Source organism: Clinocottus analis, unplaced genomic scaffold (genome assembly GCF_023055335.1).
Source record: "Clinocottus analis isolate CAN_PGR_092001 unplaced genomic scaffold, fCliAna1.0.p SCAF_2, whole genome shotgun sequence".
Classification (NCBI taxonomy): domain Eukaryota; kingdom Metazoa; phylum Chordata; class Actinopteri; order Perciformes; family Cottidae; genus Clinocottus; species Clinocottus analis.
In genome coordinates this window covers 22,216,213-22,445,918 of record NW_027175931.1, presented here as the reverse complement: position 1 = coordinate 22,445,918, position 229,706 = coordinate 22,216,213, and the positions used below count along the sequence as shown (strand labels likewise).

At 41.7% G+C, this 229,706-nt stretch overlaps 3 protein-coding genes across 10 annotated transcripts; all 3 read right to left on the bottom strand.

Annotated features, from left to right (window-relative positions):
* Positions 1-3,980: 3,980 nt before the first annotated feature.
* gab2 (GRB2-associated binding protein 2) lies at positions 3,981-36,025 on the bottom strand. Of its 2 annotated transcripts, none has more exons than XM_068585161.1 (10): positions 35,649-36,025; positions 19,844-20,144; positions 9,086-9,314; positions 6,893-7,482; positions 6,032-6,129; positions 5,569-5,848; positions 5,331-5,421; positions 5,084-5,186; positions 4,834-4,956; positions 3,981-4,718 (listed from the first exon to the last, which is right to left on the bottom strand). In XM_068585161.1, the coding sequence occupies exons 1-10, from the start codon at positions 35,718-35,720 to the stop codon at positions 4,575-4,577; spliced, it is 2,031 nt and encodes a 676-aa protein (XP_068441262.1). In that variant the 5' UTR covers positions 35,721-36,025; the 3' UTR covers positions 3,981-4,574. The 2 variants fall into 2 exon arrangements, with proteins under 2 accessions (XP_068441262.1, XP_068441263.1); XM_068585162.1 differs by having other exon boundaries at positions 4,834-4,953.
* Positions 36,026-36,708: 683 nt separating this feature from the next.
* On the bottom strand, positions 36,709-41,190 carry nars2 (asparaginyl-tRNA synthetase 2, mitochondrial). Its single transcript, XM_068584946.1, has 14 exons — positions 40,915-41,190; positions 40,321-40,430; positions 40,076-40,196; positions 39,846-39,986; positions 39,689-39,769; positions 39,491-39,585; positions 39,253-39,385; positions 38,659-38,757; positions 38,483-38,520; positions 38,308-38,374; positions 38,047-38,184; positions 37,808-37,905; positions 37,023-37,049; positions 36,709-36,929 (listed from the first exon to the last, which is right to left on the bottom strand). Exons 1-14 carry the CDS (start codon positions 41,065-41,067, stop codon positions 36,785-36,787), a joined length of 1,446 nt encoding a protein of 481 aa, XP_068441047.1. The 5' UTR covers positions 41,068-41,190; the 3' UTR covers positions 36,709-36,784.
* An 11,797-nt stretch (positions 41,191-52,987) lies between these two features.
* On the bottom strand, positions 52,988-200,391 carry tenm4 (teneurin transmembrane protein 4). Of its 7 annotated transcripts, none has more exons than XM_068584297.1 (32): positions 200,166-200,391; positions 168,358-168,644; positions 167,047-167,319; positions 141,839-142,060; positions 131,550-131,799; positions 129,824-129,898; positions 128,299-128,534; positions 120,996-121,160; positions 118,686-118,900; positions 117,330-117,540; positions 113,097-113,198; positions 112,196-112,390; positions 110,465-110,665; positions 106,618-106,803; positions 104,204-104,230; positions 101,447-101,593; positions 100,267-100,483; positions 95,452-95,571; positions 91,510-91,771; positions 89,847-90,114; positions 89,615-89,758; positions 86,630-86,879; positions 86,209-86,229; positions 82,492-82,724; positions 81,569-81,723; positions 76,313-77,190; positions 72,206-72,378; positions 67,735-67,970; positions 64,196-64,492; positions 61,640-63,254; positions 59,413-59,555; positions 52,988-55,998 (listed from the first exon to the last, which is right to left on the bottom strand). In XM_068584297.1, the coding sequence occupies exons 2-32, from the start codon at positions 168,578-168,580 to the stop codon at positions 55,240-55,242; spliced, it is 8,499 nt and encodes a 2,832-aa protein (XP_068440398.1). In that variant the 5' UTR covers positions 168,581-168,644; positions 200,166-200,391; the 3' UTR covers positions 52,988-55,239. The 7 variants fall into 7 exon arrangements, with proteins under 7 accessions (XP_068440398.1, XP_068440405.1, XP_068440401.1 ...); XM_068584304.1 differs by lacking the exon at positions 129,824-129,898 and adding an exon at positions 129,481-129,579; XM_068584300.1 differs by lacking the exon at positions 200,166-200,391 and adding an exon at positions 199,466-199,634.
* Positions 200,392-229,706: the final 29,315 nt, after the last annotated feature.

Below are 229,706 nucleotides of genomic sequence, written 5' to 3'. Positions count from 1 at the left end.
CTAACGTTGAGGTACAGTTTTTATACTCTGATTACACCAGGATAATCCTACTGAAATTTTGAATCCGATTTTGAAAAAGTTAAAAACAAAATACAATGTTCTTTTAAAAAAAAAAAAAAATCGCAAGAGACGGCAGATTAAACAAACCAGAAAAAAAACTGAAAAGTGCATCAAACAGTAAATTGCCATGCAGTGCTAGTAAGACTTCAGTTAGAATAATATCAAGTTGTGGCTCAGTTGAACTTTCACTCGTCAGACTTGTCGCGTTACATCACTGGACACCACATACATTCACTAATACGCCCACATATGAACACATACAATCACATAACATCCTATAAAGACGAATTTTAACCCAAACAGATCGATCAAACTGTAATGAAGAAGCCAATGTACCAATTAAACCCGTTCTGGCTCCCAACATGTGTGTGTTTCAAACAGGATCATTTATTTCCTGGAAACTGGAGGCGGCTGTTCTGCCTGCAGTAAACTGCAAGCCCATTACTCCTTTGTGTTCATCAATAGCTAAAAGCTGGAGAACGTTAAGATTACTTAGCACCTTTTCAAATTGGATGAGGGTCAAAGGGCATTTTGCTGTACTGCTGGTTTAAGTGAAGGGTCATGTGGCTGCAGACTTACCCTGAACACTTAGACGAAGACTTTGTACTGGATGCCAGCACACTAAGGTTAAATAACAACCAATCACACCGACACTCACAGAGACAGGATGCATGTTTTTGTGAAGCAGAAGGAAACTGAAGGCCTCAGAGGAAAACCACACAAACGTGGGGCGAACACAAAAAGCCCACACAGAAAGAGGACAGCAAAGCCGTGACACACCTTAACTGGCCCTCTTGCTACTGAAGAAACCTGGTAGGGACAAAACATCAGGTTTTAATTTGATTTTAGTCGTTGGGGATCACCGCCTTCTTCATTTTAGTAAAGTCAAAATATTAACAATATATTGTTGTTATGAATTCATGGAGATTACAATAGGCATTGACAGCCTGCAGCAACTACTTAAAAACACCTGGGATACACTATACTATAGCTCACCCCAGGTAAAATTTGCAATATACAGGCAGTCAGTAAGCATTATATTCCTGTGACAGGAAGGAGTAGAAATATTACTTTTATTGGAATTTTTCTTTCGCTGCTCCTCTTGGTCAGTTACTCAATCGTGCTGTTTTTGGATGATAAATCATTTTTATTTTGTTAATGGGTGAATGAAATGTCATTGGTCCATACTGGAAAATGAAAGTCACATCATGAAGCACGATAACATTTGTTTAACAAGCACACTAGTTTAACAGGTCCGAGAGAAACACATTCTAATTTCTTGCTGTATTTACTTTGAAGTAATTATACATTAAATGTGTGTGTGTGTGTATATGTATATATATATATATATATATATATATATATATATATATATATATATATATATATATATATATATATATATATATATATATATATATATATATATATATATGCCCTGTGCCCTGTGATGAACTGGCGACCTGTCCAGGGTGAACCCTGCCTTCGCCCCTTGACAGCTGGGATCGGCTCCAGCGCCCCGCGACCCTAATGAGGATAAGCGGTTAAGATAATGGATGGATGGATATATATATATATATATATATATATATATATATATATATATATATATATATATATATATATATATATATATATATATATATATATATATAAAGTCACCTTTCCTGTGTGATACTCATTTAATTATAAGGGTGGCACTGCATATCTGTAAATGTCAATTTCAATGTTATGAAAACACCTCTTAATGTATAAATCCTGACTGAAATCTCCTTTGTGTGTGTGTGTGTGTGTGTGTGTGTGTGTGTGTGTGTGTGTGCGCGCGCATGTGACAGCTTCCAAAACCTGTATCTATCTTTAGCAATGGCAATGGATGCAGCTGCTGTACGACACAACAGGGGGCAGCAGACTTCAACTCATGTGCAGTAGACTCAAGCGCCAATTAAGAACGTGTGGGAGAGAGATGAGTGATGGCATTGTGGCTGCCAAAATACAGTGTTTGGGTTTTTATTTAAAGAGCAACAGTCACGCCAAACTCTCACTTCTTGATTTATTCTATGTCCACAGTTTAAGTCTACCATAATACAGGCATAACAACATCTTGTATTCTTGTGTATCCCACATGAACTGTACCACATTACCATCGCACTGGCATCGTCTGTCATATTGCTTCACAAAATCAAGACAGTTTGCATACATCAATGTTTGTAGAGAGAAGGTTTCCTTGTTTGATAGTTGTTGTTTTTTTCCTTTTTACAACCATCAACTGCAAAATGCACAATAAATTATTAAATTAACATACACGCAATCCGCAAATGCTTTACAGTAGTAGCAATAACAGTGGTTAAAAAAATGATCTCTGCTAGTACAGTACGTCAACCCAGTGACAGTCTGACAGTAGATCTGAGCAGTCTTTTCAATCTCGCCCAGTCAGGCTGTCATTTAACATACTACGACTCACAATCTATCACGACACGTACACAGCTCTTCTGCTTACAACGGGTATCTCTAGATAATAAATTACACATCCATTTCACTTCAGAGACTGACAGGGAGACAGGCTTTTCTTCAGTCTTTTCTATTCTTTCTCACTCTTTGTGAATCACAGTTCACCCGAGAAGGGCTTTGCTAGTGCAACTCAAGCTGCCAGCCTCCCCATTTCATGTATAGATCACAAAAAAAAATCAATTTGGGAATAAAAAAAGAAAAGAAAAAAGAATAAAATACACGCTGTAACAAACCTAGCTTAATTTAGCCTGAACCCGTCCTCATGAATATCACTTGCTTACATGTTTCAGTAAAAAATAATGATAAAAAGAATACAAAAAGCAGTAAAAATGGTAGAAAAACATTAAGAAGTAAATCCTAATGAAATAATCCATAATACCATCTAGCACTGCTTGGCCACACGATTCATAGAAAGGTCAAATAGGCATTCACCCTTTAGTGGTTCCGGCCCACAATGAAATACTGGACTTAAGTTGAACTACAAACTGATCATTCAGTTCTCCTAAATACAATATGGCTCTCACTTGAATAATATTGTGTTATTGTTATTGTGTTTGCCTTGGAGAAATTTAATTCCTCCAAGGCAAAATTTACAGTCAAAACTGAAATAAAAAATATAAGGCAAATTAAACAAATGAAAGAGTTTAGGAAATTAGGAAAAACATTCTTTCCTAAACAGTTTTTAAATGACTAGGATGACTGACAGATCTTCCTTGTGGCACGCTGCCCCTGCGTGAAAAGCACAACGTTATATTACTGCAGTGCACCTTTTGTCTCAGACAAGTGCATCAAACAGTCAACAAGATGTGCTGCAAATATGTCATTCTATTAATAATTCACATACAGGAAACAAATATTCTTTAGAGACAGATAGCTGTAGTGTGTGGCGCTTCAAAGACCAAGACATATGCGTCAGGAAAACATAAATATGCTATTCTCCTCCTACTTAGCTTGTATTTATGGTTTTCTTCTGTTTATCTCAAGGGAGAGAGAAAGAGAGAGAGAAAATGAGGGAGGGGATATCTGACCTCCTGCTTCGTTTCTACCTCCTCCAGCTCCATCATTTTGTCGGTCAGTGCACATTTACGATTAAATGCATTAGAAGACGACTTGAAAAGAATTACCCACTGAAGTCAAATCTACAAAGATATAAGATGCTTCTTCTTTTTGGGTCTTGCTCTCTTCCGTCTGTACATTTAGACTTTGTACCTGCATTGAAATAATTGGCCTGCCATCCAGCCCAACAGCTTTTAAATATGGTTTGGGCTCATACTTAATTCAAACTGAGGCAACAGCCATGTGCAGTCATCATTAGGGCTTCTGACACAGGCCTTCACGTAGTTGTAAGGCTGTATTATTCCCCCCCCCCCCCTTCCTCCTTCCCTCCGCTTACCAGACATGCACTGCTAAACTGAAATGATTGCCCGCAGTGAAAATAATCTCTTCACTGCTTCTGCAAGACTCAGCACAAATGATAGATTGAAGTGAAAAGAGAGAGTCTGCCTGCATGCCAAAATTGGAGTGCATCTTGGCATTCCTGAGACCAGTAAGCGTACTCTTACAGTATATTAATATGGTTATCGACCAGTTAGCCACTGCTGCCCCTTTAAATGGCAGCAATTGGGTAAATTACCTGCTAGATGCAAAATGTTTGACTGTCGCAGAGGGTGTGGGTGTGGGGGAGCATTGAGGAAACATTTAATTCATAAAGGATGGGTTGATAAGTAAGGATGATATTTTCATACACATTATCAATTGTCCACGGACTGTTCGAACAGTCTGCATGAAGAGCTTTGGCAGGATGCTTCACCTGTATATGGCCTGATATCCTGCATGTTAGCAGTGCATTGCAGTAAAAATCATCACAGAGAACAGGCATAGGATAGGTTATGGCTTTTTGTCCAAATAATTCAGTCCTCATCAAGCCCAACCAGTATTCACAGTGATGATCGCCACGTGATACTAGAGATGCCTGACGTAAGGTCATTGTTTTGCGCAGGTCAGTGTCACGACTTGACCCCCTTGGCAGGTTCAGTCGACTGCCGCACGTCGGTCCACTCTTGCATGGTGCTTTGCAGTGCCTGGGTCTTCTCCTTGTCAACTTGCACGTAGTCTACCTTCTCATCCGAGGTCACGGAGGATGTAGAGGGCTGAAGAATGATAAATAAGCAGGAGTGAGATTCTGGCCTGCGGGGCAAACTGCACCGCCTTAGAAATAACAACAGTTGCAGAACAAATTCAGTTGCCGCAAAAACATCTGCCTACTTTTCTGTGCGGACTGGGAGACCCAGGCTGGAAGTCCAGTGCTAGGTAGTCCACGTTGCCACACTTCCGAGGGGCCGGGCTGCTGGTGCCACTCACAGCTGGGGAGGTAGACGCTGGGTTCTGCTAATGGGGACGAGAAAAGGGAGGTTTCACTCACACAGAGTGAAGCGTAGCCGGAAAAACAAGTGGATCATTCAAAACAAAGAGCACAATGTGCTTTCCTGATCTCTCCTCCGGTCATAGGACTCACCATAGCCACATAATTCTCCTCACTGTCTGCAGAGTCGGTGCTGGTGATGCTTTGCGTCGAGATGGGTCGACAATGCTGCGAGGACATCGAGTTCATAGCAGGCCTGAAACAAAGCAGACAGGACTGTGAGTGCTTCTACCTCTGACCTCAGGCAGAAACAAACACATATTATCAACCGTGTGTTTGTGTGTGTCTGTGTGGCCTTGGGGGACTTGACTGATATGAAATGACTGATATGAAAACTCACATGGGCCGTGTCCAGGACATGGTGACTGGGCTCTTAAATGGGAGCTCATCAATGATCCCATTGTTCTTCAAATCAAGAGGTGTTGGCTTTGCTGTGGAAAAGAAGAGCAGACACTGTCAACAAAAAAGTCATTGTCTTTGTGAAAACATTCGATGTTTTTGCCAAACATCGCCATAAAGAAAAACAAGACAATGCAAACTTTGAGATCAGCGTTGAGCTTTTGCTGTCAAAAACTCACATTTCCTGTTGGGTTTGAGGTTGCGGTTGATGGGTGGTGGTGTGACATCACTGAGGCGGCTGGGCCGGTGACACAGGGAGGCGCTGCTCCCCTTACGGGCAGGTAATGTTGCAGAGAATCCTGGGAAATCAAAGTGATGTGGCCCAGGGCTCATCGGGATGTAGATATTTTTAGGGCTGTCAGCCTGGGCAGCACTGAGTGGCGAGGAGCCAGGATTCATGGGCACATAGTTGTCATCGGAGTTGCCGCTGTCTGAGCGAGTCAGAGGCGCTTTGGTTCTCTGTTGTCAGAAGAGACAGAGGGCGCATTACTCTGTTAAACTCTCTGGGTTCAATATTGCAGCAAAAACTGTAGCACTCAATTTGAGTAAACACGGGAGAGATGCTTTTTCTATCTCTGCAGTTTATGATGCCACACTAACAGCATCCGTCTGAGGAGGGAGTGCAGTTGAAGGGAGACTCACCAGGTAGGAGCTGAACCCGTCATTGACAGATTCCACAGACTGGCCCGAGTTGTTGAAATGGATGGGACGGTGATGGCTGTTAGTTTCAAAGGAGGAGCCTGTGGAGAGAAGCGAGGAGAGACATCCATATCAACAACCCACAAAAACTCTAAAAAGAAGAAGAAGAAAAAAAACTGCTAGTGAAATAGTACAATGCAAAAAATAGGCCGATATCGACAAAAACACCTGACGTTTCAAGGAGAAAACTTGCGTTTTTTAATGAAACAAACAGAACACAAGTGACATTTAATTAAAAGCTTCAATGGGTTATAATTAGTCTTTGCAGCACAGGTGTGTGAACAGCCAGTAGCCTCACTAACAAGGGTCACAGGTCACTTCTTGTCTCTGGCTATACAAGGCCTGAGCATGGGCTTGGCGAAGCAGAGAACACAGCATAATAAGAAGCCGCGCATTGTGTCTGCAAGGTTTTTTTTTTTTTTTCTCATTGCTTATCAGCCCGGAACGAGGCATTCTGGAGCTGGCTGTATGGCTTGAATTTCATTAGCGTCTCAACAGAACACTGTCTGCTAGACTGGCCCGTTTGTTCCTACTCAGCTGCTGGCGTTAAATCAGTAAAATGAGAGATAGAGGAAGAGGGAAAGAGTGAGTGAGAGAGGGAGGACGAGGAAGCGCAGAATCAGTTTGGCACCACAAGAGAACGGACTAATGAAGTCGGACGTGCATTTGAAAACAGGAAACGGGTCAAATGTGCGAGTTTCAAAAGGTCTCGCCGAGTCGACTGAAATCACGTTTAAAGGAACGAGCGTCGTTCAGAAGGAGCGTATGAGGAAAGCGCTTAAAGATCCCTTGCATCCAGCGTACCTCTATGCAGCCTGATGTTCTCGACAGCGGGCAGAGTATTCCTGCGTGGGATGACCGACACTGCAGGCGTCGCCTCTCCATTCTGGCTCCCTGCAGACTGAGGACTCCCCCACTGCCCCTCTGAACCCTGGCTAGGTTTAGGGGGCCTGGGAGGAGCACAAGAAGACTCAGAGCTGGAGGGCGTCAAGGCATTGTGATTCTTATCAAACGTCCGGGGGATCTGGTAAAAGGAGCCAGGCGGAGTAGGGAGGTCGTAATTGTCAGTCGGGCGTTCGTTGCTGTGCGCGGTGGCGAGGGCGTTGCAGGGCGTCTTGAAGGTGTAAACCTCCTCGTCTTCCAGATCCGGCTCACCGAGACCGCCGTGAGCCGGCGCCTCGGCGCTGTAACCTCGCGGAAGCACGTAACAGGCCTCTTGCGGGTCATCCAGCCCCGGTAACTGGTGTTTCCCCGGCTTGGGCAGGCTGTAGAAGCCGTGCAACTGGGCGCCCATGCCGTTGAGACAGTGGGAAAAGCCGTGGGAGAGTTTCTGCACCGCAGTGTCGCTCCCAACAAACAGATTGCTTCGCGTGGCCTGGGAGAAACTGGCACTCCTGCAACATGGACAGAGACATAAACACATATCACACAAATATACACATTAAGTCTTTATGGTCCCCATTTCCCACAGTGCCTAAATGCTCCCTCCAAAACAGACATCTGTCTCATACTCAACTGCCAAACTATCACCACAAATGGTTTACAGCTTGTCGTTTTGCAGTAGCATTTAATGCACTTCCAATGGACATATCCACATAGCCACTAGATGGCACTGCAGCATTTCAGGTCTCAGCACAGCTGAAAAACAATACACCTTATCATCACTGTCAGAACACATTTGTGCAGCTCTACTATACACAATTGATTTTAATATTGTGAACATTTCCCTGAAAAGGTAATGTGTTTATTTGTTTTCTGCATGTTGACAGCGAGAGGACATACATCCGTGCTAAGAGTTCGAACGCTTTCCCAGTTCCTCAGCGTCGGTGAGACACCCAAGGGACATGCCTCGTTTATTCTGGCTCCTTTGTAGGGCTTGACCTTGAGTGCCAACTCGAGCAGACCTACAGCTTAGACATTTCTAGCCAGTTAGCTGAGCAATGGTCCGATTTAGGTGGCCAATGGAAAGATATCCTCAATGACTCGTTTCTTTATGTCTGCACTGATCTTCTTTGGGATGGTCTTCATGCATTAGCTACACTGCAGGTTTCTAATGGTTGCCTTCAATCTTAATCATGAATGTAACCATTTTAAATGAATAATGCATCAAAAGTAACACAATTAATATTGACATAACATTCTACTCTTTCTGACTTTATTCCGTTTTCATGTCAGATGAAACATTGTGTTTCATCAATTCTTCCTCTGTCTCCTCCGGATTTCAATCATCAATCAATGATGTTGTTCATTTCTCCACCTTCCACCACTGTGGCTTCATGGGAGCTTTTTACATAGATTAATTCATACCGTTGGCCATCAGACCAGTAGAGTTTCACTCTGACGTGAATCATACCCCGCCACCAGATGCCTGTCTTAATTAGCAGACCCACGGAGCAGAAGCTGGTGAGGGAGTGACAGAAATATCTGCATAAAGCTGATGAGATGGATTGTGAGCTTTGGTTTCACAGAGGTCCAACACAGCAGATTTATGTGCAAATCGTGTGGCTGAGAGGGCAGTTCTACCCCGCGCGGGTCCAAGCCTATAGGAGTGATGAATTGCCGCCTTAACCTCATTGATCATCTACTGTGCCGGCTATCTGCTGAATGGCATCATTATTAAAGCTGCCTTTTGATTCTTGGAAGCAAGCATGGCGGCCGCAGGAGGCGAGGTGAATGTTAATGGAAAAACTCAGGAGAACATTTCACATAAACACTTAGTTCTTTTGCTCCCCCGCTCAGCATATAGCCGCGATAAGCATGCATGTCCTTATAGATTTCATAATTAGCTATATTTCAATATACATTATAACATGTCCACAATGATTTGACACACACACACATGCATACACACAAAGCAGTTGGATAATTTCCCCCTGCAACGGTAGTTGCAACCCTTAGGGGCACCTAAACTGAGGAAGCGTCGCAAACCTGTACGTTGACCTGCATTAAGGGATAACAGGAAACTGACACAGGACGCCTGAGGGTCGAGACCTTTACCGTGCACTCTCTGTCTTCCTGCTCATGCACTGGTGGAGGAGGAGGTAGTCCTGGGGCGCGCTGTTGGACAGGGAGCTGTGGTGTGTGTGGCGAACAGGCACATCGAAGGTGAAGAGGACTGGCTGGCTGGAGTGGATGGGGGCAGAGGGTTTGCGTTCTCCGGTCAGCGGAGCCATCGAGCCGGTGACATCTGCTCCGACAGAACGGGGCATCTGGTGTAACCTGCCATCTGCGGACAGAAGAAATTGGAGTTATTGATTGTTCAACCCATCACATGTGTCTTTTTTTCTTACTGCTTGTCTTGAGAATTTAACAGCAGATGTACCTGCTGCTCATTCTTATGCTACAGAAAGAGTAATAATCTCCCCAATCCACAATTCATCCTTCAAAATATTTCCTTTTGTCGTCACAATTCTGGAAGTCAAGGGGCAGTGTGTAATTCATTTGAGGGTTTAACGCCTTCACACGACCTTGCCTCGCATGGAGTCTGGTGTTCAGCAGATTTCAGCCTGCACTCTGATCAATACAGACGAGGGATCTGTCTCAAGGGAGGAGAGAAAACAGTATCCTTTGGCTTTTTTTTTTGGCCGCAGGGTATGAGTGATTCAACAGCCCATGATCCAAGTTATTCTGTTCAAGGGTCAATGTGCTTTGTTTTGATTTTATTGAGTTGCATTGTTTTGCACAGTGGGACTGTGAGAACAATATGGCCGTACAGTCTTACTGTTTATGTGCGACATCCCTGATATCTGCATCTAAAGGCTACAAAGAAAAGATGAATCTGAGAAGGGGATGCTGCAAATAGACTAGGCAGGAGGCCAAATAGAGGCGGCGCACACTGAGCTGTAGGAGTAGAGAGTGGGCGGCCCACTGATCCATCGACCCATGGTGCTGTGTGCAACACAAGCTGATGGGGGGGAGAACAAAAGCTCACTGTACAGTAAATGCAAGGTATCGTTTGAGTCTGTTGATACAAGAACAATGTGATTAAACTATTTCAAATTAGCAAGCAACAATTATTTTAGGTATTGAATAAATAATCAATATGATTTTGATAAATCAAATATCTTTTTCATCTATGCAAAGAAAGATTTCACAAGAGGTGATGTCTTGAAATTGTATGTTTTGTCCAACAAACCCGTGAACCCGTAGATGTTCTATTTACAACGATATAAACAGAAAAAATACAGTATATCTTCTCATTTTAAAAGCTGGAATCTGTGAATAAATTATTTAAAGAATATCTAAAAAGTAACTTCCCACTCCTTTTTTAACACATACACATGCATTTTGTTTATTCCCCACCATTTTCTTCTTCCTATATCAGACCCTTACAACGCATATCACGGATCCAACTGCCTTATAAGAAGAGGCTGATGTCCTGTGTGAGTCATAACGTGAGCTGACCATACAGAGGGACCACAGCCACTGCGAGAAACAGACAACACACACAACATGGAGTGAGCGTGTGTGCGTGTGGGGTGCAGGGCGGGGGTATTCTGAAGCCCAGTTAGCTGAATGAGGTCACATCCATGCCTGAGGGAGAAAAGGCCTCTGCTGTGGGGTCTCCAGCCCAGTGGACATCAGTGAGATGCCCAGGCCCACCGCCACACAGGGAGGCCTCCCTCCCATTGCTCCTCAATTACACCATTGTTCTGAGAGATTCCACTCTCCATAGGCTGGTTTAGGCACCATCTCCTTTCTCCACAAAAAGCTTTGTAAAAGCTTTCATCCAGTGCGGTGAGCACTAGGGCACCACTAACATGGGTAGATATATTGATTTGTTGTAGAAAAAAAACATCCCCCACCCCCGCCAGAGTGGAGAGCTGCATGGAAAAAACACATGCAGGCCGAACGACTGAATTACTGTTGACACAACTTCAAAACTAAAATGTAATCTGGTTCATTTTCATGTTGTTGTGCGTGCCCTAAATGTTTTTTGATTAACTGCCACACAAGTCTGTCAGACTAAGAAGGAAAAGAAAGACGACTGGTCCAGTCGGCTGATGGAATAGCCTACATGGCTCATCACTGACACTAATGGGTCTGATGATGTATGTTACCACTGGGAAGAAATTCCATCAAGTCAGCCCACAACACAGAAATAGAGAAAAGAGTAGAAAATATAACATTGAAACTTTACCCTGAGGTGCTTCTTGTAATATTCCCTCCACTGACTAATGTACTGTCAATATTAAGTAGTAAAATGTTTATTAAACAAAGGTAGAACTCATTTGTTATACTGGATCTGACAAATGAAAGTAATACAACTGGGAGGGACTGGCACGAGTAAAAAATAAAGGCAAATTATAGTTTTTTTGAGACGTCATTACTAGAGACTGTTTTCTTTACGACGACGCTGAAACCTCAACATCAAACAAGGCCGTTAAAAAAGACAAAGAGTTCGTTCCATGACATTCCTTCACTTTGAAACAAACATCAGACTATCAACAGCAATGCATTAAAGGAGCCTTTAGGTTGGTGAAGGACATATGGCTATTCTGGGTCAAAGAGCTCCTAAGTTCATGAGCAATTTTCCAATTATGCTTTATAATACATCACCTGTGTCTCATTTGCTCTGTGGCAATAATCTAATAGAAGCCGGCCGCTGGACTCAAGGGGCCAAAATTAGAACCCTGCCGGATCACTAAGGACAAGAGCGTCTTTGTAGGGTGCTCATTTCCTCTCAGCCCATGCAAATTTAGACGTGGATAAATGATAATCTAATCTGAAATGAGATATAAAAATAGAGAATACCACTGACCCATTGAATTGAAAGAACGTCTGATGGAAACATGAAGGAAGACGAAGCATTTGAATCTCCCCAATACGGCAGTTATACCATTTCCATAAGGATCAAAATCACCCCTTAAATATTCCATCCAAGATAATCATCTAAAGTAGGCCTTGTGCACCTGCTTTCAAATCGAGTATACAAAGACAAATGCAATTTCCTTAATGCTTCCATATGAGATTGCACTTAAAAATATAGCCGCGGGGCTGGGACAGCTACAAGGAGTTTTGCAAATGAATCTCTCAGATATGGCTCTGCAGGGTGGCCTGGTGGTGATGGTGAGGGGGAGGAGGAAGAGGGGCATTTCATGATATAAAAGGTCAGGCAGTAGGTTTGATCCTCCCAAGGGTCCTGTCAAAGTGCCCTTGAATAAAGGCCTTGATATGTACCCGCTCACCCCGTTTAAGACAACCTGGAAATGAGCAACGGCTAAATGACTCCTGGAGATACATTATTTGTTGCCCTGCATGGATTGCTTTAAAGCAACAGTGTCCCAGGAGGATGCAGAGTGGGTCCATTTGTGTGGTTAGGGGGTTTGGGGTTGGGAGCTTTACATGAGACTGACATTACTGGATGAAGGAGATGCGAGCGGCAGCAGGGCTGGGTTTGGTAGAAGTTGCCGAGGGCTTTAAGCGCTGAGGGATCAGGATGCTCAACGGGATGAGGAACAATGGCGTCCTTGCTCTGCTGGATAGTGAACAAAGTGACGTGGCTGTGTCATTCTCGCTGCGTGTCAAGCCGAGCAGGCACACAGGAGCGCCCCCTCCCCCTCACCCCCATCTCTGATCACATTACTCCCCTGTGCCTGGCCGCTCAGCAGCATCACGTGAGCCCCGCCCATCAACTACACTGCGACATCAGTGTGCTTCAAAACAGCGGGCTGATCAATCACAGGCTCAGGGCTTGTCGGGGCCGGTGCATTACAGAGTTTGGTCTGAACCAGCAGCTCATTTTCAACCCTCTGACCTCATTTCTGCGAGGCAACGGGTGGATAAATACTGTCGCCCTGCAACAGACACAGATGAAGAGTTGAGACAATTTGTGGTTGAGGTTGCGTGTTGGTTTTCATTGTCTCATTGAAAAAAGAAGAAGAAGAAGAAAAAAAAGCAAGACAAAAAAGGATCATTTGCTCTGACGATGCAGTTCATTACAGAATGGAAACACGCTTGGTGTGGAAACTCAGGAGTCATGATGAATGGAGAATGTGATACTTGACTACAATATACACTTTAGTGATTTAGTCAGGATGCTTTAAACAATCACTTCAATAATCTTAAGTGCATTTTTAAGCTTGAACACATTAGATTCTGGGCTGAATCAATTCCCTTTGATTGTGTTTATATGCACACTGGTCACCTGTTAACACTTAAGCTTCAGCTCAGTAAGAAGCCAGGTATTTTTTTGGGAAGAAAAAAATAAATATCTCCATTGTGGTCCTTTTTGTGTAGTCTCATAAAGAAATACTGAAAAATCCCAGTGATATTTTATACTCCATAACATCTTGAAAAAAAATCTTGCAGCACCGAGACAGGAAACAACTTTAAGGGTGACCTTCAGAGTAAAAGAAGCAGAAGTGACCTCTTCCTTGATAAAACAAGTCGGCTTTCCTCCACTTTGCAAACACTGAAGACAAGCAGCCCAGCTGTAAATCTCTTTGCATGAACGTCTTTGCATCTAAACAGTTACATAAAATGTCTGCACGCACTCCTGAACACAGGATGCAGATCTGTAATTACACCTTTATCTGCGCTAACACTACCAGCCTGCCAATTATGGTGACTGTGTGTCAAGAGGCAGGTCTAGCTGATTGGGCTCCAAATAGCTGATTACATGATGAAAACAGGTACAAACATCTAATTACAGCAGCCGAATTGCGTATCAAAAGTCGGCCACAGAAATATCCTCTTCCAGAATAGTCTATCTGCAGTTTCCATGGGACTTTAGGTCGGGTAGCAGCGACCAATTAGAGAGATTGTCTTTGCCCTGTGCCAAAGCCAATCCTTTAAACCTGTCATCTGAACAAATGGGCTGATTCCAAATGGTACAGAAAAAATGGCTACACTTATATACAGAAAAGATGGCAAAGTTTATTACCCAAATGGATGGTGGACTGGACACCAGATATTTTAGGATAACAAACGATTGAGAATCTACCAAACATGTAAAGGAACAGACGTTGATTCATGAGCAGCAATGCCTTTGGCATAAAATGATCTAAACCAGAGCGGGAGCTGCATTTTCATTTATTACAGCATACTCATAAAGACGACATTAACTTCAAAATATTTGCTTGATTTCACAACAATAGGCAACTGCTCGGATGCTTGCATTTTGTCGCATTTAATGAAGGTCCTGCCTCGCCATGGGAGCCAACACCAATCACAGTTTAACTGGCATTTCTCTGGCACAGCACTGTTATGGAGAAAAGCAAACAATGACCACGACTTTACTATTAACTTTCAACCAGGTTCCTCTTCAATCATTGTTGGTACGTTTAGATTTCACACAAAGTACACATCTCTGCCTTTCTTGTACTATAATGAACGGGGCAGCTTTGAGCAGACTAAATCAACAGTAGCATGTATTATTTTGGAAACTCAATGAGATGTAAACGTCACACTGATTTGTACATCTGCGGTGTTCAAAACATCCATCATTAGCACATGGGGATACATCTAACCCCCCTTTGAATAAATCTAATCTCTTTTCAATAGCTACTTGACAAAAACTGCTGAGCCTGCTGTCAGAAATGCTGATTTAGTAGTTATTCTTTTCCCCCCCATTTCTCACCATCTTAAGGGCAACAGTTTAACTGAAAAACAATCCTTTTTTTCTTCTTTTTCCAAGGGACAGCCAGGGGGAACAGACAAAATGAAGAGGAGGAAAACAAAACAGTGTGAGAGCCGTCATGCAAAAAAAAAGGAAACAATAAAGCAAAAAAGAAAGGAAAAGAAAAAAGGACTGCTGACAAGTAAAAACCTCATCCCTTAGTTGAGATTACCCTCGTCTCCGAGTTCAAACAGCTGGAAGAGAGCCGAACAAAGCCCATGATTGAAGAGATGATGTTCCATTCATTAGATTGTGCTCAGGGGTGGGTCTCCCCGGGTGCACAAACGCCACACACCCAGCCATCAGTATCTGATAACAACAGCGCAAACACCCATCGGCAGATTGTGAGAATGAAAAAAAACCCACCCAATTCTGTGCTTGTGTATACATAAGCACTTTAATATCCAATTTCTCCTGAAATCACCAGCTTTTGGTTGTCAGGGTTTGCTCAAGATGAAACACTTCCTTCTATTCAGTTGTTGAGTTAAACCTATTTTTACATCATATTATTTATCATGCACACATTGTGTAACCTCTACATCTTATGATGGGTGTGCACAGTGCATTCTCTGGTCTCTGGCAGATGCTTCCGATGCTGCCAGTGGGATTGTGGGATGCACGGCAGTGGCATCAGAAGCGAACCGACCTCAGACAGCTCTGTGGCAGCAGAAACCTGACCTTCCAGTGCCATGGAGTCTCGTTATTTCAACACAAAAAAAATCAATGCACATGAAGGGCACTTTGGGGAGGGGAGAGAGACGGGCTTGCATGTGTAGAGAGTGAGAAGCCAGAGGAGAGGGAATGTTTATGGCTGTGTGTGCTGTTCATGCACACAAGTATGTTTAGAATACGTTACATTTGTGTCTCTGTTCCTTAAATCATGCCATAAAGATCAGGATAAAATAAGACGTTTAGAATTAAACGGATAGTTCAATCATATGTCAAGATGTTGCTTGGCTCTTGTATTCGGCATGCAAGGTAAGTTTAATTGTATCGCACATAATTATAACAACAAGGCGATTCAAAGTGCTTCACATAAGACCATTAAAAGCAAAAAGTTTAATGTGAGATATCCTTCTCTGAGCATAGTGATGGGGGTTGATAGAATTGCATTTGTGCTGCTCAAAGCTTTTAAAAATGAGATTCCAAAAACTCAACAGGCAATATCTTAATTATATAAATAGCACAAAACTATCTCCATGGCCACCACCAAGATTTATTTAGCTTTTTCTTTTTTCCCTCCATTGTAATTGGGGTAACTTACTCATTAAATTACTCATATTGTTTTATTCAAACCTTTCAGAAAAAAAGTAATTGCAAAACAAATGTTCAAAGTAGAATTCTAGGACCGAGAATGATGAAAATTACCAAAACATCAGCAAAAATATCTCATATATTGTTCCACAAAATGAATGTCAAATGGTCACTGTGTGTTTGTGTGTGTGCGTGGGTGTTTGTGTGGTGTGCGTTTGTGTGGTGTGTGCGTGAAAGAGAGAGAAAGAATGTGTAGATAAATTGTGTGAGAGAGATACAGACCAAAAAAAAAGAGATCAAACCAAAGATAGAAAGAGAGACAAAGTTGTTCAACAATGAGCTGCAGTCATGTGCTGCCCTTGGACGACCTTCCTTGCAGTCCCAAGAGGCAGCTCACTATTGGCAGCAGAGGCCAACTCTGACCGACAAAAGGTAAGTTCAGATCAAAGTGCCGATACAACAGATGCAGCCGGAGTCTCAACAAAATCCTCTGAGAAACCCAAACACTTCTACACGGCTTCAGAGGATTGTGTAGCTAAGCCTGTTAGATCTCTTCCACCATCCTGTGAGACTTCAGATTGGCCCTCGCTGTATTGGCTGTATTGGAGTGAACAATATCACCTGGTGTACACTAAGTAACATTATGGCTGCAGAATGCAATCAATATGAATCCCAGAGCCGTGCTGATGTGTTCTGGTTAACACCTCCTGCCTCTGTATGAAAACAAACATGCCATCTGCGTAACTTTGCATCTGTGCTTCTTCTGTTCGTCTGTCGGCTTGTTTACTTTCCATAAGAGGAACTAACATCTTCGATTCTTTTTTTTTTCTTCCCTCCTACATGGTTTGTTTACCTTTCAGAGAGGGAATTCCCAGCCTGAAGGTGACACACTGGTTCTGATCTGCAGCTGCCTGCCAGGAGGAACACCCACCAAATACCTTTACTAATAAAAGATGTTTAAGTTATCCTCTGTTAGCTCCAATTACCATCTGCACGTCTGAGTCACTTCATCAGCCTGTAATCACAAAAGCCACAAGTACATGTTTCTGCATCGATTGATCAAAGCTCAGCATGTTAAGCAACAGTTAATGTGTTGGCGGTGTAAACCGTGGCTCAGCTCCACGAGCACTATGTGCTCACAGGCTGCAGGAGGAATACTGTAGCAGGTGGGGTGTGCCCTCCTCTCACATACTCCATTTCTCTTTGAGGTAAAATGACTGGTGGCTTTGGCAAGAGCATACAAGAGTTCATACAAGACCCCGGTTTCAGACGAAAATGGCTGTCACACGTCAAAGTAAGTCAGGGAAAAATATTACAAATACAGTGTGTACTTACATTTTTAAGTGGGCCTTTCTTTTAGGCGTCTAAAATATTGTTTTCTGCTGCCCCCCGTCCACAGTACATCGCTTTGTGTAGTATTGCAGTGCACAGACTACTGTCTCCAAACTGGGCGCGTGCAGACCGCTATCTACTTTATGTAATACAGTGACTGTGAATCACAACCTCATACAACCCCACTTCAAAAGGCCCGAGCTGTCCCTTTAAGACAGCAGTAGTGACGTAAGAGGGAACTAGGAGTAAATCGAGCAGCTTTGCCCTTGAGGAGTAAATACATAAAACAATAACATCGACCATACGACTTTTTCAAGCATGTTTAATTCACAATTTGAGGAAATGGAAAATAGAAAACTACTACGAGTACTTTGTGGTACTTAAGGACTGAAAGATATTAAGTGGTATGAGAACAAGGGAAGCTTATGTCTCATAAGAGTTGCATAACATATCCCACAACTGTCCAGAGCATTGAAACATTTAAAGAAAGTGTTAGTTTTGGTTTGTAATGCTTGTCAAAATCAGTCAGAGTTTCTATAACAAACACAACCCTCTGCCGTGATTAATGCTGAGAATTAGGATTTTGCTCGGAGCAAGAAGCTAGCACAAATTCCTAATTTTCCACCAACTAAAATAGAGTATGGAAAATGCATTTGGAGCACAGAGAACGAATAGTTTTTTAATAAAAGTTCCTCAGAAACAGGAACCGCATATTTCGGTGAAAACAAAAGCCTGGACGTGATGTTTACATGACAGAGTGCAGCCATTAGCGTAGCTGCCATGACATACACCCTCTCACTGCCCTAACCCACTCTCCCAGCCACACCCCGCCGGCTGCAGTTGATACAGTTTGAGATTCATAACAGGGCCTTGCTAATTACCTTGGACCAGGGGGAGCCCCTCCTGATGCGAGCATTATTACACAGATGTTTTTTTATTCCACACCTGGAAATATCACATGTTACAGATGATCAACCATGTGCACGAAGAATTAACGTCCACCAGCTGCCAGATGGCTGGAAAACAACATCATGAGTGCAATCTGGAAGGGTAGAGCGATGAATATGACAGGAGTGTGTGTGTGTGTGTGTGTGTGTCTTTTACAAACTCTCCATAGTGACATTATTGACTTAACTTACGATATATTCTCATCACCTCCATCTTTTTTTCCTGGCCTCAATATTGCCGCTTCTGTTTACATGGATGTTTGTTTCCATGAATAATGTCACCAACATTTCAGACAAAACCATGCCAGAATAAACAGCAGGGGTTTCCCTGCCATTAGAAGCCCCTGCACAGACATTGCACACCTTTGCTCACATTTATATTTTGTTTTGGTGGCGTGGTTTTATTTATTTAAGATATTTTAATACAGTTCCGATATTCTAACTCCAATGATTTTTTTTTTTTAATAGTTCAAAGTGAATTTCTCTTTGAAAGGATGCACTTGCATTACTACGCTATTATCATTATATCAGCGACATAAACTGATCTTAAAATGACAATAATATCTGAAAAGTGAGTTGACACTTAAGAGCTCACTCCCTGCTGATTAAAAGAAGAACATATATAAGAGCATCAACCTTCTTTAGTTTGGACTGATCAGCTCGTACATGCAGTGTATTTGTTTTTCAGAGGCATGAAATCCGAGCAGAGTGCATTTAAGGCCAATCTTTGGACGGATTGCCGTTTTACATAAGAACATTGCTGCATAACAATGTTATCATTAGCATGCTTTGTCTGATAAGTGCTTTAATCTAACATGCTTCATGTGACATGATCCAGATGCAGCAACAACACACCGCTAAGCCTCCGAATCTGCTGCTATCTTTGAAAATGGCTGATACTAAGAGTTTCCATCACCCTGAACACAACAGATCGGACCCTTTCTTTAACAAAACAAACGAAGAGAAAAATCAATAACACTCTCAGACACTGTGTCCATTTATTTGGCAGAGATGTTCCTATTCTACTCTCTCAAATAGCAAAGATGGAAAGAACACAATTGCCAATGATATCATGTGACTGGACTTCTGCTGTCGATTTCTTTTGTGAAAACTAAGATGCAATCTGTTCCAAATAACATGAGAAAGCACAGAGGGAGCCTGATAAACGGGATGTTATTGCATTTGGTTTTCTGCTGCTTATATGCCAGAGACAACTAAACACAGTATATTTATTCCGTAAAGATACAGGATATGCATACTATGCTCTTTATATTATCCTGCTTATTTAATCAATAATATGTTCAGTGTGAAAAATTCCCATCACAATTTTCCTAAAACATATCGCAACGCTTGTTTCTTCTTTAACCGTAATTCTTCCAACTAATTATGACAAGTTCTGATAAACAAATTACATGAAAAATGTATCAATAACAAATTATCAATAATTGACCAAACGATGTCTGGGCCAACCTGAAAAGTGTTTTAATTTGTTTTTAAACAATAAAACCGTTAAACTTGCTCGAGGTACCAGCGGAGAGGGTGGAGAGATAAACAACACAGAGGCAGAGGAATGAACAGCAAAGACAGGTCAGGGTTTCCTACCGTGGTTGTCGTCCGACTGGTTGAACCCACACAGCTGGCAGATGGAGCGGACCCACTTGTTCATCTCCTCCTCCGTCTCGGCTACGAGATAAAAAGTGCGATCTGAGGTCTTAATGTCAAACACGAAGCTATCCTGGAACTCCTTCCGCTTGAAGGTCAGGCCGGCGTCCACCTGTTCGCAGCAGTGCAGGTCGATGACCCGGATGGGTTTCTTGGAGTGGTCGTTCTTGTAGTACTCGAGGACATCGGGGTCACCGCTCATGCGGCCGCTGCGGAGTATAAACCAGCGTTTCTTCCACGCCTGGGAAAAAAGGTACACGGTAAAAAGGCATCAGATCATCTCCTCAGCACTCAGTGAGCCAGAAGAGTCAAAATCATACATGTGTTGATTTGGAGAATTTCATCTATAATTAAAAACTCTGCATTTGAACTACTCAACAATTCTCTAGTTTGGACTTTTCTCACTATATGCGATGCAGAATGTTGCCGTGGAAACCCACGCTCAACAGCTGGACTCCAGGTATGATGTTAACTCGTTGATCAAACCGACCTCAGAGAAACCTGCGTCGGCTGCATTAAGCAGGTTACTGTGCTTTAGCACGCATGCGGTTGTGTGTGGTTGACTGTGTGCGTTGGAGGCTGTACAAGAAGAGGGGGGGGGGGGGGCAGCAGGTGTTTAACCCCCCCCCCTCCATCGTATTTCCTGTGCAGATATCCCTCCGTGAGGCTTGAAGAGAGAAGCACAACTCCTCCATGAAAACTTCATCACAAGACTGCGGGCTCCTCCCACGCACAGCGCCGTGTGAATGACACCGCTTCGCTCCAATCAAACTACATCTGCGCGTGAGTGTGTCACTGGGCCCAGAGGACTCTTCTGCGAGTGTAAATAAACAGCCCTGGTCGTGACCACATGAAAGACAGCAGAAGCACATGCTCCAGTTATGATGCAAACGCGAGAAGAAGAAAAACTCGGATGCAACAATGTTGATTTTCACACCAACAACACCGCTGTTCTATTTGTCATCTGGAAGAGCATAAAGGAAGAACAGTGGCCTCCATATGTTTTTCCCAGTGGCTGTCTTAAAAAAGGGCCTCTGTGTTCTCTGTACTCAGAGACAAAAGAGGAAGATAGACCAGGAAGGGAAAGAGGGAGTAAAGGGGGGGGGGGGGTTGGACATCTGCCAGTGATGCATTTCCGCCAGGCAATGTCTCTCACATGCAGGCTGCTGACACACAGGATCCTGCAGGCCCCCTCTCTCTCCATCAACACAGGCGCTGCTGCAAGGCTAACTACCCCCCATCACACAAACACACACACACACACACACTCACAGGACAGAGAAATGTATAGCATTGCATCCCTCTTGTGCCTTGTATATGGTGCTGCTCCTTTCTGTTGAAATATGGGTGCAACCTTGCGTTATATGCCATTACCTCTGAGAGGCAGTTCAGAGAGCATAAAATTAACAACGGTTGAATTAGCTGCTCCGGCATCAGCACTCCTGGTACTGTGTGCATGCATGCTGGCTGTCTGTCACACTGTCATGGGCTCACTGGGACACATGGAACAGATCCATCTTTAATAATGTTACACCCGCCTGTGCTTTTACATAAAGCTGTAATGTGCTTTCTGCTCAGTGGTCATCGCTGCGGTGTCTCTGCATCCATCAAATCAATTAAAGAGGGCGTGGTGCCGTGAGATGACGCATATATAGGACCACATAATTGGGGCTTTGTTGTCATACAATATATATATATATATATATATATATATATATATATATATATATATATATATATATATATATATATATATATATATATATATATATATATATATATATATATATATATATCATAGCTGAGCTAGTCTCGCCTCCGTGGCTATGGCCCTGCTCATGCCCCTCCTCTTTACCTCTTCCGCTGACATGTGTTGTGGTTATCTGGATCGTGGTCCATGCCTACTACTCATTCTATGAATAGTTTCTGTCATATTCATGTAATGTGCTGTAACTCTGTTATGTTGCTCATTCTGGTCACATGACATGTATTGCTTCTGTCCATCAGGAGAAAGAGATCCTCTTATGTTGCTCTCCCTCAGGTTTCTTCTCTTTTGTTCCCTGTTAAAGGGTTTTTACTAATTTTATTTGGGGAGTTTTTCCTGATCCCATGTGAGGTCCTGGTAGAGGGATGTAATGTGTACAGATTGTAAAGCCAGCTGAGGCAAATCTTGTATTTGGGCTATACAAAATAAACTGAATTAAATAAAAAATGTCAAGGTGGCTTCTTCATGTATGACATAGGGCATATTGGCATATTGTTATGTTGAAAGAATAGTTACAAAACAAAAACGGTAATTTACAATGTTTAACTCTTTATATTATAATCTACAAAACAATATTGCTTTAATGATAACAAATAGCTAGAAATGGGGATGCAATGACTCAGATTATATTTTGAGATCCATCCTTCCTCACACAAAACGTTACTGAAGTGTCATTTTGGCATGTTAGCAATTCTGTTCGTGGCTACACATTTGCTTTCTCTTTTTTTTCTCCACAGGATGTGCAGATTGTGATCTTATCTTCCATGTGTAGCTGAAGTACTGCTGAGGTATTGGGCTATAAGACTTTTTCATTTCATTTTCTGTCAGCTTGATACACTGATAAAAGCTGGAGGCAGTATGTCTTTAATGGCGTTGGTGGGAGTTGTGCTGCTGTGTGCATCTTACCACAAGAGGTTTTCATCAGCACTATCTGATGAGTGGTGCAATTGTTCTCGCTAATTTCTCACGATGAGGTTGTTGAGAATGTTTACAATGCAGATTATACTGGTAATGGGTGGGAGGAAACAAGCTTCCAAAGAAGTCAACAGTGCAACTCCTCAAGTGACCTTTTAAGTCAGTGGTTCTCAACTGGTCTGGCTCCGGGACCCACCATCACCCTTCATGACAAGCCGCGACCCAAATCGAGGAACATTCTCAACATCGCCAATGTATTTAATGAAAAGATGGTGCAGTTTGAACCTGAGATAGTATGGAGACAGTAGGGTTACATGCTGGGTGTGTGATTGGGTGTGTGTAGGGGTGTTGACGGTGCGTAACAAAACAATAAGATAAGTAACAGAACCTAAACTAACTCTGCGGCCCAGGTGCAGAATAGTCACATGGGAATAAAAAACACTATCAGTATACTCCTTTAAACTTTAAAGGATTTACGTTCTGGATTAAAATCAAGGCAGAAGGTCTTAAAATGGCTAAAACGCTCTGAAAACCTGCAAGAAACATCCAAACCATGAGTGTGAATACAGATCGCGATCAGTAGTGTTGCATGCTGGGTGTGGAAACCATGAGTGTGAATATAGATTGCGAGCAATAGTATAAAATTGTCAGTCAGTGATTTCTGAACTTTAGGTTTTAGAGTCAATTAAACGTGTTCTGTGAAGCACAGAATGAAGTTGGGGCCGGCGATGTCAGAGAGAGGACCGGCTGGTGATGAAGGTGTGTCCCGGCCCCAACACGGCATATAAAACCACACTGCGCTGCATAAAAGTCCCTTCAAAATAAAATCACATAATTAAAAATAATATATATATATAGAATTTTTTTTTCCCCCAAGCAAAGGCCCGCGACCCATTAAAATCGGGTCTGTGACCCACTAGTAGGGCGCGACCCACCAGTTGAGAACCACTGTTTTAAATGATTTTATTGGAGTGTGAAGTTTCTTATTTCGTAGGAACACTGCACACATGTTTTTTTTACTCCAGGTCCACAAAAGCTCTTTGGTTCACTTCCATTACAGCGTTGATGATGCTATAACTCTTGCAAACCCCATTTAAATATTATTGCCTTTTCTGGAAAGAGAGAGCATCACTTAATTGAGACCTGGAGCGCTGCCCAGTTCCAAGAGGTCAGGGCGACCCAGCTGGGTTATTCCTGGCATCCTTCAGCTGCGGCCAGCGTATTAACCCAGGACAGCCACAGCTCTCGACCACGAGGGAAGACGACTCATTTAGGAGGCCTTGTCATACTAAAAATAGAGGAAGTATTTTCCATAGAAAAAGTAGCTGCTGCCTAAATCAAGAACAAATTCATTTACAGCTCGGTCTGAATGAGAGGCGTGAACAATGTTTCCTTTTGTCAAACTATCTGCCAAGCTCCTCAGAAATGTTACATGCAAAATGAGAGACAATATTTCAAGTGCATTCAGTTTCGAATCAGCTTTTTCACACACAGCTGGTGGTGCAGCTCCCTCCCTCTCTCTCTCTCCCTCTCTCTCCTTCGCTCCCTCCCTCTCTCTCTCACGCACTCTTTTAAATCCAAGCAAACTTCCCATGTGAAGTAAATCATGGGGGAGGAGGACAAAACAAAATGAGCTAACCCACCCACCGCCTGTCCTACAGAGCATGTCTAAGCCCATCGATCACTGTCTACGCGCTGGGAAGTGAGGGCTGAAGCTGTAAAACTAGGCTGAACTCTCCCAGTTCTCCAACCCCCCATAGCTTTGGTTTAAGCTCCATCACTGTTCTGGGGAGAGAAGAAGAAACCCACTGCCCTTGTTAACAACTGGACTGGACAGTGGACCACTGAGAGAGAAGTGAGCAATCCGATCACACCCTAAAAGAACATGACGTCAGATATTATTGCTTGAGCAATAAACCCTAAACAACACGGGACATGCGGATACTCCCATTTGTTCATTATGTTGAGAGATCAAAGTCAAATAAAGGTCAAATTAAAAAAAAAACACATTCACGAGGCACAAAACAAATATTCGACTGTAAATGAGAAAAACAGAAAAGAACGAACTTTCTCAAAACGTCCTAATACGCTTAAGTTTAAAAAGAAAACCTTGCTACGAGCATTGACAGGGTCTCAACTATAGACTGTAAAAACTAAATTAAATAAATTCCCGGCCAGCGCTTGAAGCGCTTCAAGAGGAAGAGCAGCCATTCGTATCTGTGAAGGCGCAGCGTTTAGTCCCCACCGTCTCATTCAATCATCCCACAAATGGCTTGACCTCACCTTGTTCCACCATGGTCTCATTTGTCCCGCGCTGATGGCAGCCAGCTCCAGATACAAAGAGACTACAGTGGAGCACAACGGTGAACCTCGTCTGCATCTATTTCCGAAGACTGGGGAAGGAAAAACCTTTAATAACAAAACTTGCGCAAAACAATCTTTTGAGCAAAGTTTGCTTCTAAAAACAGGATCAAAACTTGTTTGTCTTGCCAATTTCTTTTGTCTCTTTGCATGTTGATAAGTGGACATGTTTTGTTCTATTTTTGGCAGCCTGCTAAACAATGATGCTGTGCGAAAACAAACACAGTCGTACAAAGGGGACACAATCGTCTGGTATGTGTTGATAGTTCTCCGGGGCTTTACACCACAACTTTAGGAGATAAATACACAGCGACGGCTATTAAGTCACGCAGCAATCGCTTACTGTATTTGCTCATATCTAAGTCTCGTGTCTTTGAACACAACTCTCTTTGCTGTCCTGGTAACACTGACTTATGAAGTCGGAGATGCTTGTGGCCTGAAACAATTATCCAAGGTGTGCCTTCTACGGCAACAGAGCAAAACATTGTGTGTGGCTAGTAGCCGGCTGTGTCAACAGGCCAGGCCGATAAGTTTCGGTCTACATGTTTTTAAATGTGCATGAGCAAACATTCAATCCAAACACGCATGTCATCTGACTTGCAGGCTAGAATGGTCTTGTTCACCTTTTAAAGAGGAGAGAGAGGAGGACACAGCAGCTAGTTGTTTTGGACTCCACTGCTTTACCAGCTGCTGCACACACACACACACGCACGCGCACGTGCACGCACACGCGCACGCACACGCACGCACTGTAGAGCTGCACCGGAGCCCCGCAGACCACCTCGCTTCGCAGACCACCTTACCCTGCAGACCGCCTCACCCTGCAGACCGCCTCACCCTGCAGACCGCCTCACCCTGCAGACCCCCTCACCCTGCAGACCGCCTCGCCCGTGTACGTTTCCTCCTCTTTGAGCTGCTTTCGTTAAAGCGCTGTGCTTGTGCATGTGCTGTAGCAGCCGGGCGATTTACATCTTGTGACGCTGAATGCTTTGGCTACAGTCTGACCAGAGGCCTCTGGCAAAGTGTCTAGATGTGCCTTGTTCTCTCTCGCGCACGCACACGCGCACAGACACACACTAACAACACCGTGATGAGACAACATGAAAATGCACCGGTGCTGGGCCATTACTGATTAATTATAGTAAAAAGTGAAATGAGAGGGATCCCATCAGTGTTCTCAGAGGTCCCACTGGTGGGCTTCAAGACAGTTAAGAGGGGGAGCAAAAGTGGTTTGAGGGAGGGGAGGGGGGTTCGTTGGTATCTAATTGCAGCCAATAAGGACTCCCAGCAGCCCAAGTTCAGGATGAGCTTTCACATCATCTGGAAGCTCTATAAATAATCTTCGATCTTTTGTATTTCATTTAGGGAAGCCCATTTCCCGGCTGGTTGTGTTTATTGACAATATTGCACATTTGATTGGCCATAAGTTTGGCTTCTTTTGTAAAACGAAATGGGGTATTCTGGAGAAGAAAAAACAAACACGTTAATATCCCGAAAGCAGTGTTGTAGTCAGGATCACCTCAACAGAGTCATGACCAAGACCAGAGTGTAGACCGAGACAAGACCAAGACTTTAAAGGGGTTGGGCCAAGACCACACCAGTGTGCGTCTCACACTGCATAACACACTTCAGATAAATGTACTATATGCAAAACAGAGGCACTCCTCAAAATGATCACATTGCTTTATTTACTGGGAATGTATCAAGAGACATGATACATTTTGCCATATAATCCAGAGGCTTTGCAGAGGGGAATTTTATGTGGGAATTTTCCATTGTTTTCTGTGAGCAAACACTTTAATGATGTCCATAACTAAATCAGACAATGCACGGGGAATTCAGTGATAGTTTGGATCTTTTATTCTGAGACTGGGACAAATAACTTCCCCTCTTAAAGCACCTTGTTTTAAAAGGTTATATACAAAACTTTGTTATGAATGATCCTGGTTGACATATGTTAGCATGAAGCATCATCTTGATGGTTACTGGCTCTAAGTAAGGACAGTAGACAGAGCCCTCCTACAATAATCCCCTGTAATGCATTCATAGCACATCTATTGTATGTGGGTGCTGTTTCCTAGCTTCTCAAAGATAAAGAAGAACAAAAGAGGAATATTTAGCACATCGCTGACTTCATATCTTGTCCCTTCTGGTGCTTGAATAAGCCTATAATTTCATATTTCCAGAAAAAAACAACTCAAAACAAAAGAACAGCAGCTCGGACCACTTTGCAACGAATGAATTAAAAAGGTGGGACTGCTACAAAGGCCATTATTGTGCGAGCGAATGGCTGAACACTTGTGATGCTGGTTAATGCGGTGAGCGGGGACAAAGCTGGACAGGCTGCAGCAGACAATAACGACAGAGCCCCGATTATGTGGTCCTAATCAATAGCGGGTCACACGTCAGCCCACATTCCAGGAACTGATGGGAGTTTCCGCATATGTGGGAGTGCAGCCCAGTTACATTTGAAGAATATGGCCTGGCCATTCACACATCACAAAAACACCTTTCAGATTTGCATCGCAATGCTTTCTAAGTTTCTCGACAAAAAAAAAATAAATCTTGAAGGGCAGAACATGAAAGATGCTCTGTTATTTCACCCCTCACGTAAGAAGCACTAAAACTATGTTAGGTGAATACAGAAAATAGCCCTATGTGACATCAGTTTATGTAACAGCGGGCTTAAATAAACCGCACATAGACATGAGGGAGCACGGGGACGCTCCTTGGAAGTCTTACAGTTTACACAAGGCTTCTCATCTCGGCTCTGAGAGAAGATGTTAAGCAGACAGCTGTCCTGGACAAAGTTTAGAACGGACGTTTCTGGAGCTCTTCCAATAAATTCACCGTCACAAATAAAACAGGAGTCCAACAGCGTGCCTACAATGTGTGGCCATTTTTTCTTAGCAGCTCCGGCCCATTATCTGTCTGGAGCGGTGAAGACATCCAGATGCTGCCGTGTCGGACGCGACTCTGTCCCGTCCGTGTGCCTCGGAGAAGTAAACACGAAAAAGATGTATCACAAAACCGCTGAGAGAATAAAACTACGGCGTTTAAAGTCCAACGGATGCATAAGAGCGCTGTTAAATCAAACCGCTCAGGTTTCCCGATAGCCAAAACACTGACCTTGGAAGGCCGGCAGCTGCAAGACATAACACATGCAGATAAGACCCAAACAGGCTCATAAATTCTTGTGTGTTAATAAAGAAGGTGAGAGGTTAGCAGGCCAAGACGGACAGGGTAGGAACGTTTAACTACTGCTGTTCTCCTCATGTGCACAATTGCTAAGTTGACATTTTCCTTTTGGGCAAAGCATCAGTTCAAACCCAATCAGTGCCTTTAGAGTCGGGTCTGATGTTGTATACAATCCGCATACAATTTCATCATATGGCTGTGATGGAAAGCTCCATCCCACAGGTGTGATGATGATAAAGAGGGATGCTGCAGTCGGTACCTACAGTGCTTGTTCATTCTCCTTACAGGAGCAATGATCTGCAAAATCTGCGGCGCATCCCGTGAAAAACAACCTCTCAAAAGCTCTCGGTAGATATAATCAGCCTCAATTTGCAGTTGAACACTTCCATCATTAGGGAAAATGAGTAATCTCTCTCCATGTCTCCGTATCAGCTAAAGGCTGGGCTTATTTAGCGGGAGCCCGCCCTGACAGTTTGACTAACGGGGAGCATTATCTTTAATCAGAACTCTTTGTGTTACTTCCGCTGCCTCTGCCATCTGCTGCGGCTCATACGCGGCTGTGTGCGGAGGGTGCGCCGCGAGCATCTCCTGGTCTCCCTGGCTGCTTTGCAGCGAGGTCGCTGTGGATGCAAATCCGGTTTCTTCAGGAGCACCGAATAGAAACAGTTACACGCAAGGGGGGCGTCTGACCTCCGCTTTTCACTTTGCATTTAGTTCTTTAAAACACAGGGGGAAAAAAATGGTATTGAACATATTTGATCATTAATGTCGTCCACTGATGTTATTCAAGATGGTGCATGTATGCAAATACATTGCAAAGTATATTGCATGTACACAATTCCACACGTTACAATAGCTGTCATTAGTAATATCTTCATGCACACAATTCCTTTATATTCATGAGTACAGTTTGTACAGTAGTTGTGAGATGGAATATGATTTGAAGGCCAAATACAAAATATTTATTATTAGTCCACATTTAATGAACATTTTGTTATTTTTTTCCAACACTTAAATTGATCATTTTGTAAAACGTCATTAAAAAGGCAGAATTCATGGATGTTTTAGTTGTGATAAATCCTCAGCTAAGTATCTCCTTTGTCAATGGCTTTTCTGGCCATGTAAACACTTTGTTGTGATATTTAGAAATTATAATCTTTCATTAAGCACACATTGCAAAAAATGTGATAACTCGTTCCCTGATGGTGATTTTAATGCTAAACATGATGAATGTCTGAATAACAATCAAATAACCTAATAGACAGAATGACAGAGTATATATTTAGCTGAGCTGATCATTATCATGAGTGAAACAATCCCATCGATGTGCTAACGATTATTGGTGAAATGCGTTGAGACAATAACGTTACGCGCAATGTGACCTGAAAACCTTCGACACACGTCAGGGATCTAAATGGCTTATCACATTGTCTTATTTTTTGACTGTGTATTTGTGCAGTGGCTACATTACTCATAGTTTATTCTTGTCTGAGCTACAGTTGTAGACCATTTCAGTTACTACAACTGTACTGCAATGACTCATCACCATCTGGAGAATAATCACTAAACTAAACTACGTCAATATTAGAGGTACACAGACCTTAAGGCTTAAAGGAGTTAACTGATCCAAATAATATTCATATGACAGAGATGCAATTAATTTGCACCCGCTTTTTCCACTTCATCATTGTTTCCCAATTCAAATTAATCATCACTGCTAAACAGAAAAACATCTGCGGGCTTGTAGCTGTTTTTTTTGTCAAATATTAACAGTTGAACCACAACCTCACTTACTTCAACATTTTCAGCTCCTACCAACTTTTGCCCGAAGGCAAGTGGTTCACATAAAACAGAAACATAACACATCTTAACACTCTCATTTTAGCCTGCCAGTGTTAAAATCTTCTTCCAGGATGCCTCCACAGGTCTTTGAGTACCCGTGGCTGGTTAAACTCAAGCACAAAGTGACTGTCAACTCCCACTTCACTTTGGAACAACGTGTCCAAGGGTTATGAGCACCTTCACACAGTAGAGTGGGGTCATTTTTAGAGTACCTAAAACACAATTTATAGGGAAGCACACTACAGCATTTTTAGACGATATAATAAATTGCACGATCTTTCGACCAATGCAATTCTACTGTGTGTGTTGTGTTTTCCATGAGAGGAGGATCTGTTAATAATCTGGTCAAATACCTTCCTTCTCACATAATTTGTTTCCTGACACCCTGACAGCTTCCCTGGTTTATTCAGACTGTTTCAGAGAATGTGTGTCAGTATATGTATTTTATAGCTGCCACAGACTGTTAAAATAGATTATTTCCACAGGAAATCCCTCCATAACAACTCCACTTCCTTGTTGTGAGCGGCGTCACAACCCCGATGTGGAAAAGGATTCCAAAAAGTATGGTACACAATATATGGCAAAGCGAGACAATATTCAAGTTTGATCAAAGTCCTATTTCACAAACAACATTAACATGTTGCCAGGAAGAAAATAGTCGCCATCTAAGGTTCTGCCTGCCGGAACTTGTGTATAAATACCATCATATCATTATTACATCTACAAATAAGCTGTGGGGACGGGAAAACACAGACGACTTCCTTTTCCAACATAATTTACATTGATAGTCATTGTGGCATTTGCATAAGAGATAAGTGTTGCAGTAATCCACATTGTTGCATTCACAAATTAAACGTATGCTTATTTGAATAAACACCAGAGTTTCCTGTATCTCCCGAGCTGCTATCATGGTGCATCTACAATACGCTGAAGCAGCTCAAACAGAGTTTCTCAGAAAGACTTTGACTGCAAAGCAGGCCGCCGGTCAAGAAGAGCAAGTGTGCTAAGTCAACCGTGCCTGAGTGATTAGATGCTCAAAAAAGCTCAAAGAAATAGCCGTCAGCTGCCTCGGTTTTTCACTGGCCACACATTGCAGCAACAGGGCAAGCATCTTGCACTGAAAGTCAGCACTGGTATTCCAATTGTCAAACACAAACTGCTTTTGCTTTGAGTACCATTTGTTTTTGTCAGGGATGGGGGTTATGTCCCTTTATGCTGGAGTGCTGAGAGAGGCCCATTTCAACTGACTGACATTACAACTGCAAAGCCTTATTTGCTCCAGGAGGTCAATCTAATGACAGTCATATGACACGTAGGCTACCGGCACGCACACAAGCGGGTAGCATGATTACTGTAGGAGTTTTTGTTTGAATACAATGAACAGTGCAGACCGCTACATTTCTATTTCAGTAGAAACACCTGACAGTTGTACAATCTAATAGTACCGTTGTGTGTTAGTGTTTTAAGCACTATTAAATAGAACCCAAATCAAATAGGTCCAAATCACAAGACAAAAGTTAATGGGATCTAATTCCTTTTTAGAACAGTAGTATTTTAAGCTCAGCTGAGGTGTGATGGGGCCTCTGTCACAACACTTCCTGTAGGTACCATCCAAAGGAAGGCTGACATCTGCTAGTGGTGCAATAATTAGGTTTGGGGCAGAAAACACACAGGCTAAACCACAGTTCATGGCAAAGGACAGGATATTATGACAAAGGTTCAAACAAGGCCTCCCGGGGATTTTCACAATGAATGATGAAAAAAAGAAAAATGGATGCACTCGATGGTTGGGGAGGAAGAAGTTGAGAAACTGTCATTTTGAGGCAAACATTTGAGACTATTAAGCATAAGAGGTTCTCCATACAGGATTCGGAGCATTAATATAGCAGCAATGTAAAGACATAGTGGAGTCACGTCTCCCTCGGTGTGTGTTGTTATCCGGGCTTCACTTTGCTTTGTTAACATAGCCGTGTGTGCAATGCTTTTTCTGCACGTCAGCGTTCCCCACTGGGCCTCTCTGCACTGGGCCTCTCTGCACTTTGGCGCTCTGACGACTGTGCGGCATGTGCGCCGCTCTGGACTGCGCTCATGCAGCGGGTACAGCTGATAACGACGTCACGACCTACGACGGCGTCGCAGAAGCAGCACCCATCTTTTTGGTTTCTACTCAGGTTCACACTATAAAGCTCTGTCAGCACGTTTGCCGTCATTTACTCCGTTGGCACCGTTAGCTGTTATCTACCATCACCATCTTGAGAGCCGTATAGAGGAAATCAAAATGCACCCGATATTAAAATAGGACCGCTAACACCCTGCTGAAGCACTACCAAGCTGATCTACAATTAAATGGATCAACAAAAGTTTTCTCAAAGAGATTAGTTACGAACAACAAACACTCCATCGGTTTTAGGATTTGGACTGTTGTTTTCACAAAATAAGTGATTTGATACCAACTTAGCTTCTGGGAAATTAATAACATGTACTTTTTTCTATTTTTGTATACGTTTTGAACTAAGGAATAATCGATTATTCACTTTAAAGGAGCTTTTTTCTAACATCAGTCAGGCACTAAATTAAATTAAACCGATAATGAAAATGATCAGGGGTTCCTTATCTCAATCACAAGAATCCCATTAGGCAAACATACCCCACAACCGTAAACTCATCTGACTTTAATACTGCAGTCACATAAAGCTACCCCAGTTTTGTAGCTTCTGGGCGAAAGATCCATTTGAGGGCCCACAGATAAAGTGGAACAAGGAAAATGTCTGTGTGAGCGCTTGGTGTCTGTCAAAGCAGGAACTGGGAGGCGTTCTCCGTTGACCTCAGAGGGCAAGGACTTCCCAAAGCCCCTCTGCAAAACAACAGCAGACCGGGCAGCTGACAGTGGGACCCAGGCGGCTGCTGCTCTGCTGGGCCTGCCTTAAAAAACCCACCGGCTCTCCCCTCCCAGCTCTCTCTCCCTCTCAGTTGTACCATCAACATGGGCAAGGCAATGAAGCCCTTTCGAAACTGGCAGCGGGAGACAGCAGCTATCACCTCCCCGATATGATCTGTCTGGAATGTGGCAATGCTCTACTGTATGTGAACGGACACGTTTGTGATGTCAGATACGGCAACGGGCAGATAGGACGTTTCAGCCAACAGCAGCTTGATCCCGAGTCCCGACCTGGGAACAGGAATCAAACTGTTTAGAGTATGACGCGTCACGTGTATGATTCATATTGTGCTGGATAATTTGAAATGATTCAGACGTGCATGAAAATGTCGGTCAACATTGGAAATCCCGAAGGGGTAAGATTTCCTTTGTTTATTACAAGTCGGGGATGAAGAATTATCTTCAACATGTATTTTCATCAGTATACTGATTTGACAGGTGACATCATAGCTACAAATAAAAGGTAGTTTGGGGGTTCATTTTGCAGACATGATGAAGTGTATTTGGGTGAGTCCTGGCTCATTTGTTTTCATGATTTTTCTGCTTATTCTGGACATTATTCAACAAAATCATCCAGGCCCCTCCCACCTGCCTGAAAACACTGCCCACATTCGGAGCCCCTGACCAAGTGATTCATTTAGCAGCGCTGAGACACCAGAGCGTGACTGTTATTCCTTGTGGAGATGAACAGTGAGTGAAAAGTGACTATGCACGCATCCCCGGCGCCGCCGTCACATGGTTTGAGGCGGAAACACAGAAAGTTTATGCTCATCATGTGTTTGTGCAGCAGGGCGCTCTTGTAGAAAGAATGAGGCAGTGCTGCGCTTTAATAGCAGTTTTAAACAATTAGCAAACATTTAACCAGCACTAGTCATGCTAGTCAAGCACAGACGTGTCGTCTCCTGTCTTCTCCTCCCCAGTTGTATCCAGGCTTCAACTGCCACAAGTGTTTGCATACAATCTGCATACCAGAGCTGTGGTGGTAGTACCAGTTTTCCCTCTCGCTCTCTCTCTCTCTCTCTCTCTCTGCCGTGTGCCTCATTTCCGTCAAACTATCTGAGGAGGGTCACAGGAGACTTACAACAACAAAATACAATGACAAATCATTCCAACAACTAACTACTGATTAACAAAGCACAGGCTGCGTCTGGTTATGGGAAGACTGCGCTGTAGGAAGGTGTGGAATATTGACAAATGTTGTTAAGGATTAAAACATTGTTTCCCTTGTTGCAAATAATCTCCTAAAGAAAGAGAGAGAGAGAGAAAAAGAGGCCCAACGGTACAAACTGTAGTGATCAACACGGCACAGTCACAGCCGTGAAACACCTAAGCTCATTCCGATATAATGACCTATCAAACTATCAAGCCACCGTACTCTCTTGGCAAACACACCTTCGGGCAGGAATGTCTGCCAGCATGTGAAAGTAGTATCTGAAAATATCCCTCTCCATTAGCACGTCAACTATGTCAGATGACAGCCATACTCGTGAGTAAATGGCTCCGATTGTCCATAGCCTGACTTTAAGTGGAAGGAATTTGTGATGGGCCGACTATCACAATCACAAGTCTGGCTGCTCCGGACACTCCATCTCATGACACTGTTTTCTGACTGAAACTGTGTGTGTGCAGTTTGTTTTTTGTTGCTCGGGGTGAGAAACACAGGGAGAAGGGCTGAGAGAGGCTGTTCCCTGCTCTCTTGCCTGAGGAAGGCCATTATTATGCCCTGTGAGGTGTTTTCTTCTTCTTTCTCATTGTTTATACAGTATGCTATGAACTTTTTTTTCAAGCTTCTTTTTTTTTCCCTTCTGTGCCATTGCAGCTGCCGTTCCATACGGAACACGGTGGTCTCTGTGTAAACATTAGCCAGCTTTAAGTGGAAGACAATGAGGAAATGACAGGACAATGAGGATGAGGGGGTGGGGGGCTACATTTGAGGACATTTGAGGATGGATTTCCAGATGAAAACAGAGAGATGACATCATGGCAAAGTCGGCTAGTAGGAACACGGAGAAGGCCCGGCAATGCAACACCATACATAAACAGTGGACAGCTGTATTTATAGGAGATTGTCTCATGGTTCTATATGCCTCTATAAATCCTATTATCTGATTTGTTGCCATTCCCCTTTGCCCTGGCACCCAGCAGGAGACGAGAGCAGCTTTTGGCCCATGGAGCCTCATCCAGGCTCTTAACGGGTTCTCTGCAGTTCTCACTATTGTTGTGACATGCGTTGGCTTGGCTGCGATGGAAACTGGCCCCATCAATGCTTCATTAGACATTACCTCATCAGGTCGGATAAAGCCAAGTGGCAGTTTGTGTCTGGGAGCTATCTAGTCAAAATCACAGACAGCTGTCGGGTATTACACAGGCTTACCTCCATGTTGGCCCCCACAGTGGGTGGCTTCGTCAAACCTGGCATCTGCTTACATATCATGTCAAACATATACATTTCTAGTTTATAATAGTGGGGACTGTTTTGTTCCCCCCTTTAGAATCCAGAAGAACACGTGGTGCCTCCTGTAGGTCATGAAAAAAGAGCAGCGGTCCAGATGGTGGTGTTTGGGGTGCACCTGCTGGGACTTTCTCAGTTTGACTCAACTTAGCGCAGATGCAGATGTGCACAACACAAAGCGACTTGAGCCTGGAAATGAAGCTCGGTTACTGCTGATGCGCCAGGTCAAACTCGCCAGAAACAGAGAAACTACGCCAAAGTGGAATCCACTTACATATCTTCTCAGCTTCTTCTCCGGGGGTGACTTCCTCAGCCAGCCCTGGAAGATGATTTCCCCGCCGCTCATGTTTGTCAGTGTCTGTTGTTTCCTCTCGCGCTCCAACCGCCGTCTGTCACTAGTACATGACGGCTCCTGAAGGCTCAGCCCGTTCAAAGTGCTGTCGGCGTCGGGCTTCCACTGGCGCAGTCTGCTCCCCCCATTTGATAAGAAGAAGAAAAATCTAAGTGGTGCTGGTCGGAGATGTTGCCGGTTGCTCCTGGTGACACTTTGCGCAACAACCAGCGCGCAAAACGAGAGAAGGAAAGAAAAAAAAAAATAGGCGCAACTCGACTCTGGGGGAAATTACGCACGGCCAGCTGACGAGGAGCCGCGGGGGAACTCAACTGATGCAGGGTGAGGAAGTATCGTAGAGTGTCTGCAGTTTGTTTTCCCAACTCACACCACGCCCACCGAGCAAAGAGAGGGATGGGCAGCCGGGATGAACAGGATGGAAGAACTGCTCCGCCACCATGTAGACTCAATGTCCCAACACCAGGATACATGATGTGTTTTTGTAAAATACTATTTATCTACGTTCACACAAAACAGTATTACTGTTGTTTTCCAAAAACGCAAACGCTTTCACGTTATTATATAAAACGCGTGTTGTATGCCCACCAGCACAGCTGTGCATGAATCAAAACTTAATGATAGAGTTTTTTTGTTTTTTTTAATTTTCGCACTTTGAAAAAGGAAAGCTCAAGATAGAATAGTTACTGTGAGTAAATTGTTCGTATTTTCTATATTGGATGGAGTAGGAAACAGCACCATCTGGTGGACATTGTAAATACTTGTATGTTGCTTTGAAATCCAATATTTTTAAATATGGAAGTCGGTACAGGAAAATAAAATGATTAATGATTCAATAATAAAACACTGGGAAGTGTTGCATAATAAACAGTGACTGAATGAAATTCACTCTCAGCTTTTTGTCGGATTGTTTTTTGTATTGCATTGATTTGGTAGGCAGGTGCAGATACATGTTAAAGTAAAGCAATGTCAAGTAAAACACTGTTGAATATAATATTTATTTGCTGTTTGACAAACAGCAAATACAGACATACAAATATATACTTGGCCAGAATTGTATTTCATAGAAGACAAGAATGGGAAAATCTGGGGAAAGCAATCACATCTTTTATGTTGTCAACACCTAGAATGCACTGCAGAAATCGTTCAAATCCCAATCCAAAACCACCATGGGGGACGGAGCCAAAGCGCCTCAAATCCAGATACCTGCAAATCAATTACAATGTCATTAAAATTGTTTTGGTGTGGAAGGGTGTCTCTTTTAATATGTTGAAAAAGAAAAGATGTTTTTTTTCTTACCAACTGTAGGTGTCTTCTAATCCAACCCTGGAAAAGTATGATAATTCAGGTAAGAGACATTGGTTAAAAAAAAAAAAAATCTAATCTAAAATAAACACTCTATAACATTATGTTCCTAAATTATCCATCAATGTGAGAATAACAAAACAGAATCCATTCACAGACTTTCTCCTCTTTGCCTAGTTGAGGGTTATAAACTCAGACCAGCGACATATTGGGGTTAAAGTTAGAGCAATGTATTTATTACATTGATGCATTTTTTTGGCGTCAGTGTTGTCCAACACAAATGGGACAAAGGTTTCTTCTTGTCCACAGCTAGTCAGCAAAAACCTGCAAATTCATCTCATTTCATTTGTACAACAGATGTATTGTTCACTATTCTGTTGTGTTCTCTTATATCAATGATTTATAAACATATTAATTTAATGGTATAGGCAGTATGAAAGTCAATTTATAACATAGTTTTCTGATCACTTAATATGTGTGGTGAGTCGGGGGGCTTAAAAACCTGCAAACCCAACTGAAGAAGTTAGTCTGGATTTTAACAGATGAATCAAACTTTCTGCACATTGTTGCTTTGTGTGGTGGTGACAGAAGACAGATTTATATTATAAAAAGCCACCGCAGCGCTTGTGAAATGCGCCAGCTATGGCCTACTGGGATTATGCCTGATCTCAATTAATTAAAATATAAACAATTTCAAAGCAACTAAGCAGATTCTGCCTAGCGTTAGTCTAGATATATTAGCATGAGCCTGGAAGTGCCCCTGGAGTGTGTGCTCTTACTCTTCCAGCCGAGCCCTAAGCAGATCCAGCCTCTCCTCTCTCAGCGAGCCTCCACAGAGCTCCCCAACTCCCGGCACCAGAAGATCCACTGCGGCTGCCTGCACACAAACGACAGTCAGGAGTCAGCGCAGACGTGGAAAATGCATATATATATTAACCCAATCGACATGATGAGGAAGGAACTGAGCCGTTAAATCATTGATTTCGCTCAGCATCAGAACAATCAGACGGCGCCTTACCGTATGTTTGGGGTGGTCCTGGTTGTCTCTTGCATAAAAAGGCTTAAGATCATAAGGATAATCAGTGACAAAGACTGGAATGTTGCCGCAATGTTTCACCAGGTACTTCTCGTGTTCCGTCTGAAGGTCACAGCCCCACTGTCGAAGAGAAGAGCTAAGGTCAACGTGGAGCTCTGTGGGATAACAGTGTTAGCAGCAAACATACAGTAGACATAGATCTCAAGTGCTCTGTTAGTGAACAAATAAAACATCCACACTCACGTCTGTTGGGAAGGCAAATTTCTGGGAGCTGTTGTTTAGGATGTCAATAGCTTCACTGTAGGTAATCCTAAAAGTAGATTGAGATAGTGTCACTCAATGCCTTCAACACTTGGCTTCATTCTTTAGCTGACAATCATTTTATTTTCCATGTTTAGAAAAAAAATCTGAGACTTACACGGGGAATCTCTTCTTCAGCATAGCTTCCACAGTGTTCTTAGAGTGGATGGACACAATAGGAAAAAAACAACAACAATGCAAGTTGAGATAATATTAAAGTCAAATGTATTCGTGGCTGGCTGGTATAAGGAGCCGGGTTATGCACCCAAAGAGGAAGTGTCCTTCAGGACTCACCCTGTGTCCAGGAGTCACATGCTTGTGAAACAAATCCACATCCGTGGCACAGTGAGCCAAGACATGCTCTGTGGCAGACCTGAACATGTCCTCCATGACCTAAGGAGCGGGGCCCGGTTTAATAATTAAAGCTTCTTTCTGGCCAGCTGCGCATGAGGGCAGCTTTAAAAGTCACATAAGACAAATGTAAAATGTGAACTTCAGTACACAGTAATCGATGGGGTGTGACAATCGGTTAACTTCATCTGAGATCCTCATGTTTAAAGAATTAGCTGATCTGCGATGTCTGCATTTTATCAGAGGTTATCAGACAACTTTAATGCTGCTCAGGTTCTGCTACTCCAGCCAAAGTGAGCCCACTACAACTATGGAAAGCTTTTTTTTTTTAAAAAAAAGATGAAAACAATCTTCTGTTTCTATAGTACAGCACATAAAAATACATTGTAACTCTTGAAAGTATATTTTCAGTCAATCTGTTCTATGCACAGAAATCAGTGGAGTGGAAAGCAGTTAGGCTTTAACATATCAACTAATGTGCTCTTTGATCAATATCGCGGAGCAACAAAGTATTTATTGGCCAATGACACAATGTACCTTGGTGAGATCCTCTAAGGACTGCGTGAAGGAGACCTCGGCCTCCACCATGTAAAACTCAGACAGGTGGCGTCTGCTTTGGGAGTTCTCTGCACGAAATGTTGGCCCGAATGTGTAGACTCTCGAAAAAGCCCTGGAAGAGGAGGAGTGATGGGGCGTAGTTAGAAATCGTCCTAAGTGTGTGAGTCTTACTTTCTGAGGCAGAACATACCAGAAGACAAATATTGAGATAGCTCACCCTGACATCACTTCCAGATGAAGCTGGCCAGACACAGTCAGGAAAGCTGGGACAGAGAAAAACTTCTCTCCCTCTTCATTCTGCGGGCCTGACGGCTGCAGTAAAAGCAGAGGTTCTGAGGTTTCAAACAATGTTACTGGTCCTTTGTGTGCATATCAGAGCTTCAGTGAACAATAACACAGCGGACAACACGCTCACCTCCACCTGAAAGAGCTCCCCTGCCCCTTCACAGTCATTTGAGGTGATGACCGGAGTGTGAATCTGCAGAAAGCCATTTTCCTGAAGGAAAAAATATATATTATACAAAAAGTCTTGCTCTGCATTCCATTCAAAACTCCTCCACTTATGTGCTCACCTTGAAATATGAGTGAACTGCTGTAGTGGCCTCACTTCGTATTCTCAACAGGGAGCTAAAGGCATTTGTTCTACATCTGAGATGAGGGAACTGGCGAATATACTCAAGGCTGTGTCTCTCTTTTATTTTGAAGGGGAAATCCTGAAACAATAATACAAAGCAACAATACAAAATGCCGTTTCCTATACAATGACCACTTTACAAAGTTCTAACAAAGTTGTTTTTGTTACCACAGGGTTACAATTTCCAACAATGTGGATCTGGTCTGCTTCCAGTTCAACCGGCTGTTTTTGATGTGGACTTTTCCTAAGAGTACCTGTGACTTCAACAGCACTGCCGAGCGTGAGCGATCTTTATTTGAGAGAGAGAAACGAGAGGAAGTCAGTCAGTACATGTTGTTAGTTTGAGCACTCTTTATACCTAAAAAAAAAAAAAGTGAAGGATTATGAACAGGAAATAAAACTGAAGTGCTTACGGATCATTCAGCTCTGAGCTGGCGACCACCTGCAAAGACTGCAGAGAGCTCCCATCGTTCAGATGGAGGAAGAGATTCGCCTTCTGAGGTCTAACAGAGCGAACCCATCCCTACAGCAGAGGAACACATCAAATGCACTTTGCTGTTTGTTTCCTCTGGTAATAGAAATATCTTCTTGTTTTCTTCACTTGCGTGTAACGTTCATGTACCCTCCCGGATATTGGCAATTCGAGAATTCTGCTGCTCATTCGTTAACAAAAACATGTCAGCTAATTGTATACAGTGGCATCAACATAATAGAAACGCAACATGATAACCTACAAGGTATGCATTGTTATAGTCAATGGTGCCATTACAGCTTTCTTTCTATTGTCACGTACATATAATTTGAACTTTTGCATTAATTTGGATTCTGTAAAGCCCACGAGGAGAGACTATATGATAAAATGTAAAGGAGATAATTACAGAAACATGTAAGAATATTGTTTACTCATATTCATAAATGGAAATACAAATGAAGCCTTAGCTAAGCCGCATGTTACTGGAGCATAGCTGTTAGCACACATGGCCAAAGCTGAGGAAGTGATAAGTTACCTGCACTTTGACATTTCCTCCCAATTTAGCTCCCGAAACCGCTTCGGACACCCGCAGTTTCGCTGGTGTCTTCTTGCAATAATGTCTTATACTAAACGATGCGCCCCGAGATAAAGCTGCAACAGAGAGCGTTTTAGCCGCAGCCTGAAACATCGTGACACGCTGCACGAAGAGCCACGAAACAGCGCTAAAAGCGCAACATGTTGCGACAACTTGAAGATGCAATTAACGACACTTTCAATGGCATATTTTTCGCTTTGCTGTAGCTTGACTTTCACGTTGTGTCGGACAGTAACACTTCCTGTTTGGGTCCTTCACCATTCGCAGAGTTCATGTCACGTGGGTAACGATCATCCAATCAGGTATCGCGTCATCGTTCTGGACGATGGAGTTTTCTAATAGGAGCCCGAACGCCATTTTAGGAGTTCAGGATTTTAATTTCGTTGTATTTATTACAAATATTGTATCAATGTTCATCACATTCAATTTTATGGTGGACATTATATAGGACTCATTTTCAAATAATAATAAAAAAACATTGTATCATGAGATCTGTCAAGAGAAGAGCAGAATGCAGATGATGGCATCACTTCTAAAAACCAGAAGCTTTAAATCCTTTAACTCAGTTTGAGAAAAGTAGAGACACATGTGGAGTTTTACATTTGTGACTGAATGCAACTGAAAGACATGAGAAAATCCACAAAAATATAAATAGGCTATTAAACATTCCTGTTCTATGCTCTGGAAGCGGCATTTATATTGCAATGTCACAGTCACAGTCTATAAGCTGTAAAACAATAAATAAAGTGGAAGATCATTTTAAAGATCATTTGTTCTGCAGCGTTTATCTAATGCCTCTAACCAGTGGCCACAATATTTAACACAAAAGACAATCAACCAAAAGTTATTTCTCCAAACAGAGAGCAATGTGAAATATATTTCCAATACTAAGGCGAAACACGTATGGAGTGATTCAATAGTGTAATGAAGCAAGCAGAACAGCCGTCACAACCATGGACATCCTCTTTAATCTTACATGATATATCTGCCGTCAGTGTGAGGTCCATTTGTGCGTAAACCTCGTTAATCCAATACCCACAACGACAACTGGGTCTATTCCCACCATTTTCTGCTGGAGTAAATCAGATCATGCCAGCAACGTAATAAGATGCCATAGACAATTACTCACCTGAACTCGCCTGTCAGCTCTGGAGCCCCTGGTCTGGGCCTGGCAGCAAACACAGAGCTGGGTGTCTCCACCTCCGGCTGCTTATGACACATCATCATTAAACTCAACATGATGCATTTGAAAAGTCAGCGGGGTCATTGATATTAATTATCTCCAGCATGGATGGAGCAATTATGCACATGGTCTTGTCCTAATGGGGAGCAGAACAAATCCATTTTCCGATTCATTGACGAAGAGTGCAAAATGTGATGGGGGATTTGTTGAGGTCATGATGTCTGCATATCGTATGCTTCTGGTGTCTTTAGAGCAAAGTTGAAACATGGTGACTGCCAAGCCGATTGAAACCAACAATCTTTAATTTACTGCAAGGAAAAACAAAAATAAAACAACAACAACACAAAGAACATTAGTATTATTTATTTTTTTAAATCACCGGAAAATGTGTCAAAAAATGGAATTGCCTGAATTAATGGAGTAATATACTTATGAAATCTGCTTTCTCTCTCCACAATGATAATGTGCAATATCTTGCTTTACCATAAGGTAGTGCTGTAGCTCTATGCCACTTCCACTCCTCCCTCCAAATCCCCACCTACTGCAGATTTATTCATTTACCCCTGAGTTGCCTCCAATATATTATTCATTTGCAGCTTCAAGGTCTACTGAAATGGAAACAAGCTGGCATTGTTATGTTCTCTTTGCAGTCCTATCAAGAATAATGCAAAGGCCCTGCTGGCTTTCATCGGCATCAGATAGTCAAGAGCAACAGTAAATTCAGGTTGCATCCAGCGACTGTTTTCTCTGCATCAGTAGGAACAGCGTGGTTGAGATACCCCCCAGTGTTTATCCATAACTAGATTTGTAACCCCCCCCCACCCCCCCCCCCCACACACCCCTGTCTTTTTTGCAAGCCTAACACATTTTGTGACAACCTGCATATGGGGGTGATACCTGATGGCGTGTCGCATGTATTTATTTTCCCAAAGACACACATCATCCCACACAAACCACCAAGCAATGTATGCATGAAACAAGGTGAGACAGTATGCTCAGCTGTTTGTATGAAACTAAAAAGAAAATACACACCAAAGCAGAGTGTTATCCTGTGAACACTCTCCATGATAAATCAAGAGGATAAGTCAAATGGTGCATCCACTGGGAGATATAGCTCTCTGTTCTTGGAGCCTCTACAGGTAGAGGAGTTATTTGGCAGCAGCCTGACAACCTTATTTGGGCTTAACAACTTGTTCAAATCAATACACGATTAGTCAGCAAAACAAAGGATTTTGCTGTAAAAGCTTGGATCTCAGGAGGATCACTGAACTCAAAGGGCAAGTGCGTCCTCTGCTCTTCGCAGGCCGGCCTGTCCCCCCTATCGACAGCATCTCCTGCCCCTTCCTTCCAACCAATCTTCATCAGGCCCACCAAATATTCTGAATTCTCAAATGAAAGGGCGCATTGATTTTATGTAACATGGCTCGTTAAGTGCTGATTAGACCATTATAGCGATGTGATTTCAGGGAATGTGTCTGGGTGACAGGCGGCCAAGCACAAATCAAAAGGAACTAACAACCCTTTCGTAAAGAGATTTGGGCCGCAGCATTGCTTCACCTGCTACGACTCTTCGGTCCCTACCAGCCGACAGCGTTTGTGTCGACTCATATCTGATGGAACAGCCTCAGAAGTCTGCAGTTTAGAGAGCATATCCTTTAAGAATGCCCAAGACACTCACTCTTGGAAATGATGATGCTAAGCTATCACATTATATTTGTACAAACTGAAATGAGTGTGTTGGTTGTGAAATGCTAAACCGATTAGTTAATCAATCAATCAACAGAAAATGAATGGTCTGCTACTTTGATGGTTGATGCTGATTAGTTAAGTCATTTTTAAAGTACCAAGAAGTTGCTGTCCTAAATAGAAAAAATGTGAAATATTCCTAAATGTGAATATTTGCTGCATATTTTCTGTTCTAAACCTCACTCACTGAATATAAATGAGTTTTGGAGCATTGGTGAAACAAAACAAGCGATTTTCACATAGAGCTCAAGGAGACACTATTACACTATTTCATGTCAGCTGGACTCATCAATGTATTGTACACCTAATTGACTGAAGGTCAATATTGAAAATAGTCAGTATTTGGCACCCTGATTTGTGCAGTGGAACATGCGGAGCACTCTGAAGCAAAAGGCTGCAATCAAAATGGAAAATGTGGAGCGCTTAACATAAGGTTTGACGTGGCATCTTAAACAGACGAGAATCAGTGAAACATAGTAAAGAAAAAGCAAGTGATGCTGTCCCCTTGAGGTTGCCACAGTGGGCTACAGCTGTACCTATCATGTGTATCATATGTTTAAGGTCTATTCTATCATGAGCCACACCAAAGACAACATTGTCATCTCCTTGTAATACATAATCATTTTTCTGATCCTGATTTCTAGTACCCTTTTCTCTACCACTTTTTTTTTGTATTTTTGCCTTACAGCTACAATCCTTCAAAGTGGGAGAATCTGCACTCAAGCCTCCTAATGGATCACTCTCTGGCTGTCGGTATTTATACTTCTGATTACACTAGTGTTCTGCACTGGGCCACTGTGTTTTTCTTTGCATGATTTACAGCAATGATTTGGATTAGACAGTGTTACACTGACTATCAAATCAGTACCCTGTATTCATGCAGTATATTATGGGAAGCAACACTCCTACAGGAGTGAGGGTGCATATCACCTTAACATACTTTTTGAAGTTACTGATCACAGTTGGGGTTACTTTAATTTTGCGCTGGAAGGAAAGTCCCCTCCTGCGCTGAGGAAATAGTCGTGCCATTAGAAGCATTAACAAAATCACAGCTTAAAAATGTCACAAAAGTTTAGCTCTTTAACTTTTCATTTTTTTCATGCAGTAGGTACTCAAAGTCAAACTCTCCTGAGATGGATAATAATAGGTGATGAAAAAAAGAAAAGAAGCAATATCAACCGATCGTACCTAATCACACGGTGTTATTCTCACCCACACTCACACGGGCCACAGTCAAATGAAACAATTCATTCTCATCCACACTTCGCCCTTTACCGCAGCATCACTTGTCAGTGCCAGCTTCCAGGAAGATACAGTGTGGGCTCTTCTTCATTTCCCCAGGTTCTTTAATCTAAATTCCAATGAGGATAGAGCTACCTTATCCTCATTTACAGAATCATTTGCACAAATTATCCTAAATGCTAACTCTCAATTGCGATGCAAAAATTCTAGTTATATCTAGGTCACCCCAGATGAATCTGGAATTCATTGCCTTACTTTGTGCAGGGTACAGTATGCGAATGCCTGTGAAGGGGTACTTAGATAGTACATGCAGTATTTGTTGCAAAATTGTCTTGACTTCCTATTGTCGTAATTGTCAGCATGGGTCTGATCGCACTGTGACGACTTCAAAAACGTTTAGCACACATCACACTTTTCTCATCAAAATGTCTTGATATCATACATCGTCTGTCAGGTTGTGCAAAAGAAACTGCCTGCCACCTGACACTTTTACAATTCTTTCAGGACCTTTTTAGTAGCCTAACGTTCCTGAAAAATACTGTGAACTTCCAAAGTTGACCTCACGTGCTTCATATACATAGTTATTTCCTCCTCCAGAGGTAGTGTGTATTCATATATATGTCCATCCATCCGCTTGTCTGTTTACTTATCTATGTGGGTTTGTAAAACTACCAGCCAAATAATCAAACACTCTGAACATTATGCACCCTTAGAGCCAAGAATGACAGAAAAACAGTTCCAGAAAACTACAAATGAGCAGAGAGAGCTGTTCTTTTCTATTTGTGCACAAAGCCCACATTAACACATCCCTCCCCCACTGATCTATTTAATTTATCTCCTTTATTAAAGCAGGAATGATCTGATGATAAGTGAATAACTGGTTTCATCCCAAATGCCAAAATACTGTTGCAGTAGAGCAAAAGTAAGACATCAGCCTTGACACACAAAGTGAATTGAATTGGGAAACTTCAGCAGTTTGACATCGACTACTCCGTAGGCAAGAATATCCGAGACATGTACATGTAATCACAAAGGTCAGAGGGCTAAAGTAACCGATGTAATACACCTGGGGCAGTTCACTGTCTTTTTTCAAGGGCAGTTTGAGAAGTTAGGTAATGTTCTACTGGGTTAAAACGCCCCTGCATGCACTGCAACACGTGTCTGTCCTTCTCATGTCCCACCGTCCTTATTTGTACTAAATCACAGAAGGAAGCAGTCTCAACTTCTTTTGCTTTCTTCCAAAGGCAATAATCCCTTTCAGTGGATGCAAGCAACTGCTGTCTCAGCAGACGTCCGGCCATAAATCTATGACTAATTACTTTAGTTTATCCAGACACACCAACTACCCTCTAATTAGCCAAACAATGAATGGTAATGTCTCGGGTGTCCATGTGGGCTTTTGAGTTACACTCGCTCACTGCATCAAACTGAAGATGTGGGTATTCAACCAAAGTATTCTCTATTTTTCAGTGTATTTATGAAAACAAAGGCCTGTGCCCATATGCTGTTGTGTTAATTATAGAACAATTAAAACCAGCCTCAACTATCCCTCAAAATTAAGGACCCGGCTTATTCAAATCTACGGTACAAAGGGGGTGCACATTTTGCAGAAAATTATGATAAAAGATCACACAGCACACTACACCCCGTGCAGAGAATAATTCTAAACCAAAAAAGAACAGAAAACTCTCTCTATTGTCACAGCGCAACACTGTCCTCCAGCTGCATCTGATTTATTTATTCAGGCAGTCAGTTCCTATTCAAGCACCTTTGTTGTACAGCAACAGAGAGACTGAAATATCATCTATTTTTATTTGATAAAACTATGCACAGTAACCTAGGAGTTGACACTATGTCTGATGTGCTGTGTTACTCCTGAAGCGTGATGTCACCATGAAAGGAGCCGACATCTTGTGTGCTCTCAGCAAACATTGTTTTCTGGTCAATCGCAAATAATCTTTCTTAAATGTCAACTTCAGGCATCAGGTTGTTTTTGTTCATTGGTCAGTAAGGAAGTAAAAAAAAAAAAACCTCAGTTGTGGAAAGTTGCCTTAACTTATTATAGGATATTTCAAGCAGATTCTTAATTATTTTTGACAGCATCCCTAAGGTGATTTTGCCGCAGCAGGACAGCCCTTACCAAAACTGATTTTCTTTTCCAAAAATCAGAGATACTGTATTGCAGTGTCTTGGAAAGATGAATATTGTGTTTTTCATGTTTACAAGTGCACTGCAGTCGCCACATCAAGAGTAGTGGAGAGAGCCGAGGGGCACGTATGAGAATTATAATCCCGATGCTGCTTCACTGCCTGCACATGTACTGGTCTGAGGCTTATTGCCAATACACAATGAATCTAACATGTAGAACAACAGTGTAGAAAACTCCAGAAAAGCCAGGAGGGATGGTAGGCATCTGAGTCATCACATGAAAAGGGGTTTTGCATGTGTCGGTCTCAGTCTTCCTGTTTTTCAAATCTAAACGGCGTTCAGCATGTCATACAAGGGCACTATTGCAGCTTTTCCTAAAAGATAGTTCAAATAGGATGTGACTTTGAAAACCTGAGGTTAAAAATGAATTTCTCCCCAACAGCAACCGTCATTGTGCTTTCCTGCTTTGCCAGCGGTGTGGTGGCGTGTGTCAGTGAGGAGGGGTGTCGGGGGGGTTCTACATCTAAAGAGAACTTGGTCGTGGAGGAAATGAAAGAAAACAAATCTCTTCAGTGAAAATGTGTGAAAAAAAAAACAGAAGAAGAAGAACATTCTCCGCAACTTAAAAGCAGTTGGACTGGCAGGCTTATTTGTATGGGTAAATGAAACAGGAGGCCAGCCGTGTCGCAATCCAAACGCACAACGTGGAAATCCCTTCCCCGAGGCTGATCTACATAATAGTATTCGTAATGGGCCCAAAGGTTCTGTAACCAAAATAATTCTGTCAGACTGTCTTCAGTTCAAATTGAAAACACACAGCGGCAGGATTCAAATGAGGACAAGGAAAACAAAGCCGGTTACATCTCTGTCTACGTATCTCACCACTGCTGTTAATGTTTATCAAATTCTTTCAATTATTTAATACATTTTTTCAAGTGGTTGCATTCAGGTTGGCCAGGCCGTTGCTAAACAGCTGTCAGCACTTTGGGGATTTTGTCCCCCACCCAGAAGCGGGCAAGGGGTATCCCTTATCTCTTTTTGTCTTTGGGGTAAAATTGCCTTTTACACATAGTTTCACCATAAATTGCTTGTATCACCTGGCAAAATAATTCCACAAATAATATGATCTGAGCCATGAAGACGGTAACATGACATATTTAGGAAGTTCGAGAGCTCACCCCCAGTCAGGGTATGATTTTGTGTTTTGTCTGTGTACTTCACGGACTGTCACTCACACAAATCTACTACCAGTGAAACCTAGCACAAACTGTTCTCAGCTCTTCTTCCTCCAAACGTTTCTGGCTGACTGTCAGATCAGATGTAGCCTTAAAGTCTAAAATCACCTCCGTTAAAGTAAACAACACGCTATAGCTCCCTCTCGCTAACGAAATAACCTTTATCCTCTATCTGAAGCGAGCTAAAAGAGTCCAGATTGGCGGGAGGGGGGGGGGGTCTGAACAGCCTTACATCAATTTAACCTTTTGTCCCAAATAAAGCTGACAAATGCAAAGAAAACAAAACCTTTTTCCACTGCTCTATATTTTTTTAATACGGCCTGCTGTTAAATACTTTGCAGCAGCTCAAACTTATTAAATATACATATGCCTGGTTTCAACCCTGTCAACAGAGAATCTCCGCTGAGGACGCATCTAATCTTTACGGCTCCTCTTCGCCATCGTCTGTGATTAACGTCTTCGCCCTTTCATCCCGCCCTCACCTGACGGACGGAGGCGTTAGATGCTTTTAAAGCATATTGCTGCATATCATGGAGGGTTCAGGGTAACAACTTACAATTTGAAATCGCTCAAATCTTTCCGCATTGACCATCCATATTCGTCGCTGCTGTCGTGCTAAACATTGACGGCGGCCCCTGACTGATCATCACTGGCACTGATGTCGTAGACAGAAATCAACAACACCTATTTTCTTTTTTTTTTATGGACATAAAGTGCTACATAATGAGCTGTCTTAAGACATTTAGCATTAGTGAACCTCTCACTCAACACAAACACTTCCAGACACTTGGTTTTAAATGTGTGCTGATCTTTTGCTATGAACAGATTTGACCTTAGGTATAATTATCCTAATAAAAGCATTAGATATGCTGTCAATATGATTTGCATAATGTGCAAAGCCAGTTTCACTCCTGAATGCAAGCGGTGTGTCCGAGGGACTTAAAAATGCTGCAGTGACATTTCTCTGGGTCCTTTGTTCACACCTGTCAAGGGAAATGTGATGGGAGAAGGCAGCTGCAGCTGCGGCTTCCGCCCCCAGTGAGTCAATCAAGACCGCTAAGACCCTGCTGGAGTGCATCAGCCACACATCAGCCACACACACATGTGCACTCGCAGTATGTATTTCTGAAAAAGCCAAGAAAAGAATTTCACCTTTGTCTCGCAGGATTCATTTCTTACAGCTTCACTTTCAACGTAATCCACGGAGATCAAAGAGAGAATAGAGAATGACTTGTCACACTTCTCAGTCGCACAAGCTGAGGTAACAGGGAGAAAATGACGAAAAACAAACAATTGAATGATTTAATACATATCTCACGTTTCTTGTAAAAAATAATAAGAAAGCTTTTCAAAGACATGCAAATCCATTTTTCACAAGATGTTTTTGGTTGTCGTAACACTTCTCAAAAGAGGTGAAAAACAATGCGGATTGTGAATCTCCAGTTAAGACGGTATTAGTTCTGGTAAGAAACAACACACTGTGAATTTATGAGGCTCTACTTTACTGATTATTGATTACCATGGCAATGTTTGCCTCAGTGAAAATGACAAAAAAAACAGCCTGAGTCCCTCTAATGCTAGCACAGAAGTCAAAAAGGTCATGTTGCTCTCCAATGGAGGAGTACAGGCTCTCTCACAGGGCTCTTACTGTAAGAGTCCCTGTTTTGGAATATAACGCCTCTCATATTACAAGCATGCAGCATTGTGCAGCTTAAGGTGCTAGTACTGCACATTATCCGTTTTCCCTCTGCAGGTCAGTTGTATGAGAGGCAACGCTGGCCTTTGTGTGACCGGCAGAAATATGACACTTTGGAAACCATCACCTCGGTTTCATTTCGGAGGCTAGCACTTCACTGAGTGTTTCTGTTACCGCTGTGTTTTGTCATCAATGTGGGCATCCAAATGAGACCTGAACCTTGAGGAAAATTCAGACTCACTTCTCTCTATGTGGCCAGTTGGTTTACCATTCCTTGCCCCATTAGCTTTTATGATTGGTCCAACATTTGCATAACTGTTGGAGAGGGGAATGTGGCGCTGACTGATTTAAGTCAGAATCTGAGGCTGTCCCATCCTTTCAGGCATATGGTGTTATCAGGCTACGCAGCAGATGTGGCCCATCAAAGCAGCCGGTTATTTTATGGCTGTTGGGAAAACTCAAACAAGTGTAGCCAGCCCGGGATGCAACAATTTGTGGGAACTGGAAAATAGTGTGGCGAGGGGATGCTTTTTGTCAAGTGATTTTCAGGAAAATAAACGCAGCTGACAGTCATGTAATGACAATACCTGAGATTTACAGGCAGAGGAGAACACGAGACAATGAGTGTTTCATTTGAGACGTTATTTTCAGGCTACATACAGGATTCATTGAGGGGAAGAATGGCTGGGCCTCAGCAGGAATAAGCCTTTTGCTGATTTTAGCAGCAAATACCTGTGCCAGTGTTATCCAACACTTTGGGCTCAGAGTGTTCAAATGATCAGTGAGGGGGAAACAGATGGAGTGTGGAAGCAATGTGAAGATATCTCTCCACATAGCACAGGTAATGGGAAATAGTGTGTGCATAGCTTTTTTCGTTTTAGAGAAAGGTTTTACCTTCCAAGCTTGTCAGTTGTGAAATCCTGCCAAAACCAGGATTGCCCTGTCTCCTCTCACGTATACATATCTGGAAAGGGCTGGTCATATTTTAATGTAGTGGTCGGTGTTAAGTGAACATGCACCAGAGAATCTGTAGCTGTCAACCTCTGACTGTACCAGTTCCTACAGAGGCAGCTGTCTTGAAACAAGAAGAAAAGACAAACGAGCGCACAAAGCAACACAAAACCAACTCGGAGTAGAAAAGCTTTTTGTTTGTTATATGAATTTCATTCGGATTAAAGGATCATTCGTTATCTGTGGCCATCGCGATGTGTTGCTTTAATTGATTAAAGGTGCAATTAGAGAGATTCTCGCTGCCTCACAGCACAAACGACAGCTGCAGATTTGTGAGTTTTTTTATAAGGCCGTTGATCGATACCAGTGATCTGGCCATTTTTTTCCTACACCCGTTGGCTTATACGGTTTTCTTTACCCTCATTTCAGTGATGACGCACAGTGCTATGTGCTCGGCTGTCAGCATCGCAGGACAGACAGTTCTCAAGGCGAAAAAGTAAAATATTGCAGTGTTAGAGTATTATGTAGTATTAAATATAATTTTGACCCAGTTAATGTAGTCAGTTATGCGTTGACTTTATGAGTTATGAAAAGCTCCATTCTTCCCAAAATAGATGCAAAAAAGCAATACCAAATGCTTGTACTTAAGTAGACCTGACTCTAAAAATGTCCCTGCGCTGTGGTAACTTCCACACTGCAGCAGGGGTTGAGGTGAAGTTATTGGTATTATGATTCTACCAAAAGACTACATTCCTCCAGGCTAAAGGACATTTTGCCTCTGCAGCAGAATTCATTCTGCGCAGGCTCTCTGCAAGCAGGACTTTCTGTTCCCTGTAAGAAATCCTCTTTACAGGAGGCATGCTGAGCTCGAGGCTAAGGCCGTCTCAAGGAAGACAAGAGCCACCTATTTGAAATTTACTTTGCAAAAAAACAAATATCCGCATTCAAACAAAGTAAAGAAAATATTAGGGTTTGATCGTTCCTCACGACGCATGTCTGTCAAGCGTGGAGATCAGCGCCAGCGGAGGAGAACAAATACAAATACTGTCTGCTTAGGTAAAACAGGCCACCGCGCTCTCTTCTGGGCACGGAGCTCAGCTCTGCCTGCAGTGAGTGTAAATGTTCCAGGCTCCCCAGCCGCCACCACATACTGGCAGCTAACTCCCGAGCCTCCCCGCCTGCTAACAGGATTAGCCCCCGAGCTCCACTTGTTTCAACAAAGTTATCAAGTTGAAAAACACACAGTCTCCTGGTGTCTTTTGTAACATCAAAGGATCGCTCCTCAACTTCGACAGGTTAATTAATAGTCAACTTTTGCACAGCTTCCCTTGAGGCTGCCTCGCCTTGTGACAGCAAAATACATTTACTGTGGAGAAGCAGTTATTAATAGTCTTTATTTTATGTGCCGCTGATCTAGCCATATGTTCACTCCATGTGAGAATTGAATTTAAGATGTGAGGTCTTAACAGGTGGCAGTACATGTCTGACTAAATCATGGCACAAGGCGCAATATTACATTATCATATTGCATGAAATTAGCCTCAAACTAAGTCTTATGAAATGCCTTGTGGGGTGAGAATTAATGTATGTATATTAAATGTGTGGAAATCAAGTGACTATAACACAATCCTTCTGTTGATACCACTCTTCACTCTGTTGGAGATGAAGCAATATATATATATATATATATATATATATATATATATATATATATATATATATATATATATATATATATATATATACACCTGTATTATACAGAATATACAGGATATATAACAAAACACCAAAGTTAAACACAAAATATTCCCTTTATTTTTTTTCTACCTTAAGACTACACAGGGTCACTGATGTAGCTCTAAGAGGTATCTACATTTGCATTATATTTACAGCTTACTTGGATGACTTGATATTTACATGGTCAAAGAGAAGCGCTAAAAACACAGTGTTGAGAACAAACCCAAACTCAAAATGAGTCCAAAACTTTAGAAAAAGATACAGTCTTATGACGCAACAGTTCTCAGTGCAATATTCCACAATGCAAATATCCTTCATTCATATAATGTTGAACATACATATATATTTATTTTTTGGAAACCAAACTTCACTGAATCAACCAGCAGCAGAAAAAATAACCGTGTACAGTTTGCTTTAACATTTATACAGATTGAGACACTCAATCATGCTCCCACCAGCCCAACACACACAAACGGGTTCATCTTTTGATGTACAAATGACAAGGAGTCAAGAGTGTGCAGTGGCATTGGCATAGTTCAAAAAGTAACAGAAGTCAAATCAATGTCATCTTTTCCAAAATAGTCTCGATTCCTCTCGAGTTCTCACATCATGACATTTTCGAATGAACAGAATTGTCCTTTGCGGCCTCCGCTGAGGAGGACACGGACATATGGGAGCTAGAATGTGTCCATGTGGGTTACTTCCAAGGTTGCCGCGTATAGACGACCTTTGGTCTGTAAACGGGAACTAGTACACCTGCAGGACTAATGCATTCCAGCCAGCTGCGGTGCCAAGTGGAGCCCTATTCCGGAGAATGAAAGCACTTTCGATGCTGACCTGCGGGCAGCCCTTAGGGCAAAGGCAATTTGTATCTTTCATCTCACCCACAACACAATGCGAAGCCTATCTATCTATATATCTATCTCAGCAGCCAATATGTTAATGTCGTATGTATCGCGGATGAGATTTGCGCTCTTCAACCATCTTTGTAGTCTCACTTAAAAGAAACTTCTTTTTTTATCACAAACTTTATTTGATTGGACGTTGTGGTGAGGAATACTGACTTAAGCTCTTTGATAAACAAACACTGCCTTTCAAATGCAACTGAGATCAATAAAATGTAGCCGGTCTAATGAAAAACACAGTAATTGATTCAACTAAACCACCTTTCATAGTTTATTCCATGTGTTGAAACACCCTTAAGTATTGTTCAAGTACAACAATTAACAATAAAAGGGACAATTGTTCACATTTTTTTTAATTCACATTTGTTATACTGTTAATTCATATAGCTATTTATAAAACAAAACTAAAATGTAATTCAAAACCATTCCTGTAAAATACCTTTTGTTGTTTAATACAGACATTAATTCCACAGTATTTTCTGACAGGGTTGGCTCTTTGCTATTTTCATAATCAAGTTGTTTGACCACAGTCAGATAAAAGGGAGCAGAGAACAATTGATGGTTTTCTTTTTTAGCTTGAAGAAAAAAATATTCCAGTTAAAAAATAATATACAAACAAAATAAAAAAAGTCACCTCATATCCCTTTGTTGGTTTAACCATAAAACATAAGCTTGATTTAGCAATTTTGCTAATTTTGTAGTTCATAAAGAAGGCCATCAACATGCACAGTCAGGGTGCACTGAAAGCTTCCAAGCTAAGACCACAGATGAGTATCAATCCTCCTCTTAATAAAAAAGAAAAAGAAGAAATCACAAATGAAAGTGCTTTGACAAGTTCAGCTAGAGTTTTGATGAAGGGCTCTACCGCCAACAGAAATCTCTCTCATTATTTATGGATGACTGGGGCTATGAGGGTTTTCAAGTATAAAAAAGAAGTGATTAAAGGAGAAGGAATCTCCTTGGCTGAGGCGTGGACAAGGCAGAATGGAGCGAGCTTGTGAATAACAATCTGCAAGTCTGGCAGCAAAGTGAGCCAGTGAACATAATGCGTTACCAATACTCCTCTTGGATTTCTTTGAACAGAATCACCAACAGGGACGAGGAAATGGAGTCACAAAAATAAGTCACAGACGTCGCACATTTTTCATCCCCTAGCAGCCGCACTTGGAGAGCAAAGACTGTCAAAGAATCTTCAAAAGGAGAAGGGCACTCTTCTATTAATACAGTGCAACTGATTGCAACCATGTTTTTTTTTTGTTGTTTTTTGTTACGTATTTTTTTTATAGCTTTTTTTACAGTATTTTAAAAATCAAGTTGAGCACAGTCAAAGAAAAAAAAAAAGTGGTCAGGTACACAACTGTCTTTGGCAAGAAGTCCCATGTCCTACGTCTGAGTCCGTCACTCCAGAGGCTCGTGTTCATGTCACCTTCGGCCCATTTCGCTCTGTCTCATGAAATGAATGTTGTTGACACTGTCTGCCAGCTCCGGGTACTGGTCCACCGAGACCACGTAGTATCCGTCGTAGCCCTGCACCTTCCCCGAGCCCAGGAGCTGTTGCTTCTCTCCCTCGGTCCAGATTCGCGAGCCCTCCTCTCCATCCCTCAGTCTCTGGCGCTCCCGAGCCCAGGCCTGGGCGACAGATCTCTGCCGGGCCAGCTCCAAGACGCGGGCTTTCTCCTCGTCCACGCTGCTGCCGTAACGCGTATTCAAGCACAGTGCGCCGTACTGTAGCTGGATGTCCGTGATGCGCCTAGTCCTGCCATTGAGAACAGTGTTAACCTGAGACACCGTCACGTTGACGCCGGTCTCCAGAGTGCGCCGGCCCACCGTCATGCCAATGAGGGACAGGTCTCCCTCCACCGAGCCCAGTTTGACAAAGTAGTGGGTGTCCATTCCGGCGATGGTGAAGTGGAGGTCTTTGAGGTAGAACGCGTCGTTCAGCACTGCGGCCATACGGCGCCCGTCCTCATTGGCTAAGCTGATGATGTCGGTGCTGATGCGGCCGTCTCGGATAGCAAATTTCACCCCCTTGCCGAAGATGGAGCCGCCGGAGGCAAATATCTTCTTGTCCTCTGTCTGAGGACAACCGGCACTTTTAGCTCGGTAGATCTGGCCAAAGCGCTCCAGCTTGACAAAGGCCTTCAGCTGCCTCTGAACCTCACACTGAACGCCCAGCAGAGACTGAAAAACAAAGATGATGCTGTTTAGTCATGCAGCCCCCGCAGCATCTACATCGACAGTAACATGTATCTTCTGTGTGTTCTGACTGAGAAAGATTCACAGCATTTCACTCAACTGCTAGTTTGAAGATGTTCCTCCAGATATTTACTAGAGCATCTTATTAACTTTATCCTATAGACTGCATGGGAACTAACCAGCACTTTCAGATGGTCTAAATCGTATGTGTATGAACATGATATAGGTTTAATATACACTGTAAACCTGGAAGGAAAAAAAACAACTCATTATACAAAATCATGAATCTATAATCCTCCAATGCTGAAACCAGGTATTCTTTAAAAAATGTTTTTTTTTCAAAATTATTTAAATAAATTGACAGGTGTAAAAAAAACAAACATTACATATCCCAATAAAGCTGCATTATTTTTTGAACCAACATCTTGAGTACATTATGTACATAAAAAATGCTGTTATTGCTTCCCTTCCATTAACAATGGCAAACAACAACTCCACAATACTTTGAAGCTGTGAATGTATCACACACAGTCAAGGTAGGGGCAGAGGTGTTTCTCAGCAAATGCAAATCTCTCTGATCATTTGTGACAGGCATGATATTTTGAAAAAGGGTTGAAATTACTGTTTTCAGACAGCCATGCTGTGCCTAATATAAAGCACAAATTGGTTGTTAACTAGTGTGTATATATATATCATTCCTTTAGGGATCAAAGCCTTGTATGGATTCCGCATTCCCTAGAGTCAAAATTAATACTTTGTCCTAATACTACTTGACAAGACATCGTGCTTAGGAAAAAGAGACGTTAAAATGAGGGGAGAGATATGAAATGGAAGCTGGCCAACAAGCGAGACAGTCGCCTGAACGTATCTGGGCAGAAACAAAAAGGCTCTCGAACACTGTGCCTTTCTGCCATCGCCCGAGATGAGAGGCTGTGAGCGTCTCCAGGAGTCAACCAGTCACATCCAAAGTCCTGCTGACAGTTTCTAATTCGGTCTCGGGGTTGAAACTGGGCGGGGGCGGGGGCTGAGGAGTGTGGCAGCAGTGACCAGCATATCTGCCATGCTCTTCAACGTGACTACGAGTCAGATCCTGCATAAGGAGGAAACATATCGGGGAGGGGGAGGGCCGCTGTGCTGTCGGGCCCCTCGGGAGAGACGGCCTGGGGGGGGACACTTCACACCATGCCACTCCGTGTTTGTTTACTGCGCCAACACTGTGACCCGGTCAGCTGTCCCAGTGGTGTTCGGGGAAGGGAGGAGGGGGGCGATGTCCTCCACTTTACTGAAACAGCCTCCTGGGACACTCCCAGAGAGGCATCATTCACGTAGCATGGGGTGCAATCAGCCTCCAGCGAAACCCAGAATGAGAGATCAAGCCCAGTGCAGCACAAACCTCATCTGTCTGGCCCCTCACGGCCCTTTTTCAATCGCTGCACGGATTCGGCAGCATTGGTGAAATGGGGGCTTAAATGAAAAGAGATAGAAAGGCAGGAATGCCGAGTGTACGGGATACACCTGCATGTGTAGTTTTAAAGTTATATCCCTGCTTCAAAGAATCCTACATTTAATTAGGCTCTTCTGGCCATCCGCAGAGAGGATCAGCTTGGCATTTAGCAGCTCAGATCACAATTTTTGAAGCAGGATTTCTAGATAAGAAAATCATGTCCTGGCTCGCACACAGGGCAAAGACTCATTATCTCAATCTTTCCTCACACATCATTTACAGTATTTACGCCAAAGCTGTGCTGAAGGAACAAACAGGAGTAAAACCTTTAAATCTAGGCTAAATTAGCTTTTTAAATCCTCAGCTACGTGATGCACAGTCTATTAGGGGGTGTTCTTGAATAAATGCTCGAAAGGCTGTGTTTATAGACAATTATAATTTAAATGGACATTCTTCTATTCGATGCAAACATATGACTCATTTTATTGCCGTCCTTCTTTTAAGAGTGCTTCCAAGAAAGCGATAGTAAAAATTGCAAGCAATCTGTTTCCCATCTTTAATTATGGTGAAGCAATTTACTTAAAAAAACTGAATTGGAGCAGTTTCCATAGCAATTAAACATATTAAGTAATTTCGAAAAAAAGCTAAAATTGCTTGTTGATTAATTTGTGAGGTCTGCCCACTTAAGTCAGGATAGCAACTCCATGTCTGACTGTTGCATTTATTCTTTTTCATCTGCAACACGGTTCCACCCAACCATATCTACTCTCAGATATTTGAAATGGAAACAGCTGGGGTGTCTTTGGAGTCAATTAGAGCTTTCCTCTGCTGCAGCTCCTTTGTAGATTGATACCTGGAGTGAGTTCAGAGATTCTCAGTGGAGTGTCAGGCACAAGCAGCGAGGATGAGTCAGTCTCAGGGAGCTTTGACAGCAACCCTCCATAATGCTGGTTGTAGACATAACTGGGATTCCTTCTATTCTGGTTCCACACTTCATATATGATCTGTATAATAACTGCTGGAATGCTCGGGGCGACACTGACATTACTTTAAATGCATGTCAAGCACATTAGGACATGTATTAAGATGCAACTATGGCCAACACATACTAAATAATAATGCATGTTCAAACGACAGCAACATTGGACATATTTATGTCCAAGGTCACAGGGAGAAAAAAATAATAATGAAACTGTTTAGGATATAAAATAGAAAACAATATGTCTGTAGTCTGTATATTTTAAATGCTTTAAATTTGTAGTAAAAATGAAAGTCCAATATTAGTATAATATATAATATTACAGCATAGTGTCACATCACCGCTGTTTGTTTGTTATGCTCGGTTAGTGTATCATTATGGCTGGCCAGGTCAGAGGTCATGAATTTACATAACCTTGTATTGGATCTTCCCGTTAGCTTTTAGGCTCCCGAATGTTTTATAACAAATACTCGCCGACTGTGGTAAAGTAGCAGCCAGAGTGTCACTCAACATGAATCTGGCCCCCTGATGGGGGGCATTCACTCGTCTAAGCTGTAACCAAACCCAAGACAACAGTGGCCTCTTCAATAATTCAGGTGAGTTGGAGGCAACTTGAAAGGGGCTGATAAACGCAGGAATTAGAGCATGTCTACTACTTCTCAGACCTTGGCTAACGGTGTAAGACTGAGATGAAATCAATGGCCAGTGGTGGGGGGAATGGAGAGTGAATTTCCCTAATGGCAGGACAATTACAAGAGCTGTTTAGCCTGACCCCATTCCCCAAGATGAGGACTTGGGGCAGGGACCTGGCTCGCCAGGCCGTGTTCTGGCCTGATAGCTGGCAGCTCCTCTGGGAGTGTGGCTACACAGAGCATGTCTACTTGCTAATGATGTTGGAAAAGGAATGGAGCAGAGTTGAAAAAAGGTGATCTTTAGCAAGGTTAAAGGTGGGATAGGTCGAGAGTGACTGGCTCACCTTCGTGCTATCCCACTCCTGTGTCTTGATCTGGGTGCGAATTAACTCGTATGACGGCTCCATGGCCTCGTTGCTTGGTTTGCGGTAGCCGGGGATGACGTTGTACAGTTGAAAGCCGAAGGTCACCAACCAGCTATTCACATCTGCAAAGGAAGGAAAAAACCTATCTATTATATCATCAATAGACATAATGACTCGCGGCTGCAAAGAAACCACAACAAATAAAAAAAATTAAAAAAACACAAGGAATTCATTTGTTCGAATTTCAAAAGTTGTCATCCTGCGGTCAAGTGTCTGTCTCCTTGGAATACTCATCACGCGGTCTGAGCTCTTGATTTGTTTGTGAAAGTGGACAAGCTTTATTAAACACTCGAAGTGGTGGCGGTGATTCATGTCCACTCCTGCAGGTGCCACGCTAATGACACACAGCTGAGGCCCAGAAAAAGCCCAGTGACATCTGAGAGTGTCTGTCACGCTGATAATTATATACTGTAATTCCATGTCATTTTATCGAGCCCGGACTTCAGGACAAGATATCTTGAAGACTCAGCGAGTTCCTCTGCAATCATTATTTTTCTTTTTCCGATGAGAAGCAGAAGAAAGTGACGTGTCTGAGATTCAAATCCATGCGTCTAATAGCAGCCGCCGGCGCTGTGGTCGGAGATGCTGCTGCCATCCGTCATTAAATCTAAATATCACAGACATGACTCGGAGGAAAACCTGGTAAACCTGAGCCGTTTGTTTTCTTGACCTCTTTCAATGTGTTTGTTATGGACAGCGGACTCATTGCTTTGACGCCTGGAAGGGTGGAGAGGCAAGTTGGCACAGCCAAATAGTCGCACCTGACAAAGCCTTTTTCAAATAAGAATTAGTTTGAGGACAATAAAAGGACCCTGTTAATTTAGTGAAAGGAACGGAAATGTCAGAGCCATCAATCACAATTGAGGCCCACTCACGGCAGTATGTCTAACAGTCTGCTTAGCATCCAAATGCCAGTCAGTCCCCTAATGGTGGACTGTGAAGCTGAACACCTCTCTGTTTGGCAGGCGGCTAAATGGCTTTAAACAGAAAGAAGTCGAAGCCTGGACTCCACCTGAACAAAGATTTGACTACTTTCCCTCTCATTATTGTGTATAGGTAAACTAATAAAGGATAAAGGGATCCAATTATTTTTTTTGAGAGCCAACACACGCAATATGGAATAAATATAATGCTGAATGAATTTAGAGAATTAAATCTACCATTGACAAATGATATCTGGCTGATGGCGACCAGGGAGTATTCAATGTGTATCCTTAACAATTATGTTGTCCTTCCAAGTCAAAGAGGTTGATACAACCCCGGCCCTGGCTGAGGTTTCCATGGATCTATTGTGCTCTGGTTCTCCACTGGGGTGCTTTCACTGCCATTTACCTCCTCCCTACCACAAAGCAACACAAGCGATGCAATATTTCTGGGAACGGACCTTAGTGTTTGACTACAGAGGGGGCTTTGCCGTGCAGCGTGTTTCCCTTTGAGCACTTTCAAAACGATAGCCACCGGGCACACGCACCAGCACATATGTATGCATGCACACACACATACGCACAAGCGCGCACACACACACAGCAGAAAAAAGAAAACATTGGTGTCCCTGTGAGGAAGCTTTTAAAACCTCTATAGCACACTGCTTTTCAATTTAAATTTGGCAGCGTTTGTTTTTCAATTGTTGGCTCGTAGAAAGAAATTTAACAAAAATACGCCCCCACATACCTCCCCAACAAGTCCTGAAATGAGTTTGCTGAATTGCAAGCAACCACATTTTCCCACAGAAAAGAGGACATCACCTCCCCCAACACACACATGTCCTTTTAGTTATGCAAAGGTTATATGCATAACTGATTTCTCTAGTAGGACTCACTTAACATCTGTCAACTGTTATTTATACACTGTTACTAACCTGTACACAATTCAAATCATTATTTTGAGGATGCTTCCTACTTTTTTTTATTTACAGCTGTCAAAGAAATGCTTCACAGAGTTTGCGCCTTTGCAGAGGTTGGCAGCTGTGGTTTTAGAAGTTTCTCTCGATGTTTTTATACTTTGTAATGAGCATAAACTTTTTTGCCGAGACTTTGAGTAACCACTGGAATCAAATCCTCCGCAAAGGACAGTTAGTGGAAAAAGTTCTCTTTAAAAAACAAATCCACTCATCTCTGTAAAACATAAGCCTGTTAAATATACTTACCGGTCATGTAGCACTTTATCTCCTCATTGTTGCTGAGTGGATTGTTATTCTTGAACATGTACAAGTTGAATGGCACAATGTGGTTGCTGTTGAGGCGCTTCCACACCTCATGGTTAGGTGTTGTCCAGCGCCCAGCGAGGACGTCATAGTCCCGTCTGCCCATGTGGACCAGCCTACTAAGAGGCTCATACAGGCCACCCAGGTAGCCGATGATGAGCTTAAAGCTGGGGTTAGTGTCAAGGTAGACCTCTCCGAAGGCTGTGTGGAGGACCTGCTTGATCATGACGCCCGAGCCACTGAACACAGCCAGAGGTGTTCCTATGTTGTCACAGGCCACATAAAACTCGTCCCCGCTGCTTAGCTCCATGGCGAACAAGTGTCCCTGTAAGTCGTAGTACAGTGATGTGATTTCCGAACTGGAGTGATTGTACATGTGGGTGACCCGAGTGGGGCTGGACAAGTCGGCATAGAAGAACTGCAGGTGGTGGCCTGTGCTGCTTCTGCTGGACACCCTCCTGCCCAGGCCGTCATAACGGTACCTGATGCTCCAGCTGCTCGCTTTGTTGTACACCTTAACAAGCAGGCCCGCCGAGTTGTACTCAAAGTAGTCGTTCCCTCGCTGCTTGAGGAAACCGTCCTCGTCCATCCTGTACTGGACATCTCCCAGGCGAGTGATGCGATCTCTGATATCGTAGCGAAGCGGCGTAAGGCGCGCGCTGTTCCCGGGGCTGAGGAGGTGCAGGTTGCCGTTCAGGTCGTAGCTGTACCTCCACAGGGGCTTGTCGTTGATGGAGACCACCTGGAGTTGGCCGTCGGCGTCATACTCGTACGTGTAGCGCGTGGTGTTGGCGTAAGGCCCGACCTTCAGCTCCTTGGCCACCACTCGTCCCATGTTGTCATATTGCACCATCATCCAGTACATGAGCGAGCGAAAGATCTCGTACTGGACCTCCTTCACCCGGCCATAAGCGTCAAAGTGTTTGGTGTGGGTCATCACTGCCGTGGTGATGATCTGATTTATGTCATAATAGATCACTCCAAATTTGCCGAACTGCTCCGTTTTTCCGGACACGTCGTCGTATCGATACAAGTCGATTGGCAGCGGGGTTTCATTGATGACAGCCTGCATGCTGGTGACGCGGAAACTGTTGTCGTAGACATAGTCAAATCTGGCATTGACCATGCCCTCTTCGCTGAACCTGAATATCTGTCGGTCGATGAGTGGGCCAATCTGACGGTAACGGATGGTGCAGGTGAAGCTCTCACTCTGCAGGTTGACCGTCTTCAGCATGCCGGCCACTTCGTCGTAGGAGAAGCCGATGCGTGTGGTGTCGTAGAGGATCTCCAGCATTTTGGAAAGCTTGCCGTATTTGTAGATGACTCTGCGGCCCGTCCCCAGGTAGGTGGTCTGCAGCAACTGGCCTTCCTCGCTGTAGTCCTGGAGCACAGAGGCGTTGCCTTCTGGGGGCCGGTAGGTGTTCCGGTAGTAGCCAATAGAGCGGGAGGTCTCCAGGGTCTGCCGCGCCACGTTGGGCATGGTCACAGAGTATAGTCGGTCATTTTTGTCAAATTCAAAGATGTACTGCCTTTGGCTGTAGAGCAGCAGTACCATGGACTGTAAAGAGAAGAGGAAGCGGGAAAGACTCATTACATTTAATGTAATTTATACTGTTTCACTAACCAAGACAAGAACAAAAATATGGACTGCTATCATATTGCCAAGCATTAGTAAATACACAAACAAACATGTAAGTATATACAATTAGAATTAGTATATGAAACAAACCTACGCCGTACATTACCAACCTAATGTGTACTGTCACAGTGTTGCTAGGTAATGGACAAGATATGACTGGTTTACCACAAAAGGACACGCAAAATGTCAAAAGCAATAACACATTATGCATGCAAGTCCGTTTCAGACCAAATATAATTTCCATCCTGAAAGTGGTGTTGATACTCGTCTGACATTAAGATTTCCTTGAGAGATGATTTTACAAACCGGCTGCTTGCCAAATAAAAAAATGTCCATTCGCACCTTTCTTGGACCAATAAATGATGTCAGTTCAAAGGCTGTCACAACAGGCTGCCAGCATCTCAGCACATGGTGCTGAATAAAAAATAACTATAGCCTGTTAGAAGCTACCATTTTCACATTACATGTCTATGTTGGAGAACTGCAGCTATTCACCTTCTCTCCAACAATCTATCCTTCAATTAGTGGGTAGAAAGTGACATTTCACTCTGTTCCTCTCATCGGAGCTATTTCAGCTTGAACTTTGCTGTCAGACTGTGGTTACAAAGTATAACGTCTGCGGTGCACCAGACAGGTTTTAATTACATTTCTGCTGATATCTGCGCTGGAGCTTGATAATGCAGCACAAACACTGCTGGAGTTTTTCAAGTTAACTTTTTAACTCCAGTTTCAAATCTCCCATCGAGGATCTGACACAGCCGGCTCAAGGATGTATCTATAAAACATGCCCCGGCCATCTTCCATTACATTTTTTTATCTCTGAACCATTTAATCAACGTAGCAATAACAACGATTCGTACCTTCTCAAGGTAAGTGTAGCTCCACGATTTACCATCAGCAAATATCTGGGAGGAGATTCTTCCATTCTGGTCATATTCCATGCGAACAGACATGGTGCCTCTCTGGATGCCTGCCACGTGCCCTCCAGCAGAATACGTGACGTTGACTCCATTCAGACGACTGCTCGGCGCCCACAGAGTGGGCCGCCCGGCGTGGTCGTAGTGGATCCGTAACGTGAACTTCCTGTGGTCGTCGTAGACCTTTTCAGTCCTGGTGATTCGATCGAAGTCCAACGACAGCAAGTTCCTGTTGTGAACCTATGAGAGGAGGCAGGGAGTTGTAAACATTTCATTTGACCACAGCAGGTCCACCAAGAGGAAATACACATGGGAAGTTTAAGCGATTGAGAGGAATTGGTGCGGATTGCTCTTCTGAGATGAGACCTTATGAGGAGGGCTTTAATCACAAAGTGATTATTTTATATTAAGCTTTTCACAGCTGTTAATTACAACAGAGGAGCTGTATCTCAGGGCTGCAGGAACCATTGAAGTGATGAAATTATAAGAATTACCATATTTCTTTGTTTGTGCAAAAATTCTGTGTAGTCTAAGTGGGAGTATGCCTATTCATGCAAGAAACATTAGAGCCACATTGATCATTAAATTCATTTTCACTGCTTACTGAAAAGAATTACCAGGCACAGATGACTCATTTTATTTAGCCATTTCCGTAAATTGGAAAAGAGGAGGAAAAAAATCAATTCTTCTCCCGTGTGACTGAGAATATAGTTTAAATGACACTTTTGGATGTGTGAGGCTGCACTTGTTGACCCTTCGGCTTCACTGTGACCAGAGTGCAAAGACACCGCTGTGAAGAGCGTAATCCTGAAGACCATGTCCAGGTCAGCACGGTGACGAACCCGCTGCCAAGCTTTATATAGGAAGCAGCTCCTTTGCTGCAGCCAAAAAGATCCTCAAACACGCCACGTTTCTCAGTCAACAGCCTCTGTTAGCAGAAGCTCCAGAGGAAGAAGAAATCAAATCAGGGTCTTAGGATACAACAACTACTCCAAACCCCATCTGGAAGATGGGGTCATAGAGGTCTTTGGCAATAATTCAAATGACCCTTCTGATTCTGTATTATCTATCATGTCTTTTTTTTTCTTGATGTACATAGTTTTTCTTTAGATGTGCTACCATTGTGGATTGGTACAAATCTTGGCAAAGCTTTAAAACATCTTAGCTGAGAAAGCTGCTTCTGGCTACTTTCCAGATCAATGCCACAGAGCGGATCTGACTTTTACAATCACGCATTGAGAAAGGCATGCTTGTGTCTCCCATCTGTGAAGGGACAATTACACCAGAGGCAATTAATGTCATTGATACCTAATTGAGAGGATTACTTTACACTAAAAGCACAAACAAGCACAAGCAATTTGAGTCCCGGGCCTCCTAAGATGGATCTAGGAATAAGAGCAGGAGGGGGGTCCACATTTGTTATCTTCTCTTTTACTTTCATATGAGTCAGACTGCACTGGCAGATGGAAAATTACTGCAGGATTAAGAGTCATTTGTTAAACTGACAGGATTCTGAAAGATAAGGGAATGATATCAAAGACTGAGCTCCTTCTCCAGCATTTCCTGAAACACTAGTAGCAGTGTTTCACACTCTCTCATACGCAGCAGATACTTGCTGTCTGTCCAGAAAGATTATATTCAGATTGCCTCCAACAGGATATAAGGTAGAAGAAAGAGATAAAGATATTCGTGCCAGGATCTGTTTCACCAAAAACTCAACGGGGTGGAAAAAAAGCTTTTACAGCAAAGATCCCGAGATCCCATGAGAATGCAAACCCACTCAAGAGGAATTATTGTAAATTGGACATTGCCTCTAAAAGGAAATTGTCAAAGAAAGTAGAAACAGAATATAGACTTTTACAGTGCATTAAACCTACAATGTTACAATGTAAACGGTCTTCAGCAAAAATCATGGTCGCAACATCTGAGCTCTCAATCAATATCAACGGCTTTTGTGTCAAATGACAATATGAATCTGTTTCGCGAGTGGAAATGCTTTTCATCGGTTCTCGTGTTTCATTTAAAAAACATCAGTTATTGTTTGTTCTCACATTGCAATCAGAGGAAACACATTTTATCTTTTCATTTCTTTCCAGCTGGCATCTCTTTTGAACAACCAGCCCAACATTATAAGACACCACGCTAAGACTAAAACATTAATTGCAGATACCAGCATTGTCTCCATTTTTGATTCCACATTGAAGTGGTTGGAGTTTCTTGCTATGGCCGAGTGGCAGCCACAAGGGTCTCTCCTTTTTGTACATTTGCAAACTGCTTAATCTGAGTGGAGGGTTTCTTTCCATGAAGAGAAAAAGCACTACGGTGTCTCTGCAATATAAATCATAAATGTTGTCGTCGGTGCCTGGGAGTTGTGGAGGGGACAATCATTGACCCATTTTGTCTTGAGACATGAAAGGCACAATACAGCAAACACATGCATGTGTCGCAACAGCCAAAATCCGTTCACTCGTTCATAGCATAACAAAAGATCTGAAAAGGTTCTACACCACCCTCTCTTCTGCCCTCCCTCCATCCCACTGCCACACACTCATACAGCCACCCACGTAATATCACTTGACATGCCACTCAAGGTCGCTCAATGATTCCAGCTCTGCTCATCCCCTCTGTTCTTGCCATTAGGCTGCTCCCATTTCCTATCTCACCCCTGGGGCCATTGTCTGTAACATACATTAGACGCTTTCACTTCCAGAGGGACGACGGGGCCATTAAATGAACAGCCAATGACAGACAAAGTGGCACCTCCCCATTAGCTGTGTCGCCGCCCAGATAACGTGGAAAACAAAAGCATATATATGCTGTGAAAAGATAATATAATATATATATATTAAAAAATCAAGCTAATCAATTAGGCTGCATTTTAAATGTGCTTCTACTGTTAAAGATCATTTCCAGTGGGTCATTCAAGATGCATCATGGTCAAACCTCGGGTGTTTAATCCATTATAAAAAAGGGACCTTTTGATATTTTATGTTTCGAACTGTGTCAGCAGTGCATGGTTAGCTTGTGGAGATCATTTACCTCTATGAATTTTGTAGATGTTTCTTATCAAAATACTAAAACTCCATTGAAAATAAACTATAGCAGCATTTTAAGCCAGGTTCATTTTTATTTCTAACCCTGCGATGGAGTGGTCCAGTCAATATTTTGTTTGACTGGACGCGGTGACACACACTTTGACACAGTGCTAATATCTGTGTGAATGTAGCCCTCTAACAGTCTTCCAGTGAACTGGGCTGCTGTTTGTTAGCTTACACTTAAGACACACACTGAGGAAAGCAGAGGTCCTCAAGTTGAGGTTAGATTGCACCGTGAGTGGAGTCATGTCAAGCAGGGAGCTGAAAGTCACTGCCATTTTGAGTGAGAGAGACATTTTCCTGACTCCTAACCATCCTTAAATAGTCACCTATCCTTTTTAAAGTGTGTGTGACCACAGGTTGCTCTTGGCAAGGTGGCGTGCTTACTCTTAATCTTCGCCCGTACACAGTGACCTGGCCACGGGCTTGCTCCTTCCTCTGTCTCCACTCCACCAGGTTGAGGCCATTGTCGATGGCGAGGGTTACGTTCCTCTTGCTGACCGTTGGGTTGACTGTGCCGGCCAGCGAGTGGGGCTCAGTGTGAAGGGACACCTCCATACCGTTGGCCAACACGAGCCGCAGTGAGCCATCCAGACCGATGAAATAGCTGTTCCGAACTTGTTCTGGGGATGTAGAAGGGGGAAGGGGAGGGGCGTTAATGATTAGGATTAGAAGAAGAGAAACAATCAACAAATAACAGCCAAACTCCTGGTAGCTGATGCAAGGACTACATATAATATTCATCTCAGTGAGACACAAACTTAATGACCTAAAATGGCTGCTCAGCAAAAAGAAAGCCTTTAGCAGCAGTATTTAACTGAACCCCAGCGATAATGTTGGCTCGGTGACAACAAAGATCAATAGTGAGAGGTTTCACAGCGCCAGTAAAGTAAAGTTTTACAGCTGTTGCAGCAGCCTCGAGGATATGGAGAAATGAAAACTATCAAAGCTGCTAGCTTGCCTGTGGCACACCCACACACACACACACCCACACACACACATACACAAACACACACACACACACACGAGGGATAAATCTGAGCCTGTCTATTACTGTCCCTAGGTGACAACAGCCTGTGTTCCAGCTCCAGACCAGTGACTAATGTTTCCACTGAGCATCTCATGTACATTCATCAGAGAGCGTCTCCTTCTTGCCGCCTGTCACTAGACTGACAGGGACCAGGATGAATATTATTCTCATTAAGAACAGTGGAAAATAAATGGCTTGTTAAACACCACGCTAATTGGTTGACTTCATTTAAAAGGGGGGAAAAAAAAGAATCAGAACATACACTGTAATTTCCTCGGGTTGACATGTCAAGTTAAAGTTACTGTGACAAATGATTTTCTTTGCACAGCAAACAATGCAATAAACATCTCATGAGGAGATTGGGTTTTGTGTTATTTTTCTTTAGCACATAGTGCCCACAGGATGTGCTGTGCTGCTGGGACAAGAGATATGGGTCGGAGGAGGCAGGGCTGACCTTGCTCTGGCCCTTACCTCTCTCCATCATAGAGACACTTCAGGGGTTGCCCAGAGGCCTCGGGGGGCCGACCCTCCCAAAAAGAGGCCACTGAGACCAGACGAAGCTGAAAATACTGCTGAATTAGGCAGTGCGTGCATACAGTCGGGGTGGGATTTGCCCCTCCGCCCCCCTTTCATCCCACCCGCTCTCTGGTCTATATATCCCTACCTCTGCTGAATTATTTTTATCCCTGTTGGGGACACAATTTACAACTCCCCGATTAACACTACATCAGCAAAAGACCATATAACATACCTAAAATAACAAGGAAAAACCCTGCAACAGTTTATAGTGCGACCAACAACAACATCACAAATGGACTTTCAGTGTCAGCCCTCGCTCTTTTGTGACATTAGGGATGACACCCCATCTAAGCCATGTGATGAACGTCTCCAAGCTGTCAACAGACTGCTGTTCATCTCCGTTAATGGACCAAGGCTTGATCCTTCCCTGCCCAGACATTTGCAGAGATGTGGGTAATAGAGGGGCGGCATGCAGCAGATGACCCCGACACAGGAAGTCAGAAAAATCTGACATAGATCCATCATCAAAGACCATTTTCCTATTCTGACAATCAGGCATATACTGTAGCTTCATGCCAACAGCACGGTGTGCTTTTGCATTTTTTTTGTGTTTGTATTAAATATTGAAGTTTATAATGAAGTGCTTTGGCACACCTGGCCAAGTGGCCCGATCCAGGATACTGAAAAGGGGGATTATAAACTAAATTAGCATGTAACCTTTAGTTTTGTCCACAAAGGACAAGGCAAGAGAGTGAAAATAGCTACCTGATAGATTCAATTCAAAAATTATTATCAAAATATTCCTGTAATGTAGTGGTTGAGTTCAAGTTAGTGGTGTAACGGATCGCAGTCGATCCGTAGATATTTGAGATGAATTATGAGCTGTTTACCTTCCTACCACTAGCTTTGAACAGATTATAATACATCATAAACATACTCATAGCAATATTTGTTTTAATGAATCAAAATACTATCTTTTAATTTTTTAAAGAAAAAAAGACTAAATTCCGATAACAAAGTAAAAAAGATAACTTTTAAAATTTGTGATGGTTTACACTGACGTCAGAGTTTGTAATAACAGGAGCCTTGTCGATCAGCTGCTACAATCAAACAACAAAGGGATCTGTATCTGCCAATATCATTCATGATTGGCAATTAATATCGGAGGCAAAAGAAAAGTGATCAGGGTTCTCCAAAAGTTAGATTTTCTCCCATTTTCTTTTTTGTGCTGATCCGATCCGGGACACTGATATGTGAAATGATCCGAACCGTAAGTTTTGTGATCCGTTGCACCATTCGTTCAAGTCACATAATTGTTTTACTTAAGATCACAATTGTATGAATGTTACTTTAACAGCTGTAAGATATTACCTGATGGGCGTCACTGTCGACAAAGAAGGAAGGCCCACTGTGGTTTGAGATTTATTTTTAGGAATAAAAACCTTTCAACCCCGTCTGATTTCTTTTCCCCTCACAAATCACACCCTTATACAGTTCAGCAGATCTGTCTTGCACTCACATTTAAGGGGGCTGTGTTCTGCATGACACAGAACCAATAATGGAACCGCACACCTGACCATCACCTTGAGGCTCACTATTTTTACTTATCAATAACAAGTAGTGATGTCTTCGTCGAAGAATTAAAACACAATGAGGCTAATTGATTAATACAACAGAATAATGGACGATGACTCAACACCTGATTAGAGTGACAATTACAATGAAGCTTCCTTGAATCTTACATTTCTCAGCTCCATAATGACAACATGATTACCAGCCCTGCGGCGTGCTGAAGCTCGCCCAGAAGAGGACACAACCAGATGACCAGAAAGGAATCTTGAAGGCTGTGCATTCATGTGTTATGTGATCACCCACTTGCAAGCTTACAAAGCAGACAATAGTGAATTAATTAACAGCAGAGTTCCTGGCGCCGCTCTTCTCACCGGCAGATGTCTAAGACAAGGTCACAACGTAGGTGACCAGTCCATTGAGCAACGGGGAGAAACCAGAGACTGTCATCTTCCGTTTCAGGACTCAGTATAGGCAATAGCATGGAGTACACCTTCAAATCTAAATCAAATGTAAAAGGGGGGGAAAGGGTGTGTGGGTATGTGGGGCAGTCTTTTGAAAACTGAGGTCTTAAAGTTCATGTTATTAACAGGCAATCCATGAAGCAATTGGTCTGGTACAAAACAGGATGTCAGATTGCTGAAGTGTGTGAAACAAATCAGGTGGAATAAGCCACACAAGTGTGTCTCTCTCAGTACATTGCCTAAATCAGGAGAATCTCGCATATGGACCCCCCCCAGCATTGTGTGTTAGGAAATGACAGAAAGTCAATATGTGTTTCCCATTCTGGCAAATAGGAGTTGCCCATCACATTTCATTAAAACAACAGAGCAAAGCTCTGTAACTCAATATTATTCAGACGTTATGTCTGCATTTAAAGATCAGCTTGCCTCAATCTCAAAACGCATTACTAACTAATTATTAACCCCTATATATATAACCATGCACGTAGTTTTTGAAATATCTGTTTCTAGAACGTCTGACTCCACTTCAGCACATTAAGATAGAGGTTAATGAAATTTTGTCTGTGCAGTTTAAAGCACTGAAAAATGAATTTGAAAATGTCAGACACAATGTCCTGGTTAGATAACGAACACACTTCACTACCGACTGACCATTGGAACTATCTTTGGTTAGCTCTCTTGACAGCAGCCCACATAACCCCTTAAAATGGTAAATGGACCTGTACTTGTACAGCGCTTTTCTAGTCTTCCGACCACTCAAAGCGTTTTAACATCACATGACATCATTTACCCATTTAATCACTCCCATTTACACTGATAGCAGTGGCCATCCGCCCATCAAGTAGCTAACATTCATACACATTTATACACCGTAGGCACAGCAGGAGCATTTTGGGGGTAAGTGTCTTGCCCATGGACACATTGACATGGACTAGCAGAACTAGTGATCGAACCGCCGATCCCCATAATGAAGCCAACATGGCCTCAGATGGTGCTTTGCTGCAAGCTCCCATCCCAGGTAAGTAGGTAAGACCTGGTTCATCCCACGAGGACCAACGGGCCCCTACAACTTGCAGAACCAGAAGGGCACAAAAACCTCTTCACCACTCCAGGTCGTGATCCTGATATAAAATTATTCAGTGATGTGAAAACTGTGAACATAATTTAATCGCTCGGACAAAGTCTTTTCAAACAGGGGACTCAGTCACAACATGTTTCTATCAGCACATTCAAATTCCCCTTTTCCACTTGGGAGCTACATTAAAAAAACACCAACCTTGCATGAGTGTGTAGAAGGCACCAGAGGCCGACAGGTTGGTGGTGATGGTGATGTCCTCTTTGTTGGAGCCCTCAGTCTGGATGCGGACCGAGCTGTCGGCGGTTGTGCGGTAGCTGCTCACTCGGCCCGTGGGGTAAGTGACGTTTGTCAGACGCCCGTAACTGTCATACCTACAAGGAAATACATTGATGAGAGTCGAAGAAAGTGAAGAGGGGCATGTCATCTTGAACTGTGTATAAACAGTAACTACAGCAGAATTCTAAACAGTGCCGTGGCCTAAAAAAATATACACAGAGTCACAAGCACGAAGGCAGGTCAGGTATGCATAAATGCATGCAGATACATAAATGTGACCAGTGCTCAATGGTCTCAGATTTACTGCAATTATGGGTTGCTATCCAATATATACTCTTCTGCCGGTAATTGCTTAAGATAGTGTTTCTGTATTGGTGTGACAAACACAGCAGCAACACCAGAACTTTGTATTTTTCTAACTTTTGCAATAAATGTGTAAAGATGTAAAAGTGACATTCATGCACATACTACTCTCAGTTTGTAAGTAACTTTCACAAGATGGAAGCATGGAAATAGAAAAAAACAACAACCAAAAAACATAACTACTGTCAAGGAAGAAATGTCATGGCTAAGACGAGCGAGCACAGCCTGCTTATTAGCTTAAAAGATTAGAGATATCACCTAATCTCATTATACAGTCTATGAAATAGGAGCACTGAGGTGCGACACCTTGGAGAGATGCTCCCTCGCCTACGAATCAGTCAGTTCATCACAGACAGGAACATGAGTGGCCAGATTGTTTCATTTTGCTCAGAAAGCACATCAGCGTAGAACAATTTGAAATCTTTCAGATTGCCAGTGTTCCAGAATGGGAGAGAGTGAACGGTGCATTAGATAGAATGAAGACTCTTATTTGCGCTCTGAATACAGATCGGTAGGCCCTCCTCGATGTTGCTGCCTGCCATAATAAAGCCTCTAATAAATGAGATGGCGGGTGCTGGTTTACGGATATTTCCTCAGCGGTGCCATCTCAAATATCCAATATGGAAAGGAAGAGTGGGAGAGGAATCATCTCCCAGAGATAAACGCTATCTGATCATAACGGCACACGTGACACAGATTCAGAGATGCATTTCAGCCCAAGTCTTTCACTTCGGGAAATACTAAATATCAGAGTAATGCATATCTGAAGCATTTGATTTCTTTTGATACTGCTCACATTTTATCAATGCGATATTCTCCCTGCGTTTTGTCGTCATACAATCGACGCTTTTGCAGTGAAAGCGCAAGAAGATACACGTTATCTGTACTTTTAACTGTTCAATTCATTGGGCAAAGAGAGAGTCCCCGATTGGCTTCACCTCTGCACAAAAGACAAGAGTCCACAAGACTAAAAATCTCATTCTAGAGCGACGCTGCGTGCCGCGGCTTGATCACTGACCCACACTTTCTGTCTCAATTAGGGCCTTGAGCTCCAGCGAATTCCTCAGGCTTCACCGCCGAGCTCTAATGGCTCTGGCCTGCTTCAACTCAGCTGCCTATTAGCTTGCTTTCTCTGGACACGAGGGCCATGCGGGGGCAGGGTGCTCAGCAGATTGAAGGAAAGAGGACTGCTTTCCCCCTGGATGGGCACGAGTCCGTTCGGATTGCATCACCTCTGTGTCACACGTTAGCTCTATGACCTTTTCACGCTGGGGCCCAACAATAGGCCGGACACTTCATATCAGCGTCCCCCTCCGGCATACCCAACCTCGGCCTTGTGCAGACTGCAGAGCTATGTGTACCGCCGCTTGCTGCCCGAGAACTTCAGGACACATGTGACTGATGACTGTGTGTACGATGTAAGGGCAACAGCCATGTGATTGCTTCAAATTCATTAGCGGTTGTTTTACATGATTTAGCCGCTATTGTTGATGTATTAAATCAACCTAGGAACATTCGGTTGAACCCAGTGACTAGATGCATTACTGCCCTGTTAATTAGAGGCCAAGAGAAGAATAAGGCATCTTTCAGAAAGCCACAAGATTTAATGGATTTACAGCAAGCATTAAGCATAGGCACTTATCATTACAACAAAAACATTAAGGGGTCAGCGGAGCATCTGTGTATACAGTAAATGTCAGAGTAAACAAGGCTACCAAGAGTAACCCCAGTAAGACAGCATAGCAGATGTCTATTGATCTCAAGTCAGTCCTTTATTTTTGCATTAATTGAAATAAATGTCAATATATAGGCTACAGGACTAAAGAACACATTAATTAAAATGGCTAAAAGATTAGGCTGTGCACTTTGTTGACTGGGGATGAATGGAGGTTCTTTTTCATTTCCTAAAAAAATGATCGCAAATTACGGTGGAGTGACCTTCAAAGCTAATTATTCAAGAAAAACTAACTCTTTATTTGGCCTGAATGAATGAAACATGGACGGTTGCTTGTAGCTAAATATGAAGTCATTGTAAAATATTAAAGAGAAATGCAAGAAAATGTTCATTGTAACTGTAACATAGTTATGAATAAACAATCATATGTTGTACTCTCTTTTATTTGAAACCATATTTGAGTTGTAGGGGTCTAATGATAGGTATATATCTTTATTATTTCCACTAACATTAGTTAATAAAAAAACTGGCCTCCTGCAACACACTGCACTACATGCCTAAACTCTATCTTCGTCCCATTTATGACATTTCATACAGCACTGTACCTCTGACAGTGAAATTCTAGAATCATGTGTTTGATGTTATTAAAAATAATGTGTAATTTATACATCCTACAAATTATTTTCTATGTTGTTAAGAATAGGTGAGACATCCTAAAAATCTATTGTGACCATTTTATCTCTGAGTGTCACTGGTGTAATAATGTCTCTGTGTTTTCTTTACGTTTTTATTAAACCTGATATTAACAGCAGCCATTTTGCAGGAAGTAAAATTCAGAAATTCAGCCACCCACTAGATTTGTTGAAGCCTGAGGCAATTCCCTCTACCTTGAGAAATGCCTATGCAAACGTCTCAGGTGACGACCAAATCAAACACAGGTGATAAATGTCTACTTAGATTAAACAGACCGTCTGATTATGTGTCAAAGTGCTATATTCCTCTCGCGAGGTGTAACATATGTGTGACCAGCTTACTCACACTTTTTTTGGAATGACACCCAGTTAGCGCAGTGTCCCTTGGTACAGTATATTAAGCTAAGAGACAGATTGCTCCACACAAGTCACAAGAACAAGAAATCCTGAGCTCCAATGCTGCAGCGTATGGGAGCATTTTCACTTGTTCCCTTTTATTGCCCCTGGCAATTTTGTTACGCTTATATTTCCGGGGCTTCGTCGCAAATGTACGAGTAAAATGTGCCAGCCAGCAGATATGTGTAGTTTCTGTCTAAACAAGCGATGGTCTGCAGTTTTTCACTACGAGCAAGGGTGCAGATGAGTAACATATCATCCAGTAATCCTATTTGGTATGATAACAGCAAATAGGATTACACCCATACTTCCACAAGTCTCTTATTGTGAGTGACATAGATGTCAACACGTTAAAAAAAAGGTAGTTTCCAGTTCAGATATTCCTAAAACGACGAACTATGTTCTAACGGAACAATTTTAAAGCCACAAATTCTATCTCTTACTTTGTTTGGATCTGGTTCTACTTCATCACAAACTCTCCTGTCGTTTCAGGTCCTGCTATTTTATCAGACCATACAAACTCATTCCCCTCACCTGGTCCTCCCCGCCCATAGCCCATTCTCTAATTAGTCCCTCAGTATTTATACCAGTCCACCTTCACTTGGTCCCCGCCTGGTTGTCTTGTGTGTTCCTGCCCAGGCTTTCCAAGCCCATCTTATATATTTTTTTTGGATTTTTTTAGCCTTATTGACTGATCTCCTGGAATTGAACTTGCCTGGACTAATAAGAAAACCAAACTTTCCTTGCAACTCTTACTGTCATGCTTTTGGCTTCAAGTAGCATTTACATTTAGTTTCTCTTTTGGCCAAAGCAGTAATCTATGATCAGCTATAACTGGCATGAAGACTCTAGGTGTAAGGAATATAAGGGTGTTTTGTTTTAATGTTTCTTAATATTACTTACTCAAAGAAGGTTGTCCATCCATTTTCATTTGTCTTAGTTGCGAGGAGTCCAGAGCTTCCATGGTAGGTCATCACAGCTAGTTCCTGACCTTGAGCAGCAACAGTTTTAAGGGCATTGTTGGTGCCAATGGTGAACCAGAATGTTTGTCCATCGGGCACCATCAGCCACAGAGGCATTCCTGTTGTGTCTCGACGAATGTTCACTACGTTTTTGTTCTTATCTGTGATGCTGCTCAGATCTCCTGCTCCCGTGTAGGTCAGGTTGTAGAGGTGGTCTCCTGTCGTTAGACTCTGAGTGAAAATGTGGCTGCCGTTGGAGTCAAACAGGTAGAGTTCATCGTGAATGGGAGAGGACACCTCGTACATGCTGAGGGGATTCAGGTAGGGCTTGTTTTTGCGCACGAAACGGATACGAATGTTTCCCAGGTCCGCAACATAAAGCTCCCCGTCCGGACACACCGCCAGAGAAGAGGGTGCATTCAGCTTAGCGTCCTTGGCATAGCCTTCATCACCAAAATAACAATCACAGTTGGCGTCATTCTTACAGTCACAGCCACTTGGTGCACCTGCAACCAGGGAGATCTCTCCGTTGGTGGACACCTGTCGTACTCTGTTTATTTTCTTTTCATCTGACTCAGCGATGTACAGAACGCCATTGTGGGAGACGGCCAGGGCGTTGGCGGACTCAAGGGTGGCATGGACGGCCACTTTGCTCATGAGGAAATGGTCAATGCCAGGCACTTGACAGTGCATGGGCCGGCCCGCTACAATACGGACTTGATGGTTTTCTGAGATCTGGAGCACTACGTTATTGTCCAAGACGTAGAGGGAATTGTCCATGGGACTCACTGCCAGGTCTGTGGGCCACTCAAGACGCACCTAAGAGGAGGAAAACAACAAGAATATCAGCTTTGGCACAAAGACCAGGCCATACTTTTATTGATCCACACATTTTTCACTTTATCAGAGGGAAACGGTCCCTCAGGGGAAGAAATGTTGAAAACTGCTTTAAAAAAGATAGGCTGCTGTGAAAAAGGTGTGCTATCTCATAGTTTACGCTTGAAGCAAAAACAATTTTTGAAACGATTTATTATCTGATAAGGAGGAATACAGCAGCTGGTGAGTTGTTAAAAAGGGAAACACAAAAAAACATGATTTTTAAGATCAGAGATGATAACAATGGTGGAGCGGAAAATAGGAGATCTTTCAAATGATCAGACGTGAAAAAGCACACTGCAACTGGTCATGAGAACTCTGGACACCTGAGGACGGGGCCTCTGCATCCTGTGTTTTTCCTTGCTTTGGGTTATTCATTTTGTAATGACAAGAGATTGCATGAGTCCTTGGAAAAGAAACTGGGGCACGCAAACTAAATGAAAGCCTAGCCTGCCTCTGGCCTCCTAAATTATGAATTATTGTTCTGCTAACAATATATCAGGCCTTTAACAAATTGGAATGATTACATTGATCCAATTTACCGGCCTCTCTCTCACTTATGATCCCGGGGGGATATCTTTGGAAGCTAATATAAAATGCCATATTTCAATAAAAGCCTTAGAGCACCATCAAAGGAAACTGATTAAAACCTGGACCAAAATACAAAGAAAGGTCCAGATTTTAGGGCACCTATTAGATGGGGGTGTGCCCAAGCATTGTTTTGGGTTCTTTACCCTACAACTGGAAGATGGAAAGGTGAATGAATTGATGCAACTGTTACTGTGGTTAACTAATGTGCCATAATGACCCGTGATGCAAATTGCAGAAACCTTTATCACACAAATTGATAAGGGAGAAATCTATCGTGGGCATCTGAGTCACCGTTTTTGGCCATGAAGACGGCATCAATCTGCTATTGGTGGTTAAACAATAAATTGCACTAAAACCTAGAACTTTTAAGGTTAAAATGCCTCAGAGAAATGTGGGGAAATAAGTCAAGGTAGACACATTTCAACATCTTTGGACATGCTGTTTTGCACTGCCCAGCACAAAACACATGGCTCCTGAAACACAAAACATGGCATTTAATAGAGCACAGAGAAGCAACTCTGCTCTCCAAATAATACCCTTCATTTACCTGCTTTTGGCAATTTCCTAATTCAAAGGGCAACGCTGTCAAAACAATTAATCTAAACCTGACAAGGGATTGTTCGGAGATGATTCCCTGCCACCTTTACAAGCAGAGCATTTGTCCACCTTTGATGGAAAAACTGATTTGAGCATTGCGCACAGCTCACATCCCATAAACCTCCCGTCATCCCCCACAAAACTGAGGAGGTTCATAATATAATAGGACATATCTTGAGCCACATACAACAAACAGAGGAGGACCGGTGGTGGAAACATGTCTTTCAGTGAGCAGAAAATGCATTTACTTGGGGAATGAAAGGGAGACTTTCAATTTCTTAAAACCTATTTCTTGTCAACACTAGTGGTTAAATATTTCATGAGCCAGTGTGTGGAGTGGCTCGGGGGAGCTGCCTGTAAGGAGGTTTTCACGCCACTCTGACTGATGAGGGTATTTTTCCCGTGCTGCTGTCCCATATGCTGTAACCCGATCATACCGTCCTCTTCATACAGTGGGGTGGATGTCAGTGGGGCCTGTATGACACGGCCGCTAACAGCAAAAAAAAAAAAATACAATGCTCTCAACACCCGAGGAAACGAGCCACGGATTTGCACCAACACAACTATTTTTAAATGGATTTGAACTTGTATTAGAACTGTAATGTCATTTCCCATTAGCAATCTCTTCACTCTGCCAGCATGATGCCTTTCTGAAGTAGAGTAATATGTCATTATTTGAAGTCCCTCTCAGATTTGAATTGAATGTCACAGTCAGAGCCTTGATAAAGCTTTCTGAAGCCGCTAACACCCTTGAAATATGTTTAAGTGATCTTGTTTTAAGACCTGGGTTCCTTCTATTTAAGTTTGAACTCAGCAGGGGGTGCAGAGAAGATTTTTTAAGAGAAAGATACAATGGGGGGAAACAAAAAATCAGAAACAGCAATGACTTACGGCCTTGGTGTAAACAAATTAAAAGATTCTCGAAAAGGTCAACCTCTACCTTTTGCATGATAAAGAAAAAATTGAAGAAATGAAACGCGTCGAACTGCACAGTGAATTAAGACTGAGCTTTGCTACAGTGTGCCTGCTACACAGATGGCGTGGCAAGATAACAAGGAGAGAGAGAAAGAGAGAGAGTGACGGAGAGAGAGAGAGAGAGAGAGAGAGAGAGAGAGAGAGAGAGAGAGAGAGAGAGAGAGAGGAGAGAGAGAGAGAGAGAGAGAGATTTGACATTATTTTTTGCCTTGAACAGGTGAGATACAGCAAAAGTAATGACCACTGTGATGAGGCTTCTCCAGAGAAAGTCTGGCCCTAAGTGAGGGATTGGGGAGTGTTTGAAGTGGGAAGCTATGTGCCCTGGATGAATTTTTAATGGATGCTTTTTACTGTCTGAGTGTCTCTGGCAGTGCTGGTGCGATTTGTCATCGTTGTAGCGCCGCAGTCAGTCTGCCTGCGTCCTCGCTGCTGTGGAGCAAGGATGGCGAGCATCTATAGGCGCCTTGTATTCGTGTGTATTGGGTGTGGGTAAGGGAGCAAGCAGCAAGCACAGGTCATGAGGCGGATGGAGCTCCCCCAGGGCTGGAAATGGGCAGCTGGAGGCTTTCCTTCCTCCACTGAATACATCATTTCACAGACACACAGAAAGCTTCTCTCTGCTGGCATCCGAGGCCCCCTGAAGACCTGTTTGCTAGTCGTTGTACTCAATAACATACAGGACTGGGCAAGAAACGAGCTGGTGCATGCACGTGGAGCAGGCCTTGGACATCAATCAAATCTTATCATTAGAGCCCAGTAATGTTCTTCTCATGGAAGTAAAACTATAGCAATTAAAGATACTGTAGACGACACAAACATAACTGTGTTGTTTTTGGATTATATATTAGTGCTGTGGCATGTATAGCAAAACAACCCTAAACTACCTTGGTTGAAAACGACAATGTCAGGGAGAAAAAACAGCCATGCAAAGGCTGCTGAAGTAAGCAAAAAGTTTGTCTTGTCACCTCCAAAGGGAAGGGACTGAGCTAGAGGGTGATGTGACCTCAGTGCAGTGTCCTTGCCCGGGGAATGTGCTGTCTGAGGTAGCGGTCTGGTTCATATGTGTGTGTTTGTGTGTGTGTGTGTGTGTACATGTGTTTGCGTGCATCATAGAACATATGTGAATGAATCGAGAGCCAGCTATGTCAAAGGTCAACCTCCTCATCCCCCTGCAGCTGTAGGTCAACGGCCCTTTGCATTTGGTGGACATGAAAGCTGTGGGGATTATAGTGCCACCTCTGGTTTCAGCATGGCTCTGTACCAGGGATGCTTTGTTTATTCCAACTCCTATGTGTTCCCCCAGCCTGGACAGAGTCCAATTAACAGCTCATTTTCATTTGTATTTGCTTATTAACCATTTTGTAATTCACCAAGCTGGCGCAGATGCGTTCGAGGGCTGCTTTACTGAATTCATAATCTTCAGGACCAATGGAATTAATCTAAGCAAATATAGACCATTCTCAGTTTAATACATTCCACATCCTCTGTTTAAAGATGCATGTTTTGCAAAAATGAGGTACAACATATTAAAATATGTATTTATCTTACGTGCAATTAACAGTTATCACAACTATTCCACAAATTGCCACTTGGTTAACCTAAAGCCTTGCATTTTATCTGGTGCTTATTATTATTGTACCTCTGAAAAAAATAAATAATTAAAGAGTCTACATTGCGTGTAATCCACATATAGTTTCATATATAGTCACATTGTGTTTTTATGTTTTTTTGCGGCCTTGCTGCATTACACACTTCCCGTTATTCACAGCTGAACTGAACTATTTCAGTCATCGGCCTTCATTCATGACAAATCAGAAATACAGGAACTTTATTGACATGAGCTTAACACAGGAAACCATAATTCTGCCTGAAACTGGCAGTGAAATCCCAACAGAGTGCCCGTGGGCTCTAACTGCCTTCCTGTACCTAACCATTGCAAGTCCTGCGGATCTAAAAACTGCCGTCATGCAGCCGATAAACAAATGTGGATTAAAACTAAGCCGAGGGCCGCTAGAGCCGTCGAGGAGCTTCCAGCGACAGACACAAAAGCTCACATGGGGATGTCAGCATCCTAAAGACAAGGGTCAGTCAAGGAGACTGGTGTCAGTTGAATGACAGGACAACACATGGCGGCCGACCCAGGTCAGAGAGGTGGTACCTGAGAGATGTCCATCACTGCATCACAGCTGAGAGGTCGGGTAGAGGTCAGGTCATTGACGCCAAGAAGAGTAGAGATGATACCATTCTGATCGATTCTGCGAATCATGGTGCCATCCACAAAGAAGATTACACCGTACTTATCCACCGTAATGCCTGCAAATAAAAAGTCGCCCAATGGACAGGAGAGGGAAATATACATCAGTGATTTTGTTTATCTGCGACTTAATGTGCGGACAGAGCACCACTAAATGACAATCAAGCGCTATTCACTGCAATAAAAATTAAAGACTAATCACGGCGATGAAAGCTAATGCGAGGATAGATTTTTCAAAAAAATCAATAATGGAGAACAATAGACACATCAAATAGATGAGTGCTGTATGTATTGATTCAATTACAGCAAAAAATGTCATCAATGTAGTCTGGGACTGGCTACACCAACTGTAGCCAGCCCCAGCTCTGTATTTTTACTTCAGGGTTGGTCAAACAATATTCAAGCAGCTATGCACATCTAGACAATGCCAGTTATGGCGAAATGTTCCATTTTAAATGCAAACCTGGACTTTACTGGAGCCCGCATGCTGCACTTTTGTATTGCGGGAATTGAGTGTTATATTCAGAGCATATGAATCACAATGTCATCCCAATGGAGGACAACAAGCATGTGATCCAGTGACTAATGTATCATCCAGATATGGAAACAAGACAAAGAAGACCCCAGGTAACAAAAGGAAAAGCATGCTATAAAAAAGTATTGTTGTTAGTATTGGAGGTTATATAAGATAATTTAATGCATGAAAACCAAAGAGAATTGATCTCGCCTCTAGACAGTGGTCTTTAACTTGCATGCTTGAAAAGTAAAAAAAAAGCCATGTCTTGGTACGGCTAGCTACATTGATCATAACAACGTCCATACAATACCTCTGGGGTTGGTGAGGGTGGCATCAATGGCCTTTCCTCCATCCCCGCAGCGAGCGTCATCATATGGGAGACACTGGTCGCCGGTGCCCGCCACCAGCTCAAGATTCTTGGCGACATCTTTCACCACATTCATGGATTTCACCTTGAATACCTTCCTGCTGCTGGTGTCCGAAAGGTACACGGCACCGTTCACCGGACTGGTTGCCAGGTAGTACTTATGAGTGGGGCTGTTGCTGAGAGAAGGGAAAAAGTGAAGGAAGAAGCCCAAGTCAATAAAGCTAGAAGGGTTACAGCGCTGTCAAATAAGAAACATTGTTTAATACAATTAAAACGGATTCAAAGCCATTTAGAGAGTCCATTGGACACAATTAGAGTTTAAACCATGGCCACGGAAAAAGAATAACGGAATGAGATTAAACATGACAAAATAGAATGAGATTAAACATGACATAATGGTGGAGCTTATAACTCATCTACAATACAGTCAGCTTAGTTAGAAATCCTTGGTGTCAAAAGAAAGTGGAAACTCAATTTGTCTCTATAAATGTGATATACACAGTAGTATACAGTAGTCATATTTGAAAATATTGCACATGGATAGAAATAGATGTCATGTTTCCTTTAGCATATTGAAACAACAGTAATGATGGAGGGGATGCAGAGTTAGGAAGAGAAACGAGGGTCTGCTCAGTCATTGGATCCTTTGACAGAAATCCTAAGTACTCTCTCATCTCTGTCCCAAGAAAACCTTTGCAATATTATCTGACTGTACAGTAGCCTGATTGTTGCTTGTAGAAGTTCATACAAGTGTGTTTTCGTTTTCCCTTGGGACTTATGTAGAGAATCCGAAATGCATAGCTAAAGCAATAACACACATATGCGTCCATCAGGCACAGCACAGAAAAAAGCAATATCCTATCAAACTTCCAACCAAGTCAGCAAAGCAATCCTTCATATCCACAGGAGGTTGCCCAACCTGACAGATAGACAAAAGAGCCAAATATAACCAATCCTGCTGCGTCGCGACGCATGCAATCTATTGGCACACTCTAGTTAGAATATAGGTGTCAGAAAACAAAGATGACTGTTAGCAGACAAATCCATAGTAGTACAATGAAGTGGCAGCGAGGACTATTTCCAATAGGATTCTGCCTCTGCATATAATACAGACATTATCTTCTGCTGGAAAATAAAACCAAGACAGATTGTAAGTAAAAACACCTAATCCTAATAGGGCTGGGTACTGAACACGAGCCCTTAAAGGTATCAACCGGAATAACCCAGTACCAAGCAGCATTGAAATTGCATATCATCCTCTTTGTACCCATATCTACAAAAATAATTATTATGTGTATGGTTTAATGCAATGTGGGATTGGGCCAGTAACTACAACCCATAGTTTGTGGTGTGGTAAAGTTAGAAAGACAAATAAATTTGTTGGTGGCAACATTTTACAGAACTGAATGCTTTCATTCTTATGATAGGTAGGAAGTTGGTATTGTAATATTTTAAACTGCACCCAGCCATAAGACAAGGCAGGATATGCAAGAGGGATCTTATTTTGAAAGTGGAAGATTTGACTGACAGATTTGACAAACTTCTCTACAGTACAAAGCATCAATTGTACTTGGAGTAGTGGTCCTTTCTCTACATACTTTGACTAGTTGATTGTAAGAAAATATACTACTACCAATTTGGCTAATCTATTATACATATAAAACATGTAAATCTTTATCAAGTAAAAAAAAGGATTTTGCTGTTGTTGTTGACTGTTGGTCTGACAAAACAATGAATCCGTTACCAGTTTAGTAGTGTAGCGCCACCGTAGTGATGACCAGTATTATCAGGGCAGGGTACAGCACAGTTCTGCCAGACCTGATAAGCGTTACCCAGAAACCTGTCAGCAGGGTGTCATTCAAACTGGATTAAGATGGAATTTCAACTCTAACCTTGAGGCTTCTTTAAAGGCTCATGGCCGGCATGACAGGCCTTATATTTGTATAATACAACAAGAAAGAAAGACCAGTGGGTCTGTGGGATTGTCAAATCCGGTACATAACTTTAAATGACAATTGACCTTCAATGAATCAGTGATGACAGTACATTGCAGCAGACCTCAGGCACACATGTCACGATCAGCCCACTGACCAAGTTGACTGATATGTTGGTCTACAGTACATTCCAGGTACAACTGGCTGGTTTAGGAAATACAACAATAAATACACTGCTGTCTCAGAGTAGGTCAGTATCAAGCCTCAATAACTGGATCCTACTTTGCATTATATCTGCAATGTGCAATCAGCTGATACCTTATCAGCTCCCAGTTGCATGTAGAAGTGTGTTGGTCCGCCCTCCCCCATTGTGTTTGAAACTATGAGGCGTTATTCCCTGACCTTGAGCCGCGGCCACATAACCCATCTATATTCACTGACAACATCTAGTTTGTAGAAGATAATTGGATTTTGCTGCATGCTGGCACGACAACGGCGGGAGCGCAGTAGGAGTGGACGGGGACATCCTTAGTAGGGGGTCAATGAACATTCCAGTGAGATCACCCACCTTCCAGTCCTATCGCTAGCTCACACATGAACAGGAGGCAGCCATCCATTTTATGCAGACACATGCTGTGTTTTTCCTCCATAAATCTCCTTTTTAATATGCAAATGTGTTGGGAGTACTTAAAGTGAGGGGACAGAGCTTTGACATTTCTTTAGATTCGTCCTAGCAAACACGACATGAGTCTATGGGACGGTTTTAAAGGAGCGCATGTGAGCGTATTGATGTGCTGTTAGTGCACAAAGACATGTGAGATACAAAGACTGACAAAAAGGTAGATGTGGAGAGACGGAAAAAGCAATGGAGAGAATCTGATGGTTTTGTTAATGTGGCCTTTCTTGAAAATAGAAGGCAGTGACCTGCATCCCTTCGCTTTTCATCATCAGTTTGACTACATGTTCCCCAGCTGTAGTCAAGACCCTTTGATAGAAAATCAATCAATAGCCCTTTGCCCGAGACATGGTATCTAAAGACAGCACGCAGAGATTTCCCCTCACCGCCATCTGCCAAGCAAAATGAGGTCTTTATATTTTAAACCACGGATAAGATCTACACTGAGGTGCCATCTTTTGAATTTAATATATACATATATAGGTATATTCATAACCCTTTAATATAATAAATGGTTCGGAAACTTCTTTCCCACCGTGCCGTTGCGTTTCATTGCATGCAGCACAGTGTGCCTAATACACTGCCAATGCAATGTAAGTTATATATCGCACTCTGAAATGTTGACATGATTTCTTGACTATTTGACAGATAGCAATTACACAACACTAGGTGCAATTACACAATACTAGGTGACTCAATACTTATATACCTATATTGGTCAATGTTATTTGACCCTCATTAGCAATCCTGAGGCAAATGGCAGCCTCTCCTGAGCCAACAATAGGCTTAGTTCTCTCTTCGCAATCACACACACAAATGTAAAACACTGTCGCGAGCAAGACACTGATTCCAGAGATTCAGTGAGCTCATAAACAGCTAATAAATTACTAAATCTACAGCTTTATAAAGATGAAAATCGAACAGTCAGGGATAATTTTTAACTGTTTGAGCCCATTTTATCTCAAATGGGCTCAAACGGGCACTTTGACATCAAGTATGTGGACTGTGCCCTTCCTTTATATTAATTCCAGCAAATACTGTATGGCTTACCTATGTCTGAAGTCTTTATTTCTGTTTGACGAGAGCAGCAGAAAATGACATAGGAAGAGAAATGAGAGGAAATTTTAGTTGTTAGAAGATAGAATAAAAAAATGGCTGTTAACAGACATATTTCAAAGAGAATCATGACAAATTAATTCTAATCTACTTAAATCCTCCGCCTTTGCTGATAATAACAGAGAAATTAATCTTTTCCTGGAACGTCTTCTGTTAAGACCCCATTACACCCTCTTCAGCCTCTATCAGGGCCGTACTGCAGCTGTTACAGGTGGATGAGACGGGCAGGACCATCAATCCTGGGCCTGAGGGCGTTTCTGTCCATCTCAATTGACCTCAATGGTTTACGACCTGTGTGCAAGTCCATCTGAGCTCATGGTCCTGAGTGAATGTTAGTGGGCTGCTCCTCAGTTACCTGAGCTCCAGGACGCTGGTGACGTTCCCCGTGGTGAAAATCCTCCTCACATAGTTGAAGTCGCCCACATACAGACTTCCATCTGAGCCGCACGCCAGAGCCACGGGGGCCAGCAGCTTGTTTCCGTCAGCGAGGCCATTACAGCTGGGGCAGGAGATGCTGCGCCTGCGCCCGTTTCCCATCACGCTACCGATTACAGGTGGCTGCTGGGAGATGAAGACGTTCTCCCCGTTGCCCATGTGAAGAATACCTGATGAGGGTGCAGAAAGAGAAGAATAAGTAAAAACACCTGCAACATGTCCAGGTTGAGCAGAGTTGACTGGGCTCTCTTTCACTAAAATTGAGTGTGAGTAAAAATGCAGGTGCAGACTAGTGGAGCGAGTGAAACAGGATGTGACCAAATGGTTCTTTCTAATTTTCGCAATGTTGGTAACCGGAGGTGGGCTTCAACAATAGGCGGCAATCAGCATCTCTATTCTTTGAAAGCAGCAGTGCTTCCTAAAAAGCCAGGAAGTGCATCTGGGCCAGTTTCTCCCAAGAAAAAATGTCTTTAAGAGGCTTTATTATACAATGAATATTTAGCACCCAAGATTTGTTGCCAAAGGCAGAGGAAGTTGGATTTACATTTTACGAGGCACTTGATATCCTGTCAACAAACCTATTTTACAAGAAGATTAAATTCAGGCAGTTAAAATACACCTACACAAATATGATATACCCTGGTGACTGTATGTTTTCCACCACAGTGATAACAAAGGTTGGTCATATTTAGGCCTGTTTGCATATATTTATTCCACTTTTGCAAATTGTTCATGCAATTCACATACAATTAATTCACGTCAATTTTATTTATGATGTCCAATATCATAAATCATACATTTGCCAATCTTTACAATCTGTACAGCAAACAACACCCTGTCCTTTTCCACTTTGCATACATTTAATTTCATTACAGGAGTTTTACTTCATTAAAAAATGTTTCTAGATTACTGTGAAGGAGCTCAAGACAAATCCGGCTGACTACTGCCATCTACGCTGGCAGAAAATCTGCATATACTTTGAATCTTTAGAGAACAGCATTCCAGTCTGGTGCGTAGAGATGCATAGGAGGTTATATAAATAGGTTTGCAAATTCCTATGTAATTAAGACACACATGGTGCTTGATGTGTGTGTGGTAATGGGCAGTGCAGTTAACAAATGGGCAGCCAAAATATTAAAACGGGATGCTCAAGTTGCTCTGTTTGGTTGAAAATGGGCGACGACTATCACGTCACCGGTGAGAGCTTGTCAAGCTGAGACTAGTCTAGTGCCACCATGCTGCAAGTCTCTGTCTCCTGGTCAGCTATTGCAGATTAAAATATATATTACATACAAACTTTAAAAGAGAGTGAAAGTCAACACAGACAAGAATCTGATGTGGTTTTGAATAGGTCCCTTTGTGCACCTCTACCGACTGAAGCCATGGAAATTGCTCTGTGTGCCCATGTTTGCAATAAGAGGTGGTCTTAGCGGATGGAAACACAGGCACAATTTCACGCCAAAACGGGGAGCAAAAAGCCCTTGGCACAAGTCGCATCTTTTGGAGCTAGAAAATTACCACATAGGCACACAATCCCCAAAAAAATTGACTTGCCCCGATTAATACTGGCAGCACGCCTGCCTCCCTGCTTCCATCGGCTTTGTGCATGACTACAAGTAGAGCCATATGAGTACAGTCCATGCGCGGGCATTCAGGCATACGAACCCACCCACACACACACATGCACACACTATGTTTCCATTAGTGTTGCCAATCAACTCTTGGAAAATGTTCAGATATGTTAATGTAAAGATGTTCCTGCTGCCCAATCAATGTAATCATATTTGAAATCCAGCATCTGTGTGTCTGCAGGAGGTTTTCTGCTCCTGATGGTTGGTTTACGTGGCGACCGGAGTTCTTTGAGCAGCACAACATTTGGTGCATCAGAAAGGATCAGCCGAGCGTCTCCTTCCTGGGACTTGATTTAATATTAGGGGCTGCTGCTGCTGGGAGCGGCAGACTGACAGCAATTAAATAAGGGATGATTCTAAAATGCTGGGCATGAACAGGACGTGGAGGTGCCAACTGGGGTGGTTGCATTGGGTGGGGTGGTTGAGGGGGGGTTAGCTCCCTCCCTCCCCGACTGCACATTCAGGCTTAGCAAGTTTAGTGTGACAGACCAAAGTGCTACCTTCCTGAGCACTTTTTTTTTTATAAAAGTGTGCCTCATCTCCTCTGATGAGCCCTTCCAGACACAAACAGACTGTAAAGCCTGGCCAGTGACAGGTGCTGCCCTAACTTTCCTCTCTCTTCATTTCTACTTCTGCCTCTCTGTACTATTTTACTGGCAATGGGAAAATTGACCCCCCTCACCTAAAAATGGACAGAAGTAATAAAAAAGTCAGATCTATCTGAGGATGCATGACTGCTGAATTGAAAAAGCCTCAAAAAGCCACAGACAGGGAGGACAATTCAATGTTACACTAAAAGCATCATCTGAGGCACTCGGTGGACATGGTGGTACTTATCTGCAGTCTTGGGCACAAGCAGAATGCGATGTGTAAAATGCGATAAGGAGCGGCGAACTGAAGACTGACACTCCAAAATGTTTTCATCTTCGCAAATAACGAAGTCTATTATTGAGTCCTAAAGAGATTTATTTTTATAAAACAAAACAGAAACTTCTAGTTAAATATGATGCTTGTTTCCAATGTAAATCAAATAATGCCTGATATTAATGTACATATCTGCATTATGCTATCTTCTTCTTAATCGCTAACACACATTTTTAGAAAACTGCTCTGCCACACAAATGTATTTACCTCACAGTGCTTTGAAAGCTCAACGCTGGAATAACTAGTTGAAATCAAGATTTCTTTTAGCATGAAATCCTTTCTTGAGTAGGTGGTTTAATGACGAGTGGCTGCGAATAGGCATTTCGAAAAGAGATTAGTAGTTGACTCACCACTCTGGATATTTAAAGCATGGTGCTTGTCGATAGTCCATCCTCCCAGTTTGGAGGCGGTGGTTTCGTGGCCCTGAAGAACAGCTGTCCTCTTCTCCCATAGAATGAAGTCCGGACAGGACTCATACTCAAAACCAACAGATACTGCGGAAAGATGAAACTGGCATTAGTGAAACACGTGTTCAAGATGAAAAACGACCACATTATGTGCAATAATCACTTGATCACCTACCAAATGCTTCAGACAAGCCGTACACCTTCTGGCTGTAGACATCAGCCTTGTCCCACACAAAGTCATACAAGAGGTTCGGGGCTGCAGGAAACCACTTCCTGAACAGCCGGCCTTCCACAGCCACCATGAGGTGAACCTTCATCAAGTTGAAAGGGATTGTGGAGTGGGTGAGGGTCACCCTCAGAATTGACTTGTAACCTGGAGTCCTGCTGCTTAAATAGCCAAGCTTCATATCTGTCCCTGGTATGGGCACTTCCTCCTGCAGAGACTACGGACAAAAAAGAAAGCGTATTAATGACAGAAAGACTGACATAAATCCCTAAGCTAGCTGGCAGGAATTGCAAATTCTGAAGTGCTTAGAAATCTATTTGCCTCAGTGTTTAAGGTAGGATTAATAACATGCCTCTGCATGTCCTTTATTTCACACAGATTATTAATTTGTCATTCCTTCGGTCAGTGGCCACTACACCATTTGTTACATATTTTTCATAGTCGCCCCGAACCAAATATATTGAACCAAGGGAAGATTAAAGACAGCAATTAGAGGACAATTATTTCCATGCATTACAGGGAATCTAATGACGGATTTCTTCATTATGTACTTCAGGGAGTATTTTCATAATTGAATTAATATTAGCAAGTCCTTCATTAGGACAATAGTCTTCCCTGCAATCCATACGACAACGGCATCACACGAGTGCCCTTGGGTTTAGAGTTGGCACCGTCCGATAATATATAGAGTAATAAAAGTTGGTTTAGCAGGAGACAATGCTGTGGCTTTGGGGATTTCCCACGAAGGTCAGACCTGTAACCTCTTGATGATACAACAGTAGGTCAGCCCGCAATTATCTTATACAGTATTTATATTTCGGATCAGAGGTCGACAGCACTGGTTTGGGTGACCGACTCCTCTCTGCTCTAATTAAGTGACCTCTTGTCGTCGGTTTTCACAGTACAAGATGTACAGTAACAATTAAAATAGCTATCCAAAGTGCTAGTCAGTTGGAGGACCTGCCACTTATGGTGCGTTCGTTGACAAATGGACAAGTGTAAATTGGACGATGTCCCAGCTCAAGGAACAGCAAAGAGAAGGCTGCTATAAATAGAGAGGACTGCATGCTGAATTCACTCACATGCCATAAATCTAACGAAGCAAAGTCTGAGACAAAGTAATTAGAGAAGGGCACAGAGATGCCTGCTCGACTTACAGTGGCCACACATTCACCTGCGCATACAAGCTCATGCGAGTGTGCGCTCGCACAACAAAGACACACACACATGTGTAGACAGAAAGCAAAATATATTTAGTCATGAGATATACTGCAAAAGCAAGTTATTTCCAGTGGCGCTTGTATGGTTCATCGAGGAGTCCACAACCCAGGAGAAATTAAAAATGTCCGGGCTGTTTTCTGTGCGCGAGGTAATCATCATCGCTCTGCGGCGAGGCAGTACAATGCACGTTGTAAATCGCCAGAGTTCCCCGGACCAATTACACCAGAGAGATAAAATCACCGCACTGCCACGGGCCAGAGTTACTATTACATTTGTGCTTGATGAACAGTCTTCAGGGCCGCCTCCAGATGTGGGGCATGATTCATTCGGGAGGAGAGTCCCATGTAGATCACAACCTGCGCCACAGTGACAAGGAGCGGGGAGTGGTCACCTGGATTTCGGGTACGACGGTGCGCCGTTCAGAGCACGAGCCGGCGAAGGCGGTGAGCGGCGCCGGGGACACAACGGGCCCGGGCCGGTGGAAGCTGCTGAGGTCGCAGCTGGGGATGTCGTTCTCCTCGTGCCTCATCACGATGGTATCCATGACAAAGAAGCGTCCCCATGGCAACCAGAGAGTGTGCTCCTGGGTGATGAACGGGGAGCGCTCAAAGTGCAGGGCTATGGCGATGCCCCCGTTGGTCACCAAGTCAAAGCTGGAACACAGAGGCGCACAATGTCAGTTGTTATTTTTCAAATGAAATAGTGTGAAAATCTCCATTAGCAATGCATGTAATCTGTTGTGTGTTGAGGATTAAACCATGCAACAATTTACTGTGAATATAATGACTATTTTCTAATTAAGTGTTGTTATAACAGATCAAATGGTAATACATTCCACATTTTATAGAATGAAGGCTGTGAAGAAAGAATGGCGTTTCCCCATTTAGCATTATCTTTCAGGCACACACAGGCTGAAAATACAAAAGGATGATTAATCACAACATTCAAAGCACATATCTTAATTACTGTCTTAAGCTGGAGAATTTATTTGATGGATGAAAAACAGTAGATGCCTGCTGTAAATTCAGGCATGACTCTTTCACCGATAGCGTGTGTGATGCACTGCTCCTGCACTTATATTTATTTATATGTGTGTGTGTGTGTGAGGAGAGAGAGAGCGAGAGAGAGAGAGAGAGAGAGAGAGAGAGAGAGAGAAAGAGAGAGAGAGAGAATATGTGCTGCAGGATGGTGGCATCCGCCACTACTCTATCGATCCCTAAGATGAAGGCTGTCCACTCGAACGTCAAACTAAAAGCCCTGCAATGCAATTCCATCTGCTGTTGCATTTAAGGGCCCATGCCTCTGGTCTGACCTGAGCAGGTCTCAGTAAACTGCTGCACTCCGATTTAATCAAGTCTGACTGGTGCATGGTGACAGCAGCGTGCCTGCACCTGCACTGGGTTTCTGCAGTTCTTGTCACTTCTCTCTAAGAGATAATTAGTACCCGGTCAACAACAGGCCCATGGGGAAGCATCTTTATTCAAATTACAGGTCCAAACAGTGGCCTCTCGATACGAGGAAACGTCCCTCTTGGTTTAAACCGCTGTGAATAATCTGCTCAGTTTAACTTCCCTTAAAGGCTAAACATTTGATTGGCAGTGGAGATAAACAAAAGTTTGTTCCCGCTCTTGGTATTTTGCCCTTGGCTGGGTGTGAGCTTGTCCAGTGGTGCCGAGGCTGCAGAGCCGATGGGGGCTGATAGTCGTACCCTTGTGGTGCCGCGATCCGTCAGCCGCCGTACAGTCTGCGTGACGCCTGGCAGGGCTAAGGCTACGAGCTCTCTAAACACTTCTGGACAGATACCCATGGGCAGCGCAGCCAATCGATGCAGGGATTCGCCTGGCTGTTATCAATCATGACAACAGCCTTAAGCCATGTGACAAAACATATTAAACTACCTACAGCAGCCTTGGTTGCTTAAGGCCTCAGGGAATGCATCAGCCTCAAAGAGTTAACCCTGCCAAAGAACTTAGCATGCCTCATACAAATTATAAGTAATAATGTATACTTATAATAAAGTGGATGATTTCTACTTGAGAGCATGATAATTGGGAAATTAGTAAATCAAGGGCACACACACACATTTAATAATAGAGAATAAGAACTGTATAGTGTAGTTGCTTAGGTGATAAGTGAGGTCCCTTTATGTAGATCTGAAGTGAGAGCAAGTACACAAGCTTCAGTTCCCCACCAGTTATAATTTGATTATAATCATGGTTAATACCATATAAAAACATAGTACCATAGTCCACTTTGACATGGCTGACGTGTGTTTACAGAAGAAGAAAACAAATCAACCACCAAAAACATTTCAAAAAAATTGAAATAACAGTAAATATAATGCTTCTTATATATAATTATAAGTACGTTAATAAGTACGTTTGAGATGTGACCATTATACAGTTTCATCTTGGGACATTCTGATGGATCTTTTCCAAACACAAGTAGTATACAAGTTATAAAATGCACACTGGATTTCCCATATCTTTATGGTGGCTCCTATAGAGGTCATCTGAAGCACGTAATAATGTAATTAGCTGGAGTCCTTGTCAGCATTCTGCTCATTATTGGAGAAAAGCATAAAAGGTCTCAATGCTCAGCCAGTCAGAAAATGGCTACACAGCTGTACAGAAACTAAACTAACCTCTTTTGTTTAGGCCAGAAAACTTTTCAAGATAGTGGAAAAGGTAATTTAAAACCTAAGCCCTTGGACAATAAAGAACACATCATAAAAATGAGTTGAGACAGCTTTCCCATTTCTAAATGGCTGAACAGGTGCATTTCTGATTTCACGCTGCACTGAGCCAGTTTACAGTGATTGCAGGGGAGTTGCAGGAGACTGGGCATGTTTACAGGGGAACCCGGGAGATGGAGTAGTGTTTACACGTATGCTGGGAGAGAGGAGTATAGAGCAGTGCAAAGGAAAAATGGAGCGATGCATAAGAAAAATGGGACATGCATAAATGGGAAAAGGGATAGAGATGAGGATAACCAGTGTAGTGGAAAGGACATGAGACCTGGGCTCAAGGAAAGTACAGGCCATAAGTGAAAGAGTGTTGCCCAGAGAGGAAAGGCTTAAGGGCGGGGAGGGATTAGAGGCCGAGTAGCGCAAGGTGAGGTGGAGCAGATGAAATGAGTGAGGAAGGTTAGGATGATGAGGTGGAGATTGGAGATTTTTGTAAAACTGGGAATAAAAAAGAGGAGTGACAAGAAGACGGAAGAAATGAGGGGATGCAAGAATGATCCAGATCAAACCTGCGGCAAAGATGTGGGCCTTTAGAGTGCCGGTGACTGATAACTGTGTCAGGAGGAAGTGGGGCTCGGAGAGCAAACACCAATTCATGCTGTGCTGTGATAGAGAGGCTTGGTTTGCCACTAGACCTTACGAGCACTGACTACTATGAGAGATACCGAGGGATTGGAGGCTGCGAGAGTGTGCAATCTGATGCAAATAAAAAAATGTTGAGAGCAGAACACAACATTCTAGAGACAATGTTACCCAAAGTTTTCTTTCAATACAAGAAAGTAAGAGAAGAAACACATGGAGCTAGTAACTCTACTGGTGCCAAAGCAGCCGGCACCGAGTCGCTCAGTCTTTTTGCACTTTCATGATAATGATACATCAAGAAGCTGCACAATGAGCTTACTGATAAGGTTTCCTTCTGTCTTGCAGAAACAGAAAATATGTGGATTTGTCAGAGGAAGATAGCAGTAACAATCATTTGTTTGCATTCCTATCTAGACATAGATTTAAAACAACCACACAACTAATTAAAGTTAGATTTATTTTGTCACCCATGACAAAAGCATTACAACAAATGTAGCTGCAACAAGGGCAGAGACAGATGCAAAGCACATTAATTGCAAGTCTGATTGAGTGAGACAAAACTTAAATGTCTCACTTAATTCTGTAAATCTTCCATTGTCAAAAAAGTAATGTCCATCTGCACCATGTTTCATGGCCCCAGCGAGCTGCTTTGTATTGGCATATTTTATTCTTCCTCCTTCCTGCTGCTACTGAAGCATAACTTATGAGTGTACCAGAAGGGCTTTGTTTGATTTCTCTGGGAATTGAGCCGAGAACTCCAAAATTGGACCAAATGAAAGCACAAAGCAGATCAATAGCGGAACAGTTTGCTGTGGCAACTGTGTTTTTGTTTTTTTCTCCTCCGCCTCCATCATTAGAATTCAGCCCAACTTAACCACGTTATTTGACAATTATATACATTTCGTTTTCACATCTCTGTACAGAATATTTAGGCAGCGGTTGGTGGCATTTGCATGGCGCCCCGTAGTTTGGTGCGTGTGTGTCAATTGGGACGAGAGCTCTTACCTTCCATCCTGCCGGGTGATTGTGTAACCATAGGACGGGTTGTTGATGAAACTTATGTTGACGCCAACTAGCGGTGTGCCATCCGAGGTTACTACTTGTCCACGAATAACACAAGCATGGCTGCATGGGAGAGGAAAAGGTCAAAGCAGTTACAAACATGGAATACTTTGAAGATATTCACCCCCAAAAAAACCCATACAGTAAGAATTTATGTTTCCAGAAAGAAATACTGTACACAATAAAAAACAAATAGCCAAAATAGAAAGAACAACCTATTGCCTCCTAGGATGTCTCTAGATTAATGAGATAAGGAGGCTTTGCTTTGCTTTTGCTCTAATTAAAAAACAAAAAAACTGAGGATTTATCTTTTTTATTGCAGAATGCAAGAGAGGAAACTAATAGGACTGCAGATTGCGAGACTTGCTTGGCTGGTTATCAAGACCTTGACAGATTTCCAGACTGACACCAGGTCTCCAGTAGCTGCATAAATTAGATCTGATCATCAGTCCCCACCGATCAATAGTGGGAAGTCATCCAAATTCACCTCCTAATCTTACTGAACTGATGAGTTGAGACCTTGCTGTTTCACGTCCCCCCCCCCCCATCTTGCCCATGTCATTAGCAAGCCCCAGCTCATGGTCAGCCATCGTTTCTGTGGTCGTTCGCAAAAAGATTGGTCCCCTAACAAATGCCTTATTGCCACTTCTTCATTAGACCACGGCTATTTTTAATACATTTGGGTCTTAAACACTGCCACGTACTGGAAACAATTAACACTAGTGTGTTAGTAGCTGCCCTCAACATGTCCTTACCAGAGGCAAGATCATTCACCCCACACATTCCTGGTCCCCAGAAACCCAGTTTTATGTTAATTAGGCCATGTCTCCTTCAGAAGACCTTGGCTGCCCACCACTGCACTGTAAACAAGCAAGGAGCTACTGTTCTGAGTCCTTGGGCTCGTACCCAAAGATCTATCTGTAATTCTATTTACATACAATTACTACTAAAGTTAGCGCGGCGCGGGCCGAGCCGTCTACGATTAATCATTCATGCCAACAGTTTATTTTAGAGTCTTGTTTGAAGAGGCAATCATCCACATTTCCTTCAGACAGAGCTGGGAAAGTAGAACTATCTCCTTCCTGCCTCTGTGAGCCACATGGGGAGATGATTCTTTGCTGTCAAGACAAATGATTTAAATATTGACATCAAATAGAAGGGAAAGAGCAGCAAAGGAAGCGTGAAGCATTTGCCGCAGAAACTTCCCCTCCGTACGAGATTTCTCTCGTCCAAAAGGATTCACAAAGTCAAAAGGGACCTTCGCAATATCTCCAACCTCCAGTTAGTCATACATCATCCGCAGAGGGCGACACGAGGACATGTTGTGAAAAATGAACGCGGCAAGAAATCATCTCTAGTTTATGTGTTTTTTTTCTTCTTTTTTTTAAAGCAGAAGTATTATGGATAACAACACTTAGTCTCGTCAGCTCTTGCCATTGATGTCGTGGAAGTTATGTTGACGCATCACTCTGAAACTGCCTGACTACCTTTTTGACACGAGGAGCTCGCACCGTTCAAACAAGACGTCCTGAACTAATTCGCCGACCGATGTCTCACAGGAAAACATTCCTGTTATTTTGAGTTTGCTGTTCGATATGTTTTCTTTTGGGATGACACGAATGATACTTTCAGCTAACAATTTTGTTCTATCAATTTACCACAAATTGCCGGTTTCAGCTCAGGTTGGTGTGTACAAAACAAAATACTTTTAAGCAAACTGAACAACCTTTGGTGAGGGAAAAAAATGTCAAAGATAATAAGTGTCAAAGACACACAGCAGTCGCACGGTATAAAGTTGCCACAGAATTGGAAAATCACCGCTTTTTGTAATCGTGTAATTGTGAGGAAACTACACGGCTCAGTGGTATTTTAGACAAAAGAAATAAATGCACGCCGGCACAGCAAATAAATGGCAACAAAAACATAATTACCTATGCAAATTACTTGATTATAGGGTAAACCCTGATGCAAATATATGCCCTCTCTTTCCCTGCCCGTGTTACCCAGAATACTGAAGAGCGGACAATGAGGAGACGTCAATATACATTTTTTTGCTCTCCAAATATATGATGCTGCTAAAAGAGATAGAGCACACGGGGGAGAAAAACAAACAAGAGATTTTCTGACACTAAAGGCCTAATGCTAATAAAAGAGTTATACATAAAATGAATAAAACGCAAGCCAGTAAAAGAAACAAATGACTTCTGCCTTGCTATTATAAACCAGCTATCAATCTTTGCTTAAATTGTTCCATGGTCAAAGACCTTGTTTACTATTCGAGTCAGTATCCACTCTCTTGTATTGTGTGTCATGGTGGAGAGTCAAGACCCTTTTACGCAGTGGCAGATGCTTTATTCAGTGGCACCTTTGCAGCTTTTTCGTGGTGGGAAACATCATAAATAGCACTCTGACATGTCTACTAGCATGAGGAAGCGGTTAATGGATCAATGAAGAGATGATCAGGTGACCAGGGCAGGCGTATCGGGATGATGCTAAGACTGTGCCTGTAAGGCTCATCAGAGGCCCCGAGCCCCTGTCACAACCGCTCATATCTGTCAGTGGGTGGGGAATGAATACCAGGCATGAATAATAGATTATCACTGATATTTTTAGGTGAGCTAAGGCCTCCAATCTTGCAGCTCATCTCTGGATTCTTGATTTTACTTATTTATGGGCTGCATCGTCTGCTGAGAGAGAGAGACAGGAGTATTACTCAACCCCTCTTCCTCTGTCCAGTGGAGAACAGCGAAATGTTGAGTGGTTCTCCAAAAGGCCACAGAAAACGTCAATGAGGAATAATGTCATAAAGTGTGTCTTATGGGCTTTTCTCAAGTATTCGGCCGACACTTTTGCTCAATTGCTTAAAAAACAAGCAGAGTTGGAGTTTGATGATGGTTGATGTTATGAATGAATGTCGGAAATGTCTCTGGCTTTTATTGTGAAAGGTAAGAACAGAAGGAGTGGATCTACTATGCGCTGCGTTTGTCAAGGTTGAAATAAGTAATTTGGACAAAGGAGCCTCCATGTTGGTGTTTTATAATCCTAACAAAAATAGCCGCGATTCAACCCGTCCAGCACAATGTGATTGGCTGAAGTATTTATTACAGATATTAAAGATGAATTCACCTCTTTTTCCAGGAAAAAAAATCTATTCGGAAATTAAACGTTCTGTGTGAAAGGACTCATGACAAAATAACAGTAAAACATTTATGTATAATTATGTGTGAATTTATCACACAAAGGAAACGCAACCTGTGTGACAAGGCCTTAAGAAATGAAAGATTCATGTGCTGAATACTGACAGTGTAGAGATATAAACATGTTTTTTTGTACAGAATTAGAGAGGCGAACAGCATATTATTCCAAAATTTCAACGAGCACCCGATGCTAGAACATGTCGTGTTGCAAATTATACTAATGGAAATGATCCTGCTTGAGCAGAAACACTTTTGAAATTGTTTTTTTTCCTTCAACACCAAAGTAACAGCTCTGCTGGACTAAAAATAGTAATGTCTGAAACTACAACCTTCTGCCATCACTTTGAAAAGAAGCAAAAAAAAACCTCAAATAACAACTCCACGCTTTGAAGTTTGTTTGATTCGTCTGTTGTTTTTGACACCATTTTATAATATTTTATCACTGGGGACAAAATTTGAAAATATTCACAACATATTTTATTCTCAATTTATTTTGTTTTGACTGTTGGGTGTTTGTTTCACAGAAGTATAATGCACCAGGATGAGAGAGATCCATAAGCAAGTGGGATGCAAATAAGGTGACACAGCCTCACAAGCGATTAAAGATGAAAAGATACAGAGACAAAGGAAAAGAGAGGCAGGGGATTCTTATGGGACTTTGACAGCCATCCTGCCTGATATGAATGCGCCTCAGATTCCATGGCTGCGGTGTCGCGGGCTCTGCCTTTGGGAGTGGGCATCAGATGGATTACAGTAAAAGTAATCACAATACATGAATATGAGATGCCTTCCATGCATTGGAATGATCCCTGCTTTTTGCCACATTCTGTTTGTCCATCATCATCCGTTCATCATCCTTCTAGTTATGCACGCATCCGGTCCCTGCCCATTTCAGCCTCCGCAGCATATAGTACCTAGAGCTCTGCTTTGCACAGATATTTTGGTTTGGGTAAAAAAATAAATATTGTCCATATTGGATAACCCGGACCACCCTCTCCACCTATTGCAGGGACAGCGGAGCACTTTCTCCAACACATTCATCCAGCCCCGCTGTCACAAGGACCGCTACAGGAAAACATTCCTGCCCACTGCTATAAATTGAGATTCAGTTTATTTTTTGTATAGCCCAAAATCACAAATCAAAATTTGGCGGTCCGGAAAGACTAAAGACTAAGTAATATGGAAGCAATTAAGGTGGAGGGTCCTAAGGAGCATCCAAGAAAAGTTCCTGGAGTGGATGCTCCAGATAAAAACGAGGAGGAATTAAAAGTCAAAAACAAAAGTGATCGATGAGGAGAAACTCACCTGCAGGCAGCGTCGATAGTGTTTGTGTCATGACTCTCTTTGCCAGAAGGGGGAGACAAAAGTGCTTCATAGCAGCTTTAAATCCACCAATGACTAATTTAACTGACTCAACTGAATGAGTATGAGCGCACAAGAGATTGATGCATGAGAAATGAATGACAATGCAACAAATTCAATTTGATTTGGACTCTCTTAGCCGGGTCACAGAAAGCTGCACCGCGTGGTGTCTGCTGAGAGTAATGCGCAAATCACTTACTTTCCGTCGAAGGGGTTGGCTCCGGGGATGATGTGGGTGCTGTCTCTGCCCACCAGGAAGTACACGCGGTCAAAGAAAGTCTGCAGGTTGCTCTGTGCAGAGGACATCTGTGTCTCCTGGATGATGTCCAGGGGGTCCGGGGAGCCGACGCACAGAGAGGTGGTGTGACAGGTTGACTGCAGACAGCAGTCTGGATCCATGCAGTCCACCAGGCCATCTGACAAGGTCAAACAAGACACACACACACACACACACACACACACACACACACACACACACACACACACACACTTTGATTAAACACAACTGCCTGGACACGCACTTGGCAAAAGAAATATATATATATATATATATATATATATATATATATATATATATATATATATATATATATATATATATATATATATATATATATATATATATATATATATATATATGAGCCACTGGGAACATCCTGGAGAACATTTGAACACAGCCACAATTGCTTTGGATCTCTGTCTGTAATTTGGATGAAATAAAACTGCTCAGAAAGAGCTGCTGTGCAATGCACTTTTCTCTCCTAAAGTGGGTCATTGGACTCGCTACCCTTTGCTTTCAGGGGCCTATCTGGCCAGATGGGTGATAAAAATAAACCCTGCTGTCAGGAGTCAGTCAAATCCCCAGCAGCACCCCTTCTTTGCCAGTCAGAGCCCTGTAGTCCTTGCAAAGTTATAGGGGTTGGGGGGAAGCGGACAAACAGCCCCTGCATAAATAAGGGATGCTATCGCGTAGCTCAAGCCCAGAATGAGGTCTGGAAGAAAGGAAGTCACGTCTTCCAATTGGCCTCGAGAGTGGTGCAGCCCCCTGGCTGGCTCTGTGTGTGTGCCTGGCTCTGCTCGGGGCTAGTTAGCGGGCAGAGCGGGGGCTTCCTCATGAGGCCAGCCCATGCTCAGAGGCCTCAAGGCAGCAATGCTGTTTTTTAATAAAAGCCTGTTGTCCAGGCCCGGAAGCTATTCCTCATCCTCACCTGCATAAGAGAACAACTGAGCCTGGAAAGCAGAACGCAGGTATTCTCAAGCACAAAGGGGGCTCATTCTGTAGTCAAATCGTGTCTAGTTAAGAGTCCCTGTGGAAGCTTGGCCGGTGTCAGAAGACATTGGTGTGTGTGTGTGTGTGTGTGTGTTGTTTGGAATTGTACCTCCATCGTTGTCCTTGACATCACTGCAGGCCGTTTCCATAGAGGTGTCACAGCCAGTGCCCCTCCAGCCCAGCTGGCACACACAGTACCAGCCATTGTTACCCAGAGTGCACCTACCATTTCCATTGCACAACCCAGGACAGCCCTCTGTGGAACAAAATGTGACAAAAGACAGAGGTGAGCACAGAATATGAAATACAGCACGTTAAGGTTTAGGGTGGCGGATAAATACTGTGTATTGTTTGTCCACAAACACCAACGATAAAACAATGTGGGCCTGCTGATGACGATGGTGTGTTGCCTTTTATCTCTCTGACGCAAGTCACGTCAAGATTTTTAAATGTGTGCGGCTGACTGTAATGACTCTTGGCTGAAGTTGATTAATTCAATACACCTTTTGTGAAGATTCTAATATCCCTTTGCAGTAAAGTCAGATAAGAAGGATCTTCTAAATCAATATTCACTCATTACTACAATAGATTGGTCTCCTATATCTGCACTACCACAGCTGGATAATGAGAGCAGTGGTGTATGTGCTGGCATTCCTGCACATAATTGGATCCGTTTTTATGTGACTTTTGAATGTGACCATCATAATGATCATATCATTGCTACTCCTGATTGAGCGGCAACAAGCGGCATTAGTTATTGGAAAAAAATAAGGGGGAAAAAAAGAAGCATAGCTGTATATTATATGATTTGCTCTCTTTTTTGAATCAATAATCAACAACATTATGCCTTCAGAGAGTGTGTGTTCGGTCATTAGGAGGAGCAGAAGATACAGGCGTATAAGGCTGCACGCAGTAATATTTAGCAGATGAGGACTTTACGTGCACTGTGTTCCCGGCCATGTGACCCCAGGGGAGCTAACGGCAGACTGGTGCAGACCGACAGGTGAAACATTCCCCTGGTTCTCTCTGGATGGGTCCTCACAAGGGCATAAATCACAGGATTATCTCACCCATTCTCGGGCTGGTTGGCCTTTATCTGGTACCTTTTGATTCGGATCCCCTCTCTGAGGGAGAGGGTAACGTTTCAAGATATGAAACGCACACGTCTGTCACAGTTTGTGTTGTTAGCGAGCTGCCTCGGTATAGAGAGAATGCTAAGCTGACCCATTTTATCAACTAGAGAGGATGAGGCGGCTGTCTCGGCGCTCTTACATCACACAGGGAGAATAGGAGTGGGAGCGTGAGGGAGCAAGGAAGGAAGAGAGACGAGTGTGGCGAGAGAGAGAAATGTATAAAAGGGAGAAATAACAGATGTAGGAAGAAACAGTGATGAGAAGGAAATATGGAGAAGTGTTTAGAAAGCTAAAGGGCAGAAGCAGTAGAATAGATGGCTGTTGTAGATCACATGGTTAGCTGAGGAATGCTTCGGTTCGCATCTTGGACGTTGCAATAAATAGCAAGGACAGCATAACGACATGAGTCATAATACGGCCATGGATCAATGAACAATCCACATCTATGCCTTATAAATGATGATTTAAAAGAAATGAAGAGCTGGACTAAATTCAATTTTATGGGAACAACAAAGTATTGCCAAATAATATCTGTGACCTTTCTGTAATTCCTTTTTGTTCTTCCATTATAGAACGCCACTATATAATATTTTTTAGTTTAATATTGAAACATAATGAAGCTTTTAGGCATGCTCACTCGTGGAATATGGCAATCTGAAGTTGTGCTCTCTCATTGATACTTTACACTTACACTACGGAGCAGAATCATGGGAGCTGAAGGGCTCCTTTTATTCCACGTTTAAAGAAAAACAAATAAAAGGAGCAACCGAGATGCAGACTGCGAACAATGGGGATCAACTGTGGAGCATTCAAAATGGTAAGAACAATAAATAATCCCGTCTCAATTTTCTTCTCGTTTCCCTGAAGAAAAGGGACTCACAGTCGAAGGCTAATGCCATTAGAGGCTGTCTTGCCTCCGAGACACGTTTGGACATTAGCCGTCCTTTTATTGAGCGAATGGACAAAACAACTCCGGTTGGACCAGTGGAGACGGATGATTAGTAAGCTCCGAATGTTCATCACAAGGATAAATAAAGATCCGCTCTCTGCTGGCACTAGCTCAACTTAATTGGCAGCCCGTTCAGAGTGGAGCCCCCTGCAGAGCCGTGCCCGAGCCCGCCTGAAACAGCTCCAAACGTGAGGCTGCGAGTGTTCGAAAGGACTCCTCTGGCAGCCGCTCTCGTGCCAGGTGGTCCATTACCAAGGACACAGTGAGAGCGGGAGAGGGTGCTGGAGGCAGAGAGGCAGGGTTGCTGCAGAGCCTCCACCCCCTGCTTGCCCTGCACCAACCAGACCATGAACTCTTTTAATTAGAGAGGATGCGGCCTCAGCACCTATCAGGCCCTGCTCACAGCTGCACACTCATCCATAATGCATGGCGCAGGTTATAAAGCCCCATTCCCGACACCAAACCCCCCCCCCCCCACTCCTCTCAACCTCCAGCGAGGATGCAAGGCCGCACACAAACCGGATATCCAACACACGGAGAGAACTTAACTCACCAGGTGTGTGAAAGTGCTAAGTGGAGATTCACGCGTGACAATATGGCAAAAAAAAAGTTGATGGGAGGTGGGGATCTTTCGAATGAGTTGTTTGGAGGTGCGTAGTGTTTGCATATGTCGATGTCGGGGGGGAAGAGCATGGTGTGTGTGTGTGTGTGTTCATGATTCGTTAATGCTGGCTGGAGTTACGATGGCAGGAGGGCAAAAGAGAAGGAAGGAGGAATGTCATACCTTTCACTACCTTATCCAGATAGTGAGCTTGGGAGATAAAAGACAGGACATATAAAGGGAGGTTTGAACAGTGCCACTTCCATGACAAGACAGCAAGGCAAGGTGTTAGTTTACATTACAAAAGGTAAATAAAAAATAAAAAAAGGGAATGTGCAGTCAAGAAGCAAAACTATGCATTACAAGCAACACAACAGCGGGATGGAGAGGGGAAAAAAAGACAGGGGGGTTGTCGAGCACAGGAGTGTGAGAGAATTAAAGAAAGAGTAAGAGAGAGCAAAAAATAAGTGATATCTTCAGAACGAACATTTCAATCTTTCACCATTTATCAGCTGCCAGGATCGGCAGGATATCTCAGGGGAGTATTTCAAAAGCAACGTGATTGATGCACATATTACCGCCCTCAAATCGCTCAAGCAATATCGCACAGGAGGCCAGGATGTTTCAACAAAAAGGAGTGTTTCATCTCGAGAAAAAAAAAAACACCTCAGGCGATGAGGTCACCGGGGGCTCGGGCATTGTCAATCGGACTGCCCGCGCTCCACAGCATGGGGCTCTAGGGCCAATGCAGAGCTCTCAATAATGAAAATTGATTCAAATTGAGCTTTTTGGCTTCTTAATGGGTGACACTGAGGAATATTCTTGTTGAGGTAGCTGGGATCTCAATGTGGCACTTATAAAAGGCCCATCAATAATGTAAGCCCAGCGTATAAAACATTCACAGACTGAGTCAAGGCTCTGTACTCAAGCAGTTCTGCCCCGAGATATGCATGAGAATACTGTGAGAGAAAAATGATCTTTCTATTTTAATTTTGAATCATACTTTCACCTATGAGACTGGCCTTCTCAACTTTTGTCCCATCTCCCTGGTGACTTTTATGTGTGGGAGTAGGACATTTCTATTCAATGAAAGGCTGTGGCAGAGAAGAAAGAGATCGCTATTGTCTTCTCACTTCCTCTCTGATGCTTGAGCGGCTGGATCATAGAAGGATAACGATTGAGCGACCATGTCAGTTGGCAACTGTGTAGTTTAACCTAAAGAATTGGACTATATTTGATATGATTGCCACATATTGTGTTATATAAAAGCACTAACTATAACATTAATATAGTGGAGTAGAATCAATGAATAAAGACATGAATTGGACACACTCAAGTAAAGTACCAATGTCTCAAAATTGTACTTAAGTTTAATACTTGAGTGTAAACATTCATTTACTTTTCAACAATAAAACGAAGCAATAAAAATGAAATATAAAACTAAATATCCAAGAGAAGAGAAGAGAAGATAAGAGAATGGATGGCACACAAGGGACGAATGGTAAAGTCACAGGCTTGCAAAGCAGACATCACATGTCCTCTGGATGGTTTAGAGGAGGTTTGACAGCCCTGACATCAAATATCATGCAGTTTAGTACATTAAAACACTCGTCTTATTGAGCTCTAGTTACACTTCAACAGGGAATCTGTCAAACTTCAGAACATCCATCAGCTTAACTCAACGATATCTCTGTGCGTCTTTCTGGCAGCGGGCATTTCAAACAGATGAGTGAGGTTACAAATAGTGGTGAACTACTGCTTACTCGCTGTGTCTGTTGCTAATATTAACACAATACTGCAGTCACTAGTTCTATAGGAGAAGTGAATGCTCAAAATGAGGAACCCTCTTCAGGAAGTACAAAATAACAAACAGCAGAAAAATACATTTTCAATAGAAAGTGAGAGTACATGTGGCAAAGATCAGTTGGCTCCTTTTTTTTTACCTCTTTACTATTCTCTCTGTAAAGAATTTTATCAAAAAATGAAATGAGCCAACATTATCAACCCTTGAACCAGTGCTGGCATACTCCACTAAAGGATTATGAAATCCACTACAAAACACTAAATGACTTTTCTCTGCAACATAAAGAAAACTTAGTTAAAAAACGTTTCCTGGGTTGAAGTGAGCCAATGCTTTAAAGATAGGCCTTAACATGCAGTAGAGGTTTTGACAAACCTAACTTCTGCAAGTGTGATCACTGAGGAACAATTGTTAGTGTAAACTCAGAGCACAACGTGGTAGTTGATTTGCTCACAATGGTCCACATATCAGCATTTTGAAAAAAATAGCAAATGGAAAGGGATAAAAGAAAGAGATGAGGAAAAGGATGAGTAAAAATGAAAGGACACCTTAGCACATTCCCACATTAAAATGCATGAAGCAAGCCTCAGATCCTTGAGTAAACCTGTTCATGCTCTACCGAGTTGCACAAATTCAATTAAGCATGCTTTTCCCCCTCTTCTCCAACTGGACCCTTCCCCTCACTCCCACTGCTTCATACCCACGCAGAAAGACAGACAGCGCCTTTGTTGCCCCCCCCACCCCCTCAAACACACACAGAGTCCCCCACCAAAACCAAAACCTCTTCCCCTCCTACCGATAGTGCAGTGTTCTCCGTTCCACCCTGGACTGCATTCGCATTTGCCGTCCCGGCAAGTGCCGTGTTCGTTGCAGCGAGGGTGACACGCCCTCTGGTCACACCCGGTGCCCATCCAGCCGTCGTCACAGCGGCAGGTGCCCGACACACAAATGCCATGGCCACCACAGTCCGCTGCACAAATCTCTGTGGGAGACAGGGACATAGAAAAAGACAAAAAGAGAGAGAGAGAGAGAGAGAGAGAGTGGGGGATGACAGACAGAAAAGAAGGAGGGGGTGAGTGTGGGGGGTTGACGGGACAAGGCAACAAGGGTGAAGAAAAAGACAAATATAGGAGTTATTGTCAAGGAAAGGCAGCCACGCTCCACTACCTTGTCTGATGGCAGCTGAAAAGAAATTCCTGCACCTCATAAGGGGGAATCCTTTTTGACAATACAAATCTAATAAGTCCATTAAATAGAGAAGACATGGATCGTGGCAGCCTTTGCAGACTTATTCTTCTCCTTGCCTGTTCTTCTCTTTGTAAATTCAACCTCTTTCCGACACAGAGGGGGTGAAGAGGACAAAAAAGAATACAGCTGGCACTTCTTGTAGGAATGAAAACAATATCAGCGCTGCCATTTTGATTAAACTGTAAACTTACTATGTTTTTGTTGTACATGCTGACTTCATAGCTTTGATGCATTACTATAAACTGAAGGGAGGAGGTACAACTACACTGAATTATTCAAGGCATTTTCAGGGCATGATTTAAGGCATAAGATGCCAATATGCTGTTTTTACCTGAGTGCAGTGCGCCAGGGGAAGAAGTACATTTGCAGAATGAAGGCGACTGAGAGACAGAGACACAGAAAAGCTCGGCTGACGCTTTTGTGCGGCAGCTGAAAGACCTCCCTGACAGGCAGCGATAGAGCCCGGGACATTACCCGCGTCTCTTGAACTCGAGGGAGAGCGTGACAAGACAAAAGCTCACAGAAATTAAACGCTGACATATTTATTATGAATCTCATTGAAATGTTCACCTCTCACAAAACTATTGTGTTTAAAAAAAAAACTGGGCAGCGGCTTAGCAGTATGGGCAACGAGGAACAAAAGGCGCATACTGCTGGCTTATTAGCCACACCAATTCAAATGAGACCATAGGGGACCGAGCAGGAAGTAACTTTTCACAAGTCAATTATTGCCTTTAAAGAGCTGATTTTGTCGTCGCTACAAATTTGATTTGAGTGGTATTTCAGGCCACAATCTACAACATGACATTACCAGCGTGAAAAGCTTAAATAAAGAAAACACTCTCGCCTGCTGATTTCCGTTTAGCACTTTGGGAATCTAAATAAATGCTAATTGTACACCAGACTTTTGACGAAGAGGTACAGTATGCTAGCAGTATTATGACTGCTGAAACATACACAAACAATAACCATTGAACCATAAAAACGTAGAATATCAGAACAGGATTCAGGAACAAGGTGCTGCTCATCACTGATTTTCAAGAAGTGCTTGTGGATGCCTTATGTTGCCTAAAGGTGCTAATGAACATTATGAGCATCTTGAGTGATTTAACTAACGTATGAGTTGAAAAGAAGAAAAAAAAAACATTTGAAAAAAAAAAATCTGAGCCAACCCGTTCCTCCCTCAGATTTATTAGAGCACATCGTGGTCGAAGGAAAACAGACTCAAACTGACCGCGAGACAACTGTTCACTTGGAACAAAGGAGAAACCTTTAACGTGATAAAGATGCAATTACAGCCTGCAGGCAAACCCTCATTATCCGTGGCCAGAGGAGTCAACAGTGAGAAATACCCCCATCCCCATGATGGCCGTTACCATTTGCACTGAGGGGCCGTGTAAACAAACTTTCCTCTGGGTGTGAAAATGGCAAAAACGGCATAAAAACACACATATTAAAGGACATAAAACCTCAGGCATTGTTTTATGGCTTGTAACAGCATTACTTCCAACTGTGCACACCCAGGTTGTACAGTGCCAAATCCTCGTGAGGAAATGAGTTTGTGACTTAAAAGTATTACGGGGGTAGGGGGAATTAAAGAATCTTGAAAGATATATTGAAAGCTTTCCATCTTTTCCTTCCCCCCGACTGTAAGAAAATGGGCTGCTAGCTGTGCTACCCCACCAACGAGCTTAGTGTTGTATTAGACCACAGAAAGCTGGACAATGAACAGGATAAAGGCGGATAAAGAGCCAACTCATCGTCATTTACAGAGCACTTTCTCTGGGAGGCAAACTCAGACTAACTGCCCATTTCCCTCGAAATCCCTGGGATTATCCAATAGGTCATTGTGTATGCTTGGAATATAAAGGGATTCCTGGATCTAAGGGACTTCTGGACTGAAGCCGTCGTTTTTAGATATATTTTGTGAGAATACAAATGATGTTGTCTAAATGAAAGCAGCTTACGGCAGCAACTGACTCTGCTTTCAACAAAAACAGAGCTGATGAACTGATTATCAACACGTCAGTCCTGTTCTGACTGAGCTATCGGAAGTATCTGCCAGGGAATAATCATAAAACATTAATACACTCTCACATGAGCGTTTCATGAGTGCAAAACCCTGAAATTCTTCAGCTGGCTACTGTTCAAAGGAGAAAAGAAATCTGGAAGTTGCGCATCTGCCAACAATGAAAGTAAGTGATGTCATATACCTCCATTTGACAACTCTTTAACAATCCACCCCTGAGTTCATTGAGCTTTTGCAGTAAAATATTTCTTTGGTAAATGTGAGCAGGCAGGCAGCCTGTCAAGAGCTGAACCTAGATTGTGCCCGACTTTTTTTTTTTCAGCCTCAGAGCCTCGAGAAGGTTCTTGCTGTAAAACTGTATCTCATACTCAGCCTATTCTGACTACCAAGAGAGAACGTTCCCCGTGGACAAAATGAACACAATTGGAACAATCCTCCGGAGCAGAAAAGAGCTATCATCAGCTGCGAGCCTTGTGCCAACGTGAAGAAAGCCAGAACTCAAGAAAGAGCATTAACTTGCATTAGATCATGCCTCTGACAATATCCCCACTATGCGCTTTTGCCTCTCTTCCCGGGCTGCCAGCTAACTGTGTGGAACTTGAGGATGAAACCATTCGTAAGAGAAATGCATTTGGAGCAAAATCAACCACGATTTGATTTGTTAGCTGTAGACTTCCGACTGATCATTGATGTGAATAATTGGGGCTTTTATGTGAGTCGTCTTCATAATCAGAATTATTTACTTCTGCAAAGAGCCGAGCAATTGTCAAAGTTCAATTGAATCAGGCAGGGAAATAAATTCCGACAAAAGAGACAGGGCGTTTATCGGAGATGAAGTGACAGAGATGTCCGGGTTATTACAATTGTGTTTGCCAGTTGTGAGGTAATACAATACAAGTGCAAATATATATTTTTTTAGATTGTACTGACTGTATTTTAAAAGTCGAGGATCAATAGATGTAAGAGATTACATAAAGGAGAAGTGTATAACTATAAATATAGATATGACTCAGCTTTCTGCCTGACCAGAGTGATACCACTAAAAAACAATCAGCTGTGTTATGTCTTTACTTACACTCAATTCCTAAATAAATGGTGAATTTTTATATGATGCTTTATTTAAATAGGTATAATGACTGTCCATCTTCAAGAAGTTGCTACATTCATAAACACAAGATGATAGCCTTACTGCTGGAAACAGCAAAAAGAAAAGAAAATCTACATAATTACAGTAATTTTGTTGATGCAATATTTTCTGCGAATGCATTTACATTCCTTTTTTTGCCTGGTAATCAGAGCTAATTCAGCACTATTATGTGAAAAGGAATGCTGCCAGTGTGTACACTCATCTGAGGTAGGCACTCACCTGTGGAGCAGTCATGGCCCGTCCAGTTGGGATCGCAGCTGCAGCTCCCGGCGTCTGCCAGGAAGGCTCCGTGTCCAGAGCACTGGTCCATGCAGGACGCCCGGGGGCTCTCACATCCTGGACCGCCCCACCCCACAAAGCAGTGGCACTCTCCCTGGACACACACCCCTCGGCCTGAGCATGTCGGGTCTAGGCAGTCCACTGAAATGGGTTGCAAAGAGACAGTGTCAAGACACACCAGTCACTAGCTGCTTGACTCGTTCGGAGGCGATCTGGCGTCTCTGTTTGGGCCTGACTGGAATGACAACTGCGGTGGGCCGCGGCTCGGCTGCGACAGGATGAATGAACGGAGGGGACTTAAGAGAAAGTGCCGCGGGAAGGCCTACTTTCTCCAACACCGGAGACAAGATTTACAGTCAAAGTAATTCAGTGCAACGGGGGCTTACGCTACGAAAGTACAGGTCGTGCCCACGCTCCTGCAGGTATTGTCCCCATCGACTCTCATAATGAAGATGCCTTAATAGGGGCATGTTTCTTTAAAATGAGAGCCATGAGAATGAGCAGTTCAAAGCTAAATAAAACAAACCCCACATTACCAGAAAACTGGGTGAAGTAAAAAAAAAAAGCCCGGAGCATCAGCCAGACTTCCTAGCTCCACTCTACTTTACAGAATATTTAAAGATCTCTGCGACAGAGGAAGCCTTGCACTTGCTTCCCTCTGCTGCATCTTTGTTTCCTGCACTGTATCTACGTTCAGTACGTCCGTTTAGTTGGTATGCAAATATCAAATTACCATGTGTTTCCATAGCACCCCTTCCTGTGACATCTTGTCAAATGAATGCCTGCTTTGTAAGGCACCAGAGTTGTGAGAGCATACAATAAAAATAACAACATTCTCTCTACCAGACAATAACTGCATGGTACACACAGATGGCAAATGGGCCCCAAGCAGGCGCAATGTCTAGATACTGAGAGCAGCAGGCCCCGCCATGGCAGCTTCCCTTTACCGTGACATAAATGGGTATAAAGGCCGTCATAGTAAGATAAACAGGATCTCTCGCCTCTTAGCAGATGGTTTGGGCACAAGGCACAAAGATCAGAGGCTAACTGACAAGAAACTCTCTCCTGGCAATTAATCATCGTGGCTGAAGGTCGCCCGGAAGAAAGGTAGAAATGTTAAAGGGCCCTCCTCGTCCACATTCCCCTCCACTCCTTATGGCCAACACTCCACCCCAAAATAGAATGGGGGCCTATGGATGTCACAAAGCCCCATTTATCAAACTCCCGGGGTCCATTTTTCATCTTGAAATGAGAGCCTTCAAGAGCTGACAAACACAATGGCTCCTTCAATCTTATCTGGTCAAGCCTTATCCGGCACTGTGAATGTGCAGTTCCAAATGAATTAACATTGTACTTTGCATATGGATTTCAGACAATAAATGGATTGTTCCCATTAACTTAATGCCTTATATCCCTGATTTATACAGGAAAAGTCACCTAGGATGCGTATTGTGATGTGTTACTGCCACAACAGTCTTCCTAAAGGATGCCCCATCTTTATTACAGTATGAGACAGACTGTTAAATAAGCCATACAAACTTAATAGCCGTTCCCATTATGTGTATTCTATTAAAATGTCACACACTAACAGGCTGAGATGGTGGTTACAGCTATTTCATGTAGGACTTTATTCGTTTCGGACAGATTACCATGACTTATCAAAACAATCACCTTCTTCACAGTTTTCCCCCTTGTAGCCCGGGTTGCAGATGCAGGTTCCCACGATGCAGGTCCCATGGCTGCTGCATGTGACGTCGATACACTGATTGGTGGGAACGTCGCACTCAGAGCCCTTCCAGCCGCTGTGACACATGCAGCGACCTTTAAGGTATTGACCATTCCCGCTGCATAGCACTGGACAGGCAGCTTTGAAAAGAGCAGACAGCAAACATCCATTTGAATGGACCCCTCCAACCATAGCTTCAAAGAATAGTGTGTGCAAAAAGCCTCGATTTGACAATGAGCTTCTGACCAAAATGCAAAATGGTTTCCTCTCCAGTGTATGATGTACAGACCAAAATACCGCGCTTTGGCATCCAGTGCAGATGTGACCCAATTCTAACAAAACCAAACTGCAAATATCTCAAATCTACACAATGGCGACTGCGTGTCTGTAGAAAGTAAATGAAAAGAATAAGAAATGCTGCTGATCAACACACGGATAACAGAAGGCAGTGTATGTGTAAAGATGTGACTAAAGCTAATTTTCATTATAACAGGCTAACTGTTTTTTTTAATCAGGTGGAAACTAAACACGACCTTGGTTTTAATAATTGAAAGAATTATTCAATATCAGTGCTTTAATCTAAAGCTGTCCTCCCTTTACAGCCATTCAAAAGTTTCTTTATGCGTGACACAAGACGTCATTAGCAGTGAAACAGGTAAAAATGAATCATCTGGAGTAGAACTGCCTAATTTAATAACAAAGATCTGAAGTACAATAAAAAGTAATTGGAAGATTAAAAATGCTTTGCTCTGGTCACGCTGTGAATATAATTTGGTTGGCACCCTAAAATGTTATGTGTGAATGATGTCGATCAATAAAGTCGTTACGACTGAGGGAGTGACTCACCTCGCCCACAGTCAGGTCCCTTGAATCCTAAAAAGCAGTGGCACGTTCCAGCAATGCAGTCGCCGTTCCCAAAGCAGTTACTGGGACAGTCATCAACGGAATCTGCAAGAGAGCAATCAGGAGCTTTTCTGAGTAATGCGGTTTGAAAAACAATTTTCCTCCCACTCATTTTCTTTGGGCTGATTATTATGCCTTTGCTAATGACAGAGATAAGAACGGAGCTCCAATCCTGTCAACATTTCGGTTTCACTGCAAAACATTCTTGAGTGTCACTTGTGTTGCACCAAAATGGCGGAATTCACTGAAAGAGTAAACATGCTCCGGTCATCTGGGCTTCGATCAGAACGATTCTGAGGAATCGACTGGATATGATATGTGACATGCCTCATTTGAAAAAAACACTAGGGGGCACACACACACACACACACACACACACACACACACACACACACACACACACACACACACACACACACACACACACACACACACACACATATATATGTTCATCTCCCTCTTGTTTTGTGAACATAGCGTACTAGTAGTCAGTAGTGAGTTAAGGTTTTAAATGGCTTTTTGTGGGGCTTTTGACAACAGCTGGGTTTTAACGTGTTCTTTCATTTTATTATCAATTGGGTCTTTGAAAAACAACCTGCCCAACAGTTATAGATACAAAAAAAATATTAATTAACAAAATGAAACTATTTAAGTTGCACTGGAATATACAAAAGGTATCTTGACAGCTTGTCAGAATGTAGTTGGGCTCAAATCAAACAGTGGTGTCCCACCGTGTGCAGAAAGGGGGCATTGTAAAAAATTGTAAGACCAAGTACTGTTTTGTATTTTAACATGTCAATGGGAGAAAAAAATGGTTAGATCTGAAAAAAAGTGGAACATTCAAATTCATTTTTTAACACGAGATGGCCCGCATGTAGAAATTATTTTTGCTGTGATGCCAGAAACACGTGAGCTCTAGTTACCTGCTTATAAAAACATATGTGATACACCTCTCCACCTGCATATGAATACATTACTTTTCCATACAAAACAATGCAATACATTTTCAATTTTGGTTACGCTATATAACTTTTTTGTTTTTCTCTATTGTATCTGCAGCATTAGTTGTGACTGGAGTAACCTTGACTCCAACTTACAGTGTGGCTTATTATTATTACTATTATTATTATTATTATTATTATCTTCCTGTGTTCGAGAGCATTTCTGTGTGAGGCAAACAACACAACACTCTGTCATTTCCTCTATTGATCCTTCTAACATAATCAAATAAATTGGCGAAATTATTACTTCTCCTGCCGTGTTCTGACACTCGCTTTTATTAGAAATCAGAGTGACCACTGAGGCGCTCGACAGCAGCGGGATTCTGAAACATGGCACTCGCTGAATTAAGCCTGAAATGGTCCTGAAAAATATTCAATCTTGTCCGTTGCCTTCAGGCAGCAGAGGCTCTGAGGCAAAACTTACAGAACAAAGAGTCTCTTGTGCTCCACAATGGGCTAGAAATGTGAGCCATGGATACAGCTTCCCTTTACTCTGGAGAGTCAATCATCACTGAGGATGCAACACAAGACCGAGAGAAAAGACAGACTCAGAGAGTGAGACAGAGAGAGAGAGAGAGAGAGAGAGAGAGAGAGAGAGAGAGAGAGAGAGAGAGAGAGAGAGAGAGAGAGAGAGAGAGAGAGAGAGAGAGAGAGAGAGAGAGGCCAGAAATACAGAAGTGCTACTGATGTTTTCTGTGCTGCAGGCTTGCTTTGCCATGTCGGGTTAGTGTGGGGATGCAGGGTAGACTGGCCTCAGGGGTGGCATATCAGCATTTTGGTGGGGTTTTGATGGATTCCACCAAGAACATCTACCTACACTAGGAGGCCCTGGCTTTTTTTGTATTGCTCAGAACTAGTGAAACCAGCGGTGCGTGTTTGGCCATTAAAATTCCTCCCAGAAGTACAATTATGCAGAAGAGATTCTTGGCGTGAATCTTGCAGCTTGTGTATACAGGGACAAAAGAATAAAAAAATTAATAAGCAGGGGTTGTAATTTGACGTTCACCAACCGAGGCAGTGAAAGATCTAAATAATAAATAATCTTACCTTTAACTGCAATCCGCTGACAGCTTAAGGGGGCGTGCATGCTACATTAATGTGCTGCTAATCAAACTCTTTCTTCTTTGCTGTACAACAAACCGTCAAATTCAACACGTTTAATGAAGTGACCGCAAACTGCAGATCTCAAATTCCAAATACCGACGCGGTTTAGCAGACTGTGCACGACCCATGTCTGTTGGCCGTGTTTCCTCTGAGAGCAGCGAGGGAAGGCCATGAATATCTCTTAGCCACATACTCAACATAGGCCAACGCATAAATCATGGATTCAAGCAGAGCTTCATTGAAATTCATTACCCTTTCACATCAGGGGAGCTAACTATTGTGTGAGTCCTCTTCAGTCGGCGAGGGACAGGGTAGCATGCAGTAGGCAGGTTTAATCAGCGCCTTGCCATGCTCTCGGAGGATGCTCAGCACCTTTGAATGATGGGTGGTTGTGCACGGACATAGAGCGAGAGAGAGAGAGAGAGAGAGCCTCTGCTATATATTGAGACAGGATATAGAGTAAGACATTGGTGCAGGCTTTTTGAATCCCTGTATAGGAAGCCCTGTCTGGGTTGAAGCATGTCTGGCACCAGGCAGCGGGGACAAATGGCTTCATGCACCAGAAGGCTGTGATACAAAACATTCAGTGGGACACGTTTCACATTGCCATGGAGCCACAGCCAAGTAATGAGGAGCCAAGGAGCCCAGATTAAAGACAGGGACGCTCCATCCACCCAGATGTATTACGGCTATGGCTGTGTGCAGCAGGCGAACCTTTCATGTTACGCCTGTGAGGAGCACAAGGTGCTGACAATAAGACATGTTGCCCTACCAACACTGTCGGAAATATTATTTTCTGTCAATTTGGTTCAGTTATGAACAATGCTGCTTGTGTCTCTCAGCACGCCTTTTCTAGATATTGTTCACATGTATTTGCGGTGCCGGGGCGTATTATTTGAAGGTCAACTCCATCTCTCCACGGCTCAATACAATTCAGGCAGTTGGTGAGATTCAATTTCTGCTGAAGGGCACTTAACCGGTGACCCATTTTAGAAAGGGCCCCTCTGCCTCCCTCTGAGCTCCTCTGGGCAGATCAGCTCTGATACAAATGAACAGAGGCAGAATTCCAGCTCTGACTAACTCTGCCCCACTCCGTCCTCGTCCAATTCCCCATCTGTTGCACGGAATACCTTATCTGCAGAGGTTGTGTTTTCTGTGCGAACCACAGGAGGCCTTCACGCACACCCAGTCGAGAAGAAACAAGTCAAAGTAAACACGTGGCCCGGACTCCCCCTCCTTGTGTCATATCATATATTAAGTATTGAATTACAGCTGTTGTTGGCACAGTAAGTGTGTGTATGTGAGTGTGTGTGGGAGGGCTGGGGTAGGAGGCGTCTTTTGCCTGTCTCCACTTGGTGTTACATTGGTGTTGAGGACAGCTTCTCATCGATCCGCTGCCTGGCACAGCCCCTGTCACAGATGGACTCTGGCCCGGGAGCTTTTAATTAAAGAGCATGTGAGAACGGCTCCCAGCTGCCATCCCTGTGAAAGTCGACACCTCGGGCCCTCTCACACCTTGCTTGATGCGGCGGTGCCAATCAACGGCGCTTTAGGGAGAACAAAGAGGAGCGTACTAAACGAAATCACCTTCGTGAGAGAAGGGCGCGTATCTGAAACACGGCCACCTACAACACACGGTGAGGCGGAGGAGAGAGATGTCTTCCATACTTTGATATATGGAAAGTAGATGGAAATTGGAGCAAATCGTGATCAAAAACGGCACTAGCAGGAGGGTACAATCATACTTTGAATTGTATGCAAATGAATCCCAGAAGCTGGACCCCTGATTCGCTCGGGAGACACTCAAGCTAATGAGGATATTATGATCTCTCAATGCCCTACTCAGGGGCATGGCAGGATAGCACGGATGTCCTGATTTTTGTCATATTCAACTCCACCTTGATTAACCTTCACTTTCCTTGGCTATTAAAATCCGCCAAAAAATGCCTCTGACTCATACCCCAAGTTTGGGCTGTTTGCTGTGGAGTGCTGCTCGTTGGTATTATAGGGATTATGTGGATTGTTATTGCTATTACAGGTTTCCGCAGCGGGTCAGCCCCAGGGCGCTCACCTATGGAGGTGGTGAGGTAGGAGACAGTTTCAGTGTCTTTCCCGTCGTTGTAGACAGCCAGGTGCCAGATGCCCGAGTCCATGTACTGGATGAAGCCCGTGTCGTGTGTGGTGATGGGCGCCAGGCTCCGCTGCATCGCCACGGGCCCCTCCAGACCGTGGATGTCCTGGGCCAGGAGCCGCCGCCCGTCCAAGAGCTCCACAAAGTCGAACTGCGGACAGACGCACAGAGAGTGAGAAAGACTGATGGATGGACCGCAGACACACCATTAGAGTGACATATGAGACTTGAGTGCTTTCAGCCCCTCTTTAAAGCGGAGCATCATTTGGTCTGCATGAATAACTCATCATTCCAGGGGAGCTTGAGTACGTCTTGGCACACCGTGGCTGGATGGGCTGTGATCATTTGTTAATCCACATATCTTATATGAAAGCTGTACTTAAAACTATTAAAGTGGGGAAAAATAACAATTGGGAAGTTGCTGGGGAGGGGGGGATGTTAGTCTTTACCACATAACATCTGCACCAATTTGCTTCATATCAGTGGTGACTCAATGAATACCAATGAGACAAGAGCTCATTTTCATCGACATAAGCAAAGAATCTGGCCTCTTCTGGCACTATGTGTGGCCACGCACGGCACCTAAACTCAACATTATTTCCTTTGAATTCAAAAATGTAGAATAGAGACAGACGTGTGTGAAAAATAAATCACACATGTACATTAATGCAAACACACAGCCTGCTATGAACAATGTGTTGAACTCCAGCTATGTGGTTAAAACACCGATCTACACTGTGAACCAAGCAGTCAGATATGATTAATGACACAATATATCTGATTCTGTGCTGCGCATAGATGAGAATTTAGGGTAAAGAAAAACCTCCCTTTCTTGGTCCCTGAGTCTTGTATCTTTATGTGAATCATTGATGATATTGAATTTGAAAGAAATGCGCTGTAAATCCTATCTGGAACAAATAAAGTGATTCATAATACAATAGAGAGATTTATGATTTATTTTTTTATTTTCAAATCACTCCTACATGGCTATAGATGGATTTGTTTAAACAATATCCTAATTTATATTCTATGGCTGAGGAAGAATGTAAAAAGAGGCTAAGATCCTTTAAAATGCAGACAGGATTGGAAATTGTTTTCTGCGCTTTGACATATTGTGTTTTTCAAACAAGATATCATGATTTGTTACAGAAAACACAGAAATGTTGTAACTTATGGCCTTTCAAACATTTAGATTCAAAAACTCTCATTTCATGCATCTGCTAAGCACAACCGAATACAATACATTGCCAATAGTGACAAAGGAAAGCGTGCCGGTGACAATGAAATATTTCCCACCTGTGTGTGTGACGGAGGTAGGCCTCTCCTTCCATAGATTCCCACTAAGGCATCTTTGCTCAGGGACACGTTGAATTTCAGGTACATGGGATGATCAATGAAGACCTGGGACCTCCAGAAGATACCGGGGGGAATCTGCTGCGCGACCTTGCGCCCCACGTCAATCTCTCCCATATCTATATAGCTGTCATCTGGGAACAGGCTGTCCAATTTGCCTGCAATGCACAGAGAGTAAATCGGTCAAAGAGATCACACCATTAATCCAACATGTGGAGGGCTGAGGGAGTTGGTCTGCTGAAGCATGGTAGTCTGACCACATCACAGATATTCAATCACATCGCTGACAGCCAGAGAAAGAACCATTATGAATGACCCCTCTGACCATTTGCTGGTTTTGAAAAAGAGTTTGGATAATTGTGTGCCTGTCTTATGTGCTGTTTTGTATGTAGACGTCACCCTGTTACTTTGTCTTAAGATGGATATGTTGTTTATATTTATAAATATTTGTATTTTTATATTATGTTGTATGCAGACAACACAAAATTTCAATTCTAATTCACCACCAGTCGGCTCTTTGAATACATTTCTGGTGCTATCCTGAAGTGTTTTGAGTTGATTCCTCTGAAATTATGAAATACCTTTTGAATTCCTGGCGGCGTTGATTATTTCAAAGGAGTTCCATCCTATCATTAAACCGGGGAATCAAACTTTGTTCATTTTGGTGAGGTTGCTAACTCAAAGTTTATTTATTTATATTTTATAATCCGTACACATTTCATTAATCTTGTTTATCAAAGTGAAAGATTCTAACGCTGTGATTTAAAAGGTTGAACATATGGAGTGGAATTGGTACAAGAAACAAGAAACTGCTTCAGCACAGTGATAAAATACAATAATTAAATAAAAGTAATAAAGTGAAAATTGTAGTTATGGCAGGGATGGGTCTCTAATGCTCGACGCCCGCTCAGGTACGAACTAGTGCATCCACTGCCAAAAGTCGTCCATATGCTGCATAATACACCTTATATGGGACTCCGTGGAAATCACAAACATCTGCTTGCTCATGTAGAGGAGCTAATTTCAGCACCGATGTCTACTAAAGCAGACGTCCATACAAACTACCCCCAGGACTCGGTGGCAGACACGGCTTTAGGTTACGCACAGTGCGGCAGATGGCGGCGTTCTCAAAAGTCCATCAGTGGCGGAGGGTTTCATCAGAGTACACAGAGCACACTCTCCCTAGATCGGAGCTTTACATAATGCTACAACACACGGGCTCCTTTAACACACGTTGGGGCGTGTTTGTATTCATGCAGCACATTAATGGTGTACTCATCAGACTGTTTAAATAAATCATAAACAGAGAAGAGTGATAATGGGCTTCATGGTTAAATAAATGGTTGTTGTTCTGCAGGCTTAACTACGACACAATGCTTTGTGGGAAAGACTTAGAAAAAGAGAGAAACTGGGCTGAATTTCAACACATCTGCATCACCGAGATAAAACATCAGATAACCCATCATTGTTACTGGCGACAGCGCTGCAGAATGAGACTTATTTGGAAAACTATGGCTATTGATTTCCTATCAGCGGCGGCTGCCGTGCAGGCTGGGCTTGTTGTTAGCTAAACACACTTTCTGCTGTCTGGTAAATGAAAAAAGACAAGTCCTGGATTCATCTATATGGTAATGACCTGCTACCTATTGTACTCTGCCAGTAGCAAATCACATGGTTAAATCTGGGGCCATTTGTTCGAGAACGTAGCGGAGCAAACTTTCCTCGAGTCGAGCAGTTGGTACCGTGGGGTGAGCACATGCTTTCTTTGGCTGCCAGGAAAAGGCAGCCCAGACTAGGAGATGAAAGGATCACATCCGTTCTGAAGAGGACAGAGTGGCTAATCCCCCTCCAGCCCCTGGATACTCGGTCCCTTAAGCTGCCCCCATTTTCTCCCTCCAGGAACAAATAACACTTTCCCACTTACAACAACTTTCATAGGATTACAATGCAGATCCCTTTGCATACTATGGAGACGAGTTAACACAATGAGATACTGGATGACACAATAATAACAAACTAGCTTGAGCTCCAAAATGTCATCTTTAAACTTTTATGATTTGAAAAACTTTTTTTTTTCCCTTGTGCAATGTTGTTCTCTTCCAATGCGGGAGCAAAAGAGTACTTCAGTAAACTGAGAGCTATGCAAATCATCCTGGAGAAAGAAAATTCACGCATTCGGAAAGATTTAATTGTAAATTGACAAACACCTTAAGGAGTAAAAATGCTTTATCCATATAAAAAAAAGGCACTTACTCTCGTCTTTTCCCCTGCGGCCAGGTATTTCCAATCCTGTGTTGCCTAGCGGCGGCAAGCTCAGGTCAGTCGGAAACGGTAGGCCACTTGTATTGTCCTCTGACAGCTGGTACATCTGTCTCCGCATCGGTTGCAGGTGCCAATTTAACCCAAAAAGGTGCATGGCTGAAATATCAAATAGAAAAAAAATACCTCAGAATCCATTCATGTAAAGATGAGTATATGTTTTTTGCTCGGATGAAATTCATTTATACTCTCTAAATTGCATTCAAAGTAAACCCTAAAATCTCCGGCAACTGTTTGTTTCTCTGTGATGGGGGGTAATTATCCAATGGTGACAGCTGTGAGCTGGAGGCATAGGAAGAAAAGAACAAAGAACAAAGAACAATACATGGTTTAATGGTTAATGCCGTGGGTTTTTTTTTGTGCTGAGCAGTGCAATCAGAAGATGAATGCTGTCCTGACCTCGCGGGACAACATCTGTCTCACCACACCAACATCGGCACGGACCCTCCCCAGTGCCCTGTCATTTTTCCAACCCCATTACCTTTCCGCTCCCTTGCAAAATTAGGGGACAAAAGGAAGAAAAAAAATCAGCAGGGAGACACCAGAGTGTTTCAATGTGAACACAGTGGATGAAGTACGCTGATATTTTACAAGGTCGACAAAAGGAATGTCCTCTGGAACAATGGCAGCGGCGAGCAGGACAGAGGAGGCGGGGCTGACCATGACAGATCACCAATAAGAAAATGGACAAGACGAGCTTAGCAAGGCAAAAGCCACCTTGGAAGTCAACAGTCAGCAGAAAAGGCCCAGAAACTCAATATTGCTATTTTATTGGTTTGTTGGTTCTCTTAAGCTCCTGAAGTATATAACCACACAATCCAATTATAAAGACTGAAATGATCTGACAGTGTTAGACTGAAGCAGGGAGAAAGACCCCTGTAGTCCTCTCAATGTTAGGTTTCCTCTTTGTTGTCTTTTTATTTGGACTTTTATAAGAATATAAACACCTTTATGTCACCAATATGCCTGCCAGTGACTGTTCAGACTGTGCCTGTCATAATTTGGATTATATGTAGTCTCATGTCTGCTATTGAAATGTTTGGATTATTTTAAAAGTACAAGGAAGTAAAACAAATTCCATCTTAAGTATGTCTAAAATAGCTGGATCAGTGATAAGGGAGCCAATTCTATATTGACGTCGGATCACACATGCACATTTTTATTCCCAAAATAAGATGCAAACAAATATTGCGCAACTTCTTTGTGAAAACAAAAAGTGTCAAAGGAAAAAGAAAGTTTCCTGCGCAACTTCCAATTTTTAAAAAGCTTGAAAGCACAGCATCGTGCAAACAACATCAAACATTCATTAGAGTCTAAAAAAAAGTGCTTTATTGATCAATTACCAAACAGAAAACTGCAAGTTGCTTTGTGGATATCACATTCAATCTCTCCACTTCAAAATCATACAGCCGTGATCCCCAAAGAATAAGAAAATGTTTACTTGACCACGCTCAGCTCAGCTCAGCTCAAATTGACTGCAACCACCACATGAGCTTGACAAAGTGGCAGATCAAACTGAGCTATAGTGTCTGATGAATCCATTACATTGGGTCATTTCCCGAGGAATTGCGTATCCATCAGAGAACACCACCCCGCCTGGTCCCACATTTAGCTTTTGAGATCTTTAAGTAGTTGGAGATTTTTTTTCTTCTATATATATATAATACTAGATGGTCACAAAACAAAACGATGTGACGATGCACTCACTAGAAAAACAGTACCATATGTCTACTGAAATATTCTTGATGGATTTGTGAAGAAAGGTGGGTAACAACAGCATGGTTGTCAGGCGAAACACGACACAGACAATCCCGAAAATCATTCACTTCAACTGTCCAGTGCCCGTGGAAGTGACTGTGTCAGTGAAGGACAGCCAATGAGGAGGAAGATGGCTTTGTTTGTCATTTTGTAAGCTCCAGAAAGACACTTCTTTTGATTTGTAGCTCTACATCGACTGGCGGAATGGGGAGAAAAAAAGAGTCAGTGTATGATTCTGGCAGAACCAACGCAAAGTCACCAAGCACGGTGTCATTCCAAGTGTCCTCGTAATCACGTCTTTGTGAGCCCCATTCTTTATCCCGTCCGTCCCTGAGGCCTCTAATGGAAAACGGTTGAAGAGGCGTCCTCCCGCCCTCCCATCCTAAATCCAAAGATTTTCTTCAACGCCTTCTTGGTATCTCTGATTTGCAGAGCATTGGAACGGAGCCAGTGAAGAGCCTCCTGATTTAGTTTTGCTTGCATTCCAAACTTTGCAAACGCTCAGAAAGTTGCTGCAATTGGCTGCAAAGATGAAGTTAGGTTGTGGGAGTAACAAGGCACTTGTTATGAGATGGCCACTGGCAGAGACAAGCTGCGTCTGTGTGCCGGCGATGCCACTGACCTGTCAAGAGCACTGCACTCCATAGCATCGCCCATTTTGTCCTGAGCACACGCTGTGCCCTCCTTTCGCTTATCTCTTGGCAGGAAGTTGGGTCACGCCGTGTGCCAATTAGGTAACAGAGGTACTGTAGTAGAAAGCTTCTCAGCCAATCCGAGGAAGTCAGCGCTTATTGCTATGGGTCATCTGCCAGCATTCCTGTGCCTCTATCCTCTGATCTGAGGAGCTCTTTCCAACTAGTGCACACTTCAAGGGAGGCTGTGATGAGCTGAGTCTTTTTTTCCTCATTTAACTAGTATAAATCATCAAACACTCTGAGCATCTAAAAAAGGCAAACTTATGGTGCAAAAAAAAAAAAAAGCCAGTGTTGAATAGAGTCTCATACACACCTTGGTTTAAAACATAATTAACCCATATGGTTAATAATCTCTTACTCATATTTGCCAGACATGGAAGCCATCAGTTGCTCATTTGTCACCTAACTGCATCAACACCTCTCTCACGTTGGCAAATGGTTGTGTAAATTACTACTCATCATTTTGTGAATTATTTTTAATTGCACACATTGCACGATTTCCAGGTAAAAAGGGAAATAACTTTCACAGCCACCCGTCACTCTCGCACCACATCGTTCTAATGCGTTCCTGCTGTGTTGCGTCAACAGAAAGCAGTGTAGGACTTCCTTAGTAGCCGAGTGTTTGTGCACACCATGTAACAGCAATATCCCCGGTTCCATTCTGGCATTTGGACCTTTGTTGAATGTCATACCCCTCTTTTTCTCTCCCATATTGTGACACAATGCTCAAAAATAAAATGCCAAAAATATAATCTTAAAAACAAAGCAAACATAACCCAAGAAAATAAATCTAAAGTAAGTATAACACAGACTGACTGACTGACAATGTCTGAGTTTGTGCAAATGTATTTCCTTCTTTCAGAATCAGGCTATAAGTCTGGTGCAAATCAATCTTTTCAATATTCACATTGGGAAGAACTTCATTATAGAAACTGTATATTTCTGTTTAAATAAATGAAGCGGTTTGTAGGTCTGATACGTAGAACCATTGCTAAACTATATTTCTTTAAAGACACTAAAAATGTTTTCAAGGAAAGTATCTTAAAAAATAACCGATCATTCATTTTATAATCATTTGTATTGTCCTTTGAAGCAAATAACCACAATGGGCGACAATAACAAAGTAAAAGGATAACATTTAGGATTTTTGTTGGTTTACTTCGGGATGGTTGAAATTATTGTTTGAGCTTTGCTGTCGAGTCCTTGGAATAAACAAACAAATCAGAATTGGCAGGTCAGACTAATAAAAAAACGGCCAAGAAATACAATGGGATTTATATTGTATGAAGAAAAGCAAATTTAAAAAATAATATTCCTGTTTTGAATTGGCATGGTTTGCCAGCACGACTTTGACATAAGTTCAATGTAGCTCAAGACCAGTGCCACAATAATTTCAAATAAATACTCACATTGTGTTTCAACCATGAGTTTAGTAACTGTAGACATTATTAATATGTGCTGCAAAGTACAACAACCTAAAATGAAAAAGTATATTGCTATGCTGGCAACAATACACCAGAAATGTATTGCTACATGCTTGTGAGATATATGTGGCTAAATTCTCACTGATAATAAGAAATGATGTGGGAATGTTCACTGTTCCAACTGCCAGTAAAATAATCAAATATAATGTTTAGTTATTTTGCATCCATGTTATACACACAAATTTTCATGTCACATTAAAAGGTATTTGGGCAGAAACATCAGCATGTTAAAACACTACAACGATCTCACAGACCTATCTGAGGTTAGTAGCAGTGCTTCATGGCACGTGGATGCTGCATTTCTAATACATATTGGTATTATAGGATATAAATAAATACATGTGAGTTTCATTGAACGCAGATTAAAGTAATGCATTGCATCAACAGATACACATGTTGTACTTGAGTGATTTTTTTTTTTTCATTGAGAGTAACATCCTATTGACAAACCAAGATAAAGCAAATATCAGATTGGGAAAAATGAAAAGCCAAATAAAACAAAGCAGTGTTCTCCTGAAGTACTGAATGTCAGACAAACAGGTGTAATCTGTGTTGCAGAGGGGACTGTTAGGAGTTGGATGATCATGTAGAGAAAAAACATTTCTGAGGGCCCAACCTTGCCGTCCTTGGCTAGATACCCATGGTGAATATACATGAACACAGGAGGATACTGATGACCTTAAAATGAGGAACATATAACAAATGTGCTAATGAGTGAGCGATCACAGAGAAAAGAGTGGCATCTTAAACCCCCGACCTTTCTGCACTTGAAAATCTGTCGATTTACAAAGATGTGACAAAATAAAACCATGCTGCAAGTCAAAACATCTGTCAGAAGGCATAATTGGGTTCATTAGACATCTCACCCGGAGATCCCAATTACAGGCCTCAATAATTAATTGCACTTGAAATTAAAAGTATTTTCTCATCAGCCGTTAATTAAATATGGCCCTCGTTTCTTGATTGGAAAGTCTGATCATAGGGTGAGGTTTGGTCTCCGACATGTTTACTTGCGGTGCATCGGGAGATGGTCTGAATTTTTGCAGGGTATAATTACACAGTCTGATTACGATCAGGCTGATGGGGCTCTCTGGCTTTTGGCCAAGTCAAAGCAGTAAACTGTAGATACGTACTGTATCTCTACTTCTACAGCCAAACCCCACTGCCAGAACTTTTTTTTCTAAATGACTGGATGCGTCGATAATAACCACAAGCAGCAACCAGCTCATTCTTTTTTTTTTGTTATAGTCCAGATCTGTTCTGAATTTCAAATTAAACAATTTGAATGCCTCTGGAAACCCCCAAAAATGAATAATCTGATTTTAGTTTGTTTGGCCTCGAGGAGAAACAGAAAGGATTGCCTCCGTGATTGTTACAGCATAATGCATATCTATTACAAATGTCCTCAATGAAGATTTCATTTATCTCACTGATGAAGGCCATGCAGAGAGGTCTGGCTATTCTGTCATTGACGATGAACTACAATGTTCTCACCAGCCTTCCATTTGGAAAAAAAATATTTCTTCTTCTGTGCATGAACAAATTCAACAGTGTAACCATTTATATGTTAAACAGGTATTCAAAGACAATCCGATGCATATATGGGGAAATATATTAAACTGAGCATGAATTTACTTCTTATTTAAATTTGTAGCAACGGTATGAAAAGGGTACTGCCAGCCTTTTCATGTTTGTTCATTAAATCCTTGGAACTGTCTGCCAAATGAGGCCACCAGAATGTTCAACATTATCTAAATCCAGTCCATGAACATACCTGTTTCACATTACAATTTAAGAAGCTTCACCCGTCTCCATGTGTCCCAAACCTAGTCACTCATTCCTTTAAAATCCTTTCAACACTCATATTTCCAACCTTTGCCAAGCTCATAGCACTAATTCAGTCAATGTGTGGTTTACTTACCTGACCCCATGACCCCAAACCTGTTGCAATGTGGCCTTAAATGCCCCAAAATCCATCAACCTCACATTTTTCATTGGACTTTTGACCTCCCCACGTTCTCTACCTGTCACACGGTAACTGCAGATGCTGCTGTTCTCGTTGGTTGCCGTGCACCTGTGAACTCTCCTCTATCTCTTTTTAGTTTTGAAGTCATAATTACACATTCTCGTGTGCTTTCCCTGATTGATTTAAAACCTATAGAACACCAACCTATTTTTAGGCCCTTTCTTTGAAAAAAAAAACACTTTCAGGATGATTATTTCTTTGAAATGATTCAGCTGTAAGGTCCAACTCTAACCCAAATCCTACCACCACATGTGAACATTCTCTCTGCAAAGGTTGACTTTGATGAAGTGAAGCAGAACAAAGTTAAAGAGGGTTTAGTACAGAGAAAATTTAGGCGAGGTCTCCAGATTTTGCATTGGAACACATTTGCGCACATCTGTGAGATTTCCATTTTTTCATGTACCAAGCCATAAATTTCACTTGTATATTATTTATGGTGTTCAATACATCCAAATACAGAGGTTTGGGGCTTTGTTTCATAAAACAAGCTATAATTTACAGTTTTGTATCACAATCGCTCAGTCTGCCCCCCTAGAAGTGAATTGATTTTTAAAAGGTTAACAATAGCGACTCAAATAAATCTCTGCCACCCGTGAAGTTTATTCGTATTACTGGAATAGACAGAGGATGGACAAGGTAGCTAAGCGATGGTTGGACAGACCAGAAAGATAATCAACAGAAAAATGCACAGAGTTGGGAACACAAACAACAAGTGATCTCTGAGAAACGAGAGATTGTATTTTCGGCTATGGATATAATTTCCTAAGGGAATGACTAGTCAAAAAGAGAAGAACTGATTTAATAGCAGGACTCAGATTTCACAGCTGATAGTCCTTAACCCAACTGGGACCTGAGTGTGCTGGTCAGGGAATCTTAAATCAAATAAAATGAATATTTTAAAACGTGCAAGTCCTCTCCTGTGTGATGGCTGATGTCTTTATAATTCATTCCCTATCTGACCTCTTCGCAAGAGCAAGAAACTGGATTGCCCATCTCTTTGAATTCAGTCAACCCAATCTATGAACGATAATGTTATTTCAGACGAGGTGCGTGGGCGAGAAGTCAATCTATGAGTCCCTATATAACTCTGCTCATATAAGGCTGTGGAGTGCACATTCAACACTATTAAAACGGATGAGAGAGGGAACATAATAGAGCACGGACTCATCCTGTGTCTGCAGTCAAGTGAGAGGTGGGGCCGGGGCCGGATAGGCCGAGGGCGGACAGGCCGAGGCGCTCACCCCGACGTGCAGAGGCGTTCAAAGGTGACTCACCGATGAAGTAAGCCAACAGGAACAGCAGTGTTACTGAGATGAGGATGGCGCTGAGAGCGGCACACTTCCAGTTGCAGTGCTTGTAGGGTTTCTTCAGACTGAAGGCGGGTCGAGAGAAGGTGTTACGGGGCAGAGGGCGCGGCGGAGGCGAGTACACCGTGCTGGAGGTCAAAGGGTATCCTGGTGATGTTGTGCAATACATTGGGGATGTTCCACCTGGTTTGAACAGGAAGTGCCTGGGAGGAAAACAAAATCTGTTGTTACTCTTCACAGAGAATCCTCATTTCTAAGGGAGGTCTTTCATCACAACACTGTAGGCTACTGTGTGTCCAAGTGCAGTCCCTTCCACTAGTGGGTAATTCTGCTTCCAAGCACATTCAATACTGTTGCCATAGTCACGCTTCTGCTAGATTAGTGAGAATGCTAAAGCACACTGGCTTTTGCTCAGTCGAAACTGCGAATCAATATTAAATCTAATTTACAGGACTAGCGACCGCAGCTGGCTCTTGTTTACGTATTCATCCCTGCGCGGTGCTGAGTAATTCCCGGTAACTATGTGTCAAGGCTGTCCACAGGAGAGATACAGCATATACGGTTGCAGCGAGGAGTTTTAGCAGATTTATTCGCCCTTGAAGAACATGGACGGCTATCTCGGAAAACACGTGTAGAGCTGCATGTCCAAAAGCCACAAGATCGGCCCCATCAGAGAGCCGGTGGCGGCGGCGGCGGCGGTGTTGTCAAGGCCGTTTTACTGACAAGTTTACACGAAGCTCCTGAGCGACAGGGACATAGACGTGATTGAGTGTCACATTACAATGTATGATGTGGAAAGTCACTGAGACCATATTTTATTTATAAAACATCAGGTAAAAATCTCTGGCATATCCTATTCGGGCAATAGGAGATAATGCGGGCAACTTAGTTTCATAAAGCGGTCATGCTTAACATTAATCAGAAGCAATACAACCCAACAATGTGACTTGATGCAAATTGTTTGTTGTATCAAACAGGGAAGGGACAAACACGGCAGCGATTGTGTGCACTGCAGGAGGCGCACGCTGGTGATTGACAGCATTTCAGAACGGGATGTTTGATGGAGAAATAGCACAGGCATCACTCTTGTTTTCATGGCAGAGCAGATTATGACAGTGGCGTGAGCCAGATAGCAAACATGCAACATACCCGTCGTTGTACGAGGCATCGTGGCGTGCTGATGCCAGAATGTCCATCTCAATGAGGTTGTCCTGTAAAGTCTCTAGGAATGCCTGCTTTGCTATGTTTCTACATACAGGTGGAAAGATGGATATGAAGCGAGTGTGAGATGTGCGTGCAAGAGACACAGAAATGCCAATACAGTATGTGATAATCGAGCAACAGCAACAACAACATCAACAACTGACAAATGGGGGTCAAGACAGACAGCGTGGGACAAGGAAACCAAGGCCCTTATGGAACTACTTCTACAAAGGCGAGAGACAAATAACATCTAGCTCTCTTGTTCCCCCTCGTTTGGGCTCTGCCATACCTGGTTTTGTACGAGCCCTGCCCTTCTCTGCAAGCGTCTTGCTCTTCTCTGATAAACATTAGAGTATTCTGGCTCCTTTAAGGTTGTGATTGGAAGAAAACAATGCATCACTTACAAATGAGAACCTTACGGTTTCTAACACGTATTTCAGACAAAACACTTTTCAATGTCTTCATTTTTAAGTACAATGCACTATAGTTCCATCGTGTCCACACTGGATAGTATTCAGGTAAAGTTGAGCACAGAGAAACACATTTTTAGTTTGTTCTAAAGTTTCCAGAGGCACGCGTCTCATTTCTCTCCCCAATGCACTCTCCCTGCAGCAATGCAATGCAGAAATAAACTGTCCACATGCAATGGGCAGGCTGAACACGTTCAGTGGTTCAAGAGAAAAGCCTTGTTTTTGATCCTTGCCCCTTCGAGGTCAGTGTGAAGTCTGTTCATGGTCTCTCAAGCTTGGGTTCTTGGGAAGAATGCAACTTTTAATGAAGAGAGGGAACGATGCTTGGCAGCAAATCTAAAGAAAATGGTGAGACTGGAGAGGGCCCTCCAACTGCTGGCATGTCTCCACTGGCAGAGCAGAATAAGACCTACCAGCCAGAATTCATCAGGGCCATTACAGTGACAAGAGAGGGCCATTCCAATACTATTAACTAAGTAAAAGGGACAAATATCTCTGTGTCACTAATGGTTTCAATTTCATTACTGGAACTTTAGTAGTTGATCTTTTTTAAAGACACTAGGTCACACAGACTACATATGTGGTTTGAGCAACCCTCTTGTCTGCTGCAGATTCCCTCTCCTCGCCATCTGGTTTCTGCTCTGCAGGGAATACCTGTGCAGGATTAACTTTGGAGCTGGATGACATGTAACCATTAATTATCTCACTAACTGTCCTTGCACCAGCCGAAATTGATGCTCATTTTCCTGTTGACTGAACCGTCTCACAAAAATTGAAAGAAAAGACAGTCATTCTATTCATGACTGGTGTTTAGCTGTGCCAACTTAGCTATTAGCTAGTCTCCCGTCAACAACAGTTTCATTTATGGTAGCGTATTTTTAAACTATACACTATAAGTGAGGTCTAAGGTCACCAAATCTACTAAAGGAAGAAGAAAAACAAAATTAAAGGCTACAAAATGTCTTTTTATTTAAATTTGCTTAGTAGGCTACCTGATCACATGGAGAAGCCTTTAGAGAGATCATTGTGATCATTGTGAGGGTTTAGATAACATGCCATGCTATTCTTGATTTCACCCCACCTTGTAATTAGACCAGCAGAAGAAATACCAACAGATATTCCCATTATTACAATAACACTTGACAGATCCACTTCGCACAAGGGCCTCCTATTGAGAAATGTGCTCGAAAACTGGGCACTGATTAATATGAAATAATAAAAACAACTCAGGGCTGTGAAGCCTGCTCACGGGAGCCCAAATGTAATTTTGCAGGAACCATTTCATATCCAACGTGAACATAATTACTCAATGTTAGGATTGCTAACATCGGGCAAAGACCCAAAAGCAGCACTTTTCTCTTGTTTGCCACAAAATCACGTCCATCTCAAAACGTCGACCTTGGCCCCGAGCAGGATATTCTCAATTTCATTATTTTGCTCCTTGTGACTACTGCGGTCAACTAATATGGAGCAGACAGCATGAACAATTCAACTTAGACTTGGCAACATCTCTATACCTTGTCTGGGAGACAAGTCACAGCGTACCTCGTTTCCAGGGGGATGTTGCTGTTGAGCAGCCAGTTGTCCTGCGTGCCGCCGGAGTCTTGACCACTAGCCGGACCCTCGGGAGGGGCCGAGCTGTCTGTGGGCGCGGGGCTCGGGTTGCTCCGCGGCGTGTAGTTGCCCCTGTTCAAGGAGTTAATGGAGGCCGCATGGTGCTGATGATTGGGCGAGTGGGAGTGGGAGAGCGGTAGAGGAGGCGTCCGCAGCCGAGAATGGTTTTGAAAGGCTCCGTCTGAAAGGGAAAACAAAATAGAGAGATACCTTCAAAACCGCCGCAGATCCATTCTTGGATAATATCTAAAAAAGTGTTGGTGAAAGTGTGAGAAGAGCCTTATGGTTTATTTCAACTCCCCGAGCTTCAACATGACTGATGAATGATTAGACATAGTTTCACCAGCAGTGCAAAAATTAACACCTCAAACTAATTTCTGTGAAGAGCTGCAAAGCCCTTATGTGAACCACTCTTAAAAAAGTCCCTCTCCTGCTCATTATTTCTCCTAACTGCTCTCAATCCGAATGTGCGTTCTGCCTCCCACAGAGACCTGTGAGCTGGCTTCTTCATCTTCTTCCTTTTTTATACAAGTATTAAGCCAGGGAATGATGTTTGAGCATGCATAATAATACTAATACACTTTATGTATATCGCACCTTGCAAAACACAGTTACAATGTGCTTGACAATAAAACCAGAAGAGATTTAAGGCATAAAATGAATAAATAGAACTGAAGCTCAGAAATCAAATACGTCAACAAAGATAGTAAAACAAACTTAAATGTAAAAAAAGAAAAGTATATATATATATATATATACTTTTATATATATTTTATATATAAAGTATATATATACATATATATATATATATATATATATATATATATATATATATATATATATATATATATATACTTTTCTTTTTTTTACATTGGAACACCAAGGGACGAGAGATGACGAGAGGGGAGATCCAATCAATAACTTCAGCAATAATAAGATTTAAAATCAATTCTAAAAGCAACAACAGGTAGACAGTGTAAGAAAGCCAGGGTCTGTGTCATGTGGTCATGTGTTCTAGCCCCAGTAAAAATACTCACTGCAGAGTTTTGGATGAGCTGAAAGCTGATGCCAGAGAACAAGGAGTTACAGTAGTCTAATCGACGAGTTACAGCAGGAAGGCGTTGATAACGGTTTCCAGATCTTTCGGAGACTTTGGATTTTGGTTTGTCGAAACTTTGTTGTTTTTTTTAATAAACAATAGCCTAGTGTAAAATGTTTTACTTCTACCACAGCTTGTCTAAAGCAATTTAAGGTTTTGAAACACAAACTTAGATTCAGCTTCTTGCTTGTGGTCAAGCTCATGAGAAGTGATTCCAGTGGTCACTGTTTCAGCGCTTTTAGCTGCAAAAACGGTCTCTATTTGTTTTATTGTTTTAGGTCTTTTACCAGCTTTGTTGTCTCTCCCCATCCGATATATTAAAACTATTAGATATGAAGTGTATAGGAACATATTGTACCCAGTGGACCTATATGCACTATTTGATGCTCTCTGCACTTCACAAGATAGAAGACCAATGTCCTTGGGCACTCTCTATCCATTTATTTCCACATCTGTTAAGCCATTCATCAATCAATGAACTCCTGGCTTGACTGAGAATGAAAGAGTGGCTTTTCTTTAAGGCAGCAAGCCTCCTTTATTTCACAGATATCCCCAAGACTAAATTGCCAATTTACAGCACAGGGAGCGGGATATAGACACACGGAGGGGCTTATTTTGTATAATCAGCTCCTTTATTAAAGCGATGCCTACTCGCGCCAGTCAAGAAGCACGGTGCCATTTCAGATCCTGTAGGGGTCAGGAACACGACGATGCTATATCTACATGTGTCAATCAAGGCAGACTGATGCACATGCTGCCGAGGAGCAACATTTAGAACAAAGTAGCATTAGGCTTCGGTGCTTGAGGGATCTGATGAAATCGGCGAGAGAGAGAGAGCCCTTTGTGTTCTCAGGTAATGTGCAGACAATCAGCTCGGCAGGAAAAAACAGGATAAAAATGTAGTTTAATCCTCAAGCACATGCTCACATCTCTTCCTGCAAGCTTTTTAAGCACACGGGCGCTTTACAGAAAGTTCAGCGTTTCAGTTCATTCATACTATATTATGTATGTTTCATTAGCAGTCCGCAAAAAAAGTCAGACTCTTGAACCTGGCTCTCTGCCTCGTGGTGCACATGTTTCACGGGATGAACCCTCGGCAAAAATCGAGTGCCACAGTACGCATCCTTCACACTGATTTATGGCCCCATACTGAGTACACTTTTGCACAATGCTGCCCTCGTAATTAGACAAACCAGAGAGAGAGAGAGAGAGAGAGAGAGAGAGAGAGAGAGAGAGAGAGAGGCGCACCACAGTAGACAAAACAATAGACTAGTGTGAGGTACAACCGCACAGTTGCTGATGACCTCCCTCCCGCTCAGTAATGTACCTGATCCCTAAAGCCATTAATAAGGTTATGCTAATTCGATGCAGGGACGGCACAGACATAGGCAGAGAAATATATCATGGGGGCGAATGCTTCACTGCGCTGGGATGCATTTACCGCTCGGTAAACAAATACTTCACTTCCTCTGACGATCGAGCGAATGTGGCGCAACAAGTGATTCATTTTTATTAACACCTGGTCACACCTGGTTTACCAGAGGACCCTGCTTGCAATAAGAGTCACGCTACGGACTCATAAATGACAGGAACCAGGTTCTTGTTTCAGAGTCAAGTGTTTCACAGTATTGCAGCGTATAACAAGCCGGAATATTACCGGTTGTATTTTTGAAGCAAAACTGTTCTTAAAATGTCACGATGGAAAGAGAAGGTTGGTCTTGGGTGAGCACTATTGGAATTGGATCACAGAAAATATGGAGTGACAAATCACAGTTTAAACCTATTGTGACCATTTTTTAGAGCGAGAGCCCGAAGAAAAGGCAGCGACCGAAAATATTGCGAACCCAAATGCACCGTTTTGGTTCAACAACTATCTAAAGTCACTTGTACTTTTCTGAACTGGAAAAGAAAGTCCAATCAAACTGTATTTTTGTGGGGAAAACGCACAGAACACTAAATATATTATACTAATTCACTCTAAATTATTAAACCAGATGCAAGATACGATTTTGGTTTTAACACGTTAGTTAAGTGCTGTGCAGGTTTGCTCAGTAGTGACACAGCCATCTGAACAAGTTGATCCCAATCCAATCCACACTTCTCGTACGTGGAGTGCGCTCCTCATGCTTTACAGTCTCCATGGAAGAGGAACCGCAGTAAACCCACCGACTTCACTCGCCTACTTATTTGCATACAAGCCGTCCCCATTTTAGTGCATTGTAGAACATGATCTCCAGAAAAAGAACGAGCACTGCATCGTGATTTACAATCACTACTTGACTGTATGCATCTCTTCCCGTTTCCCTTCAATAACCCTTCGACAGCGAGGTAAGTCGCTGCTGCTATTTCCGAGCGAGTTGAACAGAAAGAGGAGAATCAGGACATTTCATGAGACAAAACGACACGACCCCCACAGATGTGGTGATTCAGCAACAATTATTCACTACCATCCAAAGGACAGGGGGAAAAATAAATGGTTTTCTATTGAGCTGCTTTGCACAACGAAATTGGCATGAAAAGGCGATTCATTTGTTATCAGAGAGAGACATAGAAGGAGGACTCGGCCACAATAGCCGAACCTTCACACGACATTCAAAATAGAAGCCCAAAGATATCCATTCAGTCTGGGAACGTGGGGTTTTTCATTTTTCTTCCGAACAGATGTATGGACTGGTTAAGGCCTCCCGACGCTATTCTAGATGAGTAATTAAGGCAAATCCACTTCATTAGCCAAGACCTCAACCCCCACCATGAGAGATAACAGCATGCTGTAATTGCTGGGAGATAACTATTCAACTTGTGAGGTACTAGCTGCACTATGAATGTGTTTTCTTTATAAAAAAGACTTTGAAATATTGAAACTGATGTAAAACTAGGTAATGGATTGTTGTAGGATCTCTGAGCATATTCACAATTTATTCATGAAAAACAAAAACTGGCACATGTTTCTCATGATAGTGAATCACTGTGCGTGTTCTAAAGGCTGATCCCGAACGAGTCGTAGAAAACACATTTCATAATAGTTTCTATCATTAAGAGCTTTGGTAGACATACTGTTTGTGTTATCTGAGTGCTTTCTATTTCTAAAAGGTTGATGATAAATTTGAAATGATTTATTATATGATATAAAGACTGGAGCGGTTTCTTGTAGACTGTATTGAATTATATCCACAGATGACACATCTCAACAAAATGTCCTCATGAAAGTATCTAATTAATTTGAGGGATTGCCCTAAATCTTTTTATAGGTGTGTAGTACTCTACTCAACAAAAAAAACATGTTAAAATCTTAATACAGTTGTTTCAATTAAATTGTACAATGAAAAGACGTGAAACTTATTTGAGAGTAAATTGTCTTGTGTGTGATTTCCGTGTGTGAACTCCTTTTGTATTAGTTAGAGAAAAAAGATCTGGTTCCCCGTCGTACATTTTTTATAAAATATCCCATTCTTTCATCACAAACGAGACGTACACATGTCAGCATCCCCACCCGCTGTCCTGCCTGACTAAAAATCTGCAATTGTAATCATGGAAACGATTCAATAACCTGTGCTACAGCAGTACAACTCTATGACCAGCTTTTATATATGTTTCGGTCCTGTTTGATTGGATACTTCACAATAGCATTTTTCTTTCGGAGGAAAATCCAACACAATCTGCGTTGTTCAATGTACACTTTGTCAAATGTTTAAACAAACTTCATAAAGATGTGACGTATGATACGGTGCTATACTCTACACCTTCAAAATACTTCAAATAGCTTTATATCCACATACATAGAAAAAGATTTGAGTGGCATCATTTTTGCCAGATTTGTTTCCATATGGAGGAGCACTGGGTTCAGATGTAATGAGCCACTTTGCACAGCTTCCAGGGAGAAATTATATTTCTGAATGAGAACGGTGGCTAAAATCACAGCAGCGATGATTACACCTGATGAAATAAAATGATGCGACACACTACGGACACTGAGGTGTGAGCCATTCAATGCAGAATTAATCAAAAGCTATCCAGCGTCCAGATAAATCGTTAAATCCTACTTACTGCTAAAGCCCCTATGGCTAATCATGAGAGCCAAGTTTCCAGTTGAGTAGGGTTTGTCTATAAAAATACAAATATAATTCGTCATGAAGGCAGTGAAGCTGCAATCTCTCCTGACTCCCTGTCGCTCGTTCGTTCTCTCGGCTGGCCCTGCTGTTTCCTCCACCATTAGAGAAGTCTGGAGGGAAGAGCCATGCGGGAATACGAGCTGTCTTTCCTGGACTCATTTGAGAGGTAACAGGTAGCACAAACAACACATGGTGGGGGTCTCGACTGGCTCTCTGGACGGGAATGGGGGGGAGGGTGGGGGCTTTTATTCGGATACCTTCTGGTATCCGAATAAAAGCTCACCTTCATTACTAACTGGAGCAGGAAAAAAAACATGCTATTGTACTTAACATCCCTTCACCAGCTTTATCTGAGGACACCAAACGAAAAGTAGATTAACTAATTTCATACGATTGATTCTGGTTCTCAAACAGTGGGGCGCGACCCTCTGGTGGGGCGCGGAGGTATTACAGGTGGGGCGCGAGGGGGTTAGGGGAAATGAAGTTTTTTATTATTATTATTATTTGATTTATAATCCTTTATTAATCCCAAAGTGGGGACATTATTATCTGCATTTAACCCATCCTAAGTAATTAAGGAGCAGTGTGCTGCTGTGAAGCACTGGGACTGTCTTGCTCAAGGACACTGAGACATGCAAACTATGGAGAGAACACAAATCAAATTGGCTACCTTGTGGTTTTAGGACCACAACTCTCCCCATGAACTACATGAGAACTGGTTACGTCTGCGCGACCGCGACAGATCCTTTGCGAGTTGCTAAACACATGTGTATTGCAAAATGAAGTGACATTTAACAGGAGAGAAATCCTCAGGGACCGGCTGCAAGACTCCAAAGGTAGCGGCTACCTTGCAAAAGTAAACTCAAACATATAAACATGAAAAAACCTTTTATTTTTAAAACAACAATTTAAAAAAGGAGGTGTACTTCTGTTTGCAACCTAATCCATTAGGACTAGTCCTGGCATATGCTCCTCTCTGCCTCTCTGAGATCAAATGGATTTTCTGTCATTCTTTTGAGCTGCCCGAGCAAGAACAAGACAAGTGGTTGTGTATGCTCGACTCTGGATGTCACTCTGCTGCATATCCATCAAGGGGTTGAAGATTTTGTTAGGGGGCACAGATGGTCTGCAATTATCGTGGAATGAAAGTGATGCATCTCGATATATGTCAATAAAAAGAAGATATGGAGGTATGCAAAATGCATTACCCACTGGTCTCCGTGCGCTGACGAACAGCAAGTCAAACGGGATTGGACAAATTGTCTGTCGGCTGCAGTTCATTGATAACTCAACATCAATAGAAAAAGGATTTCTTTTCATGTGTTAACCCAAAAATGTAACCTCACAATTCTCTGGGAAAACAAGGGCATGGCAGGCGGGTTGCCATGTGCTACTTACTCATTAAAATATCATTCAGCCTCAGATAGTTCATTCATTCGTGGTGTCCGGTGGATGGATTACTCTCTGGAGTGACGTCTTTTAACCACATTTTCTCTGTCTTTGCAGACGCTGGGGGCTGATTAAGCAGTTCGAATGGAGACTTATTTGAATTCACGCACAGCCACGTCCCCCAGGGCCTTTTACCCAGCCCTTCCTGCTTGGTCAGCTGTGAGGTGGCGGTGCGCTGGCCCTTTCACCGGGGGGAGCTCGGCTGCACTGAAAGCCAACACTGGCCGACCCCATGCTGTTCTGCATTAAGAAATGCTAATATGAGGAGGTTGCAGTGTCTCAGATCTTGCAGCTCAGCATGGCAGCAGGCTCCCACTGGCCGTCTCCCCAGGAAGAAGCCCCTCAGAGAAAGCCAGGGGCCACAGGGAAACACATGCTCCACAAAAGGACTGCAGGCCTCAGCGAGCAGCCTCGTCATCCTTACAGAAACTGTGGCTCAGTGTTCTTTGCAATGAAAACAGGATCCCGAGGAACAACCACAACAAACAGAAAAACCTCTGCAGCCTCAGAGGCTGCTAATGTGAATAACGATATGCTGCTGAGAGCATTTACTTGTTCAATATCCAGCATAACATTTGAAATCCAGTGTGCTTTTTCAAAGATGACCTTGAGCAAATGCAATCCAAAGTGATAAAAAGCCACCTGTTTTCCACTGCAAGAGATACACTGTGAGCCAATTATTTTAGGCACACATGGTTTTCTGTGGTTGTTTACTGACAGACAAAAAAGTAAATATTCCCTGCACTGTGTCAACTCTGAATTTGAATATTTCTTCAATAGCTGACCTGTATGTCAAAGAGATGGGATTTGATATTACAGCTATTTCTTTTCCATGGTGGCTTTAATATTACTTTTTTTTTTTTTTTGCTCATGTAACTCGCTCTGAAAACCTGAGATGCATACTTAATTCCAGATTACACTGCATTTAACAACATGCAGTCTGAATGAAGATCATGCATAAAACAGAGCACATTAGAATTCCATAAATTACCATTTCCATAAATTCGATCAGAAGATTCAGGGAAATGTGTGATCTCTGATTTAATTACATTGGCTGTGCAGTTGTGTTCAGCCCTGCTCTGTGTGACACATCTACACCACTATTTTACTGGCTCACTCTGGTTTTGTCACCTTGAGAAAATGAAATTCATGCTGCTGAGGGGAAAAGTCTCACTACACATTTGACACTTTTAATGAAGTCATTTCAGCCTTGAAATGCTAAAACCAGCCTGGGTTGAGGAATTAAGATGAATTACTTCCCCCCCCCCCCTCAAAAAAAGGCTTTCGGGCTGGAACTATTTAACATGGAGAGTCATCAAATATCACTGATCAACACACAAAACCGATCAAGGCAAAAATGAAAAATAAGAAATTTAAATCAGGATTTCTACCAATTTATCTGTATTCGTCACTTTTCTCTTTCAAATCAAGTGACGGCTTCAAAGAAGAGCCGATGGGAGCAAATGGTGTGGTTCACTGGAGTGAAAGAGTCAACTGCATTTCAACCGAAACTGCAAGACGAGCAGATTTAAATAAACAAAATCTGCAAGCTCCTAAAGTATTAGGATGTGATGTGGAAAATGTCGGAGAAGGCACGGAGCAGCTTACACGGCTCATTAGGTGCTTTAAGTGAACAATGGAGGCTCTTCTCTCTCTGATTGTAATTGGCTCCTTAGTGTCAAAGATTTCCTATAATTAAACGTCATGGAAGAATCTCCAAGTTAAACTTTTTTTTTTTTTTTGCACATTTTACTTTGTACGTAACTGCAGCGAGGCGAAAGGTCCTCAGAATGAACAAGAGCATCAAGAGAAGCGGTTTTATGTCACAGAGAAACACGCGGCGGGACATCCTTTGCACCCCAGAGACGCACAGAAACATGCTGTACTTTGGAACTTAAAAGGATTCTTACAAATCCCGCTGATGATTGGAGCTGAGGAATATTCCTCCTCAGTGCTTTTCGTCTCCTTTCCGGCAGCCCCGAGGCCAAGCTAAATGCTGCACCTATGCAAATTAGTATCATTGTTATGAGACAAATCTGCCGCGGTAAAGGCCATTCCCCCCACCCACGTCCCCTTAAGCACAGTCGTGTCACCGCCGGTGACCTGCGTGTTGCTACTGTGGAATTAGGGGGGGGGGATTTGCATCGGGATTAATAACTCATTTTCTGGGCTTTCTGAGCAGGCAGCTGGGGCACTTTGGAGTTTGATGTAATTCAACCCTTTGGATAGTTAACTTGGAAGTTGGATCAATTATTTAGGCCGTTTCATTTTTGTGTTTGCTGCGCCGGTGGGAGATGCAAGTAGCAAGTAGTTGAAAGGCATCAACATGCAAATGTGAAAAAAAACAAACTATTTGGCACGCAAAGTGACAACTTATGAGAGACATTGAGCATAAATCGCTGATTTTGAATGGCAACATGTCCTATTTACATATCGATGGATCACAAACAGGAACATATAACCTGCTGTAGTTACGAGTGCGGAGTTTTGTGACCATGATAATAAATTGGATTTCTTGAGGTTACCTTGAGGAAATTCTCCTTATGCATTTTTCATTTGCCATGCATTGAGCATTTGCAGTGTAATAAACAGAGTACATTGAATTAGTGCACATCCGGCCTTCCAAGCCATTAATGACTCCACAAGATGTCCATGAATCTACATTAATTGGTGATGCAGGCACACACAAAAAAGGAACGCGACAAGCTATATTCCCTGACACACACAATTCATTAGCGCCTGTAGCTGCATCCCAAATACAGTCTTTACCATAATCAAATGAACAGTTTAACTGGTGATACAACATGCAGCAAGCGCTGACAGCTACTTCGGAAATGGACTGTACATGTTTTAATCTTTCCTCAACTGTCGACGCCATGTTTGCAGTTTGAGCCCAAATGTCATTCTGTCAGTCTGAATGAGTGTTAAGTCAACAGCAGGCAACACCGAGTGTTTCAAGAGGAAGAAGTAGCTGACATTTATTAATGAGAAACCACGTAGGGAGTTTTCAAGCCTAATCTCCCTCAAGGAGCGACGTCTGAGATGCTATCAAAATATAAAACTACAGTATGGCTTTCGTGGGGCTATCACTGCCGTTAATACGACTTCAAAGTAGTCAGTCTTTGCAGGGACATGTGATGATACAGCAGGGACTGGCACCAGGTGTGAGGTAACTCTCTTTATTCCTTTATGACTTTCTTTATGAGGTGCAGAGGATGCATGCAGAATGTTTCTGAATATTCTATAGAGGCATTGTGGATGGTTCCTCCCACCTGCAGGCGTTGAAACTGAAGAGAAATATCTGTGACAAATATCTCCTACTGAACTAAAATTGTCCATCTCTTTGAGTGAGGCTCTGAACTTTGCAGACCTTGCTTCAGAGAGTTCTGTGCTTTTCCTGAGGCTACATATCGACTCAAAGTTTCAACTCTCTCTTGTGGAAAAAAAGAAAGCGGAACATGCTTTTTGCCCACAGCCATCTGCATGACCTCTAATACAACATGTCCAGGAGCAGGGGAAGGCTAACCTCCAGAAAGCAACAGTAGTTTGAAAACACAACTCACCATCAGCAGTTGCAGTGGCAGGAGCATACAGGTTCCCTGAGCCAGTTCTAACTAAGAATGAATTGGGGCCAAACTCATCCTCAGAGTCAGAGTCCTGGGCTGGCTGAGCCGCACAGTTACCTAGCAACCCTCCCCGGCTCTCATTGGATGTAATGAAAAGGGGAGGGTATGGGAGCAGCTCAACAGGGGAGGAGGAGGCGGATGAACAATGCAGCGGAGGACCTGTGGACCACAAACAGAGACAACACATGGGGGGGATATGAAACACACACCCAAACACAGGCAACATCACAGAACACAGTCACACACGCACACACACACACACACACACACACACACACACACACACACACACACACACACACACACATGCACACACACGCAGGCAGGCAAGACTTAACTCTGACACTTCAAAAACAAACAGGGACACATCTGCCTTTGTCTCAGCCACCTCACCCCAGCTGGGAAGAGCAATCCAAACAACTTTGAGATAAAATAGAAAAGGTAAATGCCTGGCACTGGTTTAGAGAGAAAAAACAACAAAACATATCTTCTTCTTTTTTTACATGCAAACAAGGATAACAATTCGAGGCTGAGATGAAAATAAAAATACATGTTTGCTTTCTAGGGCACAGCCCCGGTCATATTGGGCACATATTTGACAATGTGTGCAAAAATCCAATTATCTTTTTTATCTTTAAAACAAAATATGAAGTGTTCTTACATTAGCTCGTACTGACCAATTTTAACCAATGATATCATTAATCCACCCACCAATCAATCTGCAACTTTTAGGGACCAGAGACATGTGTGTGGACCCTCTGTAGCTCCGTCTCGTGTGCCGTTTTAAACACGCCCACTTTTAAGCAGTCCAATCAAATGGGAGGATTGGATTTACTTTAAGTCCCTCTTGTAACATTACGCTGTTGATTTCTCACTGCAAAATACTCACAGTACACAAGCTAAAGACGCTCTAGCTTCAGTTTCACTGCCATTCTTTTTCTTTTTTTAAAAAAGAAACGCATGACATAAGTGCATAAACAAAAAAACATTTTAAATTTTAGACACAAGTCAAAAATCTCAAATAAATGTATTTTGAGAACAAAAACATGACAGGAGCAGATTTAAACGTGTGTGCTGTGCAGAAGGAACATTAATAATATGTTTCCAGATGTGGTGGGGGTTGTTAATGCCCCCTGCTGTGGAAACACATATAACGCCTGCCAGCCAAGCAATGCGTCCAACCTGAACGAATCCCTCCTATTTCCATCTCTGCCTTCCTACTTCTCAGTAATACAGAATACAACAGCGATCAGACTGGCCACTGACCTTAACAGGAGAAGTAGAATATGTATAATTTAGACTTGTGATTATTTATAGCTCCTTATTATATACCAATATGCAACTCTAATTCCTACATACAAATATCAGACTACTTCGTCTTTCAGGGCTTATTGGCTCCAATCCCCATGCTGTCATGGAATGTTAAATCTCCACGGAGCTCCTATTAATGTGTGATTAACTTTTGAAGCGGCTCCGCGCCGCACTGAAAATGGAGTACTTAAGTAACATGACTGCAGTGAACAAAGCCATCAGTTTGCCGCTCTCCCCGTCTTCCCACCAGTCCGCCGGTCGTGATGTCGAAAATTCCTGCTGACTGGACCACCATCCATCAGGAGAGATAAATTTCCTCTTTTCCTCTGTAATGATCCCTGAAGAGTATTAAAATACGACTCACTGACTCGCATCTAATTAGGAAACAATTAGCGATATTAACATATCAGCCCTACACAAGCAGCAAACGGCCACCGCCCCAGAGAGTCACAGTTTGTGCTTCACATATACTTCACACCGCACACCTCATTTCTCCTTCGGTCCTCTGATGCCGGTTGCAGATAATGGGTGCAGGGCCACAGTGGCCGTGCTGTGGGTTAATGACTGTGACACTGTTGTACTTGAATGTATAGCCATGTGAGGAAGAGGCGCTGAAAAGAGCATCATTACAGTCATGGCTGGAATCCCTGGGACACTGCATTTAATGTGTGTCAAAACAACAACACTCTGCTGAACAGAATACGAGTCTCTCTGAGCTGTTATCTGCCGCTGTGAAACACCGGGGGAAAGACTGAAGTTCCCGCCACAAGAGACAGAATTGAGCTGAAGTAGGTCTGAATTTTAAAGCATTTTCCTTCAAAGTGAAAGAAATTCATCAATGAGACAAGAAAAGATTAGAGTTGTCGAAAAAAAACGTCAAAGTCGTAACCTAAATGAGGTCAAAATAGTCATGCTCAGCTGCCATTAGTCTTGTGCGCAGAGTTTTTAGTGTCTCACGGGGCTTAATTGATGCTGGCTTGTGCCGTTCAAGCCCGGCCACAGGCACCTAAAGTCACGGGCAGGGTGAGAAGTCACAGCTTGAGATGGCCATAGAAGTTTCATTGGCTGCCAGAGCTGATTGCCTTTCCTTCACTCACTGGATTACAGCAGCAAAAGGGGACCTTTACTTAGGAGCCCCTGGACCGTGGTTGCTGCTTTAGTCCCTGACAGCTCCAGGAAGTGCCCATCACTACCTGGCCTGGCCTGATGGCAAACAGAGACACCCACTGCACGTAAGGTCTTCGTCAACTCATTAGCAACCCAATTACAATAGTAGACAAACCCATTGGTGACTGAGATCTGCAGGTTAAGATAACTGCTGATGATATTTCAATATTTACCGTAAAACCCTCTACGTCTGTAATACATTTTGGGAACATAGCTGATGTTGTGATCTTAAGTGAGTGAAACAACTGTGAACAACTGTGATTGTATTTTGATTCGAGGAAAAAAGATTCACTGATTCTGAAATCTTACATTATGCAGATTGTTACTATTGGATTCATTTTGATCATATTTATTTCCCAAAAAAAAACTTTTAAAAGTCTACCAGTTCCGCAGTTTAAAACAAAAAAAAAAAGCGTCCCAAAAGTGGTTCAGGCAACAATAATTCAGGAGATGTAAACCTCACATCAAAGCCCCAGTTCAAAGAATGACATTTATTTTCGAGGGAAAACCGATAAGAGTATGTGGCGCTGGTTCGAGAGACAGAAGCTGAACCGCAGCAGGAACATAAGAATGTGGGCGGACAGTTATGCATCAATATTTTTTTTCTTCTCTTTTACAACCCTACAACTTCCAATAAATAAGCAAGTAGGTGTTCTTTGTTGTACTGAAAAACTTTGAGAAGACTCCTGAGTGTTAACGCACGCTAGCTGTTGCTGAGATGGTGCGAGATTGTTTGGTTGCAGTAAGATATATCATCAACATTCATATCTATACAAAGATGTGTTTATGATTCAATTATTTTCTTGAGGACAGTGTTAAAATACTGTTATATGTTAAAGTCCTGCATTCAAATTGTTACTTGAAAACGTTCCATCAAAATATACTTTGAGTACCGAAATTAAAAGTCGACTCATGATGCAGAATTTCAAACACTATATTTATGCTCATCGGATTATAATATTTGATTGTTGTGTGTTAATGTGTTCATCACTGTAATGTTGCAGCTGGGAAAGGTGAGGCTAATTTTAACAACGTCATATACTTTTATCTTATTTAATAATACATCATAGTTAATTAGTTCATTCATATTTTATTCTAGCCTTTTAATTTTGGGGCTCAAGATTGATGCATTTGGGTGCAAGAGGGTCCAAAGTCTACCCAACAGCCCCACAAGCCACTGACAGACACTGCTTTATGTAACTTAACCTGTTGCTGCATGTCTGCAAGCGTCTGCTTGTGTTGACTCACGAGTGGAGGAAAGAGGAGACGTCAGCTTGGCGGTTTGAGACATACGCACCAAAGATAACTGCTGCCATTACTGTAGGGACTGTCGTGTAGAATCATGCATTAGAAACTAGGAGCCGAATCGCAATGATCAAGTTCCAGCGTGAGAGAGGCAGAATCAGTTATTATTGCTGTGCCAATATCCACATGAACATTTATGTTGAAAAAAACACCATTATTTGAGGAGGCCCGAGAGAGAGAAAAATTAAATCAGGTAAATAGAGAATATAATTTAGAGAGAGAATGTAGTCGAGTGAAAGGAAATTGAGGAGGGAGAGTCAACATATTTCATCTGGCGGGTCCTTTTAGTTCCTTCTCTCTTTGTCTCTAACCCAAGTTAATCTTTCTGATTTTGACTCCCACTGCCTTTAATTCTGAGGCTAGATATGTGTGCATTTGTGTGTGTATATATATATATATATATATATATATATATATATATATATATATTGAAGGAGATAAACCATGTGATGTTCTTCAAACATACACATAGCATGGTAAATACAATCTATGAATACCTTGTTAAACATTACTATACACCCACAATACAGAGCAAAGTGAAGCAGATGTGCCGCAGTGACAACATGAATTATCTGTTTGCTCAAAGACTATAGCTGCAGGCAGCATCTATAAAAAATGTAGCGTATTTGCAGATGAACACCGGTGCAAAAAAAACAAACATCTCGGCGGCTGTCCTGTACCATCAACTGATGCCGTGTGGCACACAAAGCTTAGAGGACGCAGAGGAATGACTCATGTGTGTCAGCGCGGACCGAGTGTAATCGCCATACTGCGACTCTTGTTGTAAAATCCAGATTGTGTTCAATTTTCTTTTTGCCACAAAGCGTGACGGCCTGCATTTAGGATTTATGCAATCAAAGCTAAAGCTAATTTCACATCTTAATAATCTACAGTGACTCAAGCAAACAACTGAAAAACACACCTTGAAGACTGTGTGTTACTACACTGACTCGGACAGTTGTGTAGTCGTATTTGTTCAGGGGTGTGTGAAAGGTTGGCAGATCAGTAAAATGTTGCGTAATCGACACACATTTTGTCCTCCATGTAGGCGGAGTGGGATTCGCTCCAAGATACGATGTTTAAAGCCTTTGCCATATTTTCAGCTGTTTGTACTTACTGTTCCCGCCACCATCCAAGGGTTGGACTGTAAATAGTGATATTCATAATATTTATTCAGATGGTTCCTGTACTTGTGATTGTTAGTGTATTTTAATGCAGAGGTCAAAGGGAAAAGAACGGATCCACTTTAGTGTGGTGCGAGCGGGTTGATCCTACAATGCAGTGGGTCTTATGCCCCACCTGTGGCATTTTTCAGTGCATATTGCAATTCTGGTGATACGACTTACCAAATTTTTATGCCATCCACGGCCCGCAAGCTCAACGGCACACTGGTGAAGGCGTACCTTTACGACCCCTAAATCAGTCCGACCCCTTTTATGTCCGCTTCACTTTCATAATACATTCTTCAATCAGCAGACATTTAATTGCAAAAGATAAAAAAAAAAAGAAAAGAGACTAGATCATGGTAGTGATGTGAGGAAGGCCCGCTAAAGATTGATGTCTGATTCTAACCAGCATCTGTCAGCAACGACAGCTTTCATGTATGAAGGCCTTCCTTTCCAGTTGATTAACTCTCTTTGGAGATATCTGAAGGCGTGTGTGTCGCTTCCGCACTGCTTCATTTGAGAGGCACGCATACGTCTGTGATCTTGTGCACTTTAAACTAGTATATGGAATCATAAAAACATCTGGGGCATTGGAGACCTGGTTATAAATGCATGCCTATTGTTAATGTTAATCCAACATGCGATCCTCAAGTAAGTGTTCGGGCAAAACACATTTGGTACAGGGGAGGTAATAATCCTAATGAATCATGAGCAGTGCATAGTCTGTAGTTCTCAGTGAAAATAGGCCATGAGTTTTCATGTTGCTCCGACTTGAACACTAAGTCATAATAACTAATTCATACTGTAGTGTGAGCATGCTATGCGGCATTAAGGATGCATTGCAAGGCTGTGCAAAGGGAAACAGTTAGGTTTTTAGAAACAAGCCAATTATACCAAACCTAATACAAATAATGGTCATTTAATTGAGTTATATTTGCCACCAAGGTGACGAGGTACTTTAAGTGGATGTAATAGCTTTCAAATCGTCCGGGCATCATCAATTCCTTTTTCAACGTTTCAACTCTCTGTCCCATGTCGCGCAGCTCCAGGGGATGTTTACAGCAGGCAACGCAAATGTGCACTTGTCAGAATCAAGGTGTCTGAGAGATGCTGCGCGATACAAAGGCTTTAGAGCTGCTAAACCCATGAAAGGAGGTTTGATACCTTTTTGAGTTGTATTTCTCTAACAGACTGGCAGTGTTTGAGCTGACTGATTAAATGTGCCCTCTTGCCTACTATATTGCTGCTCCTGGTTTGGATTTGGCTTCAAAGACGGCGAGAAGGCAGCGTTAGTCCTGCCTCTGTGTCACTAACGGTCTTTGTGACTGAAGGTGGTGATGTTTTTGCAATGTAACATGATGAAAGATGTGTTAAATATTACAGACTGACAGACTTGCTGTGGTTGGCTGACATGACCAGACATGTTTTTGGTGTATTAGGACACTACGGGCAATGTTGCACATCAATAACGTCATAATAGATTTACGGGACATTTAGGACCTTGAATTTCAAGTAATTAAGTGACTGGTTCCCATCTGGTTATGTAATCACATATTTCAATATAAATCCATTAAATGTACAATATCAAAATATATTGATTGTAATAGTAATGGCTATTTGGCAAACAGAATATATTTGACTTTGTCTTAACTAGAAGTTATAAGTTAAAGTAGAATTAATTTTAGTGGGCTGATTAGTTCTGGTTGCTTTTTATTGTTCATTCTGTGAGTTGGTGATTTGTAAGTTACTTTGAACGGGATTTGCACGTACTCTATCACATTTAGTCAAAACTTTTCAGCACTGTTAATGGTAATGTTATCAATTTTTCTCGTGTTCGATAACTATGCAAAAACAGATGACGATATTACAGCTGATCAATGAGAAATGATTATCAAGTGCACACAAAAAGAACGACACTAACGCTGATGGTCTTCCCAGGGTTAGAAAATACATGTTCTGCTCTTCAGTAGGAATATATTCCAATCTCTTTTCTCCCCAAACTTTTGCGAGAAGGTCCATTTTTTACACTTTTTTTACAAAGTGACAGCAGGTAAAACTGCAAGTAATCAACAACTGAGGTGATGCTTTAAAATGAGCTTAATTCATTGTGGGGACTGAGAATGTATAAAATAATGTATAATTTAATCAGGTTATATTTGTCACTTCCATATTTAGGGTAAACTGATGTGCTTGTACATTACAGGCGCATGTGCTCCACTGATAAGTACACACTTGTAAGACCTCTCCAGGCAATACAAACAACATGGCGTAATTCTGGTTTTAGCATTATTAGGATTCCCAAATTGACATAATTGTTTTCTATTGCACAGCTGCAAGCCATAACTAGCCTTTTATGAAATTAAGATTTGAAAGGTGATCTCATCTCACACGACAAAACAAGACAAATGAGACAGTGTGATGCTCAAAGGGACGGATTTGAAAAAGTCATAAGCCTATTGCAGCAAACACAGGTGATAAGCTGCCTGGTAAACGTGTGTGTATGTGTCATCTTTAGAAAATGTTTACTTTTCACTTTTTTACTAAATCTTAATCAAGCTCTGAGAAGATTTTACGTATCTATCCAAGGTAATGCAAAAATGATATGCTTGCTGTGGGATGACAAGTATTTCCCCAGGTGATGCAGTGGCATTAATGTGTCAAGTAAACTACAATTCTGCAGGACGTTGCACATATTCCAACACACTACCCGAAACTAAACAGACACATACGAGAGAAACATTTGAAGAGGAAGTGGGAAATAGGCTTTTATAAACCAACATTGGAAAAATGATAAAATGTTCTCTGACAGTGCTGTTTACCTGCTGGGAATCAATAGCATTATAATGGAGAGTGAAGATAATGCATAATAAGGTTGAAAACAAATTGTAAATACCCATAAATGTTGCTTTTTTATAGACAAGACCATTACTGAGAAAAGGGAAATTATATTTGTGTGTAATAAAAAAGCATTGCCGCAGAAGGAACAATTCTGTTTAAGGCTAACCTGCAACATTTCTACCAGCACTTTAAAACCAGCATCCATTACTTACAACTACTGTACACCCCTAAAGAGATGTTGAATGCCGAATTAGAAATGGGTGGTTAGGATAAATCCAGAAAACAAGCGCACATACGCCATTAATGCAGTTATTGTGGTGCCCAGAGAACCATTTGGATGGTATAGAAGTAGTTGGGAAAAGGGGATTTAGATCAACTAAGCAGTTGTCACATTCCCATTAACATGTCCACAGGCCTCAGATGGATCAAACCTCCACCCAACCCTCCTTTTTAAATTACACCTATTAAAGGATGTAATCACTCAGTGCTAATCTATTCCTCTGCATGGGGGAGGAAAAATAATAAACAAACTCGGATTTAAAAATGAAAACAGCAGTAGCACACAAGCCTTAGTACTCAGCAGAGCACTGACGCCGGTGGCTTTCCAGACTATCACCTCGGAAGACGAATAGGAGGCCAGAGCGGCTGAGACTAGAAATGACATTTCTTCTCTGGGTGATTATAAGCACAGACTCGCTCCCCAAGTCATCATCTACCCACATCCCCGTCTGCCTTGCTTCTGCCACTCCCATCCATCTAGTTCACTCTTCTTCTCTGCGTCGGAGAGACCGTGTGCTCTGCAATCCGGCCGAAATACGCCATCTGCTTTGACTTCTCCGTGACAAACGGAAGAATGCATCAGACTGGAAATGTGAAATTGAAATCCTAAACTAAAGGAAATGCATGTTTTCTTCTTGAGGGGGGTTGGGAGGGGGGCGTACTGCTGCAGCTCTGCCACTTCACAGAAAATTGCATAAGCAGCAACGTGTACCCATAAGAAATGCTCATTGGACACGATGAATGTGCAGGACATCTAAACCGTGTGGAGACGGCTTAGCCGATGCACTACAATCATAAAGACACATTTTCTAACTCTTCTTTAAGAACTGATTAATCGCTGATTGATCCATTTTTAAGACACCCTAGTTCTTCAAGGCCCGAGCCCAAAAGTACTCTTTACTTCACTAGTCTTTTGAATCAATGTTGGTTCTGATGAGCTCCGACATTGCCAAATCCCTCCACGCAGCCCCATTCAAGCATCCCTGGGGCTTTCTTTGTTCTGGGATAAAAAGCAAAGGTTCCAATCTCCTCACCTCTTGCTGTTTACAACATCCCGCAGGCACGTCGCGCCGCTTTTTAAGGATCTCCTGGTCAACGCCAGTGTTTGTAACCGACATGGTGACAGGATGTCTCCTCTTACGGCACAGAAAAAAAGGTACGTAAAAACAGCTTATCGATGCATCCACGCCCATTCGGCAAGTCCTCTGCAGAGGATTCCCGACTTCAAAGACGTGCACATGGTAATCTGCTTAAAATGGGTGTTTCTGGACCTCTATCAGAGCGCGATCATCAACTGAGCCGACTTAAACCATGGCAGAAAGAAACAATGCTAATAGTGGATAATTATCAGCTTTTACTCCGCCTGCACGAGCTGCTCTATTCCCTCTCCCATAACACACAGAGGCTGGTGAATAAACACAATGGCATGAATAAATAATGACCCCCACAATCCTCTTAAGGTCCCCGAATAGTGAAGGGGGGGAAAAAAAAGACAAAAGTTTACTTTTGGTGTTTGAGAGCAAGCGGAGCCTGAAATTGTAAGCGACTCATTAGGGCTACATGTGGCTTGCCTGGGGCCGTGCTGAACAAAGATGGCACCATCCCCATCCTGTCATTCCTCAGTGCACTCTAGGCCTGGCCTAATAAAATGCTAAAGTATACCATTAAGAAACCTCCACATTCCCAATAAAAGACAGCAAAGAGCTGAAGCACTGTCACGAAAAAAGACAAAAATAAATATTTCAAACTTTCTTCTGGACTCCAAATGTTAGTTGTGCAGAGAAGGCCACCTTTGTTTGATTTGTGCAGATTGGCGATGTTTCTGTATAAACACCATAGCTTTTCATGCTAAAGGAGCATACTTCTGTCAAAACATGATTTCCTCTGTCATCATACTCTCCAGATAGTTACACAAAAAAGCCCATTTCAGACAGTGTGTTAAAGAATTGATCTGTGTGTGCCTTCCAGCTCTCACTGAGTGTATGACAGTTCAAAGGGTTATCTTAAAGACATGCTGTCAAGAAGCTTGTGTTTGTAAGTGCTTCTATAATTCATATAATGGTGAAACGAAAGCCACCGAGAGTTTGCAACATTGCAAATAAAGTGTGTTTTTATTTTTAAGTAGTTGAAATAATTGAATAGTAATATAGAAACAGGGATGTGGATTTAGTATTTCTCGGCATCTCTTAATTCTCTTTCCTAAAATAAGTTTAATAAAATAAAAATGCATTCAACACAGTGGTGGTGGAAAATATTACTATATGCAGACAGAACCGTTTCATCTTTTCCAAAACATCATTTTTTAGAGTTTGGTCAGAAAAAGTAAGCCAATTTCAATTTCATATTTCCACCGAGGTGATCAATATTAAAGAAGTTGCCTGGGGTGCTAGGAGTGGTAGCAACAGGAGCTGGGAAACAATGTGAACACTCAAACTATCCTTCAATAATGTGTCATACCAGTGGTCATTCAGAAAGCCAATTTCAAATATATATTTTGCCCTTTCTGGACATTTAGGCGACAACATTGCACTGTGAAGCAACATATCTCTCTGCATAGACATGCTTTACCTCAGGCACTCCACTTCATACAGTTGTATTGATGTTTTTTCTTCTTTTTTTTGCAAATGAATTGTGTTCTATTCTGGATGTCGCGAGCTGATATGCAGGTTCAGGATTGAGGCCGATCAATTTGTATTGATCCTTAGCAGCTGTATGAGGCCTGATCCATTTCCAATTCTTTGTTTATTGCACCCTGGCTGCGAGTTGTATAGACCCTTCTGCAGACAAAGTCATCAAACATATGCGAGCACATGTTGGCAACGGTAGTAGCGTGTTGCCCCAGCCATCCAGACGGGTCAGCAAGCTTCAAACATTGAATTAAAACAGATTCAACATGTCTAGTTGTTTCATGCCTGGTTGTCAGAATATATATTTCAACAGCGGACAAATGTTTACAAAAGAATGTTTTCCGACAGGATCCCAACCTTTTCATAGCAGCAGATGTTTCGCTTTACAGAGTGACCGTGTTAAGTGGTGACGTTCAGCCCGAATGCGCCCGTGGTTGATCGTAGTGACAAACGTAAACGTACGGTGTAGATGATAAACGAGGTAGAACATGTATTTCAAATTGATTGAACAATTAATTAAGACCCCTACATGTTCTGATCAGCTGCAGTCACCTACGAGCAACCATGAATGCATTCGGTTAAAAGGTCACCAGTTAACAAGCTCACTCGACGTCTATGCTGCAAGCGGTGTTCACTACGACTGGACTCATCAGAAATGCTTTTTTTTTTTTAAAAACCTTTTATTTACACTTTTTTTCAAATAACAACAACAAAAAAAAGTAAAAAACTTGACAAAACATTGTGAATGGCAAAAAGGAACAAACAAATAAACAAACAAATAAAGTAAATGAATAGGGGGTCGTCAACTGCTCTTCGCTACTTTTGGACCTCTCTTCTCAGGTCAGCTGAGAGCATCCTTTCTCTTGAAATTAGTCCCCTTTATCCAGTGTAGTTTGTGAGTTTCTGCTTTGATCCTTAAAGAATATGTCAGTTTTTCCATATTGTATATCTCCTCTACAATGTCCAGCCACTGTCCTGGGCTTTGGGGGTCACTTTTCATCCAACTCCTAGTGATGTCCTTTTTACATGACAAAATCAGAATTTTAGAGAGGTAAATGTCCTATTTATCCAGGACTAAACCTGGTGGATTGAGAGAGCCAAATCAGAAGTTTACTGTCTCCTTCCAAGTTGTATTTCTTACCTATCTCCTTCCAGATGTTCAGTGATTCTTCTACAATAGAATTATCTCCCTTTTGGTCAGTGTATTCTTTTCTACCTAACCTGGTTTGGGGTTGAGATTGACCCAGATTTAATTCGATATGTTTCCATCCCGCTTGATACTCTGGGGAGCACCAATAAACAATATATCTCAGTTGGGCCGCGTAATAATATTCTCTGAGATTTGGTAGTGCTAGGCCTCCGCTCTCCTTGTCAATTTGGAGTGTCTTAAGTTTGACCCTTGGCCTTGCTTCTGCCCAGATAAACCGGGATATCTGTTTGTCCCATGCTGTGAACTGAGAGTCTGGGATTTTAAAGAAGAGGTAGAGCAACCTCGAGAGTATATTCATTTTCACCACCTCAATTCTTGAACTGAAATCCAATGCTAGTGTTGACCATTTTGTTATATCTTTCTGTATCTTATCATTTATTCTGTTGTAATTTGTTTCATATACTTTGTTCATTTCCTTAGTAATTAACACTCCCAGATATTTTCATGATTTTGCTTCCCACTCAAGTTTATATTTCTGCCTAATTGCCTTATTTGGTGTGTAATTAAGAGAGAGAACCTGTGTTTTTGTGATGTTCAGTTTATAGCCAGACATCCGACCATAGTCAGCCAAGATTGTTATAAGTTCTGGAATTGAAGAGTTCGGATTTTGGAGATAGGTAATAATGTCATCTGCGAAAAGTCCTATGGTATGTTCCTCCTTTGCTATATTAATCCCTTTCACCTCTTCGTTTTGTCTAATGGCTTGAGCCAGAGGCTCTATGAATATTGCAAAAAGGGAGGGGCTAAGACAGCAACCCTGGCGAGTGCCTCTAGACAGCTTAAAACTACCTGACAGGAGGCCGTTGATCTTTATTCTAGCGGTTGGGTCTCTATATAAAGCTTGTATGCACCTAATGAAGCCTTTCTAGCACTCTGTACAGAAAAGACCACCTGACTCTATCGAACGCCTTTTCTGCGTCGAGCTGCACTTAGATGACGTTTATTAACCTGTTCAATAATGTGTAGGGTTCGTTTAATGTTATCCTGTGTTTGTCGTCCTTTTATAAATCCTGTCTGATCTTCATTTATTAATCCGGGGAGAAAGTGTTCCGTTCTTTTTGAGATTATTGATGTGAACAGTTTGTAATCTACATTCAATGTGTCTCTTGTAGAAATATGACTTGTGTATTGGCCTTTTTTATTTTTGTTAACACTTTACTCATCTTCACTGGATTACTCAGGCCGTTCACATTTAAGGAAATAAGTATGTGACCCTATCATACCTCTACAAAATAATACATGAGCTTGTCACCCCCCAAACCAAAATCTGAACAAAAACAATAATTGTGAAAAACAAAAGTAAACAGACCTCCAAACATAGTGGGGGCTCTTGTGCCTCCATGACTGTGACCCCGTTGGTGGGTCGAGGGAACTGCCTCTCGTAAGGAGAGGGCCCTGCATTAGGGATGGCTGGTGAGTTATTAACAAGCAGAAACTCAACCAGAAGTTTAACAATGAATTGTTGTAGGGAGTTTCCCTCCTCTCCCATTGCCACTCCAAATAGGCGCATGTTGTTCCTCCTGGAACGGGACTCTAAGTCAGTTAGTTTGTGTTGCACGTCTCTTTGCTGTTCCAGACAGGTGCAGAGCGCACCTGTCGCCTAGAGTGCCCAGCTCTCCACCTGTTCAACTCGGGTCTCCGCCTCTCCAACTCGGTCGGACAAACTCTGCATTTCCAACACCAGATTGTCAAGTTTGCCGTTGATTTCTTGTCCCATGTGATTAATTTCTTGACTCAGGCAGTCGTTGTCTCCTTTGAGATCAGTTTTTAGCTCTTGCATCGCCTTAATTATGTCTCCGGGATCAGCTGTTTCATGCTGCCTGTGATCTGCTTCGGTGCCACCAGCTTTTGCTTTATCTTGATTTTTTGGCATTTTTTTCTTCTCCTTTATCTCTTCGGGTGATTATTTTCCCGCTCATATATCTCTTTCTCTGAAAAGTTTTGAATTTTCGCGATTGTCCGTTGGTAGATTGAGGTATATCTGGGGGCGCGGTCCCTCTCGGCGTCTAACTACTCCATGAGAAAACCGGAAGTCCTAAATGTCATATTGAATGCACACCGATCAGAAATGCTTTTGTTTGTAGCGCCCAATAAAAAACTCAATAAACTCAAAGTCTTTGTCCTGGTATTGAATGCTCCGGACCACAGACAACGTAGTTGTGTTGTATGCTTGTAATTTCGAGATGTTGTTCCATAAACACAGTAGGTTTCTTTAGCAGCTACACATATACATTTGGCCAATACATATTGGGCCGCTTGCTTATGCATTCTACCCACTCGATGATAACACATGGATCTGAAAAGTCAATGTGTTTAGGTTGCATTAGCGATCTTTGTTGGTCAATACACTTACATAGCAGGCCAAATTGCAAAATCATCATTGTTTACAAACTGTTAAAGGGTCTATTGTTACCCATTTTCTTTTTTCTTTTCTTTTTTTTCCAAAGAATTAACTGCATCACTGTTGGATGCATTTTTCCTGAATGCTGATAAATGATAGCAGGCTGAGAGTCAGACACTAATTAAAGATATATTGTGTCAAGAATCATGATATATTATTGCATGTGTACGGTGGGGACAAGGCAGAATGTTTGGTGCACTTTAAGCTTTTTCATATAAAATTTGAATTGCACTTTTTATTTTTACTTTACACATTCCTTCTTTTTTCCGTTTGCACTCATAAATTCTAAATGTAATACCTCTGCTTTATTGCCGTTTGTACACACGGCGCCCATGCAACAGTCAACAACTCTCACTGGACCACCCTGTATAAATAAAGGTTCACCGAATTAATGAAAAAAAACAGGACCCTTTATCAAATCATTTTTTAGAGCTGTGCAATGGTGACTTTTCAAGTCTGAACTAAAAAATATATCATTGCAGACTGAGACCATGGTGGAATTAGGTTAGGAGACTATTTCCTCTTTGCTTTCCTTAATGCTGCATCTTCACTGTCTGTCCACCAATATAGACGTGAAAAAAACAATGCGATCAATAACAAGGGTGGCTACAGAGCACAATTAAATAATAACACAACAATTAAAGTCCGACCCAGGATGAAAAACATTATCCAATTAGTGGTGTGGATTAGCAAGCTGTAACCTGAAGCCTCTTGCTGGGTGAAATAAAGAGAGATCATTCTTTTAAAGTTTCGCAAAGTTAAAAATACTTCTTCACTTGAGGGAAATCAAGGGCATCACTCAGACTTGAAAACGCATAATTCTATTGGTTCATTGAACAATACAAACAAGGCAAACAAAGAGTGAAAAAAAATCCTTTGTCCTCACTTTCCAAGTAGTTCGTTACCAGCTAAGCTCCAGTCATGTTCTATAAGGAAGGTCTAAGGCTGCACACGTGATCCAAAATGAATGGCTGTCACGACTTTGGCTTCCCACAAATTAAATGTGCTTCTCACCAAACAGCCAGCCTCCAGAGGGCGATCAAGCTGTTTCAGCTTCACTTTGGGAGAGTTAGCGGTGCGTAATGAACTGTATATTACTTTTAAATTCATTGAATGCAGATGAACAAGAGCCTGATCCAAACATTAATTTTAATGAAAAATCTGAACGTTAGCAGGAATGTAGCACAACATGGAAGAGAAAGCAGTGCTCTTAATTTAAACGTGAAAGTGGGGAAAAACATATTTTGATTGAAAAATTGTGCTAATAATTGTAATGTCAATATTGATTAGAAACTGTGTGATCATAACTTTGACCAAAATACTGGGTCATACAGCCAATGCAACGCATGTTTTCTTTTGTATGAAAAAGCTTTAGCTTTGTATTTTCTATTTCCTGAATTAAGTTGTAAAACTTGACTTTTTACAAATAGCTGCCCCAGGTTGCCATTTATTCCTCAGCTCCATGTGAAAATGTCTCTGGCTGTCCTGGACTTCCCATTGGCACAGAATGAAAGAGCTAAAATTGTTACACATCCAACCAACTGCAAACCACCATTAGGACTCAGCTGGTAATAAGTCAGTTCAAATCGTCTAAATAGTTCAGAGTCGGTCCGTGCCAGGATGCAGTAATTCACACAGTCCGAGCATCGGGGCTTTGAAGACGGAGGATGCAGCTCCGGTGTCAACTGCTGCAGAGGCTGGTGATTCATACAGCTGAGATAAGACCAGTGTTTCCCGTGTGACAGCAGTACTTTAGAGGAACCACTGAATGCACAGGGGGGAAAATCTAAAGCTTATGTCTCGAGCTATTTTCTTCAACATGCACAAGCTGTGAAATTTTCCTTTGCCGAGTGACTTTTACGGGGAGAGAAATAATCCAGAAAGAACTTGCACTATTCAGCACAACAACGAATTGGATTTGCAGGGTCTTAACATGTGTGGAAATCGTATGTGGTCACTACCCCGACACTTAAGCATGCTAATGTTATTCTGTTTCATGCTGTTAAGACAAACCATGGGAGCACACAAATAATTGATCGCTCAATAAGAATAATGTATAGTGTAATGCATAGTATTTTGTATTCCATGCTGTACAAAGCTGCTGCTTTTCTTGTGCTGTGTTTTCATACTCACACTTTGATCTTAAACATTTGTTATGTGTGTAGTTGTTCAGGTTTGAATGTCACATATATAAAAAAAAAAATGTTTCTAGAATTCACCCCCAAAAATTAAAACGACTAAAGTTCAAACATGTACTTTACCAAAGCCAGTTTTTAATGATGTATCTTTTGTAAATCGAGCGAACCCAAAAGTTCCGTACCTGGATTTGTATCAAAGACACATACCAGAGGTGACCGGTAATGAGGGAAATCTCAGCATGGAAGTTTAATTATTTCCAGCTCGTACGAGGGCAACAGCACGGTGTGATCTCTGCTTCCTCGGCCTCAATAACAACCACTAATTGCTTTCACTCGAGATAACTGGTTGTTCGAAGGTGGAATTTTGATGCAAGTTACTGTTAAAATACAATGTTTTAGATTATTAAGACGCGATGAGATAAAATAGACAAGATAACACGTTTTTTCTGGTAGTGGATTTTACGTAGAGGGCTGCAACACACTTGCATCGAGAGACCAATTACACTTTTTGTGGTTAGGCTCGGAGGCAATATTGATCTGATACCAATGTTCTTTTTTAAATTAGAAATATGTTTACCTTAGTGGGTGGAATGGATTGGACTATAACCATCCAACCCTTCATATATAAAACTTGAGGAAGTGTACATACAAAAATGTGCTTTTTAGGTCGGTAAAACAACTTTTTTTGTCAAATTATACAACAAAAACTTGTTGACGTAGAAAAAAACATACAGAATCTGTACAATATGATCAGTATACGCACCGATAGGAAATCAGAGACTTGGAATTTTCTATCCCATTCTAAGCAGGGATTCTGTTTCCTGAAACTAACTAAAAAAAATACAACAAGAGCACAGATAGTTGGCTGTATGCTAAATGGATATTGCTGAAAGAGAGACAGAAGTTGTAAGACGGGGTAAGGATGATCCTCCACGGAGGAGGGCTCATCCCGCTCCACGTCGTGCTTTGAGCTGTAGCGAGGCCCCTGAGCTCTGGTGGTAAGATGGGCCCTGATGTGCTGTTGGTTTTAGACTGTCAGAGGCACTGGCAGGGGGCGGGTATGCGAGTCCACAGATAACAGACCAAAACTGTCCACACGGGCCTCTAAAACCCAGCAAATTAGCTCGCAAATGAGCCAGAGAATATCTCTACTAATCCATGATCTGAGCGCAGACTCTGCCAAAAAAGTAAACAAATAAATAACTTTACAAGGCACACTGAGGGAAGAAATAACCACGGCTGTGCGCTGGGAAACCACTAGTGATTACTTTGAAGCCTCATTTCGCCTGATATTCTGCTGCTGCGATGCCTGTGACCATCTCAGAGCGAGCTTCCATGTTGTGCTCGATGTGGATACGGAATTACAGATCCCAATATTACAGGAAGCACTGTCCCCTGCAGCAAATGATCACAGCCGCCGTGTCGATTGCAGATGTGAAGAGGCAATGAAGCGTCAGGATACCAATGTTTAACACGTGATTATATGTTTGTTCTGCAAGGAAACTGATTGCCATCACTAACTGTATAAATTGTGTAATTGTTCCTGTGGTTTTCTCAAATAATATTCTCTACAATTGTGTCACTTCTTTCAAAACTTTGTAAATACAAAGACATCTGTCAAAGAAAGGCAATTATTATCTGTATAGCTGGCTCTTACTGTTGCAGTTTCTTAGATCTTGATTCTTTGAGCAAACACCGTAAAACATTGCAAACAGGAGTTATGTCTAATGGAAAGCAACACTGTAAATGCCATACAAAAAACATTAAGTCTAAATTTTAAGACCAAATGTTGAAAAAACATATTAAAAGAATAATCGTTTGTTGAATTCTTTTCATTCTTATGTTGTGTCATGAAGTCATGTTTTAAATGACATGAGCAGGTTGTAATTGATGGGCATAGAACGATTTTACAGAATATTTTGGAGCACAGATAATTACAGGGCAAAAGCGTGATCAATAGTCAAACCCTGCAGGGCAGGTAAAAAGAATCCCTCAATATGGTCCGTTAAAAGATTCAAGGGAATCCATTGTACTCAAAATAACGCCATCTAATTATATATTCATTCAATTCCAATGTGTGCACAGCTCCAGTCCACTGGGATGTCAGGTCAATTCCAGGCCATGCAATTATAAATGTATGATTATTTCATTTACTAAAATAATAACATGAAACAGCTTTGTGTGAATTCAATGTATTTCTGTATAAAAATGATACCGATTGAAACAAGAAAGGCTTTACTGATCATAACAAAAACGTCATTAAAATAAAATAAAAAAGACTAATAACATGCCTGCTGTTCTGCTTTTTTTGTGTCAATTATATGTCAGACAAACATAACAATATTGCTCTTAAATATGATAATTGATTTTCCTACCAAAGTATGCAGTAAAACACAAGTGTATTTCTTATTTGCACCTATTTCTACTCCAAGGTCACAACAGGAAGCTCTTTCTCTGTGGTCCTGCGACGCTGCTGTAAAACATGCCCTCATAAATCCAGCCTACTAATACAGGAAACGGCTCGTCTAATTGGAAGTCTGATTTCTCTTCAACCCAACAGGCTCCCAACGCTCCAGGGAAACGGTTCAAAGCTATAAACACATCTTGAGCGTGGAGAGGGCTTCAAAGGCATTTGCTTATTCACTTCATGAGGGTGTGGCCACAAGCGTCAGTATTTCAGCATGCGTAGTCTGTGACGTTCAAGATTGAGGTGCACAGTTTTGTATAATGCGCAATGCTTGTTCTGCCGTTACTTTTAGAAAGAACTCTTGATAATTCTGCAGGGGGGTCATTTCTATCGTGACTCATTATTTTCACTCATCTTACCCCAACAAATTATGATCAAAGATATCCCATATGGTATGCGGTATGTGGTATAAATCAATGAACCACTCATAGGAACAGGTCCCTTCTTAAGTGACTTCTACGAGTGATTTAGAAGAACTTGATGCTCTTTGAATACTAGCGAGCCGACCTGTTGTAGGAGTCATGAGTCATTAGGTGAGCTTAAAACTAATGGATTGTTCATTGCATCACTTCGAGGCAATTTTGAGTCAGACAACCCCGAACAAATTAAACGTCATAATTATCATGGCATTATCCAGTTTGACTGCAAATCGAATTATAGGCTTATATCATTATAAACTAATGCACATGGCCTAACGATATCACTATTTAAACTGGCTATTGATGCTATTGGATAACACTACCATATCAATATGAAGATCTCAAACTGCAACACGACTTAAATCACTTGACCCTCTACTGTTGCGGTCATCGATGGCCTTGCTTTGGCCAGAGCTTTGTCATATCGAACCTATTCGCCCGGGGGCGGCTATAGCTCATGAGGAAGAGTGACCATCCTGCAACCACACGGTAGCTGGTTCAAACACTGGTCTCCCCATAGTTTGCATGTCGAAGTGTCCTTGAGCAAGACACTGAACCCTCAGTTGCTCCCCAGACACCTCTTAGCATCCCATTGCTCCTAAACTGCTATAGATGGGTTAAATGCAGAGAGCAAATTCCGGCGGTGGCGGATTTACAACACTTATTTTCGCTCATTCTTTGGCTTCATCTGGTCTCTTAATTCTGCTACTATCGCTGTTTGAAATGATTGACGTTCCTTTATGGATCTAAAGCCTAAAAAATACATTGATCAATCACCCTCACGCACAGTTGACGCTCTCCTATGGATAGGTAAAGTTGCTCGGGGGCCAAGAGTAACAAGAACTGAAATAAGGTGCTTTCAGTCACGAGCACCACGGGTAGAGGACGGGTTGATGTGCTCCCTGCTGAAGTTGAAATGTGCCGTTCTCAACCCGTCTGCTTTTTGGGGCTGCGTCGCGTTTCTACGACGAGCACCTGTCCCTCGTCACGCTCTGTTCAAAGAGTCAGCCGCTGAGCACCGCCCTGGAGCTCTTGACCTCAATCTTTCAACCGTTCAAAGTTTCTTGAGAGACTTCAACAAGCATATCATACAGGTAGCAACGGCATTCATCTTTGTGACTGAGGAGTTTGCACATACTTTTTTAGATTTTTTTTTATTTTATTCGAGCATTAAATAGTACTAGAGAATGTAACTAAGATTAGAGGAAAGAAAATGTAGAAAAATGTGAAAGTTCTGGTTTATTAGTTTTAGTGGAGTTTTGTAGTTAGTTGTAGCCATTATTCATAATTAACTTGGATTTGTGTAATTACGTGCAAAGCAGACCAGCTTAATTAACATATTACAACCTGAATAATACTAAGACACTTAATATCTCAATATGGAAAGGTTATTAGCCGCAATGAAGGCAGAAAAAATAAATCTCATCTCGACAGCTGTAAACAAATCTGTATGAAAATGCAGAAAATAGGCAGCGCATGGTAAATCCACATGAAAAGACTTGACTTTCTCTCAGACAGCTCAACATCGATGAATACTGCTCCGACACCAGCTAAAAGCATGATCACATCAGCACATTAACCAATGTGCTTTGAAGGTAAAAATGCTGATTGATGACTCGTAGCTAATCATGCAGAACAAGAAACAGAATTGGATTAAGAGACCCGACCATCATTCACAAATCTTTTTTTCCTTCGTTTTTTTAAATCATTAGTCGGTGGAGAAACCTCAAAAGATGTTTTGTTTCAATACCTGCTTGATCTGATGAAGACATGCAGATGAGATTAGTATGGACAATCATAATATTTGATACTTCTCATGAAATCTACTGCAGGCTAAAAAAAAAAAAAGTATTTTAATATAAAAATCATACAATTATCTTTCCGACAAATGTGCTTATTTCAGCGTAATTTGGTTTATTTTACATTGGTCCTCTACTGAAAATAAAATTGTAAATTAAAATTTGCATATTCATGACTTCCAGTCTACTTTCATGCAAGTCCCTTTACTTTATCACACACACCCACTCATCCTTTAAGGTTGTGGAGGGACTTTCACCGGAAGATTTCACTGGCGTTCCTCCAGGCGTTGCCCAGAAGCAAAGCCTCTAGCAACCAGGATTTGAGTAATGAGAGATAATACAAAAATAATAATAGTAATAGAACTAAAAAAATGTAATAATTACACAAATCCTGCACTGTATCTGCCATTCGTTATTATAAAAGAACTCATTCCATTTAAATAAAACAATTCTGGGTTGAATATTACTATTTTGTATAAAGTGTGTGTGTGTATATATATATATATATATATATATATATATATATATATATATACATATATATATATATATATTTATATATTTTTTTTGTTTGTTTTTTCTATACATACATACATATATATATTTGTTTTTCATCTCCCTCTTTTGTTTTGTGAACATAGCGTACTAGTAGTCAATAGTGAGTTAAGGTTCAATGTCTTTTTGTGGGGCTTTTGACAACAGCTGGGATTTAACATGGCCTTTCATTTTATTATCAATTGGGTCTTTGAAAAACAACCTGCCAAGCAGTTCTAGATAGTATAGTATTTATATAGTATATAGTGTCTATACATCTACTTAATCAATACAGAACAGATCTCCTAAGAGGATTGAGTAAGTGAAAGCTAAATCAGTACATAAACGCCCACTGAAACTAATTACATTTTCTTTGTAGACAGCCAGCGTCAGTCACACAAGCACTGTTCTATCAACAGGACATGCGGAGGCCTTGGCACATTCTTTTTCTCCTCGGGTTATACAACATATGACTAACAGCCCCTCAGCAGGCTTTTGTGGCTATCTCCACTGCAGCTTCTTATGCTTAGTGAAACATAATAGTCCAGCCACAACAGTGGGGGGAAGTTGGGATTAGAGTACACATCTGTATAAGCTGTAATAGGACAAACCCCAAGAACAGCAGCCCTCCCCCAAACTCAGCAGGCCGGGCTGGCCTCCTTGCTATTCAGTCTCTGTAGGATGTGCAATGACTCAGCAGTTGCTAGCTGCTGGAAGTGTCCTCAAGGGGCTTCCTAGTGACTAGAGGCATGCTGGGTAGGAGACACACAAACCTGTACACACGGCACGGATGCACTTTAAACGCTAACCAGCTTATACGTATGCGGTAAAAGCAGTCCGTTGGGAGCCGGTTTTAGTCCAGCACGGTACAAGTCGGTACAGGCTGTGGACCGGTAGCTGGAGGGGTGGCAGCTCACCTCCTAGGCACTGCCTAGTGTCCTTATGCAAGGCAGGGAACCCATAAATGCTTGAGTCGCTGCTATATGAAGCAGCCCCTTCACTCTGACATCTGACGTCTGTACGTCCATTGTGTGCATTTATTGTGTATGTTAAAGAAGAAAAGGTTTCTCCAATGCGACTAACTATACATGTTTGTATAATTATTACTATTATGGCACATCCATGTAGCCAGCCATCTATAGCCATGTCTAAACACCACACATCTAATAATTCATGCTGGACATAATTACTTTTCAAAAACTCAAGAGTTAAAAAATACATTTGGTAATTGTTTACCAATCATGCAGAAGATTAGACCGAGAATTAAAGCATCAACTCATGTTATCATCACATCACATCGAGTAATAAATCTTATCAAACCATGGCATTATCACCCAGGATTGTTACTCATAGTATTTATGTATGCAATGCCTAAAAATCACTTGAGCATCAAGAAAATTGTTCCAAATGTCTATGGCTTATTTGCATGCATTAAAAGCAGGGTCAAGTGAGTCACATGCGATGAGGGGGAGAACTGCCCAGCGGCTTGAATACATTAAAGCAGAGTAAATGGTTTGTTGATTTAAAGAGATTAAAGTACACACAAGCATGTCTGCCGCGTGGATTTTAATTAACTTGCCATATACACATTGTATGTTATCAAGCATTACTGAATTAAATGCTGAATACAAGTGCTCTCTCTGCTTGGTTGAGTTGAAGAAAAAGCTACTTAGAATCTTGATTGGGTCTCACAGATGTAGTACGATGCTGCAGCTACTGGTGCTTTGCACACATTCCAGCGTGCCCGACCCCTGAACATGTCATCCAAGAAGAGTCTCTTTAATTATGTACAATACAGCCAAATTTAAGTCCCCTGGCATCTCGGATGATCAAGCAGAGGAATGCCACGTTCTCTCCCTGAGTCATTCGGGCAAATGGATTTCACTTCCAAGAGTTTTTTCTGTCACTTATAATAAGAAGCCAATACATAATGTGACGCACTCTGAAATGCAAAGCTATTCACAAGGTCCTCAGCAGATCTGTGCAGGGGCAATTAGAATTGTGCCGATGGCCCTTGATGAGATCCTCTATCTGAAGTAGCCTGGGAGCAGTATCGTGAATCTGCCAGTTAATATGCTGGGTTTAGGTTTGCGTTCAATTTTGCATAATGCGAAACAGAACTTAAATTTCACCACCTAGCACCTCGGTGTCAAAAAGAAAAAACAGGAAAAAGCATTGATGTTGACAGACATTCAGGTAAACAAATGCAGAAAGAGGAGACGTTATAGACAAGAAAGGGCATTGTGGGTAATACTAGGTACTTCATACAAACTGCCCTGAATTGATTCCAAGGGCTTTTCCTTTTAGTGTATACACTAATTAAACCATTACTAAGTTGTAACTGAGTTTGCCGACAAATAAGTGCTTTGGGTACAGAGCTGAGTATCCAAATTCTGCAATATCATTCGTTTATAACACACCGAGCTACAATTTAAAAAATAACTGCTGCACTCTCTTGTGACACTTGCCATGGTTCACGGCCACATATTCCCTGAGCTCGAGTGACCTTCTGAGGAAGCACAACAGCTCATCTGGTCCTTCGGAGAAACGCCAAGCAACAAAGAGATCAATTCAATAAATATAGCTTCTCATTTCCTGGCACTGATTTCACCAAGAAACCTGCCAAACCGGTTCCTATCAAAGTACACACGTACACTGCTACAAAAAGAAGAAAGCAATAATAAAACGATCTGGGAATGAACAGTAGGGAATTGTAATCCAATTGTCTGGTTGTGCTGGAACACAGGTAACTGACTTTTCTTTAAGAGGTGAAATCCTAAACATGTTGATCTTGAGCTAAATTCAAAAAAACAATTAGGGATACAGCGATTCATTTTCAGACCCGAGAGCAATTCCTGTGCTTCAATAAGCGGTACGCCTCATTGTGGGGATGTGACCTGGATCGCTCTCTTATGGGTAAGAAAACATCAGGCATGACTTGAACACTACCCTCATAATTCAACAAGTTGTAACAAATATATAAATAGATGGATTTATTGAATTGTTATTTATTATTCGTTACCAGAAACTCGGGGAAAAAAATTAACAGGAATTACAATTCCAGTAATAATGTAACTGATATGTGTGTATGGAGGGTTGAATAGATCGGTCCCATTGTCGCAGACACATGATACAGCTATTTAAGTCAGCATCGGCCCAATATCCAATAATGGTATCGGTGCATCTCGAAAAAAAAATGCTAACAGAGATTAAAAAAGCTTAATCAAAATGTCAACTTCAGCTTGGTCGGACTGAAACAGTTCAAAATCCACCAAGATTTAGAGTCTCAGACCGTACCATGCGGAACAGCCTCCTGTTTTTTGTTGTTATTGTAGCATTAAATTCTGCATTAGTGTGCCAGAACATGCTTCAAAAGATTATCACAACTCAATTCCATTTCGACGTGAAAATCAAATCAACATGGAAAAAAAGACAAAGACAGCTCGCCATGAATAAGGACTAGTGAAAGACAGAAGTGTCCTACCGTTTTCTGTGTTCTCGTGTTCAGTGTCAGTGAGAGTGAGATTGGAGTTGGCCCTGCTGGAGAGGCACGAGCTGCGGCCTGACTTGGTGTTGCTGCGGCCCCATAATCTGGCCGCGTGCTCCGGCGACATGATGCCGTCCGTCTCAGTGTCTGCGTCTGAGCCCACACTGACCGAGTACTCGCGGTGTGGCATCCCCAGGTCAGTCCTGTACGTGGCTACGTGCGACGGGAGGGCCTCTCCGAAGCCCAGGTTTCGAAGGGAGAAGTCGGCCCCTGCAGCAAACCAATAAATAAAGCCCTGGTAATTCATTCTGCTACGATCTGCATTACTCAACATCAAGAAATGGATTCATTACAGGAAAAAAAGATGCAATAGCCTTGCATTGAGTGGTGGAGAAAACCCTTGAAAAACAAAGGTTCCACAAGAAATAGCTGTGCAGCTACTTGACAATGCAAGTATCCGCTATGTGCAAGGGTGTTGTGTGATTTAAGCATCTTTCAACATGTTGCTTGGACCACATTCATCTCAATCTTTTTAACCATGGAGAGTTGCCAGAGAGGACAATTATAAAAATTGATATATTTGGGGTTTGAAAGTAAATACAACTGGTGTTTTGCATTCGTCTTTTGTTCGTAAACAACAGCAGTTTTCAAATGAAAAAATTCACCGCTTTTATGTCTTTAAATTATGTATTTGAAAACTGAGACATCTGTCATCTATTTCTTCTCTACGAAGGTATTTAGCATTACCACAGCAACAACAGACTTGTAAATCAGTCCGTGGGGATTTGAGAATCTCACTCGATCCCAAAACAGATAAACATCAAATTAAAAAAAATAAAGACGCGCAATAATGTTTGTTTCTTTCCACCAGTGCACCACAAATAGCCTCTCCATTTATGATGAAAAAAAAAGTTCTTCGTAAAATGGCTTCAGTTTGATCTCAAGCCACCTCGACACAACCATCACATCTGGTTTGAATTCTGATGATCAATAATATATTCCAAAGAGCAGGTAACGGCATGCATGTCCTCCATGCAGTTTTGAACCCTGGCACGGTGAGTTCAATCCCCGACCACCTCTGTTAATAGTCAAACTATGCGGGCTGACCTCTGCAGTGACGGAATGAGACTCCTCATGAAAAAGCAATGACGCCAATACTGAGGACAGGCAGTAACGCACCCTGAATCCGATAACCGGCCTTTTCACGTCGTTGAGCACTGCTACATTATTACACTTATGCACACACCATGTTGCTTTCAATGACATAATGGCACAGTATTTCATAACATTGGCACAGCTGAGGCCGACCTTGCCGGTTGAACTCGTCCACTTCGTGATGAACCATTTCCTTGACGCGGCTCCCGTAGGCCATCCTCGAGTCATGGTCGAAGGCCTTGAGTGTTTCGCTGGAGCTGTAGGATTTGGGGTTGGGTTTGCCGTCCTCACTGTCTGCAGAGGAGCTGGTGTACCGGCGCTCCGTGTCCTGCCGGGCGGTGAGCGAGCGGTAGGGTCTGCGTTCCTTTACTTCCATGGCTGCCTCCGCACTGTTCTCAACACCAGATGTGGGTTACACTGCCAACTTAGTTTGACTGATTCTGCGGAGGAAAAAACACGAAGAAAAAACGATTAGGAGACCGGGTGTATGAAAAGATGTCTTGACAGCAGAGTTGATCTTTAAATGTAACCTTTCAAATCAGCAAACATATAATCACTTGCAATCATGATTAACGAGGATTTTAAGAGGCATAATGATATATTTTTTTAAATAATACTATCCACACACACACACATATAGCAGAGTAAGTGTTGAGATAAATAAAATGCAAATGCTTGTTTCCAAGCAGCAGTGTATGCATGGCTCAGCACACACCGGGAGAGCACGAAGAACCACCCGGATTAGATTTAATAAAATATGGCACAACAAATCTTGCACCTATAAAGTTTACGGTGCAAGTCTCCCACAAATTTTCTGTTTTATGTGCCGTATAGAAACGCGGAGCCTCCAGCATCTGTAAAAGTGGCAGGTGTCCTTCCATGAATTGTGTTGTTTATAAGTTACAAATCATCACCAGTTGAAAACGGAGGAGCCAAACAAATCTAGGACTACACCGAACCAGCAGAGATGATTAAAAACTGAAACATAAAACCACAACTGTCAAAAAGCACACAGACTGCAAGATCAATAGGGAGAGAGAATTTTAGCATTCAGCTATTTCATATCTGTGGCTTGAAGGACCAAATATTGAAGTGTAATAAAGACACATTCTTTAGAATAAATGGGACATTCTAAAATAGAATTGGTTCTGCTTTTGCTGTATAATTATTGTGAGAATGTTCCTTCAAAGAACAATACTCACATGTCACAGGAACATGTGAACCAAGTAACAAGTTCATAGCTATATATATATCATATATATATATTTTTTCAGGGACTCCCCGTGATACCTGTTTTTTGTTTATATAATCATTTCTATATGATAAAATAAAAGAAGAGTACTTCAACTTGCCTTGTATGGTTGTATTTGAATATATTTTGATGAGAAGTATATTTTATCAGGTACATTAAATCGGGTGAAATTCACCCGATGTACTGTGACTATTTTTAACGTTAGTGTTCTCGTGTTAAAAAGGTAAAACAGAGGACAAATAAAACTGCTGTTCAAGTGCAACATCATATAAAATGAATGTGTAATATTAAAATATATAATTGACAGTGTCTTGCAAACAGCTCATTGGAGGAGACCACATAGTATACAGATATTGAGTTGGATTACCAAACGTCAATGTGGATATAAATGTGATTAAAGGCTTGGTCACTGTGTACTTTGAAGCTCAATTACTGAACTCAGGAATTAGTGAGTCAGATATTGCAGCAATATATATTTCCCTGTGTCCTCCAATGCATAACGGCATATCCATAATTAAATATCATGAGCTAAAAACGTAATCATTCGTGTTGCGATACTACTTTCTTTTTACTAGATGCAAGTCACTGGATGAGAGACCCCAGGTCTTTGAAAAAGAGATAAAAACTCCCCCTGGAAAAGCTGGGAGTTGTTTTTTTTACTGACAATATGCCTGCGATGGTCAGACAAGGATTTTTCCACAAGATAAGCTCTTTATGAATACTGTATGAGATTTATGCCGGACAGAACAATAAACAATAATCCCTAGTGAACTATATTTGCCCCTGCTTTAAAAGAAACTTTTCTATTGACGACACCATTGTTTGGTTTGGGGGTTTTCTTTTTGTATGTATTGACAGCTGAAAAGATCCTGGTGATTAATGACTTGGGGCCTCAATACCAGGACCACCACCACATGGGGGGCGGGGGGGACACATGGGGGGGGCAAGAGCACTTCAGCTGCTCCCAAGATTTCAGACGCAGCTTGTATGGGTTGCTAATTTTTACCTTTTTGCTCGAGACCCTTGATGCTATGCAAATGCGAGAGAGCGGAGAACAAGCAGCTTTCTAAAGTTTCAAGAATGTTCTGCAAAGTGCATTGTTTTTGTTTCCAAAGAGCTGGGCTCAGTGCTTCGACCATCTCTCGTCTGCATGGCCCTGGCCTTTCTCCACATTATTAATCGGTCGGGATACCACGAGACGTACCTTTGAGGCCATGGGAAAATCAGGGTTTTTGTTTTTTTGTACACATAAAAACAAAACAAGAGGCCATACACAATAACAGATGATATTGGATGCAAATGGTAGGTCTTCAAAACGTATTCACCTTAAGTGCAGGCAGCTGTCAGGTTTTTTTCACGCAAAGCTTACTGTAAAACTAAACAGTGTTGTTCTCCATAAATAGGCTACATCTGGTGTTATCATTGTGTTTTGGCGCCAGATAGCAAAGCTGTTGTTCTTGTTCATCTGTCTAGGTCTAAATCCAGAGAGAAGGATCCAAAAGAAAAACAACACATTCTCATCTTCCTGTAGCAAATAAACAGAAGGTTCTATTGAAACAAGATGTCTCAACACTAGGAGTTGATAACAAGACTATTTTTTAAGTGTTATTATTAAAGGAAGGAACAAGGGACTGAGAGAAGTAGCATGAAACTTTGAAGGAGAAGGTTAATGAGGGTACATTAACAAAAGCTCAGTGGGAAAAGTTACTTACAAAGACCAGTGAAAAATGACTGCCATTGGATTGAAATCTCTAAAACGAAAGATAACAATCCCAAGCTTTTATTTCAAAGACCAAGTTCCTCTCCGGCTGTAGAGCGTGAGCGGTGCCAAAAAGAAGCTAACTGCATATCTATGCAGTGATCCAAAATCAATTGAGGTCTCTCTGGACAGACAAAAGAAATGATGGATGCTTCGTTTCCCCCTTTTAAAACAATTGCACACACTACATTTTTCAATTGCATTGTCTTCATTTGGACAGGGTGAAGTTAGGTGTCTGTGTGGTTGTAAAGGAAATGTATAGCAGCTGTAAGCAGAGTAATTGTGTGGTTGTGCAGAGAAAGTGTTGCCGGGAGCGTTGAGCAATGACTTGGAGTCATCAGACACAGTTATGTTGCACTGAATCCGTGGAGGGAATGACTACAGGTTCAAACATGATGAAAAACATGATCATCAACCGTCATCGTTTGAATCACCTGAGAGAAGGAGGCCACGAAAGAAGTTAGCAACTGAACTATTCTGGCCGTCAAGGTTTTCTACAGGGCTTCTCACCACCTCAGAATAAATCATGGTCAGCCCATTGACTGCTGTGTGTGTGGGAGTTCACCACCTATGATCCAAGATTAAAACCAGTTCAGTATCCTGGAACGAAGGCAGAGCTTATGATGCTGCGGTGAAAACTAATCTTCCACAGTTTTTACTGTCATGACACTGTTGTGTTAAAAATGTAATGATCTATAGATATCGACTCACGAGAGATCTTTGCATATCCACAGCCCACCAGTTGCATTTTGTAGTACTTCAATAATGGAATACTTTCATTATCAATCAATGAAAATAATATTTTTAAAGTAATTTAAGAAAATATCAGGCAGTATTGAATAACAGTATTGTTACATCTTAAAAATACCTTTAAAATATGTGTCTGATCGTATTTAATTAATTCTGGATTATAAGCAGTTTTTTACTCCCAAAGGCCAAATCATGTTTAAGAGGACATCTTTGAAGTCGTATAATTGTGTGTAGGATGAAAACATGAAAAACCCATCAAACAAGCCACCCACCAGTCCGCACAGCGGGTCAGAGAAGCCTCCTTTAAAACACTTAAAGTGTTTACCTGGCAGATCATCGTGACCATTGCTCCAGTGTCAGGAGTTAGTTAAATATGGGATCTAAATACGGGGGCGGCGTTTGGGGTACAATATAAATGCAAATGGCTCCGTACTATCCATCAAACAATTAGCAGTGTGCTGAGGATTGCTATTCAGTGCTGCTGCATATAAATCTCGCCTTCTCTCTGCACACAGCCCTGTTTTCATGATAATTAACTGCATGCTGCTTTTTACTTGTCAGAGATTCTTCGTGCAAAATCCAAGACCAAACGCCAACGAACACGAGAAGCAGACCGAGTAACACACATGCACTGTGTTTGGCGAATCCCATGGAGTATAATCTGACATGACTAGAGATTACTTCTCTGTGAAATCACTTAGTAATTAGTAATACTAAGTAATTATCACAAAGATTGAGACATAATGTGTCACTGATTAGCGATGACATTTTTAGACAGACGAAATGATATATGCTGCAGTGCAAGAGCTGCATATTTTTGGGAGCTGTTCAGCTCACGGAGACCAAACTAATTGTTAATAAGTATACACAATGTTGATATTGTTTAAAAGAGCCAACTCAAATTATAATTTACAAAGTATATTATATATGTATACACATATATACATATACACATATATATATACATATATATGCATATATATGTGTATATATACATATATATATACACATATACAATCAAGTGACAAATATTTCTCAAAAAGTCTTTGGTTTGGTATCTTTCTGGTTGTTTTTTGTATTAACCAACCTCGTCACATAGTCAAAGCATTAATGACAGCTCACAACACTGCAGACAAACGTTTACACACAAAAGTAGCCTGTAGCGCAACAGAGAGGAAATTTGGGCAGATATCAAGAACATTGTCTACAGGGTCTATTGAGCTACACACAGGCACCACTTACTTCTTTTCTGGAAATCTTTCACATGCCTGGACTCTATAGAAAAGCCTCTTCGGTCAACAGAAAGGTGTGTTTTCAACAGAGGGTAAAAGACTTGGCTGGAGGGGGCGAAGGGGCTGAATAGCTTGCCAAACAGATCTGAATTCTGTAGTGCGAAGGCAGACTGGGGAGGGGAGAAGCCGCCTCCTTCCGGGATCAAAAGCGAGCCCCGCTGGCGTATAAAACAGAATGCGTAAAAGACTTAACATAAACAAAAGTAGCCTGGGACCGCTGCTGCAGCACACTCCCTGCTACTAATCACTCTAAGCAATTCAAGGTTTAGTCCTGACAGAGGGAGAAGGCGATGGAATAATGCATTTAAATCCAGCCGGTAAATAACAGGGAGAAGCAGTCAATTTATTCACTTTCTGCATTGATGTACGTCCCGGGCCTTGGCCAAATGCAGCAAAAATGTGAGCAGTGCTGTGTCAGGCTGAAATGACCTCTTGTCAATATTGCTGCTAAACCACAAGGAAATACATGTGTGTGCTTTGTACAGGCCGGCATGTAAGGAATGATCCAATGCTACATCTACGAACTGAATTAATGGGAATAAGTAACGTGGATTCTGAAGGTTCATTATAGTGCTGGCAAACAACTGGGGCAACAAATGAATGTGAGGACCATGCAGGTTTTAAATGAGGACCACTCCACGAGGCTAAAGTGCTTCTGTTCCCAAAGCATGGCTGCTGAGTGTGGAGGTCACCAGAGTGGTGACCCATCTCTCATTAGTCTACGATTAATGCTCACATCATCCTGCAAAGGCTAGACCTGAGTTTGATTTATAGTCCGGCCCGCAGTACTAAACCTAATACCAGCTAAGCAATAATCAACTTACGGTAAACTTGCCACTGTCAAACTCACTGTTACAAATGTTTGGGGTTTGCAGCTGTAGCCCCGGGAGGGTCTGTGGGACCAAAAGCAGCAAATAAATGATGCTCTGAACAAAAGACATTTTACATCCCGTTCTCGAGGCCTGTGGGCTGGAGCCCAGGAATTCCAACAGTCCATTTTCTCACAGTATGTAGATTAGGTCTATTAAGAGGGCCAGGTTTTCATATATCTGGCTTTGAGATTTCAGTCACTACCCCTAATACAATTAACCTGACCCACCAGATGGTTTGTTAGGCAGAACCATCTGAGAAGCAGTCATTGGAAACTGTTTGGAAAGAAGCAGGCATTTTCAAAAGAGATCTGGCGGGTGATTGGATGAACCATCTGTAAATCAAACTCTGGGGGAAGAGCGGAAACATATTTTCCATGGAGAAAAGACTCTTCTTCCAATTACGTTCGACTCTCCAGTTCCAATATAGCCTATGCAATTGAAGCATCTATGCTGACCTCTTCGGCAACTGTAGTTTTGAACGAATAGTCGCCCCACTCCGTGCCGTCTCACACGCATCCAAGCCACACATGTGACATCACAAGAATCCAGCTGCCGTGCAAGGTAATACAACACATTGAGGGAGAACAAAATGTAGTTTCTGGCGCTCACTACATCAGAAAAAAAAAACAGATTAAAAAAAAATTAACAGGAGCATCTCTCCGGATGAAATGTCCCAGTTTTATCTGAAAAATCGGCAGACTTTGGCGTCAACAGTTTTCATTAGAACGACTTAAGTTATGGTCAGGGAAAACTGCCGACAGCAAGGTCAGTGACACAAACAGGCCCACAAACTAAAATCTGTCTACCTGCACTGTATTTGGGTGGGAGGCAGAAACCACAGAGACACATGTGGGTCTTTTCAGATGAAAAATTAAAACTTAAAAAAAAAAAAAAAAAAACGCTAGTAAGTGTTAGAGGTATGTATGATAATATAACACTCAAAACTTGGCAAGTGTGGATGGCCAGGAAAAGAACAGACAATAAAACATTAGTAAGAGCCAATGTGGTGACAGCACGTAGATTGCTTTCTCATACTTCATGTTGACCTCTGCTACAAGATCAGCTGGCATGCCTCAGTCTCCTCTAGCGGTGTTTGGTCCACACTCTCCTCTGGCTGATAGCATCACATTCAACAGACATCTATCAGGTGATAATATAAGCTTTCTGGGCACTATATTGGAGGTCCTCCTACTTGGCAACAGTGGCTTGGCACAGATGAATACCATTCTAAATGTATGATCAAGCCATCCAAACAGATTTCAGAAGAAACAGATCATTTAATAATTGTTTGGACTGCTTTAGCTGAGAGATGCTCTCATTTGACTCTTGATCACTTAACCAGCTACTTTGCAGTTGTAGGTTGGATCATTTTAGGAATATTTTGGTCACTGGTCCAATAACCATCACTATCCGACTGCAAACCAACATGATTTGTATACTTAAATTGTCCTGCTGGTTAATCTCATGTTCATTTGATAGGGACAAATAGATACATAATGAACTGAGCGATGCTAAAGCTAATGTCCTTCCCCAGAGGTCAGCTCAAACCTGTGTGGTTTGTGTTTAATTTGTTTTAACGTTTCTAAATGGATGTAAACTATCACCACAAAATCTTCTTTTCCAGTTTGCTTTCTTCTTACAGGAACTTACCTATTGTAATTATAACTGTGCAGAGATAATTATCTGACACATCTCTCTGAAAGCACAAACTGGATTTCTGTTGTTTTTAATGTAATGTTAACGACTTCATTTGGCTTAAACACTAATGTACCTTCAGAGGGCTTCATATACCAATGGTTATGAAATGGCCAACGTCTAACAGACCTGGTTGTATTGTACAGAACGTTTTTGAATTGCTTCCCCCCCTGAGAACTTTATTTGTTTTTCATCAACGCTGAATGTAGACTGCCGCGGTCATTTAAAAGACTCTAAAGGTACCAAAATTAAAGCAGTTAATTCCCATGCTGTTGTCATTGTTTTTCAAATAATAAAATGAAATGTGTGCAGTTTGTTGGAATATTCAATATTTACAAAATGAGTCAGTGATGTTATCACACCTTAATGCCACTAATAATCCTGCAGTGCGTTGCATCGAAACATGGAGCATGACTAAAGTAAGTGTGACTTCCACTGATTCTGTTATGAAAAACATATTTTGTAAACATTTCGTTAGTACGCAGCTGTTCAAAGAAAGATAGAAATAAATCATGGACTAATCTAACTAGAGATGGTGTCAATCACAGATGATTACACAGAGAACAAAGAGAAAATAAGAGAGGGGAAAAAAGACTAATAAAGCTTCACTAAATCAAACAGTCTGTAGTGTAGAGCCAGACAGAGTCAAGTCAGATTTCAGTTGACTCATGGCATCGTAAATTGTCTCAAATGTGTCTCAAGCGACCACTTGTCTCTGGATTTCACTTCCCTGCCCAATATGCAAACAACCATGTAAATCACTTTAATTTCCGCAGGCCTGAAAGAACTGACTACAGATGAAGTCTGTAATCATAATGCACAACAGGCATCCCTAAATTACTCCAAAAGCAGCTCCAACATATTGGATATGAATGTGTCCTCAAAGCCTTGTATTCACACCTGTTTTGAGAGCTGTCCGCTAGCCATCAGAGCCCCTCATACAAGCTTTTCTTCCATGAATCCCACCATCGAGCTGCCCGGTGGACATCCCCCACTATGCTTCTTTTCCCTGTCTGCCAGGTTATGAGGACAAAGGCAATACATGGCAACTGTGAGGCTCTTGAGGAGCAGCCCTGAATGGAGGAACTCCCCTCAAAGAGACTGTGAGATAGTGCTGTCCTGCTGGATACCAATTACGGTTCCCTCACTATGTGGGTCCTGAGATTTCCACGATACGTTCCCCGTGTAGGTCCAGAGTAAGGAGGTGTACTAAAAAGATCACAGATTTAATAAGGTCTTCCAACCGTCCATCACTGATGTTATAGGCAGGAGTTACAGCTCAGGAGAGAACCAGCCATTTCCTTTCAACTTTCCTCTCTCTTAGATATTCTTGTTGGATTTTCCCAGGACATGCTGCAATTTTGTGTATGATATCATAATTCCCTTTATAGACCACTGGAACTTTCTCCAAGGACAAGGAACCTTTTGATGAACTCAATGCGTTTCAACAGCAGTGACCAGGGTCTAAATTAAGGTCTGGGGACACAACAGGCCCCGGTCCAAGGTTATTACTTTCTAAAAGCACGAGAACTTCCTGTGGGTGGGATTTGCAGGGATGACGGTCGGCAATTGGTGAAATACCCACGCCGTCGCTGCTTCAAATCGTGTCACCGCTTCATTCGTAAAACATTACTTTAGTATTGATTTAGGGACAGTTTTAGGTCGAGCGGAAATCATTTCTTTGTGTTTGACGACAAGTAAAATTGGGCTTTGCTGACGGCTTTCTAACTCATTAAAAAAGAAAAAAGATGGATCACGTTAGCGGTCAGAGACGGCGAGCGGTAGAAGAGAGAAAAGACAGCGTGGCGGTGATGTCCATGGGGAAAAAAATGTGTTTCATAGCAGTTACGTTCTAAAAGACAAATAAATACATATTGCATCCAACATGCAAAAAAAAAAAAATCTAAGTAAACTACCAAACTGTGAGGGTCGCTGTATTTGTTTCAAGCGCCAATCAATCACATAAACTGGGCTAATTAGGTTTCCCTACAACAGCAATAATATGGATCTTAGCTAGGCTGAATGAACTAACTAGGTGGGCTTGTATGAACATGGAGACCGCATGATGACCTGATGAATGTGCACAACAAGCAGCCAGCACAGCTCTGCTGTAAGAGACAATAAAAACCAGCGGCTGTTCAATATCAACAGTAAAAAATCAGCACACACAGCAAAGCTAGACGGAGGGTTCCTGCATGGTAATGATCTTACTCTAAGTGCCTAACTGAGTCATCTTCGCAAGCCCTGCTTTGACAACCACACACCTCCCACATCTCCCATCTCAGCAGCCTCTGGGTGGGGCTAATCACTCTGTAGATTCATCATCGATTGGACGACAGCTCCGGCTGTAAAAAGATGCTATGTCGAGCAGGCGTGGCTGCTGCAGTGGCCTACTGTTGACACACAGTGCTGGAGCTGAAGACAGAGCATCACAACATCACCATTTTAAAAAAAGAAAAGAAAAAAAAACCTTCTGTGGAGCAAAAAGAAATAAATTATTTTTGCTAACCTTTCAGTTACAGTACAGACAAAAATCCTGAGAGGAGTCTCCCGGGGCACTGAGAGTTGGTCTATGCCGATTTGCCCCTAACTGATTATGACATGAAAAGGCTGACGGGTAGCTCGGCAGTGCAGTGTTGACCTGCCCAATCCCCTTTCCTCTGCCTCTGAGGCACCCGAGGTCTGCACTCTCTGATCCCGATGGCTGCACATTAGACAGCACTGAAGCTTATGCACAAACGCCTGTGCAATTTCTTCTTCCGACTTATCGACTTGCAGTCTTTAATGCAGCTTTTATTCCCCATTGAATGCCCCAATGTAACATGTTATAAAAACACACAACAAAACAAAATCAAAGATGTCGTTCTTTTTCTTCTTCTTTTTTTATTCCCTGCTCCTGTCATCTTGATTGTTGATGCACAAGAGGGAAATGCCCTTTCATCTATCAGGGCAGGGCACTGCATCCTCCTATGTATAAATTTAATTCTCCAAGTAAATTAGGATTGATCACCACAGCTCCAGGCCACAATCAGCATCCATGATCTAATCAGAGCCCGGCCCTAGACAGAAAAGGATACTTCCATAAATAAAAACCATATGAGAGCCAGCGAGTGCCCATAACACTGAAGGGGAAAATTTGATTACCCTCTCCCTCTCCACAGGTGTGCTTTTAGCCTCCTACCTTCAAAGACTGCCCGTCTGATATAATGCCACGCTATGCTCACTGTTGTTTTCCCTGCACCGAGGGTTTTACATCATACTTGCATCAGCGGATGGGAGCGGCAAATGCTGGAGCCCCTGCAAGGCAGGCGATGCCCGCGGAAGCCCGGCTGCAGGCGTATCCCAGAGAGACGGGATCTGTCAGGAGCTCCTCCGCCCGGCGACACCCATGGTAATAAATTACCCAGAATTAACACGTCATCCTGCGCTCCACGCAGCAGCCACACTCCACTCACGCCATGCTGCTTAATGGATCTATTAACCAAATGGATACAGGGGTAAACTGCTTTGAGAGCTCCAATACTTGTTTTGATACACTCACAACAGGCTGAGAGAAACGTACCCTTCCATTTGATATTGTAAAAGTGTAGGTAACTTTTTACTACAATTTAAAGGATAAAATGTACATTCTCGGTCAGGAAATGCCATATAATTTAGTGTCAGTACACAATTTGATTCATGCAGGTTGAGTGACTTGCACATTGTAAACACAACTTTGAGTAGTTCTGGCGTCCTGTGCCGGGTGTGCAAACAGAACACTACAACATGACAGCGGGCTCAGAAGCCTCCCGCAGCGCTCCCCGTGTCACCTGTTTGGGAATTCCTGTGAGATGTGTCTCCGCGGCCATTAAAAGCTTTACTCTCCTCTTGATGCCTGTCACTGATAGCAGGGGATATTTAGTAGGGGATTCAAATCGGCAGTCGTGGCGGCCTGTATCTGCTTGGCATCTCTGGCACCCGACCAGCACTGTGACACGCTGACAGCGTGGCACACAGGACAAGGCAATTCTTTTTGACCAGTGCTCACTCATCACAAAAGGTAAATACCGATAAGAGAGAGGCTCGTCGTCTCTTATTTCTTTTGGACTCGGCGGACGTGTTCTGACTGTGGAGCAGGTGACGGACGCCGTTGGAACGATCACTTGTGCCTTCCAAAGATACAAAAGCAAAAATATAATATAAACTGCTCGGCACGTATTTTTTGTCAGTTTTTATAAAAAAAATACATTTTCTCATGGACTACACTACCAATAATCCCCTCTGCTTTATCTCCATGCCATTAGGATAGCCACATCATTTTCTTCCTGTAAGCTTCATCTTTCCTTTACGCTCACTTTTTTTGCACATTTTGCCTGCATCACAAAGAAACTAGACCTCTGGAGCCACAATTCCGTTTTTTTTTAGAAGTGAGAAAGCATGAAAGCCTAAAAAGCATAAAAGCTCACTGAAAAGTTATGCATAATGTTGGTCGTTGTTGCAATGTAAAACAATCTAATTCATGACATTACTTCATGTACACGGTGAACGAGATCTTTTCCCGGTCAACCAAAGCTTTTACATCATGTTTGCCTGAATTCAATACAGTTCAAAAGCACTATGGAAATCTTGACTAAAGGCTTTCCATGTTTTTTTTTTCATTAATATATCTATTTATTTTTACTTTGAAAAAAATCTTAAAATCTTTTGTTCAGCCTGTTCTCTTACTCATAAAATAGACAACTTAGTTTGTAACAACGAGAGAAGCAAAGATGAAAGCAGGATAGAAAAGCAAATGGATATCACTTAGAATAAAAAACTGTCAGTTTCACACTCCAGCTTTGTCTGTGTTGTATTCTTCCTTTTTTATGTACTATATAATGTCTCCATTTTCTCTATATTTTCGTACACATTTCTAACAAAAGATCAGAAATTATTTTTTAGAAATAAATCCCCACGGTCTAATAGACCCCGGTAGAGAGATACTGCTTCTAATCGCATCCATAAGAGGAAATCTGCAGGATGGAAGTGTTCGTGCAGACATGTCTCGTAAAATGCTGCAAACCTCTGACTCGCTTGCAAGGAGCCCAATCGTGGCTGAAAGAAGACTGCCACTCAAGACCACATCCAATTTGTGAGGAGTTAAGTGGGAAGGAATTGCCATTAAAATTGACTTTTTTTAAAAGTGTAATAACTGTAGGCTTAATGTAGCCGCTGAGACCAATTCAAAATTTGAGTAGCCAGGAAAATAGCATTTGAACTCATATCAAAGCAGTGACCAAAATTGCTTCACATGTCGAATGGACCCATTCCAAGTCAAATCCACAGTACTTTCTGGTCCAATTCAAATCACAAGTGAAATGAATATGGAAAACCAAATCTATCCTATAAACCAAATACATTTCCATCAAAAACAAATTCTGAATATATATATATATGTATATATATATATATATATAAATTTAAGACATTAAATCCTGTTTTATTATTAAAACTAAAGTTTCAAGTAAATCTAACTTGAATTTAGAAAAATAAATGCACTGCAAACTGAGTAATTTATTTTCATTTCTAAATGATATATATATATATATATATACATATATATGTATGTATATATGTATATATATATATATATATATATATATATATATATATATATATATATATATATATGTATATATAAAGCGACTTTGAGAATCTTAAAAAGCGCTATATAAATAAAACGTATTATTAAAAAATGGGCGAGATTATAATTTTCAGAGGACATTCTCTTCTTTTTTGTTGAACGTAGCTGTTCTCAACCCACGTTCCCATAGTACAATAACGATGAATAGCATTGTCAAATGTCCCCTTCGGATTGAAGAAGGAGAGGAGTTTCAAGATTCGAAACAGGGAAAATTGGCTCACATGTGCTCATTGTCTCGTGTTTAAGTGGGGTCGAGAAAGACCGCATTGAGTCATGAGCATGAGGCCTCACCGAAAAACACCCACTCTCAACCCGGCATACCGCAGAGCATCTTTACAGCACAATGACGAGCCTTTATCCCCCATGCACTCGAGGAGTTCTCTCCTGAAACCTCTCATGAGGTGGACTTGCTAAAAGTTTAATGGCCGAGCTCTTACTGAGTCCAAAGGAAGAACACCTAAACTCTAGCCATCGCTCCGGATCTGACACAGTGCGTTAGGGCATACCATACTACAGGAGATGGAGAAAACTGGAGGCAAAGGAAGGGGTGAATAAAAATACTGAACAAATAACACTTAATTGAGGTCAGTGTGATTGAACGCTGCGAGGCTCGGATGGCTTTAACATAGGTTCCAGATGGCAGGCTGTTATTTCACTGTGCCCTGCTAATACTGCAGGATTCGATGCTGGTAACCTGAGTGTCCCATGGGCCCCCCCGGCTCCTCCACTGCACTGAATCAAGGCCAAGCTTCCTCCGCTGTTACTCTGCAGGTTTACTCAACTTTGAAAGGGGGAGTGTTTGGATATGGTAGTGGTGGAGGAGGGGTGTGTGTGTGTGTGTGTGTGTGTGTGTGTGTGTGTGTGTGTGTGTGTAGGGGGTTGTGCAATAGTGCAGGAACAAAGCATGTTAATAACACCATCTCTGTGTTTAACAAGTTTGGAAACAAGCAGGGGTTTCCTTTAAATCCTCATTGGAGGGTGTTTCCCCTCAACGAGAAAGCTGTCGCTCTCTTCAGTGCTGCCTCGCGTTAAACTGACTGAAACACAACTCACTGTGTCATCCAACTGTCTACGATGTGGCACTGTGCCTCATTGCTATTTCCTCCGAAAATCAAGGAAGGAACACAGATCCATGACGCATCTTTGAAAACGGGAGTGGATGTTGTTATCGGAGCTTTTCCTTGCTTTGGTTTCCATAGCCGTGTGCTTTTTGTGCACGTCAGTGCACGTGAGCGTGGCCCACTGGCTAACTCCTGGCTGCAGGTTAACACGGCGCTACAGCTGATGACGCCGTCCTGACCCACGGCGTCGTGACAGAGGGGTAGCACCCATCCTCCGGTTCCCCCTCAAGTTAACAGTGTTAGCTCTGGCCGCTCAGCAGTTGCCATGTTGAGAGCCATTGTGAGGCAATATAAATGCTCCCAATCTCATATATAGCACCTTTAAAATAAGAAAAAATTCAAACATTTTCATTAACAGTAGTTTTGGTTTGTGTCCAAGAATAGGCTTTTTCCTTGTTTTCTTAAAATATACCGAACGCTTTAATTACACCCTAATAAACATTTAGATTATACACCTTTCCTCCCTTCCTTGCTGTGAAATTGTACAGTCATGTGATCCTAAATTGGAGTAAATAAAATGAATACTTAAATACAAAAATGTCTTAGATAGATTAAGGAAACAATTACAGTTGTACAGAACAGAATCCTCAAACTACCTTCATTTAAAAAGTAGAAGGATAAAAGCAGTGAAGTAAAACATCTTCGGATAAACTTGCCTGAATTATATATTTGTATCTCGAACCGTTTTCAGACAAGACCGGTAGCCTGAAATGTTCCAAAGTGAAGTAATTATGAATCCGGGCCCCAACATCTGTTTTCACAAAGGATCAAAACTATGGAGGAGAAAGCTCGGCACAGGAAAGAGCATTAGGGAGAGAATTTAAATTTTCAAAGGCTGGATATCTGAAATTAAAGTGCTCCTGGTACTGCATGCAAAGATGTATTTTAATGACACAGCAGGGATTAACATTGTCTAGATCTTTGTTTCTCAAGATTGTTTCAGCGTGAACTGTGACCACCAGGAAACATGTGGCGGTCATTTGACACCCTCTCTGACACCTTGATGGCATTCAAGAATGTAAAAATCATTTATTATGCTGGGTCATTTGCTCTTTGACCTTCAACACCGAACGAACATACCTAGAAAGATACCTTCTACAACTCAGATGAATACATCGCGTGACAGAGGTGAGATACTGGAGCTACCTTCACAAGAATATCATTTACATTTTTGAATAAATATTTACAATGACGCAGAATAAATTGTTCTAATTCTGACGTAAACTTTGTTTACTGAACAATAGCTACATGTTTGCTTGTGGGTGTGAAGCACAATCCCACACATATTTAAATATACAGATTCATTTGGCCAAAGTTTTATATTTTTCTGAAAATACTTTGCATACAAAACGTTTCTTCTTTTCTACACATAACATAACAATACTTCTTATGTAGACCCACAAAACAAAGATCCAGCTCCTTTTCACTGAGGTATTTTCAGGGCAACGTAGTAGAATTAAAGGCTCATAGTTTTTCGAAGACAGAGCTATTCAAAGCATGTTTTAAGCCCTTTTACTGACTTAAAATAATGCATAATATTTTACTATTAGGAAACAGTTGAGCCATCTAAGTGTGATGATTGATTTGATTTAATACGCAGGAGATTTTCTGGGCTACTGAAGATTAAAGCTACTTCTTTTATGAGCAGGAGCTCAGATGAGAACAGATCAGACTCGACCTTGCTGGCAGGAACAGCTCAGATATCGGCTCACTATTTCACACTTCAGGAACAAGCTTCTGTATGTGCCTGACCTGCTAAATAAACTAGTCAATTGTCTAAAATATCTGAAGACTATTATGAAATGAATGAATGTAGTTTCCATCAGACCTTAACTGGCAGCCCTAAACGGCTCTTAGCATGGTGGTCTGTCTCTTATGTGTCAGCCCTGTGATTGACTGGCGACCTGTCCAGGTTGAACCCTTCCTTTCGCCCAATGTCAGCTGGGATCAGCTGCCACGGCACTCCTCGGCCCTCTGAGGAGGATAAGCAGTTACAGATAAATTGATGGATGGATGGAACAAGTCCAGCTATAGACAGGTCTCACTGCAGTGGGTAAAAACCCTGTGGATGTCCATTAAAAAAATGTAATTTCAGAAAAGGTGTTGCCATGCAGGCATTTCTCACACAGACACAGACCGAGTGCACACATGTTTAGGTATTTTTATATTTAAAAAAAACATCCTTCACTCTCATAATCACATTGGATAAGTAGCAGTGTAAGCTGGCACCTGTGTGCCTAACTATATGGGTAACTATATTTATGAGTGAACATGGGAGGTGATTCGGCCACATCCGCCATTCATGCATGTATTTATGCCGCCGTTACACGACATGTGGCCACATTAGTGACGCCTCACAAAGCAGATAATGGCACAAAATCCAAAAACACATGGGGCCAAAAACTTCAAACTGAAAATGGAGTCTCTAAAGATTCTTAAGTCAGGACTGAGTTTTACAAAAGCTCCTTTTTTACAGAGCTGAAACACCAATTAGGCGGGGACAACAAATCAAAATACATAGAAAACATTTACAAGAAACAAACAACACTTGTGTACGTGCGCACTAGGCCATAGAGCGTTCTCAACCCACAGAGCAACACAGAGTCCTTGAACAGGCGCTAACAAATAAAAATAAAGAACTTAAACAGGAGTTATGAGCTTTTCAGCTGACAGCAATAAATAATCCCTGCTACAGGTCAAGCGGTATAGCACAGCAGTTTCCTTTCTCCGTGTTCTTCTACCTCAGCACAACAGCAGCCTTCCCAGTCATGATCTTGATCACATAAGCCCTTTCAACGTTTCTGCTTGTGATCAGGCGTACACAAAAAAACATCTCGGGCACATACAGAGCTCTACTTACAGCCACGAAAGAGCTGGCCCGGGATCCTGAGAACGAGGACAGAAAATCCAGGTGTGCGTGATGTCTCTGAGTCATACTGTACCAGCACTCTTGTTCTTTTTCCCTTTTATTAACACAGACCATGCAGAAAAATCAATTAATAACTCAACCCCCACAAATGAATTGATTCAAGGAGAACGTAGACATTTAAATTAGTGGTGCAACGGATCATAAAAGTCAAGGTTCGGATCGTATCACGGATCCGAGTCATGTTTCAAATCAGCACAAAAGAAAAAAGGCTCCATCTGTCCCAAAGATCATTTTAACCACTTTGAAGTTTGTAAACCATCAAAAAATCTAAATGTTATCCTTTTACTTTGTTATAGTGTTTATATTGTTTTTTAAATGATTAAATAAATGATTAGGAAATAAAAGATTGTAATTTTATGGATTAAAACGGATCTTGTCATTAGTAGTTTTAATGATGTATTAGAAACTGCTATGATAAACAGCTCATATTTCATCTCTAACATCTATTTGTGTTATGCTGTGAAAACATTTCCTTCAAACAGCTGGATTATTATTCAAGTTTCTCACAAACACTGCATTTTAAAGATTCCATTATGATAGCGTTATAACTTACCGTTTTACAATTTTTCTCATTTTCACTGAGCAGAGCCTGAACGCATCACAATGTAACCAAAAGGAAGCTTCGTTGCGATGCTGCTAACATTACCAGCTGTCCTCCTGTCAGATTAAACACAGATTGTTTGTTTATAATGTTTAGAGATCGGCGACTAGAAACGCACAAATGTCCACGATTGTCATTAAAACTGTATTTCACATTACGATGGTTAACGATAAACTGTGTAATTAATCCGCGGTCCACAAGCGCGCCAAACCGTGAGGGCCGATCCTTACGGATTGACAGTGGCCTGTGACCCCACTGCTGTACTTCAGAAAACTATACGATATGCACATTCACCTTTAGACCTTGAGTGAGAATACTCATATCTACCAGACTCATGTCACAGTAAGATTGTTTAATAAAACAAATGTGGTGATACTGTTTGACCTGTATACCATCATATTATTTAATGACTGTTTTACATTTAAAGTGAGGAACACTAACTGGCAGGTGACACAATTTTAAAAAAAGGAATACTTCATTAGATGTGTAACATGTCGCCACAAAATGATTACTGTGACCATTTTTGCCTCGATGATCATTTGCATACATCAGAGCCATCTCTATCGATTACTCAGATTATTCAGATGAAAAGTGGGAGTTGTTTTTTGGGGGGAGGGATTTGAGGTATAGCAAATTTCCCATGCTACCGGCACAGCTGGCCCATGCACAGGAAACTAATAACTTCCATGTTTGCTTCTAATCACTGTTACGGTCCAAACAGAGCAAAGCTTGAGGAATGCAAAATCCCCGGTATAAAAAAAAGCATTTCCAACCAACCAAGTTGTTCATTTTACACAACGCTGCATTGAACAATGGGAAGCTGAGCAAGAGAGACACGATGAAGCGGTGTGTGGGCGGCACAGTGGGCAAGAGGGAGACAGAGATCTGCCAGAGCTCTTTGATTAAAACTGCTCTCTTATATATATATATATATATATATATATATATATATATATATATATATATATATATATATATATATATATATATATACACACACACACACACACACACACACACTGTTTATGTATACATATATACTAGTATATATTCACAAATTAAGGGACAAAAATTGAGGAAACAGTTGATTTACTTCCACAACCTTAAGCTGACCCAAATACAAGGAAGCATCATGTGTTTCCACCTCTACCTGCTGTGTGACATTTTGACAGCGTGCTTCTCAAATCAGCTTCTATTTGACATGTTTTGGGAGCAGGCAGCCTCTGAAGCCTGTTGTTCTGCTGGAAAAGCCTCCAACTGGTAGCAGCTGAATGTGGAGCGCCGTTGTCAATTGATTCAATATAAAAACGGTGCAACTTGGGAGTCGATTGAGATCAAGAGGCGTCACCAGTGATGCATGTAATCAGCATAAAAGAAAGATTACCTAAACTAACAGACATAAGATACTCTGACTGATTTTGTACATTGTAAGACAAAAGGAAGCTCCATGCACATGCATACCCATTAAGTGACATCAATAAACTGCTCACTCGCATTTAGTCATCTCCTGGTATGCCATCTGTTTTCACCAGAGCAAGATGAGCTTCTCTTGTGCTGTACCACTTTATCATTTAGGATGTTGCATGTTGCATACTGTATATGAAAAAAGTACTCCATGCAGCTTTAAAGGAGATGCTTGGAACTAAAAAAGACCATGAGGGCACTTGGGACTGTTAGTTGGTTTCAAAGCACGTCGGGCAACTCTGTTGATCTGCGCTGTTAAGGCATGCACGCCGTGGAGACCCCATCACTTATTCAACAGTGCACATGTACAACATATCAAACGGCAGCAATACTCTTGAACATGCATGTGGGATCTCTGAAAATGCAAGCTGGCTGTGAAATCAAAGAATATGTTCTCTGATCCAAGAATACGGAGCGGCATTGTGTAAAAGGTCACACGCCTTTTCAGGGGACTATCAAACGGTTTCTCTGCTCAGTACTTCCCTCAGCAGCAGTGCTCAGTTCAGAGTTGTCTACCCAAAGGTTGTTCAATTAATCCAAGCATTCTAGGTTTTGTACAAAATATATGATGCCATATCAGATGTGAAATCCTCAGGAAATATATCCCACGACTGGCAAACCCTTTCATTGATAAAGAAACGAATCAGGATTCAAACCTCAAATAATACTTGACACTTAACACGCCAAGAGATGTGATCAGATATAGCTTGACGAAAGAGGTGCAGTATATCAATATTTGAAGAGCAATTTCACTGAATCTTATAGCAGGGAAATGCATAGCTATGGCCACACCCATCTGCACTGTAGCATGACACCATAGCACCACGTGACGTAGTGCGCTGTGCATGCTTTAGACAGAGCATGCAGGAACGGCTAGATGGCGATGAAGAGATGATTAGGTTTGTGAGCCAAGTTGTAGTTACTCTTTGGGTTACCCTGCTCAAAAACATTTGTCAACATCTGAATTCATCATTATTCATGAGACATCTATAAAATATGTATAACCACATTTCAAGCCACGAGGAGGTGAGTGTTTTATATTCAGATGATTTTGATGTTATTTAATCGCATGCATAAAACATAAAAAGTATTGTTTTCTTGTTTGCTTCTTTTTAAGCATTAAACTCCTAACACTGCTGATAATTATGTTGTGCTAAAGTGCAATGTCTAAAAATGAATTTAGAATTTTGCAAAGCCAACTATAATCCATCTAAGTGTCTCCAAATTTCAGTGTTACAATGTCAATAACTACGATTGTGTGCCGTATCTTTCATTCATGCAAAAAGGCTGTTTGAAATGTTACACTACCAAAAGAAGCATACGGCTCAAATTTAACTGAATAACATGCCAGACCCCTGAGATCCATTTATCCATCGCTCTCTCTCTCTCTCTCTCTCTCTCTCTCTCTCTCTCTCTCTCTCTCTCTCTCTCTCTCTCTCTCTCTCTCTCTCTCTCTCTCTCTCTCTCTCTCTCTGCTTTATGTTATTTGGAAACTGCTTAGACCATTATATAAATGTGATGTGATTCATTTTGTTTTTAGGTCCCAAACGGACAATTGTATTTGGGTTATTCAATGCATTGAAAGCAACAGTGGTAGTAGTTTATAGCTGTTTGTTTCGTATTTTTTATTGTATTAATCGGTTGATAATATGAATTTGATTAAAAAAAGATTCTTCTTGTTTGTATAATTTTCAGTGTTTTATTTAAAAAAAAACTAAACATATTCCTTCTTGTCCAGTGCTTTTACAAGAATCTGCACTGAGAATAAAAGGGAAAGATCAGATTTTGATCTAAAGTAGAACCTGTAATCGTGCATTTGCCTCTGCACTGTATTGTTCGCCTCTGCCATTTTAAAAATGCTTACTTGGCAACATTTCCTGTAATTCCTCACGTGAGCATTGGCTGGCTTCTTAACTTTGCCACAGTGCCGTAGACCCAACTAATTGATGATGACAGTTGTTGTCAATTATTTCTATGAAAGATTTTGAATCAATTTCAATCCATAAGTGTTGCAACCCTAATTACCATGTAAATAAACAGCTCTTCCGGACACATTGTGTTGTTTTGTGTTGTTTGTTTTACTCCTGCAGCCCCAAGATGTGCCATTGCATTGATTTTAGTTACAAGATAGTTGCAATGAAAATCTTTCAGTTGCCTAATTAGCAATGGCAACCTTTATATACGTTCTCAAAAGAGCAGAATGCAGAGCAGCAACATCCATCCCTGGTGTGATGACTGCCTGGCTCTGCTCTTGCCTCCTGCTATCGCTCACTCTGCATACTTGTGAAACTCACATCAGAAATTGGCAACTTGAAGTTTGGAAAGTGGCTGATGATAAACAACAGCGATGTTGTTTTTCCATTGGTTTGATATTGCTCACTTCAGCGCCACACTAACTTCTATTTGCATTGCAGCCTCACAGCAGGGGGGGGATACCACGCTGATGCGCGCAACAACGGTCCCGCTTTGGAGAACGGCCAACCCATGATTGGTTCCTGCCCCCAACCGCACTGTGTGGACGTCACGGGGAAGTGATCGGCACAGCGTGTTCAGTAGGTTTCATGTGTGTCGGTTCTTTGTGTTCCAACAACACAAGGTGGGAGTTTAGTTTCACTCCTACATTAGAGTTTCTTACTTTCATCTAACAGATAATTGCTCTATTTTCTGATAGGCCTCCTGCTATTGAGAGGGCTTCTGTGAGCGGCAACCTACAAAAGTAAAAGACCTCCAATGGAGAAGCACTAGAAGGCTTTTTTTTATGAAGCTGTGCTGGTAATGTTAACTTATAAAAGTTTGAAGATCTATAGTTAGATATTTTAGCACTTTTTTGTTGGTGGATAAACAACATTTCAAGGAATGAATGAAGCAACGCAGCAACAATTGTTGCGGTTACAGGTATTGTAGGGAATTTTGGTTATTTGGAAAAACCTAATCTCCCTCACATCACCAAAGTAAGCAGTCTCCCGCCCTTTTTGTGGAAACAATGGCACTGCTGTGTCTGCATTGTGATCACCGTTGCTCATTACCTGACACTGTGCAGGAGCCCAGCGTGATGAATATCTGCCATTCGAGCATCCACGAGTCATTTTAGACTCGAAAAAGGGTACACTAGCAAATGGACTCAACCTTCAATGTGACCATATTTCTTCTCTTATTTAATGCTTTTTCTGTCGCCTATTGTGCTGATATTTTCCTCGTCATTTCCTCTCAATACTATGAAAACAAATAGACATCTTCACCTCAACTCCTTCAGTTCAGAGACTATTTCTGTGGATGGAACTCATTACTTATTGCTATAATTTATAATTATCATTGTTATAAAGCCGCAGCTGGCAAATTTACATTGAACATGACTTATTTTATACATTATGTTCCCTTGTATGGCACATTTGGAATTGCCTGCCTGGACAACTTATCAAGGTAAATATTCCCGAGCTATTGAATAGCACAGCTCGACCTGCAGTGTATTTAGCTGTCATGATTCGCTGAGGTTTGGTGATTGCATACATAAATGGTACGACAGCATCTTAATGTTGGATGCCTTCTTGGTAAATGACTCATTCCAGAAACGACTACTAATACAACAACCGAGTTCAAAAAGAAAAGCCATAAAAGCCATTTTAGCAAATGTATTTCTGAACATGAATAGAGTAAAAATAAGGGAGCCTAAAAATGCTTTTTGTTAATATTTAAAAATATTTATACCGGTACATTACCTTACATGTATGAACTACTATATATACTTTGTGCTTATTGGATTTCTTTAAACTGAAATGAAGCAACACGGTCTCGGCCCAGAGGGATTAGTGGCGGGGGAAAAACTTTTAGAACCAGAAAGATTTTTGTCAACTAATTAACACCCTCATCTTGAATCTTAAAAAGGCCGCTTAACATCAAAGCTGCTCAATTTTACACCTTACCACACAGGAATTATCTCCTCACTGGTGTGAAATGCCATTAATACAAATGATGTGGATACCATAAGCTAACAGAACAAGGGTTTTTGCATAATGGTGGCCATATTGAAGCCGTGTCTGTAAATACAACTGTTCTTGGACCTTTGGAAAAGAGCGTTTAAATCATGTTTGCATGCGATTTATAAAGGCAACGCTGGGGGAATAACTAACAAGGCTGTTGCAGTACAAACCAAGAAGGTTTTCTTTGGTTCAATATAAATGTGTGATAGGAATAGAGCAACAAATAAATGTAGAAAGAATGTATGAGAGAAAATATATTGCAATGCCCGACAGTTTGGTTTGGCTAAACTTGTATTGATTGTTTGGGGGAAACAAACAGTTTTTGTAGAAAGTGGTTGGTTCTGTCTAAATACAGCATGAGAGGTGACCTCAAGGCATTTTGCACTGCAAGTTAGATGTTGAGAACATATTAATGAATTTGTGACAAAAACATTTGCAGAAAAGCAACGATACAGGTGATGTCTGCACATCCTTGAATAAAGCTAATAGCAGTGAACACAGAAGCAACAAAGGACAATATACAAACAAAGACACTTCATCTTTCCGTCACGCTTAATCCCACAGACTTTCACACACATTAACTGCTATTGAATAAATCAAAACACAAAACATGTGTTGTCATCATATGTTAATGACTACCTGCCCCACTCAATGCTGACAATGCTACCAAACCAGAACTTTACTTGTGGATTACTTCCTCTGGGGAACCACCCATGTTCTTTAAAAGGTTGCATTTAGCAATGTTGCAAACAAGCTCACAGGAGTCGTGACAGTTTGATCAACATCAATTTTGTCAAGTCAGTATTGCTTTTGTGGATGGTTTTGAATCTTGTTCTTTGCCTCTCACAGAGACATGACCTGCATGTACTGCCGACCGTTAAAGAAATACAAACAAAGCAAACCCACATCTGTTAGCACGCCATAACACTGCGTGGCCTCTTGGTCTTAGCTGCTTGCAACAAGTGCACCTCGGCAGAGCAACGTCAGCCACATTCAAACCCTGTTATGTTACCTTTGCATTGTTGGTTCCATTACTCTTACAGCAAAGCAGGCCTGTAGCTTTACAGGTCTGTGTGAGATTCAAGGACACTGATTATCAGAAAAGTTAAAACATTAACCAAATAGCATGTGTGTGAACATAGGTCACATGTCATAATACTAAAATCCGCTAGCTAATCAGAGTAATCACATTGATCACTTCATTTTTGTGCATCGCGATGAATATAATTGAGAATATATTTCTCGTGCTAATGCCAAGACGAAATTCGAGCATCAAGTTGTTTATTCTCCTAAATTAACTAGTACATTTTACGTTTCTCTAGAGCGCTCTCAAAATCCATCAAAAATGGATCCGTCCATCAATGTTTTGACAACGCCTTCCTGTGATTCTTCATGTGATTTTTATTTTATTTTGGTGGTGACTGAAAAAGAAATAAGTCAATCAATGAATGAACTAAACATGATAGCCACCAGAGCCTTTGTTACCGGGTCACCGTTCTGTAAAGGGAGAAAGGGAGAGGTCAGCAGACTCGCCTGATGCCATTCATATCTGAAAAATGAGGCCTGTCACTAAATGTCATCTTCCCGCCATTGTCATCTCATCACTCTTTTCATAACTTGTCACACTGAAGCCCAGTCTGTGACATGAGCAAACTGTTAGCTTCCTTCCAGGCAGGCTAGTGGGCTTTATTAATATTTATAGAATAACAGCTTAAGGCCAGGCCCCTTGAGAGCTATCACTCCACTTTGCTGCCTAACACTTGCAAAATATATTGACAACTCCTCCTCAGCACTCCCCCTGCCCCGGAAAAGATTTCTATGCAGCTGTGCAGCAGGTTTAAAAAAATATGCAAGTTGTCTGCAAAAAGAAAATAAAAATGAAGGGAAGCTAAATTTGGAATTAGCTGGGTTTAAAAATTAAAGAGAAAAAAAAAATTACGCACAATCATGGGGACATGTCATGGTGAAGAAAACTGGCCCTCTGATGTGTCTGACACAGCCGGACAGTTTGAGCTTTCAGTCAAAAGTTTGGTCCAAGACTTTTACAGCGCAGAGATAATCTTCTAATGTCTCTTGTCAAGCCTCGACACTTTTAAAGCTGACCCTTGGCGTGCAGCGACATACACATGGACATAATCAAAGCAGAGATTTCTTCGAGAGATGCTTTCTGATTGCTTGGATTAGCAAGAGACGGAATACAGGCCGCAAAATTATCGCAGCGCTCTTTTGCCGGAGTAAACGTTTCCAGAGCTGTCGTCAGGTAGTCAGGCTCACTGGCTGTAGGAGCACAAAGACTTTGCGAGGCCATCTTGCTAGTCTTCTTTCAAACAAAGTTGCTAAACATGTCGATGCCCTTCTCATGTAAATTCCAGGGGTCAGGTCGCTGCAGGCGGTTAACCCCTTGTGTTGGAGAAGGCGTTTTTCCTTGCTTTTGAGATTATCTGCTACTTGATCTTATCGACATCCATTGGCTGAATTAACATTACTTTAAGCTGCACATCCAGATGATGTGATTTTCTCACTGTGTAAAATGGAAAAAAAGAGAAATGAACCTCCCAAAAAAGATCCCTTTAATCCTAGCTATACCGTAGAGAATCACATGTGAAATAGTTCCATTACTAATCAACCTTCAGTCCCATTCTCGAAGCATATCAGGTTGCAACCTGGAAGACCAGGTCCTAACAGATGCTGACAGGAAGCTGATGCCAACCTCATATTAAAAAAAAACTCTGATCTGAACATGTTTTAATGTCTATAGAAGGGGCTTAATCAGTAAGGAGTATGAGAAGCTTCTAACTGTCGTCCACCTTCCCTCACTGCAGCCCTAATTTGTATCCTTTTAAGAAAGTCTCTGTCATAGCAGTCACAGCTTAAACTCTTAGCAACAAATTAGCATGAGATCTGAGGAGAATTTACTGAAGCACTGAGAAGTTAAACCTGACAAATGACCTTCCAGTTGTGCCTGGAGATAACACATCACATTTACATGTTATGGTGCCTACTCTGAAAGGCTTGAAAGCGCATAACCAAGTGCATCCATTGTCCTTTATGTATAATGATTGCATAAACAATGCATGCTGTTTGTCCACCAGCCACTGTCACGATCAATAAATGACCTCCAGATTAAATGAAGGCAAGTGAACTACAGTGTATTGCAAAGGTAAAAAAAGATACATGATATAATATAATAGTTATGTAACATATTAAGTTGTGAACAAAACCTTATCAGAGTTACTTACTAAATTAGAAAAGCAACAGATCAGATTTCAGTGACCAGCTAACATGTGTATTTTGAATAGAAATCATTGACAAATTGGTGCATATCCATACCAGTTACTGCTTTCCAGCGACAAGCCACAGACCTCCAAACAACCTTCCCTCCCTCAACTACAAACTGCAGAAGCACCTACTCCCTCAATGATGCAAATAAATCACAGCTGATGAAATCCCATGTTCATGAGACGAGCTGACAGCATACACAGCACTGCTGAGAACAGAGACACCATGGCAGTTTATTAAAACCCACCACTCACTGCTGTGATAGGGGAAAAGAGGAATGAAACATCCACAACTCAGTATCAGAAGAATTTCAGAAGATATCAATTTTTATGAGTGTGATCTTCTGTGTTGGATATAGGTAAGCTAGCATTGTCTGCAATCATTGTAACATTTGAAATGTCCTGATAGTGCTGTTACCAGATAATCATTCAAAGCACCACACAGCCATGCTAACTGCAGCCTTACTATATTGCTTATCCAACTGTAAATCACTGGGGTTTAATTACCTGCAAATTAACTGCCGTTTCACTATCTTGCATAAGATTATCCAGGTCATGATGAAATGCCACTAGGGAGGCTGTTCTGATGGGAGGATTCCAAGATGCAGAAAACACAAGATGCCACTTTGTTAGTACGATAGCTGCAAGGAACGAGATGCCTGTCAGCTAAATCGCCCTCATAATGTGACCTTCAAAAACTGTAAGGACATCTTATTATTCCTGTCGTTTTGATTATCTTTTTTTTTTTTTTAACTTGAACATGATTTGAAGTTCAATTGTCACACTACTGGCCTCTTCATCTGCTGTCCATGGCTGCGGCAGGCCACACAGTGCATGTGCAATAACGGGAGTGGGGCAATTTGCTGCACTGCATTTAACTGTAGTGGTGTAAAACACATTGACCCGACAGTTGGGCACAGTCAGTCTGTGAGTCGTAGTTGGGAGCAGTCTAAATTGATTGTTCTCAATTTCTCTCCATCAGCGGAGAGTTATTTCAGTGCATGATGGGCGATCAAACAAACAGGTTTGTGAGGCCAACAACACCAAATATATTCAATCAGAGCAAATCTTTGTGTATGTGTGTTAGGGAGGGGGGGAATTAGTTGTTGCCACAGGTTACCAATTTTTTTTATACATTCTGCACAGTCGGGCGAAATCTGCCAAGCACCACTTTCTTTTTTTTTCATCAGTCACACCAGTGCGTTTATGATCTAGCTAGCCTCATTAGCATCTGATTTATGTCTCTGTGATGCATGTAAACTCGGAGCGGATGTACTCTGCCTCCCGTGGTATCTTTGTACAAGTGGATATACAGATAGACCAAGCACACTGGGATGCAGTCGGACTTGTGTCGAAGATACATAGACAGATTGATACATCTGTGGTCATCATTCTGAACATTGCACGTCTTGTGTCATGAATTGGAACTCTTTATGTGTCCCCTACAGAAGAAAACACACCCTTTGACTGTTTTCTCTCTTCTTCAACCTCCACAAATGAAATCAAGAGTTTTTTGGGGGGAAACAACACATTTGTTGTGAGGCAGATCAAATAAAATGCAAGTCTGGCAACTGCTGTGAATGTTACTTAAAAAAACAAACAAAATGATCTCTTCTGTGTAACATTGACAGAGGACTGTGTGCATTATAAATGTATGATATGCAGGATGAATGTATGAAGTGGGATTTCCAACACTGGCCATCACTGGAGATGTGCTCTCCCTTCGGCAGATTGAGCAGAGTTTAAGAAAAACATGACCGGGATAAAAAATCAAGCAGCTTCTAATATATCAAAGCAACACGTGTGAGGATAATGAGCACCACACCTGCAGACTGCCATTACCTTCTGCGGCAAGAGTCATCTTAAAAATTGCTACATGCGTACTGTGAAATGTCGGACACAAAGGGGAGTCTGTTGCTGTGCGCCAGGGTAAAGAAACGCTACCCTGTGTCTGGGGGCTCAAGTGCATAATTTCAACCTCAACCGCCCTCCTCAAGTACTTTGTTTGAGTGATTTTGCCTTTCAGAGAACCAAACAGGTGTAAGATTCCACTTCTTCGAAAAATGGATCTGATAGTTTTAGAGGCAAAACAAAAACAAAAAAGTGCTCTCGGATCACAGAGAATGCAACCAAAAAAAGAATCTATACAATGTTCAATGCTATCATCAAAATGCCTGTCTCTGGTTTGTTTTGATGTCAGATCAAATGTTTATTGGCTCTCTTCATATTTCCCTTCATTTTGAAATAAGTAAATAGTAGTATATGAGACAAAGAGACAACATTTCCTTTCATCATCTTTTGGATTTCTCTTCATTTAACCACTGATATCCGATGCACTCTGCAGTAAAGTTAACTTTTTGTATCTATTTTGGAGTCAACAACACCAAGGCAACATTAACAAGCAGGGGCTGCGCTGCAAAACAATTGTCAGACTCTTTCGTTGTTTTAAAAAATCTTCATCGTTTGTCTGTCACTTTAAATAAATTGACTCACCATCTCCCAAGGAACCCATAATGCTTCATGATCGGGCTAAATGTGCAAAAACACACACTGCATCAAACAAGCAACTGCATTCTATTTTAAAAACCCAGGTCACACAATAACCACAAAAATAACTTAACTAAAATAACTTCAGTTCTCTGCTCGCCCAATTAGAACGATGCAGAATATGAGGCAAAAAATAGAGATGTGTTGTGAAGTTGCAGACTTAACTCTAAGGTTTTAGAATATATACTTCTGTATAGAAGCAACTAATACGGAAACATGTTTTGACAATCCACAAAGAAGAAACAGCTTTGCAACCTTCACTTGGTCACTTGGTAACACCGCATGCTTTTGATTTCTGCAGTGTCCTCAACTTTTTACACAAAGACTGGAGATCTGCTGTCAACATTAGGGTGTGAGTGTGTTTGGGTGGATGGGGGGGGGGGTGTATCCCATCAGATCAATGTGTGATAAATCACAAGATGACCGACTACAGCTTCAACCAAACACGATGCTCCAGGCCTGAACAATCGCCTCTCATTTTGTTACACGCAATGCTGCCACGTTGAAAAATTAACAAATTAACAGGAAGACTCGAAGACTAATTGTGTATAATTTACATGTAAATATCAAATGTAGTCGTTTTTACTTATTTTACTTTTTTTCAATTAACTTCCCACTGTCTTCAACATCCACATCATCCATTTCCCTCAAAAGCAGCCATTCCCTCTCTCGATGGCCGTACAGTTCTCACAACAATTATTACTTGAAACACACAACATCCCCGTGGAAAACTCCAGAGGGACGGAGGCATTTCATTGTTTCCTCTCTGTCATCTCTCCCCCCTGCGCTGCCAACGTTAGTTCAAACACGACAATCGTTTATGGGATGTAACAAGGTCCGACTGCAACTTGCATGTCACCTTTCTTTCCGCAATCTGTCCTTTGGAGACGAGCTACGCGTTTCAGTTCACAATGAAACGACGACAAGAGGGGGAAAAAAAGACGTGCAACAGATTTTTCATTTGTGATCTCAAAGGAAGGGTTGTTTCCCCTCTTATCAAGCAGAGAAGCAGTGCTGAGGCTGCTTCTCAGAGCTCATCAGCACGACAAAGACAACTGGGAGAATGCGGCCTTGTTCTACAAAGGTTAACCTCGGCGGGACCTAACAACTTCAGACTTTTCATATGATGACTTCACCAAACACTTGCCATGGAGGACGAGGAGCCCCTGGATTCCGTTGGATTTAACCTCCAATATGTGAGGTCATGCAACCTGCTACGGCCCACGCGGCACTTGTGAGCTCTGGTATATGTGAACTAGAAAGCTCCACCATGCAGAGTTTCTTTTATGATTCGGATGTCTGCACTGCATAATGTCCGTGAAAATGTTGTCCCTTCAATTTAATATTAAGTTTTAGATTTAGATAGAGAAATATCAATTAACAAATAACACCAACGATCTACTTTGCTGTGATGTTACTAAAATCAAAATCTAGAGCCATCATTAGCACTACTAGTACTGTGATAAAAGGTGTGTGTGTGTGTGTGTGTGTGTGTGTGTGTGTGTGTGTGTGTGTGTGTGTGTGTGTGTGTGTGTGTGTGTCTACAACGTGCCCAATCAGAGTGCAGAGCCGGTCTAAGCTGTGTAGGGCCCCAACAATGACTCCCAGGGGTCCTACTCAAGCTTTTACTCCTCCAGTCTCAAATATTTGAGAACTGCAGAACATTCAAATGGAGGGGTCTCTTATTAATATGTTCTGCCAGACTTAATTGGGTAGATTGTGACCCCATGTGATGATGCAGTTGTTGAGGCTTTGCCTCGTAAATTTAACAGAATCGTAAAAAATCAAAAATGTAATTTGACTATGACCTATGACTATACTTAGTTGATGATTTATCATGTGTTTTCATGTTGTTAAAACCACCATATTGCTGGGTTGATGACCCGTTTGTAAATTGTATTATTTATCATAGAAAACCTATCAGCTATGCAGTTTTTCACAGGCATTACCAAGCATTTATCCATTTAAAACAAGACCAGCAGACTCGTACACAGCCCACTGGTGGTCGCGCTACACGACGATATATAGACAGAGGCAACAATAAAGTTGACTATGGACTCACCTGTATAAAACAAGGTTGTGGGTGGGTGGTGGAGGGGGGACTACAGTCCCAATCAAAACCACAAGCCATCTATATCCCCCCTCCACGCCTTTCAACGCAAACGGCCGCGTTCGTAGTGAAGCAACTGGCCGCCTATGCAGACCCCGTTACAGCAGCCGAGCCGTGCACATAGTGGGTCTGCATACAGCACGGCACGTTACCCACCTCTGCGTTCAGAGAGCAAGAACTCCGTCTTCATCCGTTACGCATGTACCGAGCTCACGTCATTTTAAGACGCGCAGCACAGACGCCCCTAATCCCGAGCCTGCTTGGAAAGGCAACGGTGGACTTTTTTGATCCCTGACCGTGAAATCCACACAGTGCGACGTGGAGGCGGTGTATACGGAGCCCTGCGGGCTGCTAACGCACCGAGGAGCAGGTATAGGCTGCCGAAGCCCCGGTGATCCCTCTCCCTGTCCGAGGAATAACGTGCGTGTGGGGAAAAAAGGCACAACGAAATCGAAATGCACAAAAATAAAGAAAGGTTGGATAAAGAAACGGTGCATTTGCACACAAAAACACACGCAGTCAAACTGATCGCGGCTCCCGACTTGAGTTCTCCGGACGCGCTCCGCTGCTGCACGATACTTGTGTGCAGCTGTCTGTTTCTTTTCTATGCATTTCTGCAACCCTGACAAAATCTCGACAAAATGAACCTTACCATTCTGAAGACACATCCAATGGAGCAGGCCTGTCCCGTTGACAATTCACCAATATAGTCTGAGGTGTCCCCCCCTCCTCCCCAGCGCCTCCAAAAAAAAAGAGCCCTTATACTTCTACTCCTTCGTCTCCTGCTTCCCTCCCTTTCGTTGTGATAGTAGCCAGGAGCAGGCGAGTGTATTTCCACTGTGCACGACACGGTACGGCAGAAAGAAAAGACCCTCCTCCTCCTCCTCTTGCTCCTGCTGCTGCTGCTGCTGCTCCAAGGTGCTGCCGCTACTGCTGCTGCTGCTGCTGCTGCTGCTCACAGCGCTCTCAGAGAGGCACACATGGATGAGAGAGGCAGCCGTCCAAGATGTCCATTAGTAACGCACGCACCTAATTGAACGCCGTGAAAATCCCTTCGGGAGAAATATGTGAAATAGTCCCCGGAGCGAAGATCAGGTGACACGGCAGCCGATCTGGTCGGGGAATGACAAGCTGCGTGGCCCCTTCACGATTTACAATCACGGCTCTGGAGCAGGGATGGGTGTGCGACTGTGCGTGGTCGCCCCCTTCGGTGCTGAGCCAGAGTCCCTCCAAATATCTGCCCGTTTCTGTTTCTGTTTTTCTCCCCGAAAACATATTATGCCCAATGAAAATACATTTAAAAATATCCTACAGGGGGGATTGCAATGTGCAAACGTTAATAACCTTCAACACGCTTTGTATTTATTTTAAAGGACTTTCTGTACTAGGGATGTGTTTTAAAGTGACTATGCAGAATTTTCTAAGACAATAAAACAAGCTATTTCAACAAATAATGAATGTGACCTATATGAGACAATAAGTCGTAATTAAAAGTCATACAAAGTCCTAGTTTTGATGTGCCACGTCATCACTAATACTAATTATATGACACTAAAGGAGTTCTGCTTTTAGTAGCATAGTTACACACACATACACACATATAAAAATGTAAGAAGGAACAGCAACAGCTGCTGAATATTAACTGTGATGTTTCTCGTCAAACACATGAATATGTTTTTGGCCTTGAGATACTAACCAGCTCCCTTATGTCTCAATGGACAACTAAATATTGTGTATTTGAGTGTTTTCACAACCTCTGCTGAAACCTCTGACACTAGCGTTTGGTAGGTTAGCGAGGAACAAGGCCATCTGTCTTGTTCCATCTGACAACACTTTTGTCTGGCCAACTTTGGGTCCTAAACTCACAGCCGTATACTTATCTCCCATTCCTAGTTTCTCCTTGAGGGTTAAAAGACTGGTCAAGAGTTCCTGGCCCTGGAAGTGTGTTTGGTCAACCAGAGAACAAGAGAGGGGCCATGTGTGGCCTTTAATTCACTGCATTGTCTGCCAAAAGCTAATCTTGGCCTGGCTCAGAGTCTTACTGCTCACAGGCTGTGAATGGATGAGTGAAAAGTTAAATATGCTTTCAAATGTAAAACTGAAGCCTGGCCTGGTATTGTGGCCATGTCATTGTGGGAATGGGAGATTTGCCGTTGACCCAGGCAACAGGAGGAAAGAGGCCAGTTTGAGCAGCTGCATTCAGGCTCATGTTTGCAGGTGGTTGGCTGTTATTCACTGGTTACGCACCACCTTTATTGTGGCCCTGTGTGCAAAAAATAAATAGATGCAGGTTTCATCTCGGAGCTGAAAAAGGTAGTTTGTACTCGACCATCCGACAGAATGGACAGAAGGTCGTTACGCACATCACAGCCAAAATTGCACATTTTAAAGCTGAGTTAAGCTGTGATCTGCCTGATAAACACATTGGGCTGTTTTCATCCAGCAGATGAACTGCAATTAGGTATTTATGTCTAATACATTTTTTTTTAAAACACAATGTTGCAATTTAAGCCAATTCATAAATTCTTTTCATTTGGCCTATGATTAACACTTGTGTAATTGTTATTTTCATTGTATTAGTGATGGTGTGTAAACAATGTGATACTGTGAATGGAGTCACCCATACCCCACCCCACTGTACACTACCTGCTCAGCACCATTTTCAGCAGTCAGACACAGCTAGCAACTAGCTGGTGGACAGAGTGGAACATTTAGCAGCTAAAGAAACAAACATGTCCTTCCTGCAGGAATTGGAGAAGACCACAAACAGAGCTAAAGTAGAGAATATTTTTAAAGACTTCAAATAAATGATGTTGATTTTATCTGCTGCAAGAGAACATAAGCAACTGTTTGTGTGAACTTAAAGGTGACAATATGTCCCTAATATGCCCCCACAAAAAATAATTATCAAAGGTTTAAAGTAAAATAAATTGCAAAAGGAATCATCTTTCTGATGGAACTTGGTCACTGCAGCAACAAATAATAAGACACCACACAGAAAATAGAAATATAGAATAAAACAACAATTTAAACAGACACAGATAACAGTTACAACATTGGCTGATGTTAAATAATACTGCCTTTAAGAACATATCCATAGCAGAAACAAGAAGGCACTTAGAGAGTGGAAGCGTCTGCCAACGCTGAACATTATTCCTGTCACTTAAATTTTAATTGATTTCTGGACCATCTCCTTAGGATCTTGAATTAAGTCTTTGTCTCCATTAGTTTCAATAGTGCAGTAGTTATGGCATCAAAATGTACTGTCTATCGAAAGTCCTACATGGGTACCTGAAGTTCTCCTGCTGGCAGGCAGAACTACAGTACAAACAAAAACAGGAAGTGGAAAAACTAAGATGAATGAAATATGTAACAAATCAACAAATGTATTCATATCACAGCTGTATGGCTGTTCCCACCAACACTACAGATATAGATACAGTACCTGCTCAAAAAAGGACAATTATGTGACGTAAACGTGCATCTTTATCTGCTTTCATAATCACTTATACATATAACTTGCTGTACAGTACATATATATGACATGGATGGAGACAGTATGCACAACACATCTTTGAACTGCCACTGAAGATCCTTATCTCCTCACTTTGCTATTATTGAATCAATGACATTCAAACTGTACCCAAAATGATGTTATCTGTGTTATAATAATATAAATTGTGAACAATTTACAGCCAGAGCACTGTTGTTAATCAGTAGAATATAGTGGGCTGCATTTCAGTATGTGAATAACTTACTCAGAGGCAATGAACGTGTGAGATTTCAGTTTGCAGCACTGTAGCTTGTTATATGCTAAGAAAAAAAAGTGTTTGCTTTTGAATCGAGGCTTATTGCTGTGACTCAAATTATATGCCCCATAAAACTCCTAATTAGACAATGTTGGCTATGCTGTAGCCCACTCCCTTCTTTTTCCCTTTTCCTTTCACTTTTCTACTTCTGTGTAAATTATTTCCTCATTAGAAAGCACAGGCATGCTATATGTGGTGTCTTAATATGTGTCATACATGTGTAATGCTGCAGAGCATGGTTGACTTTTTATAGCATCTGATTTGTCACAGCAGAACATATTTTGAATGATGAAAACTATATATTATATATATATATATATATATATATATATATATATATATATATATATATATATATATATATATATATATATATATATATATATATCACTGGTACATTATTAAAGGTTTTTTCTACAAAATATCAGATGGATAACTGAACAATTCTTTAATATTTACCTCCATCTAGACTCACAAGTCAGTCAATAAATGCTTTGCTCAATTAGCGACCTATTCGAGAGATGTGATCTCTGTGATGGCTGCTTTCCTGTTTGTAAACAGTGCTAATAACAGTATAAGATTAACAATGGCCACAATATGACATGACTACATGTAATGTGTCGGTTTGAACACAACTGCTCCTTAATGGCTTAAAAGAAAAGAAACTGAAAACACATGTTATGACAACAGTGGAAAATAACTGAGGCACACACAAGGTGTATGCCTCAAGGTGTAAAGGTGTACACTGTAATATGTATAACGTCAGAGGGGATGCTTTAAAAAAAAAAAAAGGCTTTTTCCAGCAAAGTTATTTTAGCTTCGACACTGAAATAGTTCCTTCAAAACTATGAGTCATAATCACAACACATATTGCTCAAGCAGTGGACAAAATTATCAGTGTAAATAATGACAAAGTAATAACTGAACTGATTATTTGCTTAATTTCAAAACCCAATGAAAGGTTTCTTAGGACCACAATGATCTCAATTACATTCTGCTTTACAAACCTGAGGCAGCAAATGTGTGATGTCGAGCTCGCTGCAGCACAGTAACACCAGCTCTGTAATAACAACACCCTTAGTTACTCTAAATCAGCTTTCCAGCTCATTAGTCTTCAGGTGGAGGCACATTTGGACCTAAAATGTTTGGTAAATCACAATTAGAGAAACTTTCGTCTGTGTTAAACCCCCCATTATTCTCCCGTTTTATTCCTGAATTGGCCACTTAAGAGCAACTTGGCTTGAGAACACTTTGTAAATTCAGACACTATTTAGGGTTTACGTTGCATTTGGCCCCGCTGCCATGGTGATGGACACTTTCAGTGCTTCAATTTCTAGCACCTTGATTTTCTCTCGTGACGATAGATGTTGCAGCACCACTTCCGATTGTTTTTTTTGCTTTCTATTTTAGGACGAGTTTAAGGCTTTTCTCGTCAACTTGCCGAGCCAACCCCAGCTTCCATCACAACTTTCTTGCATGGCAAACTTCCCCTGCAGTTTTTGTGTTTGTCAATTCAAGCAATTCCCCTCAACCCGTAATAGGATCAGGCCTCCGAGCTGCTTGCACATGATTGATGAAAGATTTAAAGGATTGTAAGAATTGAAGGCACATTTAACTACCTGCTGAGGTCCAATTTCTTGTCCTTGTGCTGGAGTTGGATGGCAACCATGCAGATGAGAAGATCACTGCAGCGAACGACGATAATGCAAAACAGTTGTGAAAGCAGGCAATCCTTTCTAATCGGCCTATTCTCTTTCCTCAGGAGAAGTGGTGTCAGCACTGCTCATGTAGGTTAAAGAAAAATAAAACTGAAATGGAAAAGAAAAGAGTGCTAGAGAAAGAAAACTTTAATTATCATTGTGGAAAAAAATGTATGCGATTATAGTGTTGATTTATTTTTCTTCTTACTTGCAAAACACATACTGTCAACAATTACTTCTGTCATCCTGTAGGGTATCCCCGAGAAGTTAAATCCAGACCGGTCATACTGCTGAAAAACGAATCAGCAGCACATAATTGTTTATTTTCATAGAGTAACGTAACTTAACAAGTGTCATTCAGTCATGCCCGTTTGATAGATTCGCTGTTATCAATACTTTCATTGACTTTACAAAGCAACAACATATTGCCTCTTGTGTCATTGTGGTCATTGGGCTTTGTGTGACGGCTACCACACCTCCAGGCGCATTTGTCTGAAACAGAAACCCTTGAAATGCTGCTATCCCCGTGACCTGAGCCATTGCTCTGTGGAGGCACGTGATTAGTGACGGCCAAGAGAGATAACGACTGCGTGTCCGTCAAAATCAAGTTGCAGCTCAGCGCCCTGCCCGTGTTGTCTTAAAAGGGGCTTAAGTGTGGCGTCAGGGTCAGAGGTCGATTTACAGATTCAGCAGTACATTAAGTCAGTCGTAGGTCGGCTCACCACGTCTGACGTTTATTAATTGGTGGCCCTGAGCAGAAAATGGCTGCAGCGTGTCACCAGGGACACCTTCAGAAGCAAGCTGTGAGAAGTACAGCAGCTTATGCACCCATGCATGCCAATACGCTAGATGCTACGTAGGCGAGATGAATTACAAAACAGGCTCAGCTTATGATAAATTACACTCTCATACAGGGCTGGACACTCACTCATACGTCATCATAAAGTAGTGTAACAACAAATACTGTTTCCCCCCTCATCCAATTTCCTATAATTGTGGAAGGGAAACCTAGATCCTTGTTGAGTCATCTGCAACTGATCGAGGCAATCTCCAAGCAGAGTGCCACCTCGTTCAGACGACGAGAAGAAAGCCCTTGATCAGTTCATGGTCTGAATATGAATGTAATCAGGACTCTTTTTTGCTAAGATCCCACTCTAAAGCCATTCAAAGCCATCAGCTATTATCGGTCTGTGAGCAGCGTCTGTGGTGCGACTTCATCCGCTGTGCCGTCCCTCGCAAAATGACTGAGTTATGACTGGCAAGCAGGGCAGCTGGCTGCTTGTAAATGAGTGTGGAACGTACCGGTGTCTTCATGCATGTCACGAACCGCCCATCATGACTTTTACAGGGGTTGATTTGAGTCACAGCCTAACATATGGGTTACGATGCCTCAGTGTGTGGACACAGTATGCATTATAAGAACAGATGTATTCCAGATATACAATACTGAAGCAAGTGTGTGCAATGTGAACAGGGCAGACACGACTTCCACTGCATTTTAATCAAAGGATTTAATTTGATGGCTGGTAGTGAAAAATGTATTATTTTGTTGTGACATATCCCATCAAGCTTAACATAGATTATGTCACAGGCTACAGTATGTCATCTCCCTGCGTGACTTTTTACTTCAGGCCTTAATTACAGTTCAAGCATGACTCAGCTACTGAAGCCATACAGTACATTATGCGTCACATCACCTCATGCTTAACTGACAAGGATATGTTCCTACTTGACATTTGATCAGAAACTCTTCATGTAAAATTGATACTTATCACCATTTCAGGTAGAATACCAATTAAACGCTATAGTTGCTTTGATTATTCATTGTAAATATGCATGTATTTGTTTATAGCTGCTTCACCATCTTCTAGTGTTACATTTCAGTCTCCTCACATACATGAAAACAGCAGCAATTAATCCATGTTTTGTCATAACCTGTTATCACCTAGACTGCTGTACACAAAGACAACAGCTGCAAAATCCACTTACTGATCTGAAGATTCAAAGATATACTGTTAGCAACACGCTTCAAACCTTAATTCAATCATCTAAAGCCTTGCAGCTCATTTTATTGACCATCTCTTTCTATTTTAACTCTAAAAAGCAACACAGCAGAACGAAATTTCAATAACCACAAATTATTTAACACAGGGGTATGAGTAAACCTTCTAACTCGCCAAATCAGCCGAGTTCTACCAAAAGGAAGATTAAAGGCACACCATCTCCCATTTGTGACTCCAGCCTTCTCTGGATGAAACACGCACTTGATCACTGAAAATGATGAGACACTTTTGGTATCGAAAAGATACTTTTTGATCCGATGTCACTTTCTGTAGGAGAAGGAGTGTAGAACCTGCAAGATCTCTTGCGTAACACTTCTCACCTTAAACTCATTCAGAATAATGAGTAAGTCTGAAAAGATATGTAAATGACAGCCGCCATGTGCTATCACCTTAAAAACCTAAACCACAGCCCAGGCAGGTCTGGTGGAGGAAGCGCATCTAAATCATCTGTCATTAGCCAGAAACTAAGCCAGTCACCATTTCAATGAACAACTTGTTTAGCTCCCCCAGTCATTCTTCTCAAAAATTACGAATAATTTGCATATACTAAATAAAGAATATTTCCTCAACCCCAAGAGCTATTTGAATCATTTCAAAAGGTACAGTATAAATGAACACTTGCGAGACAAGTTATGATGTTCATATAGCAGTATATGGGTTACTGGTTTATTGGTTAATGATAGAACACAGGAAAAAAACTTCTAAAAAAAAGACAGAATCTGAAACAAAAAACCTTGCAGGATATATTTCCTCATTTTAATTGTGCATAGCATCACTTTTTTGTTATGAGCATGTAAAATGGAATTATAAGCTCTTGTAAGGCCAGGCGTTTGTCACGTCAGTGCTTTGGTATCGATTCATGGGAGTACAACGACTTGGAGAGTGAGGAAGAGCTCCTGATGAAGAATGTTTGGGGGCACCTGGGGTTTATAAGTGGAAGCCCTCAAACAACACAATGCCTATTATTTCTAGCCATACATTAATGAGCTAGTTTTTCTATAATTTGGATAATGAATTCACCAATATCCAAGATGTTAACATCAATAATGATGTAGCAGGATAAGTATTAGGCAGTATGAGGAACGGGTATAGAGAAATTCGAGCTTGCCCCATGTTTTCACTGTTACAATTCATTTTATAAATGATAAGATACTGTGCAGCCCCTCAGACAAAGTGCCTCACAAAGTGTTTGACGGTGGTTTTCACCAAGACCAACTGTCTCTCAAAAATGTGTAACAAGCAGATATAAATGGGCTTGAATACAATGTTCTTAGTATGAATCACAGCCATTCTCTCTTATTACCTCTCACTACTTTTACACTGTGAGGGGTTACTGCTTATTGTCAATCCTGTCTGTAATTTCTTAAATTACATCCAAAAATACCCATTAAGGAGCTCTATTCTTGAGTTTGACAGTAGTTAATGATGTAAGGAGTCTAAGAATGCTATTGATGTCTTAGTTTATGATGATGCAATGAAAGGGAGACACTTGGGGAAAAAAATCTGAGGTTTAAACTTCTTTGAAGACCATATCACATTAAAGCAGTGAAAATTGTCTGCTACGACTCAAACCGTTTTTAGTTTAGTTTTATAGAATTATGACTAATCAGCACATCTGTAATATTATGTTCAATGCCTAATTACAGTTTCAGGAATGTCTATGCAGCATTATAAAAGGGAACTGGATGAATTGGATGGACCATTTTAGAAATGCCTCTACATATATCTTTACACCACCAGCTATTGCATAGCACATTTCTTTGTACATTGCAACATGGTTTCAATAGCTTTAAAGCGATTTTGGCTTTTCTGTGAAAATGTAAATGTTATATTTGTAACTCAAAAGACGATAAACTTAAATACTATAGTTTAAGCTTTAATTAACCAGGAAAGGGGCTTTCTACAGTGGCCAGATATAGTATGGGATCTATATTATGGACAGTACAGATATCCATTACTCAGCTTTCCCCACTAATACAACCCAGCAAAGTACAATTCTGCAATACAATTGTTGCAATTACAGTAAGTGGCACACATAAAACACAGCAGAGCGGTTTTAGATCCGTTAAATGCAGAGTTATTGTATTTTTTATATAATTACATGTACATTGAAACCAAATCCTTTGTGACAAACTGCCTTTTATCTCGTTGCAGTTTACACGATATGTTCTGTGGTTTTATCTTTCACATTTGACGCTCAAAGCAAGGTGCACTGCAACAAACTGTGTGCTACTGTGTACATCCTCAGAGGCTACAAAATTGTCAGAAAGAATGAATTGTCAATCCTTCATCAGTCTCTTTGAATGGTCTTTGTGTTGACAACTAGTCAAGAGATTGGTGCAAAGTACAGCATGTGCCGTCATATGAGTTTCGTAGCAAATTAGTACCGATGCAGAAGAGCTCTCTCCCATTCAGTATTGACCTGCAAAGACTGCGTTTCCACCCACTCGGTTATTGCCTCCGGCAAAGATTGTGTGAGGTTACCCGGCTTGACATGAGACTCCCATCCAGGGCAGCACCTGTGGGTTTCCTTAGAGAGCACGTTGCCTGATAAATGAGTCTACGGTGACGAGCGGCTGATGGAGTGGCTGGCAAAGGTCATGATGCTTGGGGAAGCTCCATTCTGCCTCTCTCGTTCCAATTTGGACCAACACCACCTTTTGCAAATGCTGGATAACCTCGGCCAAAGGTCGGCCAGGTGGAACCAAAGTTCATCATTTGGTCCAGACTCTACCTTTTCTATGAGCAAGAGCACAAATGCAATATGTTGGTTTAAGCAACGTTGGTTTACAAAAGAACGAAAGGTATGTAATTACTGTGCCGGGCAAATTAGGCTGCATGCTGTGTTGCACTTAGGCGTATCTATTGACTAACAAGGCCCAACAGAAAGCTTGGTTGCAGGAAACTGTTAAAGCATGCAGAGCTTTTGTGTATTCGTTGTTTCTTTATGTATATTACTTTTTCCTTTGCACCCACCGAGTTTATCACCACCTCACACGCAGGCGTTTGGAATTATTCACGATTGCTTTTGATATCATGAAGCCTCAACGTTTTGAGGAGAAGATGGCTTCTCAGCACAGAATATGGATTTTTAAGAGGGGAGAATGGTGTTCCCCCCAAATTAGATGCACAATGACATTTTGTCAGCTTTACACCTTTGCTGTAGTTGATATCTTCATATTGTTTCTTAGCTGTAATCATCCCTGGTTACACTATATTTGTCCCTCTATGTAAACAGTGTTTGTGAGCATGTGCATGCACGAGAGAGGCAGGGAGAGAGAAAGAAAGAGAGAGAGAGAGAGAGAGAGAGAGAGAGAGAGAGAGAGAGAGAGAGAGAGAGAGAGAGAGAGAGAGAGGAAGACAGGAAGTGGTGGGGTGAAAAGGATAGGGAGAGGGCAATTTGTATGGCATTCCAGATACCTTGCAGCACATTTGGACACGGGGGACAATTGACCTGAACGCTGTCTGCACTCACCCATACTCACAACAGAAGATGGCCTTGATAGAATGTCATCTTTCAAACGGTCGTGCTGCAAGCCACGGCCCCGGAGCCGGTCTGCGCCAGACTGGCTCCGTAGAATGAGAAGGCAGGTGTGAATACTTTGAAAATAAAATGCCCTTTGCCATCTCCTGCAGTTCAAATTTGAATCAGAGAGAACAATTGCAAAATGTCAGCGGTCAATCAATTCAAATAATCTTGGCTGCCGAATATAAAAGCATAGCATATCCATGGTGTTGATAGAAAATGTAATGAAATGACCCCTTGTTCCCCAAGAAAAAGAGTGAAAACTAATTTGCTTCAGTGAGTCAGTTTTAGGAAGGGAAAAATGTAAGGGGCAATTCATCCATGGAAATTAAACATATCCCTAGGGTAACATAATATGCACGGAAAATTGTTTCTTTTCTCTTTTTTTCATTTTCCTTTTACTGTTTTCTAGTGTCGCAAGTGCAACATGCAGTGAGGGGAGGCTGTTCTATTAATATTTGTTTGCATTTAAAAATAAAAATCGGACTCAGGGCAGTTGAACATTATTCACAGGATTTACAAAAGCTCCATAAGCTATCCATGATAACAGTACAGAGCTGTTGAACAAAGCCATTTTACAATGGACTATTGAATTGTGCCTAAGTTCAGATCCTCAGGTCATTAGGGAGCCCCGCGTGTGGCTGGCTGTGCATTCCAAAGCTAGCTGGGTACGATTGTTTGGCTCAGTTCTTTAATTCATTAATGCACATGCACTGCTCCCAGGCACCCTCGTCACTGCTAATGAGCATATTAGTTTGCTGCGAGGGCAGCAACTGTCTTTTGATCAACTTAATATTAATCGAAGATGCAGGGAACCTTGCAACACCAGCGGGGGAAGAGGGAGCCACTGCATCTATGGCTTCATTATGTCAAAAGGTTTGGGTTCCTCCACTCTATTTTCATCACTAGACCAGTTAATTTGAAAAATAAAGAAATAAAAGCGACAGGCAGCTCCAGGTAGTTTTCTTTGTGCTAATTTCTCCTGTAAGTGAATTCATGAAAAAGTGCTTTTTATACGCCCTTTGGTGGAAAAGAAGCACTCTGCTCTGTGTTTAATGGTGGCACAGTTCATGAGTATTTGATTTTAGATGAGCTTTCACAGTCATATATCCAAATGCATGACTCCACTGCCTCAGATGTGTTACATTGATGCCTTACTAAATTGAAACACCACTCAAAATGTATCTTTTCTAAGGAAAAACACGCACCAACTGAACTGATGTCCAATTGAAGAGAAAGCTCTCTAACATGTCAAAACAACCACGCACGCTTTTGAGAGGAAGACTCTTTAGATTTGTTTTCCAAAAAGGTTTGGCTCACACTGATCATGTGGATGGATGGTTAAGATCCATTGAAACTACTGTGAAGTCAAGCTGAGCACGGCCTCCATTATCTGTGAGGGAAGCTAATTTTTTTTTAAAATAGACTTTTTAAGTCTACAGGGAATGATTGTTTGATAAATGAGAGATAGAATATCACTTTAAGGTTATCGGTTTTGCAACGTTAATGTAATCTAAATAAAATATCTAAAACTGTTGTATTTGATGAATACACTTGTGCAAAGAAACTTTCATCTCATTTGTATGGCTTGGTTCTCTATGTCCTCCTCTTAGTATTATTATGTGTTATTACTTTAACGCTGACTGATTATGGATAAAGTCCTCGCAGAGGGTGTGAAACACTCAATTCTTTACAATCAACCCACACACTACGAGTCTCAAAAGAGCAATATTGCCATATGTGGGAGAGAAAATGCACCCCGAACACTGCGCGGAGTGCCAGAAAATGACAGATCCATTTAAGTTACTCAAAACACGTCTCATTAATAAAAGCAAAAATTACTGATTACTCACATTGCACTTTCATTTTACGCCCACTCACATTCACAGTTGTGCACAGACACACACACACACACACACACACACACACACACACACACACACACACACACACACACACACACACACACACACACACACACACACTGTGTGATCATAGTGATGACCACCAACCAAAACAGACTGTCTGCATCGTGCTAGCGAGTTCAGAACATACTTGGCTTTTATACTGTAGCAGTTCGCTCTCAGATTTAGACAATCTGTCTCCCACACAGCTTCACAGTGATACAAATGAAATATAGTGCTATAATGTGTTGAGGAGTTGGATTTATTTTGGAATTTCTTCTCAGAGAAAAGTTAAAAGGAGTTGAGTCTGGAGACTTGGTTACGGGGAAATAATTGAACATATGTACAGCAAATGGTGAGCATGGGCAGTATCCACGCATCCGTATGTTCATTAATTCACGTGCCAACCGTCCATAACAGAAATGGGACCGTGAAGGAGGGAGTTTGGAGACAAAAGGAGCCGTGGTGGGTGATGATAGATGGGGTGAAACAGTGTATGAATCTGGCCAGGATCACAGGCATCCATCCCCACCTGTCAGACAGTGACTAATTTCCAAGTGGGAGCCGGGCACTGGCGGCCCGAGTGCCTCGGGTCAAAAGAGCTGCTCGGGTTACACCGAGGTCTTCTGTACAGGCTGGGAGATATTGGCTGCGAGCTTACATGACACACCATACACACATACCTTGTTACAGAGGCTGTCCCGGCAATCTGATCAATCACACCAGGAGTCACTGCCGCTAATACAAAGTGGCCATTGTATGCAGAACGCGCCGGGCACTGCTGAGAGTGGCTGAAGTGACACAGTGTGGTGAATACATGGTGAGTTATGTTCCTGACAGAAACGCCTCCAAGTACGGCACGTAGAGAGTGTATTGTCCACATTATGCAGTCTTTCTGGAATAACAGGAATAATATATTGTTGGACCTAATGAATGCCAAGTTCTGCTGAAAGCAGGGTTTTGTTAACAGTGTTTCCCCCAGACCATTTTGTCTTTCTCTGCATTATTTTGTCATACCGTGAACAGGACATCAAATACATTACGAGAATAATACTGCGATTCATTTAGTACTATTAGTAATACTAGCTTCAGCTATTACAGCAAATCCAACGGCATTAGGACAGTACCATATATACATATTTATATATATATATATATATATATATATATATATATATATATATATATATATATATATATATATATATATATATATAGTATAGCAGGACAACAACAAAATAATAATGCAGCACTATAAAGAATAAAATAATAGGCCAGAAGAAAAGATGTAGATCAGATTCATGAAATGATTACAAAGTTATGAAGAATAAACAAGTCTCATGTACAAAAACTAGACTTTAAGAAACAAAATGACATAAATGACATAAATGTCCCCAGTGAGATCTCCTCCAGCAGGCTCTTCCGAAGCAACAAACCTTCTGACATTTTGTTTGCCATTTACACTGAGGTTATACTCATGCAAAGGCCAACTAATAGCATAATGAAGTGCCTCCCAATAGCTCTAATATTTAGTGACTCAGGCTTCGATAACGACAAAATCATTATTATCAGTGCTAGTAATGATTCCTTAGTGCAGGGTCCTGTGACCTCCCTAGTAATAAACTTGAGCACCGGATTAAAAGGTGAGGTTGCTCTCTGAACTGTGCCGAAATCACATCCTCCTCTTCACCCCTTCTTCTTGCTATAATAAAAAAAAAATATGTGTTTGACCTCCGCTCTCATTATTATGGGTCGCTAGGAATAATGTAGACTTCTGTGTAAAATAAACGCTTAAAATTGAATTGTGATACAATAAATACATTCATCTGCACATTCGCTTGCGGTTCGCATTGATTTTGAAACCTGTTGATTACAGTGGGTGAATCGTCCCTTTTTCAGAGAGAGTTTGATGTTTGTGTTGCATTTTTAAGTGCAGGCAAAGCTCCTATATCTGATCTGACCCTACAGCTGCAGCGGAGGCTGATTTTATTGACTGCTATGAAACTCTTACTGAGAAAGGTGAGATACAGGGGTGATGCTGTATAGTCAGTAAGGCAATTGATTTGTTAAAAGGAGTATATGACTTGAGGCAGAGTTTTTTTTCGATCTTCTTTGTTCCAGATGAAACTGAAGGTGTGTATTCATTGGCTTGTAGGCTCTTGTTTCCGATACTGTACATCAACAGGCTTGGCGAACAGGTCTACCACCATCTCAAAATATTTTACCTTGACACAGAAAGCATGGCGTTGTTGTTAGAATCACATATCTTGCTGGGCATTGACAATGGCAACTCCTCCCGTTTGAGCATCATCATTTATTTTTCATTTACTGTAATTTCAGCTATGCTGAGGAGGATTCGCAAACATTACCATAGCGCAAGCCTTGTGACAAAGATTAATTTTGCGCATCATTTCAGTCATTGTAGTCGAGAATGTTTTTAAGGGGAGGCGGTTTCTGAATTATTTTTACAGCCATCTGTTTAATTCTAAATTGTGGTTACCAAGTGAATAACTTCTCAAACGAATATTAATTATAGATTCTTGCAAGATGATGACCGAGTGTAGAAGCAGCAAAAACTTGAATTGCATAATGCTAATGTCAGGTGACAACTTGTCCTTATAACTGTCAGTTATACTTTAAAAACAAGGTTACCCTAATACCCCTAAAAAAAGCTTTTCTGAGTTGACCATATACCACCTTGTGCTGATATTGTGAATATGTTTCACAGCAAGTGACTAAAATGCAGTGTAGTGGAGTGATTACGATCGTTCCCAAGGTGTCTTTTAGTTGAGAGCAATCATTAGTCTCCAGGAAATTGTTTTCTGCAAACACAAGTGCCGTCTGATATCGATGTAAGCATTAGAACATCGTTTGAACAGAAGGTCACCGATTTTTTAAAAGCTGTAAATTACTTCTTTACGAAAGAACTGCAAATATTACTGACAATGTGTGGAAGCTGTAAACAAGTGCTAAAATATTCTTGAGGAGATAAGAGTCTGCCACTGGATTTTTGAGAGCTAATAGGTTGAGTGAAGAATTGTGACTTCCACTGAATGACTGCTGAAATAGAAAATACCCTTTAAAAAAAGAATATCACCAGATATGATCGAGATTTGCTTTTACAGTTAACTGAAAGAATATGGAGGAAGCGCATATGGAGCAAAAACTAAACTCTTGTGCTACACACAAGCACATTGGCTCCCATAGTGTTACAAATACATTTCCTTCTTGAAAAAAGAGGAAGAGGGGGGAGATCGGCCCAATAAGGTCAGACTCTCAAAGGGAGGGTGTCTCTGCCCAGCAATGTGTGTCAGCTGTGAGGTTACCGAACTCCCAAAGAGAGTGAAGGACTGTTTTAGACTGGGACACAAAACACAACGTCCTTTAAACCGGTTTAGTAAACCTCCTGGATCCAAGTGGTTCCCGCGGGTGGAAGACAGGGACTCGTCCTGAGAGGGCGGGGGTCCTGCTTCTTGTTCACCGCCCGGGGAGACGTGTGCAATGCAGAGTGAGCAGCTGAGAAAACATTTCAGAGGAGACAGACAGCTCCAACCTGCCTTTATTCGCAACAGCTGGAATAATAAGTGGTCAGATTTAAGACGGTTTAAATCTAACTCAGGGAACACAAACAGTCTTAGACTACAAGGACAAAATCAGTAAAGTCTGTGTGATGTATTAGTTCCTTAGTTAATGCAATATTAGAAGCAAATTTATGTTCATAATTTAAATGGGGGCGGGGAGTGGGGGGGCACTAACTTACAGTGGAAGTGTATAAAAAGCTGCTTTTATAGTTTGGCAACATCTTTGGTCATAAAGTATTACTGCTCTTGACATCTTGTCCTTTTTCATTCTGAAATTTGAGCTGTTGTGGGCGTTGCTGATTCTATTTTATTTTTTTTTAGATGTGGTTGTCCTCGAGTCTCCTGCAGACCACACCTCGTTCACAGCATTCCCTATCGTAAATCTAAGCGAGCACATGGGGGACTCTGAGTTTCTTTCTACAGGTTGTATGTTACTTTAATGTTGTGTTCCATGAGTTGGCAAACGAGAGCTGCAAACTGAACATTTATCTGAAAATGCCCGACGCTAACCTCTCATGTTGAAGCAACTCTTATTGTTGTACTTTCATTTGGTTGCAAGTATACATGTCATACACAATTCAGTGTGTCCGCTTTCCTTTTCTGCTTTATTGGAACTAGTTAGGAGAGCGATCTAATTCTAATTAGGCAATCTTGTGACTCCTCTCATAAGATGTCCATCCACCCTCCTCTTTTTCATTGGAATAAGGTCCACTGCATATCACAATGTTGAGGTTTGATCAAGTGCACGTTAAAAAATATAAAATAATCACAAAGTTGTGTCACATGAGCGATGGTTAAACTAGTCACAGACCAGAATGGCCCTTAATTTGACCCCACGCTTTGAGCATAACAAGCCTTGTGCATACAGTATAGAGATATTGTTGGTAAGTCACCAACTAACACTATTATACATCAACCTTTTGGCCTAATTGGCTCCTGGTCTAGCATTATGCACAACTGGCCTTTTTCTACACCGTGCTCACTGAAAATGAATTTAAATACAGCAGGCTCTCCAATCTGATCAGTTGTCGGTGGACTATTTGTGCATCCACAAATTGAAAGGCGGCATTAGCCAGCTGGAAAATGGACACGGAAAGCAAATTAATGGGACAGAAGGAGCCTGAATGAAAAACTGCCACTGGGTCCCTTGATATAGAAAATGACTCGCACATTGAGTTTATCTTCATCAGGTGTTCATAGCAGGCTCTGCAAACCTTTTAACTCTCCTCTGATCAACGGAGATGACAACAAATACTACAGAAAGTACTTGTCCATGAACATCATGGAATTAAGGGCTCTTTTTGGTGAGTGCATTTCAAAGCTCCCCAGAGAGTTAAAAGGCAAATTAAATGTGAAAAAGAGAGCACAGGTTTTTAATTATTTTTTCTATGCATAATAGATCATTGGGAATATATTCTGCACTTCGTGTTCTTGTAGGTCATGGAGAGTCCAGTGTTTATTAAACTGACCAAACAGACATGCACAGAGCAAAGAATGGGAGATAAATATATGAGAGCAGAGGAATAATGTAATTAAGGGGCAGAAAATGGATTTTTCAACCTTTGTCTTGATGATCTACTGTTTGCCCATATTTAAAGATTTCTATTTATACAGGATGGGCCCGGGCCAGGGGCAAAAGGGACATGAAAAGACGTGACTGAACCTCAACTAAGGATCATTCTGTCAAATGTGGTTGTAAGACAGAAGTCTATTAAAATGCTGGGAGCCTATGAAAGGTGCGTGAGGGTATGCTTTGACGAATGAGGAAGTAAAGGCACAATTAGTTCACAGGTTCAGGTGTGTCAAATCTTCTACTGGAGTAAAGCCACATTATGAACTGTTGTGTCTTGTGCTCCACCCTCTTTTCTTCCTGCACATTCTGCCGTCCACCTTTCAACAGCAAAACAGGGGACATTTGCATAATATTATTATGGACTTATATTTTGTGCATCTCAGCCTCATTTTGCTACTGTGGCTACTACTGACCACTGTTTGAGATTTTTCTTCCGCCTGGACCTAAATACTGTTGCTCATATATGAGATGGAACGAGGGATGGAGAGAGAGATAGAGGGAGAGAAAAGCAGAGAACATGGGGAGGGGAAAAGGAATGTGGGAGATATTGATAGTGTTAAAGGCTCGGAAACAGATGACTGCTAAAATCTTCCGGTCTTCTGGAAAACACAAGAGGTATCTTTAATCGTGTGGTAAAACTGCTTGAACAAAGGTAGAGAAAGGCCTTGCTTACCATCAAGGCTCCTCACTTCTGAATCTTTATACAAATCTGCTGTTATTGTGTAAGACTTGATGACCGATTGTAAAAGTACTACACAGAATAGAAATACCTCAACAAGTCCCTCCTTGTACTCTGGAAAAAGTTACAATTACACCAGTGCTAACTTAATAACATTACCGTTGGTTTCGAACTTGCATGGAGATGTGTGCCCGTTGCTCTAATCATTTCTGACAGTTTTTAATGCAAATACATACATGTAATGCTTTCTGTATGTTGAGATGTATCTGGTCATTTCCAGTGTTTGTGCTAAAGCAAAACTCAAAGCCGCTGGATGAAGAAATCAATCAAATGAATGCTGTAAACGTTCGATATATACAAATTATAAAGTAGTCCAGACTGTCCTTCTAATATCAGAGAGTTGCCTCGAGCATTGCTTGTCTTCGATGAATACTCAGACTCAGTCAGAGCTTGTACATGGGGCACAAATCAAGTCGACAGTTAGGGGGGTTTTGTTTCTTGAGTTGAGGCTAAATTCTACTGAGAAAACCATCAGAGTTTGTACATTTGTAATCTTTGCTTCCACTCTCAGGAGATTAATCTGGGAGTGATTGCATATTTTAAAATGTATGCACACGTCATCGTCTGCGTGAAGGGCTGGCTGTCTGCCACACGAAGAGTGGGCTTCCTCTTGCCGCACAAGGTTAAAACCTGTCAAGATCTGGGCCAGGCCAACTGTCCTCCATTCTGGACACGGACCTGGCCAATAAACTGTCCTTTTTGTGTTTGTTCTGTTCACCTAGGTGTTACTTTGAGAGTAGCGTCCTTCCTGAGAAACTATGGCACACATCCATTTATCAGGAAAATGGTAAACACGGTGGACTTACCTCAGAGTCCATAATGCAGTGATCTCAGATGTGTCTGCTTACAAAGTGTCCAGAATATCTAGAAATACATCTGACTGGGCAACCTTGAAAAAAATGCAGGTCAAACTTGCAGTAAGTTAATAGAAGTAGAATGAGATTTTCTTTTTCCCTCCCAATCACCTTTTCATCTTGGCCATTTTTTTCATAATGATGAATTTGAACACTTACATTTGACATTCATCTAGCATGTTTTATTTAATGTTAAGGGAAGCGGCTGCACATTGTTGACACACTGTGCCGCAGCTGCAGTGAAGAGCTGCGCGGTTGGCGTGGGTTTGAAAGACAGATCGGTGGAGTAGTATTAATGGGAGTCCCTCTGCCGGGGAGCCTCGCTGACCTTGGTCTTATCTCTGCGACCTCATGCATGATTGATAAATAAAAATGAAACTCAAGATGTCTTCTAAAGCTGTGGTATCTAATCTCATTATGAGCTGATTCTTTTGGCAAAATGAGAACAGACCCGGTTGGTCTCGGTTGGCACAGTCTTTCATTTTGAAGCTCTTCCACTGTTTACGCACTGTCAGACAGGGACGGGAGATACAAAAACAATATCTCTGTGACTTCTCTACACCTCAAAAACAATTGGATTCACTGATGGGTCAATAAACATTCTATCTCCCAAGTAATAATCATGTATTAGCTGGCGGTTCTCTCTGTCCTCCATGTGCAGCGTAAAGTAAAAAAATATATACTTCTTGTGGGAATTTAAACATGCATTATCACCTCGCCTTGAGCAATTTGCTTACAGTTCGGCTCATGAATTATTAAAACAGAAAATACAGTGTTTACCTTTGATATGACGAGGCGCTCTGAAGCTACAATTCTGCATGCAATGTTGTCAACTTAAGTGCCATGGGCGGGTCACCAGAGCAATGGGGTTCTCAGTATGTGCTCTAGTATTAGGATGCTGCAGAAAGCAAAAAGGACCTTTTTTTTTATTTTATTTTTTTTACATATCTTTAGACAAAAAAAAGCTACTGCTGCAAATTTGTCTCAGTCATTATACGTAGCCCCAACATGTGAGATTATCATATCTGTGTAACTATGTTCTTTCTCTAATAGCAATATTGTTTTGAACTGTTTATTGATTATTTTCTCAGCCAATGAGTCTGTCTAGAAATGTTTATTCATAGATTCTCATATTGCTTTCAAAGCTAACTCAGATCACTGATAACTTGAAGAGGAATTACTCTGTCTATTAGTAGTCTATTCATACAACCTACCAAAGAGTTTTACCGGGCAGAGTGTAACATAAAACCAGAGGGATTGTTTTCTTGTCTCTGCCTATGGTCGGCCTTTGAGTGATGATCGCCCGAGTAATTACTTCCATGAACATATCCACGAACACAAAAGCATGTGCAGTTTATTATTTCACAAAGGAATCCTGAGAAACTTTTTGGGGAATATAACTAGGACAAGTCTGTTAAAAAATGTTGTTTTAACCGCTGATACTGTGTCACTGGCACTTTATAATGCACAACATTACGTGAATCAGACTGCCTGGGGCTTTTGCTTCAGACGTAATATTAAATATTAGTTCTCTCACGAGGCGTTCGGGAAGTTTCTTCAACCTCAATATCATTTACTTTTGTTTTGAGTATGTGTGAGATGCCCGTTTAACTTTGGTTGCACTAAATACCCCTCCAGGTAAACCGGTTTGTAAATGGACCTGGACTTGTGAAGCACTTTTCAAGTCTCCCGACCTCTCAAAGCACTTTCACACTACATTACATCATTCACCCATTCATACACCGGCCAACCTCCCATCAAGAGTGAGTTAACATTCATACACACATTTATTTAGCGCAGCTAAGAGAGCAATGTGGAGTTAAGTGTCTTGCCCAAGGACACATTGACATGTTGACACGGGGGCCAGGATTTGAACCGTCGACGCTTTGATTGAAGGACGACCCTGCAACCCACTAAGTCACAGCCGCCCGCGAGTTTGTCAGATATAAGACCAAACCAACAGGACAATGCTGTTATCGGGAGGGTTCAGGAAGAGATCTTTCTTGAGCCAATGATCATTTTCTACAGTAGGAAAAGGATATTACAATAAAGCGTGCAGACAGCTCCATCCTGCTGGTATAAGGTTACAGGAACTTGAATCTGCCTTAAGCGGAGTATCATTTCTCAGGTTTGTAGATTAGCAAAACTTCTGTGATCAAAGCCAATAATGTCATGTGTAGGATTGAATATCACAGCAGTGTTCTGGTGTTTGTTTGTTTTTTCCAAACACAAATCCAGATGATGGAAATCTGTATCTGAGCTTTACTGTAAACTGCATGTCTTGTTGTTTCCTCACTGGAAGGAGCAAAGGATGCAAAGGGAAATGCAACATTTATGTTGCTGCATTCCATCTTGCTCAACATTTCCATGCAAACATTCAGGTCTATAATTTAATTTCCACAGTTAGGGATATGGTTATTGTGCGTTCCGTTTGTCACTATGAATCATCCCATTATATACAGTTGTGAACCATTTGGATTTTGCAGTTTGTTTCTAACTTGTTTACTCTGAGGCCCTTATCTCCAGCGCACAAATTAGCTATTTGTTTGCTTTTCTCTTGTGATGCTATCCCATTTTGTTAATTTTCTTATGTTAATGCAGTATAAATACACTAATTAATCTGTTATAAAACTACCGGTACATTGGGGAGATTACGAGCAGCCAAACTTGAACTTGCTGCTCTGAAACCTCTGTTGTTGCTGATATACACACTTTTTTTTCCAACTTCTTCTCATTAATATTAAACACCGTCTAATCACTGCTGCTGTTTAATTCAACTGAACATTAAATATCATTGTTGTCCTTTTAAATCAGGAAACACTGTTACAGTGTTTTGCTACCTTAAACACCTCTAACAATGCAGATAATGCATTACATTTAACTGAATTAGTCTGTTTTTTAACTTAGAAAAACAGCATCCATTTATCGTTGAAGTATTGCACCATGTCATATCAGACTCTTCTGTGGTAAAGTAGAAGTGGGTATATAAACCAAGACATGAGGGGAACACGTAATTATTGAAAATGTATCTATATTTTAGGAATACAAAATAATTATCTTTGTGGGTTTTCTTTTTTCTCTTTTCCTGCAGTAACAGCTGTTCGGAGTGAGTGTGACAGCATGCCAGGAAATGGTTCAGCAGCACTGGAGTGTGCATATGATGGATGGCGAGAACGTTCCCCTCTATAGATGTGGCTGTGACCTTGTTGCCAGTAATGTTACATGTAGGCTTATCTTGACCCGTTACAGATAAAGAGGCCGAACTCATCAACGCATCCTCCGCATCAGACAGCTTTTTCTGCCGGAACATCAGCAGCGAGGGATCCAGCGAGTTGAAGGACATTTAAGGCTCCAGCGAAACAAAAGGGTTTCTAGAACAATACTATCCTTGAAGTTTTAAAATAGACAGTGTTTGGATTTTGAATATTCACAAGCACAGTATTCCACATGCAGGGATGGAATAGTGACTTCACAATTGGACAATCTAGCTCATCAATGGCTTCATTCACTTCATAATCCCAGAAATCCCTAAAACGGTCACTGAACTGTTAAATTGAACTAATATTTATTCATGAGCTGCCGACTGCAAAGGTTATCCATGCGCGTGCCAGGGGAGGGTAACCATGTGACCCAGACACCGAAATAATTTCTTGATATCCTGGAATGTTGGCAGAGTAATAACTCCAATTATGTGCACCATGATGGTGACTGTCAACGACTTTAAAGTGTTACTAAAAATTGCCAGAGACAGAAAGATAAAAGGACGTACCTTACTTTTCATCTGCTGTATCCATGCAAGGTAGTATTCAGAGTGGAACCCTGAAACACAAGCACCGATCACCGTTCCCAATTAATAAATATTGTATGAGTAAAAACACTAACTTCTCCTATCATTAATCTTTCTGCAGATGTACTACAGTGGACCAGCATCTGCATATGTTGCTTTCACAGTATGCAGGCAATACAAAGCTCTTTTGAATAACTAGGAGTTCTGTTCATGCTGTAGATAAAATACAAGCAGCCGTAATTACATAAGATTAATGTCAGCACTTCCGTTTAGACTTTGATACAGCGTTATGTAAAATCTCAAATGTTATTTTTGGATGTATTAAAATGTTCAACAGGTTTGCCAGATGGTGATGGAAGAATTAAAGTGACCAAACTGTGGTGTCAGGTCATTTTCTGACTGAAGTTTTATTGCATCTGTTAATGTGTCTCTTTGACATTTGCAAAGAAACTACTCACAGTACACATCTGCATTAAACTGAAGGTGTCCATGTAACAAGGACTGCAAAACCTCTCATGCACTGTCCCGCACGCTTGTCTAGCAAGATGTATGCTAGGGAGCGACAGTCAAATCATTATACAACTATACATTCGACATTCAATCACCAAGCGCATTCAGACAGCATGACACACACACCATGAGGTAGTTATACTGAATAGAAGGGGACACATGCAATACATTAGGAGCATTGTGGAGCATGGACATAATTCCTGGGCCTGAAAAGTGTCATTGTGTGGGAGTACTGAAGTCCCACAGTGTAGCTGATGATGTGAACAGTGACAGATTGCGCACATGACACTTTATTAATAATACCTCAGTGGGTTTTCAAGTGTGAGACAAGAAGTATGCCAACCATCTCACACTTGATCCTTGCTGTAATTCTCGAGATTGTGCAACAAATGTCATTTCAGAATAAAATAATGATCACCGACAGTAAGAAATGCAGTTGAACTATATGAAGAACTGATGTGAAAAGGGTAAATAAAATAAAGGACAGCAGTTGAACAGAATGATACTAACCCTTTGTCTCTGATTTGCAAATCCTGAGAACTAGAGCGACTCTGTTTAGACTGTTGTTAATAAATTCCTTCTTTGAAAATCAGATCACAATTGGACAGGACTTAAAATCTAGTGTAAACTTTCGCAAAGACGCATTGTGATCTGATCTCAAACCGCTTGCCGAAGTGGTCTGGGACGCATTTGGCCGCACATATTTTGTGGTTTAACTGCTAATGTAGCCCCAACATGGACGTAAAAGGAAAACGAGTCTTCAAAGCTGCAGTTCCCCTTTATTTTCTCCTTTTTCTTCTCTACGGTTGGTTGCAAATTGTGTAAACTGGCTTATGTCCACAATGTCTGAACTTTTTCTTTTTAAACATAGATATATATCACAAATGCCTCAAATGTCTTGGAAGTTTTGATTTGACTGCAACACTCCAAGGAATAGACTCAGTATGTATTGTTTTGAGGGTTTCACTTTCAGTCGACCAGGCTCGGAAAGTGCATTGCTGCCTCCCGCCAGTTAAAAAACAACAATGCATTTGATCTTTACGAGCGGAAATAATGTACGTATGTGAAATCCGATTACAAGTGGTCACTCAAGACGCATTTTAATGGCAAGTGTGAACCGATGTTCTTACAACTACCCACTAACATGTTAATGCTAGGTGAGTTTATTGCTCCATCTTTTAGTAAGGGCATGGCAGTTTGGTGGGTCGTCCATTTACCAGGGAGCCACAGTTTATTTCTTTAAAAGCAGCATTTAAAAAGCACTGTTTTTGTCTTTCAAAGCCAAACGGTGCAGACAGCAAATGTCCTGAAAATAGAACAGTAACATTTACTGTCCTCATAGCTCTGGCCTTCTCTAATTAATTGAACAGCAAAAAACTACAGATTTTTTTAGTTTTTCAGAATGTTTGGATTATTACAAAATTAGGTTAGAAACACATGAACTACATGCATTTTTTGTTTGAGCTGACATGGAAACATGTTGTGTAGGTCTCAACCTGAGGCCATACGGTACATTTGCTGTAAGTGCAGCTGGAGAGAAAAGAAATGCATTCCAAACTCAGCAGCAAAAGCTTTTTATAAAATCTCTGCCATTGTACATTGGTCTTGCATTATAGCCGTGAAAAGCTATGGAGCATACATAGCCAAATGTTTCACCCCACAGCTACAGTGAATACAGTCCACAAGAGCTAAAAAACATTTTGCTAAACTAGTCTGAAAGTCCTACGTGCATTACTTTTGATTTGAAACAAATATGTTGATATTTTTCCTCCACCATGAACTGGATTACAGCTATGCCAAATTAAACTACGTGACCTTACTTTAAAAAAAAGAAAAAGAAAAGCTGCCCACAAAACATGTTGATTTCAGGTTATGTTGTCCTGTCTGACTGCCAAAAGAATCAGTTGAGAATATAACACACTTAAAAAGTTACATTATGCAAATCATATTAAATGTCAGTACACCAGGATAAACCAATTAAAATCCTAAAACTATAAACCACCCGTGTGCTTTGCTTTTGTGACCTGCAGTTTGGAGCAGCTGAGCACTTGGCATGACTGTTTGTGTACAGTAACCTGTCATCACCGGATGTGCCGAAGACTCTCCTCGCAACTCACAGTTCTCTGATGACATTTCAATCTTCCCTCTCTATCAAAAACCCCGTACTCATCTCTCAGCTAACGCTAAAAACAACTCTCTCCTCTTCTACTACCAACACATTCTTAAATAATTAAAATGCTGGAATTGATATATTCAGATCAACTGTATTATTATAAATCTGCATTATTATTGCTCTACCATTTTGAAAACGTAGTAGAAACTATAATTCCCGTAAATATGAGATGAATAATTGTATTAACAACTCAATAAAAATGACTCAGTTTACGTGCTTTGAGGCTGTGCTTCATGGTTCCTGTCTGAAGATTTAGCCAGAAGATGTAATTCCTCAGTTGCTGAGTAAAAACTGTAAAGAAATATTATTCATGTCCTAAATTAAATATTTAAAAACAATACAGATATTTTTTTTTTGTGAAAGTTCTGACTTGGAGAAATGTTACAATATTAATTGTGTGTTAATGCTAATTTCTTGCCGTGACAATATTTTTTATTCGTTTTATTTGCGTCCATTGCTGAAAAACGTTCCTTTGCACTTATCAGTGTCTGTGAAGTAAGGGCAACACTTCCAACGCCTTTTAATTGCAACTTTATCATTTCCTGTTTTAACACCTGTGTGCACACTTTGCTACTTGCAACTGACGAGACTGCCATGTTTATGCACACTGAAGTATAAAGTGGAGCTTTTATGAGCAGCAGTTGTCATTGTGTGTGTGCAATACATCAGCGTGATTTCATTTGCAGACACTTGCTACAAAAACACATGTCTGGTCAAAGGTAACACTTCTTTGCTGTTGTGGGTGTAAGAGCTACAGGGACCTTTTTCAGGTTACTTAAAGCCTGTCTACCTGAGCAGAGAATGAAGTCACGCTCCTTCTGTGTGTGTTGTTATCCAAGCTTATCCTTGGTTTGTTGGCATAGACCTGCTAGACCTGCTTTTAGTGTACCTTCATGCATGTTTGTGCATGTGAATGTTCCCTACTGGCTAACGCACCCACCGATCTTCACTGCTCTGCTGCAGTTACAGCTGATAATGCCGTCCCAATAGAGTGTAGCACTCGCCCTTTAGTTCACCCTCGGGTGAACGCTTGTCTTAGTTTGAGCTGTTAAAAATTGAAATGACCTTGATCTTGAATTATGGACCTTTCTTGGCTAGCTCGTTTGCAAACAGTGCTTCTTTAAATATCCATTTCCAGCCATTTAGCTGACCATTTCAGTCCAATATTAAGTCACTTTTAGCTCTGCTTTAGGTCTCTACCAACAAATAGGATGTGTACAGTGTAAATAGGATTAGTACTAACCCCTGGATACCAGAAACAAATTTTCTTTTCAATTCAAACTGAATTAGAGAGTAAAAGTTAGGTATCCTGTGTTTTGAATGCTGATCGTCCACTACAATTCAAGTTAAACTCCACCTGTGCAAATTATGAATTGTGTTGCTAAAACAGAACATACTGGATACATATTGAAGTGTTATTTCTCAAAATATACTCAAATTGTCAAACTCACACCATACTTATTGTTTTTACAGGTGAATGTGTCATGTGCTCGTCAGTTCCCTCAAAGCTCTGCATTAGGAACAGCATGGGTAAATATAAGCATGCTGATATGAGTCAATTGAGTTTTACCTTTTTCACGGGAACAAATTCTGTGTTGAAACTCAAATTTGCCGCTGTGGCCTCAACTCACATTCATGTCAAATGTCTGGCCACCATGTGAGGAACTCTCCTCGCTGTCAGTGTCATTCAAGATCATTGTACTACTAGCATTTAGATTGGTCCACAACATCCTCGGCCATCACAATCAACTCCAATGTAGTTTTTTTTTTAACTTTGAGGATCACTTACTGCCTCTTTAATCACATTCTTATTGGAGGTGGAAAAGATGAGAGAAATACTCACTTCAATTATTGTGCCATATTTAAGACCTAACGTATTACAAAAGTGCCAAAAAAATAAAGTGCCAATTAAGCATGTATGACTAGTAACTGTGTTGCTAGATAGATAGATAGATAGATAGACAGATAGATAGATAGATAGATAGATAGATAGATAGATAGATAGATAGATAGATAGATAGATAGATAGATAGATAGATAGATAGATAGATAGATAGATAGATGGATGGATAGATACCTTGTCAACAGCATGTCAGCAAAGATTTTTATTCTCCTTTAAAATCAGGGAACCACTTTTTAAAGGGAATGTATGTGTATTACTGAAGCTTGCAATTGGCACTTGTACTTTGTAATAAAGTGTCTTTCTGCTTGCGCAGTCCTCAACTTGACCTACATCTATTTGTATTAGGATTTGTAGCTTTAAGCTGAAGCAACAGAAGTTTCAAATATATATAATTTACAATACAAATTCTAATGGCAAGGGACATGATCAATAAGTCAGCCACTGTACAATACCTATAAGCAGTGAACTTATGACATCATCAAGATGTAGGTTGTCCACAGCTGAACGTTTTCATGTCAAAAAGTTATTTAGGTTTCAACAGTCCCCTGTACAATTTCAACATTCATGAAAAACACAATAGCAATGTGTCTTTCAGAAACACTGGCCGGGTTACTCAGTATAATCCACAGACCCTGCTGTGTTCGTAGCTTATAATGGAAACTGCAATCCCTGACACTTCAAATTCTGCTCTCATTGTCATCCATTGTTACCTAATTGGCTCTTGCTTGCTCAGGAATGTTACCTCATCACAATGATGTAACAAAGGGTGGGCATTTTTGCCGAATCAACTACGGGCATACATAGCAAACATGGTGAGAATAAAGCGAGGAAAAAAAGCAAGCAAGCCGTCAGTACAACACTTAAACCCCTACTCTCACGAGAGTAATACCTTTTTTGATAGGATCCTAAATGGCTAAAACATGTCAGATCAGCTTTTAACTTTATAGCAATTTCCCTTGTACATAGTTTATTCTGCATGCCTGTTTTAGGTACAACGGCTTTCCACCTATTTCCTATTGCAACATTGTCTTGACTGCTTTTGTTTGCTAGATGTATGCAGTGTATTCCAGTATGTCAGTAATTCTAATAGAAGCTCCGTTATTGCTGTTATTCTGTGTGGAACTGTATGCTCGTCTGTGTGGGAGTCTTTATGAGTGAGTGTGTCTTTGTGTATGTTCTCTCGCCGGGGTGCTTATTGCTGAACTTTAAATCAAGCACCCAGTGACTGTGAGACAGTCGGCCTATTGCCTCATTTACATTGCATGGTTTGGTTTGACGAGACTCACTTTTGGTTCCAGGTCCTTTTTGTTTATTCGGATAGTATCAACTCATTGCAGGCAGCTGATAGCCATAGCAACGCAGCATGAAATTATGTCTAGTCCAGGCACATGTGGCCATGGCAGGCAGAGGCTGTAAAAAACAATGAATGATCGCGTTCAAATCTTTATTGATCTACTGATCTGTGCTATAAATGTAACTTCTGTATGATTTCTAATCATTTCAAGCATTTTTCTAATCAAAATCGCTAAATTTGAGCGTGCCCTGTTCAAACAGAGAGGAGACATGCGAGTTGAGGCAGCTGAGCTTCACCTCAGATTGCGCAATCCCTCACAAACTGGGTTGAGCTTGTGTCTTTTCCTTTCTTATTGTTTGTCACCACTGTAGTATTTGTAGACACTTATTATATGTTTTTACTTTCCATAGAATAGGTTATGTATTTCATTTTTAGTCTCGCTAATTGATATAAAACCTCATCAACTTCAATGACACTCATTGAATTCCTACATCTGCAACTTTGTCAATAGCGCAGCGTAGTAGACAGTGCCTTTTTGCGGATGGTCTTTTTTGTATCTAGTTTGAGTGAATGACAGTAGCTTAGCTAATCAAAAATAGTGTGTTGGTTCGAAATGAACTTGTTTTGCACAAGTGGCGTTCATAGTGAACACTTTTACTGAGCAATCAGTGGGTGGCAATGATTTAACTCCACCTTTTAGTATTGACTCAGGTCCCTCCGAACCTCGACTGAGTTGAAAGCAAAAAAAAAGGACCAGGTACCATGGACAACTTTTGT

What these genes read in the sequence shown, in the direction of transcription:
- gab2 (XM_068585161.1), bottom strand. Translation starts at nt 35,720, where the DNA reads ATGAGCGGCGGGGAAATCATCTTCCAGGGCTGGCTGAGGAAGTCACCC. An exon ending in GAACATCAGGCTGCATAGAG is followed by an intron (nt 6,130 to 6,892) that starts GTACGCTGGATG and finishes TTCTCTCCACAG; the next exon opens with GCTCCTCCTTTGAAACTAAC. An exon ending in ACGGGTTCAGCTCCTACCTG is followed by an intron (nt 5,849 to 6,031) that starts GTGAGTCTCCCT and finishes TTCTGACAACAG; the next exon opens with AGAACCAAAGCGCCTCTGAC.
- nars2 (XM_068584946.1), bottom strand. Translation starts at nt 41,067, where the DNA reads ATGTTTCAGGCTGCGGCTAAAACGCTCTCTGTTGCAGCTTTATCTCGG. An exon ending in CAGTTCACTCATATTTCAAG is followed by an intron (nt 39,770 to 39,845) that starts GTGAGCACATAA and finishes TTTTTCCTTCAG; the next exon opens with GAAAATGGCTTTCTGCAGAT. An exon ending in AATTTGCCTTCCCAACAGAC is followed by an intron (nt 38,185 to 38,307) that starts GTGAGTGTGGAT and finishes TCTCTTCGACAG; the next exon opens with TGGGGCTGTGACCTTCAGAC.
- tenm4 (XM_068584304.1), bottom strand. Translation starts at nt 168,580, where the DNA reads ATGGAAGTAAAGGAACGCAGACCCTACCGCTCGCTCACCGCCCGGCAG. An exon ending in TGCCACTGCAACTGCTGATG is followed by an intron (nt 131,800 to 141,838) that starts GTGAGTTGTGTT and finishes TTTCCCTTTCAG; the next exon opens with ACGGAGCCTTTCAAAACCAT. An exon ending in CAGTGATGGACATCTCTCAG is followed by an intron (nt 77,191 to 81,568) that starts GTACCACCTCTC and finishes TCCTCCTCTTAG; the next exon opens with GTGCGTCTTGAGTGGCCCAC.